Source organism: Grampus griseus, assembly GCF_964374135.1.
Source record: "Grampus griseus genome assembly, chromosome: X".
Classification (NCBI taxonomy): Eukaryota; Metazoa; Chordata; class Mammalia; order Artiodactyla; family Delphinidae; genus Grampus; species Grampus griseus.
In genome coordinates this window covers 62792169-63080526 of record NC_138999.1, presented here as the reverse complement: position 1 = coordinate 63080526, position 288358 = coordinate 62792169, and the positions used below count along the sequence as shown (strand labels likewise).

At 40.6% G+C, this 288358-nt stretch overlaps 2 protein-coding genes across 2 annotated transcripts; one reads left to right on the top strand and one right to left on the bottom strand.

Annotated features, from left to right (window-relative positions):
• Positions 1-63409: 63409 nt before the first annotated feature.
• Positions 63410-100020, top strand: RLIM (ring finger protein, LIM domain interacting). Its single transcript, XM_082680944.1, has 4 exons — positions 63410-63579; positions 90402-90594; positions 91504-91587; positions 92880-100020. The coding sequence occupies exons 2-4, from the start codon at positions 90426-90428 to the stop codon at positions 94496-94498; spliced, it is 1872 nt and encodes a 623-aa protein (XP_082537070.1). The 5' UTR covers positions 63410-63579; positions 90402-90425; the 3' UTR covers positions 94499-100020.
• A 32602-nt stretch (positions 100021-132622) lies between these two features.
• On the bottom strand, positions 132623-248969 carry SLC16A2 (solute carrier family 16 member 2). Its single transcript, XM_082681345.1, has 6 exons — positions 248519-248969; positions 143746-143890; positions 140056-140506; positions 138597-138740; positions 134520-134748; positions 132623-132915 (listed from the first exon to the last, which is right to left on the bottom strand). The coding sequence occupies exons 1-6, from the start codon at positions 248952-248954 to the stop codon at positions 132695-132697; spliced, it is 1626 nt and encodes a 541-aa protein (XP_082537471.1). The 5' UTR covers positions 248955-248969; the 3' UTR covers positions 132623-132694.
• Positions 248970-288358: the final 39389 nt, after the last annotated feature.

Below are 288358 nucleotides of genomic sequence, written 5' to 3'. Positions count from 1 at the left end.
ACTTTGACTCTCTCCTCATAAAACTTATATTAGTTTAAAAATCACTTTGATTATGAACATATGATTTAAAACTAATAAGAGCTCTGAAGAAAATGAACATAGTTTCATGAGAACCACTGACAAAGAAACCTGACCTGATACTGAGACTTGCACCCTAAGAATGAGTAGGATTGACCTAGGTGACGAGGAATATGGAGATGAGAGTGGGGGATTTCCCAGAAACACCACATACAAAGGACCTTTGGCAGAGAGAAGCCTGCAGTACTTAAGGAACTAGAAGATGGCCAGTGTGGTTGGAAAGGAGTAGAGATGAGGTCAGAGAGCAATGCTTCATGTGTTCCAATTTGGTCACATTTTATAGGAATTTTAATTATGCAAATTTGAGAGTACAATACAAAATATTGAGAGTTGGACTGTGCAACTTTTGAAATAGTTCAAATTTAAAAATTATCAGAAAGACCATAATTAGTTTCAAAATGGGCAGGTATGTGAGATAATCTGTTATGCTACTGCCACATTTTGATATTATTTTAGCCATTAAATAAAAACACCTTCCGTCTTTTGTCAGAATTATACCAACTTTGAATTAACAAGCCTTTCATGAACACACACACATAAAATGCAGACAGACCTCACTTTGTCTTTGTTTTTTTTTTTTTAGTTCCACATATGTGATAACACAGAATATTTGTCTTTCTCTGTCTGACTTATTTCACTTAGCATAATACCCTCTAGGTCTACCTACATTGTTGTAAATGGCAGATTTTCATTCTTCTTTATGGCTGAGCAATATTCCATTGTGTGAGATATATATATATATATATATATATATATATATATATAAAATCTTTATCCATTCATCTGTTGATGAACACTTCGGTTGCTTCCATATCCTGGCTATTGTAAATAACACTGCTATGAACATTGGAGTGCACATATATTTTCAATTAGCATTTTCATTTTCTTTGAATATATACCAAGAAGTGGAATTGGGAAATCAAATGGTCATTCTATTTTTAGATTTTGAGGAACCACATTTGTTATTTGTGGACTTTCTGGTGATAGCCATTCTGACAGGTTGTGTTTAGGTTTTGGTCAGTTAGTAGTATAGTGATTCTGGCTGCTAGTACAGGTAATGATAACAGAAGTAATACTGTTGTGATTAATACTGATCATACAAATAATGGTGTTTGATATTGGGATATAGCAGGTGGTTTTATATTGATAATAGTGGTAATAAAATTACTACTATAGCTCATTGTGGTTTGGATTTGCATTTCTCTGATGATTAGAGATGTTGAGCATCTTTTCATATGGCTGTTGGCCATCTGTATATCTTCTTTGGAAAAATGTCTGTTCAGGTCTTCTGCCCATTTTTAAAATGGGTTGTTTGGGTTTTTTGATATTGAGTTGTATGAGCTGTTTATATATGTTGGATATAAACCCCTTTTAGGTCATATAATTTGCAAATATTTTCTCCCATTCAGTAGATTGTCTTTTTGTTTTGTCAATAGTTTCCTTTGTTGTGGTCCCACAACAAAGTTTAATTAGGTCCCATTTGCTTATTTTTGCTTCCATTTCCTTTGCTTTAGGAGACAGATCAAAAAAATATTGCTATGATTTATGTCAGAGAGTGTTCCACCTGTTTTCTTCTAGGATTTTTATGGTTTCAGGTCTTACATTTAGGTCTTTAATCCGTTTTTAGTTTATTTTTGTATATGGTGTGAGAAAATGTTCTAATTTCATTCTTTCACATGTAGCTATCCAGTTTTCCCACTACCATGTACTGAAGAGACTGTCTTTTCTCTGTTGTATATTCTTGCATCCTTTGTCATAGATTAATTGACCATAAGCACGTGGGTTTATTTCTGGGCTCTCAAATCTGTTCCATTGATCTATGTGTCTGTTTTTGTGCCAGTACCATGTTGTTTTGATTACTGTAGCTTTGTAGTATAATCTGAAATCTGGGAGCATAATATTTCCAGCTTAGTTCTTTTTTATCCTCAAGATTGCTTTGGCAATTTGGGTCTTTTTGTGGTTCTATATGAAGTTTATGATTATTTGTTCTAGTTCTGTGAAAAATGTCATTGGTATTTTGATAGGGATTGCATTAAATCTGTAAATTACCTTGGGTTGTATGGACATTCTAACAATATTAATTCTTCTGATCCAAGAGCAAGGGATATCTTTCCATTCCTTTGTATCAGCTTTAATTTCCTTCATCAATATTTTATAGTTTTGAGAGTATAAGTCTTTCACTTCCTTGGTTAAGTTTATTCTAGTTATTTTACTCTTTTTGATGCGATTATAAATGGGATTGTTTTCTTCCTTTCTCCTTCTGATAGTTCATTATTAGTGTATAGAAAAGCAACAGATTTCTGTATATTAATTGTATTCTGCAATTTTACTGAATTCATTTATTAGTTCTAATAGTTTTTTGGTGGAGTCTTTGGGATTTTCTATATATAGTAATTGTGTCATCTGCAAATGGTGACAGTTTTTCTTCTTTTCCAATTTGGATACCTTTTATTTCTGTTATTTGTCTGGTTTCTTTCTGCTTAAGAGCTTATTCCACAATTTATCTCTTTCTGCATGCATTTAACAATAAACAGAAAGGAGAAACCGGGCCTCACCTTCCACATTTTGCTTGGAAATCTCCTCAGCTAAATATCCAAGTTCACTACTTACAAGTTTACTTTCCATCCAATGTCAGAACATGATTCAGACAAGATTTCTGCCACTTTATAACAATGATCACCTTTCCTTCAGTGTCCAATAACTTGTTCATTATTTCCTTCTAAGTCCTCACCAGAAGCACCTTTAATGTTCGTATTTCTACCAACTGTCTCTTTAATGCAATCTAGGTTGTTTTTTTAAAACCAAGCACCTCAAAATTCTTCCAGCCTCTATCTATTACCCAATTTCAAAGCCATTTCTAGATAGTTAGGTATTTTTTTATAGCAGCATCTCACTTCCCAGTACCAAAATCAGTATCAATTTCCTAAGGCTATTATAACAAAGTACTACAAATTGTGTGGCTTGGAAAAAACAGAAATTATTATCTCACAGTTCTGGAGGCTAGAAGTCCAAAATCAAGGTGTTGGCAGGGACTTGCTCCTTCTGAAACCTGTAAGGGAGAATCCTTCCTTTCCTCTACCTAGTTATTGGTGGCTGAAAATCTTTGGCAGTATTTGGCTTGTAGCCATGGTGCTTCAATTCCTGCTGCCATCATCATGTGGAGTTCTCCCTTTGTGTGTCTCTGTCTCTGTGTCCCTTCTCTTCTTATAAGGACACAAGTCAGATTGGAATAAGTGTCCAGCCTCTGGTTTGACCCCATCTCAATGACCCTATTTCTGAATAGAGTCACATACTGAGGAGCTAGGGGTTAGTATTTTAACATATCTTTTTTTTTTTTTTTTTGCGTTATGTGGGCCTCTCACTGTTGTGGCCTCTCCCGTTGTGGAGCACAGGCTCCGGACGTGCAGGCTCAGCGGCCATGGCTCACAGGCCCAGCCACTCCGCGGCATGTGGGATCTTCCCGGGTCGGGGCACGAACCCGTGTCCCCTGCATTGGCAGGTGGACTCTCAACCACTGCGCCACCAGGGAAGCCCTTAACATATCTTTTGAAGAAACACAATTCAGCCCATACCATACATGATGATTGAAACAAAAATTTACAAATCCATCTGACACTCAATAATATTTTAAAGTGAGGAGGGTACAAGGACCTAAGTGGAAGTAGGATTTCCACACCACAAATGAGGTGGTAAAACCCTGATATCAGCAAATTGTAATAAGTCATAAATGTATATTGTAATACCCAGAGCAATCACTAAGAAGGCTATAGAAAGTAATACACCCCAAAGAACTATAAATAAAGATAGAATTATAAAAATTGGTCAAGTAACTCACAGGAAGGCAATAAGAGAGATACAGAAGAACAAGAAACAGTGGAAATGAACAGAAAATAAACAATAAAATGATAGACTTAAGCATTAACAAATCAATAATCATCTTAAATTTAAATGTTCTAAACACACCACTCAAAAGGTAAAGATTGGACAAATAAATTTTTTAAAAAATCAAAAACACAACCCAGCTATGTACTGGCTGCAAGAAACTCACTTCAAATTTAATGATATAGATTAAGTTGGAAAAAAAAGATGGAGAGAGATATACCATGTAAACATTAATTTTTAAAAAATAGCAGAAGTGCCTACATAATGTCAGATAAAGTAAACTTCAGAGAAAAGACTATTACTAGATACAAATAAAACCTTTACATATAATAAAAAGATCAATCCACCCAGAAGATTTAATAATCCTAAACGTGTACACATCAAAAAAACTAAGCCCCAGAATTCACAAAGCAAAAATTTATAGAGGTAAAATGGGAAATAGGCAAATCTACAATTGTAGTTAGGAACTTCCATATCTCACTCTCAGCAATTGATAGAAATATTTACTACACAGAAAATCAGTAGGGATATAGAAGTACCGATCAACACTATCAACCAACCTAATTAGCACATATAAGATACTCTACCCCAAAACAGCAGAATACACATTGTTTAAGTGCTTATGGAACGTTCATCAAGATAGACCATACCATAAAATAAACTTCAACAAATTTAAAAGAATTGAGGACTTCCCTGGTGGTCCAGTGGTTAAGAATCTGCCTTCCAATGCATGGGACATGGGTTCAATCCCTGGTCGAGGAACTAAGATCCCACATGCCGCAGGGCAACTAAGCCTATGTGCCACAACTACTGAGCCTGCACGCTCTAGAGCCCATGTGCCACAACTAGGGAGCCCGCCTACCGCAACTACTGAGCCCATGTACTCTGGAGCCTGCGCGCTACAACTAGAGAGCCCCCACACTGCAACTACTGAGCCTGTGCGCTCCAGAGCCTGGACACTATAACTAGAGAGCCCGCATGCTGCAACTACTGAGCCTGTGAGCTCTAGCTGATGCAGCACAACTAGAGAGAAGCCCACGTACTGCAACGAAGAGCCTGTGTGCCACAATGAAAAATCCCGCATGCCACAACGAAGATCCCATGTGATGCAACTAAGACCCAATGCAGTCAAATAAATAAATAAATAAATATTTTATAAAATAAAAGAATTGAAATTCTACAGTGTGTTCTCTGACCACAGTGGAATCAAACTAGGAGTCAGTAACAGAAAGACAAGAGGAAAATCATGAAATGTGGAAATTAAAGACACTTCTAAATAATTCATGGGTCAAAAAGGAAGTCTTGAAAGGAAAAAAAGAGCTAAATGCAAATGAAAATACAAAATACCAAAACATCTGGGATGGCAGTTAAAGTGCTAAGAGGGAAATTTATAGCACTAAATGCTTAAATTAGAAAACAGGAAAGGTCTTAGAACAATAATCTAAGTTCTAACTCAAGAAACTAGAAAAAGAAGAGCAAAACAAACCCAAACAAAGTAAGAAGGAAGGAAATAATAAAGAGCAGAAATCAACAAAATTGAAAACCAGAAGCAAAATCTAGGTCTTTGAAAAGATTAACAAAACTGTGAATCTACACTATCAAAAAATGAAAGTTTAACAAATAAATAAAAATAATAAAGAAATTATTTTTAAACAGTAAAAAAAAAGCATGAACTATTATTGGAAACATAAATGATACTCAAACGTCACCTCTCCTAATCATCTTATTTAAAATTACCCTTCCACAATTACATCCGTCAGGGTTCTCCAGAGAAAGAGAATACACACACACACACACACACACACACACCCCACATATACACATAATACATACATACATATACATACATATACATATATATACATATATACATATATATATATATATATGATTTATTTTAAGGAACTGGCACATGTGATTGTGGGGTCTGGCATGTCTGAAATCTGTAGCAGGCCAGTGGGCTGTAAACTCAAGAAGAGTTGATGTTGAAGTCTTGAGTTGGAAATCTAGGGCAAACCAGCAGGGTGGAAATTTGTCAGAATGTGACACCTCAGCCTTGAGGCAGAATTTCCTCCTCCAGGAAATCTCAGTTTTCACTCTTACATCCTGCAACTAATTGATGAAGCTCACCCACGTGATCAAAGGTAATCTTTACTTCAAGTCAACTGATTGCATATTTTAACCACCTCTACAATACACCATCACAGCAACACCTTGATAAGTGTTTGATTAAATAACTGGATACCATAAACCAGCCAAGATGATACATAAAATGAACCATCACTGTCCCCCTCTTGTCCAATTGGTATCCATACACATATCTTCAAATAAAGACAATAACAACGTCATTGTACAACTGAAAAATGTGCTTTTTCACCATGAGAGAATGCAAAATCTTTGAGTCACTCTTCTCCTTGATATCCTGTAACATGAATGCTACCATGTAAAGTTAATTGTTATTAATGCATCTTATGTTCTATGAGGGGATAACAGAGGGGGGAAAGGGTATTTGGCATAACTATACACACAAACATATTCATAACAAAATAAGGAGTATATACTTATAACACTTATAGCCCTCATTTCTGCAACTGTTCACATGGTCATAGCTGGTATTCATAACTACCTCATTCTGTTACCTATTCCATATTCCCTTTGTCCTTAGCAAGCACCTCAGCTGGTTGTGGTTCTTTGCCTGATAGAATGACTCAAACCTTCAGTCCTGAAAGGTCTGAGACATTAGTAGTCCCGCCGAATTGAGTTATTATAGTTTTACATTGATTTTTAATCACAAGGATGGTAGTACTAAGAGATGCCCTAAGGGATCTACTGTATTCCATACATGCTCTTCCTTACCTCCATTTTGTAGTAGAGCCCAATTTCTCCTTAGTAATCAGGATCAATTACTTTAGCCAGTAAAGTATCTCCCTTCATTGCCTAGTGATTCAGGGGCATGAGGAGCCCAAAGTGGCAAGGTGACAGTCTTAACTACAAGTTCAGTGGAGTCATTGTTGTATCTCCTGGTGGAAGCATTTGAAACTAAGACCTGTAGATCAGCAGAACATAAGGTTGCAGAGACAGAAAGCAAAAATTTTGCTAGTGGATAACTACTGTAATAGTATTGGTGCCACTCCCATTTCCACCCCTTGATTCCTGGACCCATGAATTTTGGCTATGGGAGGAATAGTACCATGTATTGGATGCTGATTTAGGGTATATACAAATTCCTGGAGAACATGCCCCAGCCTTGCAAAGTATTGCCTCCCAGATGGTGCTGTAATTGAGTCTTCATAAGGCCATTCCATGGTTCTATCAACTCAGCTGCTTCAGGATGATGAGGAACATGGTAAGACTAGTTAATTCCATGAGTATGGCCCCACTGCCACATTTCAAGTACTATGAAATGAGTTCCATGATCAGAAGCAATGCTCTTTGGAACACATTGTAGTGAATAAGGCATTCTGTAAGTCAACAGATGGTAGTTTTGGCAGAAACACTGTGTGGTGGGAAGACAAATCCATATCCAATGTGTTTGTTCCAGTAAGAATAAAGGGCTGTCCCCTCTATGATGGAGGTGGTCGAATGTAATCAACCTGCCACCAAATAACTGGCTTGATCACCTCTGGAAATGGTGTCATATCAGAGACTCAGTGATGGTTTCTGCTGCTGACAGATTGAACACTCAGCAGTGGGTGTAGCAGTGGGTCCTCCTTGGTGAGTGGAAGTCGATGTTTCTGAGCCCATGCATAAATTCCATCCCTATCACCACGGCCACTTTGTTCATGAGCCCCCTTGAGCAATGACAGGAGTGGCTGAGGAAAGTGGCTGACTGCTATCCACAGAACAGGTCATCTTATCCACTTGATTATAAAAATCCTCCTCTGCTGAGGTCACTCTTTGGTGAGCATTCACATCGGACACAAATATCTTCAGTTTTTTGTGGGAGGTTTTGCCCATTCAAAGAGGCCTACCCACATATGTCTTCCCCGGACCGCTTTGTCACGAATTTTCCAATCATGTTCCTTCCAAATCTCTGCTCACCCATCTAAACCATTGGCTACAGTCTATGAATTGGTATACGCACACTCACACCTCTAGCCATTTCTCTTTCAAAGTAAAAATAACAAACATATTCACTGCTCAAAGTTCTGTCCAGTGGAAAGATTCCCCTTCATCACTGTCCTTCAGGGATGCCCCACAAAGAGGTTGTAGTAAAACTGTCCACTTTTAAGTGGTGCCTGCATATCAAGCAGAACCATCTGTAAACCAGGCCCAAGTTTTCTCTTCTTCAGTCAACTGACTGTAGAGAACTCCCCGTGAGGCAATAGATATAAGCTGGGAGAAAGGAAGTAATATAGAAGTAGTGGGGGCCATAAACATTTGCGCCACTTCTTTATGTAATTTACCTTTGCCCTCAGGGCCTGCTAAAGAGTAATTTTATATACCACTTCCTTTTGCTAGTGGAGTGCTGCTGTGCATGGGCAAAATTATGGGTTGGTGGGGAGGCAATATCCACTTCATCATGAGCATCTCAGATCTCATAGTAACTTTGTGGCCCATGGTTAGGTGTTCAGTCTTTACTAAAGCCCAATAGCAAGCAGCTAAAAACTATTTCTCCAAAGTGGAGTAGTTATCTGCAGAGACTCTCGGGGTTTTGCTTCAAAATCATAAGGGTATGCACTATGATTGACTATAAGGGCCAACCAAAGGCCCCAAGTGGAATCCCTATCTGCAACTGACAAATATCACTTCAAGTGCCATTGGATCTGCTGGAACATGTGGCCCAATGGCAGAGCAGCTTGTACAGCAGCCTGAACCTGTTGCAAAGTTTTCCCTTGTTCTGGGCTCCATGCATGGTTTTTTAGGTCACTTGGTAAATAGATCAGGGTAGCACATCTGAATGAGAAACATGTTAACTCCAAAATCCAGAGGCCCACTAGGCATTGTGCCTCATTTTTGGTTGTAGGAGGGGTCAGATGAAGCAATTTAACCTTCATAGGGATATCTTCATATCACACCACTGGACCCCTTGAAATTTCACTGAGATAGAAGCCCCTGAATTTTGTAGGATTTATTTCCCACCCTCTGACATGAAAATGTCTTTCCTGTAAGTATAGAGTAGTTTCCACATCTGGTTCACTAGTTCCAATCAGCACAATGTCATCAATGTAATGAACTAGTGTGGTGTCTTACAGAAGAGAAAGGCAATCAAGTTCTTTGTAATCTAAAATATGACAATAGGACAGGAAAATTGATATACCCCTGCAGCAGGACAGTACTGCTGGCTTTGCAAGCTGGAAGCAAACTGCTTCTGGTGGTGTTTACTAACAGGTATTGAGAAAAAACGTATTTGCCAGATCAATAGCTACAATATCCCCAGATACCAGGGGATATGTTAATTTGCTCAAGCAAAGAAACCATATCTGGAATAGCAACTGCAATTGGACTCATCAACTGATTAAGTTTATGATAATCCATTGTCATTCTCTAAGGTCCACCTGTCTTCTACAAGCCAAATAGGTGAATTGAATTGGGGATGTGGTGGGAGTCAACACCCCTGCATCCTTCAAGTCATTAATGGTGGCACTGATCTATGCAGCTCCTCTATGAATGTGGTGTTGCTTTTGGTTTCCTATTGTCCTGGGTAGAGTCAGTTCTAGTGGCTTCCACTTGGCCTTTCCTACCATAATAGCCCTCACTCCACAGGTTAAGGAACAAATGTAGGGATTCTGCCAATTGCTGACTATATCTATTCCAACTATGCACTCCAGCCTGGAGAAATAACCACAGATAGATTTGAGGACCCACTGGATCCATTACTGTGAGATGGACATTAGCTAAAACTCCATTGATCACTTGACATGCATGAGCCCCTACTCTGACTAGTGGAGCACAGTGACATTTTGGGTTTCCTAGAATTAATGTCATTTCAGAGCTCAAGTTCAATAATTCCTGAGATTATGATTTTTCCCCAGTGCCCTCTTTATCACTGGAAATAGAGTCATTTGTGTATTTAAACTAATCAGATTAGAGAAGCAATTCCAGAACCAATTGAGACAACTTATTCTTAAGATTCTGTTCCTTGTGAACCAAAATCTACACTAGTCGAGGTTCTCCAGAGACACAGGACCAATAGGACATAATTTTATATATATCCCATGTATATTTATAATAGGTTTATCTTAAGGAATTGGCTCACACGGCTGCAGAGACTGTCAAGTCATAAATCCATAGGGCAGGCCATCAGGCAGGAAACTGCAAGAGGTGATGCTGCAATCTTGAGGTACAATTCTTTCTCCTCCAGGAAACTACAGGTTTGCTCTTAAGACTTTCAACTGACTGGTGAAGTCCACCCACATTATTGAGGGTAATCTCCTTTACTTCAAGTCAACTAATTGTAGATGTTAACCACGTCTATAAAATACCTTCACAGCAACATCTAGATTAGTGTTTGATTAAATAACTGGGTAGTATAGCCTAGCCAAGTTGGCAGTTAAGATTAATGATCACTATACTCTATATTCGCTTTCCCTGTCTTTTTTTTCTCTAACTTATCTGCATATAACATACTCTATATTTTCTTTAGACATTTTGAGTTTTGTCTGTCTCCCCCAACTTCAATGTAATCTTCAGAAGGCAGGAAATTTTGTCTGCTTTCTTCACTGTTGTTATACACAGCTCCTAGAATAGTGTCTGGCACATATTGTGAAGTAAATAAATATTTGTTCACTGAACTAACTGCTATTCAGAAAGTAATTCAATATTCAGTAAAATTGAAGATAAGTACAGACATGATTATTGCAACATAGTTTAGAATACCAAAAAGTTAGAAACTTGCCAAATTTCCATTAATAGTGGATGGATTTTTTAAATTGTATTATATTCATACAATGGAATTCTCTTATTCAGTTAAAACAAAATAAATAAAACTACACATAGAAACATAGATAAATTTCAAAAACAAAATATTCAACTGAAAAAACAAGTTACAAAATGATATGCACACTATGATACTGTAATTTAACAGTGCACAAAACAATACTATATAATGTATATGGATGCATATGAATGTAGAGAGGGATACTCACCAATATCAGGTTACCTGTAAGGAGGAAAGGAGATTAATGAGATGGATGGGGAACTTTAATTTTATCCATACCTTTTTTTTTTATTTAAATGTATTTATTTATTTTTGGCTGAGTTGGGTCCTCGTTGCTGCATGCGGGCTTTCTCTAGTTGTGGCGAATGGGGGCCACTCTTCGCTGCAGTGCGCGGGCTTCTCATTGCCGTGGCCTCTCTTGTTGCGGAGCACGGGCTCTAGGGGCGCGGGCCTCAGTAGTTGTGGGGCATGGGCCCAGTAGTTGTGGCTCGCGGGCCCAGCCGCTCCGCGGCATGTGGGATCCTCCCGGACCGGGGCACGAACCCATGTCCACTGCATCGGCAGGCAGACTCTTAACCACTGCACCACCAGGGAAGCCCTCCATACCTTTTTATTCTTTAAAAAGCAATGATCTCTAGAAACCATAAAACTCCTAGAGGAAAGCATAGGTAGAACATTCTTTGACATAAATCATAGCAATATTTTTTGGATCTCTCTCCAAAGGCAAAAGAAACAAAAGTAAAAATAAACAAATGGGACCTAATTAAACTTAAAAGCCTTTGCACAGCTAACTATTGAAAAAACAAAAAGACAATCTATTGAATGGGGGAAAATATTTGCAAATGATATGACCAATAAGGGGTTAATATCCAACGTATATAAATAGCCCATACAATTCAACATCAAAAAACAAACAACCTGAGAAAACCATAATTCAAAAAGAGTCATGTACCACAATGTTCATTGCAGCTCTATTTACAATAGCCAGGACATGGAAGCAACCTAAGTGTCCATTGACAGATGAATGGATAAAGAAGATGTGGCACATATATACAATGGAATATTACTCAGCCAGAAAAAGAAACAAAATTGAGTTATTTGTAGTGAGGTGGATGGACCTAGAGTCTGTCATACAGAGTGAAGTAAGTCAGAAAAAGAAAAACAAATACCGTATGCTAACACATATATATGGAATCTAAAAAAATAAATTGGTCATGAAGAACCTAGGGGCAAGGCAGGAATAAAGACACAGATCTACTAGAAAATGGACTTGAGGACACGGGGAGGGGGAAGGGTAAGCTGGGACAAAGAGAGTGGTAGTGTATATATGGACATATTTACACTACCAAATGTAAAATAGATAGCTAGTGGGAAGCAATCGCATAGCACAGGGAGATCAGCTCGCTGCTTTGTGACCAGCCAGAAGGGTGGGATAGGGAGGGTGGCAGGGAGGGAGACACAAGAGGGAAGAGATGTGGAGATATATGTATATGTATAACTGATTCACTTCATCATAAAGCAGAAACTAACACACCATTGTAAAACAATTATACTCCAATAAAAACGTTAAAAAAAAACCTGATTTAAAAATGGGCAGAAGACCTGAATAGACATTTTTCCAAAGAGGAACTGAAGATGGCCAACAAGCACATGAAAAGATGCTCACCATTGCTAATTATCAGGGAAATGCAAATCAAACCCACAATGAGCTATCAACTCACACCTGTCAGAATGTCTATCATCAAAAAGAACAAAAATGTGGAGAAAAGGGAATCTTTGTACACTGTTGGTGGAAATGTAAATTGGTACAGCCATTGTGAAAAACAGTATGGAGATTTCTAATAAAAACTAAAAATAGAACTACCATATGACCCTCAATTCCACTCCTGGGTATATATCTGAAAAAACAAAAGCACTAGTTTGAAAAGGTACATGCACCCCCATGTTCATATCAGCATTATTTACAATTGCCAAGATATGGAAGCAACCTAAATGTCCATCAACAGATGAATGGATAAAGAAGAAGTGGTATATATACAATGGAATACTGCTCAGCCATAAAAAAGAACGAAATTTTGCCATTTGCAACAACATAGATGGATTTGGAAGATATTATGGTAAGTGAAATAAGTCACACAGAGAAAGACAAATACTTTATGATATCACTTATATGTGGAATCTAAACAAATAAAACTAGTGAATATAGCAAAAAAAGTGGACTCAAAGATATAGAGAACAAACTAGTGGTTACCAGTGAGGGGAGGGAGAGAGAAGGGGCATGTTAAGGGTAGGGGATTAAGAGGGACAAACTATTAGGTATAACATAAGCTACAAGGATGTATTGTACAACACAGGGAACATAGCCAATATTTTATAATAGCTATAAATGGAATATAACCTTTAAAAATTATGAATCACTATATTGTACACCTGTAACATACAATATTGTAATCAATTATACTTCAATTAAAAATAGGAATAAAAATGATCTGAAGTAAATATGAAAATTTTTAACATTCATTAAGTCTAGGTGGTAGTAACATGGGTGTCTGATTTTTTTGTACTTTTGTATATTTGAGATACTTAATAATTGGCAATAAAAAATATAATGGTAGAGAAGGTCCAATTTCAAATAGCAACTACAAAAACACCTCAGGACTAAAAATTGTGAAACATAAAAGATCTGTATGAAGAAATCTTTTATACACTTTTGAGGGACACAGTCTTCCATCAATGTTCTGTTACCAGAAGGGACTACTCATAGTATAAAGATGTTCTTTCTTGTTTGTATTAATTTATAAGTTTAATTTGATCCACTAAAGACAACAGTAGAATTTTTTGAAACTGAACAAACTGATTCTTAAGCTCATAAGAAAAACAATATTCGTGTCAAGAAAAACCAGAAAAATCAAAAAAAAAAAAAAGAGTAATGAGGAGGAATTGGTTTTATGAGATGTTAAAGTATATTATAAAGATACAGAAATTAAAAGAGTTTTGTGGTACTAGTATATGAATTAAATGCCCAAACCTTCCCTCATATCTGACCACTTTTGTATATTCTGCTGTACCTTTCTAGTCTAAACCACTATTGTCTCTCACCTAGATTACTAAAATATCCTTGTAAATGGTCTCCCTACTTGCACTCTGCACACTACCCCACCATACAGTCCATTCTCCACACAGCAGCCAAAGTGATCTTTTAAAAACTTAGACCATGTCACTCCCCTGCTGGAAACCATGAAGAATTAAACACATCAATGGAAAAAAACAGAGTTCAGAAATAGGTCCATATACCAAATTGGAATATGACAAACGTAAAATTTCCTATTGGTGGAGAAAAGATTTATTATTTAATAAATGGTGTTGAGACAACTAACTAGTCATTTGAAAAAATAAAATTGGATGCTGGACTCACTCTTTACCCTAAAATGGATTTTTTTAACATTATATTAAAAAATGAAGACTTTCAAAACTAATTTACTCCTTTGTGTGGGAAAGAACAGGTAGTGACTGCATGGGAGCACCAAGCAGGCCACCAGGATACTGTTCATGTTCAATTTATTGACCTGAATGCTGGTTACATGGAAGTATTCAGTTTATGACAATTCATTGCGCTACATTTATGATATATGTGATAATGTGCACTTTTCTGTACATTATATTTTATTTTACTTTTTATATCAATTTATTTTATTTATTTATTTTTGGCTGTGGTGGGTCTTCATTGCTGTGCACGGGCTTTCTCTAGTTGTGGTGAGCGGGGGCTACTCTTCATTGTGGTGCACAAGCTTCTCATTGTGGTGGCTTCTCTTGTGGCAGAGCACGGGCTCTAGGCACGCAGGCTTCAGTAATTGTGGTGCACAGGCTCAGTAGTTGTGGCTCGTGGGCTCCAGGGCACAGGCTTAGTAGTTGTGGCACACGGGCTTAGTTGTTCTGTGGCATGTGGGATCTTCCCGGACCAGGGCTCGAACCTGTGTCCGCTGCATTGGCAGGCAGATTCTTAACCACTGCACCACCAGGGAAGCCCTCTGTACATTATATTTTAATAAAAACTTTAAAAATAAGCAAAATAATGAAACTACTAGAAAAAAGATTGATGAATTTGGCTACATAAAAATCATGGGGTTTTTTCCCTGCATGGGAAAAATACTATAAATAAAATCAAAAGGCAAATGAGAAACTGGAGAACAGTTTGTAACACATATAATAAAGAAGTAATTTCCGTAATATGTAGTTAGTAAGGGAAATGATCAAAATAACTTAATAGAAAAATGGGCAAGGGAATTCCCTGGCAGTCCAGTGGTGAGGACTCCGTGCTTTCACTGCCCAGGGCCTGGGTTCATCTCTGGTTGGGGAACTAGGATCTCACAAGTAGCACAGCCAACAATAACAAAAAAGGGAAAAATATATGAGTTAACTCTCATAGTAAAACATACAAATGGTTTTAATACAGATGAAAAGGTACACAATCTCATAATAAAGTTAATGCTATTAAAACTGCCAGGAGATAGATTTTTTTGGCCTTTCAGATTTGCAAAGATTTTTAAAAATAACAACACACTGTATTATAAGAGGATAGGGAAACTGGCAGTCTTGTGCATTGAGGTCAAGAGTATAATCTTTATTGTATTCAATTTGGTAATATCTAACAAAAATTTTAATGACATATCCTGGGACCTTGTAATACCTAAAGACCAATTCCAGTGTATTCACAAAAGATATGTTTAAAGATATTTGTAATATCATTGTTAACAATGGCAAAAGATTGGAAACAATCTAAATGTTCATTCACTAATAATCTAGTTAAATTAATTTTTGTATGCTTATACTATAGAATACTATACATTCATTAAAATTAACCAGACTACTACTGACAGTACTTATACAGAAAGATCGCCATAAAAACAAGGTATTTTTAAATGGCTTAAAATAGTGTGAATAGTATGGTGCTACCATTATACATTCCTAAGTTCCCAAGAGTGATAGTGTTAAAATACTCTGTGCAGAAAAAAAAAATTTAAGGAAAAGTTTTTCCTTATAGAAGAATGGCAGCTAATAAATGTAAAAGGATGATACAATTAGAAAATCATCATTTTGTAACCCTAATGTAATAATTGATTTAGGTAAGTATCATCAAATGATGCTAAAATCCTAGTATGGGAAGTTGTTAGAGAAGAGTATATGCATAAAGTATGAAAGAATTATCCCACTGATAACTTACTAATTACAAAGGGGAAAGTTTTTGTCAGTGAAGACATCTTAACCAAGTGTTCAAACTTCGCACTACTATTATTAGGACAAGCTGACATTATAATGTGTCTCCTGATGTGGTGCAACATAGGATACACAACAGCACCTATGAAGCATTCTTGCCAGAAATGTTTAACCTAATTTTTTTTTGCTGAATAGTACTCTGTGTAATAAAATACTGCAATTTGTCTATCCATTCCTCTGTTAATGGACAGTTGGATTGTTTCTAATGTTTAATTATTATGGATAAAGCTTCTATGTCTTTTTATGGACATAGCCTTTCTCTTTAATACAGTGGCATGATTTGGGGTACCATAGTTTGTTTCCCCCTTTTTTCATTCTGTTCCTCTGTCATGACTGTAGACTGAGATTTGGTGGGTGAAGATTAAGGCATTTTGTTAATAGGTGGTGCCAGCTGCTCATATTATGTTGCTCTTTACCTTATTCTGAATTACATTCATTGTAAGAGGGTAATGTAGTGTGACTCACCTAGAGATGTGTGTGACTTGGGTGCCATGCTTCTAAGGCCCCCTTTCCCCTACCATAAGTTCTTGAATTGGTTCTGATTATCCCTTAGGTAGACCCTGATCCTTATTGTTGATTTCAAAAACCCAAAGGGTGGTAGACTTTATTGGAAACCAGATCAAGAAGTGTGAAAGCCCTAAATACATGGAAGAATATGGCTGCTTTTAGGACTGAGGTGGCAGGGAAAAAAAACAATGAAATAAATTACCATGAATTCAAAGAAAAAAGTCAGAACAAAAAACCAATGCACTAAAAAAGACTGCGGCAGTAATACCATGGCCTTGAGAATCTGGTTGGCACAGCAACAGCTTAGGACCTTGGCAGCAGGCAGAGCAACTACAGCGTGCTTTTTTTTGAGTATTTTTTTTGATATGGACCATTTTTTTAAAGTCTTTATTGAATTTGCTACAGTATTGCTTCCATTTTTATGTTTCCGGTTTTTGGCCGCAGGCATGTGGGATTTTAGTTCTCCAACCAAGGATCGAACCCACACCCCCTGCATTGGAAGGCGAAGTCTTAACCACTGGACCGCCAGGGAAGTCCCAATGGTGTGTTTTATATGAACAGAGAACCACAGCCCAGGAGACCATTTTAGCTTTAGAAATGTCAGAAAGCAAACCAGAGGATTATCAGGAAATGAAGGTTGAGAAGGCTTAAGATCTTAGAGGCAAAATTTAGCTTACATGTAAAGGAAAAGAAGGATGTACCCGCAAAGATGTCCCATTACCCCACCCTCTCCCACAAATTAGCCTAGGTCCACAAAACTATTGAGGTGCCCTCTGAATACTGCAGACAAAGTGTCATTAATAACAGCAGATTACAATCCTTCTCTTGATGACAGATTACAAAATATTCAGGAAAAACATCAAGAGAGAAAGACCACGATGAGCAGTATAGGATACTTCAGGCATTATTTAGTGAGTTTCAGGAGACACAGTGCTTGTGGTTGGGGAAGCAGGTATAGCCTGGAGCAAGGGGGAAGATGCCCATGGCACTTAGGGAGTTAGAGCTCTAAGGGAAGAGGAGAAAAGATAAAATCACTAAAGTAGGATTTCAATATGTATGGATCTGGTCTGGGTTAGATAATGGAATGATGCAAAGATACCACCTGGAAGAAATTCTCCTATTCAGGGATGTGAAGATGGGTAAGGCAGTTTTATTTGAACAGTGAATGCTTCCTGTAGACCTGGAACTTCTTTTCTTTATGGTTCTCCCTATGGGAGGGATCCCAAAAGGCAAAACCTGAAGGAGTACGATAAGAAAACAAACGTCAAGACCACAAAACAAAGAGAAAGGAAAGACAAAAGACACTATGATCCAGCAAATAGTGTTAGCATTACACATAGTAGAGGAGACACAGGACCTTAAGAAATAAATAGGGGAAAACAGAAGGAAATAGAACTAGAGGCATATGCCACTGCTGCAGCGTGTGTGGGGGAAGCCAAAGAAGAATATTATACTACAGGTTACACAAGACCTAGAGAATTAAAAACCCAAGGGAAGGCAAGGTTTCAGGAAAGAAGACATGACAGCAGATACACTGGGGCTCACTGAGTGGCACAGCCTTTGGAAGTATCAACAGTAGCAGCTTTGGTTTAGGGATTTGGCAAGGGTGCTTTCCTTGTTGGGTCATTTGGGAGAACAAGGGGTGAACCTTCCCTAAAAGGCAGGTTTTGTAGTCTGAAGGAACCTGGAGCAGACAGTGACAACAGCAGTCACCGTGACATAGAGCAAAACCCTTGGGATCTTGCTGGGGACACGGATATACATAGATGAGCAGGAGACTGAGACTGTGAGGACTGCTAGGCCATGAATTTCACTCAGAGAGCCACCTGTTATAAATGTTGAATACCTTCTCATAAGAGGAAGTAGATTAGATTGTTAGGAATACAGGAGCCAAAGGGAAATGAAAATGGAAATACAGTTCACCCCAAAACAACTCAAGGTTTAGGGGTACCAACACTCCCCTCAGTCGAAAATACACATATAACTTTACAGCTGGCCTTTATCCATGGTTCTGCATCTGCGGATTCAACCACCCTCGGATTGTATCATGTAGTACTATAGCACATATTTATTGAAAAAAATCCATATATAAGTGGACCCAAGCAGTTCAAACCTGTGTTATTCAAAAGTCAACTGTATTTTAAATATATAGGATGGATAATGAAGAAAAAGGTGGCGGCCTTAGGAAAGACTAAGGAGAGACTGGAGGGACCACTACAACAAATGTCTAAATACTACAAGAAGACAGAATGCGAGCCTGTCCATCCCAGCTATCTGAGTACAAAACCTGTGTCCTTAAGATCCATTTAGAGAAATTTCCCATCTCTAAAAGAATTAGGGCCATCTGATTCCCATGCTCTTATGGGGGTATCCACATATTGTACAGTTTCCTCTCTCAGAGTGGCTGTTAAGCACAAAGTGAGAATAAAAAGAGGAGGATCACAGCTTCCTCACCTCCACTACCTCCCTCAGGGAGAATCTAGTAATTTGATTGACTTAGATCACTTGAGCCATGTTTGCTAGTGTGTTTGGGCTGATCACTATGGGTTAAAAAGTCATGTACTCTAGATGGCTTTCTCTTTAGTGCTTTTTTACCATTCAGAGAAATTAAAACACTAAGCCAGTCTCCTGGGTGCCCAACAATCTTGCTTTCTTGCCTCCTTCACTTGATGTTTCATGTAGTTAATAGTTCTTATCAATTCAATGGTCAACTACTAATAAGATTGGGACTTGGCAAGAAAAGGTGAAGCCCTTTTTGGATCTTGAGCTAAGGTTATGTACTGAAACCTAGCTTTACCAGAAAGCCCTGTACCAGAGTACTGGGCACTAACTCCACTAATCACAAAGTAATATTTTAATTCCTATCTGTCTTTGTCATTTGTGTGTATGGCTCCTTTATGACTTCTACATGGGTTAAGTCAAAACATGATTATTCTTGAGTCCCTGCCTATAACACCAAATTACTATCATCAAAAATCTTATGTTAATACCTAGCAGGCAGGACACGTGGGATCAGGGCTTACAGAGCTGGCCACATCCATTAGGATATGAACAAGTAACAGACTAGAAATGAGGTGAAATGAGGTTGGTCCCTGGAACCACCATCACGAATACATTATTTTATGCTCTCTAGTTAAAACTTGTCATAGAATCCTTTTCATCCCTAGTTCACTCCTTACCATTTAGTATATCCCTCTAAAAGCCCCTATATCAATGAAATCCTGGTGGAAATGAAGTTAGCTTATTATTATAAAGCTGGTCAATCAATTGGGGGTAGAGGGACAAAGAGTTCATTTCTCAGTAACTGGAAATAGCATTGCCTTTCTTTGCTATGTCTACTATTTCTTGCGGCCTCTTGCTGGAGAGATTAAGAATGATTTGTTTCTGATATATATTTTTCCGTACTTCCCAAATTTTCCAAAATGTGTACTTACCACTTTGATTATCAGGGAAAAGAAAAAAAAAAGGAAAGAAAATTCCATAAATTTAAGGAATTGAATCAGGAGAGAAAGAGGTTCCTTTACCCATAATTCCAGTCTGGTCTTAGAAATCAAACTCATATCGCTCAAGGGAGAATGTCAATATTGAAATTATATGATGAGGAATGATGTCCATCATAACAAATGATAAATAATATACAATTTGCTCGTTTAATTCTCATTTTTAGCTCAACATGTCCTTAACTCATTTTTTTTTTTTTTTTTTTTTGTGGTACGCGGGCCTCTGACCGCTGTGGCCTCTCCCGTTGCAGAGCACAGGCTCCGGACGCGCAGGCTCAGCGGCCATGACTCACGGGCCCAACCGCTCCGCAGCATGTGGGATCTTCCCGGACTGGGGCACGAACCCGTGTCCCCTGCATCGGCAGGCGGACTCCCAACCACTGCGCCACCAGGGAAGCCCAACTCATTTTTTTTATTCCTTCTAAAGCAACCATTTGCTATCTCAAAGGGTAAACACTCTCTGAAAAACAAAATCAGTTATTAAATTCTATCTTAGTATAACTCAGTCTTGATTGTCCTTTCTACAGGTGGTTGGGTTAAGGAAAAAAGTATTTTCAAACATCTTGTATTCTCTTAAGGCAAAACATGGTCATGAAAAGGTTAGTGAAAGACCCCAGATACTGATAGGGTACAGGGTCCTGATAATGTCAGAGTGTAAAATAGGAATAATAACATCTTCCCATAATAGAGCAAGACTGACTCATATTTAAAAAGGAGATTAGATGTTCAGGTGTAAAAAATTGAGTTTTTATTATCTTTTCTTATGAACATGGGGCAGTCTACATATTTAGCTGACATCATCATGAGCAATACACAATCTAAATTTGGAGGGCTTTGTTAGTCTGGGTAAGAACTGTTTAGCCTACATCACACCCCTAGAAAACAGAATCTCTGGGGTGGCCTCAGTATTCTTCAGCTGAGGTTTTTTCTTTCACCAAGTAGAGATGAAGCAGCCCTGGTTCTCATCATTGAAGGCAAGATGGGCTCTCTGATTTTCATGAGGGTCTGTGATGTGGGCTGCCCTGTTTTTTCAATCAACTAAAATTTTATTTTATGTCTACACTTCAATCAGCACTGAGATATATACCCATATAACTGCCACCCCAATCAAGATATAGAACATTTCTGTCACTCCCAAAAAATTGCTGCATGCCTCATGAGGGTCAATTTCCTTCCCTAACACCCAGCTCTGGGAAGCCACTGATCTGTTTTCTGTCACTATTGGTTAGTTCAATCTTTTCTAGAATTTCAGTATGTGAAATCATACAGTATATATATACTGTTTTGTCTGGCTTCTTTAAATCAACAGAAAGCTTTTCAGATTCAGACATACTGTTACATGTATTCGTGTTTGTGCCTTTTAAAAACAGCTTTATTGGAGTATTATTTACATACCATGAAATAAATAAACAGTGGTATATCCATTCAATGTGCTACTGTAAAGCAATAAAAAGGAGTGAACTGAGAGGAGAGATGATTTGTCAAGTTCCTCATGCGACCATTCTGAAAGTCTAGCTCCTTCCAATTCAGTACTTTATATTGCTGCATATTTCATTTTTGTATGGGTATAGTGTGAGGTAGAGGTCATGGTTTGCTTTTTTCCATACAGATATCCAGTTGTTTCAGCACTATTTATTGAAAACACTATCAGTTCTCCATTGAATTGCCTTTGTACTTTTGTCAAAAATCAATTTAGAGAAAATATTGGCAAATCACATATCCAGCAAAGAATATATAAAGAACTTTCTAAATTTGATAGTAGGAAAACAAAGAACTCAATTGTTTTTAAGTGTTTTTTTAATTTTTTATTTATTTTATTTTTGGCTCTATTGGGTCTTTGTTGCTGTGCGCGGGCTTTTCTCTGATTGCGGCGAGCGGGGGCTACTCTTCGTTGCAGTCCGAGGGCTTCTCATTGTGGTGGCTTCTCTTGTTGTGGAGCACGGGCTCTAGGCAAGCAGGCTTCAGTAGTTGTGGTGCACAGGCTCAGTAGTTGTGGCTCGTGGGCTTAGTTGCTCTGCAGCATGTGGGATCTTCCCGGACCAGGGCTCGAACCCGTGTCCCCTGCATTGGCTGGTGGATTCTTAACCACTGCACCACCAGAGAAGCCCAGAACTGAGTTTTTTTTAATGGGGAAAAGATTTGAACAGATGTTTCACCAAAGACAATATACAGTTGGCAACACATAAAAGAAAATCTACTAAATATTGGTTTAAAAAAAGAGTGAGAATCTCAAGTTCAATGACAGAAGCTCCACTCCAGGCAGGTGCATCCAAGAAGATGGGGTTTCTCCCAAGGAGGGGTGGACAACTAGCATTTCTCATTGTCGCCAGATCCATGTTGCAGCTCTATATCATCCAAGCATGGTTGAGAGGACTGGGGCTCTCTTCCCCTAGTCAGCTTTAAATCATAGTATGGAAGCTCTAACCTAGGCATGGCAGGTCAGAAACACTTGTCCCGGGGCTTCCCTGGTGGTGCAGTGGTTAAGAATCTGCCTGCCAATGCAGGGGACACAGGTTCGAGCCCTGGTCCAGTAAGATCCCACATGCTGTGGAGCAGCTAAGCCCGTGCACCACAACTACTAAGCCTGTGCTCTAGAGCACATGAGCCACAACTACTGAGCCCACAGACTACAACTACTGAAGCCCACGTGCCTAGAGCCCGTGTTCCACAAGAGAAGCCACTGCAATGAGAAGCCCATGCACCACACTGAAGAACAAAAGCAGCCAAAAATAAATAAATAAATTTATATATAAAAAAATAGAAACACTTGTCCCTAGTCACCCTCACTCCTGCTGACTTATAGGATATTTTCCACATCAAGAGAGGCAAGACACACTCTGCTTGTAAAGTAGGTGTGCCACTCTGAAACAGGCCACCGATCCCAACTCCACCTCTGGAGCAGTGACACAGAGGTTTTGCCCAGGGAGAAAGGTAATCCATAAGAACAGAGAACTCTGATGCTCTCCCCAAGGGAACTGAGTTTATTTGGAACACAGTGTGGGGAAGTTCAAGCCAAAGGGTGCTCTCTCGAAATGCTGGAGATTTGGGTAGTAAGCAATTAAGAAGAGGCTAGCAGCTTCATGAGAACAACAAACAAAACTAATTATAGACCAATTTACTAGAGAGAATGAGGGAAAGAGATAAGAAAAGCCCTCCTGTAGTCAGAACAAAACTCAAAGGCTGTCCTCAAAAACTACCTCTACAAAGGGGCCCAAGTTTAATTGGATCAGACTGAGGAGCAATTTATGCAATCTCAAAAACATGAGGGCAATTAGTTGGCAATTAGTGGCGCCTAACAACTCTGTGTGTTACCAACGGTAACAAAGAGATCAGAGAAAGAGATAAAAAGATCCCTGCTAAAACCACTGTCATCTCACGGTGACTGCATGCATACCAAACCTGTGCCTTTTGAGGAATGACATTAAGGTCTGCACACTATAGGGGAAATAGACTTCACTAAGTCCATCCATATCACTAAACAAATAAGCAAACAATAACCCTGAGTAAGGGAGAGTCAGTATGCAGAGTTGCTACAATTAGACATGCAAAAAAAAAAAACCCAGAAAAACAAAAACAGGAAAACGTAAACCACACACAGGAAGAAAAGAAGGAACTGAAACTGCCAGTGAGAGGGCCTAGATGTCAGTTTAGAAGACAAACATTTCAGAGTTGCTATTATAGTAAATATGTTCAAAGGACTAGAGGAAACCTTGATTAAAAATTAAAGAAAGGGGGACTTCCCTGGTGGCGCAGTGGTTAAGAATCCTCCTGCCAATGCAGGGGACACGGGTTCGAGTTCTGGTCCAGGAAGATCACACATGCCACAGAGCAACTAAGCCCGTATGCCACAACTACAGAGCCTGTGCTCTAGAGCCCGAGAGCCACAACTACTGAGCCTGCGTGCCACAGCTACTGAAGCCCATGCACCTAGAGCCCATGCTCTGCAGCAAGGGAAGCCACCGCAATGAGAAGCCTCTGCACGGCAATGAAGAGTAGCCCCCACTTGCTGCAACTAGAGAAAGCCCATGAGCAGCAACGAAGACCCAATACAGCCAAAAAATAAATTAATTTTTTAAAAAATTAAAGAAAGGTATGATGACAATGTCTCAATAAAAAGAAAATACCAATAAAAAATATGAATTAGTTTTAAAAATAAAAATTCTGGAGTTTAAAAGTATAATAATGAAAATAACAAATTTACTGGGGACTCTAATAGACTTCAAGGAATAGATTTGAATCGGCAGAAGAAAGAATTGGTGAACTTGAAAATAGATCAATAGAGGTTATTCAATCTTAATAATAAAGAGACGAAATTGAGTTATTTGTAGTGAGGTGGATGGACCTAGAGTCTGTCACACAGAGTGAATTTAAGTCAGAAAGAGAAAAACAAATACCGTATGCTAACACATATATATATGGAATTTAAAAAAAAAAAAGGTTCTGATGAACCTAGGGGCAGGACAGGAATAAAGACACAGATGTAGAGAATGAACTTGAGGATACAGCGGTGGGGGGAAAGCTGGGACGAGGTGAGAGAGTAGCATTGACATATATACACTACCAAATGTAAAATAGATAGCTAGTGGGAAGCAGCTGCGTAACACAGGGAGATCAGCTTAGTGCTTTGTGACCACATAGAGGGGTGGGATAGGGAGGGTGGGAGGGAGGCTTAAGAGGGAGGGGTCATGGGGATATATATATACATATAGCTGATTCATTTTGTTATACAACAGAAACTAACACAACATTGTAAAGCAATTATACTCCAATAAAGATGTAAAAAAAATAAAGAGAAAAAAGGATGAAGAAATATGAACAGGGCCTCAGAGATATTTACAACCACATTAAGTGCACCAACATATACACAAAGGGAGTACCAGAAGAAGAAGAGAGAAAAAGGAGCAGAAAAAATATTCAAATAAATAATGGCTGAAGTTTTCTGAGATTTGATGAAAAACACTAACCTACACACCTAAGATGCTCAAAGAACTGCAAGTAGGGTAAATGCAGAGATCCACACCAAGACATATCACAGTAAAAATATTAAAAGACAAAGATTAAATCTTGAAAGTGGCAAGAGAAAAAGGACTCATCACATACAGGGAACTCCAGTAAGATTAACAGCTGCCTAGTAATCAAAACCATGGAGAGTAGAAGGATGATATATTCAAAGTGCTGAAAGAAGAACTCTGTCAGTCAATAATCATATATCCAGTAAAGTTGTCTTATAAGAATGAAGGCTGGGCTTCCCTGGTGGCGCAGTGGTTAAGAATCCTACTGCCAATGTAGGGGACACGGGTTTGAGCCCTGATCCGGGAAGATCCTACATGCCGCGGAGCAACTAAGCCCGCGAGCCACAACTACTGAGCCTGCGTGCAACAACTACTGAAGCCTGCTTGCCTAGAGCCCATGCTCCACAACAAGAGAAGCCACTGCAATGAGAAGCCCATGCACAGCAACGAAGAGTAGCCCCCGCTCACTGCAACTAGAGAAAGCCCACACACAGCAACAAAGACCCAACGCAGCCAAAAATAAATAAATAATTTTTATAAAAAGAAATGAAGGCTAAATACATTCCCAAATAAGCAAAAGCTGAGAGAATTTGTTGCTAACAGATCTACTTTACAAGAAATATTCAGGGAAATTCTTCAGGCTGGAAGCAAGGGACCGCAGACAAAATTAACTGATCTGAATATCTCTTGTGAATATAGATACAAAAATCCTTAAAAAAAAAAAAAAAAAAAAAAAACCAAAAACCTAGCAACTGGAAATTGGAATCCAGTGATGTGTGGAAAGGATTATATACTACAATCAAGTAGGACTTACCCCAAGAAATGCAAGTTTGTTTTAAATATGAAAATCAATGTAATATACCATATTAATAGAATAAAGGACTAGAACTACATGATCCTTTCAAGAGCTGTGGAAAAGCATTTGACAAAATCCAATACTCTTCAATGATAAAAACACTCAACTCATTAGAAATGGGAGATTCCTCAATCTGATAGGGAATATCTACAAAAGAACCAATAGGTACCATCGTACGTAATAGTGGAAGACTGAAAGATATCCTCCTAAGGTAAGGATCGAGACAAGGATGTCTTTTGTCACTTCAGTGGAACATTGTACTGGAATTTCTAGCTGGGACAATTAGGCAAGAAAATGCAGACTGAAAAGGAAGAAGTAAAAATAATTGCATTTGCAGACGACACAATCTTGTATATAGAAAATATTAAAGGATCTCCCCCCCCCACAGAAAAGTAAAACCTACTAGAACTTATAAATGAGTTAAGCAATGTTTCAGGATACAAGATCAATATACAAAACAATTATATTTCTCCACATTAGCACTGGACAATCTGAAGTCAAGAAAAAAAATCTTGTTAGGGCTTCCCTGGTGGCGCAGTGGTTGAGAGTCCGCCTGCCAATGCAGGGGACATGGGTTCGTGCCCCGGTCCAGGAAGATCGCACATGCCGCGGAGTGGCTGGGCCCGTGAGCCATGGTCGCTGAGCCTGCACGTCCGGAGCCTGTGCTCTGCAATGGGAGAGGCCACAACAGTGAGAGGCCCGCGTACCGCAAACAAAAAAACACACAAATTCTTGTTAAAATAGCATCAAAATAAATAAAATACTTAGGAATAAATTTAACAGAAAATGCAAGACTTGTACAATGAAAACTACAAAATGTTGTTGAAAGAAATTAAAGAAGACCTAAATATAGTAAGACATCCAATATTCCTGAATTAAGACTTAAATATTAAGTGTCAATGCTACTCAAATTGACCAACTTGCAGAAAATGACAAGTTAATCCTAAAATTCATATAGCCATTCTAGGGATTCAGAATAGTCAAAATAATCTTAAAAAAAAGAACAAAGTTGGAACACGCACTCTTCCTCATTTCAAAACTTATTACAAATCTACAGTAGAGTAATCAAGACAGTGTGGTACTAGCATAAGGGTAAACAGACAGATCAGTTGAATAGAATTGAATGTCCAGAAATAAACTCTCAAATTTATTCACAAGTGATTTTTGGCAAGCAATCCAAGACAATTCAATGGGGGAAAATGTCTTTTCAACAAATAAACTTGGACCACTAGAAATACACAAGCAAAAGTATGAAGTAAGACCCTTTCCTCACATCATACACAAAAGAGAACTCAAAATGGATGAAAAAGCTAGATGTAAGAGCTAAAGCAATAAAGCTCTTAGAAGAAAATATAAGGGTAAATCTTTGTCACCTTGAGTTCAACAATGGTTTCTTAGACATGACACCAAAAGCACAAGCAAAAAAGAAAAAATAGATAAGTTCGACTAAACAAAATTAAAAACGTCTGTGCTTCAAAGACATCATTTAGAAAATGAAAAAAACAACCTAGATAATGGGATAAAATACTTGCAAATCATATATCTGATAAGGAACTGTACCCTGATATATTACGAAACAAGAAAATAATCTGAATAGATATTTCTCAAAAGAGATACACAAATAGCCGATACACATATGAAAAGATGCTCAACATCTTTAGTTTTCAGGGAAATGTTAATCAAAACCACAGTGAGATACTACTTCCCAAACACTAGGATGGCTATAATAATAATAAAAAAAAGGTGGACAAGTGTTGGTGAGGATGTATAGAAATCTGAACCTTCATATATTTCTGGTGGGAATGTAAAATGATGTGGACACTTGAGGAAATGATTTGGCAGTTCCTCAAAAAGTAAAACATAGAAATACCATATGATCCAGCAATTCAAAGAGAAATGAAATCCCAAGACAAAACATATGCCCACGCAAAAATTTCTACACAATGTTCACAGCAACATTATTCATGATAGTGAAAAAAAGTGAAAACAACTAAATTGCCCAACTGACAAATGGATATAGTATATCTATACAATAGAATATTGTTCAGCCATAAAAATGATAAAGTGCTGACACATGCTACAAAATGGTTGGACCTGGAAAACATGCTAAGTGAAAGAATCAAGTCACGAAAGACTATGTATCGTTTGATTCCATGTATATTAAACGAGTAAGCAAATCCATGAAAACAGAAAGCAGATTAATGGTTGCCTAAGGCTGGAGAAAGGGACCTAGGGGCAAGTAGGAGGGAACACGTGAATTAGTATCAGGTTTCTTATTGGGGTGATGAAAATGTTCCAGAATTAGGGGTGATGGTTGCACAACTTTGTTAATATACTAAAACCTACCGAACACTTTAAAAGGGTGAATTTTATGGTAGGTGAATTATATATCAAGCTGTTAAAAACACACACACAAGATGAGGTATCAATTGTGGTAGGCTAAATAATGCTTCTCCTCCCCCAATATGTCTAAGTCCTAATCCCTGAAACCTGTGACTGTTACCTAACATTGTAAAAGGTGCTTTCCAAATATGAGCAAGTCAAGGATCTTGAGCCGGGGAGATCATCCCAGATTATCTGTATGGACCCAATATAATCAACAGGTTCATTTTAAGAGAGAGGCTGGAGTATCTGTTGAATGAAAGGGATATGACAACAGAAGCAAAGGTTGGAGTGATATGCTTTGAAGATGGAGGAAGAGGCCAGGCATGACCCAAGGAATGCAAGTGACCTCTAGAAGATGGAAAAGGCAAGGAAAAGGAGTTTCCCCTGCAGTTTCCAGAAAGAATACAGTCTGGTTTATGCCTTGATTTTAGTATTTATAAGACTCATTCCGAACTCCTGGCTTCCAAAATTGTAAGATAAATAAATAAATTTCTGTTTTTTAAGTCATTAAATTCATGGTAGTTTGTAGAGCAGCAGTAGGAAATTAATACAACATTTCATAGCCAGTAGATAAATAAATGGCTAAAACGAAAAATGTTAACCACACTAAATGTTTATTTTTTATTGAGGTATGGTTGATGTACAATGTTATATGTTTCAGGTGTACAACACAGTGATTTACAATTTTTAAATGTTATACTCCATTTACAGTTATTACAAAATATTGCCTATATTACCCATGTTATACAATACATCCTTATTTATTTTATACATAGAAGTTCGTACCTCTTAATCCCTTACCCCTAACTTACCTTTCCCTCCTTCACTCTCCCCACTGGTAAACACTAGTCTGATCTCTATATCTGTGAGTCTGCTTCTTTTTTGTTATATTCACTAGTTTGTTTTATTTTTTAACTTCCATATATAAGAGAAACCATACAGTATGTGTCTTTCTCTGTCTGACTTATTTCACTTTGCATAATACCCTCCAAGTCCATCCATGTTGTTGCAAATGGCAAATGTTCATTCTTTTTTAATGGCTGAGTAGTATTCCATATGTATATATACAACATTCTTTAATTGGACTGAGATTTTTTTAAATATAGTTGAATTACAATGTGGTGTTAGTTATAGGTGTACAGCAAAATGATTCATTTACACATACAAATATATATATACATTTTTTAACATCTTTATTGGAGTATACTTGATTTACAATGGTGTGTTAGTTTCTGCTCTACAACAAAGTGAACCAGCTATACATATCCATATATCCCCATATCTCCTCCCTCTTGCATCTCCCTCCCACACTCTCTATCCCACCCCTCTATGTGGTCACAAAGCACAGAGCTGATCTCCTTCTGCTATGTGGCTGCTTCCAATTAGCTATCTATTTTACATTTGGTAACGTATATATCTCCATGCCACTCTCTCACTTCGTCCCAGTTTACACGTCCCCCTCCCCGTGTCCTCAAGTCCATTCTCTACATCTACCTCTTTATTCCTGTCCTGCCCCTACATTCTTCAGAACCTCTTTTTTTTTTTACATTCCATATATATGTGTTAGCATACGGTATTTGGTTTTCTCCTGACATAACTTCACTCTGTATGACAGACTCTATGTCGATCCACCTCACTACAAATAACTCAATTTCATTTCTTTTTATGGCTGAGTAATATTCCACTGTATATATGTACCACATCTTCTTTATCCATTCATCTGTCGATGCACACTTAGGTTGCTTCCATGTCCTGGCTATTGTAAATAGAGCTGCAGTGAATATTGTGGTACATAACTCTTTCTGAAGTATGGTTTTCACAGGGTATATGCCAAGTAGTGGGATTGCTGGGTCGTATGGTAGTTCTATTTTTAGCTTTCTAAGGAACCTCCATACTGGTCTCCATAGTGGCTGTATCACTTTACATTCCCACCAATAGTGCAAGAGGGTTCCCTTTTCTCCACACCCTCTCCAGCATTTATTTTTTGTAGATGTTTTGATGATGGATATTCTGACTGGTGTGAGGTGATACCTCACTGTACTTTTGATTTGCAATTCTCTAATGATTAGGGATGTTGAGGATCCTTTCATGTGTTTGTTGGCAATCTGTGTATCTTCTTTGGAGAAAAATCTATGTAGGTCTTCTGCGCATCTTTGGATTGGGTTGTTTGTTTTTTTGATATTGAGCTACATGAGCTGCTTGTAAATTTTGGAGATTGATCCTTTGTCAGTTGCTTCATTTGCAAATATTTTCTCGCATTCTGAGGGTTGTCTTTTCATCTTGTTTATGGTTTCCTTTACTGTGCAAAAGCTTTGAAGTTTCATTAGGTCCCATTTGTTTATTTTGTTTTTATTTCCATTTCTCTAGGAGGCGGGTCAAAAAGGATCTTACTGTGATTTATGTCATAAAGTGTTCTGCCTATGTTTTCCTCTAAGAGTTTTATAATGTCTGGCCTTACATTTAGGTCTTTAATCCATTTTGAGTTTATTCTTGTGTATGGTGTTAGGGAGTGTTCTAATTACATTCCTTTACATGTAGCTGCCCAGTTTTCTCAGAACCACTTATTGAAGAGGCTGTCTTTTCTCCATTGTATATTCTTACATCCTATATCAAAAATAAGGTCACCATATGTGCGTGGGTTTTTCTCTGGGCTTTCTATCCTGTTCCATTGATCTATATTTCTGTTTTTTGTGCCAGTAGCATACTGTCTTGATTACTGTAGCTTTGTAGTATAGTCTGAAGTCAGGGAGCCTGATTCCTCCTGCTTTGTTTTTCTTTCTCAAGATTGCTTTCACTATTTGGGGTCTTTCATGTTTCCATACAAATTGTGAAATTTTTTGTTCTAGTTCTGTCAAAAATGCCATTTGTAGTTTGATAAGTATTTCATTGAATCAGTAGATTGCTTTCGGTAGTATATTCATTTTCACAATGTTGCTTCTTCCAATCCAAGAACATGGTATATCTCTCCATCTGTTTGTATCATCTTTAATTTCTTTCATCAGTGTCTTATAGTTTTCTGCCTACACGGTTTTTTGTCTCCTTAGGTAGGTTTATTCCTAGGTATTTTATTCTTTTTGTTGCAATGGTAAATGGGAGTGTTTCCTTACTTTCTTTATTAGATTTTTCATCATTAGTGTATAGGAATGCCAGAGATTTCTGTGCATTAATTTTGTATCCTGCTACTTTACCAAATTCATTGATTAGCTCTAGTAGTTTTCTGGTGCATCTTTAGGATTCTCTATGTATAGTATCATGTCATCTGCAAACAGTGAAAGGTTTACTTCTTCTTTTCTGATTTGGATTCCTTTTATTTCTTTTTCTTGTCTGATTGCTGTGGCTAAAACTTCCAAAATTATGTTGAATAATAGGGGTGAGAGTGGACGACCTTATCTTGTTCCTGATCTTAGAGGAAATGGTTTCAGTTTTTCACCATTGAGGATGATGTTTGCTGTGGGTTTGTCATATATGGTTTTCATTATGTTGAGGTAAGTTCCCTCTATACCTACTTTATGGAGGGTTTTTATCATAAATGGATGTTGGATTTTGTGCAAAGCTTTTTCTGCATCTATTGAGACGATCATATGGTTTTTCTCCTTCAATTTGTTAATATGGTGTTTCACATTGATTGATTTGCATATACTGAAGAATTCTTGCAGTCCTGGGATAAACCACACTTGATCATGGTGTATGATCCTTTTAATGTGCTGTTAGATTCTGTTTGCTAGTATTTTATTAAGGATTTTTGCATCTATGTTCATCAGTGATATTGGCCTGTAGTTTCCTTTCTTTGTGACATCTTTTACTGGTTTTGATATCAGGGTGATGTTGGCCTCATAGAATGAGTTTGGGAGTGTTCCTCCCTCTGCTATATTTTGAAAGAGTTTGAGAAGGATACGTGTTAGCTCTTCTCTAAATATTTTTTAGAATTCGCCTGTGAAGCCATCTGGTACTGGGCTTTTGTTTGTTGGAAGATTTTTAATCACAGTCTTAATTTCAGTGCTTGTGATTGGTCTGTTTATATTCTCTATTTCATCCTGGTTCAGTCTCAGAAGGTTGTGCTTTTCTAAGAATTTGTCCATTTCTTCCAGGTTGTACATTTTATTGGCATAGAGTTGCTTGTAATAGTCTCTCATGATCCTTCGTATTTCTGCAGTGTCAGGTTTTACTTCTCCTTTTTCATTTCCCATTCTATTGATTTGAGTCTTCTCCCTTTTTTTCATGACAAGTCTTGCTAATGGCTTATCAATTTTGTTTACCTTCGCAAAGAACCAACTTTTAGTTTTATTGACTTTGCTATTTTTTCCTTCATTTGTTTTTCATTTATTTCCAATCTGATCCTTAATATTTCTTTCCTTCTGCTATCTTTGGGGTTTTTTTTGTTCTTCTTTCTCTAATTGCTTTAGATGTAAGGTTAGGTTGTTTATTTGAGATGTTTCTTGTTTCTTGAGGTAGGGTTGTATTGCTGTAAGCTTCCATCTTAGAACTGCTTTGGCTGCATCCCATAGGTTTGGGGTCATCATGTTTTCATTGTCATTTGTTTCTAAGTATTTTTGTATTTCCTCTTTGAAATCTTCAGTGATCTCTTGGTTATTTAGTAGTGTATCATTTAGCCTCCAAGTATTTGTATTTTGTACAGATTTTTTCTTGTAATTGATATCTAGTCTCATATCATTGTGGTTGGAAAAGATATTTGATATGATTTCAATTTTCTTAAATTTACCAGGACTTGATTTGTGACCCAAGATATGATCTATCCTGGATAATGTTCCATGAGCACTTGAGAAGAAAGTATTCTGTTGTTTTTGGATGGAATGTCCTATAAATATCAATTAAGTCCATCTTGTTTAAAGTATCATTTAAAGCTTGTGTTTCCATAGTTATTTTCATTTTGGCTGATCTGTCCATTGGTGAAAGTGGGGTGTTAAGGTCCCATACTATGACTGTGTTAGTCGATTTCCCCTTTTATGGCTGTTAGCATTTGCCTTATATACTGAGGTGCTCCTATGTTGGGTGCATAAATATTTACAATTGTTATATCTTCTCCTTGGATAGATCCCTTGTTCATTATGTAGTGTCCTTCTTTGTCTCTTATAATATACTTTATTTTAAAGTCTATTTTGTCTGATATGAGAATTACTAATCCAGCTTTCTTTTGATTTCCATTTGCATGGAATATCTTTTTCCATCCCCTTACTTTCAGTCTGTATGTGTCTGTAGGTCTGAAGTGGGTCTCTTGTAGACAGCATATATATGGGTCTTGTTGTTGTATCCGTTCATCCAGTCTGTGTCTTTTGGTGGGAGCATTTAATCCATTTACATTTAAGGTAGTTATCCATATGTACGTTCTTATTACCATTTTCTAAATTGTTTTCAGTTCGTTATTGTTGGTCTTTTCCTTCTCTTGTGATTCCTGCCTAGATAAGTTCCTTTAGCATTTGTTGTAAAGCTGGTTTGGTGGTGCTGAATTCTCTTAGCTTTTGCTTGTCTGTAAAGGTTTTGATTTCTCCTTCGAATCTGAATGAGATCCTTGCTGATTAGCGTAATCTTGGTTGTAGGTTTTTCCCTTTCATCACTTTAAATATGTCCTGCCACTCCCCTGTGGCTTGAAGAGTTTCTGCTGAAAGATCAGCTGTTAACCTTATGGGGATTCCCTTGTATGTTATTTGTTGTTTTTCCCTTGCTGCTTTGAATATTTTTTCTTTATATTTAATGTTTGATAGTTTGATTAATATATGTCTTGATGTGTTTCTCCTTGGATTTATCCAGAATGGGACTCTCTGCCCTTCCTGGATTTGATTGACTATTTCCTTTCCCATATTAGGGAAGTTTTCAACTATAATCTCTTCAAATATTTTCTCAGTCCCTTTCTTTTTCTATTCTTCTTCTGGGACACCTATAGTTCGAATGTTGGTGCATTTAATGTTGTCCCAGAGGTCTCTGAGATGGTCCTCAATTCTTTTCATTCTTTTATCTTTATTCTGCTCTGCAGTTGTTATTTCCAATATTTTATCTTCCAGGTTACTTACCCGTTTTTCTGCCTCAGTTATTCTACTATTGTTTCTGTCTAGAGAATTTTTAATTTCATTTATCGTGTTGTTCATCATTGTTTGCTTACTCTTTAATTCTTCTAGCTCCTTGTGAAACGTTTCTTGTATTTTCTCCATTCTACTTCCAAGGTTTTGGATCATATTTACTATCATTACCCTGAATTCTTTTTCAGGTAGATTGCCTATTTCCTCTTCATTTGTTTCGTCTGGTGGGTTTTTACCTTGCTCCTTCATCTGCTGTGTGTTTCTCGGTCTTCTCATTATGCTTAACTTACTGTGCTTAGGGTCTCCATTTTGCAGGCTGCAGGTTTGTAGTTCCTGTTTTTTTTGGTGTCTGTCCCCAGTGGCTAAGGTTGTTTCAGTGGGTTGTGTAGGCTTCCTGGTGGAGGGGACTGGTGCCTGTATTCTGGTGGATGACTCTGGATCTTTTCTTTCTGGTGGGCAGGACCACATCTGGTGGTATGTTTTGGGGTGTCTGTGACCTTATTACGATTTTAAGCAGTCTCTCTGCTAATGGGTGTGTTTGTGTTCCTGTCTTGCTAGTTGTTTGGCATAGGGTGTCCAGCACTGTAGCTTGCTGGTCGTTGAGTGGAGCTGGGTCTTAGCATTGAGATGGAGATCTCTGGGAGACCTTTTGCTGTTTGATATTACATGGAGCTGGGAGGTCTCTGGTGGACCAATGTCCTGAACTCTGCTCTCCCACCTCAGAGGCACAGGCCTGACACCCAGCTGGGGCACCAAGACCCTGTCAGCCACATGGCTCAAAAGAAGTAAATATCGTATACTGACGCATATATGTGGAACCTAGAAAAATGGTACAGATGAACTGGTTTGCAAGGCAGAAATTGAGACACAGATGTAGAGAACAAATGTATGGACACCAAAGGGGGAACACTGCGGGGTGGTGGTGGTGGTGGTGGTGGTGGTGTGGTGAATTGGGCAATTGGGATTGACATGTATATACTGATGTGTATAAAATTGATGACTAATAAGAACCTCGTGTATAAAAAAAGTCATCCAATACACACACAAATAAAAAGAAAGAAAAGGGAGGAAAAAAATAAATGAATAAATAAATTAAATTAAATTATTAAAATAAAAAGAATTTATTAAAAATTTTAAAAAGTTGAAAAGTAATTTTAAAAAGAATGAAAGAAGAGAGCAACTAAACCAAAACACAAATCCACCAATGATAACAAGCACTAAAAAACTATACTAAAAAAGAAAAAAAAAATCACGGACAGACAGAACCCTATGACAAATGGTAAAAGCAAAGCTATACAGACAAAATCACACAAAGTGCATCACCTCAATTTTGGGATGATTCGTTGTCTGTTCAGGTATTCCAGAGATGCAGGGTATATCAAGTTGATTGTGTAGATTTAATCTGCTGCTCTTGAGGCTCTGGGAGAAATTTCCCTTTCTCTTCTTTGTTAGCACAGTTTCTGGGATTCAGCTTTGTATTTGGCCCTGCCTCTGCATGTAGGTAGCCTGAGGGCGTCTGTTCTTTGCTCAGCCAGGACGGGGTTAAAGTAGCAGCTGATTAAGGGGCTCTGGCTCACTCAGGCCGGGGGTGGGGGAAGGAGGGGTACGGAATGTGGGGCCAGCCTGTGGCAGCAGAGGCCACCATGACTTTGCAACAGCCTGAGGCGTGCCGTGTGTTCTCCCGGGGAAATTGTCCCTGGGTCACGGGACCCTGGCAGTGGCGGGCTGCACAGACTCGCCGGAGGGGAGGTATATGTAGTGACCTGTTCTTGTACACAGGCCTCTTGGTGGCTGCGGAAGCAGCCTTAGCATTTCATGCCTGTCTCTGGTGTCTGTGCTGATAGCCGAGGCTCACACCCGTCTCTGGAGCTCATTTAGGCGGTGCTCTGAATCCCTTCTCCTCGCGCACCCCGGAACAATGGTCTCTTGCCTCTTAGGCAGTTCCAGACATTTTCCCGGACTCCCTCCCGGCTAGCTGTGGCACACTAGCCTCCTTCAGGCTGTGTTCACACAGCCAACCCCACTCCTCTCCCTGGGCTCTGACTTCCAAAGCCAGAGCCTCAGCTCCAAGCCCCCATCCACCCTGGCAGGTGAGCAGACAAGCCTCTCAGGCTGGTGAGTGCTGGTCAGCACCAATACTCTGTGTGGGTATCTCTCCGATTTGCCCTCTGCACCTCTGTGGCTGTGCTCTCCTCCATGGCTCCAAAGCTTCCCCACCACCACCACCCATCTCCACCACTGAAGTGGCTTCCTAGTGTGTGGAAACTTTTCCTTCTTCACAGTTCCCTCCCAGAGGTGCAGGTCCCATCCCTATTCTTTTGTCTCTGTTTTTTCTTTTGCCCTACCCAGGTACATGGGGAGTTTCTTGCCTTTTGAGAAGTCTGAGGTCTTCTGCCAGCGTTCATTAGGTGTTCTGTAGGAGTTGTTCCATATGTAGATGTATTTCTGATGTATTTGTGGGGAGGAAGGTGATCTCCACGTCTTACTCCTCCGCCATTTTGAAGGTCTCTCTGTATCTATTTTTTTTCAGCTTCTTTTCCCTTAGAGCTTATTAGAAAATATTGAGCATAGTTCCCGGTGCTATACAGTAGGACCTTGTTGTTCATCTCTTTTATATGTGGTAATTTGTATCTGTTAATCCCAAACTCCTAATTTTTCCCTCCTCCCTTCCCCTTTAATAAACATAAGTTCGTTTTCCATGTCTGTGGGTCTATTTCTATTTTGTATATAAGTTCATTTGTATCATTTTTTTTAGATTCCATATATAAGTGATATCATTTGATATTTGTCTTTCTATGTCTGGCTTACTTCACTTAGTATGATAATCTCTAAGTCCATCCATGTTGCTGCAAATGGCATTTTTTCATTCTTTTTTATGGCTGATTAATATTCCATTGTATAAATATACCACACCTTCTGTATCCATTCATCTGTTGATAGACACTTAGGTTGCTCCCATGCCCTGGCTATTGTAAATAGTGATGCAGTGAACATTGGGGTACATGTATCTTTTCAAATTATAGTGTTCTCTGGATATATGCCCAGGAGTGGAATAGCAGGATCATACAGTAGCTCTATTTTTCATTTTTTAAGGAATCTCCACACTGTCCTCCACATCAACCACATCGTCTTTATCAATTCATCTGTTGATGGACATTTAGGTTGCTTCCATATCTTGGCAATTATGAATAAATAATGCTGCTATGAACATTGGGGGGCATGTATCTTTTCAAACTAGTGCTTTTGTTGCTTTCAGATATATAACCAGGGTTGGAATTGTTGGGTCATATGGTAGCTCTATTTTTAGTTTTTTGAGAAATCTCCATGCTGTTTTCCACAATGGCTGTACCAATTTACATTCCCACCAACAGAGTACAGAGGTTCCCTTTTCTCCACATTTTTGTTCTTTTTGATGATAGCCATTCTGAGAGGTGTGAGGTGAGAGCTCATTGTGGTTTTGATTTGCATTTCCTTGGTAATTAGCGATGGTGAGCGTCTTTTCATGTGCTTGTTGGCCATCTTCAATTCCTCTTTGGAAAAATGTCTATTCAGGTCTTCTGCCCATTTTATAATCAGGTTGGTTGTTTTTGATGTTGAGTTGTATGAGCTGTTTATATGTGTTGGATATTAACCCCTTATAGGTCATATAATTTGCAAATATTTTCTCCCATTCAGTAGATTGTCTTTTTGTTTTGTCAATAGTTTCCTTAGCTGTGGAAAAGCTTTTAAGTTTAATTAGGTCCCATTTGTTTATTTTTGCTTTTATTTCCTTTGCTTTAGGAGACAGATCAAAAAAAATATTGCTGAGTTATGTCAAAGAGTGTTCCATATACATTTTCTTCTAGGAGTTTTATGGTTTCAGGTCTTACATTTAGGTTTTTAATCCATTTTTAGTTTATTTTTGTATATAGTGTTAGAGAATGTTCTAATTTTCTTCTTTCACATGTAGCTGTCCAGTTTTCCCAGCATCACTTATTGAAGAGACTGTCTTTTCTCCAGTGTATATTGTTGCCTCCTTTGTCATAGATTAGTTGACCACAAGTATGTGGGTTTATTTCTTGGTTCTCTATTCAGTTCCATTGATTTATGTGTTTGTTTTTGTGTCAGTAGCATACTGTTTTGATTACCATAGCTTTGTAGTATAGTCTGATGTCCGGGGGCATGATTTCTCCAGCTCTGTTCTTTCTGAAGATTATTTTGGCTATTCAGGGTCTTTTGTCTTTCCATACAAATTTTAAAATTATTCATTCTAGTTCTGTGAAAAATGCTCTTGGTATTTTGATAGGAATTGCATTGAATCTGTTGATTGCCTTGGGTAGTATGGTCATTTTAACAATATTAATTCTTCCAACCTATGAACACGATATATCTTTTCATCTGTTTGTGTCATCTTCAGTTTCTTTCATCAGTGTCTTATAGTTTTCCGAGTACAGGTCTCTCACCTCTTTATGTAGGTTTATTCCTAGATATTTTATTCTTTTCAATATGATGGCAAAAGACATTGTTTCCTCAGTTTCTCTGATAATTTATTCTTAGTGTATAGAAATGCAACAGATTTCTTAACCATATTAAATGTTAGTGAGGATGTGGAACAACTAGAACTCTCTTATGGTGCTGGTGGGAATGTAAACTGGTGTAATCACTTTGGAAGTTTCTCACAAAGGTAAAACACATCTACCATCTGTTCCAGCCATCTCATTCCTAGGTATTTACCTAAAAGAAATAAAAGCACTACAAATAACTCAATTTCATTTCTTTTTATGGCTGAGTAATATTCCATTATATATATCTGTCACACCTTCTTTATCCATTCACCTGTTGATGGACACTTAGGTTGTTTCCATGTCCTGGCCATTGTAAATAGTGTTGCAATGAACATTGTGGTACATGTCTCTTTTTGAATTATAGTTTTCTCAGGGTATATGCCTAGTGGGATTGCTGGGTCATATAGTACTGTTTTTAGTTTTTTAAGGAACCTCCATACTGTTCTCCATAGTGGCTGCATCAATTTACATTCCCACCAACAGTGCAAGAGGATTCCGTTTTCTCCACACCCTCTCCAGCTTTTATTGTTTCTAGATTTTTTGATGATGGCCATTCTGACTGGTGTGAGGTGATATCTCATTGTAGTTTTGATTTGCATTTCTCTAATGATTAGTGATGTTGAGCATCCTTTCATGTTTGTTGGCAATCTGTATATCTTCTTTGGAGAAATGTCTGTTTAGGTCTTCTGCCCATTTTTGGATTAGGTTGTTTGTTTTTATGATATTGAGCTTCATGAGCTGCTTGTATATTTTGGAGATTAATCCTTTGTCAGTTGCTTCATTTGCAAATATTTTCTCCCATTCTGAGGGTTGTCTTTTCATTTTGTTTATGGCTTCCTTTGCTGTGCAAAAGCTTTTAAGTTTCATTAGGTCCCATTTGTTTATTTTTGTTTTTATTTCCATTTCTCTAGGAGGTAGGTCAAAAAGAACCTAGGGTCTGTCATGCAGAGTGAAGTCAGAAAGGGAAAAACAAATACTGTTAGCTAACACATATATATGGAATCTAAAAAAAAATGGTTCTGAAGAACCTAGGGACAGGACAGGAATAAAGACACAGATGTAGAGAATGGACTTGAGGACATGGGGAGGGGGAAGGGTAAGCTGGGACAAAGTGAGAGTGGCATGGACATATATACACTACCAAACGTAAAATAGATAGCTAGTGGGAAGCAGCCACATAGCACAGGGAGATCAGCTCGGTGCTTTGTGACCACCTAGAGGGGTGGGATGGGGAGGGTGGGAGGGAGATGCAAGAGGGAGGCGGTATGGTGATATATGTAAACATATAGCTGATCACTTTGTTATACAGCAGAAACTAACACAACAATGTAAAACAATTATAATACAATAAAAAATAAAAGGGGTAGGGTGGACTGACTAAACTGAGATATTTAATAGCTATTGTAAAATATATGTGCTATTTTCCTTGTAGCAAAGTTTTCATACTTAAAAAATATATATATTTTTACAGCTAAATTTCAACTTAAGACATGTGATTAGTGATTTTAAAATGTACTGAACAGTTTGAGAATGTTAATATTAGACTCTATTAATTGATAAAGTCAAATGTGAAACCTGTACTCATTTATACATGAGAATACATATGCAACTTATTCATTAAAAAAAAAACTAAAAACATAATTCCATACAATGTTCATAGCAGCATTATCAATAGTAGCCAAAAAGTAAAGACAACCTAAATGTCCATTACCGGATGTGTGGATCAATGAATCATGCTATTATCTATACAATGGAATACTTTTTAGGAATAAAAAGAAACAAACTATTCACAGTAGAATATGGCTGAATCTCAAAATAATTCTGCTGAGTGAAACAAGTCAGAAAAAAGTACTTACTGTTTGATTCCATTTACATAAAACTTCAAAAATGTAAAATAATCTAGAATTGTGATGGTGGTTGTCTATAGACAGGGAGCGTGGGGGAGATTGGGAAGTGATGAGGGTTGGGAGGGAGGGATTAAAATGTGGAATGAGGAAAGTTTGGGAGGGATAGATATATTTATTATCTTGATTTTGGGGCTTCATGGTGATATACATATGTCAAAACTTCTCAGAATTTATGTATTAATTACTAATCCTTGTTTCATTCTTTTCTCAACAAAGTATTTTTTCAAAATAAAATAAATTAAAATGACAAATGTAACATAGCTCTACCTCTGGACCATTCTCAGGATTATGAGAATGACCTGATTACTTTTTATCTTGTACCCAATGAACAGAAGATATATCAGGGTAACTGCCTCTGTGTGTGTTAATTCCTAATGTTTAATTATCTTTTAGGTTAATCTTATGTTTCTCATGCCGGACTCTGGGTTGCCTAAGAAGAATTCTTTGTTTCTCTGAATTTAGAGTGGAAACAAAATCCTAAAAGTTAAACCATAAGGCAAATCTTTGGTAAATTTGAATATGTTTAAGGATTTCTATTCAACATAAAACACCATGGATAAAACTAATACGGAGATGATAAAATTAGAGAAAATTTTTTCAATGTCTGAAACTGACAAAGAATACCTAAAGCATACAAGAACTCTGGCAAATCAGCAACAAAAAATCAGCAACTTGGAGAGACCTTCAAGATGGCAGAGGAGTAAAAAGTGGAGATCACCTTCCTCCCCACAAATACATCCAAAATACATCTACATATGGAACAACTCCTACAGAACACCTACTGAGGCAGAAGACCTCAGACTTCCCAAAAGGCAAGAAAATCCCCACATACCTGGGTAGGGCAAAAAGTAAGAGAAAAAACAGAGACAAAAGAATAGGGACAGGACCTGCACCTCTGGGAGGGAGCTGAGAAGGAGGAAAGGTTTCCACACACTAGGGAGCCCCTTCACTTTTGGGGATGGGGGGTGGGGGGGAAGCTTTGGAGCCATGGAGGAGAGCACAGCCACAGGGGTGCAGAGGGCAAAGCAGAAAGATTCCCACACAAAAGATCGGTGCCAACCAGCCCTCACCAACTGAGACGCTTGTGTGCTCACCTGCCAGTGCATGTGGGGGCTGGGAACTGAGGCTCGGGCTTTGGAGGTCAGATCCCAGGGAGAAGACTGGGGTTGGCTGTGTGAAGACAGCCTGAAGGGGGCTAGTGCATCACAGCTAGCCAGGAGGGAGTCTGGGAAAAAGTCTGGAATTGCCAAAGAGGCAAGAGACTATTGTTTTGGGGTGTGCAAGGGGAAGGGATTCCTTCCCTGTGTGCCCACAGAAGGCAGAGCACCGCCTAAGTGAGCTCCAGAGATGGGCGTGAGCCGCGGCTATCAGCTCAGACCCCAGAGACAGGTATGAACTGTTAACGCTGCTGCTGCTGCCACCAAGAATCCTGTGTGCAAGTGCAGGTCACTACCCACACCCCCTTGGGAACCTGTGCAGCATGCCACTGCCAGGGTCCTGTGATCCATGGACAACTTCCGTGGGAGAGCACATGGCACGCCTCAGGCTGTTGCAATGTTACGCCAGTGACCACAGGCTTGCCCCACATTCCAGTTATGACTTCTGTACCCTCCTTTGCCCAGGTCTGGTGAGCAAGAGAGCCCTAATCAGCTGTTGCTTTAAGCCCTTTGTCTGGGCGGGGAACAGACTCCTGAGGGTGGTCTACACACAGAGGTGGGGCCATAACCAAAGCTGAACCCCAGGATCTCTGTGAACAAAGAAGAGAAAGGGAAATTTCTCTGTGCAGCCTCAGGAGCAGCAGATTAAGTCCCCACAATCAACCTGATAAACCCTGCATCTGTGGAATACCTGAATAGACAATGAATGTTCCCAAAATTGTGCCAGTGGACTTTGGGAGCAACTGTAGACTTGGGGTTTGCTTTCTGCATTTAATTTGTTTCTAGTTTTATGTTTATCTTAGTTTAGTATTTAGTGCTTATTATCATTGGTGGATTTGTTTATTGGTTTGGTTGCTCTCTTTTTAAAATTTTTTATTTTTTATTATTTTTTAACTTTTACTTTTTTTAATTAAAAATTTTTTTTCCTTTTTTTCTTTTTGTGTGTATGCTTCTTTGTGTGATTTTGTCTGTTTGGGTTTGCTTTTACCATTTGTCTTGGGGGTTCTTTCTGTTCTTTTTTTTTTTTTCCTTTCTTCCTTCTTTTCTTCTGAGCTGTGTGGCTGGCAGGGCTTTGGTGCTCCAGCCGGATATTGGGCCTGAGCCTCAGAGGAGGCAGGGCTGAGGCTAGGACACTGGACCACCAAAAACCTCCCAGCCCCACATAATATCAATCGGAAAGAGCTCTCCCAGATATCTTTGTCTCAGCACTAAAACCCAGCTCCATGCAATGGCCAGCAAGCTCCAGTGCTGGACACCCCGTGCCAAACACCTAGCAAGACAGGAACACAGCCCTGCCCATTAGCAAAGAGGCTGTTAAAGTCATACTAAGTTCACAGACACCCCAAAACACACCACTGGGTGTGGCCCTGCCCACCAGAAGGACAAGATACAGCCACACCCACCAGAACACAGGCACCTGTCCCCACCACCAGGAAGCCTACATAACCCACTGAACCAATCTCACCCACTGGGGGTAGACACCAAAAATAATGGGAACTAGGAACCTGCAGCCTGTGAAAAGGAGACCCAAACACAGTAAGTTAAACAAAATGAGAAGACAGAGAGATATGCAGCAGATGAAGGAGCAAGGTAAAAACCCACCAGGCCAAACAAATGAAGAGGAAATATGCAGTCTACCTGAAAAAGAATTCAGAGTAATGATAGTAAAGATGATCCAAAATCCTGGAAATTGAATGGAGAAAATACAAGAAACGTTTAACAAGGACCTAGAAGAAGTAAAGAGCAAATAAACAATGATGAATGACACAATAAGTGAAATTAAAAATACTCTGGAAGGAATCAATAGCAGAATAGCTAAGCAGAAGAATGGATACGTGACCTGGAAGATAAAATAGTGGAAATAACTACTGCAGAGCATAATAAAGAAAAAAGAATGAAAAGAATTTAGGACAGTCTCAGAGACCTCTGGGACAATATTAAATGCACCAACATGCGAATTATAGGGGCCCCAGAAGAAGAAGAAAAAAAGAAAGGGACTGAGAAAATATTTGAAGAGATTATAGTTGAAAATTTCCCTAATTTGGGAAAGGAAATAGTTAATCAAGTCCAGGAAGCACAGAGAGTCCCATAAAGGATAAATTCAAGGAGAAATACACCAAGACACATAATAATCAAACTATCAAAAATTAAATACAAAGAAAAAATATTAAAAGCAGCAAGGGAAAAACAACAAATAACATACAAGGGAATGCCCATAAGGTTAACAGTTGATCTTTCAGCAGAAACTCTGCAAGCCAGAAGGGAGTGGCAGGACATATTTAAAATGATGAAAGGGAAAAACCTACAACCAAGATTACTCTACCCAGCAAGGATCTCATTCAGATTCGACAGAGTAAGTAAAACCTTTACAGACAAGCAAAAGTTAAGAGAATTCAGCACCACCAAACCAGCTTTACAACAAATGCTAAAGGAACTTCTCTAGGCAGGAAACACAAGGGAAGGGAATAACCTACAATAACAAACCAAAAACAATTAAGAAAATGGTAATAGGAACATACATATCGATAATTACCTTAAATGTAAATGGATTAAATGCTCCCACCAAAAGACACAGACTGGCTGAATGAATACAAAAACAACACCCGTAGATATGCTGTCTATAAGAGACCCACTTCAGATCTAGAGACACATACAGACTGAAAGTAAGGGGATGGAAAAAGATATTCCATGCAAATGGAAATCAAAAGAAAGCTGGATTAGCAATTCTCATATCAGACAAAATAGACTTTAAAATAAAGACTATTACAAGAGACAAAGAAGGACACTACATAATGATCAAGGGATCGATCCAAGAAGAAGATATAACAATTGCAAATATATATGCACCCAACAGAGGAGCACCTCAATACATAAGGCAAATGCTAACAGCCATCAAAGGGGAAATCGACAGTAACACAATAATAGTAGGAGACTTTAACATTCCACTTTCACCAATGGGCAGATCATCCAAAATGAAATTAAACAAGCAAACACAAGGTTTAGAAGACACATTAGAACAGATAGGCTTAATTGATATTTATAGGACATTCCATCCAAAAACAACAGAATACACTCTTCTCAAGCATTCATGGAACATTCTCCAGGATAGATTATATCTTGGGTTACAAAACAAGCCTCAGTAAATTTAAGAAAACTGAAACTGTTTCAAGTATCTTTTCTGAGCACAACGCTATAGGACTAGATATCATGTACAGGAAAATAAACTGTAAAAAATACAAACACATGGAGGTTAAACAATATGCTACTAAATAACCAAGAGATCACTGAAGAAATCAAAGAGGAAATCAAAAAATACGTAGAAAAAATTGACAATGAAAACACGATGACCCAAAACCTATGGGATGCAGCAAAAGCAGTTCTAAGAGGGAAGATTATAGCAATACAGTCCTACCTCAAGAAACAAGAAACATCTCAAATAAACAACCTAACCTTACATCTAAAGCAATTAGAGAAAGAAGAAGAAGAAGAAAAACAAAAACCCAAAGTTATCAGAAGGAAAAAAATCATAAAGATCAGATCAAAAATAAATGAAAAAATGAAGGAAACAATAACAAAGATCGATAAAACTAAAAGCTGGTTCTTTGAGAAAATAAACAAAATTGATAAATCATTAGCCAGACTCATCAAGAGAAAAAGGAAGACTCAAACCAATAGAATTAGAAATGAAAAAGGAGAAGTAGCAACTTACACTGCAGAAATACAAAGGATCGTGAGAGACTATTACAGGCAACTATATGCCAATAAAATGGACAACCTGGAAGAAATGGTTAAATTCTTAGAAAAGTACAACCTTCCAAGACGGAAGCAGGAAGAAACAGAAAATATGAAGAGACCAATCACAAGCACTGAAATCGAAATTGTGATTTAAAATCTTCTAAGAAGCACAAGCCCAGGACCAGATGGCTTCATAGGTGAATTCTATCAAACATTTAGAGATGAGCTAGCACCTACCCTTCTCAAACTCTTCCAAAATATAGCAGAGGTAGTAAAACTGGAAAGCTACAAGTAAAAGAATGAAATTAGAACACTCCCTAACACCATACACAAAAATAAAATCAAAATGGATTAAAGACCTAAATATAAGACCAGAGACTATCAAACTCTTAGAGGAAAACATAAGCAGAACACTCTATGACATAAATCACAGCAAGATCCTTTTTGACCCACCTCCTAGAGAAATGGAAATAAAAACAAAAATAAACAAATGGGACCGAATGAAACTTCAAAGCTTTTGAACAGCAAGGGAAACCATAAACAAGACCAAAAGACAACCCTCAGAATGGAAGAAAATATTTGCAAATGAAGCAACTGACAAAGGATTAATTTCCAAAATTTACAAGCAGCTCATGCAGCTCAATAACAAAAAAACAAACAACCCAATCCAAAAATGGGCAGAAGACCTAAATAGACGTTTCTCCAAAGAAGATATACAGACTGCCAACAAACACATGAAAGAATTCTCAACATCATTAATCATTAGAGAAATGCAAATCAAAACTACAATGAGATATCATCTCACACCAGTCAGAATGGCCATCATCAAAAAATATAGAATCAATAAAAGCTGGAGAGGGTGTGGAGAAAACGGAAGCCTCTTGCACTGCTGGTGGGAATGTGAATTGGTACAGCCACTATGGAGAACAGTATGGAGGTTCCTTAAAAAACTACAAATAGAACTACCATATGACCCAGCAATCCCACTACTGGGCATATACCCTGAGAAAACCATAATTCAAAAAGAGTCATGTACCAAAATGTCTATTGCAGTTCTATTTATAATAGCCAGGAGATGGAAACAACCTAAGTGCCCATCATCGGATGAATGGATAAAGAAGATGTGGCACATATATACAATGGAATATTACTCAGCCATAAAAAGAAACGAAATTGAGCTATTTGTAATGAGGTGGATAGACCTAGAGTCTGTCATACAGAGTGAAGTAAGTCAGAAATAGAAAGACAAATACCATATGCTAACACATATATATGGAATTTAAGGGAAAAAATGTCATGAAGAACCTAGGGGTAAGACAGGAATAAAGACACAGACCTACTGGAGAACGGACTCGAGGATATGGGGAGGGGGAAGGGTAAGCTGTGACAAAGCGAGAGAGAGGCATGGACCTATATACACTACCAAACGTAAGGTAGATAGGTAGTGGGAAGCAGCCACATAGCACAGAGATATCAGCTCGGTGCTTTGTGACCACCTGGAGGGGTGGGATAGGGAGGGTGGTAGGGGGGGAGATGGAAGAGGGAAGAGATATGGGAACATATGTATATGTATAACTGATTCACTTTGTTATAAAGCAGAAACTAACACACCATTGTAAAGCAATTATACCCCAATAAAGATATTTTAAAAAAAAAGCTTTTGCACAGCAAAGGAAACTATAAACAAGACAAAAAGACAACCCTCAGAATGGGAGAAAATATTTGCAAACAAAGCAACTGACAAAGGATTAATCTCCAACATATACAAACAGCACAGGCAGCTTAATATCAGAAAAACAAACAAACCCAATCCAAAAATGGGCAGAAGACCTAAACAGACATTTCTCCAAAGAAAATGTACAGATTGCCAGCAAACACAAGAAAGGATGCTCAACATCACTAATCATTAGAGAAATGCAAATCAGAACCACAATGAGATATCACCTCACACCAGTCAAAATGGCCATCATCAAAAAGCAATAAGTGCTGGAGATGGTGTGAAGAAAAGGAAATCCTCTTGCACTGTTGGTGGGAATGTAAATTGATACAGCCACTATGGAGAATAGTATGGAGGTTCCTTAAAAAACTAAAAATAGACTACCATATGACCCAGCAATCCCACTTCTGGGCATATACCCTGAGAAAACCATAATTCAAAGAGAGACATGGGGCTTCCCTGATGGTGCAGTGGTTGGGAGTCCGTCTGCCATTGCGGGGGACGCGGGTTCGTGCCCTGGTCCTGGAGAATCCCACATGCCGCGGAGCGCCTGGGCCCATGGGCCATGGCCACTGAGCCTGCATGTCCGGGGCCTGTGCTCCACGACAGGAGAGACCACAGCAGTGAGAGACCTGCTTACCGCAAAAAAAAAAAAAAAAGAGAGAGACATGTACCACAGCGTTCATTGCAGCACTATTTACGATAGCCAGGACATGGAAGTAACCTAAGTGTCCATTGACAGATGAATAGATAAAGAAGATGTGGCACATATATACAATGGAATATTACTTAGTCATAAAAAGAAATGGAGTTCTTCGTAGTGAGGTGGATGGACCTATAGTCTGTCATACAGAGTGAAGTAAGTCAGAAAGAGAAAAACAAATACCATATGCTAACACATATATATGGAATCTAAAAAAAAAAATGGTTCTGATGAACCTAGGGGCAGGACAGGAATAAAGACGCAGACATAGTAAATGGACTTGAGGACACAGGGAGGGGGAATGGTAAGCTGGAACCAAGTGAGAGAGTGGCATGGACATATATATCCTACCTAATGTAAAAGCGATAGCTAGTAGGAAGCAGCTGCATAGCACAAGGAGATCAGCTCAGTGCTCTGTGACCTCCTAGAGGGGTGGGATGGGGGGTGGGAGGGAGGCGCAAGAGGGAGGGGATATGGGGATATATGTATACATATAACTCTGATTCACTTTTTTATACAGCAGAAACTGACACAACATTTTAAAGCAATTGTACTCCAGTAAAGATGTTTAGGGGGTTTCCCTGGTGGCGCTGTTGTTGAGAGTCCGCCTGCCGATGCAGGGGACACGGGTTCATGCCCCGGTCCGGGAAGATCCCACATGCCGCGGAGCGGCTGGGCCCGTGGGCCATGGCCACTGAGCCTGCGCGTCCGGAGCCTGTGCTCCACAACGGGAGAGGCCACAACAGTGAGAGGCCCGAGTACCGCAAAAAATAATAATAATAATAAATAAAATAAAGATGTTTAAAAATATCAGCAACTTCAGTAGAAAAATAGGCAAATGATATTTATAGGCAATTTACATAACAGCAAACCCAGAAGACTAATAAAGCATATGTAGAGATGCTGAAACTCATTCTTAATCAGAGAAATGTAAATTTAAAAAACAATGAAATATCTCTTTGTACCTATTAAATGATAAAAATTAGAAAGCAGGGTCGGGCCAAGTGCTGGTGGAGACTGGGGATGTAGGAACTCTCATGCAGTTAGGTTGTAGATTTGTAGTATCACTCTGAAGATCTAACGTGAAGGAGTTAAATTTAATGCATGTCCCATGCCCCAGCAATCTTCTTCCTGAGCTGGTATCCCGAATTCTTACATGGGTTTAGGCAGGGCTATGTTCACTGCAGCATAGTTTGTGGTAGTGGGAAGTTGAAGATGCTTGGAGAGTGAATGCAGCAGAAAAAGCAGTGTGTTAGATGTGCACCTAGCAACACGGATGGAGCTTTTAAATGGTGCTAAGGAAGAAGTAAGATATACAACATAATGCCATTAGCATCTATTGGAAAAAAATATGCATATAGGGCTTCCCTAGTGGCGCAGTGGTTGAGAGTCCGCCTGCCGATGCAGGGAACACGGGTTCGTGCCCCAGTCCGGGAAGATCCCACATGCCGCGGAGTGGCTGGGCCCGTGAGCCATGGCCGCTGAGCCTGTGCGTCTCGAGCCTGTGCTCCGCAACGGGAGAGGCCACAACAGTGAGAGGTCCGCGTACCACAAAAAAAAAAAAAAAAAAATGCATATACACGTTTTGCAAGAATACCTATAAATGAAAAGACACACACTAAACACATTAGAATAGTTGTATATGGAGAGTGGTGAAGTGAAACGGGAGTCTCAAATGAGGATGAAAAGGAATATATTAACAAGGAGCAGGCATTGGCCAGACCAATGACAATGTGGAAATAAAATATCAGAATATAAAATCATTCAGCCAGGAGGCAATAAAAGTAGCCAGTGTGCAGATTTCTACGAAGAGCTACAAAGGCCAGATTTCTGACTCTTCTAAAATCTGTAGGATAAGTAACAAAAAGGCAAATCGAGTGGCTCAGCCTAGAAGCTGAAATGCTAAAGAAAAATATCTAGAACTCATTCTCAGATGTCACTTTTAGACAACCTCTCTTTCCAAGGGTCCAATCCCTACAGTTGATCACACATTTTAAGATGGACTATATTTTGAAAGCTCACTTCTATGCAATTTAACACTAGCAGGCACTTTAAAAATACCATCTCTCTAGATTTATTTATTTATTCATCTAACAAATATTTATTTAGCACCTAGTATGCAAGGGTGAGACTGAGGATGTAGTCACTAGATTAGAGGCTGGGAGTATATTCTATAAGGGTACAGACTTTGCCAGTGGTATAGAAGTTTCACAGGACAAGGGTTTGAGTGGGGCCATAAGCTCCTGGACTAGGAATTTATTGCTTAGAAACCTATAATTCTCACTGACTCCTGTGCCACTTCCCATGTTTTCTTCATCACAAGGGTAATCCCTGCATCTCCCCACAAAATGCAAATTATAGGATTTTTAGCAGATATCATTCCCAGTGTAGGATCTGATGTGGTTGAGGGGCCTCAAAGTGGGTTAGAATTTTAATTATTCACAAATGAACACTTCCAGGTTAATTTGAAAAAGGAGTACACCTGGGTCACATGAGACCTCACTAGTGCTCTCTGCTATTAAATCTTTACTGAGTGTAGGGATCCTGCTGCCAGGATTTGGGTGTGGGAGACTTATAGGGCTTGCTGATGAGCAGAAGGAATATTAAGCCAAGGTCTGCTGCATAGCACTTTGGATTTTCATAGTGACATTTATACCTTGACAGCCCAATAAATATGTAAGAAGACAGTGGCATTAGTGTGTCCCCCAGAATTTATACTGCCTCATTATCTTAACCCATTATAAATTCACAGTTGTTCAATCGGCCCATATTTCTAAACTCCCACCTCTACAGTCACCACTTCCCTGTGTAAAAACATACTACAGGAGATTTCAGAATCAATAATTCTCTATCAGAGGCTTTGAGGAAGCAAAAGTACTATCCAGTTACCTGCTGTGTCTCTGAGAGATGATTAGGCTCCAACCCATGTCCTCAGCTCAGCTGCAGCTATAATTAAGGATAAGCCATAATCTGCCTTTAAAATGTCCTCCACGTTCCATGCCTTCCTTGTACAGCCATAACTATTTTAAAAAATCAAATCATCAAGGGCTCAAATTTGGTCTTTATCCTGTCCTCCTATTTCTGAGATCAAATGTATAAATCCTTGAGCTCTGCTATCTGATTCTGAAGAGCTTGTTAGAAACCTTTTAAAATAATTTAGTGGTTTTAGGGGTTTTAACACTTATTCTCTCTTGGGCACCTGCTGATATCCTGAAGTATAAACTTTGTACTCTCATCTCAGTTTTGATGTGGAGTATGGAGTTCTGAAGATGAGAAATGAAATGTGACTAAAGACGTGTAAACCTGTCCTGCTTACCAGCCTCCCAACAGCACAAAGCCCTTATCACTTCAGCTGATTTAACACTGGCTTATAACAAGGAGCCCAGAGTGGGTACAGATAGCCCATTTACCAGTTGCCCTGGTATGTGGATTTTTATTTAAATATTACCAATAAAATGCCCAGAGAAGCTAATTAGTAGAGTCATAGAAGATTGGGACTAGACCCAATATCATCCAAACAGAGATAGCACAAGAAAATAATTGCTTGGGCTAAAGTTGACAAGCTTGACTGGTATGCCCCCCCAAATCTTTAATGGTCATTTGTACTCTTAGCCTTGGCAAGTACTTTCCTTTCCCAACATATGGAAAAAAGCCTGTAGAACTATAGCACTATTTTTAAAAAACCCTGTCATTTTTTTCTCATTACTGATGAGAAAGAAGTTGGCATATCTAAATATGCATGCCCACATAGGTACATAGGCTTATATGTATGCACATGCACGAATGCAGTTAGTCAACATTTATTGAATGCAGAACTCTATGTGGCAGGAAGTGCCAGGGGAAATTTTTTTTAAATGCCTAATCTCTGCCCACATGATAGTTATAGTCTAATGGACAATTTGAGATGCACAGGAAGATGAGCAAAAATTGATTACTCTAGAGATAAAAACCTCTTTCTCTTCCATAACATTTACTTTTTTTTCTTCTGAGTACAAAAATAATACATGTTTCTTGCAAAAACTTTGGGAAATAATCACCTATAATGCCAGTACCCAGAAATATATGTATATATTTAAATATATATCCCTCCAGACTTGTTTTTCCTATGCTTATAAAATGTCTTTAAAGGCTACAAACGGTATGATTCCAACTATATTACATTCTAGAAAAGGAAAAACTGTGGAGATAATAACAGGATCGGTGGTTCCCAGAGGTTGAGGGAGAAGGATGGAGGGATGAATAGAGCACAGAGGAGTCAGAGAACAGAGAACTTTAGGGAGTGAAAATGCTTTGTATGATACTATAACAATGGATACATGTCATTATACATTTGTGCAAAACCACAGACTGTACAACATGAAGAGTGAATCCTAATGTAAACTATGGACTTTGGGTGATAATGATGTGTCAATGTCGGTTCATCAATTGTAATAACAAAGGTACCACTCTGGTGAGTGATGTTGATAGTGGGAAAGGCTAGCCATGTGTGCAGGCAGGGGGTAAAGGGGAAAGCTCTATATCTTCCTCTAATTTTGCTGTGAAACTAAAACTTCTCCAAAACGTAAATTCTTTTTTAAAAAGTTGTTTTACAGAAACAGAATTACGGACATAGAGAACAGACTGGCGGTTGCCAAGGGGGAGGGGGTTGGGGGAGGGATGGAGTGGGAGTTTGGTGTTAGCAGATATAGGCTTTTATATATGGAATGGATAAGCAGCAAGGTCCTACTGTATAGCACAGAGAACTATGTTCAATATCCTATGATAAACCATAATGGAAAATATTTTTTTAAAAAGAATGTATAGGGCTTCCCTGGTGGCACAGTGGTTGAGAATCTGCCTGCTAATGCAGGGGACACGGGTTCGAGTCCTGGTCTGGGAGAATCCCACATGCCGCGAAGCAACTAGGCCCGTGAGCCACAACTACTGAGCCTGCGCAACTGGAGCCTGTGCTCCGCAACAAGAGAGGCCGCGATAGTGAGAGGCCCGCGCACCGCGATGAAGAGTGGCTCCCGCTTGCCACAACTAGAGAAAACCCTCACACAGAAACGGAGACCTAACACAGCAAAAATAAATTAATTAATTAATAAACTCCTACCCCCAACATCTTCTTTAAAAAAAAAGTATAGATATGTATAATTGAATCACTTTGCTGTACAGCAGTAATTAACACATTGTAAATCAACTATACTTCAATAAAAATATTGTTTTAAATGGCTTTAAAACAAAATTAGAATCATACTATGCATACAAAGTTATGAACTGTTTTTTCTTACCTGAGAATATGCCACAAAGTTTTCCACATCAATAATATCTCATCATAAAGTATGCAATAATTTATTAACAAATATCATAATTCACAACAATGTGAATATACTTAACACTACTAAACTGTACACTTAAAAATGGTTAAGATGGTTAAAAATAACTTTCAAAACAAACCAAAAACTCCCTGATTATTGAAGAGAGGGTATTTTAATTTTTTGCTATTATAAATAATTCCATAATGAGCAATCTTTGAGTGTTATTTTTGTGCATGTGCATATCTCTGATACTTTCTATAGGTAAAATTCCTAGAATTGGGACTGCTAAGCTCCCAATTATGAGCAAGGGTATGAGCAAAAATAGAAATATCTTTACTGTTTTTCCTTATTTTAAAAATAATTTGTGCTTGTAAATTTTTTCAGAAAATGTCAAAAAAATGTAAAAGAAACCCAAAACTTACTTTTAACCCCACTATCCAGAGATTAAACACTATTAATATTTTGGTAACTATCCAGACTTTTTTTCTTATATACAAATATGTATATATTATTATACATATCTTAAAAGGAGCATACTGTATTTGGTAACCTGGATTTTCATATCATAAATGTCTTTCCATACAAATAAATATAGGCAGGCATAATCATATTTCATTTCTGAAATACATTTCACTGAACATGTGTACCATAAGTTTTGTAAGCAATACCATATTTCTGAATATTTTGTTTCTAGTTTTGCATTATTAGCAACATTTTCTGAGCACTTATGTGATTTCCTCAGGATAAATTTCTAAATGTAGAATTGCTAAGTAAAATATTTATAAGGTTTCTGGGATATAATGTCAAATTTTACTTCAGAAAGGATGGACCAATGTATACTTTCACTAATTACAGGAGTTTCATTTTTTTAGGAGTTTCATTTTTTATCTATAAAGTGGTTTCATCCATACAGATGTTATTTTCGTACTTTTTTGTTCAAAGTTAATTAATTGTCTCAACATCACTGATTAAAAAGTAATCTATCATTCAGTTGATTTGGAATTCCATCTTTATCAGATATTTACTTGGAATATTTGCATATGGTTCAGGTTTTCTATTGCCCCCCTCCCCAAACTTGTATCTGGCACTACTTCTTTGAAATTCTCTTAAAATAATAATAATATTAAACGTCATTTGCTCTCAATTAAATTCTTCTTTAGGTACTCAAGTCTACAGAATTAACCTTGTCTGTAGTAACTGCCTACAGTGTGATTTAAAATGCCATCAAGCACTCCCACTTGAAAATATCTTCCCCACCAATCTGTTATGGCTCCCCCAAGAGACCTCTCTTTTGGTTATACCAAAGTTACCAAACAGGTTGCACATTCAAATTACTTGGGGAGGTTTGTTTGTTTGTTTGTTTTTAAGTACAGATATCAGTCCTACTGGAATCAGACTCGTCAGGGCAGGCTCTGGCACCAGTGATTTGGAGGTTTGGCAATCATTGGATTCTAGCAAAAAGATAACAGTTATCTCAAGAAGGCAAGAGTTAAAACCCATATATATTATCTGGAGAGAATCTCTCCCAATCCTCCTCCTAAGCTGAAAATTGATTTATTCAATTTGAGCTAATTATCACTTTGGAATAGGCCACCAATGAGGCTTGAGCCCTAAGAGGAAAAGTACAGAACTGGCTTAATTTGGGAGGGAAGGAAGGAACATAATGCAGTAATAATATCTGGACAGCATTGGGTTCCAGGCCGGGAATACCAATCCATAAACAAAGTTTCTCTTCCTTATGTTTGTCAGCATGTTAAGTGTAATCAGCATGATCTTAGGTGATATTCAGGTGAACAGTCTCTATTTTACTAATTATGTATTGATTTTCCTCCATTTATGACAAGTGATACTGGTTTCCCATTTATAATAGTGATACAAAATATCCTTTTAAATAAACATATTTACGTTTTAAAAGGTGAGTCAATTTAAAGGAAAAAAATCACTGATAGAAAGAGGATATAACAAACTTTTGAATATAATTAGAAATAACTGAAGTTGGCTAAACACTGACAATGAGATTCCTGGGGTAGATGCTTGGAAGTCTAGTTTGGGGAAGAATGCCAAAGGGACAACTAAAATGAGCTTTGTCTATCTGGCAGCTTTGCTCAGGGTTAGAGCTAATACCAACTACATTGGTGCCTCTTAGGTTCCTCACCTCATCTTGTGCTGTCTTTTACTACATTTATTCAACTGGCAGCATGAATCATTCAAACTGTACAATTTCAACTTTACCCTAATGGAAAGTGACCTGTCCAGCTACACCGCTGCCTAAGTCTGATATTCCATTTAAGACTTTAGGCTTCTTGCTCAATCAAGTTCTGGACCAAAGAAGCAGGTGACCACAGCCCAGGCTTTCCGGAAGTCAGAAACTGCACCATTTCTGTAGGTATTTCCAAGTGCTTTTGTCCTGCCAAACCAAAACCAAAACCAAAACAAGAAAACAAGGAATTAACCTAAGCCAAAGAAATAAGTGACTTTAGCTGATTTCTGTAATGGGGGTGGGGCGGGGAGGGGAGAGAGAACTTTTATTTGAAAAGACCATGCCCATTCAAGATCTTTAGTATTGTAAGATATATAGAAATTCTGAGGAACAAAATTTCCAGCAAAGCCAGGTTTTCTATCTTTTCAATCATCTTTAAGAAAATATTTTTTAATGTATTATTTACTTGAGCCCTTGGTTTAGGAGCTTGGAGATCTGGGTTGTTAGAAGCAGCATCCAATTATAGTACAGATCTCTCCATTATTTACTAGTTGTGTGATCTCATGCAAAGTTTGGTTTTGCTGCTTTAAGCTTCATTTTCCTCAACTATGAAATGTTCATAACATCTCTCAAGGTTTTTTTGGTAAAAGTTAAATGAGATAATGTGCATTCTGTTCTTGGCACATATTAGGGACACAATGGAGGGTAACTATTAGTATCGTTTTAACTAAAGTCCATCTTCCAAACATTTCTCTGCAGATAACCTACATCTGAATCTTGTAGAGAGTTTATTTAAAACGAATATTCCTGAGTTCTACCCTAAGATGTCTGAATCAGATTCTTAGGATGAGGCCTAGGAATCTGTATTTTAACTAAATGCCCCTCCCATCTCTCCTTCTGGGTTTGAGATATAAAGGCTTTGTGAGGAAAGAAGTCTGCACTTGATTTTTTATTTCTCAGTGAGTCTGTGGGGAGAAGAGGTCTTTTGGAAGTTGGCACTTTTCAAAGTGCTGAGGACAGACCTTTCTATGAAGAGACTAAGAAAGCAGAGGTGTGTGTTAGTATTGACTGTGCAGTCCCAGAGGGCTCGATGGGAAGTGTTGAGAGAGTGCAAAACAGTGCAGATCATGATGGAAGTGGATTTACAGCTGACCTCTATGGAAATGAGAGTTTAGATGGGTGCAGGACCAGATGAGCTTGAAGCTTTCATGACGACTGAAGAGGATGGAGATAAGAAGCAGAGACAGAGTCATCCTCTCTCTAAACTTGGTATAAAGTTGTTTGATGCCAGAGAAAGTGCATAGTCAACTGAATCTATTTTAAACATTTTATTATTCACAGTTTATATAAATGACAAAGTATTTATTAAAATAGATTAATAATTGGAGATAAGATGGGTGTTTCTTCTCTAAATCCAAGTCTTCTGTCTTCTCCTTGGTATATTGCACTTAATTTGTTACAGGAAGATCACTTTCTGGTTGTTTTTGGCATGAGTTGAAAAACTGCCCTGTGCTTTCTAAACCAGAGCATCTGAAACCTTCATGTTTGGATACATAAGGTGCTTGATACTGCTTCCTTAAGCAGTCATTTTTATATCTCCCAAAAGTATAGAATGGAAAGAGAGATATTTCATTGCTGCTGTAATAGCTGGAAAAAAAGACATGACAGTGAATCTACTGAGTTCCCCTACTACTAATGTAATTAACCAGGCATCAGTACATATTTTATTTCTACTATGTTTGAATATTTGCAATATAATATTTCTTATTTCTAGAGTATAATTTACTGAAGGAGAACAACCCCAGTTAATTAACTTACAGGGCATTTGTGGGAGGAATGATATACATCACTATATACACTTTCAAAAAGATGAACTGAGTTCTAGAGCAACTAAGTCTTCAATAACAATGCTAGTATAAACATGGCATTGTGCTGCTAGGAATGAAAGCAATTGTAATCTTTTCTACTAATCTAAGGTGAATATACAAGATGTTCTTCAGGCTTTTAGGTTAAAAATATCTTCCACAGATGGTATGGAATAAAAGGGATTTACTCTTATGCTTTGTGTGCTTCACTCCCTCATCTTTCATTTATTTTTTTAACATCTTTATTGGAGTATAATTGCTTTACAGTGTTGTGTTAGTTTCTGCTGTATAACAAAGTGAATCAGTTATATGCATATGTATATCCTCCTTATCCCACCCCTCTAGGTGGTTGCAGAGCACCGAGCTGATCTCCCTGTGCCATGCAGCTGCTTCCCACTAGCTATCTATTTTACATTTGGTAGTGTATATATGTCAGTGCTACTCTCTCACTTTGTCCCAGCTTACCCTTCCCCCTCTCTGTGTCCTCAAGTCCATTCTCTATGTCTGTGTCTTTATTCCTGTCCTGCCCCTAGGTTCATCAGAACCATTTTTTTTAGATTTCATCTATATGTGTTAGCATATGGTATTTGTTTTTCTCTTTCTGACTTACTTCACTTTGTATGACAGAATCTAGGTCCATCCGAACCATTTTTTTTAGATTTCATCTATATGTGTTAGCATATGGTATTTGTTTTTCTCTTTCTGACTTACTTCACTTTGTATGACAGACTCTAGGTCCATCCACCTCACTACGAATAACTCAATTTCCTTTCTTTTTATGGCTGACCTCAAACATTTTATAAATATAAACTTGTGGCTGACTTCCTAAAAAGTGTTGCCTGGGCCCCTACAATGGAACCAACACATCAGTTTTAGCTTCCACATATCTTCACAAAATGACTGTAGATGAAATTACATCCTCAGGATGCCTCCCTTCTAGACTGTGAACTCCCTCAGGACAGAGACTATATCTTTTATATCTGTAACCCCAAGACCTAGCACAGTGCCATGGTACACAATAAATATTGTTGAATGAATGACAACTGAATGAATAAAGGAATGAATGGATTACTGATTACCTTTCAGTTGTCCCTTCTCATCCTGCTATCCCTTTCCTCAGGGCAGACTGAAGAAAACATTTAAAATCCATTCATATCTTGAATATTATTATGAACTCCTAAAGGAATGACCTTAAGCAAAATGGAAGTGCTAAGAGGCAGATACTGGTTTTCTAGTTAATTGATTTTGATCAGTAATTCTTATGCAAAAAATTTTAATAAAGACATTAGAGGCAGCATCTAGACTAAATAAATATATATTTGGGTGGTGTCACTTTCTAAAAACAAAACCAGTTTAATTTCTTAAAGATAAAGGAGTTTGGACCCTTAAAATAGTAAATAAATCCACCATAAAGAAAATGCAGTCACAAACACATAGCAGCCATAAAGATCTTTAAAAAAACAAACAAAAAAACCCTTCATCAGATCATTTTTAAATGATCCCTTTTTAAACCTCTTTAAGAACTTCCCATTGCTTTTAGGATATGATCCAAAATCTCTAATTTGAACTATAAGCTAACTCATTGATTCATTCCAGAAATATTGATGAGTGTCTATTAGTATTTTAGGCTTGAAAAATACAGTGGTGAAGCACTGGGGCAAAGCCTCAGTTCCCACAAAACTTTACACTGGGAGTGGGCCAGTGGAAAGACTGACAGACTATAAACATAGAAATACAATCAATAAACATCATAAACAAATAGACAAGATAAATTCCAATGTGATGAGTGCTATGAAGAAAAGAAAATAGAATGATTTTCTAGAGAAAATGAGCTACTCTTTCAGTTTCCCAGGCTCCATTTTCTCACCCCAGGAAATCTGTGCAGGTTATTCCCTCAGGGCTCCTCCCTTATTTTCCTTCTTTCCCTAACCATCATTCTTCCTTCAGCTCAAGTCTCAGCTAAAAATGGCAACTCTATGGGTTAAATATTCCTTTTATATACTAGTCCCAATGTACCAATATGTTGTCTCCTTTGTAATGTTCATTACATTTACGAGTATTCGGTCAATGTCTGTCTTGCCACAAGGGCAGGATCTTCTTGTCTGTGGTCTACTGATCTATTCCCAGCCACCAGCTGGGAAATAAAGTAGATGATCAACCTACAGTAGATGATCATCATATAATAGGTGATCAATACATTTTGTTGAGTAAATGAACAGAAGGAAAATTGGAAAATTCTTTTATTATTTTCCTGTTAAGGAAGGGATAAAAATATGTGAACATCACACATATGTAAAAAGCACATGGGAGAGAAATGCAATTAGGCTGAAGAGAAACTCAATGAGAATTATTCAGTGGGTTGCTTCCCTGGGTTCTAAGGTGGCACTGAATGCCATCATGGGATAAATTGTTTTGAGAAGAAGTGATATCCTAGGTGTTGGAAGTAAGCAGCCTCTTGGTTATAAAAGAGCATGGAAAAGTACATGGGAGGGAGAGAGGGGGAGAGAGAGAGAGAGAGAGAGAGAAGAAAGAAGGGAGGCAGAGGGGGAGGGAGGAAGGAAGGAAGGGAGGAAGGAAGAAGGAAGAGTAGACTTGTTGAAGCGTGGAAGGAATAAGCAGATGGGGAGATGCTCTTTCTTTTCATTTTCAGATTCAGACAGATTTTTCTTTTAAAATAAAAATGGCCCCTCCTCCCAATACCAAGAAATACATGCATATTGTAAATAATCAAGACAATACAGAAAGAGGTAAAGAATTAAAAATGACTAATAATCCTTTCACATTTTATTTGCATGTATATTCATCTAGACTTTTTTCTATGTATATTTACACATATCTTAATATAAAAATAGAATAATACATGCTATTTTATAAATTGTCTTTTTATTTAAAAACATATTTCCAGATCTAGCTACTCATTTCTAATGGCTGTGTAGGAGTCCATTATGTGGATGCACTGTATTTAACTAATTATTGTTGAATAGTTATTTTTCTGATATTTCAGTATTTCAATATTATACAACTCACTATGATTAACATCTTTGTACATTTATTACGTATATTTTTGAAAACTTGTCCATTTATTTTCCTTAAAATAAATTTCTGTTTGTGGATTTGTTGATCAAACAATATGGATATTTAGGCTTTTGATACGTGTTGCCAAATTACCTAAAAAAGGTTATATCAGTTTGTACCAGTAGCATATAAGTGTGCCCATTTCATAGTAACTTCATCAACACTTAATATTAAAAACTTTTAATCTTTGATATTCTGATAGGCAAAAAAGAGATATCACTGTTTTTATTTTTATTTCTGATTATGAGTGAGGTTGATTACTCTGATTAATATTATCATATGCTTATCAGCCAAATATTTTCTCCTTCTTTGAATTGTCTATTCATGCCCTTTGCACGTTTAATTGGGATATTTATCTTTAAAAAAAATTTATAATAGCACTTTTAGACTACAGATCTTCCTCAATTTACGATGGGGTTACGTCCCGAGAAATCCATCCTAAGTTGAAAATATCCTAAGTGGAAAATGCATTTAATACACATAACATATCAAACATCATAGTTTAGCCTAGCCTACTTTAAACATGCTCAGAAGACTTAAATTAGCCTACAGTTGAGCAAAAACATCTAACACAAAGCCTATTTTATAATAAAGTGATGAATATCTCATGTAATTTATTGAATACTGTACTGAAATACGGAATGGTTGTGTGGGTACAGAATTGCTATCAGTGTCTGGGTTGTTTACCCTCATGATGTGGCTGACTGGGAACTGCAGCTTGCTGCTGCTGCCCAGCATCACCAGAAAGTATCATACTGCATATCGCTAGCCCAGAGAAAGATCAAAATTCAAATCTGAAGTACAGTTTCTACTGAATGAGTATCTCTTTTGCACCATAGTAAAGTCAAAAAATCGTAAGTCGAACCACGTAAATTGGGGACTGTCTGTAGTGATACTAGCCATACATGCTTATCATATGTTTATCATATGTAGCATTTTTGCCAATTTCTCATTTCTCTTTTAATTTTATTATAAATCAGTACTACCCCTTAGCTGTCATATGGAAATTATTTTTCTCAGTTTGTCATTTGTCTTTTAACTTTATTAACCTTGTGTTTTGACATTCAGAAGCTTTACTTTCATTTATGAAGTTGTATTTAACAGTAATTCCTTTTATGGACTTTTTGTCATGTTTAGAAAGTCCTTCCACATCCCCAAGGCTATAGACATATTCACCTACATTTTCCACTTCTTTTGTGATTTTATATTTTACATTAAGCCACGTTTGCCTCAAGAATATGTCAAGGAGTGGCTAATGTTATTGCCATAATCTCAATATCTGGCTTAATAGCAATTGCAGGCCACTGAAGAACTCATTTTACACATTCTAGGTAAAAGTTCTAGTATATGACATGTAATATAAGACAAAAGCTGAGTAGAGACACAATACCAAACTCATATTCCCATACTGTCAAAAATGACAATATCAAGCCTGTTGGAAAGTTGAACAGGGAAGTATGAGGGATATTGTTGTAACTGCTTGGAGTGAAATATATTTCTGGCTGATGAAATGGCCGTCATGCCGAGGCCGGCACTCTATCAAAAAATATTTGAGGGCCCACTATGAGCTCGCTGCGGATTTAACAGTGAACAAAACAAAAAGGTTTACTGTTCTTAAGGGGGTGGGGTAAACAAATAAATAATATATTTTCAGATGAAGTGCTCTAAAGAAAATTAAGCAGGTAAGGGGACGGGTAAGACGTTATTTCAGATAGGGTGGTTAGGGAAGTCTTCTCTGGGGAGGTGACAGTTGAGAAAAGGTAAAGTAGAGGTGAGAACAAGTTTAGTTCGCTGGAATAATACTAAGAAAGCCAGTGTAGCTGGAGTGTTACCTGAAAACACAGAAAACAGAAAAATGGGGGGAAAAAAAACAGGGACACACCCTAAAACCGTGGTTGTTTTTCTTTAACTGTGAAAACGGCAGTTGGATGCTGGGTAGCTCATTCTCTACCTTCCTTCACACATTACCATCTAAGAAAGGCCTTCCTTAACCGCCCTTAAATTCCAACCTTATCAGATTTTCCCACCGTTTTACAGTCACCGCCCTCTTCCAAGGATTTCAGAATTACCATCTCAGAGAGGCCACCTCTGACCACTCTTTTTAAAACTGCAATTCCCGTTTGCCCCCACTGGGCGTTCTCCCGCCCACCTCCCCCCGCTTTATTTTTCTCCCTAGCATTTATCATCAACTATATATATGTTATACATATATATACACATATATATATATAGTAATTATTGTCCCTCCCCCAAGTAGAATATGAAGACCCACGAGAACTGGGATTTTGGTCCGCTTTAATTTCCGCTGTATCCCCAACATCTATAATAGTGCTTGACACTACAGCTGGCGCTCGATAGATGTCGAATAAAGGTAGGATGCTGTATTAACCGGTCCGGACTAACTGTGTGAATCGACGTCAGGTTAGACTAGTATCGCATTTCTCACTCTGAAAAGGGTTTCCAGCAGTCAGACGATGACATCCTCCAGCTTTCAAAACTGGAAAGCCAACTTTCCCACAATTCTCAGAACACGAAATTTCTCGCCACAATTCAAAATGGCGGAGGAGGGTGGGGCCTGTCACATGGTGGGCGTCACAGCGGTTTTCCTTTTCCAGGCCGCGGCCCGCCTTGCCGCGTCGTCAGCCGGCAGCCTTCTCCTCCCACTGAGCCTTTTCAAGCAATCGCCTGGGATTGGCTACTCGGCTGGGAGTCGGGCTGCGGGGCCCGGACGCGGCATCATCACTTCCTGTTGTGGGCAAGCGTTTCCTGTCGCTGCTTGGTAACAATGGGGAAGATAATGGCTGCCTGAGCAACGTCTCCGAGCAGGCGCTGGGCTAGAGGCGGGTCTCAACCAGCGACTCATCGGAGGCGGGCTTGAGAGCGGCGGTAGGGGAGGCGCGCAGGAGCCCCGGCGGCGGCGGCGGCGGCGGCGGCCGGACCGACCGAGTCGGATCCCGACACTAAAACCGAGTAAGTGAAGCCTTGGGAATCCTGAGAAATGGATGGAGAGCGAGAGGAAGACAGCGGAGCCGCGGTTACTGCGTTCTCTCAAAATGGCCTGAGTGGCGCATCGTGGCGGAGGCTCAGCGCCGCCTCCGGACCCCAGGCGCAGGTTGCTGCGGGGGGCTCCGTGGCGTAGTCGCCGCTGCCATTTTAGTTGGGTGTATGGCCGACAGGCTCTTTGAAGAAGGGGAAGGAGGTGGGAAGTACTTCCTCTTCGTGGCCGCTCGAGCCGCGGCCGGGGCCCTCCAGAACCTTAAGAATTTTGGGCAGGCGATTTTCGAGTGTTGGCTTCAGGCGTGAGAATCTTTGACCGTCTCAGGTTTTTCTCTCCTCGGTTCTCTGGAGACTTCCCTCGCGTCCTCCTCCCCCCCTCCCTTTTACATGGCGGGCTTGGGTTTAGGAAATGGGGGAAAAATCAGGCTGCTCTAAGTTAGATGCTGAGAACTTGCGGGCCTTTATATTTCCCAGGATTTGCAAAACCCCATTTTGAGCCCTTCTGCAGGGCACTATCAATTAGGCGCCCCCTGGGGCCACGATGACATCTTCCCTGAGGATCTGAGGCAAATGTGGTTTACTCCCTTGCTCGAATAACCCTGGCATATCCTTTGGCAGATATCACTGCAAGGATCCCCCCAAAAGGGAGGGAAAAGCTGTTGCGTGTTTGTTGTTTTTCCCTGGGTGAGGGTGGGAATTGGGCCAAATGATTTTGAAGTTAATTTCCGTTCAATCCGTGAGCAACCCAACCCCTCCCCCCTCAAAAAAATGCCTAAGGGTCTCGGTTTCTGCGGGCGGTACCTGCCACGTACGCCATAGCTTTAGTAACTAGTATTAACCGGTTGGGCTTCTGCTTCCTGAATACTCAGTCCCTTTTTCCCTTATGCTGATTAATTTCAAGATGGAGGAGACAGCCACGTTCCTTCCCTAGACAGTTTCACCATACTTATTCCACAGGTTAGTCCGGGATTCTGAGGACTAGCAGGCTTGTTATTTAGGTCATTCTTTAGTTTGGGGGCAAGAGGAAGCATTTATATCAGGTTGTCATCCACTGTTTGCAAGGTCCCAGAATAATTTTTTGCTGGAAATAAGGAGCCCGCATTTCCTGAATCAGAATTAAGCGCAGTGGCTTTGGATGATTGAAGGAAGAAATAGACATACTATTACTAATCATTTTTTGATTCTTCTCCTTATTAAAGACAGAATACTTATATCACCCCATCAGGTACATTATGTCCGTCCTGGATGACTTGAGAGCAGGCAGGCACAGTTATCGCTCCCCCAAAATCGGTTTTCTAAGTTGTAAAAATAAAGTACCCAGGAAGACCAATCTAAATATCTTTTAGTTGGATTTTAGTATACTCTTACTGAAAAAATGTTTTTCTTCAGCCTAAGATGTCCTGATGATCTTTCATACTTTAATTACTGCCTTAGGCTAGTGTAATGTGCCAAATAAGTTTTTGGAAGTAACTGAGAATCTGAAAATAATTAATGGTCTCATGAGAAAAGGCCTATTTTAAGTAACTTTATATTAAAAGGTAGATTGGCTCTCGGCCTTTAAAGGCTATCTTATATATAAGATTCCTGGTTCCCTCTGACCTTCTCAGTCTCCCCAAATATCCTAATACTAATGTTGAGTTACGTTGGGTTGTGGTGAGTGTGTGTGTGTATGTATGTGTGTGTATCTGTATCTAAAATATATAGGATATGTATATTTTTAGGATGTGTCTGTTTCAAAGAAAATGTCTATCTTATAAAAGAGGAAGAATAATGGATTCTTTTTTTTTCTAGAGCAGAGAGTGAAGAAAACTAAAATCCAGTTTATTGTATTACAATACTATGTCATATAACAGTCAGGTAATTTATTTTTTGTTGCGTCTCCTGATGATTTATGTGTAGAATGCATGTTTAAAAATATTTATTCTGTTTTGCAGGCCCTGTAATTGGATGGGCTTATTTGATATATGTTAGTTGGTCTTGGGTATTCTTCATGATCAGAATGGGTGTTTTTCACTGGGAATTCAAAAGGTAGTGTTCCTGAGTAGCTGGAACCTCATTAGTGCTGTACCTGTCAATTTTTTTCCTTTAAAATAACGTTTGAAATTTACCAGTACCTGTATGGAACAGAAAAAACAATACAGAAATTTGCTGCCTTAAATTACTGTTGGAATGAGATGGGTATAAATAAATAGTGTTTAAATGTTTATTGAATAACAAAATGAATTATCAGTAGACTGTATTACAGGAATATAATCTCATTATTTTGTGTGACATTCGATTTTTTTCCTTCAAGGTCCAAAAAGTCATAAATGATATATAATACTCTAATTGGTATTAACTCCTTTCACCATCATTGTTAAGGTAGCCACATAATTTATTGCCCTAGCCAGGATGCTTTTAAGAGCAAAAGGGACATTATTAATAATGCATCCAGGTGCAAACCTGCATTGTCCCAGGCAAACTGCGATGGGTAGTTAGCCTAAATTCATAACTAATTTGTATTGAATACTTATGTGCTAGGTCCTGTGCTTCACATGCATCATTTTGTACTCCTTACAGCAAAGCTTCATGAGGATGTTACCTATTTTACAGAGGTAACTGAGACTCAAAGGAGAGATTAGGTAATTTGTCCTCAATTACATAGCTAATAAGTGGTAGAGCCCCCATTTTAACTCAGGTCTGTCTGATGCCAAAGTCACTAAGGTTTTATGTCTTTAGACTTAATTGCTATCTAATTAGATTGGAAATGCAAAGAAAATGAAAGGTTGTAATTTTTAAAATCTGTAGGTTATTTGCATCAAAAACTTTTGTTAAAGGAAATTTGCTTTATGAAGCAGGTGAGACTTATTTAGCAATTACACCCTCTTTTTTGGTCTGTCAAGGTTCCTGTTTCAGCTGTTAACTGCTTGTGAAAAAGTTTGATAAACTTAATTTAAAATCAGAAGTGGCTTTAAGAAATAGCTTAATAATGAAGTCATCTAGAACTGTTAGGCTGATTGGATATATTCTTTCAGATTAGTGAACATGTAGTGAGGCCTTAAATAATACAGTAGATCAAATGCATTTATGGAATTATAATGTGTATATTACTTTTCCCAAAGCTCTAGCGGTTTGGGAAATAGAGCAAACCACTCACCAACCTCCTGTTCCCTTGATTTACTGTAAAGTAGATAACAAATTAGAAAGTAAAAAGTCCTCTGTCAAACCCAGACCAATCAGGTGCTAGAATTTTGGGCCACTGACTAGGGCTGGGACATGTTTTTCTTTTGTAAGTCTAATTCCTTAACATTTCTGTATAACACAGACATTTCCAAAACTTTATGGCCCATTGATTTTAAAAAGTATCCAACTTACGTGATCCTTTGACATTTTGATACCCAGTGTAAGAAAGCAGTAACACTTCTGTGTCTATTTTTCCTTCGTTATTTTTTTTTCCAACCTGGAATATGGAAGTTTCCCAGATAATCAAGCAGTTCATTTTACATGTAAAAATCTTGACAATCTTGAACAATTTGGGAATATATTTGTGAACTTGTGGTTTTGCTCTTGAAATATATACTTGATATTTTTGCTGTAGATATTCTTGTATTTTAGTGCTTCAACCCAAGGTTTTAATTTCATTAGTCATAATATCACCAACATATGTGGGAGACAAATATCTGTAGACAGTGCATGGTATATGTATGTAGATTTGTGGACCTCTTGCAATAATTTCACTACTACAGGTTTGGCTGCTATTACAGCGTTTACATGGTGATGAACGTGATACTTTCTGTCGGGGAGAGGAGATATTTGTGTTCAGTGTTTTCAGTTTTTTCTGGAATGAAAAATGATCTCTTTCCTCTTGTTCTTCACTTGAGTGTATGAAGAAAGGATTTAACTCTAATTACAATTTTCATTTTTTATTGACCAAAGTTCCTGTTAGTGTCAATTACATCTAAGATGACCATATAATTTATCCAAACTGGGACACTTAGGCGTGAAAGAGGGCCATATTAATAATTACTACAGGACAACAGTTGTAGACTGCTACTCTTCTGGACAGACCGTGGATATATGGTCAACTTTGTCACCATTTCTGTGTAGGAGCACTGGTTCAGGGATCACAGTTGTCAACGTGTTTGGTTCTGTAACACAGTATTGTTTTCCTCAAACAATATAGCAGTCATTTGTATTTGTGTAGATAATATTTTCTTTTTTGGTCAAGTGATTTTAATTTTAAAAATTGACTTCACTCTTTTAAATAGTTCACTTTGGTGGAAAACTTATTTCTTAAAAAGTAGTACTTTACCATGAGATATCATCTCACACCAGTCAGAATGGCCATCATCAAAAAATCTAGAAACAATAAATGCTGGAGAGGGTGTGGAGAAAAGGGAACACTCTTGCACTGCTGGTGGGAATATGAATTGGTTCAGCCACTATGGAGAACAGTATGGAGGTTCCTTCAAACACTACAAATAGAACTACCATATGACCCAGCAATCCCACTACTGGGCATATACCCTGAGAAAACCAAAATTCAAAAAGAGTCATGTACCAAAATGTTCATTGCAGCTCTATTTACAATAGCCCGGAGATGGAAACAACCTAAGTGCCCATCATCAGATGAATGGATAAAGAAGATGTGGCACATATATACAATGGAATATTACTCAGCCATAAAAAGAAACGAAATTGAGCTATTTGTAATGAGGTGGATAGACCTAGAGTCTGTCATACAGAGTAAAGTAAGTCAGAAAGAAAAAGACAAATACCATATGCTAACACATATATATGGAATTTAAGAAAAAAAAAAGTCATGAAGAACCTAGGGGTAAGACAGGAATAAAGACGCAGACCTACTGGAGAACGGAGTTGAGGATATGGGGAAGGGGAAGGGTGAGCTGTGACAGGACGAGAGAGTCATGGACATATACACACTACCAAACGTAAGGTAGATAGCTAGTGGGAAGCAGCCGCATGGCACAGGGATATTGGCTTGGTGCTTTGTGACCGCCTGGAGGGGTGGGATAGGGAGGGTGGGAGGGAGGGAGACGCAAGAGGGAAGACATATGGGAACATATGTATATGTATAACTGATTCACTTTGTTATAAAGCAGAAACTAACACACCATTGTAAAGCAATTATACCCCAATAAAGATGTTTTAAAAAAAAGTAGTACTTTACCAATTAACACCAAAATTGCCAGTAATCAGTGACTTTTACATTAATAACTTAAAAATAAACACATGAATCTTTTGGGTTTTTGAGTCATTTTTTGACTTCTTGAGAATAATGAGAAGTCAGAATTGAGTTAGTGTGAATAAGACCAAATTCTAATTTAGTGGCGTAGCTTGATAATAAAAGAGCATGAACTGGGTTGAACTGGGTAATTGAAGATTAAATTCACTGTCTAAAGTACTTGAGTGAATTGAAATGTCATTATAATGGTTTCTTTTTTTAACTAACTTGATCCTGTGAATTGGCAGCATTTGGCTTGGTCTCCATCCTTTGATTTGTTGACATTGTTAATATTCTTCGGTTTAACTGTTTTAGAGGGTTGTTGTAAATCAGAATTATTTGTGAGCTGCAGACTTCCTGCCAAGAGATTAGACACATGCTGAATCCTTTTTTTCCTGCTGTCCTTTTCAAGTGGTAGAGGTAGAAGAATATAAACCAGGCTAAGCTAACATTGCCATGCAGATATTTTATAATCCCATTTTGCTCTAGTAGTATCAGCAGTGGTGGAGGCCTTAGTAGCATCCTCTGATAGGCCAGTAATGGAAGTGATCAGCAAATTGTGTGGGTGGTGAGAGGTACCATGCAATAAGTAAAGGCAGTGAAATATAAACCCTGCCCTGTTTTTTAAAGAGGAATGCTTTATATTTCTTTAAAAAAAAATAAGATAGTCATAAAAAGAGACAGAAGTGTATGAGTGAAATAGCAGTAAGAAAAGCACAGCTTCTAAGCTTACATCCTAGTTATTCATGTTTTTTCTTAAGCTTTATTTTTCTGACTTAGTATTGTAATGTGATGCAGGTTATATCTTATTCATAGTCACAGATTCATAGAATTGGAAAGGTATCTTGTAGATAGCTTAATCCAGTACTCTAATATTGATGGAGATCCTGAGACACAAAAGGTTAAATAAATTGGCCAAATTTACAGTTACTGTTACAGCCAAGAGTAGAATCTAGTATCCTGTCTTTTTCCATTTTCACAGAGCTAAATTCCACCCTGCTACTCATAGAATAAAAAAGCTATCTGGTAATCAACCTTTGATTTGCTACAAATGCTGTAAAATTTTAATGAAACATTCTATATAGGAACAATTCCCAACACTTTTGTATATAACTACATATACGATGGTATTTTATTTTCATGACCTCAGATTCAGCAGTTCTTTGTGATTTGACCTTTTTTTGTTTTTAACTATATTGAGTATTTTTCATTTTGGTGATGATATTATTGAGCTGACATTTTCATTATTCACAAGGCTTGCATGTCATTAATTCTCATCTACTCTGAGCTTCTTAATGAAGAAGCTCTGTTGCAAACACAATAATGTTTGCCCTTCTCTTTTCAGTATGACACATTTTTATGTTGGTACCTATGTTTTTTTTAATTGGCATGTTGTGCTTTAGAACACTATCGAGTTTTGGAGCTTGTATGAACACATCCAAAAGGTGACGATACTCAAGGTATAATACTTTAGTAGTTGGTTGGTATTAGGTTACCTTGATTCCTCCCTCACACCATACCTTTTTGGTATTTTGTTGTTGTTTTTGTTTTTCTTGTTTTTTTTCTTGTTGTTTGTTTGTTTGGGTTTTTTTTGGCAGTACGCGGGCCTCTCACTGTTGTGGCCTCTCTCGTTGCGGAGCACAGGCTCCGGACACGCAGGTTCAGTGGCCATGGCTCACGGGCCTAGCCGCTTCACAGCATGTGGGATCTTCCCAGACCAGGGCATGAACCCGTGTCCCCTGCATCGGCAGGCAGACTCTCAACCACTGCGCCACCAGGGAAGCCCTACCTTTTTGTTTTTGTTTTGTTTTGTTTTTTTACCTTTTTGTTTTTAAAAAGAGGTTATTTCTTCCAGACTTAATAGATGTGGCTTATTTTAAAACTGATATTCACACAGGCATTTGAATTCCAGAATTCAGTTTTTTAAGTCTGTTGTTTTGTTAACGATATATTTTAGTGCCTTAAATCTTCTTAATTGATGCAGTATGTCCATTGAATATAGTATGCATGTACTTATACTTAGCACCAGGTCTTCTGACCCATTAGTACTGAGCAGTATGTTTTCTATGTTTTTTTTTGTTTTTTGTTTTTTGTTTTTTTGCGGTACAGGGGCCTCTCACTGTTGTGGCCTGTCCTGTTGCAGAGCACAGGCTCCGGATGCGCAGGCTCAGTGGCCATGGCTCACGGGCCCAGCCGCTCCGCGGCATGTGGAATCTTCCCGGACCGGGGCATGAACCCATGTCCCCTGCATTGGCAGGCGGACTCCCAACGACTGCGCCACCAGGGAAGCCCGCTTGCTGTTATTTTTGATATTATACATTCGTCCCTATTCTATAATATATAGTCAATTCTCATTATTCTTGTAGATATTTTCTATAAACTCACCATAAGCACTGACTTAATGAGTACTGAATCCCAGCCCCTAGGGGAAATATGCACACACACACACACACACACACACACACACACACACACAGTGGTAAGTAGACAGATATGTATGTATACAAATATCTCAGATTATGATCTTAAATTATAAAATCAATTCTTGGTAGTTTCCATTTTCTTTACAGTACTTTCTTTTTTTTTGCGGTACACGGGCCTCTCACTGTTGTGGCCTCTCCTGTTGTGGAGCACAGGCTCCGGATGCGCAGGCTCAGCGGCCATGGCTCACAGGCCCAGCTGCTCTGCGGCATGTGGGATCTTCCCGGACCGGGGCACGAACCCGTGTCCCCTGCATTGGCAGGCGGACTCTCAGCCACTGCGCCACCAGGGAAGCCCCTGAACAGTATGTTTTAACTGACTTTTTGCCCTAACGTTATAACAAAATTACATTTTTTAAAGATTGGCGTACGTGGATTAGGAGAATTAAATGAAATACTTTTAGCAGTGGTTAGAAACATAGTAATCTGCATAATTTTTATTAATATATGATAATCACTGTAGGAGAATTGGAGATCACTAAAAATGCTTTAAAATTCTCAAGGTGAATAAAATCTGCTTTAAACTCCCTAGTTACAGAATAAATCTCAGGTTTGGTTTTCTTGCTGGCTTTTCCTCCCCGGAATTAAATTTACCTGACACAGTCATACATTTATTGACCAAATGAGTAGTTTTTGAAATGACTGGGCAAATTTTCTAATTTGGCTGCTTGTGTTCCAGGAATGGATTTGGATATATTGGCACACAGTATTCTGAAAGAAATAAGGGTAATAAAACATATTATTTATCCGAGGGGCAACTCTATTTAAAACAAAAATACTAAAAGTTGACTTATTAAAAAATAAGCCCTGCTGGGTTCAGACTGCTTATAAAAGCTGTTTTGTCATTTTGGAAGTTTTCATACCGGAAATGAACATGGTCTAAATAGCTCACAGTGAGGTTGAATACGTTGGACATGCCTATTGGGACTGAAGGAATGTATTTAGTTTATAGTCTTGTATACTACAAAGCTACAGTAATCAAGACAGTATGGTACTGGCACAAAAACAGAAAAATAGATCAATGGAGCAGGGTAGAAAGCCCAGAGATAAACCCAAACACCTACGGTCACCTTATCTTTGATAAAGGAGGCAGGAATGTACAGTGGAGAAAGGACAGCCTCTTCAATAAGTGGTGCTTGGAAAACTGGACAGGTACATGTAAAAGGATGAGATTAGATCACTCCCTAACACCATACACAAAAATAAGCTCAAAATGGATTAAAGACCTAAATGTAAGGCCAGAAACTATCAAACTCTTAGAGGAAAACATAGGCAGAACACTCTATGACATAAAACACAGCAAGATCCTTTTTGATCCACCTCCCAGAGAAATGGAAATAAAAACAAAAATAAATGGGACCTAATGAAACTTCAAAGCTTTTGCACAGCAAAGGAAACCATAAACAAGACCAAAAGACAACCCTCAGAATGGGAGAAGATATTTGCAAATGAAGCAACTGACAAAGGATTAATCTCCAAAATTTACAAGCAGCTCATGCAGCTCAATAACAAACAACCCAATCCAAAAATGGGCAGAAGACCCAAATTTCTCCAAAGAAGACATTTCTCCAAAGAAGATATACAGACTGCCAACAAACACATGAAAGAATGCTCAACATCATTAATCATTAGAGAAATGCAAATCAAAACTACAATGAGATATCATCTCACACCAGTCAGAATGGCCATCACCAAAAAATCTAGAAACAATAAATGCTGGAGAGGGTGTGGACAAAAGGGAACACTCTTGCACTGCTGGTGGGAATGTGAATTGGTACAGCCACTATGGAGAACAGTATGGAGGTTCCTTAAAAAACTACAAATAGAACTACCATATGACCCAGCAATCCCACTACTGGGCATATACCCTGAGAAAACCGTAATTCAAAAAGAGTCATGTACCAAAATGTTCATTGCAGCTCTATTTATAATAGCCAGGAGATGGAAACAACCTAAGTGTCCATCATCGGATGAATGGATAAAGATGTGGCACATATATACAATGGAATATTACTCAGCCATAAAAAGAAACGAAATTGAGCTATTTGTAATGAGGTGGATAGACCTAGAGTCTGTCATACAGAGTGAAGTAAGTCAGAGAAAGACAAACACCGTATGCTAACAGATATATATGGAATTTAAGGGAAAAAATGTCATGAAGAACCTAGGGGTAAGACAGGAATAAAGACACAGAACTACTAGAGAACGTACTTGAGTATATGGGGAGGGGGAAGGGTAAGCTGTGACAAAGCGAGAGAGAGGTATGGACATATATACACTACCAAATGTAAGGTAGAGAGCTAGTGGGAAGCAGCCGCATAGCACAGGGAGATCAGCTCCGTGCTTTGTGACCGCTTGGAGGGGTGGGATAGGGAGGGTGGGAGGGAGGGGGATGCAAGAGGGAATAGATAAGGGAGCATATGTATATGTATAACTGATTCACTTTGTTATAAAGCAGAAACTAACACACCATTGTAAAGCAATTATACTCTAATAAAGATGTAAAAATAAATAAATAAAATAAAAAATAAAAATAAGCCCTGCTGGGTTAAGCCTGCTTATAAAAGGTGTTTTGTCATTTGGAAGTTTTCATACCGGAAATGAACATGGTCTAAATAGCTCATAGTGAGGTTGAATACATTGGACATGCCTATTGGGACTGAAGGAATGTATTTATTTAAGGTTTATAGTCTTGTATACTACAAAGCTACAGTAATCAAGACAGTATGGTACTGGCACAAAAACAGAAAGATAGATCAATGGAACAGGATAAAAAGCCCAGAGATAAACCCACACACATATGGTCACCTTATCTTTGATAAAGGAGGCAGGAATGTATAGTGGAGAAAGGACAGCCTCTTCATTAAGTGGTGCTGGGACAACTGGACAGGTACATGTAAAAGTATGAGATTAGATCACTCCCTAACACCATACACAAAAATAAGCTCAAAATGGATTAAAGACCTAAATGTAAGGCCAGAGACTATCAAACTCTTAGAGGAAAACATAGGCAAAACACTGACATAAATCACAGCAAGATCCTTTTTGACCCACCTCCTAGAGAAATGGAAATAAAAACAAAAATAAACAAATGGGACCTAATAAACTTCAAAGCTTTTGCACAGCAAAGGAAACCATAAACAAGACCAAAACACAACCCTCAGAATGGTAGAAGATATTTGCAAATGAAGCAATTGACAAAGGATTAATCTCCAAAATTTACAAGCAGCTCATGCAGCTCAATAACAAACAACCCAATCCAAAAATGGGCAGAAGACCTAAATTTCTCCAAAGAAGACATTTCTCCAAAGAAGATATACAGACTGCTAACAAACACATGAAAGAATGCTCAACATCATTAATCATTAGAGAAATGCAAATCAAAACTACAATGAGATATCATCTCACACCAGTCAGAATGGCCATCACCAAAAAATCTAGAAACAATAAATGCTGGAGAGGGTGTGGACAAAAGGGAACACTCTTGCACTGCTGGTGGGAATGTGAATTGGTACAGCCACTATGGAGAACAGTATGGAGGTTCCTTAAAAAACTACAAATAGAACTACCATATGACCCAGCAATCCCACTACTGGGCATATACCCTGAGAAAACCATAATTCAAAAAGAGTCATGTACCAAAATGTTCATTGCAGCTCTGTTTACAGTAGCCAGGGCATGGAAGCAACCTAAGTGTCCATCATCGGATGAATGGATAAAGAAGATGTGGCACATATATACAATGGAATATTACTCAGCCATAAAAAGAAACGAAATTGAGCTATTTGTAATGAGGTGGATAGACCTAGAGTCTGTCATACAGAGTGAAGTAAGTCAGAAAGAGAAAGACAAATACCGTATGCTAACACATATATATGGAATTTAAGGAAAAAAATGTCATGAAGAACCTAGGGGTAAGACAGGAATAAAGACACAGACCTACTGGAGAATGGAGTTGAGGATATGGGGAGGGGGAAGGGTGAGCTGTGACAAAGCAAGAGAGAGGCATGGACATACAAACACTACCAAACTTAAGGTAGATAGCTAGTGGGAAGCAGCCGCATAGCACAGGGAGATCAGCTCCATGCTTTGTGACTACCTGGAGGGGTGGGATAGGGAGGGTGGAGGGTGGGAGACACAGGAGGGAAGAGATGTGGGAGCATGTGTGTATGTGTAACTGATTCACTTTGTTGTAGAGCAGGAGCTAACACCATTGTAAAGCAACTGTACTCCAATAAAGATGTGGAAAAAAATAAAAGCAAACAAAATGAAAAAAAATAAAGTTTATAGTCTTGGCATATATTGGGAGGCAGTTGTCCATTTAGTGAAAAGTTGACTGGATTTGGAATCAGGAGGCCTGGCTTTAATTACTGGCTCTTTCCACTTAGTAAGCACATGGCCTTTGGTAAATCACTTTGTCTGTGCTTCTGTTTTTTATCTGTAAAATAGATTTGGTGGTTCCTACTTCATAGGATTGTTGTAAGGCTTCATTGAAATATAGGTGAAAGGGCTGTATGAATAGGATGGTAAGTATTGCTTATAACTAGGAAGAGACCTAAGTGATTTAAGAACAATTACACATTTGTTCTCTTGTTTTATTGGTAAGCTTTCCCAGAAATATTTAAGTTTAAAAATGGCTGATGCTAAGCATATACTCAATCCAAAATTTCTGACTTGTGCACATGAATATTATAACTGAGTATAAGGTAACTAAATAAAAAGATTTAAAATCTTCTCTTTTATGATGATAGAAGGAGCCCGGGGGAGGGGGATGGTGGGGATTCTTTTTTTCTCTTACATAAGTTAAACTGGAAATGTACCACAATGTTTTTCACCACAGAGTAGAATCTACAGACCCATTTTATTAACATAATTCTTAACTGATCTTTTCACACCAAAATGGAGAGAGATCTGTATTTCATCATTTGGACTGCAGTCTCCTGACATCTTTGGCATACTTTAACCTTTAAAATGTTAGTTTTCACTTACCAAACAATAGTGACATTACATCTGTCAGGCTGAACTGAACTTGGCGGTTTAGAATTATTACATTTTTTTCATTTTTATACCACTTAGGTAGTGAAGGGACTGCTTAAAATGAGACCAGGTTCATTTGGGTGTATGTTAGTAAGATGATTTTACAAGGCATTTGAGGGCATTGCTTACATTCAGGATTTTCTTTTCTTTGAAGATGTATTGATAATTACTTCTAGTCCGGGGGACCTCGGCAGGTGTTACAGCCGTAACTCACCCCTTAAATGTCCATACAGGGTAGAGATGTCTTGCCAGTGCTGGAATCTCTTGACCACCACTCCCAACCTAGGGGAAGTGCGGAATGAGGCAGAAAGAATGAAGGCTTTGGGCAAAAGTAGGGGAGCAAATTGGCTTTTTCTCTCCCTGTGCCCTAATCAACTACAAGAAACAGACTGCATTTTAAATGGAAATCTATACCTTAGCAAAAACATTGTGTTCTGTTTAATGAAGCCTTGCCAGTTTGGTTGCAATTTTGAAATAAATGAGTGCGTTGCAGGGATGCCATGTGGGGAAAATATTTTCCTTTATTTTCTCTGGTGTAGGCAGGGGGAAAGGAGAGCGGCGTGTTATTATGGAACTAATAGTAATTTGGATTTGTTCACATGTTGCTTTGTGAGTGTGTCTCGTTGCTAAAACTTTGAATTAAAAAGTAAAATTAAACCAAAATAAAAATCCTTCTTGAATAGAATAAAGCAACCTCTAAACTCATCAGGTGGGAGCTATTTAGGATTTAACAGTCTGTAAAATCACAGTGTTTGGGAGGGTTTTGAATGGAGGTATGACTTTTTTGTCTCTAGTTTCCATGTAGGAAATGTTAGAAATTCTAGAATGTCAAGAGTGAACTTGAAGATCGGTGAGTGTAGGAAAGAATCATCTATCCCGTGTGTTTTTGTAGAGTATTATTTTATTTTTGGAAAATATAAAGGAGATGCATAAATAGTGGGTTTATAGAGCATAAACTATACATTGAGAACACTTTAAAGCTCTTTCCATATGTGGGGTTGCTGTCTTACAAACAGATTCTTTAAAGCTGCACTGTCCAATATGGTAACCCCTAAGCACATGTGGCTACTGGACACTTGAAATGTCACTAATTAACTGGAACTGAACTTTTAAGTTTCTTTAATTTTAATTAAGCTAAATAAAAAACTGAAAGTGTAAATTTTTTCCATTAAACACAACTTTGTTGTTTCATTAGGACTACATTTCACTTTAATGAAGGTTTAGCATCCAACTTGAGATGTGCTGTAAGTGTAAATTACACACCAGATTTCTGAGACTTAGAATTTTTAAAAAATATAAAACATCTCGCTAATTTTTGTATTGATAACATGTTGAAATGATATTTTGGTTATGTTGGGTAAATAAGATATTAATAAAATTAATATTTCAAAAATATAAAAAGACCATGTAAGGCAGGAAGTGACACTAGTGGTACAGACAAATGCTGTGTGCAGAGATGGATGAAAAATTTGATAGCTGAGATAGTAATAGCTTCTTAGGTGATAAGATTTCATTAAACCTTGAGGCGTGAGGGAAATGGGGAAAGACTAAGCGGGGGCTGAAGGATCAGCATTAGTAGAAGTGTGAAGGTAGTAAAGCGCAAAGTGTGTTGGAGGGAGGGGATGGGGCAATATAAGTGGACTGGTCTTACCAAGAAAACATTATAACAAAATTGTGCCACTGGGAATATGTGGCTTAGTATGACCCTAGGCCCAGAATAGAAAACCAAGGGGCTCTCCATCCTTAATGACATTTTAGTCCAAAGGGTCTTTTGAAATCAGTCTGTTCAAACTCCCACCTAATAAGGACAAACTCCCATCTAATATCTAGCCTCTGCTTGAATATTTCCAGAGATTGGTAATAGCTTGCTTCGAGAGACTGGTTACATCTCCACTTTTAGACAATCTTATTTGTTAGACTATTAAAAGACAGAATTATCTGCTTCCATGTTTCTTCAACTCTTGGCCCTAGTTTGACCCTATGGTTCTGCTCTCTTTCATGTTATAACTCCAAATATTTGAAGATGGTAATCATGTCCATTTTTAGTCTTGTCTTCAGGCTAGACATCTCCAAGTAATTCAACCATTTCTTTTTTTTTTTTTAAGTTATTTTCTTTGGCTGCGTCAGGTCTTAGTTGCAGCATGCAGGGTCTTCGTCACAGCATGCAGGATCTTCCTTGCGGCGAGGGCTCTTTGTTGTGGCACGCGGGTTCCAGAGCACGTGGGCTCTCTCGCTGAGGCGCATGAGCTCAGTAGTCGTGGCATGTGGCATTAGTTGCCCTGCGGCATGTGGGATCTTAGTTCCTTGGCCAGGGATCGAGCCCACTTTCCCTGCATTGGAAGGCGGATTCTTTACCACTGGATCACCGGGAAGCCCCTCAACCGTTTCTTTTATGGTATTCCCTGGCTTCTCACCATCTTGGTCACTCTAGATACTTTCTTGTGTTTGTCGATGTCTTTTTGGAGGTATTTTAAATGTTTCAAATACTCTGCATATAGTCTGAAGTGCAAGTTGCATTGGCACTGTTACCTACTTTTATCTGAACACTATGGCCTGGGAAAACAACATGTGACTCTTAGGTTTCTTAGCAGCCAGGTCAAACGGTCTTTTTATTGAGCTTTTGTTAACTAAAAACTTCAGGTCTTCATGTGAACTCACCAAGACAGGTTTTTTTCCCCTATTCTGTAATCTTTTTTTTTTAATTTATTTATTTTTGGCTGTGTTGGGTCTTCGTTGCTGCATGCAGTCTTTCTCTAGTTGTGGCAAACGGGGCAGGGGGCTACTCTTCATTGCGGTGCACGGACTTCTCATTGCAGTGGCTTCTCTTGTTGTGGAGCACGGGCTCTAGGTGCAAGGGCTTCAGTAGTTGCGTCACGCGGGCTCAGTAGTTGTGGCACGTGGGCTTAGTTGCTCTGCGGCATGTGGGATCTTCCCGGACCAGGGATTGAACCTGTGTCCTCTGCATTGGCAGGTGGATTCTTAACCACTGCACCACAGGGAAGCCCCCCCATTCTGTACTCTTACTATGGATTACTTCAGCTTGCTAACCCTTAAAGTGTTTAAGGTAGCACATTTATCATCATTTTGTTGATTTCAGCTCATCTTCACAGCCCAGAGAATTCAGAATATTTTTTGTCGTATACATCTTCATTACTAACTCCCAGCTTTGAGTTGTCTGTAGATTTGTTTAGCATGTCTTTGACATGGTTCTTTTAAAAATGCTAAAGACAGGGCTGTTTGCAGGTTAACATTGCTCCATAATCTTTGAGAGTGTTATTTAACAACTGTGAATCTGTTAAATTGTATTGTCATCAAGCTCCTTGCTACTCAGACTGATCAGCAGCATCAGCATCACTTGGAGGCTTATTTAAAGTGCATGCTCTCAGGCCTCACCCCCAACCTACTGAATCAGAATCTGTATTTTTACAAGATTTCCATATGATTCGTTTGTATGCTGAAGTTTGAGAAGCACTGATCTAGTCCACATTTCTCCATAACGATAGGATGCAAAACCTTTTCAGACTCTGTACAGAAACCAAGCTAGACTAGTCGGCAGTATTATCCTGATGCCCCTATCAAAGAGTTTCTCATCCCTGACTGCACAATGGAATTACCTGTGGAATTTTTAAAACATCACTGTCTAGTTCGCCCCAGAGAAAGCTCCCCCAGGTGATTTTAATGTGAGAATCTTGTAAAGCAAGTTGTATGTGAAAGAAAACTATGTAAAGCAAATGAGGTTAATTTGGCAGTGAATTCCACTTCTGGTAAACATATTTCTTCTACGTGTTTGCAATGTATCTGATAGTCTATTGCAGAATTTCCCCCTAGGTTTCTCGTCAGATTTTGCTGTGCTATAGCTTATAGATGTCACTTTCTTTGAAGATTACATCATCTAGCATCTTTCCTGTTCTCTGTGATTTCTCAAAGATTATCATTGGAAATATTGCAGTTTTGGCTCTTGATTCTCTCTGAGAAATTTGTTTTTTTCCACTACTTCCAGTTGGAAGATGATTCTCCGTGTTGAATAAAACAGAAGTTGAGTGACTCTACCTACCATCTTCTGTTAATATACCAACGCCCCCACACACACATGTTTAGTACAAGACTCCATTCTTCTTTCAGATTTTGTTTTTCAAAGCCATTTTAAAAAATCTTTCCTGTACTTCTGAAAGTTTCTGTTTCTTGTGGGCTTTAACCTCCCTGGCACTATTCTTAAGACTTTGTGCCATACTTGTAACAGTCCTTGGTATGTGAGTTTTCTGTTATCTTTGGTTCATGTCCTGCAAATGTCAGAACTTATCAGATGTTTTTCCCTTCTTTGAAAGCTTTACATTTTTAAAGCCTTTCAGCCCTACTGAGTTGTATATTTTTTTTGAATTTTATTCATTTTTTTATACGGCAGGTTCTTATTAGTTATCCATTTTATACATATTACTGTATATATATCATTCCCAATCTCCCAGTTCATCACACCACCACCACTCCCCGCCACTTTCCCCCCTTGGTGTCCATACGTTTGTTCTCTGCATCTGTGTCTCTATTTCTGCCCTTGCAAACCGGTTCATCTGTACCATTTTTCTAGGTTCCACATATATGCATTAATATACGATATTTGTTTTTCTCTTTCTGATTTTGCTCTGTGTGACAGTCTCTAGATCCATCAACGTCTCTACAAATAACCCAATTTTATTCCTTTTTAGGGCTGAGTAATGTTGCATTGTATATATGTACCACATCTTTATCCATTTGTCTGTCGATGGGCATTTACGTTGCTTCCATGACCTGGCTATTGTAAATAGTGAGGCGGTGAACATTGGGGTGCATGTATCTTTTAGAATTATGGTTTTCTCTGGGTATATGCCCAGTAGTGGGATTGTTGGGTCATATGGTAATGCTATTTTTAGTTTTTTAAGGCACGTCCATACTGTTCTCCATAGTGGCTGTATCAATTTACATTCCCACCAACAGTGTAAGAGGGTTCCATTTCCTCCCCACCCTCTGCAGCATTTGTTGTTTGTAGATTTTCTCATCATGCCCATTCTAACTGGTGTGAGGTGATACCTCATTGTAGTTTTGACTTGCATTTCTCTAATTAGTGATGTTGAGCAGCTTTTCATGTCCTTCTTGGCCATCTGTATGTCTTCTTTGGAGAAATGTCTATTTAGGTCTTCTGCCCATATTTTGATTGGGTTGTTTGTTTTTTTAATATTGAGCTACATGAGCTGTTTATACGTTTCAGAGATTAATCCTGTGTCCATTGATTCGTTTGCAAATATTTTCTCCCATTCCGAGGGTTGTCTTTTCATCTTGTTTGTAGCTTTCTTTGATGTGCAAAAACTTTTAGGTTTCATTAGGTCCCATTTGTTTATTTCTGTTTTTATTTCCATTAGGAGGTGGATCATAAATGACCTTGCTATGATTTATGTCAAAGAGTGTTCTATCCTGTGTTTTCCTCTAACATTTATGTCTCGAATCCATTTTGAGTTTATTTTTGTGTATGGTGTTAGGGAGTGTTCTAATTTCATTCTTTTACATGTAGCTGTCCAGTTTTCCCAGCACCACTTTTTGAAGAGACTGTCTTCTCCATTGTATATCCTTGCCTCCTTTGTCATAGCTTAGCTGGCCATAGGTGCATGGGTTTATCTCTGGGCTTTCTATCCTGTTCCATTGATCTATATTTCTGGTTTTGTGCCAGTACCATATTATCTTGATTACTGTAGCTTTGTAGTATAGTCTAAAGTCAGGGAGTCTGATTTCCCCAAGCTCTGTTTTTTTCCCTCAAGACTGCTTTGGCTCTTCGGGGTCTTCTGTGTCTCCATACAAATTTTAAGATTTTTTGTTCTAGTTCTGTCAAAAATGCCATTGGTAGTTTGATAGGGTTTACATTGAATCTGTAGATTGCTTTGGGTAGTATATTCATTTTCACAATATTGATTCTTCCAATCCAAGAACATGGTATATTTCTCCGTCTGTTTGTATCATCTTTAATTTCTTGCATCAGTGTCTTATAGTTTTCTGCATACAGGTCTTTTGTCTCCCTAGGTAGGTTATTTCTAGATATTTTATTCTTTTTGTTGCAGTGGTAAATGGGAGTGTTTCCTTAATTTCTCTTTCAGATTTTTCATCATTAGTGTATAGGAATGCAAGAGATTTCTGTGCATTAATTTTGTATCCTGCAACTTTACAAAATTCATTGATTAGCTCTAGTAGTTTCTGGTGGCATCTTTAGGATTCTCTATGTTTAGTATCACATCATCTTCAAACAGCGACAGCTTTACTTCTTCTTTTCCAATTTGGATTCCTTTTATTTCTTTTTCTTCGCTGATTGCTGTGGCTAAAACTTCCAAAACTATGTTGAATAATAGTGGTGAGAGCGAACATCCTTGTCTTGTTCCTGATCTTAGAGGAAATGCTTTCAGTTTTTCACCATTGAGAATGATGTTTGCTGTGGGTTTGTCATATATGGCCTTTATTATGTTGAGGTAGGTTCCCTCTTTGCCCACTTTCTGGAGCGTTTTTATCATAAATGGGTGTTAAGTTTTGTCAAAAGCTTTTTCTGCATCTATTGAGATAATCATGTGGTTTTTATTCTTCAATTTGTTAATATGGTGTATCACATTGATTGATTTATGTATATTGAAGAATCCTTGCCTCCCTGGGATAAATCCCACTTGATCATGGTGTATGATCCTTTTATTGTGTTGTTGTATTCTGTTTGCTCGTATTTTGTTGAGGATTTTTGCATCTATATTCATCAGTGATATTGGTCTGTAATTTTCCTTTTTTGTAGTATCTGTGTCTGGTTTTGCTATCAGGGTGATGGTGGCCTTATAGAATGAGTTTGGGAGTGTCCTTCCTCTGCAATTGTTTGGAAGAGTTTGAGACAGATGGGTGTTATCTCTCCTCTAAATGTTTGATAGAATTCACCTGTGAAGCCATCTGGTCCTGGACTTTTGTTTGTTGGAAGGTTTTTTGTTGTTGTTGTTGGAAGGTTTTTAATCACAGTTTCAATTTCGTTACTTGTGATTGGTCTGTTCATTATTTCTGTTTCTTCCTGGTTCCGTCTTGGAAGGTTATATCTTTCTAAGAATTTGTTCATTTCTTCTAGGTTGTCCATTTTATTGGCATAGAGTTGCTTGTGGCAGTCTCTTAGGTTGCTTTGTATTTCTGCGGTGTCTGTTGTAACTTCTCCTTTTTCGTTTCTAATTTTATTGATTTGAGTCCTCTCTGTCTTTTTCTTGGTGAGTCTGGCTAATGGTTTATCAGTTTTGTTTATCTTCTCAAAGAACCAGCTTCAGTTTTATTGATCTTTGCTGTTTTCTTTGTTTCTGTTTCATTTATTTCTGCTCTGATCTTTATGGTATCTTTTGTTCTGCTAACTTAGGGTTTTGTTTGTTCTTCTTCCTCTATTTCCTTTAGGTGTAAGGTTGGATTGTTTATTTGAGATTTTTCTTGTTTCTTGAGGTAGACTTGTATTGCTATAAACTTCCCTCTTAGAATTGCTTTTGCTGCATCCCATAGGTTTTGGATCGTCGTGTTTTCATTGTCATTTGTCTCTAGGTATTTTTTGATTTCCTCTTTGGTAGCTTCAGTGAGCTCTTGGTTATTGAGTAACGTATTGTTTAGCCTCCATGTGTTTGTGTTTTTTACGTTTTTTCCTGTAATTGATTTCTAATCTTATAGCGTTGTAGTCAGAAAAGATGCTTGATATGATTTCAGTTTTCTTAAATTTACTGAGGCTTGATGTGACCTTAGATGTGGTCTATTGTGGGGAATGTTCCATGCGCACTTGAGAAGAAAGTGTTGTAATCTCCTGTTTTTGGATGGAATGTCCTATAAATATCAATTTAATCTATCACGTCTGTTGTGTCATTTAGACCTTGTGTTTCCTTATTAATTTTCTGTTTGAATGATCTCTCTATTGGTGTGAGGTGTTAAAATCCTGTACTATTATTGTGTTACTGTCGATTTCCTCTTTTATAACTGTTAGCAGTTGCCTTATGTATTGAGATGCTCCTTTGTTGGGCACATATATATTTATAATTGTTATATCTTCTTCTTGGATTGATTTCTTGATCATTATGTAGTGTCCTTCCTTGTCTCTTGTAACATTCTTCATTTTATCTGATATGAGTGTTGCTACTCCAGCTTTCTTTTGATTTCCAGTTGCATGGGATATCTTTTTCCCTCCCCTCACTTTCATTCTGTATATGTCCCAGGTCTGAAGTGGGTCTCTTGTAGACAGCATGTGTATGGGTCTTGTTTTTGTGTCCATTCAGCAAGCCTGTGTCTTTTGGTTGAAGCATTTAATCCATTCACATTTAAGGTAATTATCGATATGTTATCCCTCCCTTCCCTCCCTCCTCTTTTTTCACTAACTTGAGTCTTTCCTTGACCTCCCAGGCGAAGCTTATAGCTTCTTTCTCTGTTTAGGAGGTTGGACTAGACCTCTAATGTCCCTTCCTACCCAGAGATGCTATCCTCTTTAGTGTCTTTTGTGTGTATGTGCTGAAAACAGCTTCATTGACTCAGGCATCCTTAATCACTGTGCTCCTTGGATCTGGCTCTATTTTCTTAATTGTTATGGGTTTGTTTTTTTGGGTACTTTTCTTCTCATGTGTTTCCCATTTAGAGAAGTTCCTTTAGCATTTGTTGTGGAGCTGGTTTGCTGGTGCTGAATTCACTTAGCTTTTGCTTGTCTGTAAAGGTTTTGATTTCTCTGTTGAATCTGAATGAGATCCTTGCCGGGTAGAGTAATCTTGGTTGTAGGTTCTTCCCTTTCATCACATAGCCACTCCCTTGTGGCTTGTAGAGTTTCTGCTGAGAAAGCAACTGTTAACCTTATGGAAGTTCCCTTGTATGTTTTTTGTCGTTTTTCCTTTGTTGCTTTTAATAATTTTTCTTTGTCTTTAATTTTTGTCAGCTTGATTACTATGTGTCTCGGCATGTTTCTCCTTCTGTTTATCCTGCCTGGGACTCTCTGTGGTTCCTGGACTTGGGTGGCTATTTCCTGTCCCATGTTAGGGAAGTTTTCAACTGTAATCTCTTTAAGTATTTTCTCGGGTCCTTTCTCTCTTCTCCTTCTGGGACCCCTATAATGCGAATGTTGTTGCGTTTAATGTTGTCCCAGAGGTCTGTTAGGCTGTCTTCATTTCTTTTCATTCTTTTTTCGTCATTCTGTTCCGCACCAGTGAATTACACCATTCTGTCTTCCAGGTCACTTATCCATTCTTTTGCCTCAGTTATTCTGCTATTGATTCCTTCTAGTGTATTTTTCATTTCAGTTATTGTATTGTTCATCTCTGTTTGTTTGTTCTTGAATTCTTCTAGGTGTTTGTTCTTTAATTCTTCTAGGTCTTTTTTAAGCATTTCTTGCGTCTTCTCGTTCTTTGCCTCCATTCTTTTTCCGAGGTCCTGGATCATCTTCACTATCATTATTCTGAATTCTTTTTCTGGAAGGTTATCTATGTCCACTTCTTTTAATTGTTTTTCTGGGGTTTTATCTTGTTCCTTCATCTGGTACATAGCGCTCTGCCTTTTCATCCTGTCTATCTGTGAATGTGGTTTTTGTTCCACAGGCTGCAGGATTGTAGTTCTCCTTGCTTCTGCTCCTGAGTTGTATTTTTTATAAATTACTTTCAGGATTATTTATTGATCCTTCACAAGTGGACTTTGTCATGTTGTTAGTGTTCAGAATATTAACTGCTTAATGTTAGCCAAATGTGGTTTTCTTTGGTTTGAGAAATTATGGATGAACTTTTTCCTTTGTGCTTTTCTGTAGTTTTAAAAATTAGCTGTGTGCTATTACCAATACTAAGTTGTTACTTAGGTACATATGGGAAATTTTGGCTTCCTTTTGTTTGTTTCTTTGATTGCCTGGCCCATATAACTTTTATGAGTGTTTTATTTAAGCTCTTGACTTGTAGTCTTCTTAAAGTTTCAGGTTATTATGAAAACAGTATATTTGAGAAATTTATATAGCTTACTCTTACCAAAAGTAAGGAATCTTGGTTATGAGGTTAGGAAACTCCAAAAATATTGCATCTCCCTCCCCTTCCTTGACATTTTTATCTTATTTGTTTAAACAATGATAGAGTAGTTCTAAAAATAATGATCTAAGAGAGACAATGGGGAGAGCTAGGTGTGCCCATGTACAGCCTGAAATTTGTTTAGACTCATCAGACAGGTAGAGAGGCTTCTTTATTTTTATATCTGAAAGACAGTTTGTTTTTATTTTTCTCTAGTACTGACTTGTAAACATCCAGGTACTTCATGTGTTGTGTGTGGGATTAAATCCTAGTACCAATATAGATTACCTCTTTTCTACAAATTGGATTTTCATATGTTTATGGAATTAACTTTTATTTTGTCAATATGAAGTTCAATAAGGTCAATCTGAGGTTGGAAGGAAAAGAGTTAGAGAATGAAATTTTTTGTTTGGATTCTTCTCTTAGTTTAGATTGTTTACTACCATTGTTTTTTCATTAGAGTGGTTAATGAGTGTGTGGAGGTCTGCCAATACAGTAATTATCTAATGCTGTACAAGTAGTGAATGACAATTAAGAGGTTTTGGCTAAACAGACACGTGAAAGGATGCTCAGTATCACTAATCATTCGAGAAATACAAATCAAAACTACAATGAGGTATTACCTCACACCAGCCAGAATGGCCATCATCAAAAAATCTAGAAACAATAAATGCTGGAGAGGATGTGGAGAAAAGGCAACCCTCTTGCACTGTTGGTGGGAATGTAAATTGATACAGCCACTACGGAAAACAGTATGGAGTTTCCTTCAAACACTACAAATAGAACTACCATACGACTCAGCAATCCCACTACTGGGCATATACCCTGAGAAAACCATAATTCAAAAAGAGTCATGTACCATAATGTTCACTGCAGCTCTATTTACAGTAGCCAGGACATGGAAGCAACCTAAGTGTCCATCAGGAGATGAATGGATAAGGAAGATGTGGCACATATATACAGTGGAATATTACTCAGCCAGAAAAAGAAACGAAATTGAGTTATATGTAGTGAGGTGGATGGACCTAGAGTCTGTCATAACAGAGTGAAGTAAGTCAGAAAGAGAAAAACAAATACCGTATGCTAACACATATATATGGAATCTAAAAAAACCCAAAATTGTTCTGAAGAGCCTAGGGGCAGGACAGGAATAGAGGTGCAGATGTAGAGAATGGACTTGAGGACACAGGGAGGGGGAAGGGTAAGCTGGGACTAAGTGAGAGAGTGGCATGGATATATATACACTACCAAATGTAAAATAGATAGCTAGTAGGAAGCAGCCGCATAGCACAGGCAGATCAGCTCTGTGCTTTGTGTCCACCTAGAGGGGTGGGATAGGGAGGGTGGGAGGGAGACGCAAGAGGGAGGGGATATGGGGATATATGTATACGTATAGCTGATTCACTTTGTTATACAGCAGAAACTAACACACCATTGTAAAGCAATTATACTCTAATAAAGTTGTTTAAAAAAAAAAAAAAGGAAGTTTTGGCTAGTTTCATGTCCTATCCCAGAGCAGGGGTTGGCAAACTTTCTGCAGAAGTCCAGATAGTAAATTTTTTTCACTTTTCTAATCAAAATTGAGCATATTACATAGTTATTTATTTAAAAACAAAGAAACCAAATTTCCACAAAGTTTTTCTTGATAAAACTCACAATGTAATAATAATTGAGTACAATATTTTGTAATATAGGTCTACTAACGAGAAGAATGGTATTCTTTTGCTGACGGAGGGGTAACATTTTGCTTAATTGGGGCTAAACATCCTCCTTATCAAAATCATTTGCAGATGTTCATTTAGTGTTTTCTGACTTGAAGTGAGATTTTACATATTTCATCTTTGAAAATGTCTATTCACACATATAGGTAGGTCTTGCTCTCTAATCAGTACACAAGCATATAATTTTAATGAAGTATATTCACCCCTTAGAAGGTGTTTATAGAATTTTTCATTAGATTCTTCTCTTGTTATTTACCTTTTTAGCAGGCATATCATTAGACGGCAGAGTCATCACTTTCAATTGTAGGGTAGGTGGAAGCTCCTCAGTTACACAGTTAAGTGGATTTTGAAATAAGGAAATTTCCTTTGTACTTGCATTGAGGTCCAAAAAACACTTCTGGAATTGTAGTTTGTGCTTAGAAAATATATCTGCTACAATTTCTATAGGAATGGAGCTCTCATTTCTTTGATAGCACAAGAAGTGCATAAAGCAGCTTGACATTGTGATTCCAGTGTTAGTTATTGTTGAAATGACTTTACTGTAGTATAAGATTTACATATTATAAGCACTGTAATTTTAGGTTGAGTTCATTCAGAAACATTATGAAGTCTTCAGAAAAAGCTAATTTCCCAAGCCATTCCTTGTTTGGTAATAGTAATTGAGAGTAGTTCCTTTCATTCAGAAACAAATCTAATCTTGGACCTGGGTACAACAAATCACAGTAAAACTTTACCAGTGCTAAACCATCAAAATGAGCACCTGGTAGAGCAAGTCAGGATATTCAGCTTCTATTTCTGACAAAAATTCATGGAACTCACTATGTTTAAGTCCAGCATAGTGAAGTTCACCATTGACATCACTGGTTCAGTAATGATAGATACAAATATTTTCTACAGACTACCTATAACTACTATATAATGAATAACCATAGACTTTAAACACCTTACATATTCATAGGCATTGTAAATTTGTCCAAGTAGGTCTACACTTTTTTTTTAACCACTGTTTTAGTTGTAACACATCTTAGCAGATTCCACTTCATGTTGTGCTGAATTAGTGTTTCTCAGCTTCTTTGAAAATATTATCACCTGTAGTTAGTTGTTCCATGCAAACTCTTTATAGAGGTCACTTCTTTAGTTACTTCAAACTCCTCAAATAATCAATGTTTGCCTCCTTGAATAAACAGCTGAATAGTATCAGTTATATTTGTCAGCTCATCAAGAACCAAGGAAAACCACTCAAAATCATTTGCTCCCTTGTTTTTCACTTGATTATTGACATATCCCAATATCCTCAACTTTCTGAGCAACTGTTCTCATCAAAAGGCTAATAATCTTAAATTTATTTTCTGTGGACAAATTTCTTTAGCTTCTGCAGTCAAACACAGTTTAACTAACACATCATCAACAAATGGCTTTGCTTGCTTAGCCAACAAATGAGCCACTTGGAAACTTACTCTGGTTGAAGCCTCATTTTTTACTTTTGTGGGGAAATATTTTGTGATGAGATACTTTGTTTTAAATTTTTTAATTTTTCAGACTGTAGCTTTCCTGTGAATTGGGAATATTGTGATGAATGCTTATTTAGTCTGATAATATTAATGTATATTTTATTATTTTAGCACAGTTTTAGTGCTGTTGCATTATAAATATAACCTTTGCCATCTAATAACAAAATAATCCATACTCCACTGCACCTTTAGGCATTTGAAGTCCATTTTCTCTTCATTTAATATGATGAGTGTGCATTGGTAATTAAAAAAATATCACAGTTTGGTGATAAGCATGGCACTTGAAATGCTGTCAAGTTATAATTGCATCACTGCAACTTACAATGCACAGATCGCCAGTGCAAAGCAGTGAGAGTGCTACATACAGTCTTGGTCACAACTACTCAGCTCTGCCATTATAGCATGAAACAGCCATAGAAAATAAGTGAATGTGTATGGCTGTATTCCAATAAAACTTAAACACTGAAATTTGGATTTCATATAATTTTCACACATCACAGAATATTCTCTTAAAAAAACATTTAAAGGTGTAAAAATCATTCTTAGATCTCAAGGAGAAAAAAATAGGCACCAGGGCTAAATTTGGCCCATGGGCCATAGTTTGCCAACCCCTGACCTAGTCTTTTCGTAGTATAACAGTGCTTTTCAGGAGTTTTTCTGTTAAGAAATTTCATTCATATGAGGTCTTAAAATCCACGTCTGGACCTGCATTCTGGATTTTCCCATAACTAAAACTGTTCTATAGAATACATACTGACTTCTGTTTTCAAGATTGATCTCCTTTCTCCTTTTAGATAATTTTCCACTTGTTCATCAAGATGGAAAGCTCAGATTCTAACGATAAAGGAAGCGGTGATCAGTCTGCAGCACAGCGCAGAAGTCAGATGGACCGATTGGATCGGGAAGAAGCTTTCTATCAATTTGTAAATAACCTCAGTGAAGAAGATTATAGGCTTATGAGGGATAACAATTTGCTAGGCACCCCAGGTATGCAATGTGTAGTTTAAGGATTTATATATGTAAATTGCTGGTCTTAAAAAAAAAGGAAACCTGTATTTTAAAAAAATGTTTCTTTAGCCATTATGAAGTATGATTTTAATACAAAGGATGTAGAGTGACATTAACTGCTGTACTTATTACATGATTTTGTTCACTCATATTTGGAATAATCCTATGTCAGGTTTTTTAGTTAGGAATTATATTATGAATTTATAATGAGCTAAATTCAAGAGAGTGGACCTGAAAAATCTTTTTGTTATTTATCTTTATATAACTTACTAGACATTAGTAGTCTTGAGGAGCTAATGGGAACTTCAGTTCTTAGGAGAGACTTACTCTGTCATAATCAATCAAAGCTAGCCTTGGGTAAAATAGTCAATTATTCAGAACTTTGTGCTTGGTTATTCTCCTTTGCCTGATTAGGGCCCATTTGAATCTAGTTAAAATTCATTATCTCCCTTCTTCCTCGTTTCTTGTTAATTCTATTAACTTTGAGTGATTCCTTAAATTTTAAAAGGTAAGGTGTTAGTTAGCATGGCTCTTATAAGAGAGAGTGCATTTTGAGGCAACAGTACCAGACTTGAGTCAGAATGCCAAAGTTGGCATTCTTGCCCTGCCATATATTAATTAACACATCAGTCTCTCACTCAGTCTGTTTCATTGTTTTAAAATGCAGATAATATCTACCTCCCAGAGTTGCAGTTTTAAACAATGAGATACTGTATGCAAAAGCATTTTGTAAACTGGAAAGAAATGTGAATAAATATAAGTTGTAATGTCATGCTCTCAAATAGGTGAATTTTACCCAGGTTTCCTACTCACTCTCTGGTTGTCATCTCAGATGGATAAGTCATTGTTTTTTATTCATAATTTGGCAAACATTTTAAACTATTTTAGGTGAAAGTACTGAGGAAGAGTTGCTGAGAAGACTACAACAAATTAAAGAGGGCCCACCACCACAAAACTCAGATGAAAATAGAGGTAAATTTTGCTTGGGGGTGGAGGATGGAATGGATAAGGAGCTTCCTAACGATAAATGTCAGCCAAAGATAATCTAGCAATGACACAAATTAATTTGGTGCTAAGTAACTGCTCATAAAAACAACTGGCATTTTCTTGATATTTGGTGAGAATGTTAACTTTTTTTTTCTGCTTCACCTTTGGGTTTTTTGTGTTAATTGGAGCATAGTGAGGAATGGCCTATTTTAAATGTGATTTTTTTTCTTGATTTTCCACCTCCATTGAAATTTCCCCCTACCTACTGTATTATTCCTTCCTTATAAACATGAGTTCCTCACCAGCAGAAAGACATGTTGCATTCTCTAATCTGATGGTTCTCAATGGGGTATAATTTTGCCCCCTAGGGGACATTGCCAATGCCTGGAGACATTTTTGGTTGTCATGACTGGGGGTTTGCTATTGGTATCTAGTGGGTGGAGGTCAGGGATGCTGCTAAACATCCTAAAATGCACAGCACAGCCCCCACAACAAAGAATTATCTGGCTCAAAATATAAATAGTCCCATTGTTGAGAAATCTTGCTCTTACCTGGGGTCTGGTGTTTCTCCCTCAATGTGAAATAGGGAATTTGACTAACATAAGAAACCATGATAACAGTTAGGTTCTCGAATGTGCCATTATATGTACTGTGCTAGGTTCAGACTGTTTACTTGGTCTGATCTCCAATTTCATGTTAATTTAAAATCTTGGTAATGTGAAGAAGTATTCAAATACTTTTAAACCTGTAAATCTCGTTTATATTTTTGCAGTGACTAAAGCAGTCTTGTATTTTTAAATGTCCCATATTATTAAAGGCACTTAAGTCAAGAGCCTAAAGAAATGTAGGCTAATGAAAATTTGACAAAAAAATGTAATTTGAACTAAAATATTAGCCCTGTACCTTAACTGGTGTTTACCTTGTTTGATTACATTAGTGTTGGCAGTGAACTGAAAAAATGTTGTCAGCTCACAGTGGTATGTTAGGCTCTGTATATGATGAAGTGCTAAAAATAGACTTCTTCCCAATTCCCTTTTTTTAAAAAAAAAATTCCCTAAATTTCTCTACGATTAGCTTGCTCTTTTAAAATGGAATTGAAACTTTCCTGCTTTTACTGCAGATCAATGCAGTATGGTTTACAAAAATCTGTAAATGTGAAATCTGTTCAGAATCTTTCTTCTTTTTTTCTAATATGAAGTTTCTGAGTACTCTTACATAATTTCCTAATTTTAATAGTTCCTTTTTCTCCCTCTCTCCCCTCCCTTTTTTAAAAACAGGTGGAGACTCTTCAGATGATGTGTCTAATGGTGACTCTATAATAGACTGGCTTAACTCTGTCAGACAAACTGGAAATACGACAAGAAGTGGGCAAAGAGGAAACCAATCTTGGAGAGCAGTGAGCCGGACTAATCCAAACAGTGGTGATTTCAGATTCAGTTTAGAGATCAATGTTAACCGTAATAATGGGAGCCAAAATCCAGAGAATGAAAATGAGCTATCTGCAAGACGTTCTAGTGGAGAAAGTATGGACAACAACAGCCAAAGGCAAGTGGAAAATCCACGATCTGAATCAACATCTGCAAGGCCACCCAGATCAGAACGAAATTCAACTGAATCATTAACAGGAGAAGCCCCACCTACCAGAGGTCAGAGAAGGGCAAGAAGTAGGAGCCCAGACCATCGGAGGACCCGAGCAAGAGCTGAAAGAAGTAGATCACCTCTGCATCCAATGAGTGAAATTCCACGAAGATCTCATCATAGTATCTCATCTCAGACTTTTGAGCATCCTTTGGTAAATGAGACTGAGGGAAGTTCTAGAACCCGGCACCACGTGACATTGAGACAGCAAATAAGTGGACCTGACTTGCTAAGTAGAGGTCTCTTTGCAGCTTCTGGAACCAGAAATGCCTCACAAGGAGCAGGGTCTTCAGATACAACTGGCAATGGTGAATCTACAGGATCAGGCCAGAGACCTCCAACCATAGTTCTTGATCTTCAAGTAAGAAGAGTTCGTCCTGGAGAATATCGGCAGAGAGATAGCATAGCTAGCAGAACTCGGTCAAGGTCTCAGACGCCAAACAACACTGTCACTTATGAAAGTGAACGAGGAGGTTTTAGGCGTACGTTTTCACGTTCTGAGCGAGCAGGTGTGAGAACCTATGTCAGTACCATCAGAATTCCGATTCGTAGAATCTTAAATACTGGTTTAAGTGAGACTACATCTGTTGCAATTCAGACCATGTTAAGGCAGATAATGACAGGTTTTGGTGAGTTAAGCTACTTTATGTACAGTGATAGTGATTCAGAGCCTAGTGGCTCAGTCTCAAGTCGAAATATGGAAAGGTCAGAGTCACGGAATGGAAGAGGGGGTTCTGGTGGTAGTAGCAGTTCTGGTTCGAGTTCCAGTTCAAGTTCCAGTTCTAGTTCCAGTTCTAGTTCCAGTTCCAGTCCTAGTTCCAGTTCCAGTGGTGAAAGTTCAGAGACTAGCTCAGAGGTATTTGAAGGCAGTAATGAAGGAAGCTCATCATCAGGCTCATCAGGTGCCAGGCGAGAGGGTCGACACAGGGCCCCAGTAACATTTGATGAAAGTGGCTCTTTGCCCTTCCTTAGTCTGGCTCAGTTTTTCCTCTTAAATGAGGATGATGATGACCAACCTAGAGGACTCACCAAAGAACAGATTGACAACTTGGCAATGAGAAGTTTTGGTGAAAACGATGCATTAAAAACCTGTAGTGTTTGCATTACAGAATACACAGAAGGCAACAAACTTCGTAAACTACCTTGTTCCCATGAGTACCATGTCCACTGCATCGATCGCTGGTTATCTGAGAATTCTACTTGTCCTATATGTCGCAGAGCAGTCTTAGCTTCTGGTAACAGAGAAAGCGTTGTGTGATTAAGGTCTGAACTCTCAGCTATGTAGCTGGTATAGTGATGGGCAAATAGGAATCACTTGCTTTATGTCCACTTTTTGAGTGGTGCTTAAATGTAAAGTAGCAACCTGAATTGAGTCATTGCTTTCTGAATGAATCATTGTCCTTCCTCTAATTTCTGTTCCAGAATAAAAGGAAATATTTAAAAAGCAACGTTTTAGGACATAAAAATCTGATTTCAGTATCAGTAATTGTTATTACTGATGATTTATCATATATAGTTGTCAGTTTCTCCTTTGTTATCTTAAAAGATCTGCCTTAGCAATGGCTCTTATCTGTTTCATGTTGATCTTTAAAGTTTCCTATGCCATAGGAAAGAGGGATGAAGGAAATTCCCAGTTTAGACTAAGTTACAGTACATGTTTCCTAAGTGATTGCTTAAAGCTATACTGTTCCCAGTTATTAGTTGGCACAAATTCACCTACATTCTGAATATCATTTGTTCACCTTTCAGACAAGGTGATATTATTGGACATGTCAGTGTAAATAACACTAAGGTTAGGATCTTCTAAGTGTATAACTGTCTCCTAAGCCCATCACTGTGGCACACTGTAGAGTGAGCTTATAGTTTAATTGAGATATTTATCTTGTGGAAATATTAAAAAAAAGCCTATGCTTGTGTAAGTGAAAAAAAAATCACATTCATTTGTTTAAAAATGTAAAGCTATTTTGTAGAGGCTCAGTACTTTTCCAATGCACTGTTGTATTAATGCATTAAAAATTGTAAAGTACCATGCTTAGAAATGAAAAAACTGCTTTTTGTGAGCCAACATAGTAAAAAACACACCAAACAAAGTACAAAGCTGCTTTTGTAAGTGTGTAGATGTAAGAGCAGAACATATCTATGATATTTAATGTATGTGAACAGCTACTGTGACATGCAAAGAGGAAAGGACAGAGTGCAGAATTGAACTGCATTGAAGATCAGTGGAAAGTGTTTATTTTAACTTGGATTTAGGCAGGAAATGAAAGACAGGAGGAGTAAAGAAAACTGCTTGGAAGAACTTAAACTTTTCATGAAGACAGTAGTCATACAGATGTGAGTGAACTGGTTTCATATGGTGAGATCCTGGACACAGTATTCTACTTGAGCAGATGATGCAAATTTGGCAGAGCTTTGGTTTAAGGAAAACAAACCACTACCCCTTAGCACAAGTAACACTGCTGTTTTTTACAAGTCTGCTCCTCAAAAAAAAAAACCCAAAAAGCAAAAGATGGAGGAAAGAGACTATAAACCACTTTTAGCATAGAAATTGAAGTTGGTGCAGATGTGTGTACTAATAGGAAAGTCTCAAATTTGCATCGTTTTCGAGATTTGTCATTCAAGGTACCAATGGCCACTTGTTTAATGTTTTGTTACTATCTCTCTAACACAGACCTAACATCTCACATTTAAAGACAAGGTGAAGAATTAAGGGATTTTTATTCTTTGTGGAAAGTGAGTCGTGTTGGGTTATTTGAAATTGAAATTTTTAAATGTGCTGCCCATATCTGAAGATGAGAATGCTGACTCACAAATCTATGGGATATGCACTTTATGTTGTTTCCTTAGTAAGCTTTGTGAAGAACCCCAGTACTCTTGCCAGCTTTCTCTTGAGGCTCATTGGGGTTAGGATTAGTCTGACTGTGGAGGACTGTCTTTGTTTTTCTGGGAAAAGATAATGGGCCCAAAGAGAGATTGAACACATCCTTGGTCTTTAACAAAGTGAGCTAATTACCCAGGCCTAGTCAGATACTCTACAAAATAAACAAGTCTGCTTTAGAAATTATCTGGCCACCTTAACTGTTATCAACTCAGCTGTAAAGATTATTTCAAAGCTCATTCTTTCGTATTTTCCTCTGGCTTTCAATCCTACCTAAGTATCAAGGAAATTAACTTGTAAATATGGTAGTTGTTTACTAAGGATATGTACTGCTCTTGCAAGGAAATAATGTCCAAACAAAGCTTCACTTATTTTTTTTTAATATAAGCAGATTTTACTGTTTATGGCGCTTATGTAATACATTTTATCTTTTTAAAAAAATTGTCCATGTAAAAGTCAGGATTCCTTTATATTTGTGAGCCATGTCTCCTTTCCTAAGGGTGTATTCTTTGGTTTTCAGATCTGCAGGGTAGTCCTGATTGGCTAAAAACAAACCCAGTTTCCTCTTGGTATAAAATGTCCCATTCTTATATAGGGGTGTTCATTTTAAGTAGTTTAAAAACAACTGCATCACATTCTAAGCATAAAAGAAAGTTATTAACAGGTACCTTCCTAACCTCCCAAGATGTATTTTACTCATTTGTGAAGTATTAAAGAGGTAACTCATGCAGAATGCTGGTTATGAATGTAGATATTGAAGCTATTCATAAACACTGGAAATAGAATTTTAAGTTTTTAGCCTTCAGTAGGATGCACATATTGGACATGTGCATGTGGAAACCTTTTTCAGTAGCACTCATTAATTTCCATTGGATTGTGTAGAATGGATGCAAATATTTTAGTGGAATTTGCTACTTGATTTTTTTTTTTGCAAGGTCCATGACCAATATGTACTTACTAGTATGGACATTGAAGACAAGGTCATTTGTAGGTGTCAGATGTACATTGGAGAACAAAAATCTTTTTTCCCACCAGCATCCAAACACCTGTTCTCTTGAGGAAGCATTTTCTTGCAAAAGACTTTACATTTCATTTTGTATCTTTGCACTTTTTCTTTATTACAGAAAGGTTCTGTCTTGAGGACCTAGTTTGAACTTCATGCAGTAATAGGAACAAGAAAAACAATGTTGGAATTACATTGTTCAAGGCATAGGGAAAAGTACTAAAAACGGAATTTCCTTGAATATTTCAGATTATTTTTTAAAATTCACTTACTAGTCTGAAACGTTTGAGGTGTTATGTTTAACTCCAAGCAGTTGACATGATTGAGATTTATTAATACTAAACAAAATTGAACAAGTTAGCTTTAAAGTTTGCAGACTTTATCTGTAGCAACACTAGAAGATGAGCCATATTCTTAATTTGGAATATTTGCTCTAAAAAGAACACATTAGTTATACCTCAGTGGTGTTGATGGAGGTGGGGATTGAGAAAAGTGTTCACATTAGTGTTGGAGTATAGGTAATCAGTTGTACAGTTAACAACGACAAAAAACGTTTAGCACCAGGATTTTATATATATATGTATGTGTGTGTATATATATATATATATATATGTATAAAATCTCTAAAAACATGATTGTTGGAGTTCATCCAAACTTTAAGATTAGGAAACTATTAGCTATAAGTGTTACCTCAAGTAATTTTTTTTCCCTGGGAAAACACGTTCATTCCGTGCCAAGTATTATCTCCTAGTGTCCGTGTCTCAAATTATATTTATGAAGGGTTATCACTTAATATACTTTGTATTTAATCACCTGCTTCCCAGATGTCCACGACATAAAACGGGTCAAGCATCAGCCATAACTTTTGGCAGTTCGCAAAATACCCATGTGATAGGGAGGTGAGTGGCCATTTTTACAGCTTGCTAGAATACAGTGGCACCTTGTGGTTGTTGTTGATACTTTTAAAGATGGAAGATATTTTTATTCCTCCCTTTACTCCATCCCATTTCTTTGTTCTTTTGTGAACGAAAAATACTTGTAATCTGCCTTATTTGAGTTTTTAAGTTTTACCTTACTGGCTTCCCTGTCAAATGTATTACCAATATTAAATACGTAGAAGCCACGTGTGCAGGGCACTTTTGTTGTCTTATAAGACTATGCTGATTGCTACTTTCTAAAGTATTCTGTACCTTAGTAATGCAAGAGACTGATAAGGCACATGTTAAAGTGTCAGGCGTTTTTTTCCCCTTAGTATAATTCTTCAGTATGTGTAATATTCAGTAACAGTGTTGTAATTCATTGAGTTAACGAGTAAATTGTGCACTTTTGAAAAAACATTTGAAAATGTAAGTCAACTTATAACATGCTTCATTTGGAAAATTAAAGTGCAAGATCCAAGTAACTAATATTTCAGTTATTTTTAAATCAGATTTTTAATAAGCAACTAAGAAATAGCTGTGAGTTACGTACCTGCCCTTTACAATTTTTAGCATTCTGAAATGAGTTCCTAACTGGAACATTTCTAAAATACTAATATTCCCAACAAGTAAGCAATCTCACTTGATTTAAGTAACTCCATTTTGTATCTAAAATACAGTATAGAATTGAGCTGTTGGACTCTCAAGGAATAACAAGTTTGTATCAGTTTTATGATTATTTTCATGTCTACATAGGTATTCTAATTCAAATTTGAAGAAAATAGGCACACCCTTCAACGCTCAGAGATACTTATTTTTGATTAGGATTTGTTTACTCAAGACCCCCAAGCTGCTTTATAGTTACTTAGATTGAGTGATATCTTAAAGACATGCAGTGAAAGTGAACCCCGTCATACCACTGTGCCTAGTTATTTCAGGGTTCCTCTATCAGTTCCTCATCTTGCAGATTTATCCTAATACCAAGGTATGGCTGAACCAGCTGTCCAGCCTTAACTCCTTTGAGTGCCCCTTTGCTAACGTTCTTTTAACTGAGTGATTTGTGTTTTAACTGTCCAATGTTTGGATTTTACCTCTTGATGGCTCCGTTTGTCCCTGGTGCTGCTTTTAAAGATGTAGGGCCATGTGATCAGGTATCAAGTTGAGTAGGTACGCAATTGGCCTGGTTATGTATCTGTGCCTGTTTTATCTTCTCCCAGGAAGAGCTGCTTTGGTATAGATGTTTACTTAGATTCAGATAAAGAACTGGGCAGCAATTTTGGAAAGCTTTCTGAAGCCTATAATAACCTGAGGGGATTTGGAGGGGGAACAATAACAAAGGCTGCCTTTATGTCTTTGAACATGAAGCACATAAATGTATGTTCTGTAAAGACTAAAGTGATTGTTATACCAGGGCTTCCTGACCTCTGGGAGAGACTTTCAAAAAAGCAGAAAGGAGCACAAAGTGAAGTGAATTTGGTTGGTTTGCTTTATCTGGTTTCTCATTTTCTTTCAATTTAAACCTGAACATAACACCCTTCTCCAATATCTATCCAGCAGACTCCTGGTTGGGAAGCCCTGTGTTAAATTTTGAGAATGTACCCAGTTTCCTTTTTCTTTTCTTTTTTTTTTTTTTTTTTGTACAGTGCTTTACACCTGCTAAAAGTTAACTTGTTTAATGCAAAACAAGACCTTGAAAGGTCAGTCATACTAAAGCTGGTTTGATTATTAATAGTTATCTTTTAGGAAGAAGCTTTTTCCCTATGTAAGATGTCATACTGCAGATTTAAAATATAGACTATCAATAAAATGCATGAAGTGATCATTTGTGCTTGATCATCTCTCCTTGGGTTTTTCTTTTAAAAGGGGGATCTGATAAAGGTTCTGTTGCTTCACACCAATGTCAGATGTGGTTTTTAGAGTCAAGTAGAATTACAGTGCAACCTTGATTTTGATTCCCCTCACTGAGTGTGGGCAGGTACTGGTTTATGGAATATAACTTCCGTATCATGTAATTTAATGGCTTAATCTTTCAGTGGTAAAATAAAAGATTAAACTCTTTCTATATAAGAATCCGGGAAAGATTTATGTAAACGACATTTTAAGTAGGTGCATCTTTGCTGTTTCTTGTATTCTCACCATTGCCCTGACCACTCCCTTGCTTGATCTCTGTAAATACAAAAACTTGTCTAGGTGTGCATGTGTGCTCACACAGCTTTTGTCTTCCATCCCTACTTCCAATCTCTTAAACATGTTGCCTAAGCCACTAAGAGTCTTTGTTTCTAAGTAGGTCATCACATTCTGATACCTGGATGTGAGTTCCCCTTGCTACTGGTATTCATTTAGCTGATGGTGAATTTTATTACCATTTCATTTCCTCTAGTGCCTACAGAGCCCTATCATTGGCATAGGAACACAGTTCCTCGGGATTTTTGGTGTGGTCAGCTCTTCTTTTCCCCATGACCTTCCCAGGGTTTTACTTTTAGTGTCGTTCATGATTCTATTCTTTGAAACTCAAGAACACCAACACCACTGAATAGTTCACATTCTAGACAACAAAGTAAGCCAATACACAGGCATCATGTTGAGGGAAATTTAGTGAAAAGGACCATTACCTAGAACAGAAGATTTGATAAATCAGAGTGGATTATAGCTATACTCTTAATGGTCATTTAAAAAACAGGAAATGAAAGCTAGGGTCCAGTTTCTTTGAATTCAGGCAATATTTAAATTTAAGACCTTGCAAATGGATTACTAATGGCTATATTAAAAACAGCTAATTTTTTTCTCGTTGCTGTCAGGTGTTTTATTAAGTACTATAAGTTAATCCTCAGTTATTCTGAGGTTTATTATTACCACCCTGTTTTATAAATGATGTGACTGAGATACTGGCATTTGGTAATTTGCCCAAGGTCACATAATGAGTGGCAGAGTATTTCCAAGTCTGATCTCTGATTCCAGAGCTTATTTTCGTTGTGCTTTTAATCCTGCTGCCATAATATGGGCCCTAATTTGTTTTTTAAAATATTTATCTCAAGTCCTAGAGTAATTACTTATGAGGTATGATTTCTTAGAATAAACATTGGTTTTGGGTAGTTTGCCAAGGAAAACTCAAAGGGCAAGTCTGAGAAGGATGAAAGATCATATATTGTAAATTCTGTAAATCACTTTGGGCATTACTAAATACACATTAGCGCTATGTGTAGCAAGGTGTTTCACTTCCAAAAATTTGGAAGGAGGCTGGAATGTGTTGTAGAAATCTTTAATGTTAATGGTCATCTCAGCCTCATTAAATGTGCTCTTGGCCCCAGTTATGACTTGATTTGAAATATGAAATGACTAGAAAAAAATTGTAGCTTTTTTTCTTAGTATGCTAGCCAGTTTTATTGGCATCCAAGTTAATGCCCTTGAAAGTTGCCTTGGGCAACATAGGCATTCCAAGAATGTCATGCTTGCTCAGAAGATACTTGGAACTTGTGAGCAACTGGGAGAAGCAGCCCTCTTCAGTTTGTTCATGTTGTCATCCTTGAGATGAGTCTTGACTGTTTCAAAGAATTATCTTTTTCTCAGTGGATGGAGATTGCCACCCTTAAGCATATTCAGAAAAATACTGTGTTCTGAAAGCAATCACAAACAAGGCAGTTCAAGTAATAGATTTAGGATAAGTAAATGGCTGCCTAGGTGAGTGCTTTGATTATCACGCCTCATTCAACATTTAAACACAGGGAGAAATAGAATCCCTACTCACAAGGAGCAGGCGTTCAGTGGGGAGACAAGTAAAGTATTACAAAAACCTTAAAAGATACACATAGCATAATTATCCATCCCCATGCAAATGATATTTGAGGGGAGCAGTGAGGAGTAACAGAGTGAACAAGGGCTCATCTGAATTTAGAGTTTGTTTCCTCAGCTAATAGGTAAATATGTATTGTGCTTGCACTATGTACTAGGCATTGTGGTGGTCCGAGGTTTCTCTTCCCCTTGTTTTTGGCAGGATGGGGACCCGAAGCCTCTGAAAATGTTGCTGAATTTCTCAGTGGACAGTGTTGCTGACTGTGATGTACCTACTTTTAAAAAAATTCAGTTTCCCCTATCTGTACCAGATGTTCTAGAATAGTGCTGTCCAGTGGGAATATAATGCAAGTCACGTGTAATTTAAAAATCTCTAGCAGCTACATTACAAAAGGAATAAAGATAAGAGTTGCAATTAATTTTAATATGTTTATTTAACCCAATAAAGTAAAACTCTTTTAACATGTGATCAATATAAAAATTATTAGAGATATTTACATTGTTTTTTTTCATATTGAGTCTTCAAAATCTGCTATTTTACACGTATACTATGTCTCATTTTGGACACCAAATGCTCAGCAACAAGTGGCTAGTGGCTACCATATTGAACAGTACAGTTCTAGAACAGTATGGGAGAGAGTGATTAAAGTGGGTGGGATGCAAATGGTGATATGTTTTAAAAGTTCACCTGTAGATATGCACACCCTATCTGCTCACACTACCCTAGAACTAAATAGGCATCACCCTTTTACTTGCATGTCAAAGCTGTGGCTTAGAGTGTCTATCCAAGCTTACAAAACTACCATCTTTCTCCTCCCCTTTAGAGGTTAAAAGAATACACTCCCTACCAAAGCTTGAAGTCTAACCATTAACAATAGCAAAAGACCTTACTTAGCTGGTTGAGGGCTTTTATGATTAAGGTTAGGGAAGCCCATCACAACTCCAGCATTATTTAGCAGCTAATAAATAGCAATTGTTACATTTACTTATTGCAGGAACCAGTACCCAAAGTTTAATGTGGATTCTCTTAGTTATGTTAAAATAATACAAATAATTTTCAAGCAGTCGCTCTATAATCTGAAAGCTGCGTTTGAATACTCCTGGCATAGGTTAGAAACTGCTAACCTGGATTTACAATCTGTTTCTACTTTGTGGTGATAATATATATGCTTAAATGAGTTTCTTGGAATGGAAGGGGGAAGTTAACATGAGAACAGAGGCTACCAGATCAAACTTCAGCCTCAGTGAAAGTATTTCCCTACACCAAGTCTCTCTGATGCCATTGCTGAAAGTTTGTTTTGTTTGGCAACATGAAGTGAAATATTAACTCCTGTGAAGAAAGAGCTTTTGGAGTTGAGGTTTTAAAAACTGATTCATTTGGCTTGGCTTTACTTACATTTTCTGTGTGAATATAATGTAATATTTTCTGTGGCCTTTTTATTTAAGAATCTGAAAACCCACTTAGTAGTACAGGATGGATGTTGGTTTCTAGCATGGGTGACAAACCTATCTCTAGCACGTGAGTCAGACTGCTTACTTGGAAGAAGCCAGAGGAGCACATCACCCAGCTTCTTTCAGAATCTTCGGTGTAGCCCCTCTAGATTAAAGGTGAAAATTACGGAAGAGTCATTCTGGTCATTCTGTTTTGTCTTGGCCCTGCCCTTTCCTGGGAGAAGGAAAAGAATGGAACAGTGTCTGAGGCTCTGTTAACACGAAGGTACAGGATTGTTCCTAAGGAGAGCCCAACTTGGCAACTAAGCCCAAATTCTGCCCTACTGCTCAAATTAAAAAGAACACTTCCCTAATAATTAATACTATCTTCTCTGGCATCCAAGGTAATCCCTTTTCTCCACATGTGGGGACCAGTAACATCTACATTTTTAAATAGGAAAATCATTCAGCCTAAATCTACTAAATAGAAATATATTCCAAACTTCATTTTAGTGATGTTATCTAACAGCCCTTGTACAAATATGGGCACTGACTGGGCCCTTTCTCCATTATTTATTTTTTTAAGTCTGAAGTCAAAATCACTTGGAAAAAAAAAAGCTGGAGAAGCCATTCTTCTTTTTTTTTTACCATCTTTATTGGAGTATAATTACTTTACAATGACGTGTTAGTTTCTGCTGTATAACAAAGTGAATCAGTTATACATATGTCCCCATATCTCTTCCCTCTTGCATCTCCCTCCCACCCTCCCTATCCCACCCCTCTAGGTGGGCACAAAGCACAGAGCTGATCTGCCTGTGCTATGCAGCTGCTTCCCACTAGCTATCTATTTTATATTTGGTAGTGTATATAGGTCCATGCCACTCTCTCACTTCGTCCCAACTTACCCTTCCCCCTCCCCGTGTCCTCAAGTCCATTCTCTATGTCTGTGTCTTTATTCCTGTCCTGCCCCTAGATTCTTCACAACCATTTTTTTTATGATTCCATATATATGTGTTAGCATACGGTATTTGTTTTTCTTTTTCTGACTTACTTCACTCTGTATGACAGATTCTAGGTCCATCCACCTCACTACAAATAGCTCAATTTCGTTTTTTTTTTTTCTGGCTGAGTAATATTCCATTGTATATATGTGCCACATCTTCTTTATCCATTCATCTATCAACAGACACTTAGGTTGCTTCCATGTCCTGGCTATTGTAAATAGAGCTGCAATGAACATTGTGGTACATGTCTCTTTTTGAAGTATGGTTTTCTCAGGGTGTATGCCCAGTAGTGGGATTGCTGGGTCGTATGGTAGTTCTATTTGTAGTTTTTTAAGGAACCTCCAAACTGTTCTCCATAGTGACTGTATCAATTTACATTTCCACCAACAGTGCAAGAGGGTTCCCTTTTCTCCACACCCTCTCCAGCATGTATTGTTTGTAGATTTTTTGATGATGGCCATTCTGACCGGTGTGAGGTGATACGACATTGTATCACATTGTTTTAATTTGCATCTCTCTAATGATTAATGATGTTGAGCATCCTTTCATGTGTTTGTTGGCAATCTTCTTTGGAGAAATGTCTATTTAGGTCTTCTGCCCATTTTTGGATTGAGTTGTTTGTTTTTTTGATATTGAGCTTCATGAGCTGCTTGTGTATTTTGGAGATTAATCCTTTGTCAGTTACTTCATTTGCAAATATTTTCTCCCATTCTGAGGGTTGTCTTTCCGTCTTGTTTATGGTTTCCTTTGCTGTGCAAAAGCTTTGAAGTTTCATTCGGTCCCATTTGTTTATTTTTGTTTTTATTTCCATTTCTCTAGGGGGTGGGTCAGAAAGGATCTTGCTGTGATTTATGTCATAGAGTGTTCTGCCTATGTTTTCCTCTAAGAGTTTGATAGTTTCTGGCCTTACATTTAGGTCTTTAATCCATTTTGAGCTTATTTTTGTGTATGGTGTTAGGGAGTGTTCTAATTTCATTCTTTTACATGTAGCTGTCCAGTTTTCCCAGCACCACTTACTGAAGAGCCTGTCATTTGCAGAAGCCATTCTTGTTCTTTCCCCCACCCCACTCCAAAGTGTTCCCTTCAGTTCACGCTATTGGTGCATTTGATTTTGAATTCCTTATAAGTTAACTGTCCAGCATATATTAACTATGCCTGGCTTAGGCCTTACTTTCTCTTTAAAATGCCCATTTATAAATCAGCCTAGAAACTCGAGTGGGCAAGATTCCTAACCCTGACATCTTTGTGGATGACTGAAATATCTACTTACAACTGTTTCAGAGAGGTACTGTGGGACCCAGTTGAAAGCACGCTGTGATTTACAGCATCCACCCTCCAATCACCAGTACTGTATACACACTTTGATTGCACTGAAAGGTTAATGTGAACTGTCAGCATGGCCCTGAAAGGAAAAGGGAAGGAGAGATGGCTATGGATTGATGAATAGACCAATAAGTGTCTTGAATATCTATCTGTTTATGGGTCACTGGACTAGGCTTTTTTTTCCCCACGTTTTTCTTCTTATTTGCTACTCATAACAACTGGGGGGCAATTGGATATTTGAATTTTATCCCTGAAATAAAATCAGAAGTTAAATGATATGCTCCAGGTCCCACTGCTAGTACTGGTCATCAAAATATTTTTTCATTGGAATATATGTCCCAAGTACCATTCCAGGTGTAGAGGATACAATGGTGAACAAGACAAAGGCCCTTGCCTTCATGGAGCTTACATTCTAGTAGGGAGAGGCAGATACATTTGTAGATATAAATGAAGATGGTGACCAAATGCTGGGAAAAAAAATAAAATGGTGTGATGTGATTGTGACTGAGATGGAATAGGGTGGTTATAGAAGACCTTTCTGAGGAGGTGACACAAGCTGAGAACTGAATGAAGAGGAAGCAGAACATTCCAGTCCCAGAAAATGAGCTCTGCTTATTATTTAGAGGGAGGAAAAGGAGCAATGTTGGAGGGGGGAAGCTGTAAGAGATAAGTAAGGGCCAGTTCATGAGGGTTTTATAGTCCAGGGAAGGGAGATAGGATTTTATTCCGAGATGAGAAGCTGTTGGGGTCTTGATCATGGGAGTGAAGTGCTGACTTTAACTCCTAAGTGGCAAAATCAAAGACAGATATGACTCTAGGGTGGCTGCTGCAAGTTCCATGATACCAGAGAAGACTCTCTCTTCCCTGCCCCTCTCCTTCCAAGTGTAAGTGCTGGGAAGCTGAGTCCACAGTACCCTGGAGATGGCTCTGCAGTGCTCTAATCTTTTCACTTATCTTTTCTTGTTTTCCTAACAATTTGGCTCTTTGTGTTATTTTATTCTAATCTGATTCGAATGACCCTTTTCTGCCATCACTGAGAAATCCTCAGGTAATGGAACCCAATGTCACAAATGAAGTGGAACAAGCTCTTCTCACTGAAAACTGTGCCAGCATTGCTCTGTTTTTCATTGCTAATACCTGTAGGGGGCAGTGTTGTCCATAAAATGAACCAAAGAGACAACCGGGTTAATTTTTTCAAGAGCTGACTGTTCAGATCCTTTTCATTGGATGCCTCTTGGTGACTTCTTTACTTGTCAGTGATTTTACTGATGTGTAGGCTAAATTCAGCAAACTCAGATGAATCTAGGAAAGTTAACATACATTTATGGATTAGCTATTATTCCCTGGCATTTTATGAGTGACAGTCACCCAGTTCAGCTGCCTGCATCTAGGCAGGTCTACATTCAAACCATCCCAAGAGCTGAAAAACTGGAGACTCTGGATTGAAAGAATCCATTTATTGATTGGATATAGGGCCCTAACCTAACCATGGGAAAAGCGGTCCCAACCTCAGTGTCCAAGTTACTAGTTCATCTTCTGGGTTTCGGATATAGAAGCAAAGGGCCAAAGGAAATAGGCTCAAAGGAAAGGCAGTTCTGGGCTACCGCATGGGAATCGGGCCAAGCTACATGGAAACTGGCTCCTTTTCTGCTTGTTATGGTGGCATACATTGCTTCCCTAGTCTAGTAGGTCCTACTACCTCATCTCTCTGCCATGCCACCACTAACTGTTGGGATGGGTCTCATGGTGACTTCGTAGCCACAATCCCCCTGGACCCAGCCAAGTCCAGAGATGTTCAGGGCTGTAGGTGAGTGCACATGGAGCCTGGCTCATTTGCAGAAGTATCTCCTCAGGCTAAGCAACAAGTTTTGGGAAAAGGCCCTAGTTCAATTGCTGATTCTAACCTTGCCCTAAGATGATGAGACAAAGTGTCCTGCAAATAGCATATTTGACGTGGACCCTAGTCCTGTGCAAGAAAGACACTTGCCTAGGAAGATTACCTCCTCACAGCTTTTCCCCCACTGAAACTTCCCTCTGTCTTTGTTCCTTCAGAAGAATCTATTCACCTGGAGATCCACCTGAATAGTTAGAATTGTGTCTGGATAAGGACACACAGCCCTAGAAACTTTAAGAGGCAGTATAAGGATAAATATATTCATGCATAAAAACAGGCAATATAAGCGTTCAGGATCTTACCAGTAATGAGCAGCAACGATCCTATTGAGCAAATGGCCCATGGGAAAGGTGATTTGGGGACCTAAAGGTGCAGTGAAAAGACTACAGGTTTAAGAGCCAGTTAGATTCATATGCGTCTTACAAGCTGTGTGGTTTTAGATGACACATCTTCTCTGAGTCTCAATTTTCCTTTCTGCAAAGCGGGACTAATGATGCCTACTTTGTTGGGAAGCTTAGCGATCACGTAGGGAAATTCCCTAGCACTTTATTGGGAGGGACATTCTATTGAGATATTAATAAGATAGGAAAGTAGCATTTCCTAGCGTGGGAGAGGTGGCTGAGCCAACCTCCAATGGCTGTGAAATCTGTACATCTAATTTTTAAAATTAATAAATTTTGAGCTGTGTTGGGTCTTTGTTGCTGCATGCAGGCTTTCTCTAGTTGCGGCAAGCGGGGGCTACTCTTCGTTGCGCTATGCGGGCTTCTCATTGCGGTGGCTTCTCTTGTTGCAGAGCACGGGCTCTAGGTGCGCGGGCTTCAGTAGTTGTGGCACGCGGGCTCAGTAGTTGTGGCTTGCAGGCTCTAGAGTGCAGGCTCAGTAGTTGTGACACACAGGCTTAGTTGCTCTGTGGCATATGAGATCTTCCCGGACCAGGGCTCGAACCCGTGTCCCCTGCATTGGCAGGCAGATTCTTAACCACTGCACCACCAGGGAAGTCCCTGTACGTCTAATTTTGAGATGTTTAAAAAGCATTGAGCTTGTGGTCTGGGAAACCAGCTTCAGTAAAGAGGAATGCATCTTCCCAATGTTCTTTGGATACTCAAAGAAGTCTACTAGGTGTATGAAGGAGACAGGCAGGGTACAGACACAGTTTTTCTAGAATAAGATGGGACCTGTCCATTATGAGACAGCAAGAAAAAAAAAACCCAAAAAGCCCATGTAATAGGCACCTGCTTTACCAGGTAAACTAGGATTACACCTAATTGCCTGTGAAGCAACAAATCAATGGCTAAAGATTTGTTGCTATGGCAACTTTTTTTTTTTTTTTTTTTTTGCTTATTCAGCATCTAGCCGCTATTTAGAGGCTACAGCAGGGCCTGGATAGGCAAGTAACTAGATATACCAGGTGCAAAACAAATGAAAAAAAAAACCCACAATCTAGAAAACAACCCTCCAGGGAATTCCCTGGTGGTCCAGTGGTTAAGACTCTGCACTTTCATTGCCATGGGCGTGGGTTCAATCCCTGGTCAGGGAACCAAGATTCTGCAAGTCGTGCAGAGCAGCCAAAACAAAAACAAAAACAAAACAAGAAAAACCCCAAAATCTGCTGGTAAAATAGGATAAGTGGCAAAACTTGCATACTTCTTTTAAAACTTGCATGTGGCTCAACAAAGATTCCACATATGCTGAGTGACGCTTAAAAAAGAAATCTTTGCTACAGTTGAAAAAGTTTGAAAAAGAAAAGAAATGTGGAAAGTGTGAATTGCTAAGGGCCCAGCAAAAGCTTTTGTCAGAAACCAGTGACTCCTAAAATCTTACCCAGAATTTCTTCTGTTTCCCCTCTCCTATAATTTAGGGGTCCTCTTCACTAGGAGCAGCAGCCCTCAGGTATATTTTAGCAACATTTTAGACACTGTATTTAGCAGCTTTATGTTTGTAATCAGCATGCCCAGGTCTGAGATGAACTGCGATTTTCCTTTGTTCTTCTAAAAGGAGTGAAGGTACTTCTAGGTCAGAGACAACCAGCAAAAAAACAAAAACAGGGCTTCCCTGGTGGCACAGTGGTTGAGAGTCCACCTGCCGATGCAGGGGATGCGGGTTCGTACCTCGGTCTGGGAGGATCCCGCATGCTGTGGAGCGGCTGGGCCCGTGAGCCATGGCTGCTGGGCCTGTGCATCCGGAGCCTGTGCTCCGCAACGGGAGGGGCCACAGCAGTGAGAGACCCGTGTACCGCAAAAAAAAAAAACAAAAAAACAAAAAAAAACAAAAATACAAAAACAAACAAAACAAAACAAAAACAAAAAAATGCTGAAACAATTCATCCAGAGGGAACCCCTCCTCTCATTACCGCCCCATCACACAAAGGCCTGCTACTTTTCCTCAACGTGCTTGGGAACAGTTCAAGGCTTCAACCATCAGAGATCATAGTTCAAAGAAAAAAGCACTGTTAGACCCTTTGTTCTTCTCTAGTTAACACTGTTTGACTTTACTAACCCCCGTGGTATTTTTCCTTTATGTAAGAATTGTTTATCTTATTACAGAAGAAATTTCCCCATGGTTTTAACTATTCTCCATACCCTGATGACTCATCAACCTATATCTCTAAGGTCTGATCTCTCCTTAGAAATTTAGACACTCTTTCCCCCTCCCCCCACCCCAGTTGTTTGTGGGGCATCTCAATCTGAATATTTTATAGGCACTTGTTTTACGTGGAATATCCTCCTTTATTTCTTTAGGTGGTACCATATAGTGATCAACAGTGGATTTGAACTACTAGGCCCAGTTAATGAGTGGGCCATTTCTCAACAGAGGAGATTGTAAAATAGGCAAGAAGCTTCTAAGAAATCTTGAACATGACTAAGCCGGATCCTAAGGCTTAGTGTGAAGAGTTAGGAGTAAGGGTTAAAAAATCCACCTTAGCAATAAATATTTAAGTATATGGCTGCTAAAAAAGGTTAAGCCATCTAGGGGGGGAAAGCCAGTAAGGAGGAACACTCTTAAGGGAAATCTGACCCGCAAGAAAAACTAGAACTTTGATATAAGAGAATGCAATGGAACTGTGGGCGTTGGAAGTCAACGTTGGAAAGTACACTGGTGAAAGTTGAGTTTTGAGAGTCCCAAAGAAAGATAGATCTCAGGACAGTAATAAAGGTTGCAAGGTCTCACTGCTGCACCAACTAATTGTGAAACATTGGGCAGTCACCCGCCCTTTTGGCATTTTAGTTTCCCTATTTGTAAAACAAGGGATTTGGATAAGTTTTTTCCAGCTAACTCAAGTTTTAAATTTTTTACTTTTGAAATAATTATAAATTCACAGGAAATTGGAAAGATAGTAGAGAGAGGTAATATATGCCCTTCACCCAGTTTCCCTCATTAACTGCATCTTAGGTAACTGTAGCACAAAACCAGGTATCAGAACCAGGAAATTGATACTGGTACAATGTACATGTGTAATTTTAAGCCATTTTATCACATATGTAGATTCATATAACCAACACAACTATCAAGATATAGAACAATTCTATCACCCCAAAGATCTCCCTTGTACTACCAATTTATATTCAGAATCACACCTGCTTCCCACCACCACCTTTAAACCCCTGGCAATCACTAATCTCTTTTCCATCTCTATAATTTTGTCATTCCAAGAATGTTATATAAATGGAATCATACAGCATGTGACCTTTTAATTGGCTTTTTGTCATTCACCATAATACCCTTGAGATCCATCCAAGTTGTTGCATGTATCAGTAATTTGTTCCTTTTTATTACTGAGTAGTATTTCATTGTGTAGATGTACTACCCTTTAAATACTCATCTATTTTAGGACATTTTGGTTGTGTCCAGATTTTGGCTATTACAAATAATACTATGAACAATTGTGTAGAGGTTTTATGTGGACCTTTATAAGTTGTATGTAGAAACTTTATAAGTTTTCATTTCTCAGGAGTGCAATTGCTGAGTCTCATGGTAAATGTATAATTAGCTTTTTAAGAAAGTGCCAACTTATTTTCTAGAGTGGCTGTAACATTTTACATTCCCACAGCAATATGAGAGATTCAGTTTCTCCACATCCCAGCCAGCATTTGGTATTGTCACCATTTATTATTTTAGCTGTTCTAATAAATATATAATGGTATCTCATCATAATCTTAGTTTGTATTTCCCTAATGCAAGAAATGTTAAACATCTTTTCATGTGACTATTTACCAAACATATATCCACTTTGGTAAAATGTCTCTTCATATCTTTTGCCTATTTCCTAATAGAATTGTTTGTGGGGTTTTTTTTCTGTTGAGTTTTATTTATATATTCTGGATATGAGTCTTTGTTAGCTACGCAGTTTGTAAATATTTTCTCCCAGTGTGTAGCTTGTCTTTTCATCCTCTTAACAGAATCTTCTGCAGAGCAAGATTTTACTTTTCATGAAGTCCAATTTATCAATTTTTTTTCCTATGGATTGTACTCTCCTTTTTTTCTTTGTACCTGATATTTGTTTTTTTTGGTTTTTTAAAAACATTTTTATTGGAGTATAATTGCTGTACAATGGTGTGTTAGTTTCTGCTTTATAACAAAGTGAATCAGATCTACATATACATATATCCCCATATCTCTTCCCTCTTGCGTCTCCTTCCCTCCCACCCTCCCTATCCCACCCTTTTAGCTGGTCACAAAGCACCGAGATGATCTCCCTGTGCTATGCGGCTGCTTCCCACTAGCTATCTATTTTACATTTGGTAGTGTATATATGTACAGATATACACTACGACTCTCACTTTGTCCCAGCTTACACTTCCCCCTCCCCGTGTCCTCAAGTCCATTCTCTAGTAGGTCTGCATCTTTATTCCCGTCTTGCCCCTAGGTTCTTCTGACCTTTTTTTTTCTTTTTTTCTTTTAGATTCCATATATATGTGTTAGCATACGGTATTTGTTTTTCTCTTTCTGACTTACTTCACGATGTATGACAGACTCTAGGTCCATCCACCTCACTACAAATAACTCAGTTTCATTCATTTTTATGGCTGAGTAATATTCCATTGTATATATGTGCCACATCTTTATCCATTCATCTGTTGATAGAAACTTAGGTTGCTTCCATGTCCTGGCTATTGTAAATAGAGCTGCAATTAACATTTTGGTACATGACTCTTTTTGAATTACGGTTTTCTCAGGGTATATGCTCAGTAGGGGGATTGCTGAGTTGTATGGTAATGCTTTTGCACAGCAAAGGAAACCATAAACAAGATGAAAAGACAACCCTCGGAATGGATTGTACTTTTGATGTCATGTCTAAAACACTCCTCTCCAAGCCCTAGGTCCTGAAGATTTTCTCCTATGTTTTCTTCTAAAAGTGTTATAGTTTTGCATTTTACATTTAAATCTATGATCCATTTTGAGTTTATGTTTGTATAAGGCATGATATTTAGTAGGTTGAGATTCTTTTTGCCTATGGATATCCAATTGCTCTGGCATCATTTGTTAAAAAGGTTATAAATTTCTTTTGTACCTTTGTCAAAAATCAGTTGATCATACTTGTGTGGGGCTATGTCAAGGTTTTCTATTCTGTTGCATTGCTTTATTGGGTTGGCCAAAAATTTCGTTCTTTTATTCCCATAAGATCTTATCTGAACAAACTTTTTGGCCAACCCAATATATATCTAGCCCTCTACCAATACCACACAGTCATGATTACTATAGCTATATAATGTCTTGAAATCAGATGGAGTGATTCTTCTCACTTTATTATTGCTTTTCAAAGAAGTTATTCTATTCCTTTATCTTTCCATATAAATTTTAGAATAATCTTGTCCATTTTTACAAAAAAAAATCTTGCTAGGATTTTGAAAGGAATTGAGTTAAAACTATCAGTTTGGGGAAAATTGACATCTTTACTATGTTGAGTCTTCCAATCCATGAACAGAGTATGCCTTTTGATTTATTTAGCTCTTCTTTGACTTCTTTCATTAGCATTTTGAAATTTTTAGCATACAGATTCAGCACATGTTTTGTTAAGTGTATACCTAAGTATTTCATTTTCTCTCTAATGATTGTAAATATTACTGTGCTTTCAACTTCAGTGTCTGCATGTTCATTGATAGTATATAGAAATGTGATTGATTTTTGTATGTTGATCTTGTCTACTGTGATGTTGCTAAACTTATTAGTTCTGTAAGGTTTTTGTAGATTCCTTGGGATTTTCTATATAGACAATCCTGTTATCTGCAAATACAGTTTTATTTCTTCCTTTCCAATCTGTATACATTTTAGGTATTTTTCCTTGTCTTATTGCAGTGGCTAGAATTTCCAGTACTATGTTAAATAACAGTGGTGAGAACGGGCATCTTTGTCTTGTTCCTGGTATTAGCAGGAAAGGATAGAATATTTCCTAATAAGTGTGATGTTGGCTGTAGATGCTCTTCATCAAATTGAAGTAGTTTCCTTCCATTCTCAACTTTCTGAGAGCTTGTAATCATAAATTAGTGTTGTATTTTGTCAAATGCTTTTTCTGCACCAATTGATAGTATCATATGATTTTTCATCTTTAATTTATTGATATGGTACATTATATTGATTGAATTTCAAATATGGAAACAGCATTATATACATGGAATAAATCCCATTTAGGCATGGTGCACAATTCTTTATATTATTGGATTTGGCTTGATAATATTTTGTGGAGGAATTTTGCATCTATATTCATAAGGGATATTGGTGTATAGTTTTCATTTTTTTGTATTGTCTGGTTTTAATATCAGGGTAATGCTGTCCTCATAAAATCAGTTGGGAAGTTTTTTTTTAATTTTTATTTATTTATTTATTTATTTTGGCTGCATTGGGTCTTCATTGCTGCATGCGGGATTTCTAGTTGCAGCGAGCAGGGGCTACTCTTCGTTGTGGTGCGCAGGCTTCTCATTAGGTGGCTTCTCTTTTGGCAGAGCATGGGCCCTAGTTGCGTGGGCTTCAGTAGTTGTGGCTCGTGGGCTCTAGAGTGCAGGCTCAGTAGTTGTGGTGCACGGGCTTAGTTTCTCCACGGCATGCGGCACCTTCCTGGCCCAGGGCTCGAACCCTTGTCCCCTGCATTGGCAGGTGGATTCTTAACCACTGTGCCGCCAGGGAAGCCCGGGAAGTGTTTTTTTGTCTTAAGTTTTCTAGAATAGAATGTGTAAAATTGCTGTTAATTCTTCTTCGGATGTTTGGTAAAATTTTCCAATGAATCCATATAGGCTTTTCTTTTAGAGGAGATTTTAAATTACAAATTCTATTTCTTTAATGGTTATAGGATTATTCAGGTAATCTATTTCCTTTTGGTTGAGTTCTTGTGGGGTTTGAGGAGTTTGTCCAATTTTCTAGTTATTGAAGTTTTAAGTGAAAAGTTGTTCATAGTATTCTCTTATTATCTTTTTAATAGCTACAGGATCTGTAATATAATCCTGTTTCATTTCAGATATTGGTGATTTGGATCTTCTCTCTGTATTCACTCTTACTAGAGGTTTATAAATATTATTGATTTTTTTCAAAGAGCTAAATTTTGTTTTATTGATTTCCTCTATTGCTTTCCTATTTTCAATTTTATTGATTTCTGCCTTTTATTTCCTTCCTTCTTCTTGCTTTGAGTTTATTTTGCACTTCTTTTTCTAGTTTCTTGAGGTAGGAACTTAGATTATTGATTTGAAACCATTCCTAATTTATACAATAAGCAATCAGTGCTATAAACTTCCCTCTCAGTACTGCTTTAGCTCTGTCCCATGTATTGTGATATGTTGTATTTTAATTTTCATTCAGTTGTCTATATTTTTAAAAATTTCCTTTGAGAGTTCCTCTTTGATCTATGCATTGTTAAGAAGTATATTGCTTAATATCTACTTGTTTAGAGATTTTCCTGTTGTCTTTCTGATTTTGATTTCTACTTTGATTCCGTTATTCTGAGAAAACAGATTATGTATGATTTCAATTATTTTAAATTTGTTGAAGTTGGTTTTAGGCTCGGGATATGGTCTATTTTGGTATATGTTGCATGGGTGCTTGAAAAGAATGTGTATTCTGCTGTTGTGAGGCAGAGTGCTTCTTTTTTAAAATTAAATACATTGTTTATTTAGTTATCTATTTTTTACATATTAGTGTATATATGTCAATTCCAGTCTCCCAATTCATCCCACCACCCCCTCCCCTGCTTCCCCACTTGGTGTCCATATGTTTGTTCTCTACATCTGTGTCTCTATTTCAGGCAGAATGCTTCTTAAATTTGGTTAGATCTCCCTGGTTGATAGTGTTTTTAGTTCTTCTATGTCCTTACTGATTTTTCTGTCTAGTTTTTCTATCAGTTTTTGAGACACAGTGTAAGAGTTACCAACTATATTATCTATTTCCCTTTTATTTTCTCAGTTTTTGCTTCAACTGTTTTGTAACACTGTTTAGGATTGCTGTATCTTTTGGTAGTCTAACCCTTTTATCACTATGTTTTGTCTTTTTCTCTCTTGGTAATTTTATTTGCTCTGACATCTACTGGCATAACTTTTCCCATCCTTTTACTTTCAACCTACCTATCATTATATAATTGAGGTGAATTTCCTGCATACAACATATAGTTGTGTCATTTAAAAAATCCACTCTGGGGTTTTCAAGATGGTGGAGTGGAGGAGTAGGAGGACATGGAGTTCATCTCTCTACACAAATGCATCTACAGATGGAACAATTCTCACAGAACACCAGCTGAACAATAGCAGAAGACCTTGGACACCGGAAAGGACAATAAAGGACCTTGCATAACCAGGTAGGACAAAAGAAAGAAGGGAGAAAGAAGAGGAGAGGAAGTGGGATGGGACGTGCACCCCTGGGGGGGGGGAACTGAAGCAGAGGAGAGGGTCCCACATCTGGGGAAACCCCTCACTGATGGGGAAATCGGTTGGGACAGAAAGGAAGCATCTGATGCTGTCAGAGGAGGGTGAAACAGCTGGTCTGTGGCAGACAGGATAGAGTGAGAGCTACGCAGATGGTCCGTGCCACGGCCCTGCATGCCCCGGACTGGGACATGTGTCCACTGGTGCACATGGGGGCTGGGAGCTGGAATGTGGGGATTGGAGAGCAAAACCCAGGGGGAGGACTGCTGTTGGCTGTGAGGAGACAACTTGAGGGGACAGGAGGGAGGAAATCCACAACTGGGAATGCCTGTGGAGGAAACCCAGACTGCCATGGAAGAAAGGCACCACTGTTGAGTGATGCGCAGAGGGTGGAGCCACCATTGCAGCCTCTCTCTCCCATGTGCTGGCCCCTGCCCCACCCCCAGCACTAGGAAAGGGCCTTGCTAGTGCTGGCCCTCATGAGCCTGCCTCCAGGCACTAGAAAATGCTCCCACTAGGGCCGAATCTCTCTCACCCATGGCTGCCAGCTTCTGTGCACCTGTCGCCACTGGGGCTTCTATGACCCAGGCAGCTGTGTCACATCCGCGGCCTGTTCTCACCAAGGCGGACCCAAGTGCTCTAGGACAGCCTTGGGAGCAGGCTCCTGTGGGTGGCCCACACCCAGAGGTAGGGCTAAAACCACGGCTGAGCCCCAGGGGAGGGACAACTAAGGAAGAGGAACAAAAATCTTTCTGTCACCCACACAAGCTGCAGATTAAATCCCCGTAATTGGCTTAGTAGACCCTGAGTCTGTGGAATATCTGAATGGATGAGTGTTCCCACAAATGAAACCAGTCTAACTCTGATAGCTCTGGACTCTGGGGGCAAGAACACGTGGGAGTTGGGCCAGATCACAATCTGAGCTGTCCCCAAAGAGCCCACAGCAGGTCCAGAGACCAACCTAGAGACATTGGAGGGCCTCCTGGGGAGGTGGAGGTGGGCTGTGGCTCACAGCAGGGGCAAGGACACTGACAGCTGAGACCCCATGAAAATGTTATTATTACTATTATTTTTCTTATGTTTTGATTAGTTCTGTTGTTTGGTTTTTTAAATTATTATTTTTATTCATTTTTATATATTTTGGGGGGGTTGTTTGTTATTTTCTTTTTAATTTTTAAAATTCTTTTTAATATATTTTTTATTTTTATATTTCTATTTTTACTTTGCTTCTTCATTGTTCTGTGTTTTTTCCTTTTTTAAAATCGTTTTTGTCTGTTTACTTTTCTTTGCTTTATTCTTCAGTTTGCATTCTGCTTTGTTTTGGTTTGTGTTTTTGTTAGTTTTGTTTTTAATTGTTTGATTTCATTTTTGGTTCTTTTGTTTGGTTGTTCTCCTGTTTTCTTTGTTTTTGATTTTGTGTGTGTGTGTTTGTTTTTCTTTGGTTTTGCTTTTACCGTTAGTCTGTTTTTTTTTTAATTATTGCTGTTGTTGCTGTTTGTTTTTTGGTCTTTGCTATTTTCTTGGATTTTGTTTCTCTTTTTATTTTTGTTTGTTTTCTTCCCCCACTTCTTTTCCCTTTATTGCCATGACATGCGGCTTGCAGGGGTCGAGCCTGAGCCTCCAGGGTGGGCACGCTAAGTACAGGATGCTGGACCACCAGAGAATTCCCGGCCTCAGGGAATATTAATCAGCGAGAGCTCTCCATCTCAAATCCAAGACCAGCTACACCCAACTGCCTGCAGGCTCCAGTGCTGGATGCCTCATGCCAGACAACAAGCAAGACAGGAACACAAACCCACCCATTAACAGACAGGCTGCCTAAAGTTGTACTAAGCTCACAGACATCCCCAAACACACCACCTGAAATGGCCCTGCCCATCAGAGGGACAAGGTCCAGCTCCACCCGCCAGAACACAGGCACCAGTCCCTTCCACCAGGAAGCCTACACAAGCCACTGGACCAACCTCACTCACCAGGGGCAGACAAAACCAAGAGGAACTATGACCCTGCAGCCTGTGGAAAGGAGACCTCAAACACAGTAAGTTAGACAACATGAGAAGATGGAGAAATATGTTGCAAATGAAGGAGCAAGGTAAAAACTCACAAGATCAAATAAATGGAGAGGAAATAGGCAGTCTACCTAAAAAAGAATTCAGAGTAATTATAGGAAAGATAATCCAAGATCTTGGAAGTAGAATGGAGGCACTGATCGAGAAAATAGAAGAAATGTTTAACAAGGACTTGGAAGAACTAAAGAACAAACAAACAGTGATGAACAACACAATAACTGAAATTAAAAATACTCTAGAAGGAATCAATAGCAGAATAACTGAGCCAGAAGAACGGATAAGTGACCTGGAAGATAGAATGGTGGAATTCACTGCTGTGGAGCAGAATAAAGAAAAAAGAATGAAAAGAAATGAAAATGGTCTCAGAGACCTCTGAGACAACATTAAATGCATCAACATATGAATTATAGTGGTCCCAGAAGAAGGAAAGAAAGAGAAAGGGTCTGAGAATATATCTGAAGAAATTATAGTTGAAAATTTCCCTAACATGGGAAAGGAAATAGTCAAACAAGTCCAGGAAGCACAGAGAGTCCCATACAGGATAAACCCAAGGAGAAACACAGTGAGACACATATTAATCAGACAAACAACAATTAAATACAAAGAAAAAATATTAAAAGCAGAAAGGGAAAAGCAACAAATAACATACAAGGGAATCCTCATAACATTATCAGCTGATTTTTCAGCAGAAATTCTGCAGGCCAGAAGGGAGTGGCAAAATATATTTAAAATGATGAAAGGGAAAAACCTACAACCAAGATTACTCTACCAAGCAAGGATCTCATTCAGATTCAACAGAGAAATGAAAAGCCTTAGAGACAAGCAAAAGCTAAGAGAATTCAGCACCACCAAACCAGCTTTGCCGCAAATGCTAAAGGAACTTCTCTAGGCAGGAAACACAAGAAAAGAAAGAGACCTACAAGAACAAACCCAAAACAGTTAAGAAAATGGTAATAGGAACCTTAAATGTAAATAGATTAAATGTTCCAACAAAAAGACTCAGACTGGCTGAATGGATACAAAAGCAAGACCCATATATACACTGTCGACAAGAGACCCACTTCAGACCTAGGGACACATACAGACTGAAAGTGAGGGTATGGAAAAAGAGATTCCATGCAAATGGAAATCAAGAGAAAGCTGGAGTAGCAATACTCATATCAGACAAAATAGACTTTAAAATAAAGACAGTTACAAGAGACAAGGAAGGCCACTTCCTAATGATCAAAGGATCAATACAAGAAGAAGAAATAACAATAGTAAATATTTATGCACCCAGTATAGGAGCACTTCAGTACTTAAGGCAAATGCCAACAGACATAAAAGGGGAAATTGACAGTAACACAATAACAGTGGGGGACTTAAATATTCCACTTACACCAATGGATAGATCATCCAGACAGAAAATTAATAAGAAAACAAAAGTCTTAAATGACACATTAGATGAGATAGACTTAATTGATATTTATAGGACATTCCATCCCAAAGCAGAAGAATACACTTTCTTCTCAGGTGCACACGGAACATTCTCCAGGATAGATCACATCTTGGGTCACAAATCAAGCCTCAGTAAATTTAAGAAAGTCGAAATTGTATTGAGCATCTTTTCCAACTACAACACTATGCGATTAGAAATCAATTACAGGGGAAAAAAACCTGTAAAAACAAAAACACATGGAAGCTAAACAGTATGCTACTAAATAACCAAGAGATCACTGAAAAAAATCAAAGAGGAAATCGAAAAATACCTAGAAACAAATGACAACGAAAACACAACCTGAAACCTATGGGATGCAGCAAACAGTTCTAAAAGGGAAGTTTATAGCAATACAATCTTACGTCAAGAAACAAGAAAAATCTCAAATAAACAGCTTAACCTTACACCTAAAGCAACTAGAGAAAGAACAAACAAAACCCAAAGTTATTAGAAGGAAAGAAATCATAAAGACCAGAGCAGAAATAAATGAAATAGAGATGAAGAAAACAATTCAAAAGATCAATGACACTAAAAGTTGGTTCTCTGAGAAGATAAATAAAATTGATAAACCTTTAGCCAGACTCATCAAGAAAAAAAGGGAGAGGACTCAAATCAATAAAATTAGAAACAAAAAAGAAGTTTCAACTGACACCACAGAAATACAAAGGATCATAAGAGACTCTTACAGGCAACTATATGCCAATAAAATGGACAACCTGGGAGAAATGGAGAAATTCTTAGAAAAGTACAACCTTCCAATACTGAACCAGGAATAAATAGAAAATATGAACAGACCAATCACAAGTACTGAAGTTGAAACTGTGATTAAAACTCTTCCAGCAAACAAAAGTCCAGGACCAGATGGCTTCATCAGCAGATTTTATCAAACGTTTAGAGAAGAGCTAACACCTATCCTTCTCAAGCTCTTCCAAAAAATTGCAGAGAGAGAAACACTCCCAAACTCATTCTACAAGGCCACCATCACCCTGATAACAAAAACAGACAAAGATATTGCAAAAAAAGAAAATTACAGGCCAATTTCACTGATGAATGTAGACGCAAAAATCCTCAACATAACACTACCCAAGAGAATCCAACAACACATTAAAAGGATCATACACCATGGTCAAGTAGTATTTATCCCAGGGATGCAAGAAATTTTCAATATTTTCAAATCAATCAGTGTGATACACCACATCAACAAATTGAAGAACAAAAACCATATGATCATCTCAATAGATGCAGAAAAGGCTTTCGACAAAATTCAACACCCATTCATGATAAAAAAAAAAAAAAAAAAAAAAAAAAAAAACCTCTCCAGAAAGTGGGCATAGAGGGAACCTACCTCAACATAATAAAGACCATATATGACAAACCCACAGCAAATATCATTCTCAATGGTGAAAAACTGAAAGCATTTCCTCTAAGATCTGGAAAAAGACAAGGGTGCCCACTCTCACCACTCTTATTCAACATAGTTTTGGAAGTCCTAGCCATGGCAATCAGAGAAAGAAAAGAAATAAAAGGAATCCAAATTGGAAAAGAAGTAAAACTGTCACTGTTTGCAGATGACATGACACTCTACATAGAAAATGCTAAAGATGCCACCAGAAAACAGCTAGAACTTATCAATGAATTTAGTCGAGTTGCAGGATACAAAATTAATGCACAGAAATCTCTTGCATTCCTATACACTAACAATGAAAGACCAGAAAGAGAAATTAAGAAAACAATCCCATTCACCATTGCAACAAAAAGAATAAGATACCTAGGAATAAATCTGCCTAAGGAGAAAAAGTCCTGTATACAGAAAACTGTAAGACACTGATGAAGAATATCAAAAATGGCACAAACAGATGGAGAGATATACCATTTTCCTGGATTGGAAAAATCAATATTTTGAAAATGACTATACTACCCAAAGCAAGCTACAGATTCAATGCAATACCTATCAAATTACCAGTAGCATTTTTCACAGAACTAGAACAAAAAATTTTACAATTTGTATAGAAACTCAAAAGACCATGAATAGCCAAAGTGATCTTGAGAAAGAAAAATGGAGCTGGAGGAAGCGGGCTCCCTGACTTCAGACTATACTACAAAGCTACAGTCATCAAACCAGTATGGTACTGGTACAAAAATAGAAATACAGATCAATGGAACAGGATAGAAAGCCCAGTGATAAACCCACTCACCTCTGGTCACCTAATCTATGACACAGGAGGCAAGAATATGCAATGGAGAAAAGACAGCCTATTTAATAAGTAGTGCTGGGAAAAGTGGACAACTACATGTAAAAGAATGAAATTAGAACACTCCCTAACACCATACACAAAAATAAACTCAAAATGGATTAAAGACCTAAATGTAAAGCCAGATACAATAAAACTCTTAGAAGAAAGCATAGGCAGAACACTCTTTGACATAAATTGCAGCAAGATCTTTTTTGACCTACCTCCTAGAATAATGAGATTAAAAACAAAAGTAAACAAATGGCACCTAATTAAACTTAAAAGCTTTTGCACAGCAAATGAAACCATAAACAAGATGAAAAGACAACCCTCAGAATGGGAGAAAATATTTGTAAACAAAGCAACTGACAAAGGATTAATCTCCAAAATATACAAGCAGCTCATGCAGCTCAATTGCAAAAAAAACAAACAACCCAATCCAAAAATGGGCTGAAGACCTAAATAGACATTTTTCCAAAGAGACATACAGATGGCCAAGAGGCTCATGAAAAGATGTTCAACATCACTAATTATTAGAGAAATGAAAATCAAAACTACAATGAGGTATCACCTCACACCAATCAGAATGGTCATCATCAAAAAATCTACAAATAATAAATGCTAGAGAGGGTATGGAGAAAAGGGAGCCTTCTTGCACTGTTGGCGGGAATGTAAGTTGATACAACCACTATGGAGAACAGTATGGAGGTTCCTTAAAATACTAAAATTAGAACTGCCATATGACCTGGCAATCCCACTACTGGGCATATACCCAACAAAAACCGTAATTCAAAAAGGTACATGCACCCCAATGTTCATTGCAGCGCTATTTACAATAGCCAGGATATGGAAACAACCTAAATGTCCAACAACAGAGCAATGGATAAAGAAGATATGGTACATATATACAATGGAATATTACTCAGCCATAAAATGGAAAATAATTGAGTCATTTGTAGAGACGTGTATCGACCTATAAAGTGTCATACAGAGTGAAGTAAGTCAGAAAGAGAAAAACAAATATCATATATTAACGCATATATATGGAATCTAAAAAAATGGTATAGTTGATCTTATTTGCAAAACAGAAGTAGAGACACATATGTAGAAAACCAATGTATGGATTCCAAGGGGGAAGCAGGGGTGGGATGAATTGGGAGATGGGGATTGACATATATACACTATTGATACTATGTATAAAATAGATAACTAATGAGAACTTACTGTATAACACAGGGAACTCTACTCAGTGCTCTACGGTGATCTAGATGGGAAGGAAGTCCAAAAAAGTGGGGGTATATGTGTACGTATAGCTGATTCACGTTGCTGTACAGTAGAAACTAACACAACATTGCAAAGCAACTATACTCCAATAAAAATAAATTTTAAAAGGAATGTAGGATTAAGTAGATGACCAGGAAAGTTTAAGTATTTAGGGTTAATTATTAGGTTTATTAAATAACCATATATCTTTCAAAAAAAGTCCACTCTGCAAATCTCTATAGTTGATGTATTTACACCATTTATACTTAATGTAATTATTGATATATTATGGTCTAGTTCTGACATTTATTGTTTGTTTTCTGTTTGTTCCCTCTGTCTTTCATTTATGAATTTTATTCCTGCCTTCCTGTGGGTTAGAATTCTATTTGATTTTCGAGGGTATCTATTTGCATGGCTTCTTTAGTGGTTGATCTAAGTATTACATTATATGTACATAACTTATCACAGTCTATCAGAGTCGGTATTTTACCAGTTTTAGTGAAGTGTAGAAACCTTACCTCCTTTTTTGTCTTTTCACCGTCCCCCATTTATAGTATTGTCTTAGTTTCTCTACATACATTGAGAGCTACATCAGATATTGTTATAGTTTTTGCTTCAATTGTTAAACATAATTTAGAAAGCTCAAGATGATAAGAAAAACCTGTTGTATTTTTGCTCTTTTCATTGTACTTTCTTCCTTCCTGACATTTCAAGATTTCTTCTTTTGTCACTTCTTTTCTGTTGGAAGAGCTTCCTTTAGCCATTCTTTTAGGGTAATTCTGCTGGTAACAAATTTTCTTAGTTCTCTGTCATCTGAGAATTTCTTGATTTCCTCTTAATTCCTCAAGGATTTTTTGCTGGATATACAATTCTGGGTTGATAGTTCTTTTCTTTTAGTACTTGAAAAACTTACGACTTCTTCTAGCTCCCGTCCATGGTTTCTGATGAGAAATCTACTGTCGTTCTAATTGTTTTTTCTCCTATAAATAAGGTGTCATTTTTCTCTCACTGCTTTCAAGATCTTTGTTTGTTTGTGTTTAGTTTTCACATTTGACATGATGAGTTTTTGCATAGATTTCTTTGAGTTCCTCCTGTTTGTGTTTTGCTCAGTTTTTTGAACATACAAGAATATGTCTTTTACCCAGTTTGAGGAGTTTTCTGCCATTAAATAATGACTTTGAATACTTTTTCAGCCCAACTTACTTTCTCCTCTCTTTCTGGGACTCTGATGACATGAATATTAGATCTTTGTTGTAGTTTCAGCAGGCCTCCTCTAACAGTGTGCCACTGAGAGAAAGTGTGCACCACCTCATTACTGTCAAGTTGAGGTAGAAGTCTGGGATTCCCACTGGGCCTTCATTGACACCCAGGTGTTGAGGGGCTCCTCATTACTGCTTTGCAGGGGTTGGAGTTCAGGTACCCACTAGGCTTCCTCTGATACCCACAAGGATGCAAGGGACTGGGATGCCTCATTACTATTTCCTACATTTTTCTGCATGGCTGGGATGAAACTCTGGGCTCCATATTTGGCTTTCTGTGACACCACCATGGTGATGGCGGGGAAAGGTGCTTTGTTATAGCATGATGAAGGTGGAATCTAGGCTCTCCACTTTGCCTTTGCTGCTTGGGGTGGGGGTGGGGCCACAATTTGTCCATGGTGTTTGACTGGAGTAGAACTGTAATTGTGTAAAAGTTTTCTGTTTTTCTAGACTGTCCCTTTCCTGATTCTTTGACTAGAGAGAAAAAAATTTCCTTGGGCTTTTTATGTCAGTGCCCATTGCCATTTCTGGGTTTCTGGCTTCTCCATCACCAAGTCTGGGATATGTAAGGCAAAAAGGAAACCTACAGCACTCACCTCAAGTGAATCACTCCTCAGGTTCTGCCTCAGGTCTTCACTCCTACGTGGTCTGCCTTCTTCTCTCCAACTTTCAGAGTCATCTTAGGTTTGTTTTATATATAATATCCAGCATTAAACTGTTCTTCATTGGAGGAATAAGGAAAACCAGTCCCAGAAATTTTAGCCGTCTTTGAGGTACCTCTGTGAATCCCCCAAAGAGTCACAGAGTACAGTATGAAAATTACTGGATCTGAAGCTCTCCACCATTTCACCTCTGACCTCCTTTGGGTCTTTGATTTCCTCCTGGTAGAGAACAGCCCTTAACTGTGTTGACCAAGGATTGTGAAGAAAGTACTTAGTTAACCAGAAAAACTGAATTAAGGTAAGTTTCTTTGTAGCCCCTGTGTTCTATCATTATAATGTTTAAAGTGCTCCTGAAGTTCACTAGTTACAACTATGTACACAGCTACTGAACTGGAACTAGCTTTGCCTAGAACTTGACTTTTCTTGAAACTTGCCTCTTCCTGCTTTCCGGGCCCAGCCATTGTGGTTGACAGGTGAGTCCTAACCTTGGAGGGACCTGGCTTGGATGCTTGAAGCTATTTACCCTGAAGGAAAGGCTTAGGCTAGGATTTACTGGGATCTGGGAATTTAGAGCCCACCAAAAAAATGTGGTACTGAAGGGTGGGGGCTGCTAGATGACAACAAGCTCCCCTGCAGATATAGGGAATCTCTCAGCTGGGGGCAGGGTAGATGAGGAGGAGGGTAATGGCCACAGTTGCTGAGAGGCATATACAGGACAAGTCCACCTCAGTGAGGTGTGTGGTCAGGGGTTTAGGCATGTTCTCCACTTTTCCTTCCCCCAGGTGCTATCTTGGGAACTCCCCTACCCTTAATTGCATGATATTTGCTACTCCCCCCTCCCCACTGAATCCCCTCTCCGTAGCTTGGCAAAGTGCTAGAAGTCTAGATGAGAGGGAGCCTCTGAGCTAGCTGTGTTGACCACTTAGACACACGAATCCTTTCCCAAGAAAGCAAGGCCTCCCAGGAACTGTTCCTCATGTCCTCTCCCCTCATAAATAGACCAGACAAAGTGTCCTTTGGGGGATCTATGGGCAGTTAGCAAGGCCCTGGAAATTAGCCCTCAGTGCTGATAGTTTTATTGAATAATAAGAGAAGGACTGAGGGAGTAAGGAATAGGAGAGCTCAGTTTGGAGTTTTATACCCATTTTGAGGCAGAGAGGAACCCAGAAAACAGTGTTGTATACCCCCAGGGAAAGGCAGATCAGAGACTCCTAATTCCTCTTCCACATTCCCCTCCCTGTACCATTCCCTCCAAGAGAGAGGCTGGGGTGGGTGGGTAGGGGGTGCACAAGGACTCTGGCTCAGCTTTTTCTCCTTTCCATGCCTCCATCTTGGGGCTGTGGTGCCACTCACTACCCAGAGCCTTCCTTGGCTGGGCCTGGGGAACCACAGGTACTATCTCCAGGAGGAGCAAGCAGGCTTTCTGAGAAGTCAAGGGAAAAGAGAGATTTGCTTACTTCCCTACTTTCTGTGAGGTGGGGTGGAAACAGCCTTGGAGAAGGAGTTTGAAAACTGGCATTCAGTTCCCCTCTGGGGCTTACTTTCCCTATCTGTAAAATAGGCACAGGAACAGCTGCCTTCCAGGGTTGGGGAGAGGGTCAAGCATGATGAGAGATATGTGAGCACCTATGAACTGTAAATTGAGCGCCCCCCTCCCCCACAGATGAAGGTGTCCTGTTATCATTGAAGGGAGTCTCTGTGTCCAAATATGCTGGGGGAAGGCCCTTGTGTTCTTGGAGCTGAAGGATGATGGGAGCGTGTCTGTGCACATGTATGGGGGAGGGGAGGCAAATGAGGAGGCAAGGTAGCTGGAAGGTCTTGGACTGACAGGAGGAAACTCTGGCCTTTGCAGGCTTTAAGGCAGAAGGATCTGCAAGGCTGGGATCCTCAGAAGACTCCACCTTGTGGGAGGAAGGATGTATGTGGATGAGTGTGGGAGGGCAGTGGAGGTGGTTACCCTGGCTCCCTCCCACACCACCACTTAGGCAAGTGGCTGAAGGAAGCAGTTTGATGGAGAGTAGGGTGGAAGAGTGTTCAGTGGGGAGCAAATTGAGGAGGGCAGGTCTTAGAGTTAATCTGGTCCATTCCTGGGGCTCTGTCCAGGTTTGGAGGAGGGTTCTCAAGCCTAGGAAATCCCACTAGTTCACCTCTGTGAACATAGGGCAGCTGGTGGGGGCTCACCTTCACCTTGGGTAGGATCTGGGGACCTTGTAGTGGGAGAGCAGGCCTGAGCTGAGAGCTCCCACCAGCAAGCATGGTTGCCCCCGGGAGTTCTGGGACAGATTTTATGGGGACAGCCGGCCCGGGGTTGGAGGATGGAGAGGAGGGTGAGGAGGATGGAGAGGAGGGTGAGGAGGATGGCTGCTCAGGACCAGAGCGGAGCGTTTCCTGGAGGCGGTTCTCGCTCCTAGCCCCCTCATCCTGGCAGGCCTCCTGCCTGGAATCACTTAGGTCCTTGGTAGTTGCAGGTCGACCCCGCCCTCGGGACCTCGGGGACAGATCTGGTAGGGGGCCGCTGGTGGGAGGGGGTTGTTGGACTGCGCAGCCCGAATCACCTCCAGGGCTCTGGACCCAACGCTCGATGGGGGCGGCGATGCTGCAATCCCTGGTGGCGGTGGCCCGGGCAGGGTAGTGGGGGTGGGGGAATTGAGGAGGAGCTGAGCTCAGGACACGCGCAGCTGCTGTCTATCCATCTGGCTCCCCAGACAGTTGGCAGGGCCCGAAGCTGCGCCCTCCCGCCTTCCTTCCCATTCACTTCCCCTGGGAGGGAAGGTTTGCTTGTTCTGGGTGGGCTTGATTCCCGTTCGAGCAGCAGGGGCAGATGAGTCTCAGTTGGCGCGTCTCCAGGGTTCTTACCCCTCCCAGGCGGGGAAATGGATGGAGAGCCACGGAGGGGCAGGAACCGCCCACCACTCTGCTTAAAGTGACCGGAAGCCAGCGGCAGGACCAGGAGAGCAGCCAGGGCCACTGGGGCCCCCCAGACCCATCTCCATCCCTAGGCATTCCCCAAGTGTGGGGTGGACATGGGGATACAGTGGGAAACGGTACCGGTTAGCAACCACATCCCCGGATCCCAGGGCCCAGTAGTTGCGAGGGCTGTGTAGGGTGGGTGTGTGGTGGGAAAGGAGGGTAGCTGTAGCCCCGCCCCTTTCTAGTTTCCCATCCCTGGAGCGGGTAGAGCAGGGTGAACGAGTATGCCCTGGGCCGGGGGCGCTGTACCGGTGCTGTTAGTCCCCATGTTGACTGGCCCAGCAGGAGAGCCCATGGGTTACCTTCCCTCCCCCTAACTGGACACGGGTTGACACTTGTTAGTCGTGAGCAATGGGCTAATTTTATCTCGCTCCAGCTCAGCAGGAAACCAACGCTGAAGAGCGCGTAGTTCTTCCGGGAGGCTGTGGCCGGGGTAGGCCAGTCGCAGGGCAATGGGGAGGGGGGAAATGCTGAGGCCTCCATCCCGGAAGGGGCGTGGTGGCCCCTGTCCTGCCCCAAAGGCTTTAAGGTCCATAAGCTCCGGGCCGCTGGGGTCCAGAAGAAGAAAAGGTATCTTGGAAAGAAGACAGTTCAGATTCCTTCTTGTGTTTCTTCTCTTTGTCTTCTCCACCTCTGTTCCTTTCATTTCTGAAATCCCTGGGTTCTAGCAAAGTGCCTGACACAGAGCAGGTCCCTAGAAAATATTGCTGAAATGACTTGAAAACCAGGCATGGAACTTTGTTTCTGGTGACCACTAGAGAGAGCTGAAAGGCAGGATTTGAAAGACCTTCTAAAGTAAAGCCTCCTCAACCCCTGCAGGAGTTGCATATCTAATCCCTTTCCTTGTGCCTCTGGAGTCTCCTCTACATTTCAGCTTATTAGAATTCAGAACTTGCTTCAAAGGCTCTGGTTCAAACCAGCACCCACCCTATCTAAGCACCAGCTGTCAGATACCAGGGATTTACTGGGGGCACCTGTAATTCCCGTCAGCTGGCCTGCTCTGCTGCTGTGAAGTGGCAGGGAACTGCTGGCTGCCTCTTCAGACATGAAAAGGCCCTGGGGGAGAGCATATGCTCATAAAAATTATGGGATTCCACAACTTTAAAATCTAATGATCCTGAGTGACCAAACACAGACTAGGGCCTTGGGGCTACTGGGGGAGTGACTGAGGGGGCAGCAGACCTTCGGTGGGAGAGCCTGGGGCCAGGCAGCAGGACAGAGTAATTAGTCTCGGTGGAAAGTGATGAGGAGGCTGGCAGCTTGAGGATGTCTGCACTGAGTCAGGGGAGAAACAATAGCCAAGAGCTGGGTGGTAAACCACCCTCTTGCAAAGGAAACCAGTCTCCTCCACCCCTCTCCTGTTCAGTGTATGGCCATAGGGAGATGGACTTTATTTGTACCTTTTGGGTTGCTGAGGGTGGAAGGGCAGTAGGTGGGACCAGCTGTCCATGGCCAAGGCCACGTGGTCTGGAGTGCTTGGGAAGAGAGAACCCCAGAAGTATGTGTTGGTTGGGAGTGAGAGTAATTGTGAAAAGATGGGCTATGCTAAAATTCAGACATGGCTCAGATTTCTTTTTGCTTGGAGCTGGTTCTGCCAACACCCTTTTGGAAATGGGTTCACTATATAGTTGTTGAATGAAGTGTGCAAGTCATGTTCCCCTGCTTGTGTTGGTTTCTTCATCTGCAAAATAAGGAGTTTGGACTGGACTGGAAGTCGACCTGAGTTCAAGGTTTCAGCCTGCTCTGTCACTGACAAACTGTGTGAGCCTGCTGCAGTGCCTTATATACAGGCCTCAGTGTCCTCACTTAAATTCAATGCAGAGTATGGACAAGGGAGACTCTAAGGTTACTCCCAGCTTTGTCATTGTTATAGGTCTCTCTTCTGTATCACCCTCAATTCCAGGCTGCTGCCTGGCTGTATAACCCAGCTATACTAGCCCATTCAAGTTCCCCCATCAATTACAAGGGAGAAGAAAAGGAGTACAGACCCTGGCATAAATTTGATTTGAAATGAGATTTCAGTTCTGAAACTAAACTTCCTGCTGTTAACCAGGTTAAGACTATTTCACCCATGTAGGCAACATAACACACCAAAGCTGGATTTTTAGATCTGTTTATTTTGTTCCAAACCTTCTGAGGATTTAAATGTCCCAGATCTCAAGCTCCCAAATTTTGTTCGTTCTCCTTGATTTAACTGTGGTGCATAAGAGGCTGCATCTTACCCTAAATATTAATACTGTGCTGCTTTCGCCAACCAACGTTCTCTCCAAAAGTGCACAAGCACGCACATGCACGTGTACATGTGTGGAAGAAGTAAACTGACACTCTGCCACGTTATGTGACACCTGATAGGGCAGATTTGGGACCTGTGAATGTCTTTCCTTCATCTGGAGAGAAGTGGGTAGCACCCTGATTCTTAAGAGCTATCCATACCATGAGCAACAAAGGAGGCCCCTGCAGAACTGCCCTCAGGTGACTTGGTGGGAGTGGGCAGGGAGCAATGGAAGCAGGGGCTTTGTTGCTCCAACATTTTCAATGGCCTCTTCTGGGACTTAAAGAGCTCCTGGGGCCCAGCTCCTCCTGTTCCACTGCTGTTTGGGATAACAGGATCATAATTAGGCAGGCCCCTTCCTATTCACAGAGCCAAGAACCAGTGGGTTTTCCTTTGGGGAATTGATAAGAGCTGGACTGGGACCAAGGGAGGGGGCTTCAGACTTTGGCCTTGAATGAAGCCATCAGAGGCCAACCATGCCCCAGCTGCCTGTTCGTAACGGAAAAACTCATGGGTGGGGACCACTGTCTTCTCTGGAGCTCCTCAGGGGCGATCTCATCCTCCTGGCCCTGGCTCGGGGTGGCAAGTCACTGTTAGCTCTAGGTGACAGCCAGGGATGCCTGGTAAGAAGATGATGAAAGGTTAGGGTAATAGGAACACAGCAGAAAAAGACACAGAATAGGGAGAAATACAAAGAGGCTGAGTGAGGGAGGCTGAGCTCCTAATACGGTGAGTTGTGATGGCCGGACATGGCGTGGCTGGAAATGATCTTCAGCAAGAGTGCTTCCCAGAGCTTAGGCATAGGGAAACATCTGGTACCTACTTCAGAGGGATGAAGATGGTCCAGAGTCTACCTTTCCTGGCACCTTTAATGCCCACTAAGTAGAGTGGTCCAGGATGCCCAGCATGAGAGACACATTAGGTAATAAAGGTTAGGATGGTTTCCTCTTCCTAGAAGTTTTCCAACCCTATGTGCAGCTGCTGCCTCTACCTTTGGGGGATCCAGGTTGGGAATGGGGTTTTCCCTCAAACAGTTCCTTTTCTGGCCTGGCCCAGGTGGAAATGTTGACCCGTCATGAATAATGAGAGATGGAGTTGGTCCTTCCCCAGGTCCATAACTATTGCTCCTCCCCCCACCATGCCATTCCCCCTGTCATCAGTCTTCCTCTGCCTGCTGAGAATGAAAGGAATTTCTTCACATTTTGACAGGTGGATATAAGGATTGGGAGCTGGGACAGCCTGCAGGTTAATGCATTGTCCTGGAAAATCTGTAAAAAATCAGTGAGTGGAATTTTACGGTGTTTAAGGTCCCTTTCCTATGTGATATTCTATTATTCCACTATAGGATTATAGCAGCTTGGGCCAAAATATGAGATGTGGCTCAGCCTGAGATGAGTGGAATTGATGCTAGTGTTAGGGGTGGGCTGGGCCAAGGTGAGGCTGATTGGCCCAAGCTCTGGGTCCCTCCTTTCTTCAAGCACCCACGAGTCTATATGACAGTCATAAAAAGAAATAGAGGGGGATGAGAAGGGAGAAGAGGCAGTAGAGGAAAAAAAGGAGGAAGGAAAGAAGAAAGCAGACTGTTAACCAACCATATGATGGGGAGACTCTCTGTACACTTGTAAAATGATGTCACCCATACCTCTTGGGAAGCCATAGCCCTCAGAGACTCTGAGGCTAAACAAGGCTCCTCATCTCATTTTACCTCTATGCCCTTTCCCTTGCACCCCCCGATGGTTCCTAAGGACAGATGGCAAGGAACTCCTCAGCACACAGGCTTGGATCTTCCCACCAGGCTCCTGGGGACACAGTAGCACCTTTGGCAGTTGCTTTTAGTGGGTGACTAACAAGCTGGGCCAGGAGTTCCCATCCTCCTCCTCCCCCAAGAGTTAGAAAGTATATGGAGAGGGTCCAAAGGCGAGGGGGTGATCCCAAGCTTTCCTAGATCCTGGGAGGAGAGGACCCTGGCAAGTTTAAAGGCATTCACAGGGAGAATTTGGTTAATGAGTTTGGAACACCTGGAGCTTTGGCTCCAGGGGGATGGTCAGGTGGCTGAAATGCTGCATGTGCAGGTTTGGGAACAAGTGTGCTGGTGGCAAAAATGTAAATGCTGAGCAGGGCAGGGTGAAGGGAAAGGTTTGGGGAGGAGCACACGATGGCAAATATGAGGCATTAGATTGGTTCCTCAGGGGTGGGGGAGCCTGGCAGCAGCTCTCCATTGGGGTCTGGGTCAGGGGTCAACATCTTATCCTTGCTGGAATCCCTTTGCTCTTTCTTGAACATCCTTTGATGCATCAGAGGGACAAACAAGAGGATTACAGCTCCGACGATCGGGGGCACACCGGCAAAGTAGAAGGCCACATGATAGTCCCCAAAACAGTTGCGGAGGAGGCCTGAAAAGTCAACAGAGACAAGTCAAGCCCAGCTTTGCCCTCTTGTACAAAGGTGCTCTCTGCCTCTTCTAGGGGCCATCACAATGCCTATCCAGAGACTCTTGGCCTGTACTGCCTTGACCCGAGAGCCCCCTCAGTTTAAACACTCCTAGATGGAAGAAACAAAACCTCTATTACAAAGACAGGCTGCTCCTCTCTGAGGCACTGGGGTTGCAGGCTCTTGAGGTTATGAAAGAAGCAAATTAAGCTTCTCAACTTCTCCATTTCTGACTTTCATGAAGCTACAGCTAACTTCTAGTCACTCCAAGGTATGGAGTTAGGAGGGAAGCTACTCTAAAAGAACTCCAGAGAAGATGACCAAGACTTGTTTTGGTTCACAGTGATATACCCTTCCACCCCCAGCTTGGTCTAGAGTGTTCTTGTGGAACAATTCAGCCAAGTTCCTATTTTCCCTTTCTTTGAAATGCCCATTTGCCCTAAGAGGAGGCTGTATGTGTATCCTTCCTTCTAGTTACAGATATGGTTGGCCCCTCTGGGTTCCTCTAGGTTGCCAATACGGTAAATGTGTTTGGCATGGGATACAGGGCCTTCCCTGCTCACCTCCAGAAGCTAATGTGGGACACCTCATGGGAGGATGAGCCCAGAAACGCTACCGAAGAAAGGCAAGTAGGCCCTGAGGCTGCTTAGGAGGTAAGCAAAATGGAAAGAGATATGGATTCTGAGATCCACCTTTGGGATCAGGAGTTGGGTAGAGGCTCCCCTCCCCCAGTGGACAGTGTGGCTGTTGAACAAGGGCCTGAGTAGAAGGTTTTGTCACTGTAACACAGCATGACCAGTGCCCTCACAACACCTTGCACAGAATTGGTATTCAAGGAATACTTGTTGAGCTAGCCCAGTTGGCCAGCCTAGGAGACTCTAGCCTATGAATCAATATTTGCAATAAATCCTAAAGAAAGGAAATGATGTTCTCTTCTTATTAGTTTTCCTTGTTTCCTAAGTTCTCTGGGGTACCAACAATGTCCTTCTTGGAAGTGGACAGAGAAATTGGGAGTGCTGAAAGATGGCAAGCCAACACTTTGCCTGTTGCCTGCAGGAAGTGAGCCTCATTGGTCCAGTCCTGGGTTGTGTTCTTAATCACATCTTTTCTACAGGCTCAGTTCAGAAGCTGGTAGAGGAGGAGGGGGTATCTCTAAGTCTTAATAAAACCAGGGCCCACTTTCTCTTCTCTTCCTGCTCAACTACCTTCCAAATAATTACTTGCCTGTAAAGAGAGAGAGAGAAGATTCTGGATCAATAGAATGGTCAGGAAGGCCAAACCCATTTCTCTCTCTACTGTCCCAGAATCAGCCATGCTGTCTACAATAAAACCCCACAGCAACAGATATACAGCCATGAAAAGCCCATCCCCCCCAAATGAATCCATGCACATATACTGTCCTTAGTCTCTTTCACCAGTGGTGGTAAGGGGTTTCATGCACTCTGACGAGGCTGCTTAAATAGAAAAGAAGGAGAAAAGGGACTTTAAGCAGAGGTGCTTAGGAGATCTAGGTCCCAAGGAAGACAGGACTCCCCCACTCATGCCCTCCCTGCAATATTAACCTCACCTGCAATGGGGGGTCCGGCAATCATCGGCAGGGCCATCATGCCCAGGAGGTAGCCAATGGCCTGTGAGGCCTGCATTGGGCCCACCAGCTCAAATGCGATGGGGGCCATGATGGTGATGAAGAAGCCATCACACAGGCCCAAGAAGAGGCAGACAACGATGAGGCCCCCGAAGCCCCGGCAGAGGGGAATCATCATGGACATCAGGCCCAGGAGCAGGAAGGAGATGACCTAAAGGAGCAACAGCCTGAGGTCATGTTGTGCTTGCCTGCCAAGACCACATAGTAAATCACATCTCCTTTCTCAGGGCCTCGTTTCTACGTCTGTAAAATGGGGCAAGGGGATATCAACAGAGAGCCCAGTGGACTAGTTACTTAGGCCCCTTCTAAGTCCTGCTTAGAAGGACTTAGGATTTAAAGATTTTAAGAGAGCCCCTATTTAACTTTGATTCTGTCAAGACTTTTAAAAGAAGAGGCATTGCTCCTGTCCTCAAAAAGTTGTCTTTTAATTGGATTCTGAGATAAAGGGAATTGCTGTTGCTGCTTTCTGATCCTGTGTTTGTCTGCCCCAGGCAACAGGGTCTGGGATCAGACCATGCTGGTATTTTCAGATCCATGTTAGATATGGGAAGAGGAAGGGGAGGAAGTGAGGATGACTTGAATAATTGAATAATGATTAGATGGGGGCATGAATGGAAGGCACAGCTTCCTGAAATGAGGAGGGAGCCAGTCCCCATTTTTGTGGGAGACTGATTTTAGAAAACACCTTGGTATGAAGGAGGCCATTGGGAGGTTCACCCAGGTTCCTTAGGCTTTAGGACATGGGACACACCACCCATCTCAGACACTCAGACGTTATGGCTCTGGGGGCTTCTGGGCTTGTCTGGGCACCCTGCGAAGGCAACAAAGGGGGCTCTAAGGAGAACCAAGACACTAGGAAGAGGTCTAGGGTGCCTGAAGCCAGTCCAGGGGGCACTGACTAGCCACTGGGCTTTCTTTGGGCTGAGCAAAATGACTCTGAAGTAAAGAAGCTGCCTTTCCAGAGGCTGGTTTTTCCCTCTCAATAGAGATAAGGGCCACTGGACACACAGCTGGCCTTTTGATGAAAGTCATCTGCAACCTGTGTCCGTGAGCCAGACTGAAGACCTGGGCTCCACCCACTGTAGCCAGCAGAGCCAGGTTGTCCCAGGGTCAGGGCTAAGGCCTGATCTGTTAACCAAGGCCTTGACAGGATCCAGGATTTTCTAATAGTTCACACAAGCAGGTTGACTTACCCAGGAAGCATAAGTCACCACATGGTAAGGGTATGTCACCACATCACCACATGGAAGGCAGGTAGGAGGGTCAAGGCTGTTTCAAGCACTAAAGATTTTCTGTGTTGTTGCTGCCAATGGGTTTGTTAGGCTAATTGGTTGGATTTTGCAGAGGATAAGAAATGTCCTGGTCATGCCATCTGAGGAAATCTCTTTGTTGAGGGACTTTTGAAATTTGCCCAAGATGTTTTGGGATAGCTAGGCAGAATCTAGGAATAAGAACCCAGATATCCCAGTTTCTCCTCTAGGAGATTCATGTACAACTGTAAGATAAAACCAGACCCACTTATCAACCAAGTCATAATGGTATGGCAATTAAGGAGTTAATACCATTATATAATACAAAGGACCCCATTAACTGATTTCAATTGGCTGTATTTACTACCTACTGTATCTAACTGCCTCTTAACATCCTCCACAAGGCCTTGCCAAGGTTCAGAAATTAAAAATCCCTCTTGGAACTGAGAATCAGGCCTCAAGAACTGGCCCAAAGTGAGGTTGTCCTGCAGGTTGTCACCACTTCCTTACCAACAGACTGTCCAGGGCCTTGATACCAGACACGTGCCTGTCTTTGTCAGTAGTAGGAACCACAAAGTCTAGTGGATGGCTCTTCAGAACCTGAAGCTGTGTACACTCCTTTTCTCTCCCAGACCAGTACTCCTGCATCTGACCCAGGGAGAAAGGGAGGCAAATTCTTGTGATGGAGTATCTTGAGTAGCTCAAGAGAGAGAAGTTCATTCATTGTTTTGTGCTTTCAGCCTGAGACACTTACCAGCACAATGAGTTTGAACAAATCACTTTCCCTCTCTGGGCCTCAGTTCCTCAGTTTGTAAAATGGAGAATTTGGACTACAAGTTGATGAAGATATGTTTCAGCTAAAAAGTTCCAAGATTATTTTATATTTTTCTAAGTGGTAAAACTGGGTCAAGTAAGAGTGGAAAAGGGGAGAGATTGTTGGGTGGGTAGGGGAAATGTTCAGCAGAAGCACTGGGCCATAAGCCTAGTTCTTCTTCTGACTAGCTAATGCCTCTGCCTCTCTTGGAACTCCCTCTGCACAATACAAAGCAAAAACTGCTTGGGCCCTACCTTTCTCCTAGGGACTACAGTGAGAAATGAGCTATATGGCTAGGCAAGGGCTTCTGCCTTTCCTCAAGATAAAGCCCTGGCCCAATACTAGCTTACCCTGATCTCCAGCACTCTTTGGCATCTTGGAGTTGCTGATATTGACAGGGAAGACCCACAGGGGTGCCATGTGGAAGAGGCTGGGAAAGCCACACACAGTCCTATGCAAAAAGCCATCCAGGTAAGGTCTTGCTGATATTGGCACAGGAATTTAAAATTTTATAATTGGTTTATCTCAATCACAGCCTTTTGGTTTGACCTTGGTCTAGTCACTTATGTCTGGGACTTGGTTCTGCCATCCATCGCTTAGTGTAAAGTGGAATATGAGAAGAGTGCTACATAGGAGTTCAGTTCTGCCATGACTGTCTGAGTCTTTCCCTCAGTTTCTCCATCAGTGTAATGAGAGGTTGGACTGGATGGACCATAATGGCACCCTGAGCTCTGACAAAGCAGATTCACTAGCTCTTGCAAATCTAACACAAAGTTAAACACAACAGGAAACCTTAATCATATCCTCATCCAAGACATACGAGGGTATTTAGGAAAACACTTGGGGCTATCAGAAGACAGAGAAATCCCTGCTGTGTGTATAGTCAGGGCCCCTTGGAAGTTCTTTTAGGACTTCTCCAGGATAGTCAGAACTCAACCACATTCCTGATGGACTGTGACCCACATGTTTTCTGGGGCTGCTGTTATCCCTTCACAGGGTTCCACACTTGGGCACCTTCTGGTAAACCCAACTGCTGTTGGCTCAAGCAAAAAGCATGAGCCAGGTCAGAAAGACAATATTGTTGCCCAGTAGACAAAGACAGACAGCTTGAGCAGTAGTCTGTATTAAAGCCAAACCAGAGCCCAGATCACACAAAAAGTGGCCTCTTGAGCATCCACATGGCTACTGCCCACAATATGAGGCTACCTGTGTCACTGTGAGAAGGATTAAAACTTCGCATGGCTATAACACTTTTTACTTCTCAAAGCCTGGTCACACCTGTATTCCTTTTGATCCTCACCTGCAAGGTGAGATAGGAAAGGCAAGGATTATTCTCATTGCACGAAAGAGGAAAGTGAGGTGTAGAGAGGGCAAGTGAGGTCTGGCCTTTTCTGGCAATTATTTTGTGTCTGTCAAGAGGATGGCATTTGAGAGCCAGTGTTTGGTGCCAAGTAGCTCTGGAGGTATAAGAAGTGATGGGTCTGGGCCTAGAGGAGAGAGACACTGGGCCACAGAGTACTGCAGATGCTCAAGACCCTCCAAGAGAGTATAAGGTAGCAATGAGTTCAGTCTTCAATGGGGGCAGCATCTAACTCCTGGCTTCAGTTTCCCTCTTTCAGATGGGAGAGCCTTTATTAATAAACATTTTCTTTGAAAGTGTTCTTAGAGGTTCTATTTACACTGACAGCTTTCACTACATCTTCACTCCATTTTGATGAAGGAGGCAGAACAAGGATGATGATCTTCACTTGAAAGCAAGGGAAATGGAGGCTTAGAGAATTTGATTGACTTTCCCATGTCACATAGCAAGCTGGTGTCAGAGCTGGGGCCCAGGCCACAGCAGTTATACATCCTACCATTGTATCCCAAAGGCTGGATAACCTAGCATCTGTGGCAGGCTGTTTTCCCCACAGTAGACAGGGTGGTCACACTCACCTGCAAGTAGATCTTCTTAAGTCCAGGAATGGAGTCACTGACACGGCCTGACACAAGGCGCCCAAGGCCTGAGGTAGCTCCAATACACACCAAGAGCACCCAGGTCTGCTTGATTTCCAAGAATTCCTCTTCCACATACTTCATCTGAAAAGCATAGCATCAGGCCCACGGGATAAGAGGAAGAAGAAGAGCTGGCTGGTTAATTGTTGGCATACCCAGAACCCTCTACTGCTTACTTCCCTGGACCATGGCAAGAGTTCCTTCTCTTGCAGCTCCCTCCTTTATAGCCTTAGCTCCAGAACAAGCTCTCTGGCTGTTTCTAACAGTTTAAAAGGCTGCATATCCCTTGGCTCTCTGGATTCTGGGTTTCTGAGCAACAGCTGAGGGCAGTGGGTGTCTCTAAGCCCCTTCCAAGCCTTGGCAGGACAGAATACAGCCTTAACAACTGAAAAAAGTCCAAGGGTTCCCCTATTTTCTCCTCATTCCCTGACCCAGAACTGACAGCCTAGGGTAACAGCAGGTCACCAAGGGAGAATGAACCACTAACTTCCAGGTAATATTCCAAAAGTGTGCTTTAAGAAACACAAGGTCTGTGGAAGATAACAGTTGGACCACAACCAACAAATCTTTGGTCATGTAAGTTGGGTGTATGGTGGTTAAACAAAGCTTAATTGATTTCTTTACAGCAGGATTTTTGGTACCTTTAAAAGATTGCTACACATTATGAAGCTAGAGAAATCTAGTATATGTTATTTCTTAAACAAAATTACTTGACCCCAAAGACTAGCATTCCATAAGACACACTCTTAGAAAACTCTATCATTGAGGGACTTCCCTGGTGGTCAGTGGTTAAGACTCCATGCTCCCAATGCAGGGGCCTGGTGATCCCTGGCTGGGGAACTAAGATCCTACATACCACAACTAAGCCAGCGTGCTGCAACTACTGAGCCCGTATGCTCTAGAGCCTGCATGCTGCAACTAGAGAGCCCAAGCACTGCAACCACTGAGCCAACATGCTGCGACTACTGAGCCCATGTGCTGCAACTAGAGAAGCCCACACGCCACAACGAAGAGACAAGGCACTGCAACGAAGACCCAGCACTGCCAAATAAATATAAAAAAAAAAAGAAAGAAAAGAAAACCCTATCATTGGGTCATCTGAGGCAGCCTCCTGTATCCCGGTGATGCTTATCTTCTCCTGAAAATCCATCTAGATTTATCAGTGGGGGAAACCATAGGCATGGGCCTCCCCGTGAGGAACTTCCCCCATTTCCCATTGAGGTCATCCCTCAGCCTGTGCTCTTTCCTACTCTGGGTCTCTCCAACCACTGTTTTGTCTTTCTCCAAAGGTTCCAGGTCTGCCCTTTCAATGTCTTCTGCTCCTACCCTCTGGACTTCAGGCAGGTTAAGGGCAACTTCTTGGGGTCAGGTAGGGTGGACCCACCCTGGTATTCCTCACCAAGTGTACATAGGGAACGAAGTAGCCAAGGGCAGCAGCAGCGATCCCGAAGGCCCAGATGCGGTAGGTACGTTGGCGGAACACTCGCATGTTGAAGTACTTCCTGAGCTGAGCCAGAAAGCGTTGGCACAGGGTGTGGACACCTCTCTTGCTTGGGGTGTCCTGCGAGCTGGGCAGGAGGGGTCGGTAGGTGAGTGAAAGCAGCGTAAGAATAAACATAAAGGTACTCAGCACCTGGAAGGTTTGGGCGAGCTTGATCTTAGCCCCCAGCGTTTTGATGAGGAGGGGGAAGGATATGGAGAAGATGCTACTCCCAGCAGACACCACACCATTGGCCAGACCCAGACGGCGTTGGAAGTAATGGCCCAGGATGACGAGAGATGGCTGAAAGGCGAAGGAACAGCCACAACCAAAGAGAATCCCGTAGGTGAAGTAACGCAGGCTTAGTGAGCTGTGGGAGAGACACCAAGAGCTATCCTCAGAAGCCTGACCAACAATCCACCTGCCCTTCCCCCCTCACCCTCCTGAGATCTGCATACCCCCACCCTTAACCCATGGCCCCAGTTACTACTGACCCTCAGAATAGACAAGGAATAGGACCTTCTGATCCCCAATTTTGTAGATGGGGAGACAGAGGCTCAGAGAAGTAAAGTAATTTACCCAAGGAAGCATAACTGGGAATCAGCAAAGCTTGGACTTGAATCTAAGTCTGTGTGACTCTAGTTTGAATCATAGTACCCCATCAGAGAGTACTGTTCAAAAGAAAGCCAAAACTAGCCTATGCAAAGTCTGGATGAGGGGCTACAAAGAGTAAGTCAGTGCCTTAGAGAGAATAGTTACACCTACTGCTCACCTAGACACCATGGTTGGGCTGGTAACCAAAGCTTTATCCCAAGTAACAAGAAAGTTCTGCAAGGAGCCAAGATTCTAGAAGGTTGAGACCCTCCATAGGACTCTTCAGTGTCTTTCTTCATGCTCAGGGCCCTTAATATTTCACAGAATGGTTGATGGTATTCTGAGAGACGCCCCCTCTCCAACCATGCCCATGGTCTGGATGTTCCAAGACCCTTTACTCCAGGCCCTAGATAATTTCCATGGGGATCCTAAAGTAAGGAGTTTCTATAACTTCCAAAGCCTGGCTCCTGTTGCTGGACATGATATGGACTAGCTTCCCAGAGTAGCTTGGCTGCTTGATGGGAACTGGAAACTCAAAGAAGTTGTGGGCCTGGCCAAGTAAGAGAGGCTCTGGCTTAAAACCCTTAGGCCCTGCTTTGACTATAAACTTCTATAACAGAAGGCAAAGTATCAGAAGGGAAAAGGCCATGGGAAGGTCAGCTTGGCTGGCCATTTGCCCTCAGATGATATTGGCACAAACTAGTGAAAAACTTTGTTTTCTTTTTGATGCCTCCACATATTTTGCAATACTTCTTATCTGACCACGTAATAACCTAATACTTTCCATGGTTGGGCAGTTCCTCTCCATAGATAGATCCAGTCCTCATACTAAAGGACTGGACCTATGCTGCAGAGACGAAGTGGTGCTAGTACTCATGATTCCAAGACAGCTATCATCATCATTTCTTTCTATCTGCTTGCATTCATTGGATATGAGCAAGGGCTTTAGTTTCAAAAGGGTTGCCTCTACTTAGAACACATAGCTAAGCCAAGTGCTCCTCTTCTGTCAGATTCCTTGGGGCTTCCTCCCATTAGAATCTAAGTACATTTGGGATTGACCTGGGCTGGGGGCCTTGTCTAAGGGAGAGGAGTTATGAAGGTCTGAGGGAGACCCTCAGGGAGGGGGCCAGTGGGAGCAAAGCATGGGATTCAGTTCAGGGAGCTGTGTGGTGGATCTATTTCTAGCTGGGCCCAAAGGCAGGAGGCCCCTGAGCAGGCTTGCCAAGGCCTCCCCACCCCTGCCTGAACTTTGCCCCACCTCACACCATCCAAAGGAACTCAGAGCCCTGATTCAAGCAACAGGAAAGATGACTTGGAGTTCTAGCCACAAGCAGAACCATTTTTCCACTGGATGTGAAGCCATCCAGAAAGTTTCTTGGCTTTGAAGATGTTCTTGCAGAAAGGGCAAAGGGGGTGGGGGAGGAGCTTAGGGGCTGGAGAACAGAACGCCTACTCCAATGTGCCTAAAGAAGAATGCCAGGAGAAAGCACATCTGAGCTCCTTCCCCTCCTGTAACTGAGCTCATGTGGATTGGAAGGAAAATGGGATCCGTATGTTGCTAATTTGTTTACACTTTGCTCTGCTTGGCCTTAAAAAACAGGCCTCTGATGTGTAGCTCTGAGACTGGAGCCGCTTCTGAGGCCTAGCTCCTTCCCACAAGGAGCCAGACACGAGCTTGCTGAGGGCAAATGAGGCCGACCACCAGAGGGGTCCTGAAAGGGTTTGGAGCTGCTGCCCTGGGAAGACTGAGCAGATTACAGACAGGATATGGTTTTCCCTGCCTCTGTCCCAGTTGGATGGGACCAAGCCAAGAAACCATTGCAGGCCACATCCAAGCTCTGTTGGAGGGTGGGCTGGGCAGCCGGAAATGCTCAAGTCATAAAGAAAGCTGGCTCAACCTCACAAGGCCCAGTTGTAGCAGAACACAATTATCATCCTCTGCTGTGAGTGGAACCTTAGGCCTGGAGAGCATAACCATGGTCCTTCTCTGGGGAGCCAAGCTCAGAAAGAAAGTCTCTGATAAGCTAGCCACGTCTCCAGGCTGGCATTCTCCTACACCAGCCCAGGCAGATTGGAAGTAGGAGGTACCATAACTCCCAAAGTGTCTTTGGCAGAAAGTCATTGGAGTTCTTTAGGAATCCCATATTCCTCAGGCTGTGGTGGAGGGTTTTTACTTCTCTCCTCCCCTACAGACATGCTTCTGGAGAGCTGGCAGAAAGAAAGCAGAAAATGAACTTGTAGCCTGCTCCTTGCCTGACACTACCAGTTTCTGCCAGCGGGACCTATGGGACCAGAGTTTGAGTTTACCTAGCTTAGGCCTAGTTGGGTAGCTGGGTGCTGGGTCTGTATCTCAGTGAGGGAGGCTGCTAAACATCCCTTCTCACACCCAAGACATGAATCTTTATCTGTTCCAAATCATCCATGCATTGCTATCCAGAAATGGAAAAGGACCAGAAATGCTAAACAGCCTTGGGCTCAGCTGACCTCTTTTTCAGCATAAGATTACCTTAGGAATCCTGTAATGGTAGGTGTTCACATGGGCTTACTCCAGAAGTTCATTTCCAGGAGGGCAGTTGAGGTCATGAGATGTGTGGCATATTGAAGGGAAATAGAATGGCAGAGCTGGAAGACACCTGAAAAGACCTGATCTAATCTCCTCATGTTACAGTATAAAAATTGAGGCCCAAAGAGGGGAATGGTACTCATGAATTGTTCCATTGCCATTCAGTGGCCAAAACTTGACTTGGGCCCAGCAGTATGAATGCCCAAGCTTTGGCTCCTCCCACCACTTTGGAACTCTTGGATCCTCTTTGGGTATATTCCCTACCAATGTGTCCTGGGGACCCTACCAAGATGAGTCCCATTGGACAATAATTCCTGGGAGCAGGGTCTTGAGGACCCTACATGGAAAGGGCCACAGGGGATTCTACAATGAGAAGAGTGTCTAGTTGAGGCCCAGAGAGAAGCCAACCCTCACTCAGCCTTGGGCAAATGGTCGGCAACTCCTAGCCTTACCTGGTGAAGGAGCTGGTATGGAGGCCAATGAAAGCGACGGCAGCCCCTGCAGTTGCTGTGATTCGGCAGCCCAATCGATCAGTGAATATACTCACAATGGGAGAACAGAAGAAGATCATGCCCATTGAGAGGGCTCCTACCCATGCTGCAGAGAAAAGAAGCACAAAGACACCTTAGTTTAATGTGTTACCTGGTGGTGCGGCTGGTATCTCAGATCTTCTCTGGCCTTTCACTGGGGGCATTGCCTTGGTCTGCACTGCCAGCCTGCTAGTCCCTGATGGTCAGTGAGGTTAGGCAATTTTCAAAGTGCCTGTAACAAAGCAATGTGAGAACCAGGAGTCTAGTTCATAAGTATACCCAGAACTTCAAAGCTGGGGCAGGGAGCCTTTAGAGATCAAGTCTGTGATGGAGACTTCTAGCTAGCTACCACACAGCTACACTACATTTCTTAGCCTGTTCAGCTGTTTGGCTTGACCATGTGACTGAATTCTGACCAATAGCATGTGGGTAAAAAAGACTAATACCACTTCCAGGCCTGGACCATAAAAAGACTACCATGATGTTTTTGCTTACTTGGGAGCTATAACGGCAGAGTGACCTTGGAAGCCATGTATTAAGACTGGCAGAACTGCCATCAGTTCTGTCTGGGTCTGTGAATGGAGTGAAGTTTCCCCTCTCTCTCCAATCTGGAACCCCTGCCCTGAATGTTACATAAGAAGTAAAGAAATGTCTTGTCCTTTAAGCTACTGAATTTTCTAGGGCTATTTGTTATAGCAGTTAAACAAACAAACTAAAACAAAGAGATTCCTCTACAACCATTTTACTGATAAAGAAACAGCTCCAGAAATGTGAAGGGACTTGCCAAAGATCACACAGCAAGTTAAGTGGAAGAGCTGGGACTCAAACCTAACTCTCCTTATTTCTAGTCCAATGTTCATTGTATTATATCTCTTACTGGGATGAATGAAGCTTCCCATCATTGGAGGTGTATAAGCAGAGGTAGATATAAAACAGGAGATTTAAGCACTGTGGTCAGATTTGGACCAGCCAACAATTCAAGCTTCCTTCCAGGGATGCTAAGCCAGATTTATAGCCTTAGGCATTGGGCTACTTGGCTTCAGTGCCAAGGAACATGAGAATTAATTAAGCCTTCAGGAGCTTAGGTAAGACTTCTCTTGGTCATTGGAACAGTCCTGTGAAGATGCTAAGACTAAGGAGTAGGGAAGGCCACAGACAAAGGGCTCCTGGAATTGTACAGGGACACAGGGCAGGTTCAGGAGATACTCAAAGATTTATAAGGACACTATGCAAGAGGGTCATGTAACTCTCATGCTGAAATCCTTCATCAGAGCCAATGTTTGGCAAATCTCTGACTCCAAACTCAAATAAGAAGAGTTTATTCTGTTTATAAAGGCTCTTAAGTGTCTGTAACAATCCTCAACAGGGAGGAAGAAATTTTCCCTTTTCCTTGGATTCTTCCAGCCCATTTCCCCTTGCTCAGCCCTCAGAAAGAAAGCCCAAGCTTTTTTTGTTTGAAGGCTGTATCAAGTTTCATCATGGGCCTCTGTTTTCTAGGCTAAACAATTCTTAGTTTCATTAATATTTCTTCTTAGCTTTAATTTCTAAATCTGTATTACTTTGAGAGCTCTCCTGTTAACACATTCCTAGCCTTCATCATCATCATCAAAAAGTATTCATTGAGTGTCACCTGAACAGGATGCCAGGCCAGCTTCTGGCTCTCTTTAGTTGTGGAGCCCCAAATGGGCCAGAGGAGTGCAGTCTGAGGTTAGACTAGTCCACTGTCTGAGTCTCTTTCCTCAGTGCCTAATAGGTTGCTCAGATCTCCACTGGTAATCTTTGCTTTGCTGTGGGTGCCATCTTGAGTCTTAGCTGGCTGGCTCCAACAGTACTGGCCTGAGACCGCAAGAGACCCTAACTCTCATCACAATTTTACCTTATACCTTTCAATTTCACCTCTTATCAGCTATGGGACCTTGAGCAAATTACACAGCACTTCTCTAATCCTCCGACTTCTCATCTGTAAAATGGGGATTAAAATTCTCCATGTGCCTTCCCCAAAGTTTTTTTTAATCTAAAGATTATCAGATGTGATCATATGTATGAGAGCTTTATAAATACCAATAGTCACACCGTACATAAAAATTAATACAAATGGATCATAGACTCAAATGTAAAACTTAAAACTTCTAGAAGAAAGTATAGGAGAAAATCTTTTTGAACTTCAGTTAGGCAAAGATTTCATAGATAATTACCAAAAGTGTGATCCATTAAAAAATTGATACATTAGACTTCATCAAAGTATAAAACTTCTGTTCTTTGAAAAATACTGTTATGAAAATGAAAGGGCAAACCACAGATTGGGAAAAGTATTTACAATACACACATTGATAAAAGACTGGTATCCAGAGTACAAGTGTGAGTTGACTCTCATAACTCAATAAGACAGCAAACAATCCAATTTAAAATACGGGCAAAAGATTTGAACAGACATTTTACAAACACAGGACGTGAATGGCAATTGAACACATGAAAAGATGCTCAATATCATTAATCATTCAAGAAATCCTTATTAAAACCACAATGAGATACCCCTATACAACCACTAAAAAGGCTTTTTTTTTAAAAAATGACAATACCTAGTACTGGTGAGGATATAGAGGAACTGGAAATCTCATACACTGTTGATGGGAATGTAAAATGGTATACCTGCTTTGGAAAACAGTTTGGCAGCTTCTTAAAAGTTAAACATACAGGGGGACTTCCCTGGTGGTCCAGTGGTAAAGAATCCATCTTACAATGCAGGAGACGCAGGTTCTATCCCTGGTTAGGGAACTAAGATCCCACATGCCGAGGAGCAACTAAGCCTGCACGCCACAACTACTGAGCTCACACGCCTCAACTAGAGCCTGTGTGCCGCAAACTACAGAGCCCACATGCTCTGGAAACCGTGCGCCACAACTACAGAGCCCATGCACCCTGGAGTCTGAGCGCCACAACTAGAGAAGAGAAAACCCTCACGCCACAACTAGAGAGAAGCCCACACGACACAATGAAGAGCCCATCTGCCTCAACGAAGATCCCACGTGCCAGAACTAAGACCCAATGCAGCCAAAAATAAATTAAAAAAAAAAAGTTAAACATACAATTACCATATGACCCTAAAATCATTCTCCTGGGTATTTACCCAAGATAAATGAAAAATTATATTCATACAAAAACCTGTGCCTAGATGTTTTTACAGATTTTTCATAACTGCCAAAACGTGGCAATAACTCAAATTGTACTTCAACTGGTGAATGGATAAATACGTGGATATACATTAAGACAATGGGATACAACTCTGCAATAAACAGGAATGAACTATTGATATAGGCAACAACTTGGACAATTCTCAAAGGCATTATGCTAAGTGAAAAGAAGCCAGACACAAATGATTACATTTATATGTAATTCTGGAAAGGCAAAACTGTGGGGTCAAACAGATCAGTGCATGCCAAGAGGAAGGGTGAGGGGAAATGACTCATTGTAGATGATCATGAGGGAACTTTTTGGAGTAATGAAATGTTATATATTTTGACTGTAAGTGGTGATATTCTTTTGTCAAAATTCATAGAACTGAGCATATAAAAAGGGTGAATATTACCATATGTAAATTATACCTCAATAAATCTGTTATAAAAAAAGAAGAGGGGGCAGGGAAGAAGGAAGTGCCAGTGTGAGATCTCATTTATGATGTATGTATTTTTATTCTGGCTGGATTTTCAAAAAAACTAGTTCAAGAGTGTTATCAAAAATGAAAAAATACTTAAATTCAGTAAATTATCTTACTGTCATGTTATCAACTACAACTCACCATTATTTGGCCCTTCTGAATTTCTAAAATACAATGAAAGCTGATGATTGGGCTTGAAAGTATCTTTTGCACAAAGAAAAATTAAATTATATTGGATATAGCTTTTTATGTTAATGACATGTATTCATCATTATGGTATTATACAGAACATTTTCACTGCCTTAAAAATACCATGCTCCACCTATTCATTCCTCCTCCCCTCCCAACCTCTGGCAACCACTGATCTTTTTACTGTCTCCATAGTTTTGCCTTTTCCACAATGTTATATAGTTGGAATCATACAGTATGTAGTCTTTTCAGATTAGCTTCTTTCACTTAGTAATATGCATTTAAGCTTCCCCCATGTATTTTCATGACTTGAAAGCTCTTATTTTTCAGCACTGAAAAATATTCCATTGTCTGGATGTACAACAGTTTATTTACTAACTCACCTACTGATGGACATCTTGTTTGTTTCCACATTTTGGCAATTATGAATAAAGCTGCTATAAATATCTGTGTGCAAATTTTTGTGTGGACGTAAGTTCTTGATTCATTTGGTTAAACACTAAGGAGCATGATTGCTAAATTGTATGTTTAGTTTTGTAAGAAATTGCCAAACTTTCTTCCAATGTGGCTGTACCATTTTGCATTCCCAACAGTAGTGAGTGAGAGTTCTTGTTGCTCTACGTCCTTGCCAGCATTTGGTGGTGTTGGTGTTCCAGATTTTGGTCATTCTAATAAGTATGTAGTGGTATCTCACTGTTGTTTTCATTTGTATTTCCCTGATGGCATATGGTGTTGTGTATCTTTTCATATGTTTATTTGTCATCTGTATATTTTCTTTGATGAGGTCTCTGTTAAGGTCTTTGGCCCATTTTTCAACTGGGTTGTTCATTTTCTCATTGTTGAGTTTAAGGAATTCTTTGTACATTTTGGATAACAGTCCTTTATCAGATATGTCTTTTGTGAATATTTTCTCCCAGTCTGTGGCTTATCTTCTCATTCTCTTGATATTGTCTTCTGCAGAGCAGAAGTTTTTAATTTTAATGAAATCCAACTTATCAATTAGTTCTTTCTTGGATCGTGACTTTGGTCTTGTACCTAAAATGTCATAATCATACCCAAGTTTTCCTAAGTTATTTTCTAGGAGTTTTAGAGTTTCATGTTTTATATTTAGGTCTGTGATCCATTCTGAGTTAATTTTTGATAAGGATGTAAGGTCTGTGTCTAGATTAATTTTTTTGCATGTGGATGTCCAGTCGTTCCAGCACCATTTGTTGAAAAGATTATCTTTGTTCCATTGTATGGTCTTTGCTTCTTGTCAAAGATCAGTTGGCTATATTTATGTGGATCTATTTCTGGGCTTTCTATTCTGTTCCCTTGATCTATTTGTCTATTCTTTCACCAATACCACACTGTCTTGAATATTGTAGCTTCATGGTAAGTCTTGAGGTCAAGTAGTGACAGTTCTCCAACTTTGTTCATCTCTTCCAATACTGTGTTGGCTATTTGGGGTCTTTTGCTTCTCCATGTAAACTTTAGAATCAGTTTATCGATATCCACAAAATAAATTGCTGAGATTTTGATTGGGATTGCATTGAATCTATACATCAAGTTGGGAAGAACTGACATCCTGACAATATTGAGTCTTCCTGTGCATGAACATAGAATATCTCCATTTATTTAGTTCTTTGAATTTTAGTTCATCAAAATTTTGTAGTTTTCCTCATATAAATTTGTACATATTTTGTTAGGTTTATACATAAGTATTTCATTTTTGGGTGTGCTAATGTAAATGGCATTCATTTTTAAAGTTTCAAATTCCTCTTGTTCATTGCTGGTTTATAGGAAAGCGATTCACTTTTGTATATTAACCTTGTATCCTGCAACTTTGCTGTAATTGCTTTTAAGTTCCAGAGTTTTTTGTCATTTTTTTCAGATTGTCTACATAGATGATCATGTCATCTGTGAACACAGACAGTTTTATGTCTTCCTTCCCAGCCTGTATACTTATTTCTTTTTCTTGTATTATTATATTAGCTAGAACTTCCACTACAGTGTTGAAAAGGAGTGGTGAGAAGGGACAGCCTTGTCTTGAACCTGATCTTAGTGGGAAAGCTGCAATTTTCTCACCATTTAGTATGATATTATTAGTAGTTTTTAAAATATGATTTTAAAATATTAATCTGAGTTTTTTTCAACTTTTGAAACAATTATAGATTTATAGGAAATAGCTAAGATAATCCAGAGAAGTCCCATGAACACTTCACCCAATTTCCCCCAATGGTTACATCATATATAACTATACTATAATATCAAAACCAGAAAATTGACATTGGTACAATATGTGTGTATAGTTCTATATCATTTTATCACATGTGTAGATTTGTGTAACCACCACTGCAATCAAGATACAGGATTATTCCATCACCATAAAGATCTCCTTTGTGCTACTCTTTCATAATCACACCCAGTCCACTCCCCCACTGTCCCTACTCTTGGCAACCACTAATTTTTTTTCCATCTCTATAATATTATTTTAAGAAAGTTATAGAAATTGAGTCATATAGTGTGTGACTTGTTGAAATTGGCTTTTTTTCACCCAGCATAATTCCCTGAAGATGTATATTTGAAGTAAGTTTCTTGTAGACAGCTTATAGTTGGGGTATTTTTTTTTTCCTGCCAATCTCTGTCTTTTAATCGATGTATTTAGATCATTTGCAAGGAAGTAATCATTGACATGTTAGGGTCATTTTATTTTTGTTTTCTGTTTGTTCCCTCTGTTTTTCCTTTCTCTACTTTCTTTTTCTCTGCTTGCCTGTAGGCTCCCTTAACAATTTTTAGAATTCCAATTTGATTTATTTATAGCGCTTTGAGTGTATCCCTTTGTATACCTTTTTAAGTAGTTGCTCTAGCTATTACATCATAGTTTACTGATGTTGACATTTCACTAGTTTGAGTGGAGTGTAAAAACCTAAACTCCCTCATGTCCTTTCACTATCCTCCATTTATAATATAATTTTCTTAAATATTTCCTCTATATACATTGAAACCACATCAGGAATCATTATAATTTTTGCTTCAACTGTTAAACATAATTTAGAAAATCCAAGAGAAGAAGGAAACTCTATTCTATTTACCCATAATTTTACTCTTTTAATTGTTCTTCCTTCTTGATGATCCAATATTCCTTTTTCTATTGTTTCCTTTTTGTTTAGAGAATTCCTTTGGCCACTCTTTTAGGGTAGGTCTGCTGGTGACAGATTCTCCTATTTTTCCTTCATTTGAAAATGCCTTGATTTCCCCCTTTGTTCCTGAAGGATATTTTCACCAGATATGCAATTCTGGATTGACAGTTTATTCTTTCAGCACTTGAAGAATGTTTTGTGACTTCTTCCTTCTACCCTCCATGGTTTTTGATGAGAAATCCACTATCATTTGAATGTTTTTCCCCTTAATTAAGGCGTCATTTCTCTCAATTTTTTCAAGATGTGTGTGTGTGTGTGTTTATATTTCAGAAGTCTGTGATGTGTTTTGGCATAGATTTCTTTGAGTTCACCCTCTTTGGGATTCACTCAGCTTCTTAATACTGTAGATTTTTCTTTTGCCAAATTTGGGAATTTTTCAACCGTTATTTCTCTGAGTAATTTTTCAGCCCCACCTTCTTTCTCCTCTCCATTCAGGACTCCTCTGATGACAGGAATATTACCTCTTCTGTTATAGCACCACAGTTCTCTGAGGCTCTGTTCATTTTTTAAAAATTTATTTTCCCCCTGTTGTTCAGATTGTATAATTTCTATTGTTCTGTCTTCAAGCTTACTACTTCTTTCCTCTGCCCTCTCCATTATTTAATGGAACCCATCCAGTGAGGTTTTAAAAATTATTATTATTTCAGTTTTTGTATTTTTCAGTTCTAAAATTTCCATTGTTTCTTCTTTGTATTTTCTATTTATTTGTTGAGACTCTATTTTTTCATTTGTCTCAAGTATGATTGTAATTGCTCATTGAAGCATTTTTATAGTGGCTGCTTTAAAATCCTTGTCAAATAATTTCAATATCTGTGTCATCTTGGTGTTTTCTCATTGAAAACAACATGTAGTCTTTTCTCGTTGAAGTTGAGATTTTCCTAGTCTTTGGTGTGACAAGTGGTTTTTCTATTTTACCTGGGAAATGTTGGATATTATGTTATGAGACTCGGTATCGTATTTAAATCTTGTGTTTTAGTAGGCCTACTATGACACTGTGCCAGCAAGGTACCACCACATTATTTCTAGATGGGGTGGAAGAGATGGGGATGGAAGTCCAGGTTCCCTGCTTAGCCTCCATGAACACCCTGGGGAGGATCGGTGCCTTGTTATGCTGAGCAGGGGTTGGTGTTCAAGATCCCCACTGGTCTTCCTCTGATCCTTAACTGGTTGGGAGAGGTCTTCCTCTGATACTTAACTGGTTGGGAGAGGTAAGAGTCTCTCGTTACTATTCTCCACGTTGCTTCAACTGATACTGTACTGAATGATGCTAAAAGTCCTAGTTTCCTACTTGGCCTTCACTGACACCACCTTGGCACCTCTTCAGGAATGGGAGGAGAGCCAGAAGTTACAGACTGGCAAGGGTGAACGTCCAGGTTCCCTGCATGGTCTCCACTGAAGCAATGGACAGAGAATAGGCCTTGCTACAACTGAGAGGATGACATTCCTGGCTCCCTACTCAGTTTTCTCTACTACTACCTTGGAATGGTAGGCGGACAGATTGGGGCACCTTGTTATAACTGGGTGAGTATATAAGTCAAGGTTCCTTATTAGGCCTTTGTTGGTAAAGGTCAGAAGGTATGCATTTTTCCCCATGGTGTTTGGCTGGGGTAGAGTGGTTATTGTCTAAAAGTTTTCTGTCTTGATAGGCTCCTCCTTTCTTGGTCTTTTGGTTAGAGAAATCAGGCTTTTCTCAATGCTTATTTTATTTGTTTCTGTTGGCATTTCTGGGTTGCAAGCTTCTTCAGCTCCAGGTGTAAGATATATGAGGCAAAAAGAAAACCCAGGTAATTCACCACTGTGTTGTTCCTTGAGTCCTGAGATACCTAGTCCATCAACTTTCTTCTCTCTACCTTTTAGTCTTCTTATATTTGCTTTACATAATGGCCAGTGTTTTTAGCCATACTTCATGGGAGGAATAGGGAAAAGTACCTTGATATAGTTTTTGACGCTAAATGTACATTTAAAAAAAATGAAGCCATCTATATATGATATTCATTTATTTAAAAGTTATTTAACATCCTTTCTGGCCCAAATACACAGCTATCCCACAGGTACTGAGGATGCTAAATGAGTGACATATGGTCTTTGCCTTCAAGGATCTCACAGTAGAATAAGGAACACTTTTTTGAACAGGACAGTAAAATGTATAAATCCCATGGTTCAAGACCACAGTAAAATTTTCTATTTAAAGATTTTCAGAGAGGTCAGACATTCCAAGGGAAAGAAAATTTGCTACGTTAAGGAAAAGAAAGGTAATTTAATAGCTAGATCAATGACTGAAGAAGAATAGAACAATTGTTAGCAGGAAAGGTTATCAGAGGAAATTTTGTAAGAGAAAAATAATCAGCTATAACTATATTTAAAAAAGAAGAACTAATAGTGATAATAATAATGATAATTATAACCATGTTGATGGTAGAATGAGTGTTGTTGGTTATTCTTTATCTTTCTTGCACTCAATTTCCTTTTTTGGAAAATACAAGGCATGGGTAGAGGTTTTCTAGAACTCTTGACAGTCCTTGGACTCAAAGCTGGGGAGTTTTTGTTGTTCCCCATATTACCCTTGCTCTCATATGAGGAAGACAAAGTGATTTTTTTTTAATTCCCTACTGCTGATGACAAAGTGATTTTGATGAAACAGCTGAATGTGGGAGAGTTCAAAGGGTGAAAAGTAGACTTTAACAGGAGGTATAGAAGGCTACCTTTATAAACAGTCTTGGCAAAATCAGAGATGGCACCCCACAACTTTCCATCAGGCAGAGAGCATTATTTTCAATGCACAACTGTGCTAAGTGCCAAGCGTCTAATTTCTGACTAATAAGCTTTCTGTCCAGCAGAGCCCTAGGACTTTAAGGATTAACTATGTATAAACCCACCATCCACAACTTTCATCCAATGATACCCAGAATTCTCTTCAGCCTCAACCACTACCCTCAGGTGAGTTAAGTACTCCCAAAGAGTTGGCCCCCAAATACCTGTGCCTGAAGTGAACACAATGTCTATATTCACTGGACACCACCTCCTTTCCTCCTCTAAGCACCCATAGCCAGCTGGGCTTCTGTTGAGCCTGAGCAGTGCAAAAGCAGAACCCCAGCCTTTCCAGCTCCATCCTGGACCTATTGGCCCTCAAATTTCCTTATATTCAAAGTCTTTTCACTCAAGTGCCCAATTAGTGCCCTGGCTCCTTACCCAGGCTCACAGTCTAATGTCTTTGAAGTACAGGGAGTCTGCTCAGAAAAGAACTCAAATGCGAGACCAGATTCCCCATTCCTTGGTTTCCAAAAGCCAACTTCTCTGAGCTCTCCCTCTGAGTTGGAAAGTGGGGAGAGAGTACTCTAAGAGCCAAACTCTCTAAATAAATTATAGGCTTTCACAAATTCCTGTTGTTGTGGGGAACTAACAAAAGCTCAAATGAGGGAACGATGGAGCAAAGCCAAAGAAAGGGCAAAGCTGGGGAAGGGTAAAGGAGAGAGAGAGGTGAAAGGGGGTGACACGAGGGCAGAGATATCTCTATTCAGGAGCCCCTGCTTCATGACAAGGTGAACAGTATGATGAAAGACTAGCAAATAGGATTAGGAGCCATGTTCTGAAGCTTGCTATGCAACGCTAAGTGGAGGAAATGTCACTATTAACCAGAGTCCCTGTTGCCAGAAATACTCCCATTTCTGCCCCATCTCCACCCTTCTTCAGAGTCCCCAGAACACAGTAAAGAGACTAAACCTAGATGGGATAAGTGAGCATGGTCAGAATGGCATAGGTAGGGCATGGGGACCATGTGGGGTTGGTGGCAGGTAGCTCAGGACTGTGCTGATGGTATGCTGGCACATCTAGCCAGTTGATCAGCACACATTAGTAAGATGACTGAAAGCATTGGTGGAATACATTTAAAAGGAGGCAAGTAAAAGCACTTCAGGGGTCAGCTGGGGCACTCCAGAGGAGAAAAATGCAACACTCTGGTCTTCCTTGGGGACTGAGATGGCAGGAGCCCTGCCTTTCATTCTCTCTGTGGCTGACTGGAGAGTGACCTCCAGCTGAGCTTCATTTATTAACTATTTCTCTAGCCTTGTGCTAGGAGTTAAGTGCTAGGTAGTTATTTTTCTGGTGAATAAATGTAACAATCTTGTTCAGGGAAGTTGATTCCAAAACTTTTTCTATGGTTTGATAAACATGTTGAGAAGCTCTTTCTTCCAGCTCTCAGCCTATCGAAGTCCATTTACTTTGGTAGCTACTCACAACCACCGTGTCTAGAACACTACTCCAGATCTGTAGCAAGCCTTTATTTTAAAATTCCAAAAGTGTTTTCATATTTGTCCTGGCAGTGTTTTATTTTTTCTCTTCATTAGAATGTGGTGGCGTTTTTCTGGGTTGGCACAGAAATACTGGAAAACATTCTTTTCCAAGCATTCAACATCTAAACAAACCCCATTTTTAACCTTCTACACTTTGTCTCAAAACATGCCAACTTTAATGGGCTACCTACTTTTGAGTGTCAAAACTTGTAAAGTCAAATAATCACTGAAAACATAAGTTGTCTTATTACCCCCCTTATTATTTTATTTGACCTCATTCTCTGTGCTGCTATTGTTTATTTACTTCCAGTTTTTGGAGTTGGAAGATCTAGACATCCAGTTCCTAATTTTACAGATAGTCAGACTGAGGCCCAGAGAGACTCACTTAGAAGTACCCATGTCAAGTCTGAAAATGCAGTCCTTCTAACTCCTGCCTCAGTCCTTCAGGGATGATGGGCTTTACTTAATGTCTTATGGCCACTGATTTGGCAACCACTGGTTTAGGACAATGGTCAGTTATCTATTCTAATGGCTAAGGTATATTAGAGGTGGTTCTTGAACCCAAACCATCAGTGCTTTGGAAGAACTACGACTTGAAACAGTTTCCTCAGTTTTCTCTGAGGGGGCTGGCTAGCACCTAGAGACTCTGATTGTCAGACACTCACCTGATAAAGAGTATGGAAAAGAGGCAGGAGACAGAGACAGAAAAGAAATAAGGAGACAGAGAGAGAGATGCATATATCTAAAATAGAAAGATTGATGATGAGCATATTATTAGAACTGCAAAGTGTTAAAAATGAAAGGGTCCTCAAGAATCATAGAGGGGGTAACCAAGATGGCTTCACTGGTGAATTACAAACATTTAAGGAAGAAATAATAACAAGGTTACACAAACTGTTGCAAAAAATAAAATAGGAGGCAATACTTTCCAACTCATTCTACGAGTCCAGTGTTACCTTAATACCATAACCACCATAAAGACAGCACAAGAAAAGAAAATTACAAATGAATGTCCCTCATAAACACAGTTGCAAAACGCTTAACAACATTTTAGCAAATTGAATCAAACAATATGTAAAAAGGATAAAACATCATGACCGAGTAATATTTATCCCAGAAATACAAGGTTAGTTCAACATCCAAAAATCAACCAATGCAGTATGTGATTATTAACGACTACAAAATTTTAAAATCCCATATAATTACCTCAGTAGATACAGAAAAACACTTGACAAAATTCAATACCCATTCAAGATAAAAACTCTCAGAAAACCAGTAATAGGTGGGGACTTTCTCAACCTGATAAAGGGCAACTAGTGAAAACCTATAGCTAACATCATACTTAATAATGAAAGACTAAAATCTTTCATCCTAAGACTAAGAACAAGGCAAGGATGTCTGTACTTGCTATTTCTATTTAATATTGCATTGGAGGTTCTCACCAGTGCAATAAGACAAGAAGAAGAAATAGAAGACATACAGATTATAAATAAGAGTTACTTATAGTTTTACAACTATCTCTGTTTACAGACAACATGATTGTCTATCTAGAAAACATTAAAGACTACAAAAAAGCAACTAGAAGTAATAAGTGAGTTAAATAAGCTCACAAGGTACAAATCAACATACAAAAACCAAATGTATTTCTATATATTAGCAATGAATAATTAAAAACTGAGATAAAAATACCATTTACAATACCATCCGAAATATGAAATATTTATGGATAAATTTGATGAAAATATGTACAAGATCTCTACATTGAAAATTACAAAATGTTGATGAGATAAATTAAAGAAGACCTAAATAGGGCTTCCCTGGTGGCACAGTGGTTGAGAGTCCGCCTGCCAATGCAGGGGACACGGGTTCGTGCCCCGGTCTGGGAAGATCCCACATGCCGTGGAAAGGCTAGGCCCGTGAGCCATGGCCACTGAGCCTGCGCGTCCGGAGCCTGTGCTCCGCAACGGGAGAGGAGAGGCCACAACAGTGAGAAGCCCACCTACCACAAAAAAAAAAAAAAAAAAAAGAAGACCTAAATAAATGAAGGTTATATCTTGTTCACAGGTCAGAAGACTCAATATTGTTAACATATCAATTCTCCTCCAAGTTGTTTTACACATACAATGCAATCCCAATCAAAACCCCAGCAAGGTTTTTTTTTTTTGATAAAATTTGGCAAACCGATTCTCAAATTTATGTGTAAATGTACAGGATATAGAATACAAAAATAATTTTTACATTGAAGAACAAAGTTGGAAGGCTTATAATGACTTGATTTTAAGACTTACTATAAAATTACACCAATCAAGACATTATGGTATTGGGGCTTCTCTGGTGGTACAGAGGTTAAGAATCCGCCTGCCAATACAGGGGACACAGGTTTGATCCCTGATCCAGGAAGATCCCACATGACGTGGAACAACTAAGCCTGTGTGCCACAACTACTGAGCCTGCGCTCTAGAGCCTGCGAGCCACAACTACTGAGCCCACGTGCCACAACTACTGAAGCTCGCGTGTCTAGAGCCCGTGCTCAGCAACAAGAGAAGACACCGCAATGAGAAGCCCGCACACCACAATGAAGAGTAGCCCCCACTCGCCACAACTAGAGAACGCCTGCACTCAGCAACGAAGACCCAATGCAACCAAAAATAAAATAAATAAAATAAACAACAACGAAAAAAGGTATTATGGCATTGGCATAAAGATAGACATATAGATCAATGGAACATAACATAGTCCAGAAATGGGCCCACACATATATGGCTAGTTGATTTTCAATTTAAAAAATGTTAAAAAAATTCAATAGGGAAGGATAATATTTTTCAACAAATGGTGCCGGGTCAACTGGATATCCACATAAAAAAGAATGAAGTTGAACTAATATCTCACACTATACTCAAAAATTAACTCAAAATGGATGGTAGACCTAAATGTAAGAACTAAAACTATAAAACTTCTAGAAAACATAGGATAAAATCATAGTGAACCTGGGTTAGGCAAAGATTTCTTAAATAGAGCACAAAGAGCACAAAGTATAAAAATACATAAAATTAACTTCATCAAAATTTTAAAATTTATTCTTCAAATATACTTTTAAGAGAATTAAAAGACAAGCTACAGACTGGGAGAAAATATTTGCCAATTATATATCTGATAAAGGAGGACTCATATCCAGAGTGTTTAAGAATAATTTCTTATTTACAAAAACAAGAAAATAAAGAACCCAACTGAAAACAGGCAAAAGATTTGAACTGATACTTTACCAAAGATATATGAGTGGTAACCAAATACATGAAAGAATACTCAACATCATTAGCCATTAGGGAAATGAAAGTTAAAACCTAATGAGATGCCAATACACACCCATTAAAACATCTAGTATTTTTAAAACTGACCATACCAAGTGTTAGTGAGGATTTGGAACAACTGAAACTCTGAATTGCAGTTGCATAGTTGCTGGGACTGTAAAATGGTGTAATCACTTTGGAAAACAGTTTGGAAGTTCCTCAACTGGTTACATATAAAGTTACAATGACCCAGCAACCCCCCAAAATTAAAGCATATGTCCACATCAAGACCTGTACATGAATATTTATAGCAACTATATTTGTAGTAGTAAAAAACTAGAAACAACCCATGTCCATCAATATGTAAATGGACAAACACATTGTGGTATATCCATACCAAGAAATGGTACTCAGCAACAAAAAGGAATGAACTATTGATATATGCAACAACTTGGATGAATCTCAAAACAATTGCAGTAAGTAAAAGAAGTCAAATTTTTTAAATACCTACTTTTTATTCTATTTATATAAAAAGTCTAGAAAATACAAACTAATCTGTAGTGACAGAAAGAAGAGCAATGGTTGCCTGTGGATAGGAAGAGGACTTTGGAGGATGATAGATATGCTCATTATCCTGAATATGGTAATGGCTTCATGATGTATACATACGTATATCAAAACTTCTTGTACTGTGCAATTTAAATATGAGCGTGTTTATCGTATGTCAATTATAGCTCAATAAAGCTGTTTAAAAATAAAGTAACATTTTCCTACTTTTAAAAAGAGCTGTATATTTTCACAATTGAAAAATTAGAAAAACAAAGAAGCAAGGCAAAAAAAAATCTCCACAATTCCAATCACTTGGAGACAAGTATTTTTACCTTGATATGTATCCCTCCAGATTTTTCTATATATTTATATCTATATAGTTTTTTCAAATACAGTATATATAGTATACATCACTTATAAGCTGCTTTTAAAATTTTCTCATGTTTTAGAGACCTTTCCATGTTAATAAAATTCAACACCATCTCCCCAAAAGAAATACTGGAAGAATGGAAAGAAGGTAGAAAGGGAGGGGAACGAACAATTGATACATGTAACAACATGGATGAATCTCAAAATAATTATGTTGAGTGAAAGAAGCCAGAGCCTACCAAAAAATACATACCCTATGACTCCAGCTATATAAAACTCAAGAAAAATACAGATTAATCTATAGTGAGAGAAAGCATATTAGTGGTTGCCTGGGAGTGGGGAGGGGCCAGAAGTGGGCTGGGAGAGAAGAATTATAAAAAGACATAAGAAACCTTTTGGAGGTGATGGACATGTCCATTACTTTGATCACAGTGATGGTGTCATGAGTGTGCACATATGTCAAAACTTGTCAAATTGTATACTTGAAATATATGCAGTTTATTGTATGTTAATTATTCCTCAATAAAACTTTAAAAAACCATAGATGGGGAAATCGAGGCTCAGAGAGGACACAAACTACTCAGGGAGACACAGCAGGTCCATTGCTGAGCCAGAACTAAAACCCCATCTTTGGACTCCTAATCTAGTGCTCCTTCCACTGTACGACAATGCCTGACAGGCCTCCAATGATCTGCCCAACCACCAGGGAAGAGCAGCAGGGTCAGATGGCTGATTTTCTAAGCTCTGCTTTCAGCAGAACAAGAACAGAAAACAAATGCTGAAATGATGAGCCCCTTCCTTCCCTGAGACTGAAACTAGATAGGGCTCTGCCCTCAGCTTTGAGAACACTCCTGAGCTAAGGAGGAAGCCAGTTTGGGTAGTTCCTTCAAGTAGGCAGGTAACAGCTCTGTCTCCAGAAATAGCTCTCTCCACACTTGCAGTCCAGCAATTAGGAAGGAAACCTTGGATGGTCAGCCTGAGACAGATGACAAGGTAATCAATCCAGGGAAGACTGGCTGCCAGGATCAATAGGGCTTTGATTCTCAGAGCTGAGATAAACACTAATGTTAGCTACACAGTTAGGGACCTCCTGCTATGGCTTCAGGATGTATCAAAGCCAGAGGAAATCTCACTTCTGATATTAGTGACATGTTCCTGCCTCTGAGCAGGAATCTGCTGACAATCCCTAGCACCATTGGATTCCTTATTAGAGCGGAGGGATGGAGGTAGGGAAAAGATGGCAGAGGGAAGGACTGGGGAAACATGGGCAGAACCCATTTTTTCAATGTAAAGTGCTTTTTCTAGGGATACTGACCCTTTCTGTTGAGTGTTTTATGAGAGAGATGGGGAAAATGAGGAAAAGAACAGAGGAAGAAAATCAAATCCCTGCAGACCAGAGAATATTACAGTGGTTGGCAACCTGCTTCCCAACAGAGAAATTTCCTTGAGCCTCAGCTTGGCTATCTTGGAACCAGGCTGTTGGGACCCGTACCACTACAAGGAAGGTTCTGGGATGGATTAGTCTTTCTATAATGTATAGATTAAGAGCACAGTCTCTGAAGTCAGAGAGACATGGGTTTAAGAAAAGATCTACTTACCTGCTGTTTGACTTTGAGCAAATTACTTCATATCTCTAAGCCTCAGTTTCCTCATCTGAAAAATGGATATTATAAAAGTGCCACTAAGCGTTTGTTTTGTGAAGATTAAGTGAGGTAATATAAGAGACCTGGCATGTAGAAATTAAATAATGTCCTGGAGAGAGCAGATGAAGACAGTCACTTCTCTCAGCTGTTACTGAAGGGAATCCCACACCCAGACACATACACCCCTCATTTAACTAGCCCAGATTTGTTGGATGGTCATTATGTAACTGTGTCTTTGTGTGCAGAAGTCAATGACTGTTCAGAGCAGTAAGTCTTCATGGCACCCCATGGGTTCCAGCACACCCCCAAACTTGAAAAGCAGCAACAGCAGCAACTAAGAGCCAGACCCTCGGCAGAGCAAATGCAAAGTGCAGTCTGGGCGGGCGGGGCACAGGCTACTTATCTGAGAGGTGACTCTGCAGTAAGGGTGGGAGTGGAAGTTGGCAGAGGGATGGAGGTCAAGATTTCAAATCTCTTCTTCCAATTCAATCTGCCAGGAGGAGTAAATCATCATGATGGCAAGGATAGGTAGGTGGACAGGGAAGGAAATAGCCAGCACTGAGCAAGTCAGAGATCATAGACTCAAGATAAACCTCTTGGCAGCAAGGAGGAAGGTCCCAACACCTTTATGTTTTAATTTCAATACCATCTCACGTTTGAAAAGTGTTTTTATCTTCCAAATGCTTTTCCAGCACTTACCTCATTACATCCTCATGGCAACTGTATAATAACCTAACATAGATAGGCCAGCAAATGTCCTCCTGCATATCTTCCTTTTCTTCATAGTGGTAGTAGTAATAGCTGAGACTTGTATAGTACTTACTATGTGGCAGGCACTATGTTAAATTCCTTATGCATATTAGCTATGTCATCTCATTTAATCCTCATAACAACCTGATAAAGTAAATACTGTAAGTGACCCCACTTACTTTCCGTCAACTAAGTAAACAGACTAAGAGGGATTTGGTGACTAGACTAGGGCACATGGCTAGTAAGCAGTAGAGCTGAGACACCAGCCCAGGTCTGTCTGATTTTAAAGCCCTTGCTCTTAGCTACTATGCTAAGGTATATAACCCTATTTTGCAAAGGAAGAAAATGGAGCCAGAGAGCTTGAATGGCTTGCCCAAGGACACAAAGCAAGCTAGTACCAGAAGGAGGCCTAACTTTGGGCCTTCTGACCCTCAGCCTAGTGTTTACTCCCTTATTCACTTCCCAGCCATTGGTACTACACTCCAGGTGCCCTGTGGTCAACATGCACTTGGAATGCCAGAGATCAGGTAAACATGCCATCTACCAACAAGGTCACAGTTTAATCTTTCATTATTTTATGATACCTGCTCTATAGATGAAGTAACCAAGGTGCAAAGGAGGCAAACAGCTTACCCCAGATTTTCCACTGTACCAGGAGCAGAGGAATTCCTCAAAGTTCTTAACTTTCAAGTCTGGGCTTGTTTCACTCGAATACCTCTGTGTGCCCACAAGGCAGCAAAGAAAGCAGTGTGGATCAAAAGACAATCAGACAAAAGAAACCCAGTATACTCCCTGTCTCCTTTTAATTGGATCTGTGGAGCCCTTAGGGCTGGGACAAAGAGAGCTGACACAGAAGTGAGGTAGCTGAAGAGAATGTCAGGGGTCTGCAGGGATAGGACAAGAGAGGTTTGAAAAAGCATATAATTTGGGTAGAGGTAGAGGGTAATGTTAGGGTCTTGAAGCCTTGGAGTACCTTTTTGTAGAGGCTCTGTGGTATCCCTTAAGAGGGTATGGAGAAGGCAGGAACACAAGCAGAGCTGTAAACCCATTTCTATCCTGGTCTTCAGCCATGAAAACAACACTGACTAAGAACCTGCCGGGATTTTGGCCTGGTACCAGAGACTGAGGTGGCTATGGTGCATTGCAAGCCAAAGGTCTAGCCAGTCCAAGCAGGAAGCTAACATACATGTAAAGGGAACTTGTCCAGTGATCCCAAATGCCAGGCTTGGGACCATACTTACCTGGTTGCATCTGCACTACCTAGGTAATTCAAGGGCATTGTCAAGTTTGGGAAGGTCTGTATTGGCTCAACTAGTATTTTTCAGTGTCAGTGACCATTGTGGGGAGTGGTCAGAAGGACCATCTGGTTGGAGCTCTCATTCAGAAAAGGTCTCCAATGTAGACCTTATTAATCTTGTAATTATCTTGTGAATGACATATACATATATATATTTTAACATCTTTATTGGAGTATAATTGCTTTACAATGGTGTGTTAGTTTCTGCTTTATAACAAAGTGAATCAGCTATACATATACATATATTCCCATATCTCCTCCCTCTTGCATCTCCCTCCCACCCTCTTGTGAATGACATATATTAATTACCTTGTATTTATGTGATGTGTGTTAAAAGCATATTTTGGCAATTCCTTGTTTAAAAGTACCCAGAGAGCCTCACAAAATGGATGTGTCTTGAGCCTTTCCCCTGCTCTGCATGTGGAGAGCTATGAATGACAGGGTCAGGGAAAGGACCTGGATCTTTACATACTGGAGACCACACACACACACACACACACACACACACACACACACACACACGGTACAAGTGGAATGTTAAAAAGATAACTGTGGTCATTGTGTCCGTAAATGTGTGGAGGCAGGATTGGAAACCACCACTGAGGAGGCCAGTGTCAGAATTTTTTAGGGATGGTAGGAAGAAGCCTGGACTGGAGACCTGCCAATGAGAACAGGCTTAAGACTGAACCACATAAACAAGAGTTTGGAAGAACAACTTTTAGTGTTTATCTAAACCCACCTCCTCACTTTATGCATGGACAAACTGTGGCCCAGAGAGATTAAACATATCACCCAAAGTCACTAATTTGTTACAGCCTAAAGTAACATGTTACATATTTCTAGTACACAAATACTTAAGATATTAAAAAGGGACAGGACTCTTTCTGGAGAGGAGGGAGGAGAGAGCTGAGGAGGACTCCAAGGTTTCAAGTATGTACCTGCATCCCAGATAGTGCCAGAACCCAGGACCCTCCCACCCTGTGGAAGATGAACAGGATTTCAGGGAACACCTCAAAGAAAGTTACTGAGGGCCTACCTCCAGGGGCTCTTTCCATGCAGTGGGCCAGGGGTTGGTCGGGTCCCTGGGTAAGGCTCCCCACCTGATGGGTTTTGGTGGAGAATCAGGTATCAGTAAAAGCCAGGCTACCCAGCTCCCATTGCAGCCTGTTCTACTCTTCTATGTGGGTGGCATTCCCCAAGGGCCAGGGTGGGGGCAGGGTGAACAAGCTAGCAAACACCAAGGTGAAGAGGAGCAGGAGCTATTTGTTAAGACATGTGCTCTTTGGAGAGGGTGGCCTCCATGCCAAGACAAACTCTTTCAGAAATAAATATGGCACATAAAAGACTAATTATGGGTTTGGTCTTTGGGATTTAGTAGGAGAGAACTGGCTCTCTTCAGGATAAAGTTTTGCAGTCTGCAGTACCAGTCTGCAGCAGGGGAACATGAAAGGGCAGGGTGGGAAGGGGTGTCTCCAGTACCCCTCAGCAGGCTCCTCTGGCTAGGAAGTGATGTTTACCTAGGGGGAGACAGTTTTACAAAGTTGGTTTTACTAGGAACTGAAACAAAAGGGAGCCAGAGCAGAGATGCAGCCCACCATAAATGGCAGCAGCTGCACTGGATTCTTCCCTCTTGTGCTACTTGCCCAAGGGGCTTCAACTATACCCTCTCCAATCTTCCTCCTCAACTGGCTTATGCTGTTATCATCAGTTGCCACGAAAAAGCCTCTTCACCACCAGGCCTGGGGATAATAGCACTCTATCCCCTCCCACCCCGAGTTGCTTGCATTCTGTCTTGTCTGCCCAGCCAGGTAAATACTGTGTCCAACATGGCACAAGTGGAAGCCAGGCAGCTGTTCTGTACGCAGCCCAGGCCACGCTGGTGAGAGACACTAAAGAATACTTTGACAATTGAAGGCCCAGCTCTAGCTTCATCCTTTACCTTCTATATAACTTCAGACAATTAACACCTTCAAATTAATTTTCCTACTCTGTAACATGAGGGTAATAGTAGTCATCTTATAAGGTTAGTATAAGGACTATATAAAATAATGCATATGACTCTCAACCTGTCTCCTGTAATGAAGATAGAAGAAAATTTATTTAAGGGAAAGCAGAATTGCAACCTTTTTCTTTGGATGTAAAGTACCTTGAAAAGCTGTTGCCAGGCCTCTGGACCCAACAGGACCCTATAACTCTTACCTGAATTGGATTGAGCTGAAATAAAGAGGTAAAATCCTAAATCATCCATTGAAATCTTCTTGAAAGGGTTCCTGGACACAAGATGGCAGAGCAGAAGGACATGAACTCACCTTTTCTTATGGAAACCCCAAAATCACAACTAACACTGAACAACCACCAACAAAAAATGCTGGAACCTACCAAATAAGATACTCTATATTGAAAGACAAAGAAGAAGCCACAAAGAGATGGTAGGAGAGGCACAATTGTGATAAAATCAAATCCCATACACACTGGGTGGGTGAGTCACAAAAAGGAAAATAATTATACCACAGAAGTACTCCCACAGGAGTGAAAGTTCTGAACCCACGTCAGGCTCCCCAGTCTGAGGGTCTGGCAATGGGAGGAGGAGACCCCAGAGAATCTAGCTTTGAAATCCAGTGGGGTTTGATTGTGGGAATTCCAAAAGACTGGAGGAAACAGAAACTCCACTCTCAGAGGTCACACAGAGGGTCCCATGCACAGCAGGACACAGGGAAAAAAAGCAGTGACCTCATAAGAGACTGGGCCAGACTTACATGCTAGTATTGGAGGGTAACCTGTGGAGGCAAGGGGCAGCTGTGGCTCACTGTGGGGACAAGGACACTGGTGACTGTAGTTCTGGGGAGTACTCATTGGTATAAGCCCCCTTGAAGGTCGTCATTTTCTGACCAAGACATGGCCCCACACAACAGCCTATAGGCTCCAGTGCTGGGATGCCTCAGGTAAAAAAACCCAACAGGGCAGGAACACAGCTCCACACATCAGCAGAGGGGCTGCTTAACGACTTCCTGAGCACATATCTGCCAAATAAACACACCCCCTAACACGGCTCTGCCCACCAGAGAGACAAGACCCAGCTCCACCCACCAGAGGGCAGGCACCATTCCCTCCCACCAGGAAACCTACACAAGCCCCTGGTGCAACCTCACCCACCAGGGTGCAGGAACCAGAAGCAAGAGGAACTACAAGCCTGCAGCTTGTAGAAAGAGGACCACAAACATAGAAAGTTAGACAAACTGAGACAACAAAGAAATATGTTGCAGGTAAAGGAACAAGATAAAAACCCACAAGAAAACTAAATGAATAGGAGATAGGCAATCTACCTGAAAAACAATTCAGAGTAATGAATCCTATGCATCCTATGGGATGCAGTGAAAACAGTTCTAAGAGGGAAGTTTATAGCAATACAATCTCACCTCAAGAAATAAGAAAACCTGTAGGAACCAAGATGGCGGTGTAGAAGGACGTGCTCTGACTCCCTCTTGTGAAAACACCAGAATCACAACTAGCTGCTGGACAATCATCAACAGCAAGACACTGGAACTCACCAAAAAAAAAAAATACCCCACATCCAAAGACAAAGGAGAAGCCACAATGAGACAGTAGGAGGGGTGCAATCACAGGAAAATCAAATCCCATAACTTCTGGGTGGGTGACTCACAGACTGGAGAACACTTATACCACAGAAGTCTACCCACTGGAGTGAAGGTTCTGAGCCCCACGTCAGGCTTCCCATCCTGGGGTCCTGGCAACTGGAGGAGGAATTCCTAGAGAATCAGACTTTGAAGACTAGTGGGATTTGATTGCAGGACTTTGACAGGACTGGGGGAAACAGAGACTCCACTCTTGGAGGGCACACACAAAGTAGTGTGCGCATCAGGACCCAGAGGAAGGAGCAGTGACCCCAGGGGAGATTGAACCAGACCTACCTGCTAGTGTTGCAGGGTCTCCTGCAGAGGCGGGGAGTGGGGGGCTGTGGCTCACCATGGGGATAAGGACACTGGCAGCAGAAGTTCTGGGAAGTACTCCCTGGCATGAGCCCTCCCAGAGTCTGCCATTAGCCCCACCACAGAGCCCAGATAGGCTCCACTGTTGGGTTGCTTCAGGCCAAACAACCAACAGGGAGGGAACCCAGCCCCACCCATCAGCAGTCAAGCAGATTAAAGTTTTACTGAGCTCTGCCCACCAGAGCAACAGTCAGCTCTACCCACCACCAGTCCCTCCCATCAGGAAATTTACACAAGCCTCTTAGATAGCCTCATCCACCAGAGGGCAGACAGTAGAAGCAACAAGAACTACAGTCCTGCAGCCTCTGGAACAGAAACCACATTCACAGAAAGATAGACAAGATGAAAAGGCAGAGGGTTATGTACAAGATGAAGGAACAAGATAAAACCTCAGAAAAACAACTAAATGAAGTGGAGAGAGGCAACCTTCCAGAAAAAGAATTCAGAATAATGATAGTGAAGATGATACAGGACCTAGGGAAAAAAACGGAGGCAAAGATTGAGAAGATGCAAGAAATGTTTAACAAAGACCTAGAAGAATTAAAGAACAAACAGAGATGAACAATACAATAACTGAAATGAAAACTACACTAGAAGGAATCAGTAGCAGAATAACTGAGGCAGAAGAACGGATAAGTGACCTGGAAGACAGAATGGTGGAATTCACTGCTGCGGAACAGAATAAAGAAAAAAGAATGAAAAGAAATGAAGACAGCCTGACAGACCTCTGGGACAACATTAAACGCAACAACATTTGCATTATAGGGGTCCCAGAAGAAGAAGAGAGAGAGAAAGGACCTGAGAAAATATTTGAAGAGATTATAGTCGAAAACTTCCCTAACATGGGAAAGGAAATAGCCACTCAAGTCCAGGAAGCGCAGCGAGTCCCATACAGGATAAACCCAAGGAGAAACATGCTGAGACACATAGTAATCAATTGGCAAAAATTAAAGACAAAGAAAAATTATTGAAAGCAGCAAGGGAAAAATGACAAATAACATACAAGGGAACTCCCATAAGGTTAACAGCTGATTTCTCAGCAGAAACTCTACAAGCCAGAAGGGAGTGTCATAATATACTTAAAGTGATGAAAGGGAAGAACCTACAACCAAGATTACTCTACCCGGCAAGAATCTCATAAAGATTCGAAGGAGAAATCAAAAGCTTTACAGACAAGTAAAACCTAAGAGAATTCAGAACCACCAAAATGGCTCTACAACAAATGCTAAAGAAACTTCTCTAAGTGGGAAACGCAAGAGAAGAAAAGGACCTACAAAAACATACCCAAAACAATTAACAAAATGGTCACAGAAACATACATATTGATAATTACCTTAAACGTGAATGGATTAAATGCTCCAACCAAAAGACACAGGCTTGCTGAATGGATACAAAAACAAGACCCGTCTATATGCTGTCTACAAGAGACCCACTTCAGACCTAGGGACACATACAGACTGAAAGTGAGGGGATGGAAAAAGATATTCCATAAAACTGGAAATCAAAAGAAAGCTGGGGTAGCAATACTCATATCAGATAAAATAGACTTTAAAACACAGAATGCTGGGCTTCCCTGGGGGCGCAGTGGTTGAGAGTCTGCCTGCCAATGCAGGGGACATGGGTTCGTGCCCCGGTCCGGGAAGATCCCACATGCCGCAAAGCGGCTAGGCCTGTGAGCCATAGCTGCTAAGCCTGCGCATCCGGAGCCTGTGCTCCACTACAGGAGAGGCCACAACAGTGAGAGGCCCGCGTACTGCAAAAAAAAAAAAAAAATACAGAATGTTACAAGAGACAAGAAAGGAAAATACATAATGATAAAGGTATCAATCCAATAAAAAGATATAACAATTAGAAATTTATATGCACCCAACATAGGAGCACCTCAATACATAAGGCAACTGCTAACAGCTATAAAAGAGGAAATTGACAGTAACACAATAACAGTAGAGGAATTTATCACCCCACTTACACCAATGGGCAGATCATCCAAACAGAAAATAAATAAGGAAACAGAAGCTTTAAATGAAACAACAGATCAGACAGATTTAATTGATATTTATAGGACATTCCATCTAAAAACAGCAGAATACACGTTCTTCTCAAGTGCGCATGGAACATTCTCCAGGATAGATCACATCTTGGATTACAAATCAAGCCTCAGTAAATTTAAGAAAATTGAAATCATATCAAGCATCTTTTCTGACCACAATGCTATGAGATTAGAAATGAATTACAGGGAAAAAAACTTAAAAAACACAAACACATGGAGGCTAAACAATACGTTACAAAATAACCAAGGGATCACTGAAGAAATCAAAGAGGAAATCAAAAAATACCTAGAGACAAATGACAATGGAAACACGACAATCCAAAACCTATGGGATGCAGCAAAAGCAGTTCTAAGAGGGAAGTTTATAGCTATACAAGCCTACCTCAAGAAACAAGAAAATCTCAAATAAACAATCTAACCCTATACCTAAAGGACCTAGAGAAAGAAGAAGAAACAAAACCGAAAGTTAGCAGAAGGAAAGAAATCATAAAGGTCACAGCAGAAATAAATGAAATAGAAACAAAGAAAACAATACCAAAGATCAATAAAACTAAAAGCTGGTTCTTTGAGAAGATAAACAAAATTAATAAACCATTAGCCAGACTCATCAAGAAAAAGGGGGAGAGGACTCAAATCAATAAAATTAGAAATGAAAAAGGAGAAGTTACAACAGACACTGCAGAAATACAAAGCATCCTAAGAGACTACTACAAGAAACTCTATGCCAATAAAATGGACAACCTAGAAGAAATGTACAAATTCTTAGAAAAGTATAACCTTCCAAGACTGAACCAGGAAGCAATAGAAAATATGAACAGACCAATCACAAGCAATGAACTTGAAACTGTGATTAAAAATCTTCCAACAAACAGAAGTCCAGGACCAGATGGCTTCACAGGTAAATTCTATAAAATGCTTAGAGAAGAACTAACACCTATCCTTCTCAAACTCTTCCAAAAAGTTGCACAGGAAGAAACACTCCCAAACGCATTCTATGAGGCCACCATCACCCTGATATGAAAACCAGACAAGGATACTACAAAAAAAAGAAAATTACAGACCAATATCACTGATGAATATAGATGCAAAAATCCTCAACAAAATACTAGCAAACAGAATCCAACAACACATTAAAAGGATCATACACCATGATCAAGTGGGATTTATTCCAGGGATGCAAGAATTCTTCAATATATGCAAATCAATCAATGTGACACACCATATTAACAAATTGAAGAATAAAAACCATATGATCATCTCAATAGATGCAGAAAAAGCTTTTTACAAAATTCAACACCAATTTATGATAAAAACTCTCCAGAAAGTGGGCATAGAGGGAACCTACCTCAACATAATAAAGGCCATATATGACAAACCACAGCAAACATCATTCTCAATGGTGAAAAACTGAAAGCATTTCCTCTAAGATCAGGAACAAGACAAGGATGTCCACTCTCACCACTCTTATTCAACATACTTTTGGAAGTCCTACCCATGGCAATCAGAGAAGAAAAAGAAATAAAAGGAATCCAAACAGGAAAAGAAGAAGTAAAACTGTCACTGTTTGCAGATGCAATGATACTATACATAGAAAATCCTAAAAATGCCACCAGAAAACTGCTAGAGCTAATCAATGAATTTGGTAAAGTTGCAGGATACAAAATTAATGCACATAAATCTCTTGCATTCCTAATAATAATGATGAAAAATCTGAAAGAGAAATTAAGGAAACACTTCCATTTACCATTACAACAAAAAGAATAAAATACCTAGGAAGAAACCTACCTAGGGAGACAAAAGACCTGTATGCAGAAAACTATAAGACACTGATGAAAGAAATTAAAGATGGTACCAACAGATGGAGAGATATACCATGCTCCTGGATTGGAAGAATCAATATTGTGAAAATGACTATACTACACAAAGCAATCTACAGATTCAGTGCAATCCCTATCAAGTTACCAATGGCATTTTTTACGGAACTAGAACAAAAATCTTAAAATTTGTATGGAGACACAAAAGATCCCGAATAGCCAAAGCAGTCTTGAGGGAAAAAAACGGAGCTGGAGGAATCAGACTCCCTGACTTCAGACTATACTACAAAGGTGCAGTAATCCAAACAATATGGTACTGGCACAAAGACAGAAACATAGATCAATGGAACAAGATAGAAAACCCAAAGATAAACCCACACACCTATGTTCAACTAATCTATGACAAAGGAGGCAAGGATATACAATGGAGAAAAGACAGTCTCTTCATTAAGTGGTGCTGGGAAAACTGGACAGCTATATGTAAAAGAATGAAATTAGAACAATCCCTAATACCATACACAAAAATAAACTCAAAATGAATTAGAGACCTAAATGTAAGACCAGACACTATAAACTTCTTAGAGGAAAACATAGGAAGAACACTCTTTGACATAAATCACAGCAAGATCCTTTTTGACCCACCTCGTAGAGTGATGGAGATAAAAACAAAAATAAACAAATGGGACCTAATGAAACTTAAAACCTTTTGCAAAACAAAGGAAACCATAAACAAGACGAAAAGACAACCCTCAGAATGGGAGAAAATATTTGCAAACGAATCAACGGACAAAGGATTAATCTCCAAAATATATAAACAGCGCATACAGCTCAATATTAGAGAAACAAACAACCCACTCCAAAAATGGGTAGAAGACCTAAATAGACATTTCTCCAAAGAAGGCCTACAGATGGCCAAGAAGCACATGAAAAGCTGCTCAACATCACTAATTATTGGAGAAATGCAAATCAAAACTACAATGAGGTATCACCTCACACCAGTTAGAATGGGCATCATCATAAAATCTACAAACAACAAAGGCTGGAGAGGGTGTGGAGAAATGGGAACCCTCCTGAACTGTTGGTGGGAATGTAAACTGATACAGCCACTATGAAGAACAGTATGGAGGTTCCTTAAAAATCTAAAAGTAGAATTACCACATGATCCAGCAATCCAACTACTGGGTATATACCCAGAGAAAACCATAATTCAAAAAGACACATGCACCCCCATGTTCATTGCAGCACTATTTACAATAGCCCGGTCATGGAAGCAACCTAAATGCCCATCGACAGATGAATGGATAAAGTAGTTGTGATACATATATACAATGGAATATTACTCAGCCATGAAAAGGAACGAAATTGAGTCATTTATTGAGATGTGGATGGATCTAGAGTCTGTCATACAGAGTGAAGTATGTCAGAAAGAGGAAAACAAATATCGTATATTAACGCATGTATGTGGAACCGAGAAAAATGGTACAGATGAACCGGTTTGCAGGGCAGAAGGTGAGACACAGATGTAGAGAACAAATGTATGGGCACAAAGGGGGAAAGCTGCGGGGCGGTGGGGATGATGGTGTGATGAATTCGGTGATTGGGATTGACATGTATACACTTGATGTGTATAAAATTGATGACTAATAAGAACCTGCTGTATAAAAAAATAAATTAAATTTAAAAATTAAAAAAGGAAAAACCTCAAATAAAGAACGTAACCTTACATCTAAAGCAACTAGAGAAAGAATAACAAACAAAACCCCAAGTTACTAGAAGGAAAGAAACCATAAAGATCAGAGATGAAATAGAAATGAAGAAAACAATTCAAAAGATCAATGAAACTAAAAGCTGGTTCTTTGAGAGGATAAACAAAATTGATAAACCATTAGCCAGACTCATCCAGAAAAAAAGGGAGAGGATTCAAATCAATAAAATTAGAAATGAAAAAGGAAAAGTTACAACTGACACCGCAGAAATACAAAGGATCGTAAGAGACTACTACAAGCAACTATATGCCAAAAAAATCGACAACCTGTAAGAAATGGACAAATTCTTAGAAAGGTACAACCTTCCAAGACTGAACAAGGGAGAAATAGAAAACATGAATAGACCGATCACAAGTAATGAAATTGAAACTGTGATTAAAAACCTTCCAACAGACAAAAATCCAGGAGCAGATGGCTTCACAGGCAAATTCTGTCAAACATTTAGAGAAGTGCTAACAGCTATCCTTCTCAAAATCGTCCAAAAAATTGCAGAGGGAGGAACACTCTCAAACTCATTCTACGAGGCCACCATCACCCTGATACCAAAACGAGACAAAGACATCACAAAAAAAGAAAACTACAGGCCAATTTCACTGATGAACATAGATGCAAAAATCCTCAACATAATGCTAGCAAACAGAACCCAACAACACATTAAAAGGATCATAGCGCATGATCAAGAGGGATTTATCCCAGGGATGCAAGGATTCTTCAATAATAGCAAATCAATCAATGTGATACACCATATTAACAAATTGAAGAATAAGACCATATGATCATACCAACAGGTGCAGAAAAACCTTTCGACAAAATTCGACACCCATTTATGATAAAAATAACTCTCCAGAAAGTGGTCTTAGTGGGAACCTACCTCAACATACTAAAGGCCACATATGACAAACTCACAGCAAATATCATTTTCAATGGTGAAAAACTGAAAGCATTTCCTCTAAGATGAGAAATGAGACAAAGATGTCCACACTTGCCACTTTTATTCAACACAATTTTGGAAGTCCTAGCCATGGCAATCAGAGAAGAAAAAGAAATAAAAGGAATCCAAACTGGAAAAAAAAAGTAAAACTGTCACTGTTTGCAGATGACATGATACTATACATAGAAAATCCTAAAGATGCCACCAGGAAACTACTAAAGCTTTTCAATGAATTTAGTGAAGTTGCAGGATACAAAATTAATGCACAGAAATCTCTTGCATTCCTATACACTAACAATGAAAGATCAGAAACAGAAATTAAGAAAACAATCTCAGACTTCCCTGGTGGCACAGTTGTTAAGAATCTGCCTGCCAGTGCAGGGGACATGGGTTCAAGACCTGGTCCCGGAAGATCCCACATGCCGTGGAGCAACTGAGCCTGTGTGCCACAACTACTGAGCCTGCACTCTAGAGTCCATGAGCCACAACTGTTGAGCCTGCATGCTGCAACTACTGAAGCCCGTGCACCTAGAGTCTGTGCTCCACAACAAGAGAAGCCACTGTAATGAGAAACACGTGCACCGCAACGAAGAGTAGCCCCCGTCGCCGCAACTAGAGAAAGCCAGCGTGCAGCAATGAAGACGCAATGCAGCCAAAAATAAATAAATAAATAATTTTTTTTAAAAAGAAAACAATCTCATTTACTATCACATCAAAAAGAATAAAATACCTAGGAATAAACCTACCTAAGGAGGCAAAAGACCTGTACTCTGAAAAATATAAGACGCTGATGAAAGAAATCGAAGATGACACAAACAGATGGAAAGATATACCATGTTCTTGGGTTGGAAGAATCAGTACTGTCAAAACGACTATACTACCCATGGCAATCTACAGACTCAATGCAATCCCTATCAAATTACCAATGGCATTTTTCACAGAACCACAACAAAAAAATCTTAAAATTTGTATGGAGACACAAAAGGTCTCAAACAGCCAAAGCAATCTTGAGAAAGAAAAAGGGAGCTGGGAGAATCAGACTCCCTGACAGAAGACTATCTTACAAAGCTACAGTCATCAAAACAGTATGGTACTGGCACAAGAACAGAAATATAGCACAGTGGAACAGGATAGAAAGCCCAGAAATAAACCCATGCACCTATGGTCAGTTAATATATGACAAAGGAGGCAAGACTATACAATGGAGAAGAGACATCTCTTCAATAAATGGTGCTGTGAAAGCTGGACAACTACATGTAAAAAAATGAAATTAGAACATTCTTTAACATCATACACAAAAATAAGCTCAAAATGGATTAAAAACCTAAATGTAAGACTGAATACTATAAAACTCTTAGAGGAAAACATAGGCAGAACACTCTTTGACATAAACCACAGCAATATCTTCTTCAATCCATCTCCTAGAGTAATGGAAATACAAACAAAAATAAACAAATGGGACCTAATTAAACTTAAAAGCTTTAGCATAGCAAAGGAAACCATAAGCAAAACAAAAAGACAACCCACAGAATGGGAGAAAATATTTGCAAACAATGTGACTGAAAAGGGATTAGACTCCAAAATTTACAAACAGCTCATGTGGCTCAATATTGAAAAAACAAACAACCCAATCAAAAAATGGGCAGAAGACCTAAATACACATTTCTCCAAAGAAGACATACACATGGCCAAGAGGCCCATGAAAAGATGATCAACGTCACTAATTATTAGAGAACTGCAAATCAAAACTACAATGAGATCTCACCTCACACCAGTCAGGATGGCCATCATGAAAAAGTCTACAAACAGTAGATGCTGGAGAGGGTGTGGAGTAAAGGGGACCCTTCTACACTGTTGGTGGGAATGTAAATTGGTGCAGCCACTATGGAGAACGGTATGGAGGTTACTTAAAAAAACTAAAAATAGAGCAACCATATGATCCAGCAATCCCACTCCTGGGCATATATCTGGAGAAAACCATACTTTGAAAGATACATACACCACAATGTTCACTGCAGCACTATTTACAATAGCAAAGACGTGGAAGCAATCTAAATGTCCATCAACAGAGGAATGGATAAAGAAGATGTGTTTTTTACATATATACAATGGAATATTACTCAGCCATAAAAAAGAAGGAAATAGTGTCAGTTGCAGCAACATGGATGGACCTGGAGATTGTCATACTAAGTGAAGTAAGTCAGCCAGAGAAAGACAAATATCATATGATATCACATATATGCAGAATCTTAAAAAATGATACAAAAGATCTTACAAAACAGAAACAGACTCACAGAAATAGAGAATGCACTTATGGTTACCAGGGGGGAAGGTTGGGGTGGAGGGATAGATTGGGAATTTGGGATTGACATGTATACACGGCTAAAAAAAAAGAGATAAAAAATTTCAAATTTAAACAACAAAATAAAATACTGCATATGAATTAAAATGAATGGTATGTAAAGAAGGGGAGCACTTAATTTATCATGCAAATCATGCCAATTTTGAGAGGAAATTTTAATTTCAATAATTAGAATGTGACAATATACATAAACGGGGACATCCAGTTATTCTATTTATAGAGGTTGCCTATTATTAAGAAACCTGACTTTCATTTCTGCAAATGATCGCTGTGGAACATTGAGCAAATGACCTTCATTATCTGGAACTCAGACTGTCTATACGTGAAAGAGTAAACAGGGTACAGTGGTAGTCTCAGAATTACACTGACGTTTATAATTGTTTCTTTGAGACCAGTCAGGATTGTGCATTTTACTTCAGAAATTTAAAGCACTGCTTTAAATTGCTAACAACTGAGTGAAATAGAGATTTTCAGCTTTCTGACCACTGTAATAAGTGTAAGAGCCCTGTGTTCCCTGGGTCTCAGTTCCCAGCTCCGAGAAAGAAGGGGCTGAACGCCACTACACCTATGCTTCCTCTCTCATCCAAAGTCTGACAGGGGTGGGTATGGCATGGGGGCGAGAAGGGAAGTGTGTCCCCCAAAGGACTGGAGGCCCACTGGGATCATTGTTTTTCATGGGCACAGGCCCCACCCCCCAGGGCCAGTGGCAAAGAGAGACCATATGGACAGAGTCTGTGGGTGGGGGCCCCAGGGACCAGAGGGCCCTTCACTTTCTGTTCCAAGGACACATACAGCTTCTCAATGCGTCAGTACTTATGAAACAGCCTGGAAACCAGAAGTCTCAGAAGCCAAACAACAGGAGTGACCAGGCGGGTAAAATAAGGCATTTCCTTATTTTTTCCCTGAAAGTTTCACTTAAACATCCCTGTGTGTCACTGAGCTCAGTAAGTAAAGGATCCACAGGACATTGTCCCATGCTTTTCCCCCCTTCTTTCCTGTGTCACTCCTCCACCCCCACCCCCACATACATAGGAGAAGAGTAGCAGGGATGGAGAAAAGGGGCAGCCTTGCTCCCTGCCCTTTATGTTAATTGTCAAGGTCAATGGAAGCTAAATCACAAACACAGGTTTGAAGAAGGCAATATCTTGGCCCTCTGCATGAGTGGGGGAAAAAGAAAACGGTTTCTCAGAACAATTGAACTGTTGCCATTTTTGGAGGCCTTGCAACCCACACTTTGCATCACAAGAGCCAGCAAGAGAAAGGGCACCCAGTTCATATTCAACTTCTGCTCAGAACAGCCACTGAAGACTCAACAGTGAGCTTTGGGGTCCCTAACCACTACTTTGAGAACCCCTGGCGTGATGAAGGGGAGCCTCACCTCTTCTCCAGGCCCCAGAAGTTGCCCAGTTATCGGTGACGTGACAAAAAGTTCCGGAGGGTAATCCGCACCCTTGACCACGTCTGCCTGGCCTGAAGAGGGGAGACCGATGGCTCCCCAAGGATACCTTCCCAACCAGCTAGAACCGACTCCTCCAGAAATGGGCACGGACAGCCAGGAAAGTGCCTGCAGCACAGGATGGTTCCTGAGCCCCTGAGACGGGCTCCGCTGGGTTCCCACAGCCCCTGGCTTCCTTTAGCCTGGGGGTAGCTCCCTGGGTTGGACTCACCTCTCGAGCGCTTGCCTGCCTAGCTAGGCTGCAAGCTCTGAGAGGGCAGGGACCACGTCCCACTTGTTCACTGTTCGGTTCCCAGTCACTCGGTCACTAGTTGTTGAATAAAAGAAGTAGCTAGGATACTCAGTGGCTCGTGGTGGGTGGTCAAGTTAAGCGTCCCAGCTCAGGCACTTGGTAGTCAGACATGCTTGTGACCTTTCTCCCTGTGGCGTGCATGCATGTGTGCCTGTGTGCCTGTGTGTGTGTGCATGTGTGTGCGTGTGTCCTGTATTTGCCCAGGAGAACCCAGGAGCTCCCTGAGGGTGGGTTTCATAAACTGGTTTTAGTTCATGCCACAACTCTGCTCCTTAGGGGACTGGCTCTCCACTTCACCATCACCCGCCCTGCCCAGGAAAGATCCCTCCTGAGGAGGTCTCCAGCTCTTTCCTACCCCAAGCTCCTCCCTGTCCCAGCTCTGTGTAACCTTGGACAAGTCCCTGTTTCCTTGTCTGGAAAGTGAGGATGTTGGGCTACATGGAGGGCAAGGAGCCAATCGGTGCCACAGTTGCTCAACTGCATGATGTCTCAACACTGCTGCCTCCTGAACGCCTCGGGGATTGGGAGCAGGGACTTGAGGGCTCTAGAGCCCACTCTGCCACCATTGTGACTTGAGTTGTGGTGATGAAAATGGCTGTCACCCACCCAGGCACTTCTGGGTCAGCCAAGAAGCTTAGACAGACCCAGGCTTCGGCCAGAGGAAATGAGGCTCAGAGACAGTGGGACACAGGCAGGAAGACCCTCCTGACTGTAAAGGTAAATAAAACCAGCAATCATTTACCAAGGAATGTTGTGGGTCTCCCTTTCCTGGAGATCACAGAAACGTGGAAGCTAATGGGCCCCTGGAGATCGACTGGTGCAGCCCCCTCATTGTATAGATGAGGAAACCGAGACCCACAGGGAGGAAGTAGCCCACCCAGGGTCACAGAGCAGCGTAATGAAAGAGCAGAGACCCAGACCTGCCACCAGGGCTCTCGGGCCAGAGCTGATTCCATTACTCCAAGCTGAGAGGCCTCCTTCAACCACAGGGCAGCCCAGGCGATTCTCTGGAGTGTCTTCGCTGCACGGATGAAGACTCCCTGAGGCTCTCAGAGGGTAAATGATCTATGGGAGGGAGGGCTGAGGCCAGAGGCCAGAGGCCCCTGTCCTCAGGATGCCCAAGCCCAGGCTGCTCCCTGGGCAATCCCTTGCCTTCTCTGGGGGCAAGAGAGACCCCTATCACTCTGGAGTGTCTGATGGCTGTTCCTGCCTGGGGTCCGGGATCTCTCCTCAAAGCCTTGCCCGTACATTGAGCCCACTCACCCTCCAGAAGCCCCCTCACTCGGGCAGTCAGTCAGTTAGTCAGCTGCCCTTTGGGGAGTACCTTCCAAGTGACTCTGGGTGAGGCTCAGCTGGGGCAGGTCACAGATAACCAGAAATAAGTTCCCCGCACTTGGGGTGCTTCTGGGTGAGGGAGAGACTGAGGTACATGCACCCAAGGGCAGACACTTGGGAATAGAGAGAAATGGGCCAGGGTGGTCAGAGGAGGTGGGAACGCGTGGGTCTTTGACAAGATGCTAGGCAGGACCTGGACTAGGAGGCGGGGACAGAGTGGAGGCCTTCCCTGCCTCCTTCCTAAAGCCTTCCCCCGCCTTTCTGGAGGCAGGACAGGTGGAGGTGGCAGAGTGTGTTTATTAGGAGTTTAGGCTCCTGACATGAGTTCCCGGCCTGGCCGCCCCCCCCCCCCCGCCCCGTGCCTCAGTAGCTGGGTGACCTTGAGCTCTTCATTTCATTGCTCTGAATCTCAGTCTCCTCATCCCAAGATTTGGGAATTAATAATGCCTCACATAACTCAAGGCAGGGCTCACAGGAGGCCTCAGGAAGAGCCCGGGGGTTAGTGGTTTGCAGGGTAATTTCGGTTTCTTGGGATTTCAGTATATTGTAGGGACATACTCGGGACCCAGAGTTGGTATAAAGATTGTTTTAGCTGAAGACATTTGAGCTTTGATAGACAACAGGGAAAAAAAGCCTTTTCTGTAGCTTCCCTTATCTGACTAAAAACAGCAACTTCTAGGAAATGAGGCTGCCAAAAATTCCTTCTCAGGGCGGATCTACTCCCGGAAGGTAGACTGTGAATAAAAAGTCTACGCCAAATCTTTTCCCCAAGTAGTTTTGTGGCCCTGAAAAGATAGAAAGGCCACTCACACCTGTATAGACAAACATGACAGCCTCTCTTATCAAGTGTTGGTTCTCCTGAAAATCGGTGTATCTTTCCAAAAAGTCATTTATACTCCTGGCAAGTGCCTTTCTCCCCCACTTCATCTATTAAGATGGTATGTAAGACCCAAATTCCAACCACTCCTTTGAGTTATCATCACTGAGTTCTTCTGTGTATATGGAAGTTGCACATGTAAATACACTCTGTTTCTTTCTCCTGTTAGTCTGTCTTTTATCAGTTTCATTCGCAGGCCCTAGGTACTGAACCTAAGAGAGTAGGAGAAAAGTTTTTTCTCCCCCAAAGTGTTCAGAAAGGGGAACCTCTAGATTACCGTGTGGCCTTTATTTAGACCTTGACTCAAATAAACCGTGAAATCAGAACAAAAAATGAAAAACAATCAGTACTTCATGATATTGATGAGGCATTTGAAGTTTGAACACTGCCTGGATATTTGATGAGATTATGGAATTATTGATAATTACTTTAGGTGCTCTAATGACACTGTAGTTCTGTTAGAAAGAGAGTTCTCATGTTTCAAAGCTAGATACTGAAATGCAGTTACAATGATGTGATATCTGGCCAGGGGTTGATAATTGTTGATGCTGGGTGATGTCCACGGGAGCCTCATTATGCTATTCTCCTTGTATATAGGCTTGAAATTTTCCACAACAAAAAGTTTTTAATATGAAATAGAAAAGGGTGGATCAAGGAGATGTTTACCCAAATGTGGCTTAGCTGTCTGCCTTTGGAAGACTTTTCATTATAGAGAACAACAATCGCAAATTTAAGAAAAGCCTGGTATCTGTTTTGTGAGCAACAGCGACATATGACTAGAGACAGTGATTTCGCCCCCTCATTTCAGCCCCCTCATTAGGCAGCATCTGTGCTGCTCCTCTCAGCCTGTGGCAGCCCAGTTTGGTTGCCAGGCAATGGAAGCCAGAAGCCAGAAGCCCTTTACTTGGGAGGGAGAAAGGGGGAAAGGGAGGGAGAAAAGCAAGGAGTGGGGAAGGCAGAAAGAAGCTGCCCAGAGGAAGGCTTGTCCCTGTCTAGCGGCCTGGCCCAGGGGGGATAGATGGGGTGGTGGGGTCCCTTGTTGGACGCTGGTTTCCTACAGCCCCCACTTTCCATGGTTTATTCCTGGGGGCAGCCTCACTGTCAGAGCTTGAGGCCCCACAGAAGGAGTGGGGTGGGGGTGCACACATGTACACCTCCTGCGAAGACCAGTGAGGTCTGCGGTTAAGTAAGATACCAACTAGCACCCACTCAGAGTCAGAATTTCGGACAGGCCTCCCCTGGGGGATGCTCCTGAGCTCTTATTGAGTTAAAAACAATTCTGGGAAAGCAGCTCGTCAAATGGAAATTCTCCACTGGTGATCACCCTTTGCTGGGGCCATTCCAGAAGGCAGGAGGGCAGGAGGCTTCCCCCTCGGGGTGGAGAATTCTGTCCTCGCTGTCTTTTGGGGAGGGAAGGCAGAAGCCTCTGGTGCTGTGCAGTGGCCTGGCAGTCTCATGGACGCTGACTGTGTTGGGGAGCCCTGTGTTCTGGCATTGGTTCAGACCCAGCTCTAACTGTGTGGGCCTGAGCCCATGTCTGACTCTCAATTTCCTGATCTCTAGAAGCCCAGGGAGTATGGTACCTTGCCTCCCTTCAGTCTCAGATGGGCTGGGGTTACAGTGCACACCCCACCCCACCCCCGACCCTGGGCAGGAATTGCTCTCATCCAGGGTAAAAGGAGCCTGGCCCACGCTGAGGCAGGAGGTAGATGGGCCCCAGGCTGAGCAGCTGGAGTTGGTCCCCTGTGGACAGATACTCCAAGATGAAGAGGAGGAGGAGCTGAGCCCTGCCCAGGTAAGAGACAGAGACCACATACTTCTCATTCTCGAGGTCAAGGAGACCTTCCCGACTATACATGTGCAGAAAGGCTCCTTGGAGGTCAAAAAGGGATTGATGTCAACCTACCCATAGGCCTCTTCACTAGAATCCATCTTGGCTAAGAGATGCGTGTGCACACATGGGAGGACCCAGAGATAAACCAAATACGGACTCAGAACCAGGCAAAGCAAGATGATTGGCCAAATTAAACCCGGAAGAAATGCCCCATATAAGTGATTCAAACTACCACAAGGGCGTGACTCTCTCTGAGCCCACCCGTGTGTGTGTGTGTGTGTGTGTGTGTGTGTGTGCCCCTATTCACACGTACTCTTTTTCCTCCTAATAGACACTTGTTTCACTACTTTCTGACTCTCTGTGGAAATTCATTTCTACACAGCTGATGGGCCAGGGCCTTGTTACTGGCCACTGGTCCCTGGTGGTCTAGTGGCAAGGATTCAGCGCTCTCACTGCTGCGGCCTGACTTCAGTCTCTGGCTGGGAACCGAAACCCTGCTTCAAGCCTCTGCAGGCCGAGGCCACCCGAGATCAACTCTACTTCCACCCACCAGGCCAGGCTGGAAGAACCAACACAGTCAGCGACCTCTGAGAGACAGGGTGAGGGCCCTTCCTAGAGCCACCCTGCTATGATCATGAACTACCTCCTGCTGTCCTGGGAGGTGGGATTCAGAGAAGCTCTAGGCAGGCAGGATAGGGGGTGAGGTCAGGCAGCTGCCCCAGAGATCAGCCTTTCAAGACCCAGCATCTGAGAGAGGAAGGCTGGCTGTACTCAGTGAGAAAAAAACGTCAGGGAGGCAGTAGTCAGGAGCTGAGCAGGAGCAGGGCCCAGACAGCCCCCTTTCTCTGCAGCATCTTTGTGGCTCCTGGTTGTTAGGAGCAGGCTCTTCCGTTGCTAAGCAACTGGAGCCTGGTGGATTAAAACCAATTTCCTGAGCTCACTGAAAGGGGGAGGGAGAGGAGGCACAATGCAGATGCCCTGGGGAAGCTCATCCCTGCCTCCAACCTTTGTCGGTGCATGCGGGTGGAGGTGAAGGGAAGGTGAGGTGCAGCTGGGAGCTGATCTCTAGGGAGAAGGTTGGGGGTGGGGTGGCTGGGGGAGGGCTATGCACCAGATATCCATTATAAAGACCAAAAGACCAGAGCGAAACTGGCAATTAAGATGCCAATTAGAGCACTAATGAATGCTAATGCTGCTCCTTTTTGAAACCCCAGAAAAGGCCTGCAGTCCCTGGGGTGTTTCTGAGCCACCTGACCAGGCCAGAAAGGATTGGGCAAGGTTTGTCCTCCAAAGATGGGAGGATCAGAGCATTTTAGGGTCCACGGGCCCCCAACAGTCCTGGGGTCCTACCTCTTGTTGAATGACAGAGGCCCCTCGACACGCTGCCCTCCGCCTAGATAATAACCTCCAGATGACAGGGAGCTCACTTCCTCCTGCAACAGCCCTTTCTGTATCTTTCCCATAGAGAGTGCTTTGCCCCACATGGCCCAAGTCTGTCTTCCTGTGGCTCTTTCCCGCAGGAGCCAAGGGAGTCATCCCAATCTGCCCTGCTGTAGGGACATGTAGCCTCTTTCTTCTGTGAGGCCCACCTCCTACCTCTTGCCACTACTCAAGGGACAGAATGGGTGGGGCCTCACCATCACTTGGTGCCCTCTGATCCCCCACCCCCAGCCTGGTCTTTAGCTTCCTTAAGGAAGAAGCCACTAGGATGGACAAATTTACAAAGAGGTCCTGGATCCAATTCCTGCCCCAGAGTCCAGGCTTCTCCCACTACCCTGCTCAGATGAGATCTTGGGTCAGAAAGAAGAGTCTGTGTCTGTGTTGGGGACTGTGGTGGGGTGTTTACAAACTTAACAGAGAGGGTTCCGGTTCTAGAATAGGGATGTAATAAGCCTTGTGGACCCATTTTCTAGTGAAAAAACCATAATTGGTATAATCTCTTAAACTTATTAAGAAGTTGTTCTAATATCATATAGCAAATGGAGCAGCATTTATTCAAAATACTCTAATAAATCTTGATAGGAACAAGAGTCCATGGCATTTGAGCCATGACTTGCTCCCATCTCTGCCCTCTCTTGCTCAATGTAATATAAGCTCTATTGTAGGTGAGTGTGGCCAATAATAGGGAGCTCTGTCTTCCTCCAGGTCCCAGTACTGGGCTACAGTTTTATTCCTGGAAGGATGGGATACAGGCATCTCTCATCCTTCCTTCAGCTCTGTGTTGCAAAAGCTTTGTTCCAGACAGGCAGGGCCAAGAGGATTGATAAGCCTTTCTACCACTCAGCTCCTATTGGTATGGTGAGAGCTCTACTCCAGACATGGCACCTAGAATATTGTCTCTGATAATCTCTGCCCTAATTCACTCATAGGGTAGAGGTTACATGTTAGGAAAGACAAGTCAAAAAAAGCAGTAGCTACCATCTTGCCTAGCACCCTGCTCATAGAGTTGGGGTGTCACTCTGGGAGATGTGAGATGCTCTCCCCACCTCCAGTTCAAGTACAGTGAAGCAGAAGTTTCCATCCAGAGGAAAGACAGACTTTTAAGATGTGAGAGCCCCTTTAGCTCTCCCTAATGGGACTAACTTTATGTGGAAAAGAGAGCGGAGAAGTTCTTGCCAAAGGGTATTGTCAGAAACAATGAAGTTCTTGATGTTGAGCAATTAAGAGGGGACTTGGAGCTTCAGAATTTTAGTAGCAACTGTAAAATGTTAGACCAGTTAGAAGTTTAACAGAGAGAACCAGGGAAAGAACTAAGAAGAACTATTCTAGGGTCTGAGCAAGCCTCAAGGACTGATAACACCCTGCCCCTGCAATGGAGCAGAAACTTTAATTGGATCAGATTGTGGAATAATTTATGCCCACAGGCATGATTAAAAAAATAGTGGAATTAAGAAGAAATTAGTAGAGGCTAATAGCTGGGTGTGATACCACTAGAGATAGATCAGTTAGAAGCTAAATGGGAATCTCAATGAAAGAAACAGAGATTCCATTTGAAAGCACAGTAATCACTTGTAGTAGTGATGCTGTGTACATATCCATGGCTGCGACTTTTGAGGAGGTCGTATACTGCAGGAAATAGACCTCACAAACCTAGTCCAGAAAAGCCAGTAACAGTAGCTCGAGTTTTACGGTATATTTTTCAACAAAAAAATTATGAAACATGCAAGAAACAGGAAAGTGTAACCCGTAAACAGGAAAAAAATCAGGCACTAGAAGCTGTCTTGAGGGGGCTAAATGGTGGACTTAGAAGACAAAGCTGCTATTATAAATATTTGCAAAGAACTGAATGAAATCATGTTTAAAGAATTAAAAGAATGCATGATGACAATTTCTAATCACAAAGAGAATATCAATAAAGAGACAGAAAATTTTTAAAAGAACCAAATGGAAATTCTGGAGTTGAAAAGTACTGTATGTGAAATGAAAAATTCAACAAGGAGCTCAACAGTAGATTTAAGGCGGCAGAAGAATAAAATCAGCAGACTTGAAGGTAGATCAAAACATATTATGCAAATTGAAAAACATTGAGAACATAGAATTAAGAAAAATGAACAGAGCCTCAGAGAAATGTAGGGCACCAATAAGCCCACCAATATACATGCAGTGAGATTTCAGAAAGAAAGAATACTCAAAAATAATGAAAACTCCTCAAATTTGAAGAAAACATTAATCTACACATATAAGAAGCTCTACAAATAACAAGAGGATAATAAACACGAGGAGAAACATCCCAGAGACCCCATAATCAAAATGTTGAAAGCCAAAAACAAAGGGAAATCTTGAAAGTGGCAAGAGAAAAATGACTCATCATGGACATGAGAAACTCCATAAGATTAATGGCTGACTTCTACCAAATAGAATAGAGGTCAGAAGGCAGTGGGATGACATATTCAAAGTGGTGAAAGGAAAAAATTCTCAATCAAAAATATTTGCTATGGAATGTCCAAAATAGGCAAATCCATAGAGACAGAAAGTAGACTATTGGTCACCAGGGGCTGGGGAATGGGGAGGTTGAGAAGAGATAGCTACTAGGAAGAATCTTCTTGGGATGATGAAAACGTTCAGAAATTAGAGAGTGGTATTGGTTGGAAAAAATTGGAAATATACTAAAAACACCAAATTATACACTTTAAAAGGGCAAATGTTATGGTATGTGAATTTTATCTCAACAAAAAATTTTAAAAAGTAAAGAGCTCAAATCATGAACCTAACTTTCCAGCTAAAGAAACTAGAAAAAGAAGAGCCAACTAAACCCATAGCATGCAGAAGAAAGGCAAAAATTAAGACTAGAACAGAAATAACTCAAATAGAGAATAAAAAGTGGAGAAAATCAATAAAACCACAAGTTGGTTCTTTGCAAATATCTATAAAATTGGCAAACCTTTAACCAGATGGACCAAGACAATAAAAGAGAGAAGACTCAAATTAGTAAAATTAAGTACAAAGAGGGGATATCACTGCAACCTTACAGAAATAAAGGAGCATAAGTGAATACTGTGAACAGTTGTATGATATAGACAAATTCATACAAAACCTCTACTCATAGGGTAGAGGTTACATGTTAGGAAAGACAAGTCAAAAAAAGCAGATAACAGATGATATAGACAAATTCATACATTAGATAACAGATGGTATAGACAAATTCATACAAAACCACAAACTACCAAAACTGATGCAAGAAGAAACAGAAAACCTGAATAGAGATATAACAAAAGATTGAATAAGTAATTGAAATACTTCTCCCATCCTCAAAAATAAAAAACCTAAGCCAAATACTTTTACTAGTGAATGGTACCAAACATTAGAGAATTAATACCAAACTTCACAAACTCTCCACAAATAGCAGGGAACATTTCTCAACTCATGAGGCCAGTATTACCCTGATACCAAAGCTAGCCAAAGACATCACAAGAGAAGAAAACTACAGACCAATATCTCTTATGAATATTGATGTAAAAGCCCTCAACAAAACACTAGCAAATTGATTACACTAATATATAAAAAACGATTATACATCATGACCAAGTGAGGTTTATCTCAGGAATGCAAGATTGACTTAAAATCTGAAAATCAACCAATGTAATACACTGTATCAATAGAATGAAAGAAAAAAAACACATGATTATCTCAAGAGATACAGAAAATGCATTTGAAAAATCACAACATTCCTTCAAGATAAAACATTCAACAAATGAGGAATAGAAGGGAACTTCCTTGACCTGATAAAGGTGATTTATGAAAAACCCAAGGGCAATATCATATATGTTGGTGAAAGACTGATTACTTTCCCTCTAAAATCAGAAACAAGACAAGGATGTCTGCTGTCATCATGTCTGTTCAACATTGAACTCAAGGTTTCAGCTAGGCCAATTAGGCTAGAAAAATAAATAAAAGGCATCCAGATTGAAAAGGAAAAAATAAAACTATCTCTGTTTGCAGATAACATGATCTTGTATATAGAAAATCCTGAGGAATCTACCGAAAAAAAGAAAAAACTTCAAATAACCTAGCTCAGCAAGGTTGCAGGATACAAGATCAATATACAAAGATCAGTAGTACTTCTGTACAATAACAAACAATTTGAAAATGAAATTAAGAAAAAATTCCATTAACAATAGCATCAAAACATAAATTACTTAGAAATAAATTTAACAAAAGAAGTATAAAACTTACACTCTGAAAACTATAAAATATTGTTGAAAGAAGTTAAAGAAAACCTAAATACATGAAAATACATCCCATCTTCATAGGTAAAAAGATGTAATATTGTTAAGATGGCAATCTCTCCAAGTTGATCTACGGGTTCCATATCAAAATCCCAGCTGCATTGTTTTTTGCAAAGATTGACAGGTTGACCCTAAAATTTGCATGGAAATACAAGAGACCCAGATAGCCAAAAAAAACTTGAAAAAGAAAAAGTTGAGGACCCACACTTTCTGATTTAAAATTTGCTACAAATCTATAATAATCAAGGCAGTGTAGTACTGGCATAAGGATAGATACATCTATTAATGGAATAAAATGGAAAGTCCACAAAAATTACATTTATTGTGAATTTACTGCTTGCAAGAGTGCCAAAATAATTCAGTGTAGAAAAAGTAGACTGTTCAATGAAAGGTGATGAGTCAATTAGATATTCACATGCAAAAGAATGAAGACCCCTACATCACACCATATACAAAAATTACCTCAAAATGAAGCATAGTCCTAAATGTAAGAACTAAAACTATAAAACTCTTAAAAGAAAGCATAGAAGTAAATCTTCACGACCTTAGATTAGGCAATGGTTTCTTAGATATAACAATAAAAGCACAAGCAACAAAAGAAAACTGTAGATAAACTGGACTTCATGAAAATTAAGAACAGTTTTGGGGTTATATACCCAAAATAATTGAAAACAGGGACTTAAACAGATATTTGTACACTCATATTCATAGCAGCATTGTTCACAACAGCCAAAATGTGGAAACACCCAAATGTCCATCAATGGATGAATGGGTAAACAAAATGTTGTATATACAAACAATGGAATATTATTCAACATTAAAAAGAAAAGAAATTCTGACACATGCTACAACATGGATGAACCTTGAAGACATTATGCTAAGTGAAACAAACCAGTTACAAAAGGACAAATATTGTATGATTTCACTTATAATGAAGTACATAGAGTAATCAAATGCATAGACACAGAAAGTAGAATGTTGGTTGCCAAGGGGTCAGAGGAGGAGAAAATGGGGAGTTATTATTTAAAGGGCATAGAGTTTCAGTTTGGGAAGATAAAAAATGTTCTGGATATGGGTGGTGGTGGTGCTTGTACAACAACGTGAATGTACTTAATACCACTGAAACATATGCTTAAAAACGGTAAATTTTGTTATGTATATTTTAGCACAATAAAATATTAAAAACTTTTGTGCTTCAAAGGACACCAGCAAGAAAGTGAAAAGACACCAACACAATAGGATAAAATATTTGCATATCATTTATCTGAAAAGTGCTTGTAAGGCCAACTGGCTCGAGGCAGGGGAACGCAATCAGACTCACAGGTTGCATCAGACCAAAACTTTCCAGACCACCCAGTTCCAGGAACTGACCTGGGGACTTTCCACCCGGCCCAGCCTTCCCACCTTTCGAGGGGCGGGACTAACGGTCCCAAGACTGACGCAACCGGCACCGGATATTGCCATGATACCCGAAGAGACGACGAAATAAGGAATAACCTGCGCCCTCCCGGATTCACCACACCCCTTTCCCTTCTTCCCCTATAAATTCTGCCCAAACCCTCGCCCGGGCACGACTTCTCTGGCCCCTTTCTGTCGGACCAGTGAACCTCGCCCAGGAGCGTTCCCAAATAAAGCTTGTTTAAGCTCTCCTCCGTTTCTTGGTGCCGTTCCTTACAGTGCTGAGTATCCAGAATATATAAAGAACACTTACAATTCAACAATAAAAAGACAACTCCATTTTTTTTTGCCACGCCATGCGTGGCCTGTGGGATCTTAGTTCCCCAACCAGGGATTGAACCCACGCTCCCTGCATTGGAAGCATGGAGTCTTAACCACTGGACCACCAGGGAAGTCCCAGCAACTCCATTTTAAATAGGCAAAGATTTTATGGTCTGGCATGTAAGGAGCTTGGAAGTCATCACTCCATCCTAACAACAAATAAAAAGCTGAACAAACTAAAAAATCAACAACTCTTCTTAGATTCATTAGAGAAGTGAGGTCACAGGGCAAATTACTATACTAAAAATTATAGAGACATACAGCTGAATACAGAGAATCACAGCTTACTAGAGCAGAAACCCATGAGCAGAAAGTTCAGTGAAACAAGCATCAGGGTAAGAAAACCTAAATTGTAACTGACAAATTGCTGGAGGCTCAGTGTGGACAAGTGTGAGTCTTAAAAACTCCACGGGAGCCTATCATGGTGGGGGTTGGGGGGCAACCCTTTTGTGAATTTTACCTCAGGAGCTCTACCAGGTTCTCACAGTGAAGACTGGAGAAAAATTCTTTCATGTTTCTAGCAAGGGGAGGGGGAAATGTAGCTATTTTGAAATATATCAGAGCATTCTGTTCTTAACAAGGTCTGTCCACAAGAGAAACTATTTTACCAGAGCCTAAACTGTTGAGGTTTTATCAGAGTCTAACTGATCTGGGGGAAGAGAAATACCCAATCAACCCCTTTTAGCCATCCTGTCCCACCTAAAGGGGAAAAAGAACTGTGACATACTTTTGAAGTTCACAGCCCAGAAGCACAGGCTCACTAAGAGACTGAGACTTAATGATAGGACTATAAAATACTTTCTCTCCCTCCCCACCACACCATACGACCACATCACTAAAGGCCTATTTACCAGAGTTCATTTTACCTAGTACATCATGTCTGGCTTTCAACGAAAAATTACAAGCATACTAAAAAGCTAAAAACAGAGTGTAAAGAGACAGAGTGAGCATCAGAACCAGACAAGATATGGCTGGGTTGTTGGAATTATCAGACAAAGACTTTTTAAAAACTATGATTAATAATATGGTAAGGGGTTCTAATGGACAAAGTAGACAACATACAAGAACAGATGGACAATGTAAGCAGAGAGAAGGAAATTCTAAGAAAGAATCAAAAAGAAATGCTAGAGGGACTTCCCTGGTGGTGCAGTGGTTAAGAATCCGCTTGCCAATGCAGGGGACATGGGTTCGAGCCCTGGTCCGGGAAGATCCCACATGCCATGGAGCAACTAAGCCCGTGCACCACAACTACTGAGTCTGCGCTCTAGAGCCTGTGTGCCACAACTACTGAGCCTGAGTGCCACAACTACTGAAGCCCGCACACCCAGAGCCTTTGCTCCACAACAAGAGAAGCCACGGCAGTGAGAAACCTGCACACCGCAACAAAGAGTACGCCCCGCTCACCGCAACTAGAGAAAGCCCGTGTGCAGCAACGAAGACCCAACACAGCCAAATAAATAAATAATTTTTTTTAAAAAAATGCTAGAGATATAAAAACAGTGTAACCGAAATGAAGAATGCCTTTAATAGGCTCATTAGTATTAGTAGATTGGACATGGTTGAGGAAAGTCAGTGAGACTGAGGATATGTCAATAGAAACTTCCAAAATGGAAAAGCAAAGAAAAAGAGACTGGAAAAAATGGAACAGAATATCCAAGAACTGAGGGACAAGTACAAAAGATGTAACATATGCACAATGGGAGTACCAGAAGGAGACAAAAGAGAGAAAGGAGCAGAAAAAATATTTGAAGCAATAAGGACTGAGAATTTCCCCAATTAATGTCAGACACAAAATCACAGATCCAGGAAATTCAGAGAACACCAAGCAGAATAAATGTCCCAAAACACCACCTAGGCATATTATATTCAAACTGCAGAGAATGAAAGATAAAGAAAAAAAAATCTTGAAAGAAATTATCTTACCTAAAGAAAAGATAAGAATTACATCTGACTTCTCCTCAGAAATCATGTAAGCAAGAAGAGAGTGGGGTGAAATATTTAAAATGTTGAGAGAAAAATAGCACCAACCTGGAATTCTGTACCATGGGAAATTAACCTCCAAAAGTAAAGGAGAAATACTTTCTCAGAAAAATAACAATTGAGGGAATTTGTTGCCAGTGAACCTGCCATGCAAAAAAATGTTAGAAGAAGTTCTTCAGTGAGAAGGAAAATAGTGGGTGGGCCAAAAGGTTCATTCGGTTTTTTCCTTAAGATGGCTCTAGTAGCACCTAGCTGTCTTTCGGCTCTGTGCTTTGTGACCAGCTAGAAGGGTGGGATAGGGAGGGTGGGTGGGACGGAGGCGCAAGAGGGAAGAGATATGGAGATATATGTATAACTGATTCACTTTGTTATAAAGCAGAAACTAACACACCATTGTAAAGCAATTATACTCCAATAAAGATGTTAAAAAATAAATAAATTTAAAAAATATATTAAAAAAATAAACAAAGTTGGTGAATTTTTGTGTAGCCATTTTAATATTGAAGACAAAAGAAAAAAAAGCAACATTTTCAGCATATTATGCTTTATTATTTCAAGAAAGGTAAATATGCAACTGAAACACACAAAAAGATTTGTGCAGTGTATGGAGAAGGTGCTGTGACTGATCAAACATGTCAAAAGCGGTTTGCAAAGTTTCGTGCTGGAGATTTCTTGCTGGATGATGCTCCATGGTCAGGTAGACCAGCTGAAGTTGACAGCGATCAAACCGAAACAATAATTGAAAACAATGAACGTTATACCATGCAGGAGCTAGCCGACATACTCAAAATATCCAAATAAAGCACTGAAAATCATTTGCACCAGCTTGGGTATGTTCATTACTTTGATGTTTGGGTTCCACATAAGTTAAGTGAAAAAAACCTTCTTGACCATTATTTCTGCATGCAATTCTCTACTAAAACTTAATGAAAATGTTCCATTTTTAAAATCAATTGTGACGGGCGATGAGAAGTAGATACTGTACAACAACGTGGAATGGAAGAGATCGTTGGGCAAGCGAAAGGAACCACTACCAACCACACCAAAGGCCAGTCTTCATCCAAAGAAGGTGATGTTGTGTATATGGTGGAATTGGAAGGGAGTCCTCTATTATGACCTCCTTCTGGAAAACCAAACGATTAATTCCAACAAGTACTGCTCCCAATTAGACCAGCTGAAAGCGGCACTCGACAAAAAGCGTCCAGAATTAGTCAACAGAAAATGCATAATCTTCTATCAGGATAACACAAGACCACATGTTTCTTTGATGACCAGGCAAAAACTGTTACAGCTTGGCTGGGAAGTTCTGATTCATCCGCCATATTTACCAGACATTACACCTTCGGATTTCCATTTATTTCAGTCTTTACAAAATTCTCTTAATGGAAAAAATTTCAGTTCCCTGGAAGACTGTAAAAGGCACCTGGAACAGTTCTTTGCTCAAAAAGATAAAAAGTTTTGGGAAGATGGAATTATGAAGTTGCCTGAAAAATGGCAGAAGGTAGTAGAACAAAAGGGTGAATACACTGTTCAATAAAGTTCTTGGTGAAAATGAAAAATGTGTCTTCTATTTTTACTTAAAAAACCAAAGGCACTTTTTGGCCCACCCAACAATATAGGTCATAACTTTTGATCTACATAAAGAAAGGAAGAGCATTGGAGAACAGATGAGCGAAAGTAAAATAAAAACTTTATTTTTAATTGATCTAAGAGATCAATTTTTTTGCTCAAAATAATAATAGCAACAGCATTCAATTACGTATACTTACATATAAGTGAAATAAATGACAGCAATGATAGAAGGGACAGCAAGGAAGAATTAGGATTATTTTGTTTTTATAAGATACTTGCACTACTCATGAGGCAGTATAGTGTTATATAAAAGTGGTCTTGGATTAGTTGGTTATGACTTTTTAGATATGATCCATAAAAGGAAGAATTGATAAGCTGTATTTCATTAAAATGTAAAACTTTTGCTCTGCAAAAGACACTGTCAAGAAATGAGAAAATAAGCCACAGACTGGGAGAAAATATCTGCAGAGGATATATTTGATAAAGGACTGTTTGTTATCCAAAATATACAAAGAACTCAAAATTCAACAATAAGAAAATAACAACCCGATTAAAAAATGCGCAAAACATCTGAACAGACACCTCACTAAAGAAGATATATAGAGGGCAAATAAGCATATGAAAAGACGTTCCACATCATGTGTCATTAGGGAATTGCAAATGAAAACAACGAGATCCACTACATACCTATAAGAATGGACAAAATCCAAAACACTGACAACACAAAATGCTGGCCAAAATGTGCAGCAACAGAAACTGTTATTCGTTGCTGGTGAGAATGCAAAATGGTACAGCCACTTTGGAAGATAGTTTGGCAGTTTCCTACAAAACTAAACATACTCTTACCATATGATCTAGTGATTGTGCTCCTTGGTATTTAAGGAAATGAATCAAAAAACCTATGTCCACACAAAAACTTGCACATGATTATTTATATCAGCTATATTCATAACTGCCTAAACTTGGAAACAATCAAGATGTCTTCAGCAGGTGAATGGATAAATAAACTGTGGTTCATCCAGAAAATGGAATATTATTCAGTGCTAAAAAGAAATGAAGTATCAAGACATGAAAAGACATGGAGGAAATTTAAATGCATGTTACTAAGTGAAAGAAGCCAACCTGAAAAGGCTACATACCATATAATTTCAACTATATGACAGCCTGAAAAAGGCAAAACTATGGAGACAGTAAAAGAATCAGTGGTTGCCAGGGGTTCAGGGGGAAGGAGAGAGGAATAGGTAGAGCATAGAGGATTTTTATGGCTGTGAAACTATTCTGTATGATACTTAATGGTGGAGTTCGACGTTTGTCAGAGTTCATAGAATGTACTGATACAAAGAGAGAACGCAATGTAAACTATGGACTTTGGGCACTGATGATGTACCAATGTAGGTTCACTCATTGTAATAAATGTATCACTCTGGTTTGGGATGTTAATATTAGGGGAGGCTCTGTGTGTGTTGGGGCAGGGGGTATATGAGAAATCTCTGTACCTTCCACTCAATTTTGCTGTGAGCCTAAAACTGCTCTAAAAAATATAGTCTTTTAAAACATCAGGCAAAAATAACTATTTAGATAGACATTTCTCCAAAGAAGAAATATGAATGTCCAATAAGCATACGATAACATGCCCAACATCATTAGAGAACTGTAAATCAAAAGAAAAAAAGAGATACCACTTGATACTCACTAGGATGGTTACAATAATAATAATTAAAAAGGAAAATAAATATTGGTAAGGATGTGGAGAAATTGAAATCGTCATTCACTGCTGGTGGGGATGGAAAATGATTCAGTTGCTTTAGAAAATATTTTGGCAGTTCCTTAAAATGTTAAACATAGAGTTATCATATAATCTAATAATTCTACTCTTAGGTATATATCCAAGACAAATGAAAATATATGCCTACAAAAAAAAACTTGACACAAATGTTCATAGCAGCATTATTTATAATACCCAAAAAAATGGAAACAACCCAACTGTGCATGAATTGATGAATGGATAAACAAAATGTGATATATCCATACAATAGAATATTATTCAGCCATAAAAATGAATAAATTAATGATACATGCCACAACATAGGAGAACCCTGAAAACATTATGCTACGTGAAAGAAGCCAGTCAAAAAGACTGCATATTGTATAATTCCATTTACATGAAATGTCCAGAACATGCAAAGACATGTGGACAGAAAGTAGATTAGTGTTTGCTGAGATGATTGTATGGCATATGAATTTTGTCTCGATAAAGCTGTTATTTTAAAAAAAAAGCTTAATAGAACAGAAAGTGATCTTTGAGTTGAGTCCTGAAGGATAATCAAATAATTACAAATGGTTTGGAGGCTTGAAATATGAATGATACAGTGTGAATGGAAAAGGTATGTGTGGGTGGTTTAGGTAGGTGCTGGGCGGAAAAATATAAGCCTGGAAAAGCAGCCTGGGAACTTGAATGGCATGCTCAGGAGTCTGGATCAAATCTCACCAAGTCAATGGAGATTCATGAGTTGTTTCTGGGCTGGGAACTGACAAAGTCAGATTTTCATTTTTATGGAGCATGTCCTGACAACGGTCAGTCTGCAGAATATATGGGAGGAGGCAAGAATACCAGTTAGACTTTTGTAAACTGTGTAGTCTGCAAAGGCTGTCACTGGGGGCTTTCTCAATTATCTTCTCTGAGCTGCCTCCCTCAGGGCCTGCCCTGATCCTCGTTCCCACAGGGTCTCGTCTATACTAAGATTTTATTTTTGGAAAATTAAATATGCACAATTTTCAAGCTCCAAAAGAATTACTCAGAGGTGGCATCTCTGTTTCTGAGAGATACTTTGGTGACAGTGCCAGGAGCCTACCAGGTCAAAAGCAAACCAACCCTAGAGGTGGCCACAAAGTCCAGAGTAAGGGTCTTAATCTGCTTTCTGCATGCCACCCACACACTTAACTTAGGATATTCTCTGTTTTAGAAGCTTCCCTTCAACCCATAGCCCTAGACTCCAGTTCTCAGCTCTACCACTAATCTGCTATGAGGCCTAAGTCAAGTCCCTTACTCTTCTAGATCTTTGTTTCTCTGCCTATATCATGAAGGATTCTGAAAATATTTGCTCTAAGGGTCCTTGTCACTTTCCAGCTGAGCTTTCTTTAAATAGAGCTAAGGCTGAGTGGGCAGAGGAGGAACAGAGACAGAGACAGGAAAATAGAGAAGAGGGGTAAGCCCTTAGACCTCTCTCTCTGGCTGAGAGCTACCTGGGTATATGGTAATCTGGTTCAGCCTGGGAAGGGTGGGGACTGTCCCTAAGCCAAACATGCTCCCCTCAACCTGGCATCTGCCCTTTGGGAGTGTTCCACTTTCAAATTAAAAATGTACTTCATATTTTCCAATGTTCTCTGGTTCTCCAAATCTCAGGAGAACATATTGTTTTGGGTAAGATCGGAACCTATAAGAAGCATACCCTTCATTAACAATCTGAACAGTCCACTGAACAATGGCAAGCAGACCAAAAGAAACTTGGAGATCAGGCTTGGCTTAACTGTGGTGAGGATCCTTGCCCTCATCCCTCTAGCCTGTCTGGGTTCCTGCCCATACTTCACAGAGGCCTTATAACTGAGGAGAGACAACCCAGAGAAGAAGGCCTACCACTCTACAAAGCAGCCACAGTTTGAAAGGCTAGTATGGCAGTGTCACAGAAACTGGGGAGCCAGGTTTGAAGGCAGCAAGTTGAGAGCAGGGACTCATTCTCTGGGGCACCTAAAGGGCTGATGGGAGCTTAGCGACCGTCTATTCCAGCAGCTTTTTTTTTTTTTTTTTTTTTTTTTTTGCGATACACGGGCCTCTCACTGTTGTGGCCTCTCCCGTTGCGGAGCACAGGCTCCGGACGCACAGGCTCAGCAGCCATGGCTCACGGGCCCAGCCGCTCCGCGGCATGTGGGATCTTCCCGGACCGGGGCACGAACCCGTGTCCTCTGCATCGGCAGGTGGACTCTCAACCACTGCGCCACCAGGGAAGCCCTCCAGCAGCTTTTAACTGAAAATGGTAGAAGGTAGTAAAGAGGGAATGGAGGGAAGGAGAGACGTCTTTGAATGAATCTGAAACCCTCAAAGAAATTCTAGGTTGACCCAGGATAAGGTGACATACAGCACATGCTCACTAAAGTGTGAAGTTTCTTTCTTTTTGGCTATAACAGTCATTATCTTTGCTGGTCAGAAGTTCTGATTGGCAGTTATGACTTAGGCTAATAAGATGAGGAAATAAATTATAACATAATCAATATATTTATTAGTAAAAAAAAAAAAAAAATCTCGCAAAATACATGGCCCAGGAGGGGAAATATTTTTAAGGGTGAAAAATTTGGGAACTGCTAATGGAATCCAAATATTTAATTTTACTCATGAGGAAACTGGGACCCAAGGAAGAGAAGTAACTTCTCTGAAGTCACATAGTGAGTGGACCTGTCAGTTATGGAGCCCAGATCTCTTAACTACCAGCCAGAACCCTGTTTCTTCTACTCCACTCCAGGACTGCCTGTTCCTCCACAATAAAGCAGGTGCTCAGAAAAGGTTTGTTGAATTGAACAAAACCCATCCATTTTGCCAGGAAAAATGTCTGGCTAGATTGGTTCCATGGTCATAAAGTGATCTGGGTTGGCAGAATTGGGCCAAGAAACTAGAACCCAGGCTAAAATGTATAACACCTCTCTAAGGCCACATCACTAAGTATTGGGTACTGTTGCAAAGCCATGGACTTCTGAACCATGCTAGATCTATGGCAACCTTAACTTAGATCAGGACATCATAGTCTCAATCCAAACCACAAGTTCCAGAACTCCCAGACCCCTCCTACTAGGTGAGTGTTTTATTGTGTCCCCAGTGTCACTGAACTGGTGCTCAGAGTGGCTGTGACTGGGTTGGAGCTTGGTAAAATAACTCAGGGAAAGGCAACTTTGTTTTCACCAGGCACAATGGGTCAATTTCTTTGTGTGGAGGAGAGGCACAGAGAATGAGAGTCCTAGAAGAAGCATGGGTCTGCAGAAGATCCCAGATAAAATATATTCAGGTGAGAGGAATGGTGAGTAGGGAGTCAGAGAAGTGGATGGAAAAATGCTGTCGCCTGAGCAGCTGTTTGGCATTTGTAGCTTTTTAGGAGCCAGGTCTAGAAGAAGCTCATAAAGACAATGAAAGTAAAAAATTCACACCAGCCCCAAGCACCATGGCTTTGAAGCATTGGTGAGAGAGTATGCAGTCTGAATCCACCGCCCATCCGGACTCCTGGAACCCTGGGGCCTTGGATGGAGCCTGTATCCTTCTTCCTAGGCTTCCCCCAATGGCGTTGCCTGCTGGGTTTGCAGTTCTCCGGGTTCCCTTCTCATTTCTCCTTGGAGGTGGTATTGACCAGCCCTCTCCCACCAGATAAGGACATCGTGTTCTTCCTGATCTGGGAGAGCAAAGCAGTCCACATTCCCTGGGGTCTGGGAGGGCCGGAGAGGGAAGTTCTAATGTTTGTAAGCAGATCCGTCAGTCTCCTGGGCAGCCCCAGGGGCTCCTGGTCTAGATATCCTCCACCACCTCCCTTTTAGTCCCCTCCTCATCTTTTTCCCCTCGCACAGCTTCTGGACTGCTTTGTTCACTGCCCAGAAACTTGCAGCTAGCCAAGAACAATGCATCCCACCTCCCTGGAATTGTCTCTTCAGTATGGGGGTTGGCTGAGGAAGAAAACTGCCGTGTGCTCCTCACTAGGCCTCTCTCCAGCCCTTTCCTGCCTGCCAGTGGGGACTGTTCTGGTGAACAAACACTGTCTCCAATCTACAGGATGGGCTTAGCACTACCTCCAGCCTCCCTGGCAGCCTAGCATAGCAAATAAAATACTATTTAAGCTGGTCCGAGTGGCCTCAAGGCCCAGGGGAAGTATCTGAAGAGTGAGCAAGGGCAGCAAGAACCTGGAGGGCTGCAGTAACTGATGAGTCAGTGCTTTGTAAAGGGTTCTGCTCCTGCCTTTCTCTGTAGTAATTCATTCTCAGGGACACATGCAGGGACTCCAGAGTCCAGGGCAAAGTTTTTGTGCTTGGATTCCCCATTCTAGGCTGCCCCTTCTCACACTGTGACAAAATCTTCTCAAGCCACACTCTCTCCTGGACTGACAGTCATCCTTGGTTTCCAAATAATCCCATAAGGCCATTTTAAATTTTGTTAAGGAAATATCAACCAAAATAAAATAAGAATGAAATAAAAGTATGGCCATTTCCTTGGGGAGTCCTGGAAGGAAGACATGAGATAGATATCATATCCTGTGCACAGATGCATGGATGCACACCATGCAATCTCTCTCTGAACCCCTTTCCTGAAACAACAGCTGTTTGCTGGCCATGGGCCAGCCCAAACCTAAAGGCCAGATCCCTCCATGTTGCCATAGTCTCTGGCTCAATGGCAGAGCAATAGGTCTGAAACTGACTATCTTAGGATTGTGTTCCCTGTTCCACTCATGGACTTGTAGTCTCTCCTATCTGAAGACCCTAGCCTTTATCTAGGCCAGTGGCTTTAAAAAGAAATTAATTCTGTCCTTTTTTGGTATTATATTTATTGGTTTGTTTTAGTAAATATATAATATTTACAAGGGCTTTGGCTCTTATTTCCCCACCAAGACAACTTTTTATACAAAACGTCTTAAGTTTTTCAACTGAAATTCTTCCTACATGGGTTTTCAGAAACCCATTCTTCACACTTGGGGAAGTGCTACTGCAGGGTCAACAATGTGTAATAACATCAAAAGGATGTAAAATATCAACAACAACAAAAACTGCCAAAAATAGCATTGAGAACAAAAGGGAAACACAAATGCAACATTCGCCAAGTCAGTTTCTGCTAAACACATTTTGAAAATGGAAGTCATCCGTTGAATTAAAAAGCACTTGTAAATGACTTACACAGAAATGTTCATAACAGCTTTATTTTTAATAGTCCCAAACTGGAAACAACCAAAATATCTATCAACAAGTGAATGGATAACTGTGTTATATCCATACAGTGGAATACTACTTAGCAATAAAAAGGAACAAAATGGTGATACACACATTATTTTGAATCTCAAAATAATTATGCTGAGTGAAAGGATTTCTAAGACAGAGCACATACTGTATGAGTCCATTTATACAGAATTCTAAAAAATGCCAACTAATATATAGTGACAGAAGACAGACCAGTGGTTGCCTGGGGATGGTGGTGGAACAAAAGATATACTGTGCAAGGGCATGAAGAAACTTCTGGGGGTGATATGCTCATTATCTAGATTACTGCAATGATTTCATGGGTGCATACATTTGCCAAAATTTACCAAATTATAAAATTTAAATGTATGCAGTTTGTTGTACATCAATTATACTTTTATAACCTGTAAAAAAAAAGTAATTAGATACAGAGTAAAAAAGTTAATTGTAGCAGATGCTGTTGGGCTCACTCAATATCTATTTCAATTCTCTATTTCTGTCACCATTACAGAAGCTACAAAAGCTAAAAGCTTACCTTTCCAGACTCCCAGCTAAAAGTTAGAAAGTTTAAAAATCTTTCTAAATCCATGGAATCTCTTTTCCTTTCCAATTGCAATCTTACACTGAAGCACATTGTGTAAATTATATAAAAGCAGGGCTGCACTAGTGTGATGAGAGTTCTTGTCGGGATAGTGGAAACTCCACTCAATTTTTTCTCATTTGCTTTCTCCTCATCAATTCTCTCCCTCTGCTGTAGTCCCTGAGGGGTTCTGAATAATCTCTGGAGTCATACAGATCTCGTCTTTCCCAAGCTAGCTACTATCTCACTATCTGTCCTAAAAGAGATGGAGTCCAGTCTCCTCATTTGATAGGTGGAGAAACTGAGCCACAAAGAAGTGAAGGGACCTGCACATGGTCTCACAAGGCAGAAGCAGAAGTTGCTGGCCCAAATGTTTTCGGAGTCCCAGGCCAGATCCCCGTGTTGAGCCTGTGGGCTTTCATTTTGATGGGATTTTCTCTTTAGTTTCTTCACAGGTGTCTTGAACCTCTAATTAATTCCCGCTACACTAGTCCTAAGCACAACTATTTCTCTGCCCCCTGCTCAGTCTTATTTCTCTTTGGTCATGGTCTTCCAGACCTGTGAACCCTCCCCGTCCTTTCTAGAGAAGCCCATTCTCCCTGGATCTGCAGCAGGCTTGACAGCAAAGTTGTGACATGCTGGGACAAGAACACTAAACTGGGACCAAAAGCTCTGGGTGAAACACTAGCAGTCAGAAGTCTCCCCAGGAAACAAGTACCTCAGTACAAGTACCACTTTAAATGAAGAGAACCTCAAGCCCCAAAGGAGCCTGGGAACCAGAAAACACAAACAACCTTGATTCCCAATCGTTCTCTGGATGCCTGCGAGGGGCTCCACCCAAACTCAGAGGGGCAGCTCCGGACCCTCTTCAAAGACACTGGGTCAACAGAGGTGGGGTTTCCGCCACTAGGGCGAAGAAGAGACAGGAAGAGGGAGTCCAGAGAGAGGGGCAGCTATGAAACGAGCTGGCCTGGCCTGGGCTGAAGGGCTCAGAAAGACACACTCCACTGAGGGTAGGAGAGTGAAGGCCACTGCAGGGCACAGGGTTAGATTTAGAGAAATCAGGAGCTTGGAGCCTTTGCTGCTGGCCTCTCCATATGGGGCTGGAGATGGGATTAAGGCTGAATCTCTCCTAGGAGGAGTTGGAAGTGATTAAGTTTCAAATCTCTGGGGTGGTTTCCGGCAACATAAAGCTAAGAGCTAGAATGTCTTTCAACTTTGTAATTTCTTTAATTTGGTAATGATACCAGAGCTGCAGACCCTCTGTTCCATATATCTGGATCTGTCTTTTAGTAGTAGATCCAACCCAGGCCAAGGAGCAAGGTAAAGAAGATTGTAACTCCGAAAAGAGCATTCATTCTTACAAAAGTAGGTCACCATGTGTGTTGCCTAGCACTGCGTGTGAGGGAACCGCCAAGCGAAGCTGGAAACAAGCTGCATAGAGGGGATGTCTCTGTCTTTGTCTCTGTCTCTCTCTTTCTGTCTCTCACACACACACACACATACACACACACACTGCACACACTCCTTTTCCAACACATTGCTGTCCTTTAGAAGAACTTGAACACCACAATTTGGTTAAGAAAAGACAGAAAACAGAGAAAAAGTGGTAGTCACAAAAAATAAGAGCTGAGGCCCAGAAAGGGAAGGTCATAGAGAGTGTAAGGACTTGTTCAAGGTGACATGGTTTGTTAGTGGCAAACCTGGAGATAGATTTCCCTGACTCACAATCCAAAATGGAGATCAAGATGAAATGAATGCTTCTTAGGCAATACTATAGCTAGACTAAAGAAAGAGCTTCTTTGAAATCTTGCCATTTGTGACAACATGGATGGACCTTGAGGGCATTCCACTAAGTGAAATAAGTCAGATGGAAAAACATAAATACTGTATAATCTCATTTATATGTGGAATATAAAAACAAAACAAAAACAAAAACCCAACCAAACAAAAAACCCCAGAGCTCATGGATATAGAGAACAGATTGGTGGTTGGCTGAGGGTTGAGGTGGGTGAAGGGGGTCAAAAGGTACAAATTTCCAATTATAAAATGAATAAGTCATGGGGATGTAATGTACAGCACGGTAACAATAGTTAATAATACTGTATTGCATACTTGAAAGCAGCTAGGAGAGTGAATCTTGAAATTTCCCATCATAAAAAAAAATTGTAACGTTTGGTGATGGATGTTAACTGGACTTATTGTGGTGATCATTTTGCATATATACAAATATCAAATCATTACACTGTACACCTGAAACTAATTTAATGTTATGTCAATTATACCTCAATAAAAAAGAAACATCTTCCTCCATAAGAAGTCATATAAGACACTGAGTTAGAACACTGAAAAAAAAAGAAAAGAAACTTATTCATACAAGATTCTGATTTGGAGTAAAGCAAGACAATAAATTTGGATCACTCACAAAGTCTCTCTAAACCCTAGGGATTTTCTCCCAATGTTTAGAAACTTGATGACTGTTTTCTAAGGGTGGCTCACGGCTTCTCATCACATATGACCCTGGATATAGATCCAGACTCCAGGCCAATCCATTTGATTTCACATTGCTCAGAACTTGTGTTAGTCTGGGGCTTCCTAGAATCGGACAGTAAAATGGAAATAAATATTCGAGGATTTACTAAGGGAAATGAGAGCATGGGGAGGGGGTCCTGGGAAGGCTAGGAGAGCCATGAGACTGCAGTGTAAGCCTGGCCCTGAACAAAAGAGAGAGGAAGAGAAGATTGGGTAGAGGTGTCCCAGTCTGCCCTACACTCTAAGGAAGGTTTGGCAAAGCCATCAGAGATTCATGTGACCAATTTCAGTCAGCAGTCAGAGGAGTTCTGTGCCTCCCGGGAATAGGCCTACTACCTTGGTATCTCTGCCATGTAGTAGGTGCCTCAGTGCAAATGCTGGGATGGATTTCAGATCACAGCAGCCAAGGCCCTTGGTGGCTTAAGCTCCTTGTAGTTAGAGGTCATCAAGGCACATTCTCTTGAGTACCACAGAACTCCACCTTTATCTTCTACTGTACCCCTTCTTTGCCCAAATGCATCTGCTTTCCCCAAACCCACAGGCCCAGCTGGAACCTTGAGTCTCTAGAGAGAAGGAACAGAAGAGAACAGGGACCAGAGAGCCTCTACCTGAAGCACTGAAGTCAGACCCACCTTGAGCCGTGGTTCTTTTCTTCCATAGCTCTGCCTTCTGTCATGGGCTAACATGTTCATACCACCCATGCTAGTTGTCCATCGAAGCCATTCAATTCCAGCAGCCTTTCCAAGTACCCTGAATGTACACACTCTTTCTTGCTCCAGGCATATTCTTATCCTTCCTTTCTCTAGCCTCCTAATCACCTGGGTCTGGAGAACACAAAGCAAAGAATGGCCAAGGAGGTGGGGTGAGAGTTGGAGAGAGTGTCACATACAACTGTTTTCTTCCAACAGTGGGTATGACTATTAGGACCAGGCCAACATTTTGTTGACCCCCCTCCAATATACCTAACCTGCATTACTCTATACATCTGTACTGATATGTATTAGAATACTTGTTTAGTGGATGAGAAAACTGAGGATACAGGTAAGCCACTTGCCTACAGTCACACAACTCTAAGTGGCAGAGGCACTAAAGTTACAATGAACCAAAACCTTGGGGGAAGGGGACCCAAACTTTGCCGTTCAGTGAGTTTTTCCTCTTTCAGAACCCCAGGGATTGACAGGGGTACAGCTGTCTCTGCAAGCTGCCTTCACTGGAGGCCATCACTAATCTACATTTCTTTCTGATAACTTCCATGTCTTCAACTCAGCTCCAGGCACTAGGGTGGCCACTGCCTCAGTGTCTGTTTCCCAGCATACCTCTCAGCTTCTGGCCTTGATAGGAGGCAGGAAAAGCCCTGGATTAAGATCAGGGTCAGGGCTCAGTTACAGATAGAGGCCAGAGCAGATGTCTGGAACTGGCTTGAGGGGATCCAGGCAAGGTTCTGGTTAGACAGGGATTGGAGCTTATCTGGGCTTTCTAGGCACTCCAGTCCATGCACCACTTAATGAAGTGAACAGGATAAGCTATTCTCCCACAATACTGGCCCAGAGGGATTTCTTTATTGCTGTAGCTTTGATTTTACATTTAAAAGTCCACAGAACACCAGTCCAGGAGATTTAACAATCACATTCTTGGGCACTAAGCCATAGGTGGTAGGAGGTAGAAGAAGGAGCAGAAATCTGACTAAAGGAGGACATCAAAAGACAACAACATAGCAAAGTGCCTATGTTGCCAAAAAATTATTGATAATCCCTTCCAGCCTGATTATGTAAAGATAGGTGTATATAGTATGTTGAAGAGGATGTTCTGTTTATTCAGTATTACTAATGTTTTGTTTACTAAAATATTTCAATAAATCTTACTTTTCTAAAAACAAAGAAAGCCTATTTGGTGGTGTGGGAAAAGATACACATATCTACCCCCTCATCCCTGGGTAAGTCAAGCTTACACACAACTATGGGCCCAGAGCCAGCAAGACAGCAGGCAGAGATGAACAGGCATCCCAGGAGTCCCAGTGACCAGTGTCTCTCTTCTCCCTCCTCTGTGCTAACTCTTCCTAAGGCTCTGGTGCATAGGAAGCATGCTCTATGTGTGAGAACTGTAAGTATTGATAGATGGGGTGGAAGCTGAAGGATATTCTAGATAGCCTGAGTCCCTTGGAGGGAGCCAGAGAAGAAACATGCCTTGTGTGGGAGGCTTCCAAGAAAAGTCAGAAACTGGGTAAAATTGTTTGTGGGCTTCTCACTAGAGGCAGACAGTCTCTTCATAAGCCTTTGTGATAGGTAAAGAAAGAGTAAGAAGGCTGGAACTAAAATAGTTCTGATATAGCACAAGAGGAAAGTTGATGACAAAAGGGTCAGTGGGGCTCAGGACAGTATCACTGATCCTGAAACTCAGACTTTCAGACTTCTAGGCCCTCCACATACCCGGGTTCAGGGTCTTGTTGAGGTGCAGGGTGACCGAGAGTCAATTGAGCAGAGGCTGGGAAGCCTGATTTGTTGGGAGTCTGTCCTTCAAGTCTCACAGATGTAAGGTTCGTTTTCTGTAGAGCAAGTTCTTAAAAAAATCTTGACTGTACATTAGAATCATCTAGAGAGCTTTTAAAAATGCTGCCCCAGCCCCCAGAGATGCTGATTCAATTGGTCTGGGGTAGGGCCAGCCCATCAGCATTTTTTAAAGCTCCCCAAGGGATTTTGATGAGAACCACTGCTCTGGAAGAAGCCCATAGTCTCAGTCTGATGCCAGCTTAGGTAACAGGTCAAGTGACTGGGAGTTGGTGGAGGTAGAGAGAGAGGAAGTAGCAAGAGATGGATGCTGTGGAAAGCACACACTGGCCTATGTGAGCCAGGAGATCTAGGTCAAGGCCCTGTTTCTGCCACTGCTTTACTGTGTGCCCCTGGTCAAGTCCATGCCTTTCTCTGTGCTCCCATATCTCCACCAGTATAAAAAAAGAGTTGGATTTCTAAGTGTCCTTCCAACTTCTTCAACATTCTAGGAATTTACCAGGCAGGAGAAGGGAGTGGGGGATGCTTTGCTGCTGCTGTGTGGTCAAGGCTTGGCCCGCAGGGGATGCAAAAAAGCACTGCTAACCCAGCCCACTGGGAAGGGCTGGTCTCAGGGACCTGCCTATCCAGAGCTCAAATTGGAAGGCATGCAAACTGTCCTCAGGTCCTCCTCAATTGTGAACCCACTAGGTAGAGGCAGTGCCTAAGTGCAGGCTCCCGTTGATAGCATCACATACAAGTTTATTAATATTATTTGCAGTAGTAGTAGTAGTGATAATGATCTTAATTTGACATCTAGATTTCCCATCTCATAATAATAACAGCTCAAATGTGTCTGCAGTAACATCCTAAGGAGCTTAAACCACTTCAACTGCATTCTCTTCTTCATTCTTATTATCTCCCCACTGGGAAGACAAAGGCCCAGGGAACCGAGGTAGAAGTGTACATGGTAATTCATATTTCAAGTCACTGTTTTCCAAGCTTGAGCCTGGCCAAGATTCTCAGCCCACACATTGGACTCTAAGAATGGCTTGCTGCCCAGTTGGGAAGGGAGCAAAGTGTCTTCTTCCACCTGCAATCTATACCTCCTTTCCCAGCCAGTGTCCTCATACCTCCTGGCAGTTTCTTCATCCATTTCCTGCCTCTCCCCATAGCCCTACTCATGAACCACAACTACAGAACACAATCCATTCAATAACAATTTCACCATGCAACAACCACAACTCACAAGTAAGTCAATTACATAGACTGAAAGCTTCTTGGGAAAGAGATCTTGCTTCCTCTTTCTCCTCAGTCCCCTACAGCTTAACACGGAACTGATCAGTTCAGTGCATATCTTTCACAAGAGGCCAGTTGGCTCATCTGATAAAGTTGCCAGGGCTAATCAATCAAGGATTGTAAGAGCCCAGTGCAGTAGCCAGATATTCATGGATTTTGTGAGCAGATATTTTGGAATACAGATCCAGAGCCTTGGCTTGCCACTGCAGGCTCTCCTTGTTCCTCTCCCACACAGTACACTCCAACCCGTGCCATAGAACTACTGTCTGCTCCCCACATGGCTGCCATGACCTGATGTCTCCTCTTCAGGTTCATTCTCCTCCTGATCCAGGTCTCCTCTACCAGCAATATAATGTAGGAGGAGCAACACTCCACCTCCTCCACTACCCCCCACCCCACTTGGGACCCCTCTGCCTGGAATGGGCTGACAGACTCTTACCAAGGCCAATACTACCCTATCCCTTCCTCATTGCTTCCTCATCACCACCAGCAAGCCTTCCCTACTCCCCCAGCCAGAAGAACTTTTAAATTCCCTGGGGCCTTTTGCTCCCCTCTCTCATGGCCCTTAGCATTTTCTATTCTACTTTTATAATTAATCCCCCAATAACCCTAAGACAGCTCATTTGCTGTATGACCTTCAACAAGTCACTTAACCTCTCAAGCTTTAGTTACTCATCTGTAAAATGGAGATGACAATTCTCGCTCTAACCTCCTCCCAGATCACAAGATAACATATGTAAAAACATATAGTACATAATGATAGTTAATAAATATTTATTAACTAATATTTACTAACTAATATTTAGTAACTATCATTATATGTGCCAGACACTGTTCTAAGTACTTCATATAGACTAATTCACTTAAACCACCAAGCAACCCTATGCAAAGCATACATTTATTATCCTGATTTTGAGGAAACTGAGATACAGAGAGAGATTAAGTAATTTGCACAAGTATATACAACTAGTAAATTGTAAAACTGGATTTGAACCTAGGCATTCTAGTTTTTGAGTGCTCACTTGTATGACTTAGTAATACAACTCCAGTGCAGGCAACAAGATATTAATTTACATATACACACACAAATGCATACATACATATATATTCTTATATAATAAGTGTGATGCAATAGACAGGAAATGCAATAGAAATTTAGAAATCCAGAGTATAGATCGATGTGATTTAAAGCTGTTGAATAAAGTGTCATGGAAGATATAGTGACTTAAGCTAGGGCATGAAAGATGAATTGGAGCAAGGAGGGTATCAGAAGATGAGGGTTTAGTGTAGTCAAAAACCCAGAGTCAGAAGTATGTTTGAGGTACAGGGAGGAAAACAGTGAGGACACCAAGTTGGCTGGAGTTGGGGCATCATGGTAGCCAGAGAGAGAAAGGATAGATGAACAGTAAAAGGAATGGTCTGGAAAAAAATAAACATGATCTGCTGAGCAAGAGCTATGTGGGGTTTAAATGTAATTCTCTCCAGGCCAACGAAACCAAATTTATATGCATGAAGATGGTCACGGATGAGATATGTAAGTGGATTCAAAAAAAGTGAGTCAAGGTGAAAGGTATACTGTAACAGAGATAAATGACAGTTAATATACTTGGAGTAAGAAGAAACCTGCACAATTACAGAATGAAGGAGCTATGGCTTAGTAGAAACATATGTGAGAGATACCTAGGAGTTTTAGACAACAATAAGTTTAATAGGTATCAAAGTTGTGATGTGCTGCCTTATTGGAAATCTTGAACTGAGTTGTCCAAAATGTACTGATCAGAACAAAGGAGGAGATAGTTGTGCTTTCTTCTGCTCTGAGCAGACTATGCCTGGAGGGATGCTGTGATTCCAGGGCCCCACACTCAAAGACCAACTGGAATGTGTCTAGAGGAGAGTAGAGTGAGGACAATTGAAATTATACCATATGAGCATCAATGAAAGAAGACCTATATATATTTATATGTGCAAAATATATATGTATTACACATACCTATATATGTATATGTCACATTTGTGTCATGATGTAAAATGTATATGTATATATATATATATAATCTATATTTTAAAATATACATGATATTTACATATACCTTGAACAAATTTCATAAAACAGTAATTACTCCTACTCTGTGTGACAAACTGACATTTTCTAATGCACTGTATTTTTTTAAAATGCAGAATATGAACTTACTAAATTAATTTCATGACCCACTAATGGGGTATAATGCACACTTTGAAAAACACTGTGCTACATAAATCTAGAGGTCTCCACATGCTCTAGGCCTCTACCCTTCTGTATTGCTCATTGCTTGCTCCCTGGTCCAAAATGGTACCTGAATTATGGGCATGTCCCTGCTCTTCTTTCCTAGAGCAGGAGCTATAAGACTGCCCTCAGCGGGACAAAAGAGAAGGCCTGCCCCCTCCAGGCTAGTTCTCAAATCCACTCTGCTGAGAGTAGTGGTGGTAATGCTTCAGGGAAGAGAGCTGAAGTTGGAAAGGTGGTGGGAACTGGCTGGCCCAGCTTCAATGCATGTCCAGTGTGGGGGTTGCCTAGGGGGCTTGCCAATTCCATTCTGGTCATTTTACCATGATCCAAGGGGGTCAAGGACCAACCTGCTGCTAGTCATTTAGCTCAAATTGTGCTCTTAACAGTGGACAAAGACATTGACTTTTCCCTTCTTCAAATAGAGGGCCTCCTTTGGCCCTTTTCCCACCTATGGGCTCCTCCAAGCCCCTTACTAATGGTAATGCATCCCTCCTCTTTCTGACAGAGCATGACATACTTGAATTCAGGCTCATTCTCTCCTATTTATAACACCAGGGAGGTTCAAGTACACGAAAAGCATTTGATCAGTGTGGCACATTTAAGTGTCACATTCTCCATTTGTCCCATGACAGGTGTGCGGGACCCCCAGGGGGATGACATTTCAATGCAAATAGGCATATCACTATGAGAAACTCCCCCTCATACACATTCATACACTTCCTTTATAATCCCTTCTTGAGCTACTGGGCCCTGAGGATCCAGAGTTCTCCTTGCCTCATAGCTTATCCCCCCATCACTAACCATTTACTTTCCATGTCAATTTATAGCCAAGCCTACGAAAGTCTAGCCATGTGACATGGTCATATGTTCCTTGCCTGGAATAAAACATTGAAAATAACAGGTGTCATTGGCAAAGTGCATTGCAAGTCTGAATAATCTCATAGAGTCATAGAATGAACAGCAGAACTGGAAGTTACCTCAGATATTATGCAGCCTAAATCTGATCTTTGATCATGGAGCCTAACTGTATATACGAGGGAAGGTGGGAGGTATGGGTGCTCAACTTTTCAATTTATTGATTACACTTTTTAGGCTGCATACATTCTTTGTCCAATGAACATGTTTTGCCTCTCCTCAGAAAACTGCCTCTACCTCCCCTCTGAAACTCACCATATACCCACATACCCACTGCCTAACCCCAACTCCAACCTGACTCATCACACTCAAAGCATATGCACAAAACAAACTGCCTTTCTACTGGTTACATATTTGGAATCAGAATCATAGATGTCAGGGATTGGAAGGTTTCTTAAAGGTTATCCTTAATAAACAGCATCTTTAAAGTGCATGTGCTTCATCCACAGAGCTCTATGGAAACCCAATCCAGAGGGACAAGAAAGGAAAGACTAACTAAGAGAGATTCTACCCTTTCCAGTTTTCTGCCTGGTTTCCTTTAACCCCAGGCAGGGATATATTTTATGGCTGTATATATTTTATGGCTGAATGAGACTTTCAAAACCAAGACAAGGATTTGTTCTGTCATGACCAAGACTCCCAGGTCTTCAGGAACCTGTCCACCCCAACCACCACTAGGCCCAGGGGATACCATTTGTGCAACTTATTTTTCGTGGGCCATCAAAGACAGTGTAGAAGGGGCAAAAAGTGGGGGACCTTGAATGTTGTGACTTTCACTCATAGAAGTGAGATCTAATCAGTAATCCCTATTGTCAGGGAGGGAGGCAGTGCCTTCTCTGAAATTGGCTTGGTCCAAAATCCAGAGTTTAGTTCTTTTTTCCCATCAGCATGAGCCAAATACTCTCTGATAACTAGATGGAGGTTTCTTTCACTTCTTGAAGCAGAGGTGGGGGGAGGGATTTGGTATTAGAATCCAGATCACAGAGCCTTAAACTGCCAGAAATGGAAGATTCCCTAAGGAACCATTGAGTTCAGCATCCAATTCTATAGAGGGAGAGACTTAAGACCCAGAGAGAGGAAGGAATATGCCCAAGGTTAAAAGATGGGTTAGCGGCTGATCCAGGTCTCCTGACTCAGCTAGCACTACTTCCTTTGGTTTTTCGGTCTGTTTAGTCTTCATTTGTTCAGTCATTATTCATTCAACAAATATTTATTTAGTATTTATTATATGCCAGGCAGGCCTTGTGTTAGACCCTGAGGCATGCAATGGGGTGTCCATAATTTCTCAATAGGAAGGGCATAAGGAAAGCAATTTGGCTGGAAGGAGGTGACTAAAGGACTTGTCTTGATGCTTGCTTGCATAGCAAGTGCATGAGTTTTACTTAGATTATCGATTTATTAATTATGGCTTTTGGAGATGCTAAAGCTTCCCAAGGTAGCCCTTGTTACTGTAACTGGTGGTAAAGGGAGTGTGGGCCTTCCTGGTAGACCATAGCGCCCTGTTCCGAGACAAAGACCATCCTATTATCCCTAGAGGATTAAGGCGGAAGGTGGGGAGGAGGAGGGAGGGAGGGTTATTGGGAGGAGAAGGGTTAGGCAGAGGAGAAATCCCCAGAGTAAAACTGCCAAAAAGAAGAGTTCCCCACAACAGGATGAATCAAGTCCTTTCCAGTCAGAGAAACCACAAGCTGCTGGCACTGAGCCAGTGCCAGCAGGTGACCTAGTGAGAGGGGTGTATGGCTAAGGGAGTCAATGTGCTAAGATTACGCAAAAGAGAGCCAGGGAGGGGATCCTGAAAAGCGAAGTTAGCTGTGTCCTCAGGCTCTCACATCCAGTGGGAAAAGCAGTTTTCTGTTGCACCTGGCTGCCTTCAAGAAGCTGAAACATCCAGAGTGCAGTGGAGCCAGGCTGCACTGAGATATCACCCAGCTGAGGCCCACTGAAGCCAGCACAGTAGGGCATGAACATGTTATGCAAATTGCTCTGGAGGTTAGATCTTGAACCTGGGGTAAAAACACATCTTCTCCAAGAATGAACTCAAGATGTGGGATGAATAGGGCACCACGGGGTCAGGGAATGGGCATCACCCATTAGGTGCCCTCTCCCTTGACCCTACAGCGTGGCTCTTAAGTTAGCAGCATTCAATAAAAAGTGAAAGGCTCTGAGTCCAACCTCCTCATTGTGTGGTTGGGAAAACTGAGGCTTAGAGGGGTGAGGGCCTACTCCCCAGTCATATCAAGTAAACATAGCAGTGGTGAGGCTAGAACCCAGGTCTAATGACAGTCAGTGCTCCTTCTACCATACTCCCCTACCTAGATTGACACTGAGCTCATCTCAGTGAACAAAAATGAGAACTACAAGTCAGCCCTGCCTTGCCCTCCACCAGCCATCTTTCCATTCTACTTCTTACCCTGGCCCTGAAGAACAGCAGGCCAAAGATGTGGGTAGCCCTGTAGACTTAGAAAGGGTGAAACAGTGCTGTGAGAGTGATAAGCATAGCTTAAGATGTGGACATGAAGGAACACCTCCCAGGGTTTGCCTCAATGCTGGGTAATTGACATTTGAGGCATTTTTCAAAGCATGTCATTACCCTTGCACTTAAGGCTGCCCCAGGCGATAGTGTGATGGGAATAAGGCCAAAATTCCCTGAGATAAACAAACAGACACTTAGCTCCAGCCCGAGCTTTAGGTAACCTGCTGCCACTAGACATTCCGGCTCCCTCAGCACAAGAACTGGGCTCCCAGCTCCCACACAGCTCTGGACAGATTTCTGGCAGCACACACACTTGAAACTTTGCAGCTGTCCCTGCTTTCTGAAGGAAGGGGTCACTGTGGCTCCTGCCCCAACCTTTTATTCCTGGAAAAATGAAGGTGCAGAGGCTAAGAATGTGCAGCAATTTGAGAGTCTGGCTTCAAGGATAAAACTCAAGGACTTGGAGCCTCAGAGATGGGTCTGACTTGGCCCCAGAGTCAAAGTATGCATAATTCCAGAGACACAGAAAGATAAGTAATGGCAGGATGCAGAAGAGTAATATGTGTGTTCTATGCAAAGAGGGGATGGTAAGAACCAAGGCAGAAGGGCTCTGCCCTTATTTTCCTGTCTGGCCACTTTGCCGTAAGCCACTGACCCTCTGAGCCTCAATTTCAGCATCTAAAAACAAAAATCAAAGGATTCAACCAAGCAATTCCCAAACCTGGCCTATTATCAGAATCACCTGATGAGATTATTTAAAATACAATACACACTTTGGGGCCCCACCTCAGAAACCTGATTCAGTAGATTTATCATGGGCCCCAGAGAAGCTGTATTTTTAACACATTCCCTAGATAATTTTGATGGTCAGCCAGGGTTAGGAACCACTGGACTAGATGACTGCTGTGGATCTTCTAGCCCTGACCTTCTATGAATATAAGTCAAGTTTGGACCAAGTACTTTATCATGATTATCAGTGTCATCATCCAAAAAGCCTTTATCATGCAACTACCTTCACATGACTCAGGTCTGGGCATTTCACATGGGGAGTTTGTGGGCCTCTCTGAAAACTCACAAAGATTGAAATTGACCACGTGTTCAGACCTAAAGGACATACCTATGGTCTCTTGAACATTGAAACTTTTATTTGAATAACTAAGTCAATAACTTAATAAACTTATTTAGGATGAGAAGGACAAAAGCTTATTGAGGGGTGGCAAAGGGAGAGGTATTCAATTACATGTTGGGGCAGGACCGGGTGGGGAGGAATGCATTCTCTATTGCAGTTAGGTAACTCTGTCATTCTGTCATCCTCATCTTCATCCGGGCCTCAGGCCAAAATCTGAACTTCAGACACTAAGAAAATAGACAGAGACCTTCATCTCTCTGTCATGACTGGAGGCAGGAGGCTGAATCCAAGGCATTAGGGAGAACTGTATCTGTAACAATGTCTTAGAATTCTCAAAGTTGAGAGGTTCTTTCTTCTAGATTAATTTTTTCTGCTGCAGGTTTACCTCACCAGTAATCTGGTCTTTGTATGAGAGGTAGGCAAGCTTAAAATACCAATCCCTAGATAATTATATGTCAGAATCCACTTGAACCTGGGATGCAATCTGCTTGCTCCATCCAAAGGTGTCACTGAGCTGACAAGAGAGAAGCCTGTCCCCCCTGTCAACTTTTCTCACAAAGGGGAAAGAAAGCAGAGAATTGACTTAGGTTGAGTCTGGAAACTGGGGGTGGGGAGGCCAGGCTGCCCAAGGAAAGACAGGGAAGATGCCTAGGAAATTTACCCTGTCCAGCTGCCCCTGGAGTGCAGACAAGGCAAACCATGTTTGGGAATTCCAGACTCGGCTGGCCAGAGGATGGGTGAGAGTGTACCTCTACTCTGGAATTGAGAAACCTGATTGGTCCCAGGGGAAGAAGGCAGGGGGTGTGTAGAATCTTGGCCTCCACAACTAAAATCAGAGTCCATAGATAGGGCAAGGAAATGGGAAAGACATTTGCCAGCTGTCCAAGAGCAAAGTGAAGCTCAGGGGTTTCCTGTGGGATTTCTTAGGCAGAGGGGCATGGTCAGCAGTCAAAGGAAAAGCCAAAAACTCCGATGACCGTGGCTGTTAAGAACAATGATTTGGAAAACAAATCCAAATACATCACACCTTTAAAGTAGCCTTGCAAATAAGACCCGAGAAGTCAGCGGTGGATACTGAAGTGACAGGCGTGAAACATGTCCACAATGCATTAACCTTTCCCCCAAACATGCCCATGGTCTCCTACCTTTGGCCCTCATTTCTTTCAATACACATTTATCACACACTTACTATATATAGTGCATTGTGTTAGGTGCCGGGATCATTACATCATTCTTTATAAATCACCGTACTCAATTGTATGTCTGTTCATACAGACATGAAACATGAGACTTCGTTCTCTAGCTCCCCTTGATCATAGCACCTAGCAAATGTGATATATATAGTGAAATAAAATAAGTCTTCTTGTAAGAACCCAAGCCAAATAGAGAAAGAGACGAAAAGGTAGTGCACAGTCAGTATCTTTTTGGTGCACTGCTTAACCTTTTTTAGGATTGCTGCCTGGTTTTATTTGATTCCTGGAGACTGATGGCTATCTTAATAGCTAATCCAGACTTCTCACCTCTCATATGCTTCCAGATGAACTTCCTACCCACCTCAACACACACACACACACACACACACAACTTAGAACCTGCCAATTATCATCTACGTGCCCTTTACTTCACTCCTCTGAGCTTTGGTTTCCTCATCTGCAGTAATGGGCTAACAACATCCTGAGACAAGCCGCATCTTCCCAGATAGATTTCTCCTACTGGTTTGCATTGACTTGAGATTGCCACTGCTCTTATGGGTGAGATGAGAAAGCATTTTGGTGCAGAAAAGCCCAGCTAAGTTTGTCCCTGGGAGAAGAAAGAGGACCCTGTGGGAACATTGTGATTCTCCGCCAAAGACATAGAGATTCCAGGAACAGATGACTACCTAGTCTTCAGAGCAAACATCGGAGGGGGACAGGACATTAGCCAAGCTGGGCAACTTTGAATGTATGTGTATGGCAAGGCAGTCAGGGAATAGAGGGTATTAACGATAACAACTCTTCTTGTGCAAATAGCACTTTAGAGCTCTCCAAATATTTCCAGTTTATTCTCTCATTCTATCCTCAAAATAAGCAACAGAAATGTCCTAGATGTTTTTGCATACATATTTTTTCATTTAAAACCTGAGTCAAACCTTGAAAAACAGTTTGTTTTTTTCCTATTCTACAAATGACAGAACTGAGGTTCAGGGCAATAAAGTACGTTGTTCAAAGTCAACAGGGAGATAGTGGTGAAATTTGCGGATAGTAGTAGAACCCATGTTTTCTGATTCCTTTCAGAGTGCTCCTTTCCCTGTAACAAACAACAAGGGTGAAGGAGTGAGGGGCAGGATATGGTGTCAGGAAAGCAAGGTTTGAAGAAGGAGGCAGTATAGAGAAGGAAGAGAGAGAGCATCAAGATGAAAGAAGGGGAATGGGAAGGTATCTGAACCACAGCCCCTCCACCCATAATAATTTCCCAAGTGCTGCTCAGGGCCCTCCTAGGGAAACTCCCCTCCCCAGATGTTGCCTCCACAGTCAACTTGGCTCATGCCAGACCCTGGCCACCAGGCACATCCAGGTAGTCTCTGATTGTGTAGATCAGTACCACCTCCACCAGACCTTGACTAATATCACTCTGTAAGCCAAACTGCCTTCTTCTGCTCAAGGTTGAGAAAAGGATGGAAAATTCATCATCACCTTCCAAGAGGAAAAGGTCTGATGGAGTAGTGGGGAAGGAAATATTCATCTCAGCCTACCAAGGGCTGTGGACAATGCAGAATCAAGGTTGATCTCTGTGTGGGTTAATATCCAAAATATAAAAACAGTTTATATAACTAAACATCAAAAAAACAAACAATCTGATTAAAAGATGGGCAGAAGACCTGAATGGACATTTTTCCAGAGAAGATATACAGATGGCCAACAGGCACATGAAAAGATGCTCAACATCATTAATCATGAGAGAAATGCAAATTAAAACCACAATGAGGGCTTCCCTGGTGGCGCAGTGGTTGAGAGTCCGCCTGCCGATGCAGGGGACACAGGTTCGTGCCGCGGTCCGGGAAGATCCCACATGCCACGAAGCAGCTAGGCCCATGAGCCATGGCCACTGAGCCTGTGCGTCCGGAGCCTGTGCTCCGCAATGGGAGAGACCACAACAGTGAGAGGCCCGCATACCGCCAAAAACAAACAAACAAACAAAAAACACAATGAGATATAACCTCACACCTGTCAGAATGGCTATCATCAAAAAGAACCCAAATAACAAATGTTGGTGAGGACGTGGAGAAAAATGAACCCTTGTACACTGTTGGTGGGAATGTAAATTGGTACAGCCACTGTGGAAAACAGTATGGAGGTTTCTCAAAAAACTAAAAATAGAACTACTATGTGATCCATCATTCCACTCCTGGATATATATCTGAAGAAAATGAAAACACTAAATTGAAAAGATACATGCACCTCAATGTTCACTGCAGCATTATTTACAATAGCCAAGATATAGAAGCAAGCTAAGTGTCCATCAACAGATGAATGGAAAAAGATGTGGTATACACACACACACACACACACGTGTGTGTGTGTGCGCACACACAATGGAATACTACTCAGCCATAAAAAAGAATGAAATTTTGCCATTTGCAACAATGTGGATGGAATTAGAGGGTATTATGTTTAGTGAAATAAGTCAGAGAAAGACAAGTACTGTATGATATCACTTATATGTGGAATCTAAAAAATACAACGAACTAGTGGATATAACAAAAAAGAAACTCACAGATGTAGAGAACGAACTAGTGTTTACCAGTGGATGGAAGGAAGGGGGAGGGGCAAGAGAGGGGTAAGGATTTAAGAGGTAAAAATGACTATGTATAAAAATAAGTAAATAAATAAAAATAAGCTACAGGGATGTATTGTACAACACAGGGAATATAGCCAATATTTTACAATAACTGTAAACGTAGTATAGCCTTTAAAAATTGAGTCACTATGTTGTACACCTGAAACTTATATAATATTATACATCAACTATGTGTCACTAAAAAAAGTTTTTTTAAAAGGTTGACCTCTGTCTGCAACTCTTAACTATACCATAAACCCAGAGAAATGCGCACACAGACACAGACACAGTCACATAAGGCATGGAGGGAGCTTCTCTGGGCCCATTTTGCAGGATTTTCTCATTTGCCAATTTAAGGAGATATTTCCTGTTTTTCACAGAGGGAAAGAATTACAGGGCCCAGGCCTAGAGCCCAGAGCAGCTTCTAGAGGTTGATACAGAAAGCACCTCACTTGGTACTTGGGGTCAGCAGTGCGGTAGCTAAGTCAGAGCTCCAGACCAACAGACTAAGCTGATTGGGGGCCACTTGCTCACTCTTCCCTAGAGGGAAGGGGAGCATGACAGGGGAACACAGCAAAGTGACTCAAGGCTGCTTGAGTTTGTGAGGAAGGGTTACCATAGAGTTGCTGACCTCTAGAATGTCAAAGCTGGAAGGAGCTTTAAGAATCATGTAGATGGGGAATCTGATATCCACAGTGGATCAGGGAAAACATCCTAGGCTTGGGAGTCAATAGGTTATACTAGTGCTATACTAGCACTAGACCTTGGATGAGTTACCTAGCATTTCTATTCCTCAATACCCTTATCTGTAAAAAAAGGGAGGAGTATACTCCCCCTAGGGCTATTTTGAGAATTAAGTGAGATAATGCACGGAAAAAATATTAGCATAGTGCCTGGTGTGTAGTGGGTTCTCAATAATTTATTTTAAATGTAAATGGATTTCATACCATTAGTCAAGCAGAGTTGTGTTTGAATTCTGTTTCCCCTATTACTAGCTGTTTTACTTTAAGCAAGCTACTTTACCTCTTGGAGTTTCTTACTGAGATGAATCCTACTTCACAGGGCTCTTGTGAAGGTTCAAGGAGATAATTAATACATGTAAAAGTTTAGCATCGTACTAGGCGTATAGTAAATGCTCAATAAATATTGACTGAGTCTGAACTAGCATATCACAACATGAGACCTGGGTTGTTTTCTCAGTTGTGCTGCAGCACCCCATACTCTTTTGCTTCATCCTTTGTTTGAATGGTCAGGCAAATGTATGCAGCCTGAACAGAGGTTCAAGAAAGCTAGATTTGTCCATGTGAGGACTGAATCACGGTTTGGGGTTTGGCTTCATCAGCACTGGGCTAATGCACAGCTTGCACTTGCTAACTTGCACAGCTAACTCCTCAGCCACAGATAGAACAGGCTAGAGCTCATGAGAGAGTCACCCATCCTTCTCCTGGGGGCACAAATCCCCATTTCAACAGCCGACCCTAACACTCCTGGGGCCTCTCCAGCCATTTCCTTTGCCCAGAGCCTAAAGTGTTGAGGGCAGGAGCTGAAAGGTCAGAGATTAGAAGGGGAGAGGCTTTCCTGTCTTATTGCTCGGTCTGGGGCTACTTTCAGCCTATGTCTGGCCCACATCCTGTGAAGGCCTCTAGTGGGTCTTTACTATCCAGGTTTGTCTCCAAGGCAAACCTCATCTGTAGGTTGTATGTTTGGAGCTGGGAGGCTTTGTGTGATGTTCAAAACACTGGAAAGTTTCTATTACTTGAAAAGTTCCTTCAGGGAGGCAGGCTTAGAGAACTGGCCATCTGTCAAATCTTCCCCTTGCACTCAAATCTAGGCTTACAGGCACCTCAAGCTTACTCTCAAGCAGCTTCTTCCCACACTTGCCAAGCGCCTGTTGTTTTCAGAAACCTTAAAGAAATAGCTAGGCTTTTACTCCAATGCATGGATTGGCAGTTGGCTCCCAATCAGGATTTTGTGACTGTCGCTAATCTACCCCTAACCACTGACAAGAAAATAGTAAATCTCATTACACATGCCTCAGTTTCCTCACGTGTAAAATGAGATGGTGGTCTATGTGATTGCTCTCTGGAAGTTAAAAAGTTCACAACTTAATGAATCAGGGGGTCAGGCCTGGTGCTCATGTACACACACACACACACATGCACACACACACTCATTTATCCTCACCACACCCATGTTCATACACTCACATGTCCATACACATGTACATGCCCATAGTTACACACAGTTACATATACTCATATTCCCACTCCCACTCGTACATACTTTAAAAACTTTGATACAAATACATACACACAGTACACAAAATTGCACACACACACACAAACATACAATTTCTCCTCTTCTGAAGCTGACCAGGAAATAACATACTTGGGAAAGAGTTCCATTATATATTTATGGACGACAGCAAGAAAAGGAGTTCATGTTCAGAATAAATAATCCTTAGTCTCAAGGCTGAATCTCCCTGCCTTGCTCCCTACTACCCAACCGCCCCCCTCACACACATTTTTCAAGTCATACTTGTGAGGAGCCCTTACAGTTTGCCCTTTCCTGGAAAACTAGAGCGATATGGCCTAAACTTAGAATGAAAATACACTTTGGTCTGCCTGGGACAATCCTAGTTTATGCCTGTTGTCCCACCAGGCTATTGAAATGGGAACTATTATTATTAATAATAATTAATATTATAAATGGTGTCTGCTTTCATTCTTAAAAGTATCCCAGTTTGGAAAATAAATTATCTGATAGCCCTGCCTAAAGCTCTCCTCACCCTGGGCCATGGCTAGGCCACCTGGAATGAGGCCCATCACATCTGGCCTGGGCCTGCTCTCTTTCTGGGAAACCATCTTGCTCTTTAACCAAGCTTAACTTTTCAATTCTATCACTAGGAATACTTCTTGGTGTTCCCACCCTGCACACAAACAAAACAGTTTACTAGATCACATCCAGGTGATTAAGGGGAGGCTGAGGTGCTTTGCCTTTCTAGTTGGCCTCAAAGTGGGCATTAATCCATCTCCTTTTGGTGTCATCCCATTTAATTCCGCAGCTATGTTCTTCCTGCTTATAATCCCCAAAACCCTAACTTTTTTTCTCCTTTCCTTTCTCTTCCTTCCTCCCAAAGAGGAGAGCCTGATGAACCCAGGATCTCTCTGAATCCAATAAACTCCATGTGAACACCATCCTCTACCCTACTACTGAGACAGAGAGAGAGAGAGAGGGAGGGAGAGAGAGAGAAGGACCCAGGGAAGGGAGAGAGAGAGCGAAGAAGGAGGAGGAGCGGAAGGGGAAGAAGAGGAGGAGGAGGGGAAAGGAGAGGACAGGAGAGGGGCGATTGATTGATTCAACCTCATTTACGCTCTGTGACTAAGTTTCATTAGGCTTTTTGCCTAATTTCTTTTAGCTTCAAGGCATGTGAGCCAGTGACTATTTTCATGGCTAGATTAACTGTGTTTTGAAATAAATATGAAAAAACTGTCAAACATGGATACCAATATATTGTTCAGAATAGAGTGCTATTCACAGAGCATACTCTGGATACCACATACTACAGCTTGAATTGTGGCAGTAGCTGTGCTAATCTGCAAACAAAATGGAAGCAAGGAAGAGGCCCCAGCAAGGGCAAAAGGGACATTATCAGTATGAAATGGGGGGATTAACAAACAGGACCTTTCTCAGACCCTTAGAAAACTGAATGGTCTGGGGGGAAGCTGAAGGGTATGGTATGCTCACCTGTACAGCTATGGGGCTGTACATATATGTACATATGCATGTAAAAACATACATAGATACATATACATCTGCCTGTGTGTGGATATATATGTGAGAGAAAGAGAAAGAGGCTATCAGTATAGATAAATGTGTATCTGTGTGCCTATGGGTATGTGCTTTTAGTTGCCTATGTCATGATTATGTGTATAGTTTTGTACACACAAGTGGTTGCTTATACATATGTGCATCTTTGGTGATGCCTCAGTCCAGCTCTACATACATGAGTACATGTGCAAATCTACAGATAAACTTATGTACCTGGCAGCCATGATGATAATTCATATGTAAGGCTCAAATCAGTATTCAAAGAACTGTCACATCCATCCTCTCATTTGAACCTCATCGCAAGACTGAGAGATTATTACTCTCCCCCGCACCCGCCATTTTGCAGATAGGTAAAGTGAGGCTCAGAGAGGCCAAATGACTTGGCCATGGGTTGCAGATTAGGTAAATGGCAAAGTCAGGACTCTAATATTGGTCTATCTGATGTCAGATCCTGTTCCTTACCTATACCACACAGCACAAGGAGAAATGACGCAAAAGGGACTTGAACTTCAGGGTCTTCTTTATGACCTCCCATTGTAAAGCAATCTTTTCTGTTAGTGCTGAAACAAATTCCATGAAAAGGAAGAGGGCTCCAGGACCTGTGCTAGTCTCTGTTGAGCCATGGTCTGGAGACTGGCCTGCAAGTTGCTGGTCCTGCCTGGAGATGTGGCCAAATCCATTCATGGGACACAGATAAGCCATGGTCCTCTTGAGCAGGTATTCACTGGTGACACCCTGGAGCCCAAGGGGAGGCTTCCAGGGGTTAGGAGTCAGGACAATAGGTTTGTTCCTTCCCTATTCTCTCCTCTGGCTGTCTGTCTTTCTCTTCCTAAGAGCCACAGGCTCTCAACATCTGGTCTGACCAGTTCCACTGAGCCTTCCATGTTTGAGATATACTGTGAGGAGGGCAGGGAGCACAGGCTTGGCTAAGCCTGAATGTGAGTGGTGCCATCCCAGGGCAAAGCAGCAAATGAACCTGTTTGGGGTCCTGCTAACTTCCTGTACCCTGGCCACCAGGTCCCTCCAGCTGGTTGACCCGAAGATTTAAGGAAAACTTGCTTTTGGCTAGTCTTTCCATAGGCAAAATCTAGGTCAAAGCAAAAAACCACTGTGGCTCTTGGAACACACACAACTTTCTTGTTGTTCACCATTTGGATGATTAGAACCTGGTCAAGAGTAATAGAGATAATGATAGTAATTCCAAATCTTCAGGATCACTAATTTGAAATCCTTGGAGAAGTCAGGGCTCAGGGAAAGGGGGATGGTCTCCTAGTCATCTGCAGGCAGGAGATCCTCACCATTCCCCATCTCTACTATGACTGTACTCAGTCATCCCAACTGGTCACCAGAATTTTAACTTGCTAATATTTAGAGCCTCCCATAGGGGGCCCTTACTGGGACTTCCTGGCATTTGTCCTCCCCTCTCCCACCCGAGAAGATGAACCCTCCTTCCAGGTAACAGGATGGGAGGTCCCAATGGGCAAGGAGGTCAAGGGGCTTGGCAGGATAAGCTCTTAGGAGGCAGGACACAGAGCACCATGTTGTAGATAGAGCTGTTTGGGTTCAAAATTGTTGTATGTGTATGTGTAGACCACTCACAGTCATTGGTTCCCTCCAGAATTTAGGGAGGAGCTTATAGGCTGATGTGGCCAGTGCAGGATTACCCAACAGGGACTAAGTATGAATTTAAGGAATCAATGAAGCAAGGGCACCCCAAAATGAAAAAGTTATAAATTTAATGAATTGTTTCGGAATTCAGCAGTTGGAAAAACAGTGCTGCAAGCCTCTAAAGGTATTAATTCTGGCCCTGGGAATGACCAACATCAGAGAAGCCTAGATGGTATCTTGAGAAGGCACCTTTACCTCCAAAATTCCTGAATGAGTAATGCTAAACTCCCTTGGGCTCACTTGGGGTTACATTAGCTTACTAGACAGATAACAAGAACAGCAAATGCTTATATGTGCCAGTAAAAGCACTTACTATGTGCCAGACACTGTTCTGAGATATATATAACTCACTTAACAACCCTACTGGTAAGTACTCTTGTTATCCTCCCTTATGCATGACGAACTAGTGGCACAAAGAGGTTAAGTGCCTTGCCTAAGGACACACAGCTGGTAAATGGTGGAGCCAGGACTTACCCAGGCAGTTTGGCTCCAGGGTCAGTCAGTGCTCACTCAAGAGGGCTCCAAGAAAGGAGGACTCTCAGTGGTACTTTTCCCATAAGACACGAACTCCCTTTTAAAAAAATAAAGCTAAAATCTTAAAAAAGTGATATTAAAGTAGAGAATATTCAGGAAAGATGTCCAGGCATGTTGACTCAGCATATCATAATCTGTCCCACCAAATCTCAGTTTCACATTGAGGTACTTGCTCACTTGTGCACACATGCTCTCTCTTTGCCTCTCTTGGGTGGAATTCTTCAAGGAGATAGGATAGAGACCATGGGATAGCTATCATTTCCAAAACTCATCTTTCCTCAAATCAGGGAGGATCAGTTTTCAATTTTCATCAGAGAAGTTGTTCTCTTACACTCACTGTCTCACCATTCTTTATAACCTCTGACCCCTTGCCAGGAAGCACCCAAGACCTCTTTGGTTTATAGAAACCACTGGTTCTAAGCACCACTAAGTTTCTAGGAGGTCTAGCTTTTTCATTGCTCAAGTGGAGAAATCAAGGCCCAGAAATGGGAAGGGACTTGTCAAGGTCACAAAGACAGTAGCTGAGCCAGAAGCAGAAATTGGCTCTCCTGACTCCCAGTCCAGTGCTCTTTCTTGATCCCAGCCAGCAGGCCTTAGCTATGCCCAGATCCTTCCTTCCATGACACTTATTTCTGTCCCCCTTAGCTTTCTGACTCCCAATTTGTTTCAGGCTGCTATCAAGTTTAGGAAAAACTGTTCCAGGTTTCAGGGAGCTCCTACATCTCTGCCCCCATGGAACATGGAATTGGGAGACCTGGTTTCTAGTCTCAGCTCTGCTAAATATTAAGTATATGAGACGTTGGGCCACTCACTTGCCCTCAATCTGCTCTCCATTTTCTGCAACTGTAAAATGGGAATATGGTTCTCTACACAGCCCTTCCCTGCCATGAATTTTTCCTGAACTAACACAAACCACATTGACTTTTCATTTTCCAGAACCCCTCAACACACCACTTGCTGTGATCAAAGAAGTTGGCACATAATGAGATTCAACTGAGTATTTTATGTCATAACTGTCTCGGTTGCAAGGATAAACATCAATTAAGATGTGAACTACAAATGTACCACACACAGAAGGGATTATTATCGCTCAGTTGTCTCCCCCTCTTCTGGGGCTCATAGCATCAGACCCGTTTGGAACTCAGGGTGAGGGGCTGAGAGCTGCTGCCACTTCTGCTCTCAGGCCCTTTATCCCTCTTCTTGGACCTCTTAGAAAAAGTACCTGGCTGCTGACATGGAAGAGCAGGTGGTGTAGGCTGGGTGGGCTATGCCACAAGCAACTTGTAGGCACCTCATTCTGTGGCCCAATGTCCAGACATCCCCCTGTCCCATACCCTTTGCTCTAAATGTCCTCAGTATTTTCCTCTCCTCCTTCCCTTCCACTCCACTCCACCTGCTGGGTCAGGGACTTCCAGAGGGCAAAGACCCAGACATTGAGTAACAACCAAACTGTCCAATTCACAACCTTCAGCCGACCACTGCCCAATTCATAGGCTCCTCTCCACTTAGCTAAGTCCCTTTTCAAGTTACAATTCTACCAGCAAAACTTCATTGATTCCTCTGGCCCTCACATTCGTCTCTCCTTTTCCACATCACCACACCAAAATTGCATTCAATTTTATATATACATATTTTTGCTACCTAGCAGTGATCTGTGGTTGTTTGGTATGTTACGTCTTCTCAAAGAAATTATAAACTTCTTGAGGAACACCTGTCCTTCTCTTGTTCATCCAAGGTCCAGCCTCCTAACATATAATAAACACCTATTGACTTGAATTGAACCAACATCAATTGAATTGAAGATGCAGAGTATGGGGAAGGCTTGTGAGCAAGGAGTGAACTATTTACTGAATACTTAGTGTGTGTTAGGCTGTATGCTAGATGCTTTATATGCCTCCTCTCATTTACTCTCGACACCAATAATGACAGATGTTATTATTATCCCTATTTTACACATGAGAAAACTCAGACTTCAAGAAGTTAAAACCTTTGTCAAGGCCAGCCATATGGTGAGTATTTGAATCTAGTGCTGTTTGATTCCAAAGCCTATATTCAAAGATTGGTTACAGCTTGAATGCTTATTAGCAAAGTGCTGAATGAATAAATTATGACATACCCATATAATGGAATACTGTGCAGTTATAAAAAAAGAGTGAGGATTTTATGCACTTAATGTGTAATAATACCCAAGATATATTTTGAAGTATAAAAGGCAAGGTGGAGGATAATGTGAATTAAAGGCTACCATTGTGTTTTTAAAATAGGATGTATACACACATACACAAATGCTTATACATATACAGAATATCTCTGGAAGGACACCCCAGATAACACTGGTGGCCTCTAGGGAGGGGAACAAGGCAGGCACAAGATAGTGTAGGACAGACACTTTTTTACCATCATACCTCTTGAATTCTGTCTCAGATTAAATAAATAAAATTACATTTATTACAACACAATACAATCTCTTTCCGCAAAGTAATGCCTGGGGATTAACTATAGAAAAGTTCAGGGAAAGATGAAGGGGGCAGGATGCCAGTTATTGAACTGGGGAACCCCCAAGGTGCCAGAAGTCCCACCCCTTACACCCATTCCCCAACTCCTCTTATAAACCAACCTTCACTACAATCATCTACCTATAATACTGATTGAGGTTACATCTTTCCAGATCTCAGTTCTCTCCCTGTAAAATGGGAACCAAATGGTTAGGAATAGGTAGTCTCTAAAACGCCTTCCAGTTCACACATTTAAATAACTGAAAGTCAAGATGGTATGTCCTAGTATATTTGAAATATTAGTCTCAAAGAAGGACTTGGGGATTTTGTTTTGTTGTTTACAACAAGAAAGAAAAACATTTTCATTGTGAAATGGTATAAACATTTGTCTACTAAATGGTATTAATGGAGGCTCCATAAGTGTTCACTGAAATGCTGCTCAAAATTGTTATTGCAAAGAAACCAAGATGGAGGAGGAGTAGGAGGACATGAAGGTCATCTTAACACAAATGCATCAAGAATACATCTACAGATGGAACAATTCTCACAGAACACCGGCTGAACACTAGCAGAAGACCTTGGACAATGGAAAGGACAATAAAGATTCTCGCATAACCAGGCAGGACAAAAGAAAGAAGGAAGAAAGAAGAAGAGAGGAAGCAGTAAGGGATCTGCACCCCTCGGGGGGAGCTGAAACAGAGGAGAGGTTCCCACATCTGGGGAAGCCCCCTCACCAACGGGGAAATCAGTCGGGACAGAAGGGGAGCATCTGAGGCTGTAAGAGGAGGATGAAATGGCCAGTCTGTGGCAGACAGGACAGAGTAAGACCTACACAGACAGTCCATGCCACAGCCCTGTGCACCCCAGACTGGAACGTGTGTCCACCAGTGCACACAGGGGCTGAGAGCTGGAACATGGGAATTGGAGAGCAAACCCGAGGGAGGACTGCAGTTGGCTGTGAGGAGACAGCCTGAGTGGACCAGAGGGAGGAAATCCATAACTAGGAATGCTTGTGGAGGAAACCCAGACTGCCACAGAAGCAAGGCGCCACTGTTGAGTGATACGCAGGGGGTGGAGCCGCCATTGCAACCTCTCTCTCCCCACGTGCCAGCCTCCAGCCCTGCCAGGTGCTAGGAAAAGCCCCCACCAGGGCTAACTTTCTCACGCCTGCCACCAGGCACTGAGAAAAGTCCCCACCAGGGCTGACCTTCTCACACCTGATGTCAGGCGCTAGGAAAGGCTCCCACTAAGGCCAGATCTCTCATGCCCATGGTCACCGGCTTCCCCACACACCTGTTGCTGCCAGGGCCCCCACGACCCAGGCATTTCATGCCACCTCTGTGCCCTGTCCTCACCAGGGCAGATCTGAGTGCTCCAGGACAGCCTCAGGAGCAGAGTCCAGTGGGTGGCCCACACGCAGAGGTGGAGCCATAGCTGAGCCCCAGGGTGGGGCGACTAGGAAGAGGAACAAAAAACTTTCCATGCAGTAGCACAAGCTGCAGATTAAATCCCCACAATCGGCTTGGTAATATCTTGCATCTATGGAATATCTGAATGGACAACGAGTGGTTGCAAAACTGAAACCAGTCTAGCTCTAGCAGCTATGGACTTTGGGGACTAGTACATGCAGGAGTTATGCCAGGTCAGAGTCTGAGCTGCCCCCACAGGGCCCACAAAGGGACCAGAGACCTACCTAGAGGTTTTGGAGGGCTTCCTGGGGAGGTGGAGGTTGACTGTGACTCACAGTGTGGGGCAAGGACATTGACAGCTGAAACCGCAGGAAAATATAATTATTACTATTTCGTCTTGTTCTGTTGTTGTTTTTTATTATTTTTTTAAGTTTCATTTAGTTTTTTAAATTTTTATATATTTTATATTTTTTTATATTTCTATGCCTATGTTGCTTCTTTTGTTCTTCTGTGTTTTTTCCTTGTTTTTTTAAATTTCCTTTGTTCTATTTTGTTTTTACCTTTTTCTCCTTTGTTCTATCTGTTCTTACCTTTTTAAAATATTTTTTAAATATTTTTTGTGTGTTTGTACTGTTTTCTTTGCTGTTTCCTTCAGTTGCCATTGTGCTTTTGTTTTTTATTTTTTGTTTTTGTTAGTTTTGTTTTTAATTGTTTGATTTCATTTTGGGATTCTTTTGTTTGTCTGGTTATTCTCTTGTTTTTTGTTTTCTCTGTTTTTGTTTCTTATCTTGTGTGTGTGTGTGTGTGTTTGTTTTTTTGTTTGTCTGTTTCTGTTTGTTAGGTTTTGCTTTTACCTTTGTCTGGGGTTCTGTTTGTCTGTTCATTTGATTGTCTATTTTTAATTGTTGTTGTCACTGTTTGCTTGATTTTGTCTTTGCTATTGTGTTGGGTTTCGTATGTCTGTTTTACATCGTGCCCTTTTTTCGCTTTTCTTTTTTTTGCCGTTTCTGCCAAGCTGTGTGGCTTGTGGGGTTTTGGTTCCCAGGCCAGAGGTTGGGCTTGAGCCTCTGGGGTAGGAGTGCCGAGTCCAGGATACTGGAACACCAGAGAATTCCTGACTCCAGGGAATGTTAATCAGTGAGAACTCTCCCAGAGGTCTCCATCTCAACCCCAAGACCCAGTTCCACTCAACTGCCTGCAGGCTTCAGTGCTGAATGACACACGCCAAATAACAAGCAAGACAAGAACACAAACCCAACAATCAGCAGACAGGCTGCCTAACATCATATTAAGCCCACAGACACCCCAAGACACACAACCTGATGCAGCTGTGCCCATAAGAGGCCAAAGGTCCAGCACCACACACCAAACTGTAGGCACCAGTCCCTCCCACCAGGAAGCCTACACAAGCCACTGGAACAACCTAATCCAAGGGGGGCAGACACCAGAAGCAAGAGGAATTATGACCTACAGCCTGCAGAGAGGAGACCTCAAACACAGAAAGTTAGACAAAATGAGAAGACAGAGAAATATGTTGCAGACGAAGGAGCGAGGTAAAAACCCGTAAGACCAAATAAATAAAGAGGAAATACACAGTCGACCTAAAAAAGAATTCAGAGTAATGACAGTACAGATGATCCAAAATCTTGGAAATAGAATGGAGAAAACAGAAGAAACGTTTAATGAGGACCTAGAAGAACTAAAGAACAAACTGTGATGAACAACACAATAAATAAAATTAAAAATACACCAAAGGGCTTCCCTGGTGGTACAGTGGTTAAGAATCCACCTGTCAATGCAGGGGACACGGGTTCGATCTCTGGCCCAGGAAGATCCCACATGCCGCGGAGCAACTAACCTCGTGTGCCACAACTACTGAGCCTGTGCTCTAGAGCTTGTGAGCCACAACTACTGAGCCCATGTGCCACAACTACTGAAGCGCACGCGCCTAGAGCTCGTGATCCACAATGAGGGAAGCCACTGCAATGAGAAGCCCATGCACCGCAACGAAGAGTAGCCCCTGCTCGCTGCAACTAGAGAAAGCCCACGTGCAGCAACGAACACCCAACACAGTCAAAAATAAATTAATTAATTAATTAAATTTAAAAAAAATTAGAGACTAAAAAAAAACACACCAAAAGCACTGTCTTAAGGTTTCCTTTGCTGTGCAAAAGCTTTGAAGTTTCATTAGGTCCCATTTGTTTATTTTTGTTTTTATTTCCATTTCTCTAGGAGGTGGGTCAAAAAGGATCTTGCTGTGGTTTATGTCATAGAGTGTTCTTCCTATGTTTTCCTCTAAGAGTTTGACAGTTTCTGTCCTTACATTTAGATCTTTAATCCATTTTGAGCTTATTTTTGTGTATGGTGTTAGGGAGTGCTCTAATTTCATTCTTTTATATGTAGCTGTCCAGTTTTCCCAACACCACTTGTTGAACAAACTATACTTTCTCCATTGTATATTGTTGCCTCCTTTATAAAAGATAAGGTGACCATATGTGAATGGATTTATCTCTGGGTTTCTATCCTATTCCACTGATCTATGTTTCAGTTTTTGTGTCAGTACCATACTGTCTTGATTACTGTAGCTTTGTAGTATAGTATGAACTCAGGGAGCCTGATTCCTCCAGCTCCATTTTTCTTTCTCAAGATTCCTTTGTCTATTTGGGGTCTTTTGTGTTTCCATACAAATTGTGAAATTTTTTGCTCTACTTCTGTGAAAAATGCCATTGATAGTTTGATTGGGATTGCACTGAGTGTGTAGATTTCTTTAAGTACTATAGTCATTTTCACAATGTTGATTCTTCCAATCCAAAAACATGGTATGTCTCTCCAAATGTTTGTATCATCTTTAATTTCCTTCATCAGTATCTTATAGTTTTCTGCATACAGGTCTTTTGTCTCCTTAGGTAGGTTTATTCCTTGGTATTTTATTCTTTTTGTTGCAAAGGTAAATGGGAATGTTTCCTTAATTTCTCTTTCAGACTTTTCATCCTTAGTGTACAGGACTGCAAGAGATTTCTCTGCATTAATTTTGTATCCTGCTACTCTACCAAATTCATTGATTAGCTCTAGTAGTTTTCTGGTAGCATGTTTAGGATTCTCTATGTATAGAATCATGTCATCTGCAAACAGTGACAGTTTTATTTCTTCCTTTCTGATTTGGATTTCTTTTATTTCCTTCTATTCTCTGATTGCTGAGGCTAAAACTTCCAAAACTAAGTTGAGTAAGAGTGGTGAGAGTGGGCAACCTTGTCTTGTTCCTGATCTTAGAGGAAATGGTTTCAGTTTTCCACCATTGAGAACGATGTTGGCTGTGGGTCTGTCATATATGGCCTTTATTATGTTGAGGTAGGTTCCCTCTATGCTCACTTTCTGGAGAGTTTTTATCATAAATGGGTGTTGAATTTTGTCAGCAGCTTTTTCTGCATTTATTGAGATGATCATACGGTTTTTCTCCTTCAATTTGTTAATATGGTGTATCACATTGATTGATTTGTGTAGATTGAAGAATCCTTGCATTCCTGGGATAAACCCCACTTGATCATGGTGTATGATCCTTTTAATGTGTTGTTGGATTCTGTTTGGTAATATTTTGCTGAGGATATTCACATCTATGTTCATCAGTGATATTGGCCTGTAGTTTTCTTTTTTGTGACATCTTTGTCTGGTTTTGGTATCAGGGTGATGGTGGCCTCATAGAATGAGTTTGGGAGTGTTCCTCCCTCTGTTATATTTTGGAAGAGTTTGAGAAGGACAGGTGTTAGCTCTTCTCTAAATGTTTGATAGAATTGACCTGTGAAGCCATCTGGTCCTGGGCTTTTGTTTGTTGGAAGATTTTTAATCACAGTTTCAATATCAGTACTTGTGATTGGTCTGTTAATATTTTCTATTTCTTTCTGGTTCAGTCTTGGAAGGTTGTGATTTTCTAAGAATTTGTCCATTTCTTCCAGGTTGTCCATTATATTGGCATATAGTTGCTTGCAGTAATCTCTCACGATCCTTTGTACTTCTGCAGTGTCAGCTGTTATTTCTCCTTTTTCATAACTAATTCTGTTGATTTGAGTCTTCTCCCTTTCTTTCTTGATGAGTCTGGCTAATGGTTTATGAATTTTGTTTATCTTCTCAAGGAAACAGTCTTTTAGTTTTATTAATCTTTGCTATTGTTTCATTTGTTTTTCATTTATTTCTGATCTGATCTATGATTTCTTTCCTTCTGCTAACTTTGGATTTTTTGTTTGGTTGCTTCTTTTTCTGTCTCTAATTGCTTTAGGTGTAAGGTTAGGTTGTTTATTTGAGATTTTTCTTATTTCTTGAGGTAGGATTGTATTGTTATAGACTTCCCTCTGAGAACTGCTTTTGTTGCATCCATAGGTTTTGGGTCATCGTGTTTTCCTTGTCATTTGTTTCTAGGCATTTTTTCATTTCCGTATTGATTTCTTCAGTGATCTCTTGGTTATTTAGTAGCATATTGTTTAGCCTCCATGTGTTTGTATTTTTTAGTTTTTTCCTGCAATTGATATCTATTCTCATAGTGTTGTGGTCAGAAAAGGTACTTGATACAATTTCAATTTCCTTAAATTTACCATGGCTTCATTTGTGACACAAGATATTTGCAAATGAAACAACTGAAAAAGGATTAATCTCCAAAATATACAAGCAGCTCATGCAGCCCAATATCAAAAAAACAAACAACCCAATCCAAATATGGGCAGAAGACCTAAATAGACATTTCTCCAAAGAAGATATACAGGTTGCCAACAAACACATGAAAGGATGCTCAACATCACTAATCATTACAGAAATGCAAGTCAAAACTATAATGAGGTATCACCTCACACTGGTCAGAATGGCTATCATCAAAAAATCTACAAACAATAAATGCTGGAGAGGGTGTGCAGAATTGGGAACTCTCTTGCACTGGTGGTGGGAATGAAAATTGATACAGCCACTATGCAGAACAGTATGGAGGTTCCTTAAAAAGCTAAAAATAGAACTACCATATGACCTGCAATCCCAGTCCTGGGCAAATACCCTGAGAAAACCATAATTCAAAAAGAGTCATGTACCACCACAATGTTCATTGCAGCTCTATTTACAATACTCAGGACATAGAAGCAACCTAAGTGTCCACTGACAGATGAATGGATAAAGAAGATGTGGCACATATATATAATGGAATATTACTCAGCCATAAAAAGAAACGAAATTGAGTTATTTGTAGTGAGTTGGATGGACCTAGAGTCTGTCATACAGAGTGAAGTAAGTCAGAAAGAGAAAAACGAATACCATATGCTAACACATATATATGGAATCTAAAGAAAAAAACAAGGTTATGAAGAACCTAGGGGCAGGACAGGAATAAAGACGCAGACCTACTAGAGCATGGACTTGAGGACACAGGGAGGGGGAAGGGTAAGCTGGGACGAAGTGAGAGAGTGGCATGTACATATATACACTACCAAATGTAAAATAGATAACTAGTGGGAAGCAGCTGCATAGCACAGGGAGATCAGCTCGGTGCCTTATGACCACCTAGAGGGGTGGGATAGGGAGGATGGGAGGGAGACACAAGAGGGAGGTTATATGGGGATATATGTATACATGTAGCTGATTCACTTTTTTATACAGCAGAAACTAATGCAATATTGGAAAGCAATTAAAATCCAATAAAGATGTTTAAAAAATACACTAGAAGGAATCAATAGCAGAATAACTGAGTCAGAAGAACAGATAAGTGAGTTGGAAGATAGAATGGTGGAAATCACTGCCACAGAGCAGAATAAAAAATGCAGAATGAAAAGGATTGAGGACAGTCTCAGAGACCTCTGGGACAACATTAAACACACCAACATTGAAATTATAGGGGTTCCAGAAAAAAAAGAAAAATAGAAAGGGTCTGACAAAATACTTGAAGAGATTATACTTGAAAACTTCCCTAACATGGGAAAAGAAATAGTAAGTCAAGTCCAGGAAGTGCAGAGAGTCCCGTACAAGATAAACCCAAGGAGAAACATGCTGAGACACAATTTTTTTTTTTTTTTTTTTTTTGCAGTATGCGGGCCTCTCACTGCCGCGGCCTCTCCCGTTGTGGAGCACAGGCTCCAGATGCGCAGGCCCAGCAGCCACGGCTCATGGGCCCAGCCGCTCCACGGCACGCGAGATCCTCCCGGACCGGGGCACAAACCCGCGCCCCCCGCATCGGCAGGCAGGCTCCCAATCACTGCGCCACCAGGGAAGCCCACTGAGACACATATTAATCAAACTATCAAAGATTAAATACAAAGAAAAAATATTAAAAGAAGCAAGGGAAACCAACATATAACATACAAGGGAACACCCAGAACGTTATCAGCTGATCTTTCAGCAGAAACTCTTCAGGCCAGAGGAAGGGCAGGATATATTTAAAGTGATGGAAAGGAAAAATCTACAACCAAGATTACTCTACCAGCAAGGATCTCATTCAGATTCAATGGAGAAATCAAAAGTTTTACAAACAAGCAAAAGCTAAGAGAATACAGCACCACCAGACCAGCTTTGCAACAAATGCTTAAAGAACTTCTCTAGTCAGGAAACACAAGTGAAAAAAAGACCTACAAAAAGAAACCCAAAACAATTAAGAAAATGGTAATAGGAACAAACATATCAATAATTACCTTAAATGTAAATGGATTAAAGGCTCCAACCAAAAGGCACAGACTGGCTTAATGGATACAAAAACAAGACCTGTATATATGTTGTATATAAGAGACCCACTTCAGACCTGGGAACACATATAGACTGAAAGTGAGGGGATGGAAAAAGATATTCCATGCAAGTGGAAATCAAAAGAGAGTTGGAGTAGCAATACTCATATCAGACAAAATAGACTTCAAAATAAAGAGACAAGGAAGGACATTACATAATGAACAAGGGATCAATCCAAGAAGAAGATATAAAAATGGTAAATATTTATGCACCCAACATAGGTGCACCTCAATACATAAGGCAAATGCTAATAGCCATAAAAGGAGAATTTGACAGTATCACAATAATAGTGGGGGACTTTAACTCTCCAATTACACCAATGGATAGATCATGCAGACAGAAAATTAATAAGGAAACACAAGCCTTAAATGACACATTAGACAAGATAGACTTAATTGATATTTCTGGGACATTCTATCCCAAAGCAGCAGAATACAGTTTCTTCTCAAGTGCGCATGGAACATTCTACAGGGTAGATCACATCTTGGGTCTCAAAGCAAGCATCAGTAATTTAAGAAAATTGAAATCATATCAAGCATCTTTTCCAACCACAATGTTATGAGACTAGAAATCAATTACAGGAAAAAAAACTGTAGAAAACACAAACACATGGAGGCTAAACAATAAATTACTAAATAATGAAGAGCTCACTGAAGCTATCAAAGAGGAAATCAAAAAATACCTAGAAACAAATGACAATGAAAACATGACAACCTGAAACCTATAGGATGCAGTAAAAGCAGTCCTAAGAAGGAAGTTTAAACCAATACAATCCTACCTCAAGAAACAAGAAAAATCTCAAAAAAATAACCTAACCTTAAACCTAAAGCAACTAGAGAAAGAAGACCAAACAAAACCCAAAGTTGTTAGAAGGAAAGAAATCATAAAGATCATAGCAGAAATAAATGAAATAGAAGCAAAGATCAATAAAACTAAAAGCTGGGTCTTTGAGAAGATACACAAAATTGATAAACCTTTAGCTAGACTCATCAAGACAAAAAGGGAGATTTTAATTTCAATAAAATTAGAAATGAAACTAAATGAAATTAGAAACGAAATTAGAAACGAAAAAGAAGTTACAACTGACTACAAAGGATCATAAGAGACCCTTACGGGTGACTATATGCCAATAAAATGGACAACCTGGGAGAAATGGACAAATTCTTAGAAAATCACAACCTTCAAATACTGAACCAGGAAGAAATAGAGAATATGAACAGACCAATCACAAGTAATGAAATTGAAACTGTGATTAGAAACCTTCCAACAAACAGAAGTCCAGGACCAGAGGGCTTCACCAGCGAATTTTATCAAATGTTTAGAGAAGAGCTAACACCTATCCTTCTCAATCTCTTCCAAAAAATTGCAGAGGGAGGAACATTCCCAAACTCATTCTACAAGGCCACCATCACCCTGATACTAGAACCAGACAAAGATATCCGCAAAAAAGAAAATTACAGGCCAATTGCACTGATGAACATAGATGCAAAAACTCTCAACATAACACTAGCAAAGAGAATCCAACAACACATTAAAAGGATCATACACCATGATCAAATGGTATTTATCTCAGGGATGCAAGGAATTTTTAATATTTGCAAATAAATCAGTGTGATACACCATACTAACAAACTGAAGAACAAAAACCATATGATCATCTCAATAGATGCAGAAAAAGCTTTTGACAACATTCAACACCAATTTATGATAAAAACTCTCCAGAAAGTGGGCATACAGGAAACCTACCTCAACATAATAAACGCTATATATGACAAACCCACAGCAAACATTATTCTCAATGGTGAAAAACTGAAAGCATTTCCTCTAAAATCGGGAACAAGACAAGGGTCCCTACTTTTGCCACTATTATTCAACATAGTTTAGGAAGTCCTAGACATGGTAATTAGAGAAGAAAAAGAAAGAAAAGGAATCCAAATTGGCAAAGAAGAAGTACAATTGTCACTGTTTGGAGATGACATGATACTATACATAGAAAATCCTAAAGATGCCACCAGAAAATTACTAAAGCTCATCAATGAATCTGGTAAAGTTGAAGGATACAAAATTAATACACAGAATCTCTTGCAATCCTATACACTAAAAACAAAAGATCAGAAACATAAATTAAGGAAACAATCCCATTTACCATTGCAATGAAAAGAATAAACTGCCTAGGAATAAACCTACCTAAGGAGGCAAAAGGCATATATGCAGAAAAATATAAGATACTGATGAAAGAAATCAAAGACGACACAAACAGATGGAAAGTTATACAATGTTCTTGGATTGGAAAAATCAATATTGTGAAAATGACTATATTAACCAAAGCAATCTACAGATTCAATGCAATCCCTATCAAATTGCCAATGGCATTTTTCACAGAAATAGAAAAAAATTTTACAATTTGTATGGAAACACAAAAGACCTCGTATAGCAAAAGCAATCTTGAGAATAAAAAGAAAAAGAGCTGGAGGAATCAGCCTCCCTGACTTCAGACTATACTACAGAACTAGAGTAATCAAGACACTATGGTACTGACACAAAAACAGAAATACAGATCAATGCAAGAGGATAGAAAGTCCAGAGATAAACCCACGCATGTATGGTCACCTAATCTATGACACGGGAGGCAAGAATACATAATGGAGCAAAGACAACCTCTTCAATAAGTGGTGCTATTCAATGCAATCCCTATCAAACTACCACTGGCATTTTTCACAGAACTAGAACAAAAAATTTAACAATTTGTATGGAAACACAAAAGACCCCGAATAGCCAAAGCAATCTTGAGAACAAAAAACGGAGCTGGAGGAATCAGACTCCTTAACTTCAGACTATACTACAAAGCTACAGTAATCAAGACAGTATGGTACTAGAACAAAAACAGAAACATAGATCAATGGAACAGGATAGAAAGCCCAGAGATAAACCCACGCACATATGGTCACCTTATCTTTGATAAAGGAGGCAGGAATGTACAGTGGAGAAAGGACAGCCTCTTCAATAGGTGGTGCTGGGAAAACTGGACAGGTATATGTAAAAGTATGAGATTAGATCACTCCCTAACACCATACACAAAAATAAGCTCAAAATGGATTAAAGACCTAAATGTAAGGCCAGAAACTATCAAACTCTTCGAGGAAAACATAGGCAGAACACTCTATGACATAAATCACAGCAAGATCCTTTTTGACCCACCTCCTAGAGAAATGGAAATAAAAACAAAAATAAACAAATGGGATCTAATGAAACTTCAAAGCTTTTGCACAGCAAAGGAAACCATAAACAACATGAAAAGACAGCCCTCAGTATGGGAGAAATATTTGCAAAAGAAACAACTGACAAAGATTAATCTCCAAAATGTGCAAACAGCTCATGCAGCTCAATAACAAAAAAACAAACAACCCAATCCAAAAATGGGCAGAAGACCTAAATAGACATTTCTCCAAAGAAGATATACAGACTGCCAACAAACACATGAAAGAATGCTCAACATCATTAATCATTAGAGAAACGCAAATCAAAGCTACAATGAGGGGGCTTCCCTGGTGGCGCAGTGGTTGAGAGTCCGCCTGCCGATGCAGGGGACATGGGTTCATGCCCCAGTCTGGGAGGATCCCACATGCCGTGGAGCGGCTGGGCCCGTGAGCCATGGCCGCTGAGCCTGCACGTCCAGAGCCTGAGCTCCGCAGCGGGAGAGGCCACAGCAGTGAGAGGCCTGCGTACCGGAAAAAAAAAAAAAAAAAAAACTACAATGAGATATCATCTCACACCAGTCCAAATGGCCATCATCAAAAAATCTAGAAACAATAAATGTGGAGAGGGTGTGGGGAAAAGGGAACACTCTTGCACTGCTGGTGGGAATGTGAATTGGTACAGCCACTATGGAGAACAGTATGGAGATTTCTTAAAAAAACTACAAACAGAACTACCATATGATCCAGCAATCCCTCTACTGGGCATATACCCTGAGAAAACCATAATTCAAAAAGAGTCATGTACCACAATGTTCATTGCAGCTCTATTTACAATAGCCAGGAGATGGAAACAACCTAAGTGCCCATCATTGGATGAATGGATATAGAAGATGTGGCACATATATACAATGGAATATTACTCAGCCTTAAAAAGAAATGAAATTGAGCTATTTGTAATGAGGTGGATGAACCTAGAGTCTGTCATACAAAGTGAAGTAAGTCAGAAAGAGAAAGACAAATACCATATGCTAACACATATATATGGAACTTAACAAAAAAAATGTCATGAAGAACCTAGGGGTAAGACAGGAATAAAGACACAGACCTACTAGAGAATGGACTTGAGGAAATGGGGAGGAGGGAGGGTAAGCTGTGGCAAAGCAAGAGAGTGGCATGGATATATATACACTACCAAACGTAAAATAGATAGCTAGTGGGAAGCAGCCGCATAGCACAGGGAGATCAGCTCGGTGCTTTGTGACCACCTAGAGGGGTGGGATTGGGAGGGTGGGAGGGAGGGAAATGCAAGAGGGAAGAGATATGGGAACATATGTATATGTATAACTGATTCACTTTGTTATAAAGCAGAAACTAACACACCATTGTAAACCAATTATACTCCAATAAAGATGTAAAAAAAAAAAAAGTGGTGCTGGGAAAACTGGGCAGCTACATGTAAAAGAATGAAATTAGAACACTCCCTAATACTATACACAAAAATAAACTCAAAATGGATTAAAGACCTAAATATAAGTCCAGACACTATAAAACTCTTAGAGCAAAACATAGGCAGAACACTCTTTGATATAAATTGCAGCAAGATTTTTTTTTGACCCACCTCCTAGAGTAATGAGAATAAAAACAAAAATAAAGAAATGGGACCTAATTAAACTTAAAGCTTTTTCACAGCAAAGGAAACCATGAAAAAGACAAAATGACAACCCTCAGGATGGGAGAAAATATTTGCAAACGAAGCAACTGAAAAAGGATTAATCTCCCAAATATACAAACAGCTCATGCAGCTCAATATCAAAAATACAAACAACCCAATCCAAGAATGGGTGGACGACCTAAATAGACATTTCTCTAAGGAAGACATACAGGTGGCCAACGAACAGATGAAGAAATGCTCAATATCACTAATTATTAGAGAAATGCAAATCAAAACCACAATGAGATATCACCTCACCCCAGTCAGAATGGCCATCATCACAAAATCTACAAACAACAAATGCTGGAGAGGGTGTGCAGAAAAGGGAACCCTCTTGCACTCTTGGTGGGAATGTAAATTGATAGAGCTACTATGGAAAGCAGTATGGAGGTTCCTTAAAAAGCTAAAAATATAACTACCATGTGACCCAGCAATCCCACTACTGGGCATATACCCTTAGAAAAACAGAATTCAAGAAGATACATGCAGCCAGTGTTCATTGCAGCACTATTTACAATAACCGGGACATGGGAGAAAACTAAATGTCCATCAACAGAGAAATGGATAAAGAAGATGTGGTATACATATATACAATGGAATATTCCTCAGCCATAAAAAGGAATGAAATTGGGTCATTTGTAGAGACATGAATGGACCTAGAGGCTGTCATACAGAGTGAAGTAAATCAGAAAGAGAAAAACAAATACCATATATTAACGCATATATGTGAAATCTGAAAAAATTGGTATAGACAATCTTATTTACAAAGCAGAAATAGATACAAAGTGGGGGGGTGAATTGGAAGATTGTGACCGACACATATATACTATTGATACTATGTATAAAATAGATAAATGATAACCTAGTGTATAGCACAGGGAACTCTACCTAGTGCTCTCTGCTGATCTAAATGGGAAGGAAATCCAAAAAAGAGGGGATGTATGTATACATATAGCTGATTCACTTTGCTGTACAGCAGAAACTAACAGTTTTAAAGCAACTATACTCCCATAAAAATTAAAAAAACAAAACCAAAAAATCTGCTGTTGCAGTCCTCCTCCAGGCCTCTGGCTTTCTGTGGCCTCTGTTCTCGGGGGCTATCCTGTTTAGAACATAAGGAAATTGGCCCACTCCGAAACTGAATACAAAGGAGCAAGGCCCCTTCTTTGCTTAATGTCCCCTGGCCCAGACCTTCTGACCCTAAATATCCCTTTCCTTCTTTTCACTACCTGCAGGAGAACAGAGCCCCTGTGAGAGACCCTCGGGAGGAAGTGACACCCTAACTCCACCCACCATCTGCCCCCAATGTGCAGCAATTCCTATTTAAAAACTCAGTCCTTGACTCAAAGGGAGGTTTGTGAGCTCCTGCCAAGAGCTGTAAATATTTCAACATGCCTTGTTTCCTTGAATGTATATGACCTGGGATCTGGCCCCTCCTCTCCCTGGGCTCCTAGAGAATTGAGGAACAAAGAAAACATGGCCAGTCCTTAGCTACAGGATACCCGGGTAAAACTGCAGAAGAATACAGAGGAGAGATGGGGAAGAGATGGCGTGGGGAGGTGGAAGGTGGGGAGGAGAGGTTGATTCCTCTTCCAGAAATATTTAGAGAAAGGTATAGCAACTCACTTTCTAGGAGCTGGAAAAGGTTACTGGATGATGATGATGATGATGTTGATGATAATAATAATACCAACCCCTTCACAATTTACAAATGTCTTTCACATACAGAATCTCATGTGACCCTTCATAGTCCTATAAAAGTAAATACTGTCAATCTCACCATGAAGATGAGAACACTGAAGGCTTGAAAGGTTATATGACTTATTCAGGCTAACCAACTAAAAAGAGATGGTTTCTCTGGCCCTGTTTTGGACCCAAGGACCATGACTCTGGGTAGAGTAAGACGGGTGGTTAGAAGAGTATGTCATGTATCACAAGACTGTGAGACTTTTGTTTACTAAACCCTTTCTTGGTCCTCTCTTTTTATCCCTTAGTCATAAGGATGCCCTGAGGCTACAGGAATGGAAAACTCTGCAGCAGACTTCCTTGGTAGCTGTGCTCCTCCCATCTTTAGTATGTATTAGGTGATATCTAAAGGCAGGAGTTCTGGTCTCATACTCTCTGGGTTCAAATCTTGGCTCTGCTATTATTTGCTATATGAGCTAAGCAAGCTACTTAACTTCTGTGCATCTTTCTCTTTATCTGTGAAATGGAGGAAATAATAGTACCTACCTCATAGAGTTGTTCAGAATTTAAATGGGTTGGTACATGTAAAGTGCTTAACATAATGCCTAGCACAGAATTAATTGCTAAATGCTAAATAAATGTTAGCAATTTCTATTGTTATTATTACTATTATTATTACTATTAGGGTGCTTGATGGAAGTAAGAAGTTAAATGTCAAAGAAATAACACTGTGGAAGAGCAGCTATCACTAGGCTGTATGCTTTGTGTCTTTTCCCCATAATAGGGAAAGCTTATAGGGAGTCATCTCCCTACTTTTACCCAGTCCTCTTGGGATCAGTGGCAACCCCACATGAGGGGCATGGGTGATGAACAGAAGAAGAGTTCTTTTCTTTGTGAGAAGCTCAGTTACCTAAACAAGTGACTGAACTTGTGACCTGAGTCTCATAGGCACCATGTTTTAAGCAACTGTGCTAATTGGCCCAGACAGACATCACACACCCAGCTATACACACGTACACACAGGTCTGGACACATGGGTGTATGCACATACCCTTCCAGCCTGGGTAAGAAGGTGGGTGGACAGATCCACAGAATAAATTAGACAAGGAGACTGTGTGGGGACTGCTAGTTTAGTGACATTTCCTTTCCTTTTTTCCCTTTAGCTGCATGGAAGCAGGGAAGCAACTAACCTGGGAGTTTCACTTCCTCCCTCTCCATCCTCACTGAAAGCACTTTTGACTCTAGTTAGGACATGGGTGTCTGTCTCCTCCCCCCTTCGACTCCTCTACAATCAATTCTGCAGTATTTTTTGGCAAGAAGAGAGATGATAGGGGCTCAAAAAAGAATGAAGAGTTCTATTCTATCGAGAACTGTTGAAGCTACTGAAAACCCATCTGAAGTCTCTGGAAGTTCAGTTGGCTGAGGAATTGAGGGACAACAATAGTGAGGATTTGAAGAGGAAGGGTGCAACTGACCAGGACATTTGTTGAATACTATTGAGTAAGACCTGCTACAATGCTATCTCTTTGACTGGGGTCCTGGGGCTGTGAAAAAAGGAGGTGTGGAAATGATGAAAAGGTTTCACAGCAGCTATCTTACTGCAAAAATCCAGAGGTGATAGCTTCTACACTCTTGAGTGCTTCACAGGAAGTCACCCTTCCCCAAGAAAGTGGAGAATAAGAGAGGAGAAAGGGGAAAAGGGAAAAGATACTTCCACAGGATGTGTGGGAATGGGCCTGAGATCCAGTCTGGAGTGAGGCCTGTACAACATCCAAACCCCATTTGTTCCTCTAATTGAATGAGGGAAAGAAGAGAGAACAATGCTGGGAGCAAAGGGATGGCGTATGAGCAGAGGTATTACAAATGCACTGTGAAAATAGGAGGAGCCAAGAAAATGTGTGGTTGGGACAGCCAGTTTTAGCCCTTCCTCTACCAACCCCAGAAACAAGCAAACAAGAGAACAGAGAAAGACAAGACTTCCAGGGTGAAGAAGCATGTACTTCCTCAAGCCACCCAAGCAGGCCACATTCCCTACCCACAAAATAAGTGCCAAGTGATTTCACACTAGTAATCATTAGTACCTTGACTTCAAGGCAAATGATTAGACATCCCTAGGCTTAGTCCTCTGTCACCCTTAAACCAGGAGAGGGCTGGAGTATTCTAAACCCTCTTCCCAATAACCTTTGAATACCAAGAGGGATGCAGGATAAGGAGAGGATGGAAGCAGAAAGAAACTTACAATAAATGTTTCCAAGCCCCACTGTTGGGGAGTTGCAAAGAGTCCATGCCAAGAGGTACAATCCAGGCTGGCCATATTCCCTCCATCACTCTTACCTAACAAGTTTCCCAATCTGGGCCCTTTGCACTAGTCCGCCACAACCCCTACAGAAGCTTCTGTTACATTAAACCTAATTCTGTAAAGAGATGAGAAAAGATGTTTTTCAGATAGAATACTCATAATCCATGGCTTGAGGTGTAGAGTGTGTATGTGTGTGTGTGTGTGTGTGTGTGTGTGTGTGTGTGTGTGTGTGTGTGTGTGTTTTATGAATAAAGCTTTTTCTCTAAGGTTTACTCATTCAATTCCAGGTGAAATAATTCCTTTCAAAACAGGAAATCCCACTCCATCTTTCACACAATCTGAAAAGAATAAATGATTCTTTCAAAATGTAATAAAACAAAAAGATGTTGATGGGAAAGGCAGTATACCCTCCTGGGAAACTGGTCTGCTCAAAAGGTCCAGATGACATCCTTTATATATTTCTGTAAATGTTGATAGTCCATCTGTTTGTTTACTCTTCATGGCACTGCAGGAAATATTTCCAAAGCAAGTATAAATTCAGGGAAAAGGAGAGAGAGCTCTGTGCCTGCTACTTCAGTAGCCACACTCTCAGCTAAGCCCTGAGTGAAGCTGAAGTTGCCCAGAAATTGTGGATACTCAATATGGCCTTCTCTAGGATGGCAAGCAGCAGCCCTCTCATACCCACTACAAGGCAGCAGCCCTTAGCCAGCTATAAAGATGCCCTGTCTGAAGCCCCCTGAAGGAAAACACCGTATTGCACTTAGGAATCTTGGTTTACTCTTCTATCCTGAAGTAACAGAAAACCAAGATCATACTAATCATTTCTGAGAAATGAGAATGAGCTGTGGAAAATTAAGTTTCAGGAGAGGGGTCCAAACTGAGGCTTAAGGGAATGCTTGCAGTTTAATGCTTTTTAGAAGCAGGCTCAAATGCTGGGAAACAGCAGCATACAGAACTACTCTGCTAGCCTGCAGAAGGCCAAGTTGAGGGAATTCTCTTGGAGGCCCAATTCTATGCTAAGCAGGACATTCTGGGAGAAGCATTGTGGATCTGAAGTTGCCTTTACACACTGGGTTAAAAAAAAGTGGGTCTTTTCAACCACATCAGTACATATGAGTTAGCCCCATAGTCTTTTAATACACATGGAGAAATGATGTCTACATGGTTTTTCATTGCTTTCCCAATCTCCTCCCAACCCATCCACACCCTCATTCAGGCAGATTAACATGTTTCCATTTGTCTGAATGAGTCAAAATTTATGCCAAGTGAATAGTAAAGAATAAAATATCACATAATTTTAGAAGGATAGAACAGCAGAGCTAAGAAGTTTATCTAGTCAAACCCTTTCACTTTACAGATAGATAAACTGAGGTACAGAGAGGTAAAGTGCCTGCTCAAAGTCACAGAGTAAGTCAGGGGCACAAGTTTTCTAGCTCCTAGTCACTGCCTAGTTAGTATTACTGAGATCACCAGCCCATTGGGATCCATATTTAGACTTAGAATGAGTACTCGAGGCTACTGGACAGTGAGCTAGGGATCCAACTTCAATTGGCTACTCCAGCTCAAACAAGCATCCCCCTGGTTGGCTTCCAAGTACCCCAACCTCTCCTCCTCATCCCCTCCGGTATGAGTCAAGGTCTCAGTTTGGGACCCAGCTTGGTTGGAGAGGAGTCAGAGGAGTGACTTGAAAGATGCCTGGCCAATGGCCCTGTGACCCAAAGCGCCATAGCAGGCTCCGAGCCAACCTTCTCTGGACAGTAAGCAAAAGCCTTCAGCCAAAGGCAAGACATTGGCAGATTTGCTCAAAAGACGCCTGGCTCTCAAAGTCAGCAATTTAGTTGTCAGCCCAGTGAGACACTGAACTAAGCAATGAAAGCCCCTAAAATGGGGAAGAGAAAGATAGCTTAAACTGTCCCTGGCCCCATCTATCTTTGGGACTCTGCCCAAAGGCAGATTGTATCATTTATCCCATGCCTAGAAAATTATGTCTCCATCAGAGTGGCCCATGAGCCTGAACTATCTTGTGCCCAATAATGAACCTTCCTGACCATTATTACCCCTTTCCCCAGGTGGTGAGAGACACAGCTCCACCCTCCTCACCTGGGAGCCTACAAGGGTCATGCTTATAAACTGCCCAGGAAAAGATGCCTCCCATCATATATTATGGCTCAGTGCTAGACTGGCAGTCAAGGTGGAAAGTGCAGGGTACTGGGTTTACTCTGGAGCACGTTCAAAAAGACCTAAGCTTGGAGACAATGTTAAAAACTCTGACTTGTTCCGCCTTGTCTTCTGGACCCCCAACCCTAACCTTGCCCCAGCTCCAACTCTTTTAGGGTTCCAGTAATGACCTGAGGCCTGCAATCAATGCTACCTTGCTCTTTCTTTCCTCCAAAATGCTTCCCTCTCATGCCAGGAAGCCATGATATACTTTCCACCAAATTGTTGGGTTGCCCATGTCCTGTTTGCTGCTTGGCCTGGGTTGGGGGAATTCCCAAATTTCCCACAAGCTCTACAAAAGTATAGGCTCATTTCTCTCTTGATTTTTTCCATTTTTCCCTAAATCGGACCTTGGTCACTTGCCTCCATCTCAAGAACCTTTTGTCTGCCAGTCATCCCAGGCCTAAGGCCCAGGGAAAGTTGGTTTCCTTTTCAAAATGGGTGAAGAGAAAGGACAAGATACATTGCCACCATAGAATTGTATGCACCACAGATTTCACAAAGACTGAACATTGCATGCTCTAGAATGGCCTGCATTCCACTTCCCTTCTACTCGCCATGGCTTTTTCACATGACCAGAGACCCCTCTGATGTGGAGTTAGCCCCCAGACATCAAAACAACCTTTCTCTGGGGCACACTCACAATAGTCCCAGTCATCTGCAGAGCCTTATACCCATTAAGCCAATCAGCACAGCTTTAGGACTGTGGAGATATTAGGCCTAGCCAAAGAGAATTTGGGTTGTGGGGTGCCTCCAAATATTAAATTCATAGCTTTCTAGAGATGCAAGCCATGTCAGACGTTAATAGAAATGGACAATGCACCAACCTCCTTGACTGTGGGAGTGTATATTCTATGTTCCTCAGAATGGCTATTGGGCAAACACTGGCTGACAAACATCTTAGCAAGCTTCTACTGGCTTATTCTATCCCTTTGAGACACCAGTGCTGTGGCATAGGTAGCTGAGAAATTTTGAGTAAACTGCAGAAAGTGTGTGGAGACAGAGGCACATTTGGAATCTCAGGACCTGAATGGTTGCTTGGCAAAGCTGAGGGGCTCAAGAAAGGTAGTGGTGAGGATGAGATTTTCTAGGAAGTCAGGAGTGTAGTGGGGTGTTCTTGACTTTTTTAAAATAAAAACTGAGGTGTTTCCCAGAGTCTCCAGTATCAAAAATAACTTTCATGAATTCAAGACACATACAGTAAGGACCCAAGCCAAAGTAGTCTGTGACCCTGGGGACATACCAAATTCCTCTCTGTCCTTTCCTGACCTATACTCACCATAACTTAAACTGGTAACCCCAGCCCCTCAATGGATCTAGTCTGTGTCAGAACACACACCAGCCACACCTCTGCACAGCTCACTGCTACCCCCGCTTCCCAGCTGCACTGTGAGGTCTTGACCGGAAAGTCTCAGCCAGCCCTCCCCCTGAGTCCCCTATGATCACCTACTTTGAAGTTTGTTCCCCAGCAGTGAACCTCTTCCTGGTAAAATAGTGGTTTTTCCAAGTTTTATTACACACTCCTAAGGCCCCAGCTCTAGGCCTGCTCACATCACATGAAAGCCAGGGCCTAGCTTCAGCCCATCCCCCATTACCTCCCATGAAGTTTTACCCAGACTTTGCCACTGACCCCGAAGGCCAACAGCCTGCCTTTAACCACAAGGCAATGCTCAGCAGGTGCCCTCCAAGGTAACCTAGGCAACAGCCAGAGGCCCTACACTGGCTTCCTTCCCAAGAGCCCCTGAACTGCATCAAAGCAGGGAAAATGTAGTCCCGGGGTGAGTGTGACAGTGACCTTCCGCCCAAATGTTGTTCCACACAGTCAGGGACCCCCTCCACTCAAGCGTCAACGCAGCCTGGGCAGTCCTGAGATTGCCTTGGACAGCCATTGCCGCACACTTGAACTTTCAAGTGGGGCCCGCACACTAGAACGCCGATGGATCACAAGGTCAGAGGCACCAAGAGTCCCAAAACCTCTTAAAGGGCAGCCTAGCAAACTAAAAAAAGAAAAAAGAGAGTCCTTGGTTGAGAGCCTAGGAGAGGCCCTCTAAGGGCTCAGGGAATCCACAGGTGGATGCCCCCAGAATTCAAGGTTTCTATTCACTAAATGATCCCCAGCCTCCCTCAAAGAGCAGCAGAAGTACGTGTTTGGGGGTGGAGAGAGGAGGGAACCCTTCAGTCCCAGGGCAACACTTATTCTGAGCTGCGTTTTAAAAAGCCACGTATTCTAAGCTGCAAACTTGCGGCGGGTCTCCAGTGGAGCTGTCCTGAGGAACCACAAGAGGGAGTGAGCCTTGAGGAAGACGGCATCCCAAGCCCCTCGGCTCGCTCCCGAGACTCCTCATGAGAACGGCTGAGGGGCTTCGCCGGCGGCTTGCTGAGAAAGCGGGATGGCTACTTTGACTTCTCCAAGTCCACAGGCAGGCTCGGGCTCAACGGGAGGAGCGCACAAGCCTGTGGTCCTGTGGCCGCGGAAGAGCGAGAGCTATGCCCCCAGCCCTGCTTGTCTTAGGGAAGAAGACCAAGTCAGCACCACACGAAGGCAGGAGGGGTGGAGGCCGGCATTCCGGCTAAAGACTAACGAGGCACCCAGCGGATAGCGGAGAGGCGCGGGGCGCCAGGCAGGGCAAGGCTGAGATTGGGGGCGGTGCGAAGTGAGCCTCAGGGCCCAGTCTGCCAGCCGCCTCACGCCTCTCTGGCAGGAGACCGCGGAGACTGCCTCCCTGCCTGCTTTGGGGTTCAGCTCAGAGGGCACAGAGATCCGCTCGCTCCCTCAGAGTGGCAGAGGACGGCCGGGCCCGGTTGGGCCGTAACCACGGCGGGCAAATAGACGCGCGCACACCCCCGACTCGCACTCCTTCCCTCCCTTCCTCTCTCTCCTGCAGATACACACGCCTGCCATGTGTTAGAGTCTTCGCTCAGTCACCAGGATTCCTAAAGTGTTTTTGACAGAAAACACCTCCGCTCCCCGTACAGGAACAGGGGCTGCTGCGGAGATCTGCGGTACAGTGTTTCTCTCAAAGTCCTCCCAACCTCCAAACTCTCTCCTCTCCCCATGTCTTCGCACTCCCCCCCAAAAAAAAACAAAAAACAAAAAAACCACAACATTCTGCAAATATTTTCCCCCAGTACACACGCTCAGAGTACTTTAAATAAACCCGAAAGGTGCGTCTGGATATGTCCCAGAGCAAAAAATTCATTCCTTGCGTATGATCAACGAAGGTCCCAGGTCCCACCCCCGGGACTTCTTGCGCCTAGTCTCCACAGCCGAGGCTGCCCAGAGCCCGGCAACCGGCGCTCTAGCAGCGCCACGGGCAAGGGGCAAGGGGGAGGAGTCCAAGCGGCGCGCTAGAGGGGTGCCTCGGACCAGGAGGTATAGGATCGGCGGCAGCCGGAGCGGACACCCTTGCCTAGAATGCCAGGTGGGGCGCGCGGAGCCGCTCACCTGCTTGGAACTCCACTTGGCGATTTTTCTCTCTTTCCTCCTGCAGCAACATGGAGTAGAGAATCCCGAAGGAGTTCTGGATGCCAAAGATGGAGCCGTTGCACCAGGTGGCAGCGAAGACCACCATCCAGCCGAAGCCACCTTCGGGGGGCTGGAAGCCGCGCGCGGTGCCGCGGGTCTCCACGGTGGGCGTGGGCTCGGGTTCGCGCACCGGCTCAGGCTCAAACTCCAGCTCCGGCAGTGGTGCAGGGTCCGGTAAGGGCTGGGGCTCCGGCTGGGGCTCCGGCTGGGGCTCGGGTGGGGGTACTGGCACGGGCTCGGGCTCGGGCTCCGGCTCCGGCTCCGGCTCGGGGCTACCCACCCGCTCCTGCTGTTCCTGGTCTGCCTCCCGCCAGGGCCCCTTAGCTTCCTCGCTCGCCGGGCTTTGCAGCGCCATCGCGGCCGGGGGACTGTGGCTTCTCGGGCCGGAGGAGCCGCTGTGTGGCTGGTACTTGTTTCTGCTGCTGCTGCTCCAAGCGCTGCTACTGCTGCCTCCTCCTCCCGGCTCCGCGCCCCAGCTGGCCAGCCTGTCCCGAGACAGACAGTCCCTCGAGCGCTCTCCTCCTCCTCCCCATCCCCCCTCCTCCTCTCCCCATGTCATCTCTCTCCTCCCCCTCCTCCTCCTCTCCCTTCCCCCCAACCTCTTCCTCCCTCAACAGGCAGCCGCTACAGCCTCTCTCTTCTCCCCAGCCCTTCCTCCTCCTCATACTCGCCTACCTACTCAATCCGCAGCTGTCTCCCTCAACTCCCTTTCCAAACTACTGAATTCTTTTCTCCTTGTCCAGAAGACCAGTAGAGGGATAGTTAAAATGGAAAAACGAGAGCATAAACTATCCTGTTCCTCTGCCCTCTCCTCCCTGCAGGCTCCAAACGAGCATTGATCAACCCAGAACCCCCAGGGAAGACCCCGCCTGTCCTTTGCTCCCACTCTCTCCTTTCTCACAAGTAGCCTGGAAGTGGGGTGGCCCCAGGGACCCCAGGACGAGAGGTGGCCCTTGAGAGACCCCATCCCGCCCTCAGTAGTGCCTATGCCCCCCCTTGGGTTTGAGGGGGACTTGGAAGGGACACCCAAGCTCGGACAGAGGGTGGGCACAGTCTTCTCGAGCCCGGGGGCTCAGCCCCCCACAGTCCTGCGCAACAGCCCCCCCATCCCCGTCTCTCCCCCTCCACCCCCGCCCTTCCCAGCAAATCCCTGGCGGGGCACGGATGGGAGGAGACGGCCCGGCAGCGAGGCCCGCCTCTCCGGGCAGTCAATCAGGGCTTTGTTTGCGCCAACCTGGAGCCCAGAGGAGCCGTAGAGGGCCGGGTCTGGGCCGGGGGCCGGGCCAGGTAGGGAGGGAGGTGCAGTGGCACCGGAGGGAGCCGGGCCCGGGCGGGGCGGGAGCTAGAGCTCAGCTCAGGCTCCTCCCGGCTCTCTGTCCCGCATTGGGGAACTGGGAGTCAGGGCCATGTCGAGCCGCCAGTTCGGGCAAGGGCCGCTCAGCCCGCAACATCCCAGCTGGGTTGGTCCCCCGGGCCTCCGCCGCGGCTTTTCGGGCGCTCGGGAACTCGGCCGAGGCGCTAGCGGAGGGATGTCTTCCCAGCACCCACCGCGCCCTTCCGCCCACCTCGGGCATAGAGACACAAGAATCCCGGTGAATGTCCCAGACTAAGGCCCTAACCCCGCGAGGGTAAGGGAGAGTTTGCTCCCTACGGAGTGCGCGGCTCTCGGGAGACGGGAGGGGTGATCTGCCCTGCGGGCGGCTGGGCTCCCTGACGCAGTGCACGGCTGTTTCCAGCCTCAGCCCTCGGGGCCGGCCCCAGCGATCCCGGGAAGCTCTGCCTCCCCTAAGGGCCCGCGCGTCTAATGCACTAATCATGAGTTCGTGGTGTGGTTACCAAGCTACTTCGCTCCCCACCAGCGGGCGGGCAAGCGCCAAGCCCTTTCTACCCAGCATCTCATTAACCTTCTTGCTGGGTGAAAAGACTGCATGGCAGGTGAAAATGCAGCTCAGGGCTGTGACATGCCCAGGAACACAGTCATTAAGCACCTGAACGCGGGCTGAGCTGAGCGGGAGGGTAGAGGTGTCCCAAGTAGCTTGCCATGCCGTGAAAGGAATCGGCCATAATTCACAAATCACGGGGGCCATGCCAGTCAGCAAAGCAGGCATTGCTAGAGGAATAGAGCATTCCCTTATTGCCCGGAGGTGAGTATTTTTATCACCTGCTTTTTCCAAGCAGGAAGGCAGAGGCTCAACGAAATCAAGGCGTTTATTAGCCGAAGGTCCTGGGAAAAGTCAAGTACAAGGTGGAATTCAAGGCAAAGCCTCGTGCTCCCTGAGCTTCACCACAGGCGGCTGGGGCTTGGTGCTCCCCGGAAGAGGGACAGAGGAAGGAAAGGCAGGATGTGGCTGAGTTATCACAGTAGGCTTCCGGAGCACATAGTGGCCTAGATGGGCCTTGAATCTTGAGAAGGATTTTAACAGGCTGGGGGTGGAGGTTGGGTGTCCCTACCTAAGAAGGACAAAACAAAGAGGCATGGAAGGACTCTACTCATAGAAAGAGGTAAGTGAAAGTTAATCAGGCCAAAAAGTTAATATGTATGCTGCCTCTCCCAGGAAACGTTTGCATTTTAATAAAAATCCACAATGCTTCAGTCATGAGGAGTGACAAATCATGGACAGTATGGGCACTGGGGCTTAAGATTTGCTTTTTAGTCAGCGGTTTCACAGGACCAACTGTTGCCCTAGGGGAGCACTAGCCTTGGCTTCCATTTTCAGGGAACCTGATTAAGGCCCTGAAAAGGGCTATTTCCAACCCCAGAACCAAGAATAGACCCTGAAGTCTTGAAGCCCATCTCGGACTCCTACTGTCTAAATTCTGTTCTAGTTTGAATGTCTTTTTTAGAGCACTGGAGTGGGGGGTGTGATGACACTCACTGAGAAACTCTTGTGAGCCTAGTTGTTTAAGTTGTTTAAGTTGTTTAAGTCTAAAGCCATCAAGAGGCAGAACAGGAATCTTAGCTCATTTGTGTGAGCTTCAAATTATATGCTCCATCCAGGAAACAAGACTGCATAATTACCATCCCGCCATTCCAGAAACACATGCAGTACCTACCATTTTTTCCCTTTTTAAAAGGCATTTTATAATGGCTAGAGCACTGGCATCAAGAGACCTGGATTCTAATCATGGTTCTACCATTGCATACCTGGGTGATCCTAAGAAAGTTGTTTACCCTTTCTGAGGTTCAGTTTCTTTATCTGCAAGATGGAGTTAATACCCACTTCACAGTTATTAAATAGCATACTGAGAAGTATAGGCTTTATTTTGGAAATACAAGAGAGCCACTGAAGATTTTTGAGTAGCTAACTAATATTTTTAGTTCTGCATTTTAGAAGAAAAACAAAACAAAACTGTGGTGCATTTTAGAAGAAAAACAAAACAAAACTGTGGTGACAGTATACTGTGGCTTGGAAAGATAAGAGGTAAGGAAACCAAACAATGAACCGGGTAAAAGAAAATTTCATGATCTGGAATAGGGCACTGACTGGGGATGAAGAAAAAGGGTTGGCTCTGTGAACCATTGTTACGATAGAGCTGACAAAAACAGATTTGGGTAGTGAGAGAAAAAGAAGAAGCAAAGATGATGCTGACATCTCTTGCTCAAGTGAAGGAAAGGATGGTCGTAGTGTTAGTGAGGATTGGGAATTAGGAGCCAAATCAGGTCTGAAGGTGCCTGTGGCTGTCTCTTCTTCCAAACAATCCTGTCAATTACAACTTTAAAATACAGTTTTAATCATGACACTTCTCTGCTTTAAAAACTTTCAGTGATTCTCCATTTGACTGTTAAGTTTAAATTCCGCAACCAGGCATAAAAGGTCCTTTATGGTTTGGGACCAGCCTCATTTACTAAGAACCTTTATGTGCCAGGCTCTGTACTAAATACCAAGGACACAAAAAGACCTGGTACCTGTCTCTGAGGTACTCATATTCAACCTGTCTAGTTCCATTCTTTGACATTTTCTCCTTTCCCCTTTCTCCCATTCATGCCAGGCTCCAAACATACTGGATTATCCACCATTCCATGATGTATGGACACCTGCTGTTCTCTCATCCCTCACCACCCATTCTCCTCACTGTCTTCCAGTTGAGATTCTAATGCCTTTCCTGAATCTCCAGAGTGGGTTCAACAAAGCATATAGGAGGGTTAGTCTTGAACTGGGGAGATATGCCTCTTGCCTTTGTCATACCATTCAGTCATTCATTTTACAAATAGTTATTGAGCAACTACTGTGTGCCAGTCACCATGTCAAGCACTGGGAACATACAATTGTCCTTGTCCTCATGGAGTTTACATTCTAGTGGAAAATATTAATAATTATAACTACCATTTGTTGAATTTGACTCCACTAGACTGGGTGAAGACATTTTGAGATTGAGGAAAAGGGAAGAGAAGGATGTAAAGGATGAGACAACATTGAGAGTGAGGTGATAGAAGTAGGGCTAGGGTCTTGAGATGAATGAAGTTTTCTCTACAAATTTCTAGATCAGACTTGGTTGACAAACATCATCAGTAGTAACAAATCATTAGAGAGCACCTAGTATGTGTAGACTCATTCAGTTTGGCTCATGCTCACAAGTAAGTGATGTGTGGCCCCTGTAAACTCTTTAAATTATTGTACTTATCTGACTGTGGATCTTAGAAAACCCCAGTGAGGTCCTGGTTTACACTGCAAGTGAAAGAATGTGCTTTATTTCTGTCCCAAACAGAATAAGCGCACAATGGAACCATTCTAATTGCTTATGTTCTTGATTAATCATACAAGTGGTGAAGCAGAGCAGTGGTTCCTTAACCTGGTTACACATTAGAATCACCTAGAGAATTTTGTACAAGTTCTGCCTCCTGGGTCCCACTCCACACTTGCTGAATCAAAATATCTGGGGGTGGGAGCCAGGAATACATAGTTTTAACAAGGCTCCCAGTAATATTGATGCACTGCCAGGTTCTGAAACCACTAGACCAAAATAATAATAACCAAAAATTTGGATCTCAAAGACTCGTACAATTTCTCTAAAATTTCTCCCCAAACTTTGGGAACCAACATAAGGATGTTAACTTTTAATGTTGCCATGTAAGGGCATGTATCATCACTATCATATCATTAATGAAATGATGTTTTAACACTGAAATATAGAAAATGTAGAAAGGACATAGTCTTTTACTGAGGAAAGTCTTTCTCAAGAAAGGTCAGTTGGCAACAATTTTTCTCAACATTTCTCTGATGAAAATGTCACAGACTGCCATGGGTCTGCAGGTTAGTGCTTGGGACTCACTGGTCCAGATGACCTCTGAAAGCCTTTTATCCCTGATGTTCTCTATTTAGGTCAAATGTACTTCCTTGCTTTGGGCCTCTCCTATTTTTCGATAGAAGTCTCAAGCTAGAGTGGAACTTAATAGGTCATTCTCATCATCCCCCTGTCCTGCGCCTAAATCATCCTAACTACTTGAGAATGGATGACATATTGAGAACTTTCTCAAGAAGGTGGGTACATAATCTTTCCCTCATTTGCTCACTTTTCTTTATTAATGTCTATGAGGGTAACTAAGGAGTTCTGATGACACAGCAACACCTTAGATTGATTGTGAGAGCCAAGTGGGATTGATTGTGAAAAGGAGCCAGGATGCTTGTAGTGGCAAAAGAAATAGTGATGGCAAAAGAAGTCCAAAGGCAAAGAAGACTGAGGTTTTATTGTCCATAATCAGGAAAGAGTACTGATTTGGGGAAAGGAATTTGAATGTTGACACCTCCTGGTAGCCAAAGTGGAGGCATGGAAGGGAAAAGATATTGGATGTAGCCTGATTTCAATTTGAGCCAGGTGCATTAAAAACAAATCAATTGGCCATATGCATGGAGCCTGCTTCCTGACTGCCAAGGAAGCAATTCTGCTCAATCATTGGTCTATTATTAGAGCAGGCATAGAGGAGAAAAGATGACAGAAGCAACAGGAGCTTTATAGAACAAAATGAGATAGGACTTAACCCTCTGAGGGCTAGTACAGAACAGCAAAGCTTGAAGTGAGAGAAAGGGTGAAATGGATTGGTTTCCTGATCATATCCAATGGAGAAATAGAATGGGCTTTTTAAAGCCTTTTATTAATTAATTAATTTTTTCATTTATTCAAGAGATATTTATTGAGAGGCTACCATGTGCTAAACATTGTGCTAAACCTTGGCTAAAAGTTTCCTATCCTGAGAAGTGACACCTTTGTAGGGCTGGAACAGAGGTGTCTCAGGTATATGTTACAATGCAGTGTAAGGATGAACTTTGCCCTTTATATCTTGGTTTCTTGTCCTACACTGTGACCTCCTTGAGCATAGGGTCAGCATTATTTATTTTTATATCCTTAGCATTTAACACTGCCTGATACAAAGAAGGTACTATAAATAAATAAATAAATTTAACCACTTAGTGTAACAAAGCCCATAAACAATAGAGAAGAGGCTCATCTTTCAGATTTGTTGTGAGGATGGGAAATAAAATATGGAAAGCACCTGGCATAGCACCTGGCATGTAGTAGGTACTCAATAAATATTAACATGTAGTAAATGCTCAATAAATGTTAACAAGATGGTTTGCAGATTGCTTTCACTGGAAAAAGAAAACAACCTAGTATGTTCTTTGGCATTGGTTCAATTCCAAAATCTAGAGCACAGATGTCAGAGCTGGAAGGGACCTTCCACAAAATCCAATCTCATTACACAGATGGGAACACTGAAGCCTAAAGAGGGAATAGGACTTACTTAAGGTGATATATAAATTATCTAAGCTTTTCCTTCGAATTACCTCAAATACTTGTGAACAGCAATATGACATACATACATATAAGATAGGGATATCATTTTACAATCAACACAGGGAAAGGTTAAATCATTTACTCAAGGACCTATGATTCACACTGTGGCAGTCTGGCTCCAGGGTCTGTGATTTTTAACCACTAACACTTCTCTATCACAGCACTTATGAAATTATATTAAAATTACCCATTTAACATGTCTCCTCACTAGAACCTAAGCTCCTTGGGGATAAGAACAGTGTCTGACTTCCACTGTGTATAGGTATTCATTCACAAATATTTATTGAGCAACTATTATACAATCAGGAATTGCTAGCCTTAAGAGCAGGCCATATCTTTGAAGCCAGATTATCTAGCTCTGTGGGGCTGCTGGTTTTTATTTCCTTCCCTTTTCTAGTGTCTTGTTGAACATTTCAGCTTAGTCTCATCTGTTCTGTGGGGCATAAAGTTCTGGGCCAGGCTTGGGTCAGACTGTTAAAGGAGAATAATCAGAAACTTCAGGGGGAAAGTGAAGTGCCAGAGATATGATGAGATCTGGGAGTTCCTCTTCACATCAAGAGGCTTCTTCCATATGTTGATACATGCAGAAAGATAACTCCCCTAGCACGAGGTCAGTGGTAGAGACACTAACTGCTGAAGAGAGTATAGGTGAGCCAAGTGAGGGAGACCTGGGGATGGGATGGGTTGGGGTTCAGGTTAGCAGCGGGAAGGCTGGGAGTAGACATAGTGTGTCTGCATCCTCAGACATTTCCTGGTCCACCTCTTTGGGGTGACTTCTCAGACTCCAAGATAGCCACAGACCTAAGGCCTTTAGGAACCCCAAGGCCCTTACACAGGAAATTTCTAGAGAGCAAGAGACAGAAGGATGAAACAGTGGTGAGTCTTAAGGCCAGAAGCAGGTATCAGCAGCTGAGTTAGAGGAGAGTGACTGGTATGCTCTGGTCCAGGGGCCAAGTTTCAAGTCTAACTTGCTGACCCTGCAGATAAAGAAAGCCAGTTAAAGAGGAGGGAAAAAATCATTCAGATGGAGCAAGGGCAAGAGTGCAAGGGGCCGGGGCAAGGGAGTTGGCTGGAAGGGAAGGACAAACAAGAAGCAGTTTATTTTTCTCCTTCAGTACATATATACACAGTTTCTTCTGTGCCTGATTAAACTCAGTTTTCTGAGGGCCTCTTCTTGGGTGGAAGAGGGGTCAAAGAAGGAGGAGTATATTTTGTTGAAACTTTCTGAGACCTGGAGGTACTGATCCACTTGCCCAAGGTCATGCTGTAAGTGGGACCAGAACCCTTCTCTCTTAACTCCTAATCACAGAACATTTTTCCATGCCACACTACCTCTTATCATGTCATTCAACTCCTTAAAAATCTGAGATGATTCCTCACTGCCTAAAAGGTAAAGTCCAGACTCCTGAGCTGCCACATGAGGCCCCTTCTTATCTGGGCTCTGTTCAACTCTCTGATTGGTTCCTGGGCCACTTCCCACAATGACATTTAAGCCCAAGCAGCACAGAGCTCTTTCCTTTCCCCCAAATGCCCTAGTTTCCTTTTTCTCAACTCACCCCCACCAAATTGAAATAATTTTACCATGAACACCTGTATACTCACCACTGGATTCTACAATTAACAATTTACTATATTTGCTTTATCACATATCTGTCCATCTATTCAGCTCTGTTGATCTATCAATCCATGTTATTTTTAATGCATTTCAAAGTAAATTGAAGACATTAGTATACATCTTTCCCTCAATATTTCTGCATGTATATTATTAATTAGAGTTCAATTTTCTTGCAGTTTTTTCCTTTTGAGGTAAAACTTACATATAGTGAAATACATAAATTTTAAGGAAACATTTGCTGAGTTTTGACAAATGTTAACCCAAACCCCTATCAAAATATAGAACATTACCATCACCCCACAGATTTCCCTCATGCCCCTTCCCAGTCAGACCCACCCCTACCTCATACTTGAGAGAACCACCATGGATTAGTTGTGTCTTTTCTAGAGATTCATATAAAAGGAATAATACAGTTTGCAGCCTTTTGAGCATGGCATCTTTCACAGCATAATGCTTTTGAGATTCAGCTGTGTTGTGCTGGGTAGTATTCCACGGTATTTGTATTGTATTTATATTGTATTCACCAGTTAATGGGCATCTGGGTTGTTTCTAGCTTGGGGCTGTTATGAATAAGGCTGCTATGAATATTTGTATACAAGTTTTTTCATGGACATATTTTAAGTTCTTTTGGGTACATACCTAGAAGTGGAAATGTCAGGTCATAGGGTAAGGTGTATGTTCAACTATATAAGATACAGCCAGAACTGTGTCAGAATAAGTTGTTCCATTTTACACTGCTGCCAGCAGTATATAAGAGTTCCACATCCTCACCAATATTTGGTATTTTCATTTAAAATTTTTTACTTTAGTCATTCTAGTGGATGTGTAGTGGTTTTAACTTGCAGTTCCCCGATGACTAATGACATTGAGTATATATTTTTTCATGTTCTTATAGGCCTTCTTTTGTGAAGTGTCTTTCAAATATTTTGTGCATTTTTTAATGCCATGTTTATTTATTTATTTATTTATTTATTTATTATCATTATTTTTTTTTTTATTTGCCGCACCGCATGGCTTGCAGAATCGTAGTTCCCCGACCAGGGATTGAACCTGGGCCACTGCAGTGAAAGCGCCAAGTCCTAACCCCTGGACTGCCAGGGAATTCCCTGTGCATTTTTAAATTAGGTTGTTCATTTTTTATTATTATTGAGTTGTAGGAGCTCTTTACATATCCTGAATACCAGTCCTTTGTCAGATATACGTTTTGCAAATTTTTAATTTGCAAAATTAATTAAAATTTTAATTTCAATACAGTCTAATTTAGCCACTTTTTTTCTTGTTTGGGTATTGCTTTCTGTGACTTAAATATGTGCCTACCTGCAAGTCATATTCTCCTATGTTTTCCTCTAAAAATTTTATGATTTCAGATATTACATTTAGACTTATAATCCATATCAAAGTAATTTTTGTGTGTGATGTAAAGTAAGAGTTGAGGTTTGTACTTTTCATATGGATATACTATTATTCTTATGCCATTTGAAAAGACTTCCATTTCCTCCATTGGATAGCTTTGGTTTCTTCTCTTTTTATTGTTAGCTCTTCTATCTAGAAAAGTGAATGTGTGCATATCATTGGATTTTCACAAATGGGACACTCCCATTAAACCAGCCCCCATATCCCAGCAATCTTGTCATTACCAGCATCCCAGATGCCCCCTTTGTGCCTACTTAGAGTTAAAACCTGTCCTTCTGCTGCGGTGGTAACCACTATCCTGATGTCTAATAGCATAGATTACTTTTGCCTATTTTTTATACTTTATATAAATGGAATTGTGTGCTCTTTTGTGTCTGGCTTCTTTCCCTTAATTTTATGCTTCTGAGAGTCATCCATTTTGTGTACAGCAATAGTTCATTCATTTTCATTGCTGCATATTATTTTATTGAATGAATACACTACATGGACATGGACATTTGGGTTGTTTCCAGTGTTTGACTATAATGAATGGTGTTGCACATATGTATGCAATTCCATTAGATGTATACTTAGGAAGTGGAACTACTAGCTCATAAGGCATGCATGTCTTTACATTTTAGTAGATGCTGCCAAACAGTTTCTGAAGTGATTATTTCTATATATATTCTCACTAGTAGTTGCTCCACATCCTTGACAACACTTGGTATTGTTAATCTTTGTCATTTTATTTATTCTGGTGTAAATGACATTGTGGTTTTTATTTTATTTCCCTGATTAAATGAGTACCTTTTAATACATGTATCAAACATTTATTTGTCCTCTTGGAATTGTCATCTTTTTACTTGTGACCATTCTGGTGGGTGATTTACTTCCCTTTATACTTACTAAGAATATATTCTACCTTTAAGATCCAGCTCAAATGTCACCTTTTTGATGAAGCTTTCCCCATATTATAGGCCTTATAAATGTTCCCTCAGAATTCTCATAGCATTTTGCACTCAATTATAATATTTCACTTTTATTGTGTATCTATTTTCACCCTTTACTGGGTTAAACTGGGGCAACTCCAGATTTGCATCATGGGCCTATCTTTTTGTAATTACCTCCGTTACTAAGCTAGGAGCTCTTCAAGGACAGAAACTCCACCTTGTTTAATTCTGTACACCCTCTTTCATTCACTGTCCCCACACTTACAGAGTGACAAGCACATAGTAGGTACTCAATAAACATTTGTTGAATTAAATGCATGTTATGGAATATATGACACATTACTTTGGATCTACACACGGCCTCAACAAATGGCTGATATTGTTGAGTTAATGCTAAAATAGATTTTATATGGAAAGCATTAAATCTAGTGATTGAAAGCTCTTCCATAGCCCTGAGACTCAGAACTAAACCTTGGATTCAGTTTCCTAGGCCAGAGGGACAGGGGCTATTTTTCTTAGGTCCCTGCCATGCTCCTAGAATGTCAGTTCCTTGGGAGCAGCGACTTTTATCTCCAGTATCTAGAAGAATGCCTAGACATAGTAGATGTTTAATAATTGGTTGTCACGTGAATAATAAAGTCAACAAAGTGGCCTGAGCCTCCACCCTCTATCCCATCCTGCCCTGATGTTTAAAATACTGTATTAGTGGCAGCTTCCTTCAAGTTATGCTCTTTCAAAATACCAATCCCCAAAGAGAAATGACTCATTCAACCTTTCACTTGTACATTGTGATTGACTGTTCACAAAGCAACTTGATGTTCAGTATCCCTTTTGATCTGTACAGTAATTTTCTGAGAGGTAAGCGGGTCAGGGATTATCATGCCTGTTTTGCAAAGAGGAAACTGAGGTAAAACAGAGAGGTGAAATTATTTTGTTCCAAGTAACACAACTAGTAAGTGAAAAAGCCAAGACTTGAACCCATGTTTTCTTATCTCCATCCAGAAATTTTCCCACCACAAATGAATTTATTGGATTGGTGAAAACTGGGGTACTTGAGATCCCTGGGGATGTGAATGAAGTGAGAAGGAGCCAGGGAGAAAACTACAAACAGAGACAAGGATCCTGAAGGGAGAAGTGGGCAGAGACAGTTGAAGATGAGTCTGGTGCTATGGCTGGTCTGTCCTCTCCATATGCATTGCCTCAGGAGCCCCAGTTTTAGCAGGGCGGCTAAGCCTGATACCTATATCAGTAGAGCTCCCTCAAGGTGAACACTTTCCTGGTTGTGAGGAATCCAATCCAGCGGGCAGTTATGAAAGAAACAGTATTTTGGGCCCTCTTCCTATTAGAAGATTTCATTTTAAGGGTTTGGAGCTTTTGGGGGTATTTGAGGGAGCAGAGATGATAGTAAAAGTGGCCTTCAAGGCCCTGCCAGTCAATCAGCAACAAAATCCCTATGTCCAGGTTTCTGGGAAAGCAGCGCATGTGTGAAGGGGGTGGGAGTGGGTCCCCAGCTTCTCATCCAACTACGGAAACCAAATAGAGGTACCAGAATCAGATACTACTAATCAGTTACAGACCTATTTCCAACACTTCCTTTTTGAAGTGCTCCATTAACAAGTCTGGGCAGGGGAGGAGATTGGGAGGAGCCACAGCCCAGCACTCAGTACTTTTGGAGTTGAGTTTTCTGGTCACATTCAATTTGTTCATTCCCGTTTGGAGGGTGGGTTCTGTGTTTGCAAAGGCTATGAAGGAGTAGGCAAAAGGAAGGGACATTGGTGACAAATGTCAGTGGTTAAAAAAAAAAGCAAAAGACTGTATGGCCATGGCCTTGCAACTCCATACTTTGAAGGGTATTTAGTACCTATCAGTCCCCATGGTTGAGAGAAGAGAAGATCGAACCTTTGGACTAGGGCTGCTGAACTTGGGTAGGCCAGGGCTTGTGCCCACTCTCCTCCCCCTCCCCACTTTCATCAAGCCTTTCTCTGTGCTCTTGCAGCACCCTGTGCTCCCTGACCCAGCAGTCTAATCAGCTGTTTACTGAGATGTTTCACCCACTGGAATATAAGCTTTTTGTATTCTCAGGCACATGATAGGTGCTCTATAATTTCATGTTGTGTGTATGAGCAAATGAGACCAGGCTTTGGAAGATGGGGCCTCACAGGCACTTGACCCAGAGAGACATGGGAAATCATTGTACCCCACACCTGCCTTGGCCCTCCTGAGTCATAGATTCTGTACCAGTCCCAATTCAGTATGCAAATAGTATTTCTTCTCCTTCCTTTCCATCCTTCTTCCCTTCCTTCCTATGGGAGAGTCTGGATAGTGGAAGGGCTTCCTAATACCCTTGGAATATGGTACAGTGAAAGGAGAAAAGGCCTGGAAGTCAGTAGACTTGGGTTTAAGTCCCAGCTCTGTCACTGTCACTGAGTGACCTTGGATAAGTCCCTTGCCCTTTCTGGGTCTTTTACTGTCTTTACCTGACAATAGAATGAACTAGGATAAGTACTTTCCCAGCTGTGCTCTTTGGTGCCATAAGGTCATTTCCTGAAGTGTAATACAAGGACATGAGACAATTTTAAGTGCTACCAGAAATAAATCTTAAATTTCAATAGTCATGGATGTATTTTAATATGAATTAGAAAAAATATGCTTAGGACATTAAATTTATGATATTACATAGGATGAGGCTGAATTTATTTAAGAAAAAAGTGAGTCAATTTAAAGAAACATATTAAATAAATATTATCACACTGGCTGGTAGATAAGGTAAAATTATATAGGTGCTCTGAGTAGGATGGAAAGTTGGACCACGCTGCCCTAGAATTCTGAGGTATCTCTTCAGGCCATGATTGAGCCCAGGGCCTCCCACTGTCAACCATCACCACTACCCTTTAACCAAAAGAGTTGCATCTTTAAGTTGAAGAAAAAACAAAAACAAATCTCCAAACCCCCAAACCCTGGCCTAGGTAATCCCCAAGGGTCCCCCAGTGCTGACATTCTAACACTCTAAATCACAACAGCCACACTTGGACATTCTCCTGGCCCGAGGAGTAACTTGATGACTATGTCTGAATCACGTGATTTGAAAAGCTGCCTACTTTCCTGCAGTGCACTTCAGGCTCCAGGGCAAAGTTATGGGAAGAAAGTTGGAAGCTGCCATTCAAAATTAGCTTTGGGGGGTGGGGCATGGTGGTTGTGGTAATAGTCTCCAAAACCCAGCTGCCCCCTGGTGGCCATAGGATAAGCATCAATGTGTATGGGTAAAGAGTTCCTTTTGGCCTGGATTGGCATCCATTCAGAGCAGATAGTTCCAGAGCACAGTGATTTTCAATAAGCCTCAGAGACTGTGGAGGATGGTGGAGTAGGGGTGGGAGTGGAGTAAGAATGAACCTGAGAAGTCTTTATAGCTCTGGCCATTACACCTGAGTTGGCTATATACCTTCTTCAGCCCAAGAGCAGAATGATAGAAAAAGGCTCACTAAACCCGGGACCTAACCCAACATTCAGACCAGTTTGCTTGACTCCCAAGTCCATCTCAGGAAGGGACTATTGGTGGTTGACCAGGCTCATCTTCCCATCCTGACATGTAATCTCAGAAGCAGCTTCCCTATCAAAGAACCGCTTGCTACTTCCACAGCACCAAGAGAGGCCTGGGAAGGATTTAATACTTTGCCCCATCATTTCCATCAGTTCTCGTGTGTCCATGATATTAACAACTGGTGTTTTCGCAAATTTATGCAATGTGCTTTGCAAACACAGCCTAAGAAAAGTTCTCTATTTCTCTAGTCTGCTTCTCTAACCAGTTCCCTCTGCCACCCTTAAAAACTGCCTGTTGGAAATTCTAGAGCCACTTCAGCCTTTGGACTGCATGTAGCACTCATGACTAGCAGAGCACAGTGTTTTAAGAATTAGGATAGATCAGTCAGTGAAAATTACAGAATAGGGAACTCCAGGTATACAACCCTCCCGAAAAGCAGCTAATGAGCTAGAAAAACTGTCAGAATTAGCTATGGAAAAACTCTGGAATCTAGTCAAGAACTTACAACAAGGGTACTTATAACACCAAGATTTATTAAAGAAAGAAGATGTTGCTTTATGGTAAGAGAGTGCTTTGGTGTTTTAAATCATCCACTTACCATCCCCCACACTCCAGATCAGCAGCAGCTGTGAGGACAGTAGCAGGCACAACTGGTGCAAGTTGCCAGTGCCAAAAGGAGCAATATGGACCTTACCCTTAAAGAATTGTGTTATGGGTCTCAACCTTCCTGGAGCCTCCCTCAAGAACTGGTACAAAGGTTTCTTTTTATTTTGCTTGACTCAAAGTGTCCACTGGAGTCAGGTGGCTTCCAGGGAGGCTATTGCCAAAAGCATTTAAATATACAGGTATTGGCCACAGCACCCTGAGGCAAAGGACAACACTTGAGACAAGCAATAGACACATCTAGAAGCCTGGGAAGGAAGAGAATGGGCAGGAGATATGTGAGAATAAGGACTATCAAAAGCTTTTATGTATACTGGGGAATCAAAAACCCATATACATAACAAGGACAGGACACATGCTTGAAGAGGCCTGAGAAGACCCTAAGTTTTCATCTCTGGCTGGTCTTCAGGATTGACACATGTAGGAAGTGGAAGCTAAGGCAGAGTCGTAAGTGACCCAGCTAAGCATTGAAGGAGTGCCCCAGCACTGAACCAATAGGCAGAGGTTGGGAGAGTATTTTTATCCTTCTTTTTTTCCTTCTATTTTGCATTTCTTGGCTCCAGGCGTTTAGGCTAAGTCTGTCAAAACAACAGCTGACCATTAAGCTAACAGAACACAGACTTCAGTGGGCACACTAAACAAAGGATATAGACTTCATACAGATAGTTTAGAAAAGTCACAATACAACCAAACAACCACCCACTATAGTCAGCAGAAACAAACCCTGAAGAGGAGGCAGAATCTGGTTTCCAGAGTTGTCACATTATAATATTCAAAATGTCCAATTTTCAATTAAAAATAGAGACATGCAAAGAAACAGGAAAATATGGTCCATTCACAGGAAAAAAGAAATGAGTAGAAATTGTCCATAAAGAAGCTCAGGGATTCAACTTACTATACAAAGACTTTAAATGTATGGGTATAATATGCTCAAAGAAATAAAGGAAACCATAAACAAAGAACTAAAGGAAACCAGGAGAGTGATATCAAACCAAATAAGGAATACCAATGAAGAGGGAGAAATTATAAAAAGGAATAAAATACAATTTCCAGAGCTGAGAAGTACAATCATTGAGAGGAGTTCAACAGCAGATTTAAACAGTTAGAAGAAAGAATCAATGAGTGTAATTATAGTCAACTGAGATTATATAGTCTTGTGAGTAGAAAGAGAAAAGAATGAAGAAAAAATAGTAGAGCCTAAGACACCTATGGGATAACATCAAAAGTACTATGTGCATAATGGGATTCCCAGAAGGAGAGAACGGAGAGAAAGGACAGAAAGCACATTTGAAAACATAATGACCATGAACTTCCAAAATTTGAGAAAAGAAATGACTCTATACATCCAAGCTCAATCAACTCCAAGAAGTGTAAAATTAAAGAGATCCACACTGAAACACAATTCAAAGTGATCAAAGGCAAAAAAAAAAGGCAGCAAGAGAGAAGTGACTGAACATGTCCAAGGGATCCCCAATAAGATTAACAGCTAAATTCTTTTTTTTACATCTTTATTGCAGTATAATTGTTTAAAATTGTGTGCTAGTTTCTGCTTTATAAAAAGTGAATCAGTTATGCATATACATATGTTCCCATATCTCTTCCCTCTTGCGTCTCCCTCCCTCCCACCCTCCCTATCCCACCCCTCTAGGTGGTCACAAAGCACCGAGCTGATCTCCCTGTGCTATGCGGCTGCTTCCCACTAGCTATCTATTATGCGTTTGGTAATGTATATATGTCCATGCCACTCTCTTGCTTTGTCACAGCTTACCCTTCCCCCTCCCCATGTCCTCAAGTCCATTGTCTAGTAGGTCTGTGTCTTTATTCCTGTCTTACCCCTAGGTTCTTCATGACATTTTTTTTCTGAAATTTCATATATATGTGTTAGGAATGGTATTTGTTTTTCTCTTTCTGACTTACTTCACTCTGTATGACAGACGCTAGGTCCATTCACCTCATTACAAATAGCTCAATTTCGTTTCTTTTTATGGCTGAGTAATATTCCATTGTATATATGTGCCACATCTTCTTTATCCATTCATCCGATGATGGACACTTACATTGTTTCCATCTCCTGGCTATTGTAAATAGAGCTGCGATGAACATTTTGGTACATGACTCTTTTTGAATTATGGTTTTCTCAGGGTATATGCCCAGTAGTGGGATTGCTGGGTCATATGGTAGTTCTATTTGTAGTTTTTGGTTTTTTTGTTTTTTTGGGGTTTTTTTGCAGTACAGGGGCCTCTCACTGCTGTGGCCTCTCCTGTTGCGGAGCACAGGCTCCAGACGCGCATGCTCAGCAGCCATGGCTCACGGGCCCAGCCACTCCGCAGCATGTGGGATCTTCCCGGACTGGGGAACAAACCTGTGTCCCCTGCATTGGCAGGCGGACTCTCAACCACTGCACCACCAGGGAAGCCCTATTTGTAGTCTTTTAAGGAACCTCCATACTGTTCTCCATAGTGGCTGTACCAATTCATAGTCCCACCAGAAGTGCAAGAGTGTTCCCTTTTCTCCACACCCTCTCCAGCATTTATTGTTTCTAGATTTTTTGATGATGGCCATTCTGACTGGTTTGAGATGATATCTCTTTGTAGTTTTGATTTGCATTTCTCTAACGATTAATGACGTTGAGCATTCTTTCATCTGTTTGTTGGCAGTCTATATATCTTTTTTTTTTAACATCTTTATTGGGGTATAACTGCTTTACAATGGTGTGTTAGTTTCTCCTTTATAACAAAGTGAATCAGTTATACATATACATATGTTCCCATATCTCTTCCCTCTTGCGTCTCCCTCCCTCCCACCCTCCCTATCCCACCCCTCCAGGCTGTCACAAAGCACCGAGCCAATATCCCTGTGCCATGCGGCTGCTCCCCCCACTAGCTATCTACCTTACTACGTTTGTTAGTGTGTATATGTCCATGACTCTCTCTCGCCCTGTCACAGCTCACCCTTCCCCCTCCCCATATCCTCAAGTCCGTTCTCCAGTAGGTCTGCGTCTTTATTACTGTCTTACCCCTAGGTTCTTCATGGCATTTTTTTCCTTAAATTCCATATATATGTGTTAGCATACGGTATTTGTCTTTTTCTTTCTGACTTCACTCTGTATGACAGACTCTAGGTCTATCCACCTCATTACAAATAGCTCAATTTCGTTTCTTTTTATAGCTGAGTAATATTCCATTGTATATATGTGCCACATCTTCTTTATCCATTCATCTGATGATGGGCACTTAGGTTGTTTCCATCTCCGGGCTATTGTAAATAGAGCTGCAATGAACATTTTGGTACATGACTCTTTTTGAATTTTGGTTTTCTCAGGGTATATGCCCAGTAGTGGGATTGCTGGGTCATATGGTAGTTCTATTTGTAGTTTTTTAAGGAACCTCCATACTGTTCTCCATAGTGGCTGTACCAATTCACATTCCCACCAGAAGTGTAAGAGTGTTCCCTTTTCTCCACACCCTCTCCAGCATTTATTGTTTCTAGATTTTTTGATGATGGCCATTCTGACTGGTGTGAGATGATATCTCATTGTAGTTTTGATTTGCATTTCTCTAACGATTAATGACGTTGAGCATTCTTTCATCTGTTTGTTGGCAGTCTATATATCTTCTTTGGAGAAATGTCTATTTAGGTCTTCTGCCCATTTCTTGATTGGGCTGTTTGTTTTCTTCTTATTGAGCTGCATGAGCTGCTTATAAATTTTGGCAGTTAATCCTTTGTCGGTTGCTCCATTTGCAAATATTTTCTCCCATTCTCAGGGTTTTCTTTTGGTCTTCTTTATGGTTTTCTTTGCTGTGCAAAAGCTTTGAAGTTTCATTAGGTCCCATTTGTTTATATTTGTTTTTATTTCCATTTCTCTGGAAGGTGGGTCAAAAAGGATCTTGCTGTGATTTATGTCATAGAGTATTCTGCCTATGTTTTCCTCTAAGAATTGGATAGTTTCTGGCCTTACATTTAGGTCTTTAATCCATTTTGAGCTTATTTTTGTGTATGGTGTTAGGGAGTGATCTAATCTCGTACTTTTACATGTACCTGTCCAGTTTTCCCAGCACCACTTATTGAAGAGGCTGTCCTTTCTCCACTGTACTTTACTGCCTCCTTTATCAAAGATAAGGTGACCATATGTGCGTGGGTTTATCTCTGGGCTTTCTATCCTGTTCCATTGATCTATCTTTCTGTTTTTGTGCCAGTACCATACTGTCTTGATTACTGTAGCTTTGTAGTATAGTCTGAAGTCAGGGAACCTGATTCCTCCAGCCCCATTTTTTGTTCTGAAGATTGCTTTGGCTATTCGGGGTCTTTTGTGTTTCCATACAAATTGTGAAATTTTTTGTTCTACTTCTGTGAAAAATGCCAGTGGTAGTTTGATAGGGATTGCATTGAATCTGTAGATTGCTTTGGGTAGTAGAGTCATTTTCACAATGTTGATTCTTCCAATCCAAGAACATAGTATATCTCTCCATCTATTTGTATCATCTTTCATTCTTTCATCAGTGTCTTATAATTTTCTGCATACAGGTCTTTTGTCTCCTTAGGTAGGTTTATTCCTAGATATTTTATTCTTTTTGTTGCAGTGGTAAATGGGAGTGTTTTCTTGATTTCACTTTCAGATTTTTCATCATTAGTATATATGAATGCCAGAGATTTCTGTGCATTAATTTTGTATCCTGCTACTTTACCAAAGTCATTGATTAGCTCTAGTAGTTTTCTGGTAGCATCTTTAGGATTCTCTTTGTAGAGTATCATGTTATCTGCAAACAGTGACAGCTTTACTTCTTCTTTTCCGATTTGGATTCCTTTTATTTCCTTTTCTTCTCTAATTGCTGTGGCTAAAACTTCCAAAACTATGTTGAATAAGAGTGGTGAGAGTGGGCAACTTTGTCTTGTTCCTAATCTTAGTGGAAATGCTTTCAGTTTTTCACCATTGAGGATGATGTTGGCTGTGGGGTGGTAATATATGGCCTTTATTATGTTGAGGAAAGTTCTCTCTATGCCTATTTTCTGCAGGGTTTTTATCATAAATGGGTGTTGAATTTTATCGAAAGCTTTCTCTGCATCTATTGAGATGATCGTATGGTTTTTCTCCTACAATTTGTTAATATGTTGTATCACGTTCATTTATTTGCATATATTGAAGACTTCTTGCAATCCTGGAATAAACCCCTCTTGATCGTGGTGTATGATCCTTTTAATGTGCTGTTGGATTCTGTTTGCTAGTATTTTGTTGAGGATTTTTGCATCTATGTTCATCAGTGATATTGGCCTGTAGTTTTCTTTCTTTGTGACATCCTTGTCTGGTTTTGGTATCAGGGTGATGGTGGCCTCGTTGAATGAGTTTTGGAGTGTTCCTCCCTCTGCTATATTTTGGAAGAGTTTGAGAAGGATAGGTGTTAGCTCTTCTCTAAATGTTTGATAGAATTCGCCTGTGAAGCCATCTAGTCCTGGGCTTTTGTCTGTTGGAAGATTTTTAATCACAGTTTCAATTTCAGTGCTTGTGATTGGTCTGTTCATATTTTTCTATTTCTTCCTGATTCAGTCTTGGCAGGTTGTGCGTTTCTAAGAATTTTTCCATTTCTTCCAGGTTGTCCATTTTATTGGCATAGAGTTGCTTGTAGTAATCTCTCATGATCTTTTGTATTTCTGCAGTGTCAGTTGTTACTTCTTCTTTTTCATTTCTAATTCTATTGATTTGAGTTTTCTCCCGTTTTTTCTTGATGAGTCTGGCTAATGGTTGATCAAGTTTGTTTATCTTCTCAAAGAACCAGCTTTTAGTTTTATTCATCTTTCTTTTTGTTTCCTTCATTTCTTTTTCATTTATTTCTGATCTGATCTTTATTATTTCTTTCCTTCTGCTAACTTTGGGGTTTTTTTGTTCATCACTCTCTAATTGCTTTAGGTACAAGGTTAGGTTGTTTATTAGAGATGTTTCCTGTTTCTTAAGGTAGGATTTTATTGCTATAAACTTCCTTCTTAGAACTGCTTTTGCTGCATCCCATAGGTTTTGGGTCGTCGTGTCTCCATGGTCATTTGTTTCTAGGTATTTTTTGATTTCTTCAGTGATCACTTCGTTATTAAGTAGTGTATTGTTTAGCCTCCATGTGTTTGTATTTTTTACAGATCATTTCCTGTAATTGATATCTAGTCTCATAGCATTGTGGTCAGAAAGTTACTTGATACCATTTCAATTTTCTTAAATTTACTGAGGCTTGATTTGTGACACAAGATATGATCTATCCTGGAGAATGTTCCATGAGCACTTGAGAAAATTGTGTATTCTGTTGTTTTTGGATGGAATGTCCTGTAAATATCAATTAAGTCCATCTTGTTTAATGTATCATTTAAAGCTTGTGTTTCCTTATTTATTTTAATTTTGGATGATCTGTCCATTGGTGAAAGTGGGGTGTTAAAATCCCCTAATATGAATGTGTTACTGTTGATTTCCCCTTTTCTGGCTGTTAGTGTTTACCTTATGTATTGAGGTTGTCCTAGTTGGGTGCATAAATATTTACAATTGTTATATCTTCTTCTTGGATCGATCCCTTGATCATTATGTAGTGTCCTTCTTTGTCTCTTCTAATAGTCTTTATTTTAAAGTCTATTTTCTCTGATATCAGAATTGCTACTCCAGCTTTCTTTTGGTTTGCATTTGTATGGAATATCTTTTTCCATCCCCTCACTTTCAGTCTGTATGTGTCTCTAGGTCTGAAGTGTGTCTCTTGTAGACAGCATATATATGGGTCTTCTTTTTGTATCCGTTCAGCCAGTCTGTTTTTTTGGTTGGAGCATTTAATTCATTTACATTTAAGGTAATTATCGATATGTATGTTCCTATTCCCATTTTCTTAATTGTTTTTGGTTTGTTATTGTAGGTCTTTTCCTTCTCTTGTGTTTCTTGCCTAGAGAAGGTCCTTTAGCATTTGTTGTACAGCTGGTTTGGTGGTGCTGAACTCTCTCAGCTTTTGGTTGTCTGTAAAGGTTTTAATTTCTCCATCAAATCTGAATGCGATCCTTGCTGGGTAGAGTAATCTTGGTTGTAGGTTGTTCTGCTTCATCACTTTAAATATGTCCTGCCAGTCACTTCTGGCTTGCACAGTTTCTGCTGGAAGATCAGCTGTTAACCTTATGGGGATTCCCTTGTGTGTTATTTGTTGTTTTTCCCTTGCTGCTTTTAATATGTTTTCTTTGTATTTAATTTTTGACAGTTTGATTAATATGTGTCTTGGTGTGTTTCTCCTTGGATTTATCCAGAATGGGACTCTCTGTGCTTCCTGGACTTGATTAACTATTTCCTTTCCCATATTAGGGAAGTTTTCAGCTATAATCTCTTGAAATATTTTCTCAGTCACTTTCTTTTTCTCTTCTTCTTCTGGAACCCCTATAATTCGAATGTTGGTGTGTTTAATGTTGTCTCAGAGGTCTCTGAGACTGTCCTCAGTTCTTTTCATTCTTTTTTCTTTATTCTGCTCTGCAGTAGTTATTTCCACTATTTTATCTTCCAGGTCACTTATCCGTTTCTCTCTCTCAGTTATTCTGCTATTGATCCCATCTAGAGTATTTTTAATTTCATTTATTGTTTTGTTCATTGTTGCTTGTTTCATCTTTAGTTCTCCTAGGTCCTTGTTAAATGTTTCTTGCATTTTCTCTATTCTATTTCCAAGATTTTGGATCATCTTTACTATCATTATTCTGAATTCTTTTTCAGGTAGACTGCCTATTTCCACTTCATGTGTTAGGTCTGGTGGGTTTTTATCTTGTTCCTTCATCTGCTGTGAGTTTTTCTGTCTTCTTATTTTGCTTATCTTACTGTGTCTCCTTTTTGCAGGCTGCAGGTTTGTAGTTCCCATTGTTTTTGGTGTCTGTCCCCAGTGGCTAAAGTTGTTTCAGTGGGTTGTGACGGCTTCCTCGTGGAGGGGACTAGTGCCTGTGTTCTAGTGGACGAGGCTGGATCTTGTCTTTCTGGTGGGCAGGTCCACATCTGGTGGTGTGTTTTGGGGTGTCTGTGGACTTATTATGATTTTATGCAGCCTCTCTGCTAATGGGTGGTGTTGTGTTCCTGTCTTGCTAGTTGTTTGGCATAGGGTGTCCAGCACTGTAGCTTGCTGGTCATTGAGTGAAGCTGAGTGCTGGTGTTGAGATGGAGGTCTCTGGGAGATTTTTGCCATTTGGTATTATGTGGAGCTGGTAGGTCTCTTGTGGACCAGTGTCCTGAAGTTGGCTCTCCCACCTCAGAGGCACAGCACTGACTCCTGGCTGCAGCACCAAGAGCCTTTCATCCACACAGCTTAGAATAAAAGGGAGAACAAGTAGAAAGAAGAAAGAATGAAAGAAAGAAAGAAAGGAAGGAAGGAAGGAAAGAAAGAAAGAGGAAGGAGGATAAAATAAAGTTAAGTAAGATAAAATAAAATAAAGTTATTAAAATAAAAAATAATTATTAAGAAAAACAGTTTTTTAAGAAAAAAAAAAAAGGAAGGGTAGAACCCTAGGACAAATGGTGACAGCAAAGCTGTATAGACAAAACCTGAAACAGAAGCATACACATACACACTCACAAAAAGAGGAAAAGGGGAAAAAATCATAAATCTGGCTGTCAAAGTCCACCTCCTCAATTTGGGATGATTCGTTGTCTATTCATGTATTGCACAGATGCAGGGTACATCAAGTTGATTGTGGAGTTTTTTTTTTTTTTTTTTTTTTTGGTGGTACGCAGGCCTCTCACTGTTGTGGCCTCTCCCGTTGCGGAGCACAGGCTCCGGACGCACAGGCTCAGTGGCCATGGCTCACGGGCCCAGTCGCTCTGCGGCATGTGGGATCTTCCTGGACCGGGGCACGAACCCATGTCCCCTGCATCGGCAGGCGGACTCTCAACCACTGTGCCACCAGGGAAGCCCCTGATTGTGCAGATTTGATCCGCTGCTCCTGAGGCTGCTGGGAGAGATTTCCCTTTCTCTTCTTTGTTCGCACAGCTCCGGGAGCTCAGCTTTGGATTTGGCTCTGCCTCTACGTGTAGGTCGCCAGAGGGCGTCTGTTCTTCGCTCAGACAGGATGGGGTTAAAGGAGCAGCTGCTTCGGGGGCTCTGGCTCACTCAGGACGGGGGGAGGGAGGGGTGCGGATGCAGGGCGAGCCTGCAGCAGTAGAGGCCGGCAGGACGTTGCATCAGCCTGAGGCGTGCCGTGCGTTCTCCCGGGGAAGTTGTCCCTGGATCCCGGGACCCTGGCAGTGGCGGTCTGGACAGGCTCCCCGGAAGGGAGGTGTGGATAGTGACCTGTGCTCGCACACAGGCTTCTTGGTGGCAGCAGCAGCAGCCTTAGCATCTCATGCCCGTCTCTGGAGTCTGCGCTGTTAGCTGCGGCTCACGCCCATCTCTGGAGCTCCTTTAAGCAGTGCTCTTAATCACCTCTCCTCGCGCACCAGGAAACAAACAGGGAAGAAAAAGTCTCTTGCCTCTTCAGCAGGTGCAGACTTTTCCCCGGACTCCCTCCCGGCTCTCCGTGGTGCACTAACCCCCTGCAGGCTGTGTTCACACCGCCATACTCAGTTCTCTCCCTGCGCTCTGATGGAAGCCCGAGCCTCAGCTCCCAGCCCTGCCCGCCCTGGCGGGTGATCAGACAAGCCTCTCGGGCTGGTGAGTGCCGGTCGGCACCGATCCTCTGTGCGGGAATCTCTCCGCTTTGCCCTCTGCACGCCTGTTGTTGTGCTCTCCTCCACAGCTCCGAAGCTTTCCCCCTCCACCTCCCGCAGTCTCTGCCCGCGAAGGGGTTCTTAGTGTGTGGAAACGTTTCCTCCTTCACAGCTCCCTCCCACTGGTGCAGGTCCCATCCCTATTCTTTTGTCTCTGTTTATTCCTTTTTCTTTTACCCTACCCAGGTACGTGGGGAGTTTCTTGCCTTTTGGGAGGTCTGAGGTCTTCTGCCAGCGTTCAGTACGTGTTCTGTAGGAGTTGTTACACGTGTAGATGTATTTCTGGTGTATCTGTGGGGAGGAAGGTGATCTCTGCGTCTTACTCTCCCGCCATCTTCCCGGTTCCCCCCCCCAACAGCTAATTTCTTACCAGAAACCGTGGAAGCCAGAAGGCAGTGAGATGACATATTTAAAGTGCTGGGGGAAGAATCAAGCAAGAATTCTATATCCAGAAAAAAACAACCTTCTAAAATGAAAGAAAGGTATCCACTTTCCAGTACAGCATGTATGGAGCTTGGAAATCATCACTCCATCCTAAAAACAACTAAAAAACTGAACAAGTTAAAAATTAACAACTCTTCATAGACCTGTCGGAGACTGAGGATGCAGGGCAAACTGATGTGCCCCAAATTGGACAGACAGACAGGCAGATACAGAGAATTACATTTACCAGAACAGAAACCCAAAGTGGAAACATCCATGGGAACCAGTACTGGGGTAGGAAAACCTAAACTATAACTGATGAATTGCTGGCAGCTCAGTGTGGACAAGTTTGAGAATTAAAAATTCCAGAGGGTCTAGTCATAGAGGTGCCCTGACACTTTTGTGATCTTTACCTCCAGGAGCCCTACCAGGTTCCCACAATGAAGATCAGAGAAAAATATCCTTGTGCTTCTAATCAAAGAATGGGAAAAGGAGCCATTTGGAAATATGCCCAGAGCATTCTGTTCTTCACAGTGAGGCCCTGCCTTCCAAACTATTTTATCAGGGTGTAACCTACTGGGCTTTTATCAGTGCCTGCCCAACCTGGGGAAAGGGAAATACCCAACTCTAGCACACTCTGACCTTCCTGACCCACATAAGGAGAAGAAAAAACTGAGAAGCCCTTGTGAAAGTCACTACCCAAGAGCACAAGCTCACTAAAAGGCTGAGACCTAATCGTAGGTCTGAAGAATGCTTCTCTCCCACACCTTATCACCACATTGATAAAAGCCACTTTACACCAGTTCCTTTTACCCAGTACATCACGTATGGTTTTCAACAACAAATTACAAGGCATACTAAAAGGTAAAAAACACACTTTGAAAAGAAGCCAGACAAAGAAAACATCAGAACCGGACTCATATGGCAAGGATGTTGGAATTATCACACCAGGAATTTAAAATAAAATATGCTAAAGGCACTAATGGATACAGTAGACAGCATGAAAGAACAGATGGGTAATTTAAGCAAAGAGATGGAAAATCTAAGAAAGAATCAAAAGAAGTGCTTGAAATAAAAAATACACTGTAATGGAAAAGAAGAAAGCATTTGAGAAAACAATCCAAATATCCATAAACAAGTGAATGGATAAAGAAACATTATACACACACATGCACGCACATGCACACAAGCACAATGGACTATTATTCAGCTTTTAAAAAGAAGGAAATCCTGCCATTTGCAATAACCTAAATGAACTTGGAGGACAATATACTAAGTGAAATAAGCCAGTCAGAAATACAAATACCACATGATTTCACTTATATGAGGTATGTAAAATAGTCAAACTCATAGAAACAGATAATAGAATAGTGGTTTCTAGGGGCTGAAGGAGAGGTAAATAGAGAGCTGTTGTTAAATGGATATCAAGTTTCAGTTACACAAGATGAATAAGTTTTAGAGATCTGCTATGCAACTAGAGTTAACAGTACTGTATTGTGCATTTAAAAATTTAAGGGGATAAATCTCATTTTAAATGTTCTTACCACAAACAAAACAAAGAGGCATAAGAAATGTTTGGAGATGATGGATATGTCTATTAATTGATTATGGTGATGGCTTCATGGATGTGTGCATATGTCCAAATCCATCAAATTGAATACATAATATATGTGCAATTTTCTGTATATCAGTTATATCTCAATGAAACTGTTTTTTTTTCTTCTTTTTTTAACATCTTTACTGGAGTATAATTGCTTTACAATGGTGTATTAGTTTCTGCTTTATAACAAAGTGAATCAGTTATACATATACATATATCCCCATATCTCTTCCCTCTTGCGTCTCCCTCCCTCCCACCCTCCCTATCCCAACCCCTAGGTGGTCACAAAGCACTGAGCTGATCTCCCTGTGCTATGCAGCTGCTTCCCACTTAAAAGAAAAAAACAATATATTTCATGAGCTCAGTAGTAGACTGGACATGGCTGAGGAAATAATCAGTGAGTATGAGGATATGTCAATAGAAATTTCTAAAACTGAAAACAAAATTAAAAAGAAAGAACAGATATCCAAAAACTGTTCAGCAGCAGCTATGAAAGGTGTAACATATGCATAATGGAAATACCAGGAGAAGAGAGAAAGGAACAGAAAAAATATCTGAAGCAATGATGACTGAAAATTTCATGAAATTAATGTTAGACATCAAACCAAAAATCCAGAAATCTCAGGGAACAGCAAGCAAGATAAATGCCAAAAAATCCACACCTAGGCACATCACTTTCAGACTGCACAAAATAAAAGATAAAGAAAAAATCTTGAAAGAAACCAAAGGAAAAAAATTACTTTACCTATAGAGGGGTAAGTATAAGAATGACATCAGACTTCTCTTCAGAAACTATGCAAGCAGGAAGAGAGTGTGGTGAAATATTTGAAGTATTGACAGAGAGAGAGGGAAAAAGCACCAGCCCAGAAATCTGTATCCAGTGAAATTGTCCCTCAAAAGTGAAAGAGAAAGAAAGACTTTCTCAGACAAACAAAACTTGAAGGAATTCGTTGCCAGTAGGCCATTTGTGGAATAAATGTTAAAAAAAAAGGGCTTCCTTGGTGGCACAGTGGTTAAGAATCCACCTGCCAATGCAGGGTACACAGGTTCGAGCCCTGGTCCAAGAAGATCCCACATGTCATGGAGAAACTAAGCCCATGCACTACAACTACTGAGCCTGCGCTCTGGAGCCTGCGAGCCACAACTACTGAGCCTGTGAGCCACAACTACTGAGCCCACGCTCCTAGAGCCCATGCTCTGCAATAAGAAAAGCCACCACAATGAGAAACCTGCGCACTGCAATGAGGAGTAGCCCCTGCTCACCACAACTAGAGAAAGCCCGTGCCCAGCAACAAAGACCCAATGCAGCCAAAATAAATAAATAAATAAAATAAATTAATTGTTAGAAAAAAGCTAATGAAGGTCATATAGTTTTAAAGCTGGAGGTGAATGCATTGTATTCCCCAAGTCCCACCCCACCCCTTCCTTCAGTAAATGCACCAGCAAGATAACAGTACAATTAAGAGTCCTGAGAAAAAGAAAAAAAAAAAGTCCTGAGCCAAATCTGGGGATAAAATAGGAGGCCCCCAGCCTTATGACAAGTTTTTTTTAAGTTTTTTTTATTATAAAAACTTGTATTTTTCTTATTCTTAATTGATAGAATACATAAAAGTTTGTTCAAAATAATAATAGCAACAATGCATTCAATGATTATACCTTATGCATAAGTGAAATAAATGACAACAATGACACAAGGGAAGGGAGGAGGAATTAGGACTACTTTGTTATAAGATACTTGCCTTACTCAAAAAGTGGTATAGCATTATTTGAATGTGAACTTAGATTAGCTGTAAATGTATACTGTAAAATAAAGGAGAGAGATCAAGATGGCAGAATAGGAAGATCTGGAACTCACCTTCTCCCATGGACACACCAAAACTACAACTACATATAAAACAACTATCTCTGAGGATGACCTGAAGACTAGCAGAACAGATTCTCTACAACTAAGGATATAAAGTAAAGGTCACATTGAGATGGGTAGGAAGGGCAGAGATGCAATCTAGTCAGAACCCACACCCCTGATGCAGTGACCCACAAGTGAGAGGAATATCACAACTGCAGAGGTCGCCCTTGAGGAGCAACTTATTCAAGCCACATGTTGGGCTCCCCAGTTCAGGGGACCTGCACTAGGAAGACACCCCCCCGTAACGTCTGGTTTTGAAAACAGTGGGGCTTACATCTTGGAGAGCCCAAAGGGGCTGTGGGAAACCAAGACTCCACTCCAGAAGGGCTCATGCACAAATTCATTTGCTCCAAGTTCCAGCACAGAGGCAGCAGCTTGAAAAGTATGTGGGTCATGCAAAAAGGAGAGCCACTGACTAATTTTAGGTCCTGTGCCAAAGTGGGCAGGAATCTTATGAAACTTTCTCCAACTATAGAAGTGCTATTGGGCACTATGTTTTTTTTACTCTCCTTCCACCTAGCTGGCCCAGCACTGGAAAGTGCCATTTTACTCACTCTCCATCAACCTAGCTAACATTGTGTGCCTTGCCCTGGAGTTCCCTTGGGGACCAGCCTTGTTCAACCTGCTAGCCCCAGCCAGCTCCTCCAAAGTGTCTCCTGGCCCACCCCACCTGCTGGGTAGCCTCAGCCAGCACCAGTACCCATACAAAGAAACTCCTGTCTCACCCCATCCAGCAGGCAGCCCCAGCCAGTACTGGTGCTTCTCTAAAGTGTCTCCCACCCTAAGGGTGCAGCCCTGCCCACCAATGCACATGCAGCAATCTCAGGCCAACCACAACAAGAGGGTTCATGCAGCCCACACAGGGGATATCCCTGGAGCACCAGGCTCTGGTGACCAGAGGGGATTGCACCACTAGAGGGAATCAACAGCAGATTAAAGGATGCAGAATGGATTAGCAACCTGGAAGACAAGGTAGTGGAAATCACCCAACCAAAACAGCAAAAAGAAAAAGAATTTTAGAAATGAAAATAGTTTAATGGAGCTTTGGGACAACATCAAGCATACTAACATTCACATTATAAGAATCTCAGAAGGAGAAGAGCAAGAGAAAGGGACAGAAAGCCTATTTGAAGAAATAATGGCTGAAAACTTCCCTTACATGAAGGAGAAAACAGAGTCCAGCTACAGGAAGCACAGAGTCCCAAAAAAGATGAACCCAAAGAGATCCACACCAAGACATGTTATAATTAAAATGGCAAAAGTTAAAGATAAAGGGAAAATCTTAAAGGTAAGAGAAAAACAACTAATCATATAAAAGGGAAACCCCATAAAACTATTAGCTGATTTCCCAGCAGAAACTTTACAAGCCATAAGAGTGTGGTGGGATATATTTAAAGTGCTGAAAGGAAAAAACTTCATATAACCTAGAATACTCTATACAACAAGGGTATTATTCAGAATTGAAGGACAGATAGTTTCCCAGACAAGCAAAAACTAATGGAGTAGACTTACAAGAAATGTTAAAGAGTCATCTTTAAGCAGAAAAAAAAAAAGGTCACAACTAGAAATAAGAAAATATGTGAAAGAAAAAAATCTCATTTGTAAAGGCATATATATAGTAAAGGCAGTGGCTCAGCCACTTAAAAAGCTAGAATGAAAGTTAAAAGACAAAAGTAGTACAATCAACTCTAACTACAATAAGTATTTGAGATATGCAAAATAAAAAGATGTAAGATATGAGGTCAAAAACATAAAATGTGGGGAAGGGGGAGTAAAAATGTAAAGCTTTTAGAATGCACTTGAACTTAAGCAACGATCAACTTAAAATAGACTGATATATACATCAATTTTCATATATGTATCTCATAGTAACCACAAATCAAAAACCTATAATAGATACACAAAAAAGTAAAGAGAAAGGAACACAAAAATAACACTAAAGTCATCAAATCACAAGGGCAGAGAACAAGAGAAGAAAGGAACAGAGAAGAACTACAAATACACCCAAAAAACAATTAACAAAATGTGAATAAGTCAACATATCTATCAATAATTACTTTAAATGCAAATAGACTAGATGCTTTAATCAAAAAACATAGGGTGGCTAAATGCATTAAAAAAAAAAAAATAAGACCCATATACATGCTGCCTACTAAGGCTCATTTTTGATCTAAAGCCATTGATAGATTAATGGATAAAAAAAGATGTGGTGGGCTTCCCTGGTGGCACAGTGGTTGAGAGTCCGCCTGCCAATGCAGGGGACACGGGTTCGTGCCCTGGTCTGGGAAGATCCCACATGCCATGGAGCAGCTGGGCCCGTGAGCCATGGCCACTGAGCCTGGGTGTCTGGAGCCTGTGCTCTGCAACAGGAGAGGCCACAACAGTGAGAGGCCCACGTACCGCAAAAAAAAAAAAAAAAAAAGATGTGGTATATATACGCAATGGAATATTACACAGCCATAAAAAATAATGAAATCTTACTATTTGCAGCAACATTGGTGGACCTAGAGAGTATTATACTAAGTGAAATAAGTCAGACAGGAAGACAAATGCCATATGATTTCACTTGTATGTGGAATATAAAAAACAAAACCAAATAGAAACAGACTGATACATACAGAGAACAAACTGGTAGTCACCAAAGGGGAGGGGACTGGTGGGTTGTGTGAAGTAGATTAAGAGGTACAAACTTTCAGTTACAAACTAAGTTAGTTCACTGGGATGTAATGTACAGCATAGAGGACATTGTCAATAATGCTGCAATATCTTTGTAGGGTGACAGATGGTCACTAGACTTATGGTGATCAATTTGCAATGTATATAAATGTTGAATCATTATGTTGTGTACCTGAAACAAATACAATATTGTATGTCAACTATACTTCAATTAAAAAAAAAAGAAAAAGACAAAAATAAAAACCACTAAAAATTTTTTAAAAAGAATAATTGACATGCTAAGAAAATAGAGAAAACAGAATCACATAAAATGCTCAATTAAAACCACTCAGAGAAGGATGTGTGCTCACTCCCTCTTGTGAGAGCACTGGAATCACAACTAACTGCTGAACAATCATTGACAGGAAGACACTGGAACTCACCAAAATGATACCCCACATCCAAAGACAAAGGAGAAGCCACAATGAGACAGTAGGAGGGGCGGAATCACAAAAAAATCAAATCCCATAACTTCTGGGTGGGTGACTCACAAACTGGAGACCAATTATACCACAGAAGTCCAAACACTGGAGTGAAGGTTCTGAGCCCCACATCAGGCTTCCCAACCTGGGGGGTCTGGCAAAGGGAGGAGGAATTCCCAGAGAATCCAACTTTGAAAGTTAGTGGGATTTGATTGCAAGACTTGGACAGGACTGGGGGAAACAGAGACTCCACTCCTAGAGGGAACATGGAAAGTAGTGTGTGCATCAGGACCCAGGGGGAAGGAGTAGTGACCCCATAAGAGAATGAACCAGACCTACCTGTTAGTGTTGGAGGGTAACCTGGGGAGGCAAGGGGCAGCTGTGGCTCACTATGGGGACAAGGACACTGGCAGCAGAAGTACTGGGAAGTACTCCTTGGCATGAGCCCTCCCAGAGCCTGCCATTAGCCCCAACAAAGACCCATTCCTTGGTTGCCTCAGGCCAAATAACCAACAGGGAGGGAACTCAGCTGACCCATCAGCAGACAAGTGGATCAAAGTTTTACTGAGCTCTGCCTACAAGAGAAACACCCAGCTCTACCCACCACCAGTCCCTCCCATCAGGAAGCTTGCACAAGCCTCTTAGATAGCCTCATCCACCAGAGGGCAGACAGCAGAAGCAAGAAGAACTACAATCCTGCAACCTGTGGAATGAAAACCACATTCACAGAGAGACAAAATGAAAAAGCAGAGGACTACGTACCAGATGAAGGAACAAGATAAAATCCCAGAAAAACAACTAAATGAAGTGGAGATAGGTAACCTTCTAGAAAAATAATTCAGAATAATGATAGTGAAGATGATCCAAGACCTCGGAAAAAGAATGGAGGCAAATTTCAAGAAGATGCAAGAAATGTTTAACAAAGACCTAGAAGAATTAAAAACAGACATATAGAAGAATTAAAAAACAAACAGAGATGAACAATACAATAACTGAAATGAAAAATACACTAGAAGGAATCAATAGTAGAATAACTGAGGCAGAAGAATGGATAAGTGACCTGGAAGACAGAATGGTGTAATTCACTGCCACAGAAGAGAAGAAAAAAGACAGCCTAAGAGACCTCTGGGACAACATTAAACACAACAACATTTATATTGTAGGGGTCCCCAGAAGGAGAAGAGAGAGAGAAAGGACCAGAGAAAATATTTGAAGAGATTATAGTCAAAAACTTCCTTAACATGGGAAAGGAAATAGCCACCCAAGTCCAGGAAGCACAGGGAGTCCCAGGCAGGATAAACGCAGGGAGAAACACACCAAGACACATAAAATCAAATTGACAAAAATTAAAGACAAAGAAAAATTATTAAAAGCAACAAGGGGAAAATGACAAATAACATACAAGGGAACTCCCATAAGGTTAACAGCTGATTTCTCAGCAGAAACTCTACAGGCCAGAAGGGAGTGGCATGATATATTTAAAGTGATGACAGGGAAGAACCTACAACCAAGATTACTCTACCCAGCAAAGATCTCATTCAGATTGAACAGAGAAATCAAAAGTTTCACAGACAAGAAAAAGCTAAGAGAATTCAGCGCCACCAAACCATCTCTACAACAAATGCTAAAGGAACTTCTCTAAGTGGAAAACACAAGAGAAGAAAAAGACCAACAAAAACTAACCCAAAACAAGAAAATGGTAATAAGAACATACATATTGATAATTACCTTAAATGCGAATGGATTAATTGTTCCAAGCAAAAGACACAGGCTCACTGAATGGAAACAAAAACAAGACCCATATATATGTGGTCTACAAGAGACCCGCTTCAGACCTAGGGACACATACAGACTGAAAGTGAGGGAATGAAAAAAGAGATCTCATGCAAATGAAAATCAAAAGAAAGCTGGAGTAGAAATACTCATATCAGATAAAACAGACTTTAAAATAAAGAATGTTACAAGAGACAGGGAAGGACACTACATAATGATCAAGGGCTCAGTCCAAGAAAAAGATATAGCAATTATAAACATATATGCACCCCACATAGGAGTACCTCAATACATAAGGCAAATGCTAACAGCTATAAAAGAGGAAATTGACAATAACACAATAATAGTGAGGGACTTTAACACCTCACTAACACCAATGGACATATCATCCAGACAGAAAATTAATAAGGAAACACAAGCTTTATATGACACAATAGACAAAATAGATTTAGTTGATATTTTTAGGACATTCCATCCAAAATCAGCAGATTACACTTTCTTCTCAAGTGCACACGGAACATTCTCCAGGATAGATCACATCTTGGGTCACAAATCAAGCCTCAGTAAATTTCATAAAATTGAAATCATATAAGCCATCTTTTCTGACCAAATGCTATGAGATTAGAAATAAATTACAGGGGCAAAAAATGTAAAAAACACAAACACATGGAGGCTAAACAATACGTTACTAAATACCAGGAGATCACTGGAAAAATCCAAGAGGAAATCAAAAAATACCCAGAGAAAAATGAAAATGAAAACACGACGATCCAAAACCTAAGGGATGCAGCAAAAGCAGTCTGAAGAGGGAAGTTTATAGCAATACAATCCTACCACAAGAAACAAGAAAAACCTCAAATAAATAATCTAACCTTACACCTAAAGGAAAGAGAGAAAAAAGAACAAACGAGACCCAAAGTTAGTAGAAGGAAAGAACTCATAAAGATCAGAACAGAAATAAATGAATTACAAACAAAGAAAACAGTAGCAAAGATCAATAAAACTAAAAGCTGTTTCTTTGAGAAGATAAACAAAATTGATAAACCATTAGCCAGACTCATCAAGAAAATATGGGAGAAGACTCAAATCAATAGAATTAGAAATGAAAAAGGAGAAGTAACAACTGACACTGCAGAAATACAAAAGATCATGAGAGATTACTACAAGCAACTCTATGCCAATAAAATGGACAACCTGGAAGAAATGGAAAAATTCTTAGAAACGCACAACCTGCCAAGACTGAATCAGGAAGAAATAGAAAATATGAACAGACCAATCACAAGCATTGAAATTGAAACTGTGATTAAAAATCTTCCAACAGACAAAAGCCCAGGACTAAATGGCTTCACAGGCGAATTCTATCAAACATTTAGAGAAGAGCTAACACCTATCCTTATCAAACTCTTCCAAAATATAGCAGAAGGAGGAACACTCCCAAACTCATTCTATGAGGCCTCCATCACCTTGATACCAAAACCAGACAAGTATGTCACAAAGAAACAAAACTACAGGCCAATATCACTGATGAACATAGATGCAAAAATCCTCAACAAAATACTAGCAAACAGAATCCAACAGCACATTAAAAGGATCATACACCATGATCAAGTGGGGTTTATTCCAGGAATGCAAGGATTCTTCAATATACGCAAATCAATCAACATGATACACCATATTAAAAACTTGAACGAGAAAAACCATATGGTCATCTCAATAGATGCAGAGAAAGCTTTCAACAAAATTCAACACCCATTTATGATTTAAAAAACCCTGCAGAAAGTAGGCATAGAGAGAACTTTCCTCAACATAATAAAGGCCATATATGACAAACCAACATCCAACATCATCCTCAATGGTGAAAAACTGAAAGCATTTCCACTAAGATCAGGAACAAGAAAAGGTTGCCCACTCTCACCACTCTTATTCAACATAGTTTTGGAAGTTTTAGCCACAGCAATCAGAGAAGAGAAGGAAATAAAAGGAATCCAAATTGGAAAAGAAGAAGTAAAGCTGTCACCGTTTGCAGATGACATGATACTATATATAGAGAATCCTAAAGATGCTACCAGAAAAATACTAGAACTAATCATTGAATTTGGGAAAGTAGCAGCATACAAAGTTAATGCACAGAAGTCTCTGGCATTCCTATACACTAATGATGAAAAATCTGAAAGTGAAAGCAAGAAAACACTCCCATTTACCATTGCAACAAAAAGAATAAAATATCTAGGAATAAACCTACCTAAGGAGACAAAAGACCTGTATGCAGAAAATTATAAGACACTGATGAAAGAATTAAAGATGATACAAAGAGATGGAGAGATATACTATGTTCTTGGATTGGAAGAATCAACATTGTGAAAATGACTCTACTACCCAAAGCAATCTACAGATTCAATGCAATCCCTATCAAACTACCACTGGCATTTTTCACAGAAGTAGAACAAAAAGTTTCCCAATTTGTATGGAAACACAAAAGACCCCGAATAGCCAAAGCAATCATGAGAACGAGAAATGGAGCTAGAGGAATCAGGCTCCCTGACTTCAGACTATACTACAAAGCTACAGTAATCAAGACAGTATGGTACTGGCACAAAAACAGAAAGATAGATCAATGGAACAGGATAGAAAGCCCAGAGATAAACCCACGCACATATGGTCACCTTATCTTTGACAAAGGAGGCAGGAATGTACAGTGGAGAAAGGACAGCCTCTTCAATAAGTGGTGCTGGGAAAACTGGAGAGGTACATGTAAAAGTATGAGATGAGATCACTCCCTAACACCATACAAAAAAATAAGCTCAAAATGGATTAAAGACCTAAATGTAAAGCCAGAAACTATCAAACTCTTAGAGGAAAACATAGGCAGAACACTCTATGACATAAATCACAGCAAGATCCTTTTTGACCCACCTCCTAGAGAAATGGAAATAAAAACAAAAATAAACAAATGGGACCTAATGAAACTTCAAAGCTTTTGCATAGCAAAGGAAACCATAAAGAAGACCAAAAGAAAACCCTGAGAATGGGAGAAAACATTTGCACATGAAGCAACTGACAAAGGATTAATCTCCAAAATTTATAAGCAGCTCATACAGCTCAATAACAAAAAAACAAACAACCCAATCCAAAAATGGGCAGGAGACCTAAATAGACATTTCTCCAAAGAAGTTATACAGACTGCCAACAAACACATGAACGAATGCTCAACACCATTAATCATTAGAGAAATGCAAATCAAAACTACAGTGAGATATCATCTCATACCAGTCAGAATGGCCATCATCAAAAAATCTAGAAACAATAAATGCTGGAGAGGGTGTGGAGAAAAGGGAACAGTCTTGCACTGCTGGTGGGACTGTGAATTGGTACAGCCACTATGGAGAACAGTATGGAGGTTCCTTAAAAAACTACAAATAAAACTACCATATGACCAAGCAATCCCACTACTGGGCATATACCCTGAGAAAACCATAATTCAAAAAGTGTCATGTACCAAAATGTTCATTGCAGCTCTATTTACAATAGCCAGGAGATGGAAGCAACCTAAGTGTCCATCATCGGATGAATGGATTAAGAAGATGTGGCACATATATACAATGGAATTTTACTCAGCCTTAAAAAGAAATGAAATTGAGCTATTTGTAATGAGGTGGATAGACCTAGCGTCTGTCATACAGAGTGAAATAAGTCAGAAAGAGAAAGACAAATACCGTATGTTAACACATATATATGGAATTTAAGGGAAAAAAATGTCATGAAGAACCTTGGGGTAAGACAGGAAGAAAGACACAGACCTACTAGAGAATGGACTTGAGGACATGGGGAGGGGGAAGGGTAAGCTGTGACAAAGCGTGAGAGAGGCATGGACAATATACACTACCAAACGTAAAATAGATAGCTATTGGCAAGCAGTCACATAGCACAGGGAGATCAGCCTGGTGCTTTTTGACCACCTAGAGGGGTGGGATAGGGAGGGTGGGAGGGAGGGAGACGAAGAGGGAAGAGATATGGGAACATGTGTATATGTATGCCCGATTTGCTTTGTTATGGAGCAGAAACTAACACACCATTGTCAAGCAATTATACTCCAATAAAGATGTAAAAAAAAAAAAAGCTGGGCACATAAAGGAAAAGATTGATCTATAGGACTACATTAAAATCACAAGTGTCTGTTTATTCAAAAGGAGTGATTAAGACTGTGAAAAGGCAACCCACTGATTCAGAGAAGATATTCACAATAGACATATTTGACCCAGGATTAATATCCAGAATATAAAAAGAACCCTTACAAATCTATATGAAAAAGACAGACAGAACAATAGAAAAACGGGCAAAAGAATTGAAAATACATTTCATAACAGATGATATCCATTGGGATTGACATATTCAGACTTCTATATGTAAAATAGATAAGTAATAAGGACCTACTGTATAACACAGGGAACTCTACTCAATACTTTGTAATGACCTATATGGGCAAAGAATCTTAAAAAAGAGTTGAGATATATATATAGATATATAGATATATAGATATGTACAACTGATTCACTTTGCTGTACAGGAGAACCAACACAACATTGTAAATCAGCTATACACCAAAAAAAATTTTTTTAAAAAACAAAGATGATATCCAGGGACTTCCCTGGTGGTCCAGTGGTTAGGACTCTGTGCTTTCACTGCCATGAGCCTGGGTTCAATCCCTCGTCAGGGAACTAAGATCCCACAAGCCATACGGCATGGTTAAAAAAAATGATATCCAAATGGCCAGTGAACATACAGAAAAGTGTTTGACTTCATAAATCACCAGGGAAATATAAATTAAAACCAAAGGGAGATACCAGTACACCCCCATAAGAATGGATTTTTTTAAACTCAAAATATCAAGTGTTATCAAGAAGCTGGAGCAACTGGAAAATGCACTCATTTCTCATAGTGATGTAAACTGGTATAACCAGTTTGGAAAACTGGCAATAGCTATTAAAGTTGGAAGTAAAAGAATACCATAAAACCCAGCATTTGGGAATTCCCTGGCAATCCATTGGTTAAGACTCTGCACTCTCACTGCTGAGAGCCCACGTTCAATTCCCTGGTCAGGGAACTAAAATCCCACAAGCCGTGCAGTGCGGCCAAAAAACCCCCCAAAAACCAAACAAACAAACAAACAAAAAAATCCCCCAGCATATCCATTCCTAGGTATATATCAAACAAAAGTGTGTAATTAGGTACAAGAATGTTTATGGCAGCTTCATTCATAATAACCAAAAACAAGAAACAACCCAAATGTCATCAATAGTAGAATGGATGAATAAACTGTAATATATGTAATAAACTATAATATATAATGGAATTTTTTATGGCAATGAGGAAAAAAAGAACTATTGCTATATGACATGAATGAACTTAAAAAATATAACCTCAAGGAAAAGAATATAGACAAACAATTATACATACTTATGATTCAGTTTATAAAAAGCAAAAGTAACCTGTGTTTTTAGAAGTCAGAGTAGTGGTTACCCTTGAAGGGTGGAGTATGACTAGAAGTATCCACTGGGGACTGCTGGTGTACAAGTAATGTCATGTGTGATCTGGATACTGGGTATAGGGGTGACTTAATAAAACATCATTGAAAAAAAACATCATTGAGCTGTACATTTATGATTTGTGTGTTTCTCTGTATGTATGATATACTTCAAAAAATTATTTCCTTAATAAAATGCAAGTGCAGGATGTAGAATAGTGTATCTATTTTGAAAAACACACATCAAATGTTATTAGAGGTTATTGCTGGGATTTGAGGACATTTTTAACTTATTTCTTATACATTGATATATTGTTTTCATTTCCTACAATGAGTTTACATCCTTTTTTTTCTTTTTTTTTGGTTGTGTCTGGTCTTAATTGCAGCACACAGGATTGTCGTTGCAGCATGCAGGATATTTTATTGAGGCACGGGCTCTTCATTGTGGTGTGTGGGCTTCTCTCTAGCTGTGGCATGAGGATTTTCTCTCTCTAGTTGTGGCTCATGGGCTCCAAGGCACGTAGGCTCTGTAGTTGTGGCACACAAGCTCCAGAGTGTGTGGGCTCTGTAGTTTGCAGCACACAGGATCTGTAGTTGAGACTCACGAGCTCAGTAGTTGTGGCGCACAGGCTTAGTTGCCCCAGGGCATGTGGGACCTTAGTTTCCTGACCAAAGATCGAACCCATGTCTGCTGCACTGGGTGGGTAAAGGTGGACTCTTCACCACTGGATCACCAGGGAAGTCCTGAGTCTACATCCTTTTAA

What these genes read in the sequence shown, in the direction of transcription:
- RLIM (XM_082680944.1), top strand. Translation starts at nt 90,426, where the DNA reads ATGGAAAGCTCAGATTCTAACGATAAAGGAAGCGGTGATCAGTCTGCA. An exon ending in CAATTTGCTAGGCACCCCAG is followed by an intron (nt 90,595 to 91,503) that starts GTATGCAATGTG and finishes AAACTATTTTAG; the next exon opens with GTGAAAGTACTGAGGAAGAG. An exon ending in AAACTCAGATGAAAATAGAG is followed by an intron (nt 91,588 to 92,879) that starts GTAAATTTTGCT and finishes TTTTAAAAACAG; the next exon opens with GTGGAGACTCTTCAGATGAT.
- SLC16A2 (XM_082681345.1), bottom strand. Translation starts at nt 248,954, where the DNA reads ATGGCGCTGCAAAGCCCGGCGAGCGAGGAAGCTAAGGGGCCCTGGCGG. An exon ending in TCGTTCCCTATGTACACTTG is followed by an intron (nt 138,741 to 140,055) that starts GTGAGGAATACC and finishes TATGCTTTTCAG; the next exon opens with ATGAAGTATGTGGAAGAGGA. An exon ending in TGCCGGACCCCCCATTGCAG is followed by an intron (nt 132,916 to 134,519) that starts GTGAGGTTAATA and finishes TTGACTTTTCAG; the next exon opens with GCCTCCTCCGCAACTGTTTT.